The 246206-nt window shown below is 38.7% G+C and overlaps 1 protein-coding gene and 4 non-coding genes across 11 annotated transcripts; 3 read left to right on the forward strand and 2 right to left on the reverse strand.

Moving 5' to 3' along the window:
* Positions 1–49342: 49342 nt before the first annotated feature.
* Positions 49343–49414, forward strand: TRNAA-CGC. The gene has a single exon. It is a non-coding gene; the product is annotated as a tRNA-Ala (tRNA).
* A 305-nt stretch (positions 49415–49719) lies between these two features.
* On the reverse strand, positions 49720–49790 carry TRNAG-GCC. Its single transcript has one exon. It is a non-coding gene; the product is annotated as a tRNA-Gly (tRNA).
* A 10517-nt stretch (positions 49791–60307) lies between these two features.
* On the reverse strand, positions 60308–60410 carry LOC116269337. Its single transcript, XR_004176810.1, has one exon. It is a non-coding gene; the product is annotated as a small nucleolar RNA U13 (small nucleolar RNA).
* Positions 60411–80983: 20573 nt separating this feature from the next.
* On the forward strand, positions 80984–81087 carry LOC116269326. The gene has a single exon (XR_004176802.1). It is a non-coding gene; the product is annotated as a small nucleolar RNA U13 (small nucleolar RNA).
* Positions 81088–93717: 12630 nt separating this feature from the next.
* GPD2 (glycerol-3-phosphate dehydrogenase 2) lies at positions 93718–242879 on the forward strand. Of its 7 annotated transcripts, none has more exons than XM_003907492.5 (17): positions 93718–94359; positions 134739–134848; positions 154977–155148; positions 170181–170305; positions 171618–171715; positions 172738–172901; positions 206125–206289; positions 207107–207251; positions 213881–214074; positions 225363–225497; positions 225901–226076; positions 226625–226756; positions 227676–227834; positions 235436–235548; positions 235637–235715; positions 236257–236355; positions 239340–242879. In XM_003907492.5, exons 2-17 carry the CDS (start codon positions 134747–134749, stop codon positions 239463–239465), a joined length of 2184 nt encoding a protein of 727 aa, XP_003907541.1. In that variant the 5' UTR covers positions 93718–94359; positions 134739–134746; the 3' UTR covers positions 239466–242879. The 7 variants fall into 7 exon arrangements, with proteins under 7 accessions (XP_003907541.1, XP_003907540.1, XP_017802030.1 ...); XM_003907491.5 differs by lacking the exon at positions 93718–94359 and adding an exon at positions 94750–95070; XM_009182259.4 differs by lacking the exon at positions 93718–94359 and adding an exon at positions 131156–132213.
* Positions 242880–246206: the final 3327 nt, after the last annotated feature.

Consider the following 246206-nt stretch of genomic DNA (forward strand, 5'->3'; position numbering starts at 1 on the left):
GTTCTTGCGATAGTTTGCTGAGAATGATGGTTTCCAGCTTCATACATGTCCCTACAAAGGATACTAACTCATCCTTTTTTATGGGTGCATAGTATTCCATGGTGTATAGGTGCCACATTTTCTTAATCCAGTCTGTCACTGATGGACATTTGGGTTGATTCCAAGTCTTTGCTATTGTGATTAGTGCCACAATAAACATACGTGTGCATGTGTCTATAGCAGCATGATTTATAACCCTTTGGGTATATACCCAGTAATGGGATGGCTGGGTCATATGGTATTTCTAGTTCTAGATCCTCAAGGAATCGCCATACTGTTTTCCACAATGGTTGAACCAGTTTACAATCCCACCAACAGTGTAAAAGTGTTCCTATTTCTCCACATCCTCTCCAGCACCTGTTGTTTCCTGACTTTTTAATGATTGCCATTCTAACTGGTGTGAGATGGTATCTCATTGTGGTTTCCATTTGCATTTCTCTGATGGCCAGTGATGATGAGCATTTTTTCATGTGCCTGTTGGCTGTATGCATGTCTTCTTTTGAGAAATGTCTATTCATATCCTTTGCCCACTTTTTGATGGGGTTTTTTATTTTTTTCTTGTAAATTTGTTTGAGTTCTTTGTAGTTTCTGGATATTAGCCCTTTGTCAGATGAGTAGATTGCAAAAATTTTCTCCCATTCTGTAGGTTGCGTGTTCACTGTGATGGTAGTTTCTTTTGCTGTCCAGAAGCTCTTTAGTTTAATTAGATTCCATTTGTCAATTATGGCTTTTGTTGTCGTTGCTTTTGGTGTTTTAGACATGAAGTCCTTGCCCATGCCTATGTCCTGAATGGTACTACCTAGGTTTTCTTCTAGGGTTTTTATAGTATTAGGTCTAACATTTAAGTCTCTAATCCATCTTGAGTTAATTTTCGTATAAGGAGTAAAGAAAGGATCCAGTTTCAGCTTTCTACTTATGGCTAGCCAATTTTCCCAGCACCATTTATTAAATAGGCAATCCTTTCCCCATTTCTTGTTTTTCTCAGGTTTATCAAAGATCAGATGGCTGTAGATGTGTGGTATTATTTCTGAGGGCTCTGTTCTGTTCCATTGGTCTATCTCTCTGTTTTGGTACCAGTACCATGCTGTTTTGGTTACTGTAGCCTTGTAGTACAGTTTTGAAGTCAGGTAGCATGATACCTCCAGCTTTGTTCTTTTGACCCAGGATTGTCTTGGCAATGCGGGCTCTTTTTTGGTTCCATATGAACTTTAAAGCAGTTTTTTCCAATTCTGTGAAGAAAGTCATTGGTAGCTTGATGGGGATGGCATTGAATCTATAGATTACCTTGGGCAGTATGGCCATTTTCACGATATTGATTCTTCCTATCCATGAGCATGGAATGTTCTTCCATTTGTTTGTGTCCTCTTTTATTTCACTGAGCAGTGGTTTGTAGTTCTCCTTGAAGAGGTCCTTTACATCCCTTGTAAGTTGGATTCCTAGGTATTTTATTCTCTTTGAAGCAATTATGAACGGAAGTTCATTCATGATTTGGCTCTCTGTTTGTTTATTACTGGTGTATAAGAATGCTTGTGATTTTTGCACATTGATTTTGTATCCTGAGACTTTGCTGAAGTTGCTTATCAGCTTAAGGAGATTTTGGGCTGAGATGATGGGGTTTTCTAAATATACAATCATGTCATCTGCAAATAGGGACAATTTGACTTCTTCTTTTGCTAACTGAATACCCTTGATTTCTTTCTCTTGCCTGATTGCCCTAGCCAGAACTTCCAACACTATGTTGAATAGGAGTGGTGAGAGAGGGCATCCCTGTCTTGTGCCAGTTTTCAAAGGGAATGCTTCTAGTTTTTTCCCATTCAGTATGATATTGGCTGTGGGTTTGTCATAAATAGCTCTTATTATTTTGAGATACGGTCCATTAATACCGAATTTATTGAGAGTTTTTAGCATGAAGGGCTGTTGAATTTTGTCAAAGGCCTTTTCTGCATCTATTGAGATAATCATGTGGTTTTTGTCTTTGGTTCTGTTTATATGCTGGATTACGTTTATTGATTTGCATATGTTGAACCAGCCTTACATCCCAGGGATGAAGCCCACTTGATCATGGTGGATAAGCTTTTTGATATGCTGCTGGATTCAGTTTGCCAGTATTTTATGGAGGATTTTTGCATTGATGTTCATCAGGGATATTGGTCTAAAATTCTCTTTTTTTGTTGTGTCTCTGCCAGGCTTTGGTATCAGGATGATGTTGGCCTCATAAAATGAGTTAGGGAGGATTCCCTCTTTTTCTATTGATTGGAATAGTTTCAGAAGGAATGGTAGCAGCTCCTCCTTGTACCTCTGGTAGAATTTGGCTGTGAATCCGTCTGGTCTTGGACTTTTTTTGGTTGGTAGTCTATTAATTATTGCCTTAATTTCAGAGCCTGTTTTTGGTCTATTCAGGGATTCCACTTCTTCCTGGTTTAGTCTTGAGAGAGTGTAAGTGTCCAGGAAATTATCCATTTCTTCTAGGTTTTCTAGTTTATTTGCGTAGAGGTGTTTATAGTATTCTACAGAGAATAATTTCTATGGTATCTTTGTTCCCCTGCCATCCAACTCTTTCCAGTCTAAACCAATGTTATACAATGCTTGTATTTTCTCACAGAGATAGTCTGTGTATATAGAAGCACATATATGCTTGAGTATGTATCTTGTCTATTTTCTTTTAAGACTTCTCTTGGGGATAGTATAAGCACATAAAGAGCTTTTAAATTTTTTTCTGGTTACATACTCTTCCATTGCAAGAATGTACATAATATATTTCAGTACCAAGTAGATGGACCCTTAAGTTGTTTCCAATCTTTTGCTAGGACAAAGGTATCCTTGCACCTATATCCTTTTGCTTATGGGTAGGTATGTTTTTGGAATACCTTCTTAGAAATAAAATATGTTATTAGTTACGTATTGTCATTTTTAAGGAAAGTCTTTTATTCCTTTTTAACTGTGATTTTGAAAATTCAGAGAGATAAAAGGATAAAATTTGGAAAAATCAGTCTTCCTCATACTCCTTTTGCCCAACTACACTTTTCCTTTCCCCAGGAACAAATATGTTACCACCTCATTTATATCCTTTTAGAGATTTTATACACACATACACAGACACATAAGCTTACACAAATGCCCATGTGCACACATGAAAGTTCACATAGGATAATTTAATTTGTTTGTGCAAATTTGTGTTTTCTTCTGCATCGTAGTCTACAAAAATCAGAAGGTTCTTCCCAAGTTGCTGGCTGAAATGGTTCATTGTAACCACTTAAGATAGAAATATATTTATTGCTTCATGTGTCATAATCATTTAACATGATAAAATAAATTCCACAAGTTTTCTCTATACACATCTGTTCTGTGTGGAGGAAAGGGAGCTGTAGAAAAATAGCCCTGCACTGTACTTAGCCCCCAAATTTCTAACAAGATCCAATCTAGATTTTCTCCTGTATGCCTGGTGAAGAACAGGCGCCCTGTAATCCTAACCTTCCTCTAAGGATTCCCTTCCCCTTTCTCTTGTGAGGGATATCTTGTTTCCTCCAACCCATGTAACCCTCTTTTTCTTCATGTTCTTTCTGTCTCTCTGTCTCCCTACACCCCCTTACATGCATTCTCACTTTCAGAATATATCTTCCAATAACCTCAAAGTAAGCAAGAGTGTCTGGGAAGTACATTTTTTGAGATATTGCATTGCTGAAAATCCCTTTCTTCTCCCAACCCACCACTCCCGCCCCCCAACCGCCATCTGATTAATAATTTGGCCAATAATAAGAGTTCTAGGTTGGAAATGTATAGGCATTGCTCCAGTCTTACTGTCAAATCCAATGACATTGTGATCTGTGATCTCCTTCTTCTTTTTTTCAGTTTGTCACCCAGGCTGGAGTGCAGTGGCATGATCATGTCTCACTGCAGCTTGACCTCCTGGGATCAAGCAATACACCTAACCTCAGCCTCCTGGGTAGCAGGGACTACAGCCCTGCATCACCGTGCTTGGCAATTTTTTGCATTTTTTGTGGAGACAAGGTTTCTCCATGTTGCCCAGGCTGGTCTTGAACTCCGGACCTCAAGTGATCCGCCCACCTCAGCCTCCCAGAATACTGACATTGCAGATGGGAACCACCCTACCTGGCCCTCATTGTGATTTCTGACTCAATATTTTTCTCTCTGGAAAATTTCATGATCTTCTCTTTGTCCCCAGTGATATGCCTTAGTGTGATTTTATTTTTATCCATTGGTCTTTCAATCTGGAAACTAGAGTTTGGGGAATTTTCTTAAATGACTTCACTAATAATTTCCTTCTGTATATTTTATTTTTTTCCCTTTCTGAAATTCCGTTTTTTTTTTTTTTTTAAATGATGGACCTCCTGGACTGGGCCTCCAGTTTTTCTGTTTCTTCTCTATTCTTTTTCATCTCATTTTGTTTTTGCTAGAAATTTTCTCAATTTTATTTTCCAACTTATATTCTTAATATATTCAAAATTTTATTTATTTTTAATGTGACAAACTACACATGAAATTTGCCATTTTAATCGTTTTTGATTCAGTGGCTTATTAAGTACACTCACATTGTTGTGCAACCATCCCTACCATGCATCTCCGGAATTTTTAATCTTCCCAAACTGAAACTCTGTACCAATTGAACAAAAACTTCAAATTCCCCTCTTCCTCAGCCCCTGGCAACCAACATTATATTTTCTGTCTCTATGAATTTGATTACTACTCTATATAACTCATGTAAGTGAAATCATATACTTTTTGCCCTCCTGCAACTGGCTCATTTCATTTAGCATAATGTCTTTAAGATGCATCCATGTTGTCGCATGTGTCAGAATTTTCTGCCTTTTTTAAAGGCTGAATAATATTCCACTGTGTGTACAGTTGGGCTTCCATATCTGTGGGTTCCACATCTAGAGTCAACCAACCCCAGGTAAAAAATATTCAAAAAACAATGACATCTGTAGTGAACATGTAAAGACTTTTTTCTTGTCTCTCTTCCCTAAACAATACAATATAGTGACTAATTACATAGCATTTACATTGTATTAGGCATTATAAGTAATCTAGAAATTGTTTAAAGTATATTGGAAGATTGTGTAGTTTATATGCAAATACTATGCCATTTTATTTTTTATTTTAATTTTTATTATTTGTTTTTTAGAAATGAGGTCTCTCTCTGTTGCCCAGGCTGGAGCACAGTTTAACAATCATATTAATAGTTTACTATAGGCCAGGCACAGTGGCTCAAGCCTGTAATCCCAGCACTTTGGGAGGCGGGTGGATTGCCTGAGGTCAGAAGTTTGAGACCAGTCTGGCCAACATCGTGAAACCCAGTCTCTACTAAAAATACAAAAGAAGAAAAAAATAGCCAGGCATAGTGGCATGTGCCTGTAATCCCAGCTACTCGGGAGGCTGAGGCAGGGTAATTGCTTGAACCAGGGAAGTGGAGGTTGCAGTGAGCTGAGATCACACCACTGCACTCCAGCCTGGGTGACAGAATGAGATTCAGTCTCAAAAAACAAACAAACAAACAAACAAACAAAAGTTTACTATAGCCTCAACTCTTAGGCTCAAGTGATCTTCCAGCCTCAGCCTCCAGTCCAAGTAGCTGTATCTACAGGTGTGTACCACTGCGTTTGACTTACACCATTTTATATAAAGGACTTGGGAAACCATGGACTTTGGAATCCTTGAGAGATCCCTGGTAACCAATTCCCCCATGGATACCAAAGGACAAGTATATCACTTTTTTTTATTCATTCATTTGTTGATAGACACTTGGGTGGCTTCTGCATTTTGGCTGTTGTAAATAATGCTGCAACTAACATTGATGTATCATAGTTTTATTTGTACTATTATATATATATTTTTTTATTTTTTGAGAGTTCTCTTGTTCTGTGTTCCATTTTTATACTTTTCTCTTTTATCAAAGCTGTAATATATTTTCTTAGTTCTCTAAGGATATGAATGGTATGTACTTAAGATATGTGTGTGTACATTTTAAAAATTTATTCAAGTTGCATTTGATTGTTTACTTTGGTCTCTCTTTCCATGTTAGAAGTTTTCATCAGATTTCTTGTAATTCTTGATTTTCTGCTCTTCAGAATGAAAACTGAAAATCTGATTGGGAGTTCTGCATGCCTGTGAGGCTCAGTAACCTTGAGCTTTACTGCAAGATGAACTGGGAAGACTGTGGGTAGCCTTGTTAGCAGTATGTTGATGCCTTTCCACTTAGGCTGGTCAGGTTACCAAAGAAAAATCTACCTATCTCCTCCCTCAAGGGTAGAGATCCGGCTCTAGAGATGGAGTGTCCTGGGTTCCGAGTGTGGAAAGGGGAATAAGAGAATGTTTTCAATAGAATATTCAGGTCTTCAGACATTTGTATCCTTCCTCAGTCCAGAAGCAGTACCGTACACTTTTCCAGAAAATAAAACCACAGACTTATGACCAAACTGGGAGAGTCAATCTCCTACTGGCATGGAGCTGGGAAAGACAATAAGGAGATGACTATGTCTGAGTCAGCTTTCACCTACTCCTTCCTATTTTAGCAGTGGTCATCCTTCCTTCATTTTCAGTTCCAGAATTATCTTGTCTTAACATTTCTTGAAACTTTTGAGATTCTCTTGTATTAATGGAGATGCTTCTCAGTTTTCACCATTACCAACTTGGTTTCCACTCTCTGGGGTATGCAAAGGCAGTCAGGTTTCATTCATCTCCTTTTCAGTTTTCAAAACTCTGTTGTTATTATCTCCTCTTGCTGTCATCCTTTTGTGTCTTCAAAAAAAAATTTCAAGATTGCTTTAACAGAATTTCCCGAAGTGGTGGTGGTGAATATTGTGCAATCCTCACTCTAACTGAGCTGGTATAGCACAGTTCATGCTTGGTGGGAAAAGAGGTAAGGATCTTCTTGATTACCAAACTTCCAGTAGATTTAAGAATTTAGAATTTAGTTTTATGCCATTAACTTAATGTTGTCTTATTGAAAATTTTCTCATTTCCTCATCTGAAGGTAATATCTAGAAATTGGCTTGTTTCTCTGTAAGGAAGACTTTAAAGTTTGGCTTTAAATCATATAAAGTACCATTCCGAAAAGCCAATTGACATGTCAGCAGTTAAATCTATTTTTTAATGTAAAATTTGCTTATAGATACTCTACTAGAAGGAATCACTGAGAAAATTGTAGTTACTTGTGATGAACTTTAAATTATAAAGGAGGGCCATGCAAGGTGGTTCACGCCTGTAATCCCAACACTTTGGGAGGCCAAGGTGGGAGGATGGCTTCAGGTCAGAAGTTCAAGACTAGCCTGGGGAACCTAGAGAAACCCCATCTCTACAAAAAAAAATTTAAAAGTTAGCCAAGTGTGGTGTTTTTTGGCTGTAGTCCTAGCTACTTGGGAGGCTGAGGTGGGAGAATTGCTTGAGCCCAGGAGGTCAAGACTGCAGTGAGCCATGGTTGCACCACTGCACTCCAACATGAGCAACAGAGCAAGACTCTGTCTCAAAAAAATTAATTAAAACAAGATAAATGATTTGGATTATTTGGTCCCCATTTATTAAAAAAGGACTCCTCTAGGAGGTCTTTTTGAAAAATATATTATTTGAGATCATTACAATTGGTCGAACTCAAGTAGTGTTGCAATAATCAAATGAACCTGCAAGAAAAAAATAAAAATAAAATGGCACCTGGTTATTACCCAGATATATCTGTTCTCTCTGCTTCATTTTAGTCATAGCTATTTAATTTCCTGAAACAAAAAACAAACAGATTTTTCACTAATGTCAGTACTGCAGAGCTAGCACAGGACAGAAGAGCCAGCTGTACTCGATTTCATCTTATTCATCATCAACAAAATTGGCAGCTAAGTTCTGATTTCAGAGCCTTTATGGTTAATGATGATGTACAAGCTGTGCTTGATTTTCAGATACAAGACTGATCTTACTTTGCTGACAGAAAAATCTATTTTTGATATGTAAATTGAACAAATTTGATGCAAAATTATTGATGTAGGATAAACGCAGATCATGAAGATACCATTTTTAGACTCATCTCTAACCCTAAAACCATTTAGCTTTTATTATTATTATTTTCATAATTCCTACAATTATTAGTGTTACAATGATGGTAACTAAACATTTAACTAAAATTGCATTTACGTTTTATGAATGAGTCATATGTTGATAACTGTTATACTCTTAAGAATGTGATTGCAATAAAAAGAAACAACAGAACTAATTAGTAATTGATTATATTAGCAGCCCTGTTCTGGGTATAATGCTAATTCAGAACCATGTTACAGGTGATCATGGGTAAAATCTAACATTATGTAAAGAATGCTGGAGTAAATAGGTGTGAAGGAGAGAAAAAAATGCTTCCTTGATTATAAACTCTTTGACAATGGATATTACATCTCAGTCCCTGCTTAGGGAAGCTGCTACACTTTTAAATTCATACAAGTTTATTTGATTTTACTTGCTAATGGTATACCATTGGATTTTTTTTCAGAGGCAGCAATATTGGTCTTATGCAAAATTATATAGCGATAATATCTTGTCTTAGCTTTTTTTCGTCTTGTCTCCATTTAGGAGTTCCCACCACAGATACTCGGGTCTTTTATGCTGCCTGTTTCTTGAAGGTGTTACTCCCTACCCACCTCCTGCTCAAGTTTGCCTCTCCCTTATTCCATACCTGTTACTCCTTAACCTTATCAAAACTTACCTGTTCTTTATCCCATTCTTTTAAGATTTTGCAAGGGCACACAAGTTAAGAGCCTAAAAGTATTTACTTTTTAAAATGTTTTCCTTTTAGGAATATAGATTTGCATTTTTAAGAACTCTTGAAGACCTATTGCCAGCAGTCGAAATGTCACATCTTTCTGTCAAGAATGGCAAAAATCCATATTTTACAATAACTGGCTTTTACTTATTGATTCTACCCAGCTTAAAATCTGTGTTTCTGAAGCATAATGAGAGAGGGATTAAGATCAAGGGCTTTGCAATCAGACAGACCTAGTTTTGAAACTAAACTCTATCCCTTACTAGCTGTCAGTGATGATTTACTTACCTCTAAGATGGCACAATGGTACCCACTTCATTGGGTTGTTGTGAGATAAATTCATTAATGTTAAGTAATATGAAAGGTCCAATAATTATGAATGCTATTATTATTTATATAATTGAAATTATATAATTTAAACATTTCTATAATTGAAACATTGCTTTTTATTGGTCTCAAATATAGGTCATATATATTTACATATAGGAATATTTACAAAGGAATTCCTATACAAAGGAAATGTAAACCTAAGCAAACCAGGGATATGTAAAGCATCAAGCCTTATTCAGCTTTGTTTCCCCAACAGTGTGTAGCACAGACTTTGTGTATAATCACTGCTAAATCAATGTAGAGTTTTATTCAGTCACCGTGAAATGTGTTTGATAGAATATACATTTCCTATAAAGCAGAAATAGCTTCAACAAAGAAAAAAGATTTACACACTAATGTACTTCAGTTGTATTAAATCATTCATGTGTTTTTCTTCAGTTAAAATCAAATGAAGTATTCTCTTGAAAGATGGGTCCATTTCTTTTGTCATCACTATAACAGAAATCTCACAAGTTATAAGCAATAAACCAGTATCCTAGGACCTAATTTACTATCAAGAAGAATATTAGATACCTTCAGATCACTAAAAAAGTGTGCCAAATTGTACTCCAGGGGGCTAAAAGAGTTCATGTCTTCCTATAAATTACAACGTTGCTTATTATCAGGAAATAATTTAAACATTTGAAGAAGCAGTTTTAATAATACCAACAAAACAATATCATTAAACAGCAGTTTTTATAATATCAACAGCTTACTATTAAGCTGTTTTAATAATATCAACAGAATATCAAATTAGACCAAAAATGTGGACCAATTTGGTAGGGGATAATTAGTGAGATGAGAGTTAAAAATCTTTCAGAAATGGGGGTGAATACCTTTTATTTAAGAATCATTAAAACTGGGCATCCAAGAAGCCATCTTCAAGTGCAAAGTTTACTTAGCATTTGAAGTAAATTCAATCCAGGGATCTGTTAAAACTGTTAATACAGGTTGAGTTCAAGCCTCTGTCATAATGACTGACTAGTGACTCTAAGTTTGTCTGGTGCAAAACACCAGTCTCTCAGAGAGACAATTTGATGTCTCACAAAATCTAAAAGTCTGCTTGATTGAAAGCTGTAGAATCATTTTTAAATATTAGAGAAAGCCAAATTAACCTCCTTAGTGATTGCATTTTAGGATATAGACCTGGACTGAGTATGAAAATCTTACCTGTTCCCATATTTACTAGTGCTTGTGTCTTCCTTCTTTAGAAACCCCAAGTGTCTGTACCTTGCCCTTTCGCGCTTAGTTGTAGTCAACTGATTGGAGTCAATAATACTGAGCATCCTGGGAAAGAGATGGTCCCAAGCTTCTAGATGAGAGCCGCATCTTGTGTTACACTGGGGCCTCTCAAAAGCAGATATTCTCACCAAAATTTCTGCTCCTGGTCAAGAAGTCACAGCAGTTCCATGTCAAGGTCTTTTTTTTTTTTTTTTAAATCCCTGGCTACCACATCTGGGAGCAGCAGATGTTTGGTAGTTTCACAGCTTCCTTCTTAAATGGGCAATCCTCCTTCTCCAGGAAAGTATCAAATACTCCCATTTTGATCATGTTTTTGCTTTTTACCTCACTGATCATCACAAACCCAAACTCCATCACCAGCTCTGTTTATTAAAGAGTCAAATCAGCCAAAGTGAGTCCACTGCCCATTTTTGTAAATAAAATTTTACTGGAACACAACTATATCCACTTCTTTACATATCATCTATGGCTGCTTTCACTCTAAAAACGCAGAGGGGGAGGCCGGGCGCGGTGGCTCAAGCCTGTAATCCCAGCACTTTGGGAGGCCGAGACGGGTGGATCACGAGGTCAGGAGATCGAGACCATCCTGGCGAACACGGTGAAACCCCGTCTCTACTAAAAAATACAAAAAACTAGCCGGGCGAGGTGGCGGGCGCCTGTGGTCCCAGCTACTCGGGAGGCTGAGGCAGGAGAATGGCGTAAGCCCGGGAGGCGGAGCTTGCAGTGAGCCGAGATCGCGCCACTGCACTCCAGCCTGGGTGACAGAGCGAGACTCCGTCTCAAAAAAAAAAAAATAAAAAATAAAAAAATAAAAACGCAGAGGGTTGGTTTTAGCTCAAGCAGTTAGACTCTCCTCATGCTAGACTCTCCATCTGTCCAGTCTCCCCGCTGGGGTCCAAGACCCACAGATGCTTACTGATTCTTTTAAAAATTAATAAATAAATAAAAATTTGTAAAGTAAAAGGCAGAGTTGAATTCTTGAAACGGAGGCCATATGACCCACAAAGCTTAAAGTAATTACTATTTGTCCCTTTATTTAAACAATATGCTGACCCCTAGCCTAGACATTCATTCTTGCACTACTATGTATATCTACTCATCTGACCTACTCTTTCACTTCTGCCATCCCAACCACTTCCACTCAGCCATCTACAGCTTACAGTCCATCATCAACAAATGTGAACGCATCCTCAACGTCATCTTGAATGTTCCCTTTCCTTTCTTGCTCTAGGTAAAACCTGACTGTGCCTTGTTGAAATCAATTCTGTTGCAGTTATACGTGGTGCAATCTGTTCTTCTTTTGTATCCTACCTAACCAGACCCAGCTCTGCAGTGAGTGCTTTTCTTGTTCTCCAGTGCCATTTTCAGACCTATTGTCTTCCTGCATCCTTCCACGCCCCAGGCTCTGTTAAAGTTGTGCCATCAGAGTTTTTTGGGTTTCTGTAAAGATAAGATCTCACTATGTTGCCCAGACTGGTCTTGAACTCCTGGCCTCAAGCAATCCTTCTGCCTTGGACTCCTAAAGTGTTGAGATTATGGACATGAGCCATCACACCTGGCTCTGTGCCATCAGACTTTGGCACCTACTCCCCTTCCTTGTTCCTGTCATCTAGAGAATTCAGTTAACTTCATTCTTTGATAAATTTAGCACCTGACTCTTTGGGGCTTTTTTCATGATTATTCTGATGTTATTCTCACTCACTTCCTTTTTCCTGATTTCAATGCCCACTCAAATAATACATCTAATACCTTAGACTCCAGTTTCCAGATCTTTCCACCTTACAGTAGAATGATGTTATTCTTCACCCATCATCAGCTACCCACTCCTATCAAAGGTCATACTTCTGACCTTGTAATCATCAGTAAGTCCATCATCTCCAATAACTCAAGTACAAGCATCCCATTCTTTTGACTATTGTCTTCTATCCTAAAAGCTCACTAAACCAAGAATATCTATACAAACAATATCTTGCCTTTATTAAGACTTTCTAATCTGTTGAGTTTATGACTGAATCACTATCAATCTGTCCTCTTCAGGTACTCCCTTCCTTATCCACCCACCTTAGATTCTGTAATACATTATTAAGCCACTGTTTGATAACACCCTTCACTCCCTTGCCTGTGCCACCCTCCTTCACCTTAGCTGAGCTGCAACCTTCTTATACCCAGTGGTCCCCATGCAGCAACACAACTGAACACTGGTAAAGACAAAAAAATTATGCTTGCTAGCATCACTTTAAATCCTGGCTATAAATCTCAAGTGGGTAGTCAAGAGCAATCTTATTATCCTGTAGGACTTTTGCATTCCCACTTTCCAAACTGATAATTTCACCTCATGTCTTAACTCCTTAAATCTCCTGACCAATTTTACTGTTCATACTCCAAGCTTATAACATTGCTTCATAAATCGTTGAGAAAATAGAAGTAGTTTGATAAGAATTCCCTCACCTTTCCAATCAAATATTATCTACCCTCCTCACTCTATACCTATTATCTGCCTGCTCAATTTATTGTAGAGCAACTATCTCTGCTGCTGTCACTGGCAAACCCTCTGGTTTTACTCTGGAATTCATGCCCCCTCACCTTATTAAAGGTTTTGTTTCTCAATTCTCTGCTCAGTCTTCCCTGAATCGTAATTTCTCTTCCCAATCACTCCCATTGTCATACATCAGTTCTAATAATCTCTTTCTTTTTTTTTTTTTTTTTTTGAGACAGAGTCTCGTTCTGTCGCCCAGGCTGGAGTGCAGTGGCCAGATCTCAGCTCACTGCAAGCTCCGCCTCCCGGGTTTACGCCATTCTCCTGCCTCAGCCTCCCAAATAGCTGGGACTACAGGCGCCCGCCACCTCGCCCAGCTAATTTTTTGTATTTTTAGTAGAGACGGGGTTTCACCGTGTTCGCCAGGATGGTCTCGATCTCCTGACCTCGTGATCCACCCGTCTCGGCCTCCCAAAGTGCTGGGATTACAGGCTTGAGCCACCGCGCCCGGCAATAATCCCTTTCTTAAGCGCGCGCACACACACACACACACACACACACACACACACACAGACAACTAAAACAATAATAATAATAGCAAAGAGTCCCTCACTTCACCTTCCATCCTCTTCCAGTGGTCTCCTGTGTCTCAGCTTAAATGTTTTCCCAGAGGAGTATTCCTTGTCCACCCATTTAAAAGTAGCAGCTCAGTTACTTTTTATCATATTATTCAATTTGAAGTCTCTTCATTGCATTTATCACTCTTTTATGTATATATATGTTAATGTTTGTTTACTGTTTTTCTCCACCTCCCCCCATATTACATAAGCTCTGGGAGTGCAAGTGTCTTCTGTCTTCTTGCCTCTGTATTCTCAGCCCACATGGCAGGCAAAGAAAGTCCTCAATAATAATCTTTGACTGAGTGAATGAATGAATGAATGAATGAATGATTGTGTGTGTGTGTGTCTACAACTAGACCATAGGATTCACCAGGGCAAGGACTTTGTGTCTTATAAGTCTTTGTAGTTGGTGTTTAATAAACACTTGTTGCATGAGTGAGTGAATCATTGCTCTAAATGAGCAATAATCTAAAGATAAAAGTTATTAACATGATGTTCCACTTTTAAAATTTGCATTGGCATTTTTACTTTAACAAAATCAAAATGATTTCTTTTAGGATTCTACTAATTCCTTTTAAACTGGTGCTAATTTGTGTGACTTATCCATATGCATCTAAATTAATTTTTCTAACTTTAACTAGAGCTTATAAATAAATAAGTATACATATATGTATGTAGATGGATGGCTATATATACACCTACCCACACATATATAAAACATATGTTAGTCCTGTTCTAAGGATCTGCCAAACTTTCTTGGTAAGACTTGCCAATTGCAATCATGTGACAGGATGACAGTTCTCTTCTCTGGGAGAAGTCCAGACTTCCAGTGTCTGGGACAGAAATAATGTAGACCAAGAAACATATATAGCTGATGATGGATGATTTTTGGCTCTCATAATGTGAGGTTTGGTCTTCTTATTGGGAGACTATGAAAATCATTAGATCAAAAATTATTTTTATTTCTACTCAGCTGAAAGAAGTTTTCCTTCTAGTATTTCTGTATGCAGGCATACTGCAAAGACAATTTGCTTGGTCAATATGGGTTTATACTAAACTCTACAACTCAAAGACAGGATGAGATCATTTTGCCAGTGTAGCTGTCTTATTTTTATTGGCATAGTAAGTATGTGTCCAAATATACACCAATTATAGATGTTTTCCTGTTGTCAGTAATATGGTACTGTTTAAAAGTGACGATGTTTTCACTCTCAGGCAAAACTGATTCTGAGGACATGACAGGGATACTTCCTTCAGTGATTGCATTTATGCACACAGAGGAGGTTAACAGTTAGGAATGCTTTCAGTTGTAAGCAACAGAATAATTAGCAGTGCTTCAACAAATTGGGGCTCAGTAGCTCAATGACATAAAGAGTGCCATCTCTGCACTCCATTGACCTTCCTGTCAAAGTCAAATGATGGCTGCAGCGCAGAAGTGTCCTAGCACACCTGTCCTAGCAAGTGTGCTTTTGCCAGGTCAGGTGTGCTAGAAGTAGGAGGTGGTGTGGACAGGTGAGTTTCTCTTTGTGCTGATATTCTCTTATCAAGGAGTTAAAAACCCTTCCTTGGACTCCTCCAACAAACTTCCCTTTACATCTTATTGCCTCTCCATTTGTCCCATGACAGTTCCTACACCAGCTGCTGAAGTTACCCTTCCTGAGAACTAAAATGCTTGCCTGATTTCTGAACAAATGGGGGCTCCACTTGAAAGGGTGGATAGGGGAATGGTTTTTGTGATGGCAAGGAATACAGCCTGCCACAGCGGGCTAACAGCCACACTCATGAGGTTTCATGGAGATCATGCTTATGTTGAATTCAAACAGAAGCTGACAGGTAGTAAAGTTGAGAAAGTTTGAAAAGGCAGAGAGAGAGCTGCTTCTGCAAGTGTGTTGAACAATCAGAGGCAAATAATTCGTTACAGCTGGGCATTCTGTACATGTAGATTAGTGAGAGAAGACTGCAGAGGTCAGAAGACCCCCTGCCATAAAGACAACGTGGAAGCAGGGAGTCAAGTTCTTATACCTTTGGGCATTCATTCTGAAATTGCTAAAGGAGCAAATAAATATCTGCCTGGGTTTTCCCTCCATACATGACTGAGAAAATCTAGACATTTCTCTATATTAAAGACAAAGGAGAGAGCAGTCATTACTTAGAATGTCTTGTGCTTGCGCGCACATGCGCGCTGTCTCTCTCCCCCTACCTAAACCTTGCCTGGGGAGTTTTCAGCATTTTGCAAAGCTGGATTGTACTCAATGGGTTATAGAGCCCCAGAAGATTTTTCAGCTACACTTCGCTTACTAAAACCTTTGGAGAAAAGAGGCTGAATGCTTGCAGTGAAACTAGTCCTGCTACCCTAATCATTGTTGATCAGGCCAAGAAATCAGTAACTGAACCCAAATTTGTTCTAATAAGAACTCACCACATTGGGTAATGACAAACCAACAAAATTAGATCTCCTCACCTTAAGAAGGTAAACTGGATGAGAGACGGATGCTAGAAATGTCAGTAGCAGAAGCAAGGTGCAGAGCAGGGAGGAGAGAGGGCAGAGGGAAAGAGCTAGAGAGAAAAAGAAAAAGAGGGAAAGTGAACAACAGCTGGGCTCTGGAAATTAACATAATAAGTCTCTGGCCGTTGGAAACTGAGGAGGGAAAAAGAACACAAAGTGTCAATCAACTCTCAGACAATTCTTTAGTGACATGGACCATATTATCATGATTATCATCAGCTCATAGGATTCATTAAATCTATTCCCAAAATACAATCTAATATTCTCCAAAGGAATATAATATATTCAAATAAAATTATTGACAAAGGTTACAATCGTAAATTATTTTTTATCCGGTTCAATTACTCCCCATCTTCCAGGGAAGTCTCAGGTTGAGGTCTTTGGAAATAGTCATGCCACTGTTGCCTCTTTGAATTTATGGTTAATGGCTCAGAGAGAAGTCTTTTCTTCCCTGGGTAGTTCTGAATAAGAAAACAATAGTCAAACCTGAATGTAATCACTGAGGCAACAAGAGAAAGAGAAGTAATGTTTAGTTAACAGAACTGTAGACCGGAAGAGACAGGATTCATGGATCTGCCAAGGTGAGGAGTACAGCCTGAAAGGCAAATAGAAGCAGATTGGAGAACGGAAAGAAACTTCTGGAGAAAGCAGGCAAAGGGACCTGTTCCAGTGGAAGCGCACTTTATGTCTCCCAGAATAGAAGTTCCCCATCCTGGCTCCCTGTCAGAATTACCTGCAGTTCGTTTCAAAAAACACATTTCCAGACCTTGCTCAATTCCTGCTGAATCAAAATATGGCTTTTTATGCGGCTGGCCTGGCACCCACACATGATGAACTTTTTCCTGTCCAGAGGAAAATATCCATGATGATGGCAAAAGCCCTTTCTTGAGAGCTGTCTTTTATTCTCGGACTAAGTTCATCTTAATTTTTTATTATAATGTTCTTCCTTTTATGAAATTGTTATGACAAAACATGATGAGGTTTTTTAATGTTCCAGCAAAATAAAAGTTAGCAAAACTATTGCTAGGTCTATGACCTTGGGTGGTTCACCAACATCACTGTCACTAGTTCCGTAAAACCTGGCTGGACGCAGTGGCTCGCACGTGTAATCCCAGCACTTTGGGAAGTCAAGGCAGGTAGATCGCCTAAGGTCAGGAGTTGGAAACTAGCCTGGCCTAACATGGTGAATGTCTCTACTAAATACATAAAAATTAGCCTGGCGTGGTGGAGGGCACCTGTAATCCCAGCTACTCCGGAGACTGAGGCAGGAGAATCACTTGAACCCGGGAGGGGGAGGTTGCAGTAAGCCGAGATCGCGCCATTGCACTCCAGCCTGGGTAACAACAGCGAAACTCCGTATCAAAAAAAAAAAAAAAAAAAAGTAGTAAAACCTAACAGCATTGTTTTGTGTAGATTATAGGAAATAACATGTATAATAAGATAATATGGCCAGTACATAAGAAACACTCAATATGTTCTTTATGTTATCAGCCAAAATACTTTGGTTTGACTCTTGTTGCTCAAATGATAGAATGATTTATTGTTTCAGGTAAATGAAACGTCTTGACATTGTGATTGGTGTCCAGTGTCGTTCAAACAGGACTCTGCTTTTCTATGATTCTTTCTGTTGCACCCTCCACTATGTTTTGCATTTGCCTCCGGTCCAGCTTCTCAAGGTAGCCTCCAGGATGCACAGAGTGAGAGACGTTTCTTTTCCTAAACCAGGAACAAAATTCCATCCCTAAGGAGATTGGACCACTCCAGACCAATGACTTTGGCCAGGGAGGTCATCCACTGATTGGCTCAGCCCTGGGTCAGTCTACTTCTCAACCAATCAAGGTGCTAAAGGAAATAGGATTACCCTAAACAATTTAACACACCAGGACTCATTCCTGAAGCTGGAGATGCTGTAAACACCATCAAAACTGTAAGGCTTAAAACCATACAGTGGGCAGCAGGAGAATTAAAGTTCTAACAATTGCCACAATTTCCTTCCTAGGCTTATTCCCAAATATACTTACTATGGACCTCCTGCATACAGCAGCCCCTTCACATATTCTTACTGCCGGTCATAAAGTAGTTTCGGTTAGATTTAAATAAGCTGCCAGTTTAATGCGTAGAAGTACTAAAAATTTGTTACTTATGTTTGAAAAATATAGAAAATTAGAAGGGGAATGGCTGGGTGTGGTAGCTTACACCTGCAATCCCTACACGTTAGGAGGCCAAGGCAGGAAAACTGCCTGAGGCCAGGAGTTTGAGACTTGGGCAACATAGAAAGGCTTTGTCTCTACAAAATTTGAATAAATGGATAAATAATAAAAGAAAAGAATGGAGAAAATTGGAAGGGGGAAGAAGCCTCTTATCCCACCAGAGAGGGTAAATGATTATTAAAATTTAATGTATTCTTGTCTTCTTTCCATTGTGTGCATTTATATTATGTTACATATAAAATTGCATATGTTTATGTTTCATTTTTAATTTATTTATTATACTTTAAGTTCTAGGGTACATGTGCACAACATGCAGGTTTGTTACATATGTATACGTGTGCCATGTTGCTGTGCTGCATCCATTAACTCATCATTTACATTAGGTATGTCTCCTAATGCTATCCCAGCCCCCTTCCCCTATCCCATGACAGGGCCCAGTGTGTCATGTTCCCCATCCTGTGTCCAAGTGTTCTTATTGTTCAATTCCCACCTATGAGTGAGATAACGCGATATTTGGTTTTCTGTCCTTGCACTAGTTTTCTCAGAATGATGGTTTCCAGCTTCATCCATGTCCCTACAAAGGACATGAACTCATCCTTTTTTATGGCTGCATAGTATTCCATGGTGTATATGTGCCACATTTTCTTAATCCAGTCTATCATTGATGGGCATTTGGGTTGGTTCCAAGTCTTTGCTATTCTGACTAGTGCCGCAATAAACATACGTGTGCATGTGTCTTTATAGCAGAATGATTGATAATCCTTTGGGTATATACCCAGTAATGGGATGGCTGGGTCAAATTGTATTTCTAGTTCTAGATCCTTGAGGAATCGCCACACTGTCTTCCACAATGGTTGAACTAGTTTACAGTCCCACCAACAGTGTAAAAGTGTTCCTATTTCTCCACATCCTCTCCAGCACCTGTTGTTTCCTGACTTTTTAATCATCGCCATTCTAACTGATGTGAGATGGTATCTCATTATGGTTTCCATTTGCATTTCTCTGATGGCCAGTGATGATGAGCATTTTTCATGTGTCTGTTGGCTGCAAAAATGTCTTCTTTTGAGAAGTGTCTGCTCATATCCTTTTCCCACTTTTTGATGGGGTTGTTTGATTTTTTCTGGTAAATTTGTTTAAGTTCTTTGTCGATTCTGGATATTAGCCCTTTGTCAGATGGGTAGATTGCAAAAAGTTTTCTCCCATTCTGTAGGTTGCCTTTTCACTCTAATAGTAGTTTCTTTTGCCAGGCAGAAGCTCTTTAGTTTAATTAGATCCCATTTGTCAATTTTGGCTTTTGTTGCCATTGCTTTTGGTGTTTTAGTCATGAAGTCCTTGCCCATGCCTGTGTCCTGAATGATATTGCCTAGGTTTTCTTCTAGGGTTTTTATGGTTTTAGGTCTAACATTTAAGTCTTTAATCCATCTCGAATTAATTTTTGTATAAGGTGTAAGGAAGGGATCCAGTTTCAACTTTCTACTTATGGCTAGCCAGTTTTCCCAGCACCATTTATTAAATAGGCAGTCCTTTCCCCATTTCTTGTTTTTCTCAGGTTTGTCAAAGATCAGATGGCTGTAGATGTGTGGTATTATTTCTGAGGGCTCTGTTCTGTTCCATTGGTCTATATCTCTGTTTTGGTACCAGTACCATGCTGTTTTGGTTACTGTAGCCTTGTAGTATAGTTTGAAGTCAGGTAGCGTGATGCCTCTAGCTTTGTTCTTTTGGATTAGGATTGTCTTGGCAACACGGGCTCTCTTTTGGTTCCATATGAACTTTAAAGCAGTTTTTTCCAATTCTGTGAAGAAAGTCATTGGTAGCTTGATGAAGATGGCATTGAATCTATAAATTACCTTAGTCAGTACAGCCATTTTCACTATATTGTTTCTTCCTCTCCATGAGCATGGAATGTTCTTCCATTTGTTCATGTCCTCTTTTATTTCATTGAGCAGTGGTTTGTAGTTCTCCTTGAAGAGGTCCTTCACATCCTTTGAAAGTTGGATTCCTTGGTGGGTGCCTGTAGTCCCAGCTACTCAGGAGGCTGAGGCAGGAGAATGGCGTAGACCCGGGAGGCGGAGCTTGCAGTGAGCTGAGATCCGGCCATTGCACCCCAGCCTGGGCGACAGAGTGAGACTCCATCTCAAAAAAAAAAAAAAAAAGTAAGTTGGATTCCTAGGTATTTTATTCTCTTTGAAGCAATTGTGAATGGGAGTTCACTCATGATTTGGCTCTGTGTTTGTCTGTTTTTGGTGTATAGGAATGCTTGTGATTTTTGCACATTGATTTTGTATCCTGAGACTTTGCTGAAGTTGCTTATCAGCTTAAGGAGATTTTAGGCTGAGACGATGGGGTTTCTAAATATACAATCATGTCATCTGCAAACAGGGGCAATTTGATTTCCTCTTTTCCTAGTTGAATACCCTTTATTTATTTCTCCTGCCTCATTGCCCTGGTCAGAACTTCCAACACTATGTTGAATAGGAGTGGTGAGAGAGGGCATCCTTGTCTTGTGCCAGTTTTCAAAGGAAATTCTTCCAGTTTTTGCCTATTCAGTATGATATTGGCTATGAGTTTGTTATAAACAGCTCTTATTATTTTGAGATACGTCCCATCAATACCTAGTTTATTGAGAGTTTTTAGCATAAAACGCGGTTGAATTTTGTCAAAGGCTTCTTTGGCATCTATTGAGATAATCATGTGGTTTTTGTCTTTGGTTCTGTTTATATGATGGATTACGTTTATTGATTTGGTATGTTAACCAGCCTTACATCCCAGGGATGAAGCCCACTTGATCATGGTGGATAAGCTTTTTGAGATGCTGCTGGATTTGGTTTGCCAGTATTTTACTGAGGATTTTTGCATCAATGTTCATCAGGGATATTGGTCTAAAATTATCTTTTTTTGTTGTGTCTCTGCCAGGCTTTGGTATTAGGATGATGCTTGCCTCATAAAATGAGTTAGTGAGGGTTCCCTCTTTTTCTGTTGATTGGAATAGTTCAGAAGGAATGGTACCAGCTTCTCTTTGTACCTCTGGTGGAATTTGGCTGTGAATCTGTCTGGTCCTGGACTTTTATTGCTTCAGTTTCAGAGCCTGTTATTAGTCTATTCAGGGATTCAACTTCTTCCTGGTTTAGTCTTGGGAGGGTGTATGTGTCCAGGAATTTATCCATTTCTTCTAGATTTTCTAGTTTATTTGCGTAGCGGTGTTTATAGTATTCTTTGATGGTAGTTTATTTGCGTAGAGGTGTTTATAGTATTATCTGATGTATTTCTGTGGGATCAGTGGTGATATCCCCTTTATCATTTTTTATTGCATCTATTGGATTCTTCTCTCTTTTCTTCTTTATTAGTCTTGCTAGCAGTCCATCAATTTTGTTGATCTTTTCAAAAAACCAGATCCTGGATTCATTGATTTTTTGAAGAGTTTTTTGTGGCTCTATCTCTGTCAGTTCTGCTCTGATCTTAGTTATTTCTTGCCTTCTGCTAGCTTTTGAATGTGTTTGCTCTTGCTTCTCTAGTTCTTTTAATTGTGGTGTTAGAGTGTCAATTTTAGATTTTTAATGCTTTCTCTTGTGGGTATTTAATGCTATAAATTTCCTTCTACATACTGCTTTAAATGTGTCCCAGAGATTCTGGTATGTTGTGTCTTTGTTCTCATTGGTTTCAAAGAACATCTTTATTTTTGCCTTTATTTCGTTATGTACCCAGTAGTCATTCAGGAGCAGGTTTTTCAGTTTCCATGTAGTTGAGCGGTTTTGAGTGAGTTTCTTAATTCTGAGTTCTAGTTTGATTGCACTGTGGTCTGAGAGACAGTTTGTTATAATTTCTGTTCTTTTACATTTGCGGAGGAGTGCTTTACTTCCAACTATGTGGTCAGTTATGGAATAAGTGTGCGTGGTGCTGAGAAGAATGTATATTCTGTTGATTTGGGGTGGAGAGTTCTGTCGATGTCTATTAGGTCTGCTTGGTGCAGAGCTGAGTTCAATTCCTGGATATCCTTGTTAACTTTCTGTCTTTTTGATCTGTCTAATGTTGACAGTGGAGTGTTAAAGTCTTCCATTATTATTATGTGGGAGTCTAATTCTCTTTGTAGGTCTCTAATGACTTGCTTTATGAATCTGGGTGCTCCTGTATTGGGTGTGTATATATTTAGGATAGTTAACTCTTCTTGTTGAATTGATCCTTTTACCATTATGTAATGGCCTTCTTTGTCTCTTTTGATCTTTGTTGGTTTAAAGTCTTTTTTATCAGAGACTAGGATTGCAACCCCTGCTTTTTTGTTTTGTTTTGTTTTCCATTTTCTTGATAGAGCTTCCTCCAGCCCTTTATTTTGAGCCTATATGTGTCTCTGCACGTGAGATGGGTCTCCTGAATACAGCACACTGATGAGTCTTGACTCTATGCAATTTGCCAGTCTGTGTCTTTTACTTGGAGCATTTACCCCATTTACATTTAAGGTTAAGATTATTATGTGTGAATTTGATCCTGTCTTTATGATGTTAGCTGGTTATTTTGCTCACTAGTTGATACAGTTTCTTCCTAGTGTCGATGGTCTTTAGAATTTGGCATGTTTTTGCAGTGGCTGGTACTGGTTGTTCCTTTCCATGTTTAGTGCTTCCTTCAGGAACTTTTGTAAGGCAGGTCTGTTGGTGACAAAATCTCTCAGCATTTGCTTGTCTGTAAAGGATTTTATTTCTTCTTCACTTATGAAGCTTAGTTTGGCTGGATATGAAATTCTGGGTTGAAAATTCTTTCCTTTAAGAATGTTGCATATTGGTCACCACTCTCTTCTGGCTTGTAGTTTCTGCTGAGAGATCTGCTGTTAGTCTGATGGGCTTCTCTTTGTGGGTAACCTGACCTTTCTCTCTGGCTGCCCTGAACATTTTTTTCCTTCATTTCAATGGTGAATCTGACAATTATGTGTCTTGGAATTGTTTTTCTCATGGAGTATCTTTGTGGCATTCTCTGTATTTCCTGAATTTGAATGTTGGCCTGCCTTGCTAGGTTGGGGAAATTCTCCTGGATAACATCCTGCAAAGTGTTTTCCAACTTGGTTCCATTCTCTCTGTCACTTTCAGGTACACCAATCAGATGTAGATTTGGTCTTTTCACATAGTCCCATATTTCTTGGAGGCTTTGTTCATTTATTTTTACTCTTTTTTCTCTAAACTTCTCTTCTTGTTTCATTTCATTCATTTGATGTTCAATCACTGATACCCTTTCTTCCACTTGATTGAATTGACTACTAAAGCTTGTGCATTCGTCACGTAGTTCTCGTGCCATGGTTTTCAGCTCCATCAGGTCATTTAAGGTCTTCTCTATGCTGTTTAATCTAGTTAGCCATTCATCTAATCTTTTTTCAAGGTTTTCAGCTTCTTTGCAATGGGTTCAAACATCCTCCTTTAGCTTGGAGAAGTTTGTTATTACCGATCGTCTGAAGCCTTCTTCTCTCAACTCATCAAAGTTATTCTCCATCCAGCTTTGTTCCGTTGCTGACAAGGAGCTACATTCCTTTGGAGAGGAAGAGGTGGTCAGATTTTTAGAATTTTCAGCTTTTCTGTTCTGGTTTCTCCCCATCTTTGTGGTTTTATCTACCTTTGGTCTTGGATGATGGTGACGTACAGATGGGGTTTTTGTGTGGATGTCCTTTCTGTTTGTTACTTTTCCTTCTAACAGTCAGGACCCTCAGCTGCAGGTCTGTTGGAGTTTGTTGGAGGTCCACTTCCAGGCCCTGTTTTCCTGGGTATCACCAGTGGAGGCTGCAGAACAGTAAATATTGCAGAATGGCAAATATTGCTGCCTGATCCTTCCTCTGGAAGCTTCGTCTCAGAGGGGCACCCAGCAGTATGAGGTGTCAGTCAGCCTCTACTGGGAGGTGTCTCCCAGTTAGGCTACTCGGGGGTTAGGGACCCACTTGAGGAGGCAGTTTGTCCATTCTCAGATCTCAAACTCCATTCTGGGAGAACCACTACTCTCTTCAAAGCTGTCAGACAGGGACGTTTAAGTCTGCAGAGGTTTCTGCTGCCATTTGTTCAGCTATGCCTTGCTCCCAGAGGTGGAGTCTACAGAGGCAGGCAGGCCTCCTTGAGCTGTGATGGGCTCCATCCAGTTTGAGCTTCCCGGTAGTTTTGTTTACCTACTCAAGCCTCAGCAATGGCAGATGCCCCTACCCCATCCTCACTGCCGCCTTGCAGTTTGATCTCCAACTGCTGTGCTAGCAGTGAGCAAGGCTCCATGAGCATGGGACCCTCTGAGCCAACTGCAGGATATAATCTCCTGGTGTGCCATTTGCTAAGACTGTTGGAAAAGCTCAGTATTAGGGTGGGCATGTCCTGATTTTCCAGGTGCCGTCTGTCACGGCTTCCCTTGGCTAGGAAAGGGAATTCCTCTACCCCTTGTGTTTCTTCGGTGAGGCAATGCCCTGCTCTGCTTCAGCTCATGGTCCGTGGGCTGCGCCCACTGTCCTGCACCCACTGTCTGACAAGCCCCAGTGAAATGAACCCGGTACCTCAGTTAGAAATGCAGAAATCACCTATCTTCTGCATCACTCACACAGCTGTAGATTTGAACTGTTCCTATTCAGCCATCTTGGAACCACTCCCTCCTATAGTTTATTTTAAATCGAGTTTTAAACTAATAGATGTTTCTTTATTATAAGGGAAATATCCAGTCAAGTTTTAAAAATATAAAAATTTAGACATGTGAAACAAAAAAGAAAATGAGAAAGGGAAAGAGGGAGGGAGGAAGAAAAAAAGAAAGGAGGGAGAGAAGGAAGGAAAATAGAAATCTTATTGAGATATCATCTCTGTTTTTCAGTATGCATCAAATATTTGTTTTATGTAGTTGAGGTAAAGTTATTTATACTTGTGTTTTAAGCATAATTAACAAACATTCATTTGTCTTAGATGACAGATGTCTACCACTGGATGGTTTATTAGTCTTTCCCAATTAAAAAAATGACTCAGTTAATCAATATGAACTTTAAAGATGTGGGAACTTATAATTCAAGTTTCTTAGCAATAAAAATGGTCACCATATTGCTGTATGTAGATCTATTTTCTAGAATGGAAGAGACTATAATAATTCTTTGAGTGTGGCTCACAAATTTGCAAATTGTTTAGCCTTTATTTTAGAATTTTATCAAAGTAGTACATGCATATGCTATGCCCTAAATATTTGCATCCTCTAAATTTATATAGTGAAATCCTACCCCACAAGGTGATAGTATTAGGGAGTGGAGGCTTTGGAAGGTGATTGGGTCATGAGAGTGAAGGTCTCATTGATGATATTATTCTCCTTATAAAAGAGGCCCTGGAAACTCATTGCCCCTTCCACCTGTGAGGATACAACTGGTGGTGCTGGTCTGTGAACCAGGAAACAGGCCCTTGCCAGACACTGAATCTGCTACGGCCTTGATCTTGGACTTCTCAGCCTCTAGAACTAAGAGAAATACATTTCTGTCATTTGTAAGTCACCCAGTTTATGGTACTCTGTTATAGCAGCCCAAATAAACTAAGAGACCATACAATTTTAAAAAACAAATCCAAACACAGAAGTCCTCCATTCTACCTCTCCCTAGTAGTTCTTAGTTCATTTCCCCAGAGATAAACACTTTCCATTCTTTTAGCTATCTCTTCTAGACTCTACTGTCTTAGCTAGGTGTGGTGGCCCATGCCTGTAGTCCCAACTACTCAGGAAGCTGAGGTGGAAGGATCACTTGTGCCTGGGAGGTGGAGGCTGCAGTGAGCTATGAATCATGCCACTGCACTTTAGCCTGGGCAACAGAGTGAGACCCTCTCTGAAAAAAGAAAAAAGACTACTGTTGTAGCTCCTGACTATTTTAATGCCATCTATAGAGGTACTGATTTGAGACTTTACCTTTCGCATCCTAAGTCTAAAAGATAAAAATCTAGCATTCTTCTACACCCAATTTTTGGTTAAATGAATACAAATTGTTTATATTGCTACAATTTACCACATAAATATTATTTATAAATGAGTATGTAATTTATTAGGATTTACATTTCCTTTCTTCTATGACTTTGATTTCCTGAGCTAATTTTTGTTTATTCTTCTTGTTATTATAGTTATTTTTGCTTTACTTTATATCTAATATTATTTACCCTCCAAAAGTCTTTTTTCAAAATAATTTCAACTTTTATTTTAGGTTCACAGGGTACACGTGCAAGTTTGTTTTCTGGGTGTATTGTGGGACATTGACGTTTGGGGTGTGAATGATCCCATCACCCAGGTACTGAGCATAGTACCCAATAGTTTTTCAACTCTTGCCCCCTTGCCTCCCTCCCTGCTCCAATAGTCCCCCATCATAGCCATTTTTATGTTTATGAGTATCCAGTGTTTAGCTCCCACTTACAGGTGACAACATACAGTATTTGGTTTTGTGTTCCTGTGTTAATTCACCTAGGATAATCGCCTCCAGTGGCATCTATATTGCTGCAAGGGACATGATTTCATTCCTGTTTGTTGCTGTGTAGTATTCTGTGGTATATATGTACTCACTTTCTTTTTAATTCAACCCACTGTTGATGAGCACCTAGGTTGATTCCATGTCTTTGCTTTTGTGAATAGTGCCTTCATGACCATCCAAGTGCATGTGTCTTTTTAGTAGAACAATTTATTTTCTTTTGGATATATACTCAGTAATGGGATTGCTAGGTCAAATGGTAGTTCTCAGTTCTTTGGGAAATCTCCAAACTGCTTTCCACAATGGCTGAACTAATTCACATTCCCACCAACAGTGTATAAGCATTCCCTTTTATTCACAACCTCAACAGCATCTGCTGTTTCTTTGACATTTCTTAGCCGTTCTGACTGGTGTGAGATGGTATCTCATTGTGGGTTTGATTTGCGTTTCTCTAATGATTAAGCATGTTGAGCCATTTGTATGTCTTCTTTAGCTAAGTGTGTTGGCCATTTGTATGTCTTCTTTAGATAAGTGTCTGTTCATGTTCTTTGCCCATTTTTTAGTGGGGTTATTTGTTTTTTGTTTGTTCAATTAAGTTCCTTATAGATTCTGGATATTAGACCTTTACTGGCTGCATAGTTTCTGAATATTTTCTTCCGTTCTGTAGATTGCCTGTTTACTCTGTTGATAGCTTTTTCCTTTTTCTTGCTGTCTTGCTGTGCAGAACCTCTCTAATTTAGTTAGGTCCCACTTGTCAATTTTTGTTTCTATTGCAATTGCTTTTGAGGACTTAGTCATAAATTAGTTCCCAGGGCTGATGTTCAGAATTCCTCCAAAAATCTTTACATTGATAGTTTAAAATCAACTACCCCACTGACATAAGAAATGTTATCAATAGAGTCAAATATATCAAGTTCCTATTTCTTTTTGGTTTGGTTGATTTGTTTTTTTTGTTTGTTTTTTTTTTTTTTTAGTGGTATCTCTTCAACGCCATCGTTGCAGTATCAAAGACCAACTACTTTCTAGACCCTCTGCATAGCTGTTGTCTTGGGAATTCCCCTTGCAACACTCTTTGTTGACTATTTTCTAGACCTGAGACTTCTCCTTTTTTAGTGTACTCTTTCATTTTTGTAGAACAAATCATACATTGCAGGGCTTTTTTTTTTTTTGAGAAGTTCCTTGTCTGATCAATTTTTCAATTTTTACTTACACTCAATTGATAGTGTGGGTGGGTAAATAATTCAAGGCTAAACATTATTTTCTCTCGGATCATTAAAAACATTTTTCACTCTTCTGGCATCCTGAGTTTGAATATATTTTTTGAATATGATGTCTGCTTCCACTTACCTTTATCACAGGTGTTCTAAAATGTTATCATGTGCTTTGATGTCGGTCTCTTTTTATCCATTGTACCAAGAACTCGCGAGGATGTGTTCTTCAGTAACAATATCTTCTTATATGATTTCTTTGGTCATTTTTCCTATCCATTTTTTCTTTCTCTACTCTGAAAGTCTTATTGATCTGATTTTTAACCTCTTTTGTTAGCATAATTGATTATCTTATTTTTCCTCTCCTGTGGTCGGCCTTTTCACCTTTGATAGTATTTTTTCTGGGTGATTTCCTCAACTTTATATTCCAAACATTCTATTAATTTTTTTTTTTTGAGACGGGGTCTGGCTCTGCCTCCCAGGCTGGAGTGCAGTGGCTGGATCTCGGCTCACTGCAAGCTCCGCCTCCCGGGTTTACGCCATTCTCCTGCCTCAGCCTCCCAAGTAGCTGGGATTACAGGCGCCCGCCACCTCGCCCAGCTAGTTTTTTGTATTTTTAGTAGAGACAGGGTTTCACCGTGTTAGCCAGGATGGTCTCGATCTCCTGACCTCGTGATCCGCCCGTCTCGGCCTCCCAAAGTGCTGGGATTACAGGCTTGAGCCACCGCGGCCGGCCTACATTCTATTAATTTTTAAAATTTCTGCTGACATATTTTTTAATTTCTAGAAACTTAGTTTTTTCCCTTTTCCTCTCCACTTCTTTTTCTTTAATAGCATATTGTTCTTGATTTACAGATCTCTGTCTTAAATTTCTGATCATATTAATTATAGGTTTTTTAAAACACAACTTTCTTTTAAAACTAAATTTAACTTAAATTTAACTCCCCCTACCCTGCCATTTTTGTTTCTTCTACATTCAATCTTATCTCTTTTTAAATCTTTTTTTTTCTAGTTTCTATTTTGGAGGTTTCACTCACATTCCTGGGCTATTTGGCAGTCTGTTCACATAGAAGATAGAAGATAGAAGCTCTGGATGCTGATTAGAGGCTATGTGTGCACGAGCACACTCATGGAAAGGGGAGGCAGGGGAGGGAGTTTGAAGTGAGAGGGAGGTTTGCTGACTTGAGGCTTTGCTACTGTAGGGTGAAAGGAAAGGCACCTGGTTGTGCAGTCTCAGTATTTGCTGGCCTTTTATTTCAGCCAGTCTTTTTGTACTAGTTTTCTGTAACAAATTACCACAAACTTAGTGGTTTAAACCAACACAAATGTATCTTACAGTTATGTAGTTCAAGTCCAACAATGGGTCTCACTGGGCTAAAACAAAAGTTTGGGCATGACTCTGTTTCCTTTGTAGAGAGTCTACAGGAGAATCTGTTTTCTAGCTTTTCTAGTGGTCAGAGACTGACCACATTCTTTCACTCATGGCTCCCTCCAGTTTCAAAGCCAGCAATGGCTGTGGAGTCTTTCTCACATCTCATTCTTCTGACACTAACTTTTCTGCCTCCCTCTTCCACATTTAAAAGTCCGTATGACTACATTAAGCCACTCAGATAATCCAGGATAATCTTCTTATTTTTACATCAGCTGATTAGCAAACTTAATTTCATCTACAACCCTGACTCCCCCTTGCCATGTAACATAAGGTATTCACAGGTTTGGGGGATTAGGATGTGGATGTCGTTAAGGGGTTACCTTTCTGCCTAACACACAGTAAAATCTCCTGTCTGATGATCTCTTCTAGGAGCAGAGCAGGGCATAGAGCTGATACGTTTCAATATTTGGTGGGAATTTCACACATTCCCTGTTTTCTATGGGGGCTCACTTCCATTTCTCTGATGTGTGTTGGTTCCCCAAGTGTGGATTCTCTTATGGTTTAATTTATCTAGAAAATGAATTTGGCTCTTTCCAGAGATAGAAAGAAATCCAACCAGAAGCTTGACATCTGCTTTAGAAGATGATCTGGTAGTTCCTAAGGGTTGGCATGAGGGATACTCATGCTGTATGGGTAGCTGCTGGGTTGGGTAGTGTGGGATCAGAGGATGCTGGAGGCTAACAGCTCCCTTTTCAGCATTTAAACATTTGAATAATCCTTCCATTTTCAATTCCAACCAACACTCCCACCTTTTTAGATTCCTGGTGAGCCTGAGCCTTCTAGGATTCATCCATCTGCTTTCCATTTTTCCACAAATTAGACCCCTCCTATAATTTATTCTCACGTTATTTTTCCTCTTAGTGGTTTTATACTTTTTTTTATTCCTTTATTTTTATTTCACTGGTATTTCTGGATCAGAGATGAAGTAATATGATCATTAACCAGAAGTTGTTTATCATTTGTTAACAGCGATAAAACCAGAGAACAACAGATATTATTTTCAGTTGTCACTATACCCGGAGAGAGCTTCCATATAAATTGAGAGGTACAGATTTGCAAACAAACATATATGTTTAGCTAATTGTAAAAGTAAACAAGTAAAGTAAAAAAAAAAAAAAAAAAAGAAGAGGCTAGGTGCAGTGGCTTATGCCTGTAATCCCAGCACTTTGGGAGGTCAAGGTGGGCAGATCACAAGGTCAAGAGATCGAGACCACTGACCATCCTGGCCAACATGGTGAAACCCTGTCTGTATTAAAAATACAAAAAATTAGCTGGGCGTGGTGGCACATGCCTGTAGTCCCAGTTACTTGGGAAGCTGAGGCAAGAGAATTGCTTGAACCCAAGAGGTTGCAGTGAGCCAAGATCGTGCCACTGCACTCCAGCCTGGTGACAGAGTGAGACTCCATCTAAAAAAAAAAAAAAAAAAGAAGAAGAAGAGGAGGAGGAGGAGGATGAAAAAGAAGAAGAAGAGGAGGAGGAAGAAAAGGAAGAGGAAGAAGAAGAGGAGGAGGAGGAGGAAGGAGGAGAAGGAGAAGAAGAAGAAAGAACAGGTTAGGGAAGCATTGCAGATTAAGAATTTTTCTTTTTTTTTTTTTTTTTTTTTGAGACGGAGTCTTGCTCTGTCGCCCAGGCTGGAGTGCAGTGGCCGGATCTCAGCTCACTGCAAGCTCCTCCTCTCGGGTTCACGCCATTCTCCTGCCTCAGCCTCCCGAGTAGCTGGGACTACAGGCACCCGCCACTTCGCCCGGCTAGTTTTTTGTATTTTTTAGTAGAGACGGGGTTTCACCGTATTAGCCAGGATGGTCTTGATCTCCTGACCTCATGATCCGCCCGTCTCGGCCTCCCAAAGTGCTGGGATTACAGGCTTGAGCCACCGCGCCCGGCCAAGAATTTTTCAAAGCTGCAGAATTCATCTATCACGTTTTCAACTGGATTAACAAGAGGGGTTCAGACTAAATGGGAAATGCTATGCAAGTTCATTCATATCACTACTTCTGCATTTTTGAATTCCTAATTTTTAATCACCTCTGTGTTATCCAGATTTTAACTCCAGGACATACTATTTTCTCAGACAATGCATATCTAAAAGTGTTTTCCTTTTGCCCTTCTACCTGAAAGAAAGACTATTTGTCCAACTATACATTTTTTAAGTGTTTTCTTCTGAGGTCTTTAGATGTTTCTCCATTGTCTTGGGAAGGTATTGTGTAAAACTGTGAAGCCAGTTTGATTTTTGTTCATAACAGCCTGTTTTGTATGTTTCTGAGACTTTTTAAAAATTTTATCTTGTAGGTCTTGAAATCATCAATGTAGACAATTTGAGCTCGATGCTGTTAATAGTCTAAAAATAACAGCAAAATTGCTCTAACAGATATATGTATTGACACATTTCTGAGATTAGGGTAAAATAAGGAATAATGTTACAATCAAGAGTTCTTAGAATCAAATATAGTCCTGCTTAATTATCTGTCCTAATTAAAAGCTGTCTTTATTTTTATTTTTATTTTTATTTTGAGATGGAGTCTCGCTCTGTCGCCCAGGCTGGGGTACAGTGGCCGGATCTCAGCTCACTACAAGCTCTGCCTCCCGGGTTTACGCCATTCTCCTGCCTCAGCCTCCCGAGTAGCTGGGACTACAGGCGCCCGCCACCTCGCCCTACTAGTTTTTTTTTTTTTGTATTTTTTAGTAGAGACGGGTTTCACCATGCACCGTGTTAGCCAGGATGGTCTCGATCTCCTGACCTCATGATCTGCCCGTCTCGGCCTCCCAAAGTGCTGGGATTACAGGCTTGAGCCACTGCGCCCGGCCTTGTCTTAATTTTTAAATCAGATTTTCTGTGGATCCACAACTGGGATTATAAATTAAAAGTCTGTAATAAGCAGAAGAACTTAATTGTCTGGAAATTTCTTAGTTTAAAATCTGTGTAAATCTATATAACTACTTTCACCTTCCTATTTCAGAATATCAAAGCCATAAAGGCTAGCGTTTACCCTTTTTGTAGGAGCTGACTTACATGTAGAGCTTTAGCTTTTATTACAGAGTGTACGTTGTTATAGTCTGACTTGGTCATTTTGGAGGCAAAAAGAAAAACTTCCATGGATTTAATTTTCATTTTAATTTTTCACTTTACTTTTTCACTTTAGAGAAATTCTCTATTCAAATTATAAGGATTGTTTTGTGTATTTCTAACCCTGTTGTCTCAGGGTGTCATTTTTGTAGGGTCAGATATTATTCATTTCTATATTTGAAAAGCCAAGTCCAACAATAAACTTGCAAGGAGCTGAGTGGGGGCAAAATGTGGGTGGTGTGTATTTATAACAAACCTGTATTTAAGAAAGCAGTCACAACAACCCAACCCCCATCACTCTATGCTCCTCTGGGCCTCCTGTATCAGGCAGTTTAACCTCTGGCTCTAATTATCAACTTCCCATCTGGAGGCAATGGGTTGGAATTGAACATACACAGGATATTTGCCTTTGGGAGACCTGTTGGCCACAGCACCCATGCAGATTAATTGAGGAATGGTACTGTCAACAGCATTATTTGACAAAATCTTGAGAGTTTGAGATCAGGGAGAAGATCCCTGTTGTGAACCTGTAGTGCAGTTGAATCAACAGTGAACACAGTGAAAATGTTGCAGGAGATGAGAAAGGAATGCAAGTCCTGAAACCTGCCCAGGAAGAGATTTGCCTAGATGGCAGGGCCGGGGAACAGCATAACACAGCAAACAATTCATTGCTAAATTTTTTGCACAGAACGTAAGGAATTTGGTCTCATATATAGTCCAAGGGAGTCTCAGTACTGACTGAAATAGGATCTGAAATTTTTAGGGACATCACTATTATCTCCATAGCCTCAGGGCATATATATATATCTGTATAGTAAATTGCACTATAGTTTACTCCCACTTAAATTAAATCTATTTAATCTTCATTCTCCAATGGAGAATTTTAAAATTATGCTTCCTGAGCATTCCTTTAATGAACAGGTAAAGTCCTATCAGTAAGTTAAATATTTCAACAACTGTCAAGTGCACTTGTAAGCAGAAACGTCTCCTGTTACTATTGCTGGGTCATGGCCAGTAAAATGGAATTTCTTTACCTCACCAAAAAAAGGTAAGTCAAGAATTAATCATCTTGAGTTTCACTCTGGATGTATGTTTCAGCTTCTGGCCTTGCCACTTGTCTGTGACAGACCTGGTTAGAGTTGATGAATGGTCTTAATGGTGAGTAGAAACAATACTCTTGCCCTCTCTCACATCGTTCACTGGCAAACTACTCCAGTATTTTCTGGTACTTTTGTCTGATAGAATTCCAGGATCATGATGGCTCAGATTAGTCAAAATCATTCAGAAAAGTTTTCATTCAAGTCCAAAAACCGTCATGACATGGATATCAAAACTATATATCATCACAAATATCAGCCACAGAAGAATCTTTAAATACCTCCTATTGTAGAATTATGTCTTTATGATGCAAATTGAAATTCAAGGCAAGAAGTAAAATTCTTCAAGCCAACAAATAAAATAAATACAACAATAAAATATGGTGAAAATTCAAGGCAATAAGGAAAAAAAAAAGGCACTTATCTCAAATTCCTTCAAAATGATCCTACCTATATATCCTGGGGATCTCATGTAAGCTTCTAAGCTCTATGATTATATATTCCTGGTAACTGATCTATATAGTCTCTTTAATGCAGTTTAGAAATAGCTAATATTTATTATTTCTATGTATCAGGCACTATTATTCTAAGTGATTTGTATGTATTTACTACTCAATCTCCACTTACCTTTTGTTATTTCTATTTAAAAACTGAGGCACAAAGAAAAATATAACTTTCTCAAGGTTGCACAGGTAGGAAGTAGCAGAACCAAGATCCAATCCCAGGCAGTCTGATTCCAGCATCGAAGTGCTTAATTACATACAGTAATTACACACACATTTATCAAATCCTATGATTTTAAATAGAGTTTCCTGACTGGGAGGGGGAAGCAAAAGAGAACTGCTTAAAAAAATGCAAGAATCAAATGTTATACTGATGTGTTCATTTTTAAAAAAATCTTTTACTGTCCTCATGAGTACAAAGAAATGTGTCACCACCCAGATACACACTAAATTGGGTGTTCCAGAAATGGATTTGAATTCAAAATCTTTGATAATTATAGATAAGAGACATGGGAGAACCTAATCTAAACAAAATCATTTGAGCTAAACACAAAGCTCAAATTAATTGTACAACCTAGAAATGCTCTCTGAAAGGCTAAATCTTTGGATTTTCATACTATTTGGAAAAGGAGTAGGTTCTGTTAATAGGACAGACTTCGTGCAACATATGTTAAGAAAAAAAATTGGAAGCACTTAAAAAATACAAGCTTGGAAGCTCAATCTTGTAAAAATGGAAAAAAAATTCCTTAAAATATTTTGGAGCTTTTAGGAGAAAGTCAATATTAAAATTAGTATGGAACATAGAGAAAGGGCTTTATGAGTCGAGTGACTGTTGTTTTTCTAAATGTCAGCATGGAAACCCAAACAGAAAGAGGTGAGTTGGGTCCCTGGAAAGACTGACTGGGAAAGCTGAGTGTTAAGTTTGTGACGTGGTTGATGGCAACCAAAAATTGTCAAGTGCATGATGACAAAGTATTTCCTGGAACTAGGGGCTGCTTCAAGACATGTAAACAAGGGTAATGTTGTAGGGGCATGTGCTTTAAACCTGCATAAGATCTGTCTGTGGTGATATTACCAGCAGTTTGAACAATGTCAGACAGCTCTCTGGAATTTGGAAACCATTAACAGATAGTTTGAGCTGTATACTGAATTGACAATCTTTTTATACAACAGGAAAAATAACCAACTTTAAAACGTAACGTATACTCTACTTTTATTTTTGCATCATGGAAAAGAACCAGTTTTAAAACATAAATTGCACTCTGCTTTCATTTAATGTTGTGGTCTTGAAAATATAATCCCTATCTATTAACAAAGGAGTAACTTTGTTGTAGCTTTAGTGTCTTGCCCTGAAAATCATATTACATTCAGTACTTAATTTTAAGCAAAGATAATGTTGTCTAACGGTGTGACCACGTACTCTAAGTCAGGTAGGAAAGCGTGTTCTGTTTTAAGGTTATCAAACCTCTCTGGGCTGTAGTTTTCTTATCTGTAGAAAGGAAGGAGTAGTCTAAACCGTCTATAAGAGTTTATGGAGCTTTTTTTTTAACCCTCCCTTGTAATCAAACTCAGATGGTGTTGATATTTTCTAGACTGGCTATTAGTTCCAATAGAAGGGGAGCCTAGAGGGGTGTGTGTGTGTGTGTGTGTGTGTATCAGACACAACCACAATACTAATATATATACTTATAGAAATTATACTCACAAATGAATACGGTGATTGAGAAATTTACCACACTGTAAACAAAATAAGAAACCCTCTCTTTGAAAACTAGAAAAGGGCTGGGTATAGTGGCTCACTGCTGTAATCCCACCAGTTTGGGAGGAGCACTTGAGCCCAGGAGTTCAAGACCAGCCTGGGCAGCATAGTGAAACCTCATCCCTATAAAATAAAAAACTAGAAAAGAAACTTGTCTAGTTTCCCCAACATGCTCTCTCCAAAACATTTTTCTCCCCATAAAAGTAAGAAAAGCACTTTGTAAAATATCTAAAACATCAACCTAAATAGTTGTGACTCTTCCTAAAGCTTTGCTGTTTCTGGCTCACATCTTACCATTTATGGGGAAAAAAATAAATGTTTTTGTTTAAAAGTGTTCCCCCTCTCATTAAACAGAGGTGGAACTTGAGTCAACAATGGATTTCCGGAAGCTGACAAACTAAAATGTCAGTAAGCTGTCAAAAGACATGCTCTGTCCAAAGCTACTATGAAATTGCATTGATCCTGAATACTTAAGAGGAGAAAAAGACCTTTAGATTAAAAATTAGGCCTTAGGAAGAGCAAAGGAACATGAGGTTAATCATGATTCTTTCCTTTTACAAACTCTTTCTGATCCATCAGCTGGCAAGAGAAGGGTAAGGCTTGCCAGATTTTTAGGGAAGAAGAAAATCTCACACTCTTCTGGCCATGTGGCACTTATATTCTCTCTACAGTACTTCCTAACCCTTTTGTAAAATGAAGAAAATTTGTTTAGAAAAAGGCCACCAGTGCTTAGGAAACAGATGAGTTATATGGCTTGCAAGATTCTGTCTTCTATCTACATTTATACTTGGGATTGAGGTAGGAAATTCTTTATGCAGTGATCACAGAGCAGCCTCAGCCTCCATAAAACTTTTACTAAACCAGTAGATCTCAAATGTTATGGTGATGGTTAAAGAACTTTGTGGGTATACTAAAAACCACTGAATTTTATACTTTAAATGGGTGAATTTCATAGTATGTGAATTCTATCTCAACAACATTGTTATAAAAAAAATTTAGTGTGTGTAGTCAACTAGGATGCTTGTTTAAAATACAGGTTCTTGAGTCTCAGGTCAAAGGACAGAAGCTGTAGTCACTGGGTACAGGCAAGTATATTTTAAACAAACATCTCTGGTGATTCTAATGAGATGATCCACACTTTTAAGGAAATAAAAAAGAGATGATTTATTTTGGTATGTCCCCTAAAGCAACTAAAGAAATTCCACAAAAGTGTAGAATAATCAATTTTTAAAGAACCATCCTTCAGAAATCATAATTTGATCTAATTCCCATTTTTTTCCATTATGAATGTGAATATTACCAGAATAATAGGAACCATGATGAAAAAAATTTTCACTAGTGCCAGGTCAGGAGTCTTCCCAGATGATAATTAATATGAGCCCTTAACAGACTGCAAAGAAATGTTCTGAACATTTTCTTACTGAATCTTCACAAAGACCTTGTAGAGTTGTAAGAGCTATAAAAACCACCCATCTTCTGCAGATGGGAAGATGGATTCACCAAGGTTAACTGTTTTGCCTCAAAACACCCAAGTGATAATTGAACAATTGGTTTGGAAACCAGTTCTTCTGACACATAGTTCAGCACTCTTCACTATAAAAATCTGCCTTTAAAAATGCTTTTTCAGCATGTACCAGCATGGCCTGCCCCTAACCTTTAGAAGCTATTGTTTGAGCACATTTGTAAAGTTCTATTGTTAATGGTGGTAACAAATTGCACATCTTTTTTTTTTTTTTTTTCTATCTGCAACACAAAAAGAAAAGGCACAATTTGACACATTTACCCCAAATTCTCTATGGCATGCTTGTGTAAAAACCTGGATTCTTTGTATGTCAGTAGGGAGGAACATATGTGAGTGTGTGTGTGTATATATTGAGAGACAGAGAGAGGCATATTGTATCTCTATGTGTATGTGAACTGTTAAATAAAACTAACATTTAATGGATAACTACTGTGCTGTAAATCTGCTTTCCTCCTGTCACCAACCTCTTCCTCAATTTCTTGAAGATATATGCATCTGGCTCACTCCCTGCTCCACTCAGATCTCTCCATTCTCGTGAGGTGAATTAAATGTCCTTCTGAATGCCGCAGGCCTCTCAATTCCTTGATCTCATCCTTATTAACCTTCACCTCCATCCCACTTTAGGTATCCACTCTGGACCACGTCATGAGCCTGAGCTTCCCCATCTTTCAAATATTTATTCTAAATATCCCACTGGCCACAGTTCTCTAATATGACCTAAAGGAATTTTCCAAGCATCTGGACAACCCATTTTTCTCTATACTTCTTTCAAGAAACTCTTAGATTCTGTGTTCTTCTCTTAAGCCATACTCTTGTCAATTCCCAAACTTTCTGGCACCATTGTCCTTTTTCCACAGACACCTAAAAGAATCTCTGCCCAGGCAACCTGGTGATCTCCTTCCTCTGTGTCTACTTCCAGGCCTGGTGGTTCTCCACAGTCCTCCCTTGAGCCTCATGGAGCCTCAATGTTGCCTGGAAACCCTTCCAGTCTTTAGAGTTTGTCCACTTTCTTCAGGTCTTTCAACACAATAAGCTGACCTGAAGGCCAGTAAGCTTTTTTTTTTTTTTAATGGAGTCTCGCTCTGTTGCCCAGGCTGGACTGCAGTGGCACAATCTCAGCTCCCTGCAACCTCCGCCTCTTGGGTTTAAGCAATTCTCTTACCTCAGCCTCCTGAGTAGCTGGGACTACAGATATGCACCACCACATTTGACTAACTTTTGTATTTTTAGTAGGGACGGGGTTTCACAATGTTGGCCAGGCTGGTCTCAAACTCCTGACCTCAGGTGATCCACCCGCTTCGGCCTCCCAAAATGTTGGGAATAAAGGCATGAGCCACTGTGCCCGGCCAGAAGCTTGTTTTTTTTTTAGGGAAAGTCTTCAATTTACTATTTTGAAATCTATAGAATTAACTGTATACCAGAACCCATCTGCTCCTGCTTTTCTTTTTCTACATTGAGATAGGTGTGTCTCCCTTCTGCTTAAGGGAGACAAAGTACTTTTCACATATCTTTATTGTCTTCCTTTCTCTGATCCTTCATATTTTCTTTTAAACAGGCTGAATCCTCTTCTGTCTTAAAATAAAAAGAAAACAAACAAAAAAACCTTTTCTTTCCTCAAGCTTTCCAGAATCTGTTATCCTTTTATTTAGTTGCTCAAGTTAGCAGCTTAGGAGTCATTATTTATTCCTCCCTCTTTTTTATCCTTTATATGCAACTGTTAAACAAGTTCTATCAAATCCATCACCTCAATATCTCTTTATTCATGCATCTATTTTCTAATGCAAAGACTCTAAAACTGTGCTGTCCAATAAAAATATAATGTGAGGGCCAGGCACAGTGGCTCATGCCTGTAATCCCAGCACTTTGGGAGGCCGAGGTGGGTGGATCACTTGAGGTCAGGAGTTCGAGACTAGCGTGGCCAACATGGTGAAAATATAAAAATGTTCTGTACTAAAAATATAAAAAATATATATTTCCAGCTGTACTGAAAATATAAAAATTATCCGGGCACGGTGGCATGTGCCTGTAATCCCAGCTACTTGGGAGGCTGAGGCAGGAAAATCACTCGAACCCAGAAGGCAGAGGTTGCAGTGAGCTGAGATCATGTCACTGCACTCCAGCCTGGATGATGGAGCAAGACTCTTTCTCAAAAAAATAAAAATTATATACACATATATATGTATATATAGTGAATCACATATGTAAATCGTTTTCTTTTTTAATGGAAAATACCAGAAATACATTTATATAAAATCTTTTAATTTTTTAGGAGCCACAAAAAGTAAAAAGAAACACTAAGATTAATTTTAACAGTATATTTTATTTAATCCAATATGTCAAAAATATTGTCATTTTACGTGCTATAATATGGATGAAACTTGAGGGCATTATGCTAAATGAAATAAGCTAGTCATGAAAAGACAAATACTGTTGATTCCACTTACATGAGGCACCTAGGGTAGTCAAATGCATAGAGACAGAAAGTAGAATGGTAGTTTCAGGGGCTGAAGGAAGGGGAAAATGGGGAATTATTGTTCAATGGGTATAGATTTTCAGTTTTACAAGATGAAAAGGGTTCTGAGTTCTGGAAATGGATGGTGATGATGGTTGTACAACAATATGAATGTGCTTAATATCACTGAACTGCACACTTAAAAATGTTTAAGATGATAAATTTTATGTTATATATATTTTACCACAATAAAAATATTTTTTAAATGTTGTCATTTAAGGCCAGGCATGGTGGCACATGCCTGTAATCCCAGCACTGCAAGAGGTTGAGGTGGGCGGATCACCTGAGGTCAGGAGTTTGAGACTAGCCTGGCCAACATAGTGAAACTCTGTCTCTGCTAAAAATAGAAAAATGAGCTGAACATGGTGGTGCATGCCTGTAATCCCAACTACTTGGGAGGCTGAGGCAGGAGAATCGCTTGAACCAAGACAGAGCCATTGTACCCCAGACTGGGTGACAGAACAAGACTCTGTCTCAAAATATATATATATATAGTTATTGTATGTATATGTGTATGTATATATAATATATACATTTAAAATGACTATAAAATGACTATAGTCATTTTAACATGTCATAAAATATATGTATATTTTAACATGTATATATTTTATATATACATATATATTATATATACATATATATTTTACATATATATGTGTATTATATAAACTATGTATATTTATATTTTAACATATATAATTTTATATAACATAAAATATATATTTTAACATATATAGTCATTTTAACATGTCTAAAAAATATTAGTGGGATATTTTACATCTTCAATTTGAATTAGTCACATTTTAATAGATATTTGTTGCTAGTGGACACCATATTGGACATCATCATCTCTTACCCATATCCATCATAACTTTATGGGATGCCAGGAGGAAGCTTCCAGTGGTCTCCTTGCTTCCTGTTGGGGCCCCCCCTTAGCCGTTCTACAACATAGACCCTTATAAGGGCGCCACTTATATATTCTACATACTACAGCCAGAATGATTTTGCTAAAAATAAAATTTCATGTTGTTTTGCTCTATAGAGCTCAGCATGTTTCTCACAGTTCTGTGAGCTCTTATGATATTTACAAGGATCTGCATAAACTGAACCTTGTCTACCTTCCAGCTTCATCTCTTCCTTTTCATAGTCCACAACATAGCACATGCACACACAAAAAATAAATTTATTTTTGCTTTTTAAAGCCATTATGATCTTCTTGTCTTCTGGGTCATTGCATATTCTATTGCTTCTATTTAGAATGCTCCTCTTCATCCCTCTTATCCCTGTTCATCCTCAATAGGCTAACTGCTGCTCATACTTCAACTCTCCCCAGAAAACTTCTCTGATCCCCTAGGTCTGGATTAAGTGTTCTTTCTGTGTGCTCACATGGAACTCTTAACTCCTTTTACCATATCCTCTATCAACACTTTTTTTTTTAGAGATGAGATCTCACTATGTTGGCCAGGCTGGTCTCGAACTCCTGGCCTCAGGCAATCTTCCTGTTTCAGCCTCCCAAAATGTTGGGACTACAGGCATGAGCTACCATGCTAGGCCTTGTCACATCATTGATACTTTCTTTATATTTGGTTGCCTCCTCCCTTGACTCTAAGTATAGTGAGGGTAGGGACAGCTCTAACTTTGTAACTTTTTTATCCCCAGCCCCAAGCATAATGCCTAGCACACACTAGGTTTTCAATAGATGTTCACTGAGTAAATGAATAAATGTCTTATTTTTCAGGACCAGAAAAGAAGAAAGGGAACCTTTCTGATTTACAAATTTTCTTTGATTTAAAAGTATTTGTGTCTTTTGTTATTTCTGGATTTCTTGGATCTCATAAATTTCCAAATAAATTTCCTTTAAAAAAAATAGCTTAAGGTAGGTTTGACATGGTAAAGAGCAAGAAATAGACAAGATAAACAAAGACAAGAAACCTTGCCAAAGAGAATGACTGAATTGCACAGCATATATTAGAAGAATTAACATTCAATTTTGTAGCAAAATAACTTATTAAAGGTATCTATGAGCTCCATGTCACTCAATCTAATAGGCATTTTAAATCTTGGGTATCTAACCTGACTTCTCAGGTGCCAGACTTTTCCTGTTGGGATCCCTGAAACTTTGTTCTGCTTTTTCTTTTTTCTCATTGGCTGTACCTGTTCACTCTTCTTTCTCAGCCTTTAAAGGTGAGAGTTACTCAAAGCAAGAGAGCCCTCAACTAGTGTGATAACCCTGACAACACTGCTTCAAAATATGTCTGTTTGAGTCACAAGGGCAGCATATGTCTATATGCTTGTTTTTGTCCCAGAGGGAATTTTTCTTTTTAATAATTAGAATTTAGGTTCTGTTGTGGGAAATTGAGATCCCAAATCAAGTGACTTAAAAATGAAGAAAGTTTATTTCTCTCTCATAAAAGTCCAGACGCAGACAGCTCAATGCTGGCATGGTGGCTCCACAGCTGTCTACCACCCAAGTTGCCACCACCTGCCCGGATGTGGCCTTCCTTTTTGCCCAGATGCGGCCTTCCTTTTTAAGTTTCAACCCTCACTTTCCAGCTAGATTGAACCACTAGACTAAGTTCTGGCTAATGGGACCTAAGGGGAAATAAATAAGGCTCACAACTTCCGGGATGTGTTCCTATGGAAGGAGATGTGGGCTAGGCTCAATGGTTCAGGCCTGGGTTATAATCTCAGCACTTTGGGAGGCAAAGACGGGTGGATCACTTGAGCCCAGAAGTTCGAGACCATCCTGGGCAACATGGCAAAACCCCGTCTCTACAAAGAATACAAAAATGTGACCGGCGTGGTGGCTGACGCCTGTAATCCTAGCACTTTGGGAGGCCGAGGCAGGTGGATCACTTGAGGTCAGTAGTTGGAGACCAGCCTGGACCACATGGTGAAACCCCGTCTCTACCGAAAAAATACAAAAATTAGCCGGGTGTGGTGGCGCATGCTTGTAATCCCAGCTATTTGGGAGGCTGAGGCAGGAGAATCGCTTGAACCCAGGAGGCAGAGGTTTCAGTGAGCCGAGATAGTGCCACTGCACTCTAGCCTGGGCGACAGAGAGAGATCGTGTCTCAAAAAAAAAAATAATAATTAGCCAGGCTTGGTGGCCCATGCTTGTAGTTTACTGAATTGTACAAACATCACCATAATCCAGTTTTAGAATATCATTATCACCACAATAGAATTCCTTTTGCCCATTTGCCCTTAAACACTCTCTTAACCAATCTCCCACATGAAATTGTGAGCCAGCATGATTATTGAGAACCCAGTGAATATTTAGTGCCATGAGAAATTCACAGAATAAAATACAATAGCTAATGTTAGTGGGGTATAGCTAGTTGATAAAATGAGACCTCAGTCAAAGATCACCATAAGAAAATACATACCCTGTTCTTGGCTTTTGTGAATAGACTAGTACCCTTAGACTCCAGAAACTCCTATAGTTGAGCAGATCAGCCAAATCTGGAAAAATCTTTACAACATCATTTTTTTTTTTTGAGACAAGGTCTCATTCTTCACTCAGGTTGAAGTGCAGTGGTGCTATCTTGGCTCACTGCAGCCTTGACCTTCCAGGCTTAGTGAATTCTCCTACCTCAGCCTCCCAAGTATCTGGGACTACAGGTGCAGGCCATCACTCCTGTGTAATTTTTGTATTTTTTGTAGAGATGGGGCTTTGCCTCTTAATCCTGTTACAATGGCAAGGAAGTGCCCAACATATGAACTTTTGGGGGACATACTCAAACTATAGCAAATATGTACCTCCTTCTGTTTCCATCCATTTGTAAACAGCATCTAAATTATAGAATTTGCATCTTTCCAAGTAGACTCTAACTTACTACTCAATAAATACTTCTAATTCTAAATGCAAATTATGATTACTATAATTTTTCACGTTGGGGTACTTTCTGAAAAGAGTAATGTTTATTAACTTTCTCTGAATTAAATGTAACCAGTAGTTTTTCGGCCCTCGGGTTGGTATTAATGATAATTATCTGTGGTGATGAAGAATTATTAATAGTTATGGCCCTGAGGAGCAAAATAATGTATTTCTAAAAGCTACTTGTTCCTATAGGTAATGAGTAAAGCAATCCAGTCCTTTTTCATCCAGCAAGCCACAAGTACTGGAATAATTCCCTGATACCAGGTATAGATGACTCTCCTCCCCACCCATGTCCTTGTCTCTTCTTGAACCCCACCTCCTTTTTTTTTTGAGATAGAGTCTTACTCTGTCACCCAGGCTGGAGTACAGTGGTATGATCTTGGCTTACTGTAACCTCTGCATCCTGGGTTCAAGTGATTCTTCTGCCTTGACCTCCCAAGTAGCTGGGACTACAGGCACCCAGTATCATACTAGGCTTTTTGTTTATTTGTTTGTTTGTTTGTTTTTTGTATCTTTAGTAGAGACAGGGTTTCATTATATTGGCCAGGCTGGTCTTGAACTCCTGACCTCAGGTGATCAGCTCACCTTGGTCTCTCAAAGTCCTGGGATTACAGGCATGAGCCACCGTGCCTGGCCTGTTCTTGAGCCTTTTTAATGGCCAGCAGATCATCAGGGACAACCTACTTGAGGAACTCATTCACGTACTATGATTATGGGGTGGGGGAGACAGAATGCATGAAGTTAAGAAATACTTGTTTTTAGCACTTGAACACCTGCCTCCACCAGTTTCATTTTATGTGAAAAAAAAATAGAGAGGAGAAGTTGGAGTGAGTAAGCTTCTTTCACCCTCTAGCAGTGCAAATTCCTGACTGCAAGGAGCTCTGGGCAGAAGTCTTCCACTTTCAGAATTATGGCAGCCTAGAGTGCTCATGTATTCAATGAAGAATTTGAGAAAGTATGTGCTCAAATGCAGTGGTTCTGTACCTTGTCTGCATATTACAATCACCTGGGTAGCCTTTCAAAACAGCTACCAATTAAGTAAGTATATTTGCCAGTGGGATCTAGGCATCAGTATTTTTTTAAAGCTTGCCAGGTACCTCCAATGTGCAGCCAAGGCTGAGAACCTCTGGCTTAATAATGAGTTTCTCATGTGGACATGCTAACAGTTCTCAAGCAGTGGCTCTCAGCCTTAGCTGAACATTGGAATCAACTGAGAGTTTAAAAAGCTGTTGATGTGGGGGAAATGGGGAAATGTCGGTCAAAGAGTACTTTGAGTTATAAGATAACTTTCAGTTATAAGATGAACAAGTCCTGGGACCTAATGTTATAGCATGGGTGGTGATGGATGTGTTAACTTGATTGTGGTAATCATTACACAGTGAACACATATACCAAATCATCATGTTGAACACCTGAATACATTAGATAGATAGATAGATAGATAGATAGATAGATAGATGCTGATGCCTGGACTCACCCCTAGAGATCCTGATCTAGTTGGTCTCGGTTTAGGCTCAAGCAAGCATCGGCATTTTTCAAAGCCTTCCTCATTGCATCTAATGTACAGTCAGAGTAAAAACCAGTACCTGGACTGGGAATAAACATTTTGGCTCGTACCCAGCTCTGAGGGAAGGATGCTCAACACCTCCTGGACAAAAAGTGCCAGGAGCTGAAGCAAGAAATGTGAAAACAGTGCCAGAGGTAGAAGTCACCTGCTTCAAAAGGGTCAATCCTTGTGTATTAGTCAGGGTTTTCCAGAAGGACAGAACAAATAGGATATATATATATCCTATTATATATAGTATAATATATATTATATCCTATATATAATATATATTATATACTATATATCATGTATAATATATATATCCTATTTATAGGGAGTTTATTAAGGAGTATTGACTCACACCAATTACAAGGCAAAGTCTCACAATAGGCTGTGTGCAAGCTGAGGAAGAAAGAAGCCAGCAGTGGTTCAGTCCAAGTCCAAAAGCCTCAAAAGCAGGGAAGCCGACAGTGCAGCCTTCAGTCTGTGACTGAAGACCCGATAGCCACCAGCAAACCACTGATGTAAGTCCAAGAGTCCAAAGGCCGAAGAACTTGGAGTCTGAAGTCCAATCCAGCATGGGAGAAAGATGAAAGCCAGAAAACTCAGCAAGTCAGCTTATCCCACCTTCTTCTACCTGCTTTGTTCTAGTTGCACTGGCAAGCAACTGGAAGGTGCCCACGCACATTGAGAGTGGGTCTCCCTCTGTCAGTCCACTGACTCAAATGTTAATCTCCTCTGGCAACACCCTCACAGACACACCCAGAAACAATGCTTTACCGGCTATCTAGGCATCCTTCAATCCAAACAAGTTGACACCTAATATTAATCATCACACCTTGTGAATGATATGTGTGTGACACAGACTGAGAATAGGGGAAATCTGTCGCTAACCAAGAGAGATGTGGGGAGCATAGATGATAGAACTGCATTTTAAATATTCCATAATTTTCGACGTTTGGTGTGTTAGGCCATTCTTGCATTGCTGTAAAGAAATACCTGAGAGACTGTATTTTTTGTTGTTGTTTTATTTTTATTTTATTTTATTTTATTTTATTTTTGAGATGGAGTCTTGCTCTGTCACCCAGGCTGGAGTGCAGTGGCACCAGTCCCCGCTTACTGCAACCTCCACCTCCTGGGCTCAAGTGATTCTCTAGCCTCAGCCTCCCCAGTAGCTGGGATTACGGGTGTGCACCAACATACACTGCTAATTTTTGTATTTTTAGTGGACATAGGGCTTTACCATATTGGCCAGGCTCGTCTCGAACTCCTGGCCTCAGGTGATCCACCCTCCTCAGTCTCCCAAAGTGCTGGGATTACAGGTATGAGCCACCTCACCTGGCAAGAGAGGGTAATTTTTAAAGAAAAGAGGTTTGATTGGCTCACGGTTATGCAGGCTGTACAGGAAGTATGATGCTGGCGTCTGCTCAGCTTCTGGGGGTGGGCCTCAGGAAACCAAATTCATGGTGAAAGGCAAAGCAGGAGCAGGCACTTCACATGGTCAGAGCGGCAATAAGAGGCGGGGGGAAGGTGCCACACACTTTTAAACAGATCTCACGAGAAATCATTCACTATCACGCAAAGACAGTACCAAGAGGATGGTACTAAACCATTCATGAGAAAGCACCCTGTGACCCAGTCACCTCCCACAAGGCCCCATTCCAACACTGGGGATTACAACTGAACATGAGATTTGGGTGAGGACACAGATCCAAACCATATCATTTGGTCATCCTCTTTACATATTTAAGCAGAACTGGATCCAACAAGCTTTCCTGAAAAGGCCCCCAATCCAAAAGTGTACCCCTGCTTCACCTCTCCCATCAGCCATAGTGGCTGACAAAACCCACTAAGTGAGAGCCTTTTTGGTTAAGGTAGGCCAGTAAAGCAATTTCACATTCCCTGTTGGCTTTAGAGCTCTAAATCAACTTTAAGTCCCCTGTTGGTTTTAGAGATCAGCCTCATTTGCTTTATCAGATGCACCTACATAGCCTGAACTCTTGAAATTTGAGGAGTGAACATTTAAAAGGGATCTTCTTTTTATTATTATTATTATTATTATACTTTAAGTACTAGGGTACATGTGCACAACGTGCAGGTTTGTTACATATGTATACATGTGCCATGTTGGTGTGCTGCACCCATTAACTCGTCATTTACATTAGGTATATCCTAATGCTATCCCTCCCCCCTTCCCCACCCCACGACAGGCCCCGGTGTGTGATGTTCCCCTTCCTGTGTCCAAGTGTTCAGTTGTTCAATTCCCACCTACGAGTGAGAACATGCGGTGTTTGGTTTTCTGTTCTTGCGATAGTTTGCTGAGAATGATGGTTTCCAGCTTCATTCATGTCCCTACAAAGGACATGAACTCATCCTAAAAGGGATCTTCTGTGGGCTCTGAAATTTCCGAATTGCCTGAGAAAAAAAGTTCAAAAAATGGAAGGCCTCAGGTGATGGAGAAATAACCATAACATGAGGAACAGGATCCCCCAAAAGATGACAAAGTTGAAGTCGCCAGAGGCCAAACATACTTCCCTCATAGTGAACTGAACAGTATAGTTTAAATTTGCATTGGGTGGAGAAATGGCTGTGTCCGCATTTCCTGATTCAGAATCAATTGAAGATGCTCATGTTCTAGTGCCTGAGGGTGGAATGCGGAGGGTGATTTGGAAATGTTCAGGCTTGGTAGAGCAGAGCTCTTCAATGACTGTCCTCTTGGACATTCTGTATTACATTTGAATTAGATCAGCCTGTGTCCTGTTCTAGTTTAAACCAAAATGTAATTATGAGCCATTATTTGTTTAAATTACTGTAAGCAAACACAATGGTTTATTTATTTTTAATTCAGAAATTGATTGTGAAACTTGTGGTTTGCTCAGGAGTGATTTTGAAACCTCTGTTTTCTGCTCTGGCTCTCGGCTTGCTGACCAAGTGGTCATTTATCGGGAGTGCTCTGCAACTGAAGGAAGTGGAAATTCTAGGCCCTCACGGTGCTACCTGTTGGGGCCAGCCTTACAGGTCAGCTGGAAGTGATGGTAACCCAGCTACCTCGACACCAGATCTCTCCCCTGCTCCCATCGGAGTGTCTGAGGCTTCCACCACTCAGTTTTCACCAGGCTGGGGTGGTATCAGCTTAAACTGCACCTGAAAATGTCAAACACACCTCATCTCACTACATGGCAAGTCAGCACATGGATTTACCTAGCACTCAGCCAACTGGAGAGGCAATTTCAGAGGGAAGAGGACTCGGGATAGGTCTTTTAATTTGGAGCTTGGGTACCATTAGTGGTTAGAGAGGGTTCAGAGGACATTAAAGGAGATGTTCAATGGCTTACACTACGATCACCATTTACCAATCCGTTAAGACTGGCCCAGGGTGTGAATATCAAAAAGAGAAAATAAAAATCTACCTGGAGCAAGTCCCCTGCCCCAATCTTATCATCGTTTATATATGATTAAGCTACAGGGAAGGTGGTGGTGTCATATTCTTTCTTTCAGTTTGACCTCATGAAAATGAAGAGCAAGTCGCAAATCATTTTAATCTGCAAGGGGTCATCTGGTTGTAAGGTATGGGGATTTGGCGTGAACACGTGGTTTTCCTGAGATGTGCATTTATTTTCGGGGGTGAAGAGTGTTCAGGTAAATCCATAATGTTTTCGTGTTTGAAAAGAAGGTCTCCACCTTTCTGTTCCATGAACCAGTCTCCACGGGCACCAGAGGCGACGCTCGCGGTACAGCCCGAGCGCTGGGCGTCTGGACCGGGGTTCCACCCGGCAGCAAAGCCGGAGGCCGGGCACCTCACGACCTCCTGGATCTGCGGCGCCTGCGTGGTAAGCCTGGGGAGGCGCCAGCTCCGGCAGGCATTGGGCACAGGGGAGTCCAGCCGCTCTGGCCGCGCAGGGCACCGGATCCCTCCCGGATCCCAGACTCCCGACACCCAGCAGAAGTGCCCTGGAGTGAGGCCTCATTCGTCCCAGCTGAGCGTTTCGTTGCCAACTCGTTGCGCGAGGTCTGAATGCACCGTGGAAACAACTTAGGGTGGATATGGGAAAAGAAGAAACATATTTCAGAAGCACTCACCAATATAAACTCTTAAAAATAAAGATCGTAATACAATAATTTAACTAGAGCTAACAGACTGAATGAGTATGGACATCAGAAATGAGATTTTCGGCTGGGGGATGTAGCTCAGTGGTAGAGCGCGCGCTTCGCATGTGTGAGGTCCCGGGTTCAATCCCCGGCATCTCCAAAACAGCCAGTGTTCGGTTTTTTTCCTCTTCCTCTTTTCATGTTGGTATTTTAGAATATTTACCCCGTTACCTGTAAAAACATTTTGCTCGCATCTAGGTGCCCAAAGACAGTATAAAAAGAGGATAGAAAAAAATCAGCGAAGCTCACGGAAACCTTTTTGACTGCTCGAAGTAAAAGTGAAATAGAGAATTAGCTTTCATTAATATTTCTTTATTTGCATGAGTCCAGCGTTTAAAGGACGTTATTGAACTTTCAGGCACCTGTGATACCCACGGGAAACACTATGGGTCAAAAAGGATAGCTTGCATTGGCCGGGAATCGAACCCGGGCCTCCCGCGTGGCAGGCGAGAATTCTACCACTGAACCACCAATGCTTATAGCATAGAAGTTTTTCTTTTGCTTACTAGAAGACATTTACACCCTGGTACTACTACCCTAGTAACAATCGTGTATTTCTGCATTCAAAACAGAAAACAATCAAACTTTTAATAACATAATTATCGTAAAACGCTAGAAAAACATTAACATTTACAAAAATTTTCATTATACTAACTTCTTTAGAACTTTATGAGATTCTTTCTTCTGAAACTCTTTGGTGAAGGAGGCAAATGAAGATTTTGTTATATATGCACAGGATTACACAATCACCTAGCCTATCTTCAGACACTTAGATAATTTATAACAGCTCTCCCTCCAGCCTTCTGCCATTTTTTTTCTTTTATTATTTTACCTATTCAGGCAAATACATAATGGAGATTTGTTAGAAATTGGGAATAGAGGAACACTTTTACACTGTTGGTGGGATTGTAAACTAGTTCAACCATTATGGAAAACAGTTTAGCAATTCCTCAAAGATCTAGAACTAGATGTACCATATGACCCAGCCATCCCATTACTGGGTATATACCCAAAGGATTATAAATCATGCTGCTATAAAGACACATGCACATGTATGTTTATTGTGGCACTAATCACAATAGCAAAGACTTGGAATCAACCCAAATGTCCATCAGTGACAGACTGGATTAAGAAAATGTGGCACATATACACCATGGAATACTGTGCAGCCATAAAAAAAGATGAGTTTGTGTCCTTTGTAGGGACATGGATGCAGCTGGAAACCATCATTCTTAGCAAACTATCACAAGAACAGAAAACCAAACACCGCATGCTCTCACTCATAGGTGGGAATTGAACAATGAGATCACTTGGACTCCGGAAGGGGAACATCACACACCGGGGCCTATCATGGGGAGTGGGGAGGGGGGAGGGATTGCATTGGGAGTTATACCTGATGTAAATGACGAGTTGATGGGTGCTGACGAGTTGATGGGTGCAGCACACCAACATGGCACAAGTATACATATGTAACAAACCTGCACGTTATGCACATGTACCCTAGAACTTAAAGTATAATAATAATAATATATTAAATATTCAAAAAAAATTAAAAAAATAAAAAATAAAAGAAATTCCATAAAACCAAGGAACAGACTGAAAAGTAACCCCGGACTTTTGGCATTCCAACTGAGGGAACATGACAGTCAATGTATGCCAACAGCAGTTCAAAGAGGGTGGATAACAGGAAGGTGATCCCCAGGATGATGCAAATCATGGTCAAGATGGGGAAATATTCATCTACCAATATGATCTTCAGACAAAATGAATCCACTTCTCAAAATTTACACAGGATACCGTTGTGTAAAAAGGTGTGGCAAGATAATATAAATTTAATTAAGATTATGCAATGCTGTGCAGCCCTTCCTCCCCATCCTTAAGCTAATTCAACTCGGACACATGCCATTTCTATGACATGCCATTCTTCCCCATTCCTGGCCATCCCCTCAATCAGTCCCTTTCCCACTTGTTTGTTCAGGACTGCTTGTTTCTCTTCCTGCTTAACCTTTTATTTGCTGCATGTATCTCTCTTGCTTTTATATCTCCTGGACCTTTATTCTGCCTACAGACAGCCTGTGCCAAGTCTTCATGTCTTTTTGGCTGCTTTTTGGCCTTTCCTGCCCTTCTCAGTTGACTTACTAATATTTTTCCTCTTCCCTTCCAACCACCACACCTGCTACATCCTCCCATTGACCTGGCATCCTCTGCATCGCTCCAGTAGAAATTCTCTCCCAGCCTCTGTTCTGTGAAACCACTATCAGTACCTCATCCCCAAGCCCTGGCATTATAATAAAGCAAAATAATTATATGCTCCTCACTCAAATGAACCAGTTTTGCACTCTTGATGGCCCACCAGGAAAGAGAAGTGGAAATTTCCTCCCACAAATTCATAACACAAAGTAAGGCAATTTCTATTTTTTGTTGCAGATTCTATTTTTGGTAGTAATACATGCACTATATTAATAAAAGAAAATGAACAGCACTCAAAAAAAAAAAAAAGAAATTGGGAATAGAGGCAAAGAAACAGGGAACAGAAATTGGAACACTGACCCAAATTTCCAGTTTGGAAATTGGTAAATTGGAACTATGTGATTTGCATAGAGAACTTGAAATATTGATGATTCTAGCCAAGTGACCTGAATTCTCTAAGCTGCCCCTTCCATCATTTAAGACCTCTTTTAACTCTAGTAGTATGAATCTGATCCTTTACCCTTAGTTTCCAAGGAAAGTGAAATTGTGAATGACACAACAAAAGATATAGGAGGGGGAAAAATAAAGTGAAGGAAATGAATTTATGGTAATGATTCTAAATACAAGATAAAAGGCTGTGGATATAGGCAACATTGGCTTTTTATCTCTGGGAGGGAAATTCCTAACAATTTCCAGAATCTTTGGTCAAGAAGAATTTGGGGAAAAGTTATGAGAAAGTAACAGCTAACACATAGCAGTAACTGTGTGCCAGGCTTTGTAAGTACACTACACATGGACTTCAACCCCGTGAAGTAGGAAGCTGAGGCTCGTAGAGGCATGACTGGAACATACAGTGTTATGATCAGTGTTGGAGTGCTTAGCACTGCCAATTCAGCCTACAACAGAATAGCTCACTGTGTACTGAAACGCAAATGCTGCATATAGTTTACGATATTATATATTAAGAATAATAGAATGATGTTAGAGAAAGATCATAAAAGGCTACTGAAATAAAGTAATGACTTCTCCATTAAGATTTATCTTTAAGGACTTCTTAGTGTGTGGGTAAAGAGCAAAATCTGAAGACGAATACAGAATTATAAAGACATAAAAGATATGAAGGGATTAGGGAATTAGAGAATCAGACTATAATCCTAAATAACCTGTGGAAGAACAAGGTCAACTCATTTTACTTTTTCTAACTTTAGTTTATTCTTTAAAATGAAAGAAATGGGGGAGAAATGGGGTTTTACAATCCCATTCTGAAGTGATGTACTTTTCCAGAGGTGCTTCAGGGCCATTGGCTGGTGAGGCCTCACTTTCATGGCAGAGATTACAGGTGTGCACCACCATGCACAGCTAATTTTTTAATTTATTTTATTTTTTTGGAGAGAGGAGAGAGGTGTTTCACTATGTTAGCCAGGCTGGCCTCGAACTCTTGAGCTCATTCAATCCTCCCTGCTCAGTCTCCCAAAGTGTTGGGATTACAGGGGTGAGCCACTGTGCCTGGCCCCCAAGATTCTTAAAGATTGTTTTAAATTTTGAATCCTAACTTCAAAAATCTAAAGAATCATAGATTATTTAGTTCAGAGCTTCTCCAAGTTTTTATTTTGAACGTGTAACCTAACAAACAAAGGCAAATAAATAGGGAGTTTAAAAATGAGCTGGTGGAACTGAGGGAGCACGGCAATAAAAATGAGGCTTCACCAGCCAGTCAGTGGTGAAGCTCAAGTGGGAGGCCTGAGGTCAAAGCTGCAGAGAGCCAAGATCGTGCCACTGCACTCCAGCCTGGGCGACAAAGTGAGCCCGTCTCAAAAAAAAAAAATCTCAGAACACAAGAAAAAAAAGTCTCATGTAAAACATTACTAGTGGCCTACCCAAAGGCCTCTTTATTTATTTATTTATTTATTTTTTCACTAAAAGTCCATTCTAGTTTACCTGGCCCAAGGGACAAATGTGGTACACTAAGCCAGTTATCTCATTTTTCTTTCCAAATTGATCTGAGGTGTGCTTTTCACTGGATCCCTGCCAATGAGGGCAAGAATAGTCAGCTAGGAGTTTCTGGGAAAGATGATATGGAAGATCTCTCTTACCCTTTCTCCTTGTATGAGGGTGTAATGCTTGGAGCTGCCCAACCATCCTATGACTTGAAGGGAGACAGAGGGTGATCCCACAGGAAAACAGAAAAAGGCTCTGCACCATCCTGAAATTTTTTTCATGCAGACTTTTGGTTAGGTAAATTAAAGACCTCTATCGTTTAAGTATGTTTGAGTTGAGCATTTTGTTACATGTAGCCAAAAGCATTCAAGGGATGTGTGTGTGTGTGTGTGCGCGCCTGCGCGCGTGTGCATCCAGCACTCCACCCAACTCCTTCTGGTACAAGAAACCTTCTGTTCTATAGATAATCAATACTTTGAGATTTGGGTTAGGCTAACTTGCCTCTTTTTCTGTATTTCTCTGTCACAATAGCAGGTGTGTATTTTCCCTTGGCACTGTACTTTTTTAGAGATGGGTATGTGACTAAATCTGGGACGTTGAAAAGTCCTTGCCGAAACTCTGTTGCAGAAGTTTTCAGTAAACTCTGTCTTTTTGCTGGGTTGTTCAAACAGGTCGAGTGTATAGTTTGGGTTGTCCAGAAGAAAGAGACAAACATATTCCTAATATGATATTGTGCCACTAGAAGCAGCCATGCCTGACTAGAAAAAATTCTGGATTTTGTGTTTATATGAGTCAGTAAATTGTCCCTAAACAACACGTGGTGGGCCAAGTGTAGTAACTCACACCAGTAATCCTAGCACTTTGAGAGGCAGAGACAGAAGGATCAGCTGAGGCCAGGAATTTGACACACCAGCCTGGGCAACATAGTGAGACCTTGTCTCTACAAAAAATAAAAATAAAAGAAATAAATTACCCAGGTGTGGTGGTACACACCTGTAGTTCCAGCTACTTGGGAGACTAAGGTTGGAGGGTTGCTTGAGCCTGGGAGTTTGAGGCTGGCTGCAGTGAGCTATAACTGTGCTACTGCACTTCAGCCTTTGCAACAGAGCAAGACCTTGTCTGTAAAAAAATTACAACAACAACAACATTAGCCTTTAAAGTTAGTTTAAGCAGTATTTTGCTAGAATCTTAACACAAATTGAGAAACTCTTTTACCCCAAACATGGTAAACTTAGAGAACTCATTACCAAGGATGTGATATAGACTAATAATATTAAAGTTTAAGAAAAGTTTAGGCCAAGCATGGTGTCTCATGCCTGTAATCCCAGCACTTTGGGAGGCCAAGGTGAGTGGATCACCTGGGGTCAGAAGTTCAAGACCACACTGACCAATGTGTGAACCCCATCTCTATTAAAAATATAAAAAAAAAAGAAAAAAAAGAAAAAAAAGCTGGGCATGGTGGTGCGGCTGTAATCCCAGCTACTTAAGCAGCTGAGGCAGGAAAATCCCTTGAACCCAGGAGGCAGAGGTTGCAATGAGCCAAGATTGTGCCATTGCACTCCAGCCTAGGGAACAGAGTGAGACTCCATCTCCAAAAAAAAAGAAAAATTTAGAGAAATTCGTCAATGATAACACTATCGAGACAACAAAAACCATGAGAAAATTTTTAGGACACATTCCCAGCTTGTTGGAATAAGGTAAATTCTGTTGCAAAGAAGGATTGGAGCATTTGAAGGAATATTCAGGCAACAGTGTGACAGACAAGTAGAAAGAAGAGAAACTAAAAATAGAGAAGTCCGTTCAGGAGGTGATTAGAATAGGAGTAGAGAGATGATGAGGTCCTGAACCAAGGCGGAGGCTCTAGCATGAGGTTCATGGCAAGACAGAAGGAGGAAGAAAAATTAATCTAGGAATCTACCTTACATGATTGATAGACTTGCGGTGTAGTGTAGAAAAGTAAGGAAGAGAAAATACTGGAAGGAAAACGGTGGGGTAAAGTACTCATTTTTGGAAATTCTGACTTTGAAGTAAGAAAGAAGAGGTGTCTGCTAAGTGTTTAGATCAACCCCTGGAGCAATCAAGGCTACAGAAGTGGATTTGGAAGTTAATCACCTGAGAAGTGAAATGCAAAAATGTGGAAATGGAGAATATCACACAGAGAAAAGAGTGATGAGGACACAGCCTTAGGGAATGACAGGAATTGAGGAGCCACAGTTGGAGAAGCAGGGCAGTGGCATCTGTGGAGGCAGGCAGAGCCCCACTTCTTTTGCTAATTCTGAATAATACAACACGACAAACGCATGTGTCAGAGTGTTTCATAGATATACTGTGCAGTAATCCTGTTTCACGTCGGGAATGCTGTAGTAGGCAGTGATTTTATTATCTGTGTGGTCAAGCTTGAAGAGATCGGGTGGCCAACAGTGCCTTCTGGGTGGCACACGCTAACACTTCCCTTGGTCTGCTCTGTTCCCATGCTCGGATAAGAGGCTCCCATTGAAGCTAGTAGAGAGAAAGAAGGCACTTGAGTGCTGTGAAGTGTTACACAATCTTCTCTTTTAGGCAACCCTGGCCATTGTGACACCCAGTGTGACAGGCAGGGGCTTGTAAGTTGCATCATAGCACCTTGGAGCACTTGCTCAAGGTACCAAGTTCCTAGCTGGTGTTAGCTCATCATAGAAAAGTGGCCAGGCTTATGTCATCTGAAGAAAGTAAACAGTTCAGCGACAGAAATAGTTCATATAATACAAAGTCACCAAAGCAAGCAATGCCTTTCTTTTTTTTTTTTTTTTTTTTTCACCTGTGAGTGATTGTATTGATTTAATACACACAGCTTATTTCTGTCCCAGGTTACAAACTAGCCCTAGGGAAATGGTGGAGCCAGTCATTTGGATTGCCCTTTACTGGCTGGGAATTAAATCATTACTTATTCCATTTTAGAATCACAAGTAGTACCCTAAGGCCTACTTTCCTAAGGATTAAAATCAAGGCATGGAAATGAAGAATCCAGGTGTAATTCTCAGATGCATGCAGATGTTGAGAATGCAGCAATTTTTCCTGGAAAGCTGTCACTGCAAAATCATCCTGCTCACGATATGCTCATTCCTAGTCCTCAAGCATGTCCAATTAGTCAACAAGTCTGATTTCTCCTTTTAAGATGGCATTGACTCTTGTTCTCCCTCCTCATGCCAATGTCTCCTACACAGTGCAGACAATTACCAGCTCACTCTCTGGGCTACCCTGGAAACCTCAGATTTCCTCTGCCATCCTGCATGCTGCTACCAATTGCATTTTTTCCTTTCCCTCCCCTACTTCTTCTCTCTCTCTCCTTTTCTTTCTTTCTTCCTTAATTTTGGAAAATTCAGTCATTTCTTTATTCCAAAATTGAATTAGCTTTAAATCCATACAGAGCCCTCATGGTGGAGGAAATGTGAGTGGGAACTCTTCACCTTTCTCTTGGCTCTCATTCTGGGTGAAGCATTTATTCAGATTCTTCAGAGCTGCGCCTCTTGGTGGAAATAGCTTTCACTTCCCTTCCTAAAGTTCTCTCTTCTTCTTCTTCCCAAGTTATTTGGATCTTTTAAAATACACGTTTTTTCATAAGAAACCCACATGTATGGCACAAAATTCAAAAGGTATGAGAGAGTATTCATTGAAAAGTATGCCTGGCCTGGCACAGTGGCTTAGCCTGTAATCCCAGCACTTTGGGAGGCCAAGACGAGCAGATCACTTGAGGTCACGAGTTTGAGACCAGCCTGGCCAATATGGTGAAACCCCGTCTCTACTCAAAAATACAAAAATTAGCTGGGCATGGTGGCTCGTGCCTGTAATCCCAGCTACTTGGAAGGCTGAGGCAGGAGAATCTCTTGAACCCGGGAGGCGGAAGTTGCAGTGAGATCATACCGCTGCACTCCAGCCTGGGCAACAGATCCTGGGTTTCCTTTCCTAGAGGCAACCATTGTTATCAGTGTCCTGTGTTTCCCTTCACAAATATTTCTAGGTGGATATAAACATTGCAACTTTTATTTAAATTTTTTTTAATCTTTATTTTTGAGAGTCATGCAGTTTATTTTTAAGCACAAATGGTACATACTATACATGCCATTATGCTCATATCCTTTTTTATCCCCCCAGAAATATACATCTTGGAAAATTATCCTTCTCAGAACACACAGAACTAACTTTATCTTTTTAGTGGCTCTGTGTTCATTTTTTAAATTGTCTTTTATGGACTAGGAATTAAGACATTATTTTTTCTATCTCACAATAACAAGCAGTGCCCCAAGGCCAAGTTGCCTAAGGATTAGAATCAAAGCATGGAAATAAAGAACCCAGCTGTAACTGTAAGATGCATGAAGACAGTGAGCAAGTCCATGGCATGGAGGTACCATAATTACCTGAGCCAGTTCTTTAGCAGAGGACATTTAGACTGTTTCTAATCTTTTGCTAGTAGGAACAATGCTACAGTGGATGCCTTGAACGAATGCCATTTTGTTCACATGAGAACATCTGCAGGATAAATTCCTGGGAGAAAAATTGCTAAGTCAAAAGGTGAGTATAGTTTAAATTTTGATCCATATTGCAAAATTACTCTCCAAAAATGTCTATTTTTCTTAATCATTGCATTTATTATATTACTCTTTTGCTCCCAAACGTTAGTGGATTCTTGCACTTATTTAATCTTCTGCTGTCTCCATGTTGTAATTTTTTTTATTTTTTTGAGACAGGGTCTTGCTCTGTCACCCAGGTTAGAGTGTAGTGGCACAATCACGGCTCACTGTTGTCTTGAGGTCCCCAGGACCAGATGATCCTCCCACCTCAGCCTCCTGAGGAGCTGAGACTACATGCGCCACCACACTGGCGAATTTTTGTATTTTTTGTAGACATGGGGTTTTGCTATGTTGCCCAGACCGGTCTCGAACTCCTGGGCTCCCTTAATCTGCCCACATTGGCCTCCCAAACTGCTAGTATTACAGGCGTTAGATACCGAGCCTGGCCAAAGATAGTGTTCTAGATTACCAAGATTCTTCTCAGCATTAATAGTCTGTGAACTTTTTATATTGTTTTGAAATATGAAAAGTTTGCAGTTTAGGAGAAAATAAACAACTTTGAATAAGCTGAAAACATGTAGTGCTAAAAGAGGTCTTGAAAGCATCGCCTGGGAACTGGTTAGAAATGCCGACTACAGGATGGGTGCAGTGGCTCTGGCCTATGATCCCAGCACTTTGGGAGGCCGAGCTGGGTGCATGGCTTGAGCCCAGGAGTTTGAGACCAGTCTGGGCAACACAGGGAGACCACCCCCTGCCCACCATCTCTACAAAAGATAAAAAAACTAGCCAGGCATGGTGGCATTCACCTCTGTAGTCCCAGCTACAGAGAAGCTGAAGTGGGAGAAACTCTTGAGCCTGAAAGGTTGAGGCTGCAGTAAGCTGTGATTGCCCCACTGCACCTGGTCAAAAAAACAAAAACAAAAACAAACAAACAAACAAAAACACAAGAAAGGCAAATGCAGCCAGTTCCTGAAGGATCTTGGCTGATGGGTGAAATTTGGGTGGGGCCACGTAGGCTATTGTGTTATGAGTTAAATTGTGTTGCCCAAAAATTCGTATGTTGAAGTCCTAACCCCTCGAAATGTGACCTTATTTGGAAATAAGGTCTTTGCAGGTGATCAAGTAAAGATGAGGTCATTAGGGTGGACCCTAATCCAATAGGACTGGTGTTCTTATAAAAGGGAAAATCTGGACAGAGAAACACACACACCATCTGAAGATGAAGGCCGTGGTTCAGGTGATGCTTCTGTAAACTAAGAAACAAACCACCAGAAGCCAGAAAGAGATATGCAGCAGATTTTCCCTCTCTTCCCACAGAAAAATCAGTTCTGCCAGAACCTTGATCTTGGATCTGTGGCGTCCAAAACTGAGACGATAAATTTCTAAGCCACACAATTGATGATACTTGTTAGGGCAGCTCTAGCAAGCTAATGCATTAGGTTATCAAGAAGTAACTCAGCAGTTAGGATACTATAGTCTTACATTTTTGACTTGCCAGATACCAGTATATTTGTACGTTAATACCATTAACTTCATTCTTAATATTAGTTCTTGACAATTTAAGCAACGCAAAGCAAAATACAATAATAGTAGAGAGTCTGCTGAGTGTGGTGGCTGACATCACAGTCCGAGTTCTCTGGGAAGCCTAGGTGGGAGGACCTTTCAGGGCCAGCCGTTCAAGAGCACCCTGGCCAACATAGGCAGACCCCCAACTCCACAAAAAATAAACATTAGCCAGACATGGTGGTGCATGCCTGTAGTCCTAGTTACTCACGAGGCTGAGGTGGGAGGATCACTTGAGCCTGGGAGTTTGAGGTTGCAGTGAGCTATGATTGCACCACTGTACTCCAAACTGAATGACAGAGGGAGATTCCATCTTTAAAAAACAAAAACAAAAAATCTAGAAAGTCAAGGAACAATTCAGCATAGTGAGGAGAGAGGACCTATATTCCATAAATATACTATTCTCCAAAGTTAACATCCTGGACCCGGTGTGGTGGTTCATGCCTGTAATCCTAACATTTTGGGAAGTTGAGGCAGGAGGATCCCTTGAGGCCAGGAGTTTGACACCAGCCTGGGTCAACACAGTGAGACACCAGCTCATTAAAAAATTAGCCAGGCGTGTTGAGGCAGAGGATCCCTTGAACCCAGGAATTTGAGGCTACAGTGAGCTATGATTGTGTCACTGCACCCCAGCCTGGGCAACAGAGCAATATCCCATCTCAAAATGAAGAAAAATGGAAGGCTTATAGATGATAAAAGTAATTGAAAGCCACTTTTTAAAAATTAGCTTTTTGCTTTTATTTTTTTTTCTTCTATTTCAGACAGGCAGTGTGTGACACCGTAACAAAGTTTAGGGGCAGCACATCTCACACATGTGGCTGAATACTCAGTCATCATGCTTATAAACTACAGAAGGGTCTGAATGAGTTTCTAGAGTAATTCCTAGTCTAAAGGTTTACAGTTCTATTTTCATGACTATTTTAGGAGCTAGAAGCATTAAATGTAATTAATGGTTGTGAAGAGCTGCAGACACAGGCATAACAAAGCAAGGAGGACACAAAACCTCAGAGAGGCAATAACGTACTTTTATTTTCACATTCAGTCCTATAAATATCATTGCAAAATCTGTATATTTGTTTTGGCACATAATATATTTACTAGTAATCTTAGCTTTGTGAATTTTCTGATTTGCTCTTTTTAAAAAAGATTACCGTATTTTTTCTAGAGACGGGGTCTTGCTGTGTTGCCTAGGTTGATCTTGAACTCCTAGGCTCAAGCAATCCTCCCATCTCACCTAAATAAGGTACCTTGATAGGAGCTTCCAGGTTTAACTTTGGTTGAACCATTAACACATTTATCTTTATTTTTTAGTTTTACTCATGTATGGCAAAGTACTGCTGCATTACACAGTCATATACTATTTCACTCTGTTTTGCTCCTTCGGGTTAATGACCACCTTATCTAGATTTTATGCTTAAAAGGTAAATACTGCCATTAGTTACTTGGAGTCCTCTTCACTTTTCCCCTTTCATCAATTATATATATATATAGAGAGAGATAGATAATATATATATTGTGTATATATATAGTGTGTATGTATATATAGTTTGTGTGTGTGTATATATATACACACACAACATTTACCACAAAAGGATATTACACTGGTAAAAGGAACATCTCATTAGGTCAATTAGCAGAATGTCGTTATAACATAGACAAATTACTTCCACTTTAACGTGATTTTTTTCCCCACTTCTGAGACAAATTGTATGTTGTGGGAGAAAAATAATAGGGTTGGTGAACATAAATAATACTACATATAGTGTTTATAAGAAACTAGATGTTGTCTAACTTGAACAGCAAAATAATTACCATAAACTAGAACACTTCTAGCTAACAGAAGAAAAAACAAGGGGGTAAGTGCTTATTTAAAATCCTTCAAAAAGTAAGTAGAGGGCTGGAGTTCTGACTCCAGAGCTTATATTCTTGACAGCTTGTCTAGGATCCATAACAAATTGTCTGTGTACTTCATTTGTATAACTTTCCAGTCACATAAGTTCTCTTTCTCTCTCTCTCTCTCTCTCTTTTTTTTTTTTTTTTTTTACATTTTTTTGAGATGGAGTTTCACTCTTGTCACCCAGGCTGGAGTGCAATGGTGTGATCTTGGTTTACTGCAACCTCCACCTCCCGGATTCAAGCAATTCTCCTGCCTCAGCCTCCCGAGTAGCTGGGATTACAGGCCCTGCCACCCTGCCCAGCTAATTTTTTATTTTTAGTAGAGATCGGGTTTTATGATGTTGTCCAGGCTTGTCTTGAACTCCTGACCTCATGTGATCCACCCGCCTCGGCCTCCCAGAGTGCTGGGATTACAGGCATGAGCCACCGTGCCTGGCCATAAATTCTGTATATTAAACAAAGCAGCAATGAAAATTTCTAGCAGTTTTTCCGTTAGCGGCAAGTAGCTGAAAGACTTTGAACTAATAAGATGTTTTCTGCTATGACCTTAAGGGTCATTAAACCTAAAGTTATTCTTCAGAAGGGTAAGGAATGCCAAAAAATAATGGTCATTATCTGAATTTAAGATCCTGTATTACAGAAGCAATACAAATTATAAAATTAGCATTTAAAATGTTTGAATCATTTATAAGAATTCTTCCTACATAATCTTTCATGGAAAATGAAAAATGCCTAGTCAGGAAAACCAACCTCACTCAGATACGAAGTCGCTTCTTTGTGTGTCAGTTTACCATCCGGAGCAAAAGTGCTTGGCCACATCATTTGAGAACACTGGAAACCACGCAAAGCTTCTCTTAGTAGTATTGAGTCACAAAGATGTAGGATTTATTAGTCAGCCTTTAAAAATATCTGCAGACAATTGTATGAAAAACTTGCCACATTGTATAATCCTTAGGAGTATAGGATTTGTCCAGGAGTGGTGGCTCACGCCTGTAATCCCAGCACTTTGGGAGACCAAGGCGGGTGGATCATTTGAGGTCAGGAGTTCAAGACTAGCCTGGCCAACATGGTGAAACCCCGTCTCTAGTTAAAATACAAAAAAAATTAGCCGGGCATGGTGGTGCATGCCTGTAGTCCCAGTTACTCGGGAGGTTGAGGCAGGAGAATTGCTTGAACCCGGAGGTGGAGGTTGCAGTGAGCCGAGATTGTGCCACTGCACTCCAGCCTGGGTGACAGAGCGAGACTTTGTCTGAAAAAAAAAGAAAAAAGAAAAAAAGAAATACAGGATTTGGTCAGACTGCCAAGGTTTCAATTCCATCTCCATCTTTTACCAGTTCTGTAATTTTGATGGGGGCATTTAGCCCCTCTGTCTCAGTTTTCTTCTTGGTAAAAAGGGCGTACAATTGTATGTATCTCATAGGGTTGCTGTGAGAATTGAATGGGCTAATGCACATAAAATTCTTCTACAATGTCTGGCACATAATAAGATTAGCTCAATAAATATTAACTATAATGGAACAAATGAGAACCAATATTGTAAAACCTGCTTCTAACCAGTATAAAGATGAGCAACATTTGGCTTTGGATTATCCTAAAGAAAAAACAGTAAGCAGAAAATCATACCTTTTAAAAATATGACACCAGGAGTAATGAGTGGCTCATGCTTGTAATCTCAGCACTCTGAGAGGCTGAGACAGGTGGATTGATTAAACTCAGGAGTTTAGGAGACCAGCCTGGGTAACATAGTGAAACCCCATCTCTACAAAAAATACAAAAATTAGTCTGCCATGATGGTGTGTGCCTGCAGTCCCAGCTACTTGGGAGGCTGAGACAGGAGGATCACATTAGCCCTGGAGGTTGAGGCTGCAGTGAGCTGTAATCATGCCACTACACTCCAGCCTGGTTGACAGAGCAAGACACTGTCTGAGGGTGAGTGGGGTGGGGGGAAAAGATGAGCAACGTGTTAAGAGGACAAGTAATTATAAAACTGAGAGAAGAAACTGCATGGAGCCAAAGTATATTTTCCCTGAGCTTGAAAAAATGGCAACTCTTTATTTCATCAATATTCCATAACCTTTGCTTAGGCTTTTTGGAGCTATCTTGGTAGGGTGATATTGAAAGTAGTAATCAGCCAGGCGCGGTGGCTCATGCCTGCAATTCCAGCACTTTGGGAGGCCGAGGCGGGTGGATCACCTGAGGTCAGGAGTTTGAGACCAGACTGGCAAACATGGCGAAACCCCATCTTTACTAAAAACACAAAAAAATTAGCCATGTGTGGTGGTTCATTCCTGTAGTCCCAGCAACTTGGGTGGTTCATTCCTGCTGAGGCAGGAGAATCACTTGAACCCAGGGGGCAGAGGTTGCAGTGAGCCGAGATCATGCCACTGGACTCCAGCCTGGGTGTGACAGAGTGAGACTCCACCTCAAAAATAAATAAATAAATAAATAAAAATAAGGCTGGGCCTGGTGGCTCACACCTGTAATCCCAGCACTTCGGGAGGCAGAGGTGGGTGGATCACCTGAGGTCGAGAGTCCAAGACCAGCCTGGACAACAAGGTGAGACCCTGTCTCTACTAAAAATACAAAATTAGCTGGGCATGGTGGTGCATGTCTGTAATCCCAGCTACTTGGGAGGCTGAGGCAGGAGAATCGCTTGAACCCAGGAGGTGGAGGTTGTAGTGAGCCAAGATCATGCCATTGCACTCCAGCCTGGGCAACAAGAGCCAAACTCTGTCTCAAATAAATAAATAAATTCCTGAATCTTTTTCCATGGGAATGTGGAAAATACAGATAAAGTGATTTATATGCTCAGTATAATTAATGAATAAGCAGAAGTATTCAATTGAATTTAGTTTGCTTCAAAAATTCAGTCACTTCTGCTTAAATAACTTTAAGGTTAAATTAAGAAGAGTTGATGCAAATGCACGTATCACTTGGGGACAAAGTTTGATTTTCCTTATTATTAAAGAATAGGGTCTTGATGTTATTCTCTCTCCTGCATTTAAAAATTGGAACAAATAAAGAACAAATGTCATCAATGTATTCTTATTTCAATATTCTAAGAGAAATTAGAATATTGCTTTCAGAATTGATGTTTTGAAGCACAGTATTGTTGTTGAACATAAATAACGTATAGGTGACTATCAACCTGTTTCTCCATTCTTTAAACTGTACATAAACTGCAAGTTAAACCCAACAGTTCTGTGATAATTGTTGTGAAGCACAAGGAGAGAGAATCAATGTGAGGTCAAACATTCACATTAAAATTTAAAGAATAGGTCTATTATCTGAAAGGATTCATAATGCTTCTTATAGATATATCTAAATGTGTTTTGGTACTAAGAAGTATTTGAATCCTGAGCAGCTTAGATATTTACATGCTTTATGGAAAAGATGTGAACCAAATGATCTAAGTTATTTTCTAGCTCTGTAACTCTGTGACGCTTCAATGGCTTTTGCAGCATATTATTAATATTAGTGAATGTTATTTAAAAAGAAACTTTTTACATTCAAAGTGGATGAGTTCTAAATATATTTTCAAATGTTATTGGGACTAGCATTACTTTAACAGAAACTTGCTTTTTAAATGATTATTATATCATTCCCATTTACATTTTTCAAATGGAGATGTCGTCAGTTATTCCATAAATAACAATAACAGCTCTAAAAGGGATAAATAGACCTTTAAAATATATTGTTAAATAAGGATATAAAATGTCTTAGAATATCTAACTCGATTCAGAAATTATATGATGAGTTAATGGGCTCCTATTTCCTCTTTCAGACAATATGAATGACAACATGTGTTTTGTTTGTTTGTTTGTTTGTTTCCAGAGGTTATTGGGGTTACATAAGGTTTTTAGCGGTGATTTCTGAGATTCTGGTGCATCCATCACCCGAGCAGTATACACTGCACCATATTTGTAGTCTTTTATCCCTCACTCCCTCCCACCCTTTCCCCCCAAAGCCCCAAAGTCCATTGTATCATTTCTTTTTTTTTTTTTTTTGAGACGGAGTCTGGCTCTGTCATCCAGGCTGGAGTGCAGTGGTGCAATCTCGGCTCACGCCAGTTCTCCTGCCTCAGCCTCCCGAGTCGCTGGGATTAAAGGCACCCGCCACCACACCCGGCTATTTTTTTGTATTTTTAGTAGAGACAGGGTTTCACCATGTTGGCCAGGATGGTCTCGATCTCTTGACCTCGTGATTCACCCACCTCACCTCCCAAAGTGCTGGATTACAGGCGTGAGCCACCACACCCAGCCATTGTATCATTCTTATGCCTTTGTGTCCTCATAGCTTAGCTTTTACATATCAGTGAGAACATAACAATGTTTGGTTTTCCATTCCTGAGTTACTTCACTTTGAATAATAGCCTCCAGGGCCAGGCACCTTGGCTCATGCCTATAATCCCAGCTCTTTGGGAGGCCGAGGAAGGTGGATTACCTGAGGTCGGGAGTTTGAGACCAGCCTGACCAACGTGGAGAAACCCTGTCTCTACTAAAAATACAAAATTAGCCGGGTGTGGTGGCGCATGCCTGTAATCCCAGCTACTCAGGAGCCTGAGGCAGGAGAATCGCTTGAACTCAGGAGGTGGAGGTTGTGGTGAGCCAAGATTGTGCCATTGCACTCCAGCCTGGGCAACAATAGCGAAACTCTGTCTCCAAAAATAAATAAAATAAAATAAAATAAAATAAAATAAAGCCTCCAGTCTCATCCAGGTCCCTGCAAATGCAGTTAATTCGTTCATTTTTATCTTGAGTAGTATTCTATCATACATATACCACAGTTCTTTATCCACTTGTTGGTTGACAGGCATTTAGGTTCCACGATTTTGCAATTGCAGACAACATATGTTTTTATTAAACTGTGGAAGAGTAGAAGAAGAAGGGAAGTCTAATCCAAACTCTTTACTTTTCATTAACCATTTAGGTCATTTTTAAATATTTCTTTTCTTTTTTTGAAACCACATCTCACCTTGCCACTCAGGGTGGAGTGCAGTGGTGTGATCACAGATCTTCATAACCTTGCCTTCTAGGACTCCAGGCATCCCCTTGCCTCAGCCTCCCGAGAAGCTAAGACTACAGGCATGAGCCATCATGCCCAGCTAGTTTTTTTTTTTTTTTTTTTTTTTTTGTGGAGACAGGGTTTCACTATGTTGCCCAGGCTGACCTCAAACTCCTGGACTCAAGCAAGGCTCCCACCTTGGCCTCCCAAAGTGCTGGGATTATAGGTGTGAGCTACCATGTCCACCTTTTAAATATTTCATTCAGAACTTTTATGTGTCACTCTTTCAGACACTGATGATACATCAGCGAACAAAACAAATATCCCTGCTCTTGTGACACTCACGTTCTAATATGGGGTGACTGACAATAGACAAAATAAATAAGACAAAATATATAGTATGCTAAATCATGATAAGTGCTGTGGATAAAAAACAAAACAAATAAGGGGGTTAGAAAATGTTGGTGAGGAAGAGTGGTGAAGACTCATGCCTATAATCCTAGCTCTGCAGGAGGCCAGGACAGGAAGATTGCTTGAGGCCAGGAGTTCAAAACCAGCCTGGGCAACATGGTAAGACTCCTTCTCTGCAAACATTTAAAAACTTGCCAGGCAGGCCTGGCACGGTGGCTCACACCTGTAATCCCAGCACTTTGGGAGGCCGAGGTAGGTGGATCACCTGAGGTTAGGAGTTTGAGACCAGCCTGACTAACATAGTAAAACCCTATCTCTACTAAAAATACAAAAATTAGCTGGGTGTGGTGGTGCATGCCTGTAATCCCAGCTATTTGGGAGGCTGAGGCAGGAGAATTGCTTGAACCCAGGAGAAAGTGGTTGTAGTGACCTGAGATACAGCCACTGCACTCCAGCCTGAGTGACAGAGTGTGACTCCACCTCAAAAGAAAAAAAAAATTGCCACCAATGTGGCACACTCCTGTAACTCCAGCTACTCAAGAGGCTGAGGTGGGAGGATTAGCTGAGCCCAGGAGGTTGAGGTCACAGAGAGCTATGATTGTGCTGCTGCACTCCAGCCTAGGTGACAGAGTGAGACTCTCTCTAAAATAAAAAAATAAATAAATAAATAGAGTGGTAAGAGAAGGCCTCACTGAGGAAGTGACATTCTAGTGAAACCTGCAAAAGGATGAAGAGTATTCCAAGCAGAGAGAACATCAGGTGCAAAGTTCAACGTCCTTGAGGTAAAAGGTGCTTTTTAAAGAAACAGCAAGGCCCTGTGGTTGAAATGAAGTAAAGTAGGGGGTAAGTGATAGGAGATGAGGTTAGGGAGATAGGTTGGTAGGTGGTGAAACTGTGTTTGCAAAAACTGTAACAGTGAGAGAAATCTATCATAACTGACTCCATCTTGCTTCTAACCTCACAAGCTAACTGTCCTGTCCTTGCTCTTTCCTGGGCATAGTATGGGAGGAATTTAAAGTTTAACCGTAAAGCAAGGATGATAATAATCCCTTCCCAAAACTAACCCCCTACTTGTTTGGGGACTGAACCCATCTTTGTAAAACTAAAGCAAGGCCCCAAGGTTGGAATTATCAGAGGGCCTGAATTCTGCTAAGCTATAAGCATAGTTAAGAGATAACCAACCATTGTTCCCTAGCTTGCTTAGTGCTCAGGAGTCATGTAGCTGCAGGTCACAAGATTTGTAACTCCCCCAATTGTTCCTATAGATAATGTCACTGTTATAAAACCAAGGAGTGGTCTTTGTGATATTTTTTTTTTTTTTTTTTTTTTTGTATTTTTTTTTTTTTTTTTTTAAATTTATTTATTATTATTATACTTTAAGTCGTAGGGTACATGTGCATAACATGCAGGTTTGTTACATATGTATACTTGTGCCATGTTAGTCTGCTGCACCCATCAACTCGTCATTTACATCAGGTATAACTCCCAATGCAATCCCTCCCCCCTCCCCCCTCCCCATGATAGGCCCCGGTGTGTGATGTTCCCCTTCCTGAGTCCAAGTGATCTCGTTGTTCAGTTCCCACCTATGAGTGAGAACATGCGGTGTTTGGTTTTCTGTTCTTGTGATAGTTTGCTAAGAATGATGGTTTCCAGCTGCATCCATGTCCCTACAAAGGACACAAACTCATCCTTTTTTATGGCTGCATAGTATTCCATGGTGTATATGTGCCACATTTTCTTAATCCAATCTGTCACTGATGGACATTTGGGTTGATTCCAAGTCTTTGCTATTGTGAATAGTGCTGCAATAAACATACGTGTGCATGTGTCTTTATAGCAGCATAATTTATAATCCTTTGGGTATATCCCCAGTAATGGGATGGCTGGGTCATATGGTACATCTAGTTCTAGATCCTTGAGGAATCGCCATACTGTTTTCCATAATGGTTGAACTAGTTTACAATCCCACCAACAGTGTAAAAGTGTTCCTATTTCTCCACATCCTCTCCAGCACCTGTTGTTTCCTGACTTTTTAATGATCGCCATTCTAACTGGTGTGAGATGGTATCTCATTGTGGTTTTGATTTGCATTTCTCTGATGGCCAGTGATGATGAGCATTTTTTCATATGTCTGTTGGCTGTATGAATGTCCTCTTTTGAGAAATGTCTGTTCATATCCTTTGCCCACTTTTTGATGGGGTTGTTTGTTTTTTTCTTGTAAATTTGTTGGAGTTCTTTGTAGGTTCTGGATATTAGCCCTTTGTCAGATGAGTAGATTGCAAAAATTTTCTCCCATTCTGTAGGTTGCCTGTTCACTCTGATGGTAGTTTCTTTTGCTGTGCAGAAGCTCTTTAGTTTAATTAGATCCCATTTGTCAATTTTAGCTTTTGCTGCCGTTGCTTTTGGTGTTTTAGACATGAAGTCTTTGCCCATGCCTATGTCCTGAATGGTACTACCTAGGTTTTCCTCTAGGATTTTTATGGTATTAGGTCTAACATTTAAGTCTCTAATCCATCTTGAATTAATTTTCGTATAAGGAGTAAGGAAAGGATCCAGTTTCAGCTTTCTACTGATGGCTAGCCAATTTTCCCAGCACCATTTATTAAATAGGGAATCCTTTCCCCATTTCTTGTTTCTCTCAGGTTTGTCAAAGATCAGATGGCTGTAGATGTGTGGTATTATTTCTGAGGACTCTGTTCTGTTCCATTGGTCTATATCTCTGTTTTGGTACCAGTAGCATGCTGTTTTGGTTACTGTAGCCTTGTAGTATAGTTTGAAGTCAGGTAGCGTGATGCCTCCAGCTTTGTTGTTTTGACTTAGGATTGTCTTGGAGATGCGGGCTCTTTTTTGGTTCCATATGAACTTTAAAGCAGTTTTTTCCAATTCTGTGAAGAAACTCATTGGTAGCTTGATGGGGATGGCATTGAATCTATAAATTACCTTGGGCAGTATGGCCATTTTCACGATATTGATTCTTCCTATCCATGAGCATGGTATGTTCTTCCATTTGTTTGTGTCCTCTTTTATTTCACTGAGCAGTGGTTTGTAGTTCTCCTTGAAGAGGTCCTTTACATCCCTTGTAAGTTGGATTCCTAGGTATTTGATTCTCTTTGAAGCAATTGTGAATGGAAGTTCATTCATGATTTGGCTCTGTGTTTGTCTGTTATTGGTGTATAAGAATGCTTGTGATTTTTGCACATTAATTTTGTATCCTGAGACTTTGCTGAAGTTGCTTATCAGCTTAAGGAGATTTTGGGCTGAGACAATGGGGTTTTCTAAATATACAATCATGTCATCTGCAAACAGGGACAATTTGACTTCTTCTTTTCCTAACTGAATACCCCTGATTTCTTTCTCTTGCCTAATTGCCCTAGCCAGAACTTCCAACACTATGTTGAATAGGAGTGGTGAGAGAGGGCATCCCTGTCTTGTGCCAGTTTTCAAAGGGAATTTTTCCAGTTTTTGCCCATTCAGTATGATATTGGCTGTGGGTTTGTCATAAATAGCTCTTATTATTTTGAGGTACGTTCCATCAATACCGAATTTATTGAGCGTTTTTAGCATGAAGGGCTGTTGAATTTTGTCAAAAGCCTTTTCTGCATCTATTGAGATAATCATGTGGTTCTTGTCTTTGGTTCTGTTTATATGCTGGATTATGTTTATTGATTTGCGAATGTTGAACCAGCCTTGCATCCCAGGGATGAAGCCCACTTGATCATGGTGGATAAGCTTTTTGATGTGTTGTTGAATCCGGTTTGCCAGTATTTTATTGAGGATTTTTGCATCGATGTTCATCAGGGATATTGGTCTAAAATTCTCTTTTTTTGTTGTGTCTCTGCCAGGCTTTGGTATCAGGATGATGTTGGCCTCATAAAATGAGTTAGGGAGGATTCCCTCTTTTTCTATTGATTGGAATAGTTTCAGAAGGAATGGTACCAACTCCTCCTTATACCTCTGGTAGAATTCAGCTGTGAATCCATCTGGTCCTGGACTTTTTTTGGTTGGTAGGCTATTAATTATTGCCTCAATTTCCGAGCCTACTATTGGTCTATTCAGGGATTCCACTTCTTCCTGGTTTAGTCTTGGAAGAGTGTAAGTGTCCAGGAAATTATCCATTTCTTCTAGGTTTTCCAGTTTATTTGCGTAGAGGTGTTTATAGTATTCTCTGATGGTAGTTTGTATTTCTGTGGGGTCGGTGGTGATATCCCCTTTATCATTTTTAATTGCGTCGATTTGATTCTTCTCTCTTTTCTTCTTTATTAGTCTTGCTAGTGGTCTGTCAATTTTGTTGATCTTTTCAAAAAACCAACTCCTGGATTCATTGATTTTTTGGAGGGTTTTTTGTGTCTCTATCTCCTTCAGTTCTGCTCTGATCTTAGTTATTTCTTGCCTTCTGCTAGCTTTGGAATGTGTTTGCTCTTGCTTCTCTAGTTCTTTTAATTGCGATGTTAGAGTGTCAATTTTTGATCTTTCCTGCTTTCTCTTGTGGGCATTTAGTGCTATAAATTTCCCTCTGCACACTGCTTTAAATGTGTCCCAGAGATTCTGGTATGTTGTATCTTTGTTCTCATTGGTTTCAAAGAACATCTTTATTTCTGCCTTCATTTCGTTATGTACCCAGTAGTCATTCAGGAGCAGGTTGTTCAGTTTCCATGTAGTTGAGCGGTTTTGATTGAGTTTCTTAGTCCTGAGTTCTAGTTTGATTGCACTGTGGTCTGAGAGACAGTTTGTTATAATTTCTGTTCTTGTACATTTGCTGAGGAGTGCTTTACTTCCAATTATATGGTCAATTTTGGAGTAAGTACGATGTGGTGCTGAGAAGAATGTATATTCTGTTGATTTGGGGTGGAGAGTTCTATAGATGTCTATTAGGTCTGCTTGCTGCAGAGATGAGTTCAATTCCTGGACATCCTTGTTAACTTTCTGTCTCGTTGATCTGTCTAATGTTGACAGTGGAGTGTTGAAGTCTCCCATTATTATTGTATGGGAGTCTAAGTCTCTTTGTAAGTCTCTAAGGACTTGCTTTATGAATCTGGGTGCTCCTGTATTGGGTGCATATATATTTAGGATAGTTAGCTCTTCCTGTTGAATTGATCCCTTGACCATTATGTAATGGCCTTCTTTGTCTCTTTTGATCTTTGATGGTTTAAAGTCTGTTTTATCAGAGACTAGGATTGCAACCCCTGCTTTTTTTTGTTCTCCATTTGCTTGGTAAATCTTCCTCCATCCCTTTATTTTGAGCCTATGTATGTCTCTGCGTGTGAGATGGGTCTCCTGAATACAGCAGACTGATGGGTCTTGACTCTTTATCCAGTTTGCCAGTCTGTGTCTTTTCATTGGAGCATTTAGTCCATTTACATTTAAGGTTAAGATTGTTATGTGTGAACTTGATCCTGCCATTATGATATTAACTGGTTATTTTGCTCGTTAGTTGATGCAGTTTCTTCCTAGCCTCGATGGTCTTTACATTTTGGCATGTTTTTGCAATGGCTGGTACCAGTTGTTCCTTTCCATGTTGAGTGCTTCCTTCAGGGTCTCTTGTAAGGCAGGCCTAGTGGTGACAAAATCTCTCAGCATTTGCTTATCTGTAAAGGATTTTATTTCTCCTTCACTTATGAAACTTAGTTTGGCTGGATATGAAATTCTGGGTTTAAAATTCTTTTCTTTAAGAATGTTGAATATTGGCCCCCACTCTCTTCTGGCTTGGAGAGTTTCTGCCGAGAGATCTGCTGTGAGTCTGATGGGCTTCCCTTTGTGGGTAACCCGACCTTTCTCTCTGGCTGCCCTTAAGATTTTTTCCTTCATTTCAACTTTGGTGAATCTGGCAATTATGTGTCTTGGAGTTGCTCTTCTCGAGGAGTATCTTTGTGGCGTTCTCTGTATTTCCTGGATTTGAATGTTGGCCTGCCCTACTAGGTTGGGGAAGTTCTCCTGGATGATATCCTGAAGAGTGTTTTCCAACTTGGTTCCATTTTCCCCCTCACTTTCAGGCACCCCAATCAGACGGAGATTTGGTCTTTTTACATAATCCCATACTTCTTGCAGGCTTTGTTCATTTCTTTTTCTTCTTTTTTCTTTTGGTTTCTCTTCTCGCTTCATTTCATTCATTTGATCCTCAATCGCTGATACTCTTTCTTCCAGTTGATCGAGTCGGTTACTGAAGCTTGTGCATTTGTCACGTATTTCTCGTGTCATGGTTTTCATCTCTTTCATTTCGTTTATGACCTTCTCTGCATTAATTAGTCTAGCCGTCAATTCTTCCACTTTTTTTTCAAGATTTTTAGTTTCTTTGCGCTGGGTACGTAATTCCTCCTTTAGCTCTAAGAAATTTGATGGACTGAAGCCTTCTTCTCTCATCTCGTCAAAGTCATTTTCCGTCCAGCTTTGATCCGTTGCTGGCGATGGGCTGCGCTCCTTTGCCGGGGGAGATGTGCTCTTATTTTTTGAATTTCCAGCTTTTCTGCCCTGCTTTTTCCCCATCTTTGTGGTTTTATCTGCCTCTGGTCTTTGATGATGGTGATGTACTGATGGGGTTTTGGTGTAGGTGTCCTTCCTGTTTGATAGTTTTCCTTCTAACAGTCAGGACCCTCAGCTGTAGGTCTGTTGGAGATTGCTTGAGGTCCACTCCAGACCCTGTTTGCCTGGGTATCAGCAGCAGAGGCTGCAGAAGATAGAATATTTCTGAACAGCGAGTGTACCTGTCTGATTCTTGCTTTGGAAGCTTCCTCTCAGGGGTATACTCCACCCTGTGAGGTGTGGGGTGTCAGACTGCCCCTAGTGGGGGATGTCTCCCAGTTAGGCTACTCAGGGGTCAGGGACCCACTTGAGCAGGCAGTCTGTCCGTTCTCAGATCTCAGCCTCCGTGTTGGGAGATCCACTGCTCTCTTCAAAGCTGTCAGACAGAGTCGTTTGCGTCTGCAGAGTTTTCTGCTGCTTTGTTGTTGTTGTTGTTGTTGTTGTGTAGCTGTGCCCTGTCCCCAGAGGTGGAGTCTACAGAGACAGGCAGGTTTCCTTGAGCTGCTGTGAGCTCCACCCAGTTGGAGCTTCCCAGCAGCTTTGTTTACCTACTTAAGCCTCAGCAATGGCGGGCGCCCCTCCCCCAGCCTCGCTGCTGCCTTGCCGGTAGATCACAGACTGCTGTGCTAGCAATGAGGGAGGCTCCGTGGGCGTGGGACCCTCCCGGCCAGGTGTGGGATATGATCTCCTGGTATGCCTGTTTGCTTAAAGCGCAATATTGGGGTGGGAGTTACCCGATTTTCCAGGTGTTGTGTGTCTCAGTTCCCCTGGCTAGGAAAAGGGATTCCCTTCCCCCTTGCGCTTCCCAGGTGAGGCGATGCCTCGCCCTGCTTCAGCTCTCGCTGGTCGGGCTGCAGCAGCTGACCAGCACCGATCGTCCGGCACTCCCCAGTGAGATGAACCCAGTACCTCAGTTGAAAATGCAGAAATCACCGGTCTTCTGTGTCGCTGGCGCTGGGAGTTGGAGACTGGAGCTGTTCCTATTCGGCCATCTTGCTCCGCCCGCCTGTGATATTTTTTTATTTAGTTAGTTTTTGAGACTGAGCCTCTATCGCCCAGGCTGGAGTTCAGTAGTGTGATCTCTGGTCACTACTATTGCCTCCCAGGTTCAAGGAATTCTCCTGCCTTGGCCTCCCAAGTAGCTGGGATTACAGGCATCTGCCACCACACCTGGCTAATTTTTGTATTGTTAGTAGAGATGGAGTTTCACCATGTTGGCCAGACTGGTCTCAAATTCCTGACCTCAAGTGATCCACCCACCTTGGCCTCCCAAAGTGCTGGGATTACAGGTTTGAGCCACTGCGACCCACCTGTGATATTTTTTATTGGTAAACAGACTGAGGCTACTCAGACCTGTGACTCATACCAACAAACTGACTCAACTAGTCCTGTGACCCCACCCAGAAACTGACTCAGCATACAAAGACAGTTCCTACATGCCTATGATTTCATCTCCAACCAGTCAGCCGCATCCATTCCTTAGCCTCTGCCTGCCAAATTATACTTTTAAAACCCTAACCTCAAAGCTCTCCAGGAGGTGGATTTGAAAAATCTCTCCCATCCTTTCACTTGGCTGCCTTACAATAATCAAATCGTTGCTGCAATACCACTGTCTCAGTGTATTGGCTTTTCTGTGCAGTGAGCAAGAAGAGCCCTCTGGCAGCCATGGAAAGGATGTTGGCTTTTTCTCTGAATAATATGAGAAGCCATTAGAAGACTTTGACCAGAGAAATGGCCTAATTTTACTTCACAAGTATACTCTGGCTGCTGAGTAGAAAACAGAGTGAATTGGGACAACGAAGAAAGCAATGAGGTAAGTTAAGAATTTATTTCAATAATCCATGCAAAAGATGGAAACTGGGACCACGATGGTAGGAGTGCTGATAGTGAGAGGTGTTTAGACTGGATATATTTTGCAAGTAGATATCCAAAACTGAGAAGAATTTAGGCCCAGAGAGGCTGTGGCTTGGCCAATGCAGCCTGTTATTATTGGCAGAGCTGGCAATAGATTGCAGGTCTTCCACCCAATCATATCTTCCCCAATAATCTTACCTGTATAAAAGCTGACATAATTCATCCTCTGAAATCACAATGGAAAATGAAAAATATTACTTAAATGAATGTATCAGGATGCATGATTTAAAACGAAATGAAAATATTTCAAAGTCTCCTTATAGTTTATATTACTTTATCCTAAAGTTCAAACTCATTTGCCTGACATACAGGAAAGGTAAAATTTGATTTTTTTTCCTGTTTACCAAAATGGTTAACATTGGACTTGATTCCTTCACTTATTCATGTTTTTTTGGTTTTTGGCTTTCTTAAGATTGCAGTATCACACTGTCACCCAGACTGGAATGCAGTGGCATGACTGTGGCTTTATTCATGTATTTAAAAAATGATTCTTGAGTGCCTATTAAGGTTACAGGACCTGGATATTAGCTGCTACCTGACTCTGCTGAAACCTCACCTTGGCTTTACTCAGGCACTTTTGGTCACTTATTCCTTTGTAATCCTGTGGCACTGAAACGTATCTGTCATACTTATCACTCTGAATTGCATTTATTTGTTTAACTGTCTGGTTTCCTCATTAAATTAAACTAAACTGAACTATAGCAGTTTAGTTCAGGATTAAGGATTATTTATCTTTGCATTTTCAGAAGCTAGCACAGTGTCTCTCATATTGTAGGTGTTCATTGAAGAGTGATTTGATCAATTTTATTCAGAAGAATCTGTTTGGGACCACTTTCTGCTTTTTCTTTGATCTCATTCTTTTCAAGGTGAGTGATCAATAAAAAGGGATCACTGGAAAGTTACAAAATTTTATTTGATTAATACCAGTCATTAGGTAAACCCTGAGACTTTGATTATTACAATTAAACATATGCCAGGAGAGGCAAAGTCTTAATAGGCAGTGATTTCTTTTTTGTATCTTGTGTATTCCAGTTCCTGGATGAGCTACTAAAAATAAGTCAATTTATTCCTTAATTTACCAAATATTTATTGAGCACCTATTATGTTTGGATTTTCCAAACATTGTTAGTTCATGAGATGCTTTTGGTGGCATATGGGTATTTACAATTTTTCTTTATTTTACATATATTCGAGTGTAATTTATGGAAACTTTTTCTTAGGAAAATGTTATATTTTATCAAAAGTAAGTTGATTTCCTAGTCAGGCATATTGGCACATGCCTGTAGTCCCAGTTACTTAGGAGGCTGAGGTAGGAGGATTGCTTGAACCCAGGAGTTCCAGGTTGCAGTGAGCTATGATCATATCACTATTGTTCAGCCTAGGCAACAGAGACCCCATCTCTAAGAATAAAAATAAAGAATAACAAGTAAATTGATTCGAAGAAAAATGTTACATTAGGCCAGGTGCCGTGGCTCACGCCTCTAATCTGAACACTTTGGGAGGCCGAGGTGGGCAGATCACGAGGTCAGGAGTTCGAGACCAGCCTGGCCAATATGGTGAAACCCCGTCTCTACTAAAAATACAAAAATTAGCTGGGCATGGTGGCACGTGCCTGTAGTCCCAGCTACTCGGGAGGCTGAGGCAGGAGAATTGCTTGAACTTGAGAGGAAGATCGAGCCACTGCACTCTAACCTGAGTGACAGAGCAAGACTCGGTCTCAAAAGGGGGGAAAAACCTTACAAAAATTAGCTGGACGTGTTGGCAGGCGCCTGTAATACCAGCTACGCAGCTGAGGCAGGAGAATTGCTTGAATCTGGGAGGCAGAGGTTGCAGTGAACCAAGATCACGACACTACACTCCAGCATGGGTGACAGAACGAGACTCCGTCTCAAAAAAAAAATGTTGCATTAATTTAAAAGAAAAAAGGACCAAAAATAGTGAGAGGTATGTATAAATATTACAAGTTTGAGAAATTATGAATTATGAATTATTATAATTTGAGAAATTATACTATGAATTATGCGACAGCAACCAAGGGACTTCTACCCATTCTCCCTGACCAGCCAAATGGACTGTGTAGGGGCCAAGGTGAAAGTTTCCCCTGGGCCTTCTAAAGGTTCACTGAAAATCACTGACATGAGGCAGATTAATAGGAGAAAAGGCATTCAAATGTATTTGACATGTATACAAGGGGAGAATCACAGTGATTACCCAAGTACCGTGGTTCCGAAGCTTTCATACCATCCTGGCATATGTTATGGGAGGGGGAAGAAGGGAAATTCTGTTGAGGGCATTATTAGGGAGAATGAGTGGATCAGAGAACAGATTAATTTGTACATTGTCTTGTGAAAGGTTCTGTTCAGGTGTGGGTTCATTCTTGGCCTTACAGGGAGGGAAAGAAAAAACAATTATTCCTTTAGATGGATATGGATTGTAGGCGGATAAAGGCTTAGGGAGAGGCTGTGGGGTGTGAAGTAGGGGGAGGTCTGGGAGGCCTGGAGGCTTCTTCAGTTCAGCATGTCAACATGCCATATTTCGGGGTACTGTTTTCTTTCCTTCTTTTTTTTTTTTTTTTTTTTTTGAGACGGAGTTTCGTTCTTGTTGCCCAGGCTGGAGAGTAATGGCGCAATCTCAGCTCATCGCAACTTCCGCCTCCCGGGTTCAAGAGATTCTCCTGCCTCAGCCTCCAAGTAGCTGGGATTACAAGCATGCCCCACCACGCCCGGCTAATTCTGTGTTTTTAGTAGAGACGAAGTTTCTCCATGTTGGTCAGTCTTGTCTCGAACTCCCAACCTTAGGTGAGCTGCCCACCTCAGCCTCCCAAAGTGCTGGGATTACAGGCGTGAGCTACTATGCCCAGCCCAGGGTACTGTTCTCTAAGCTCCAACAACTGTGAAGTATGATCGCTAATAATGAAGCTTAGTTTCATAAAGAAATGGCATTTATTTTTAGTTTTAAGGAGAAAAACTTCAACATTCCAGTTCTTCTTTTGTTGTTGATGTTGTTTCTGGTGGCTTTACGTTTGTCTGTCTGAATGACATAAAGCCTCCTTACTAATAGGTCTCATCGGGATCTCTTCCACTCCCCATATTTTCTCTTCTGGTTTTCTTCTTTTCACAGCCTCTTTTGTTTTCTTTTGTAATCATCATCCTCCTTATCATCAACAAGAACAGGATTGACGAGACAGAATGTGGTTGAGTTTGTATTTACAAGTAGAGGAGACTGGTCTTCTACCATCTCCTTAAATTTTCACGTAAGTGTTTTTATAGTGAAAGGATTATCAAAACATATAATTTTAGGTACCAACCAAAAACTTGTAAGTGCTCTATGGCTAATCCTGTTTTACTTACCCAAAACCATTGTCTTGTTTAAAATGAAAGGTGATGCTGACTAAAGTTACACAGCATTTTTAAGGTCTAACAAACTTTGAAACTTAGCTCTCTAAGTATATTTGGAATACAGAAAACTTTAGAATACATAAATGTCACTTGGTTCAAAATGTATTTTTCCCATTGGGTTTATTCCAAATCCTACTATACCTATCTGAAATAATTATTTAACTATTTAATGAAATATTTGGCATCCTAACAATTGCTCAGATTTGATTGCAAGGCGGTTATCTCTAGTCAGATTCTTTTAAGATGCTAATACAATGAAATACATATCTCTATCAGATGTATTTCTTTCTCTTTTTTTTTTTTTTTTTGAGGCAGGGTCTCACTGTGGAGTGCAGTGGCGTGATCTCGACTCACTGCAACCTCCACCTCCTGGGTTCAAACGATTCTCCTGCCTCAGCCTCCCAAGTAGTTCGGACTACAGGTGCGTGCCACTTGGCCAGGCTAATTTTTTGCATTTTTAGTACAGACAGGGTTTCACTGTGTTAGCCAGGATGGTCTCAATCTCCTGACCTCATGATCAGCTCACCTTGACCTCCCAAAGTGCTGGGATTACATCCATAAGCCACCGCTCCTGGTCCATCAGATGTATTTCTGCCTGTTTTGCATCTCTTAAAATATCAACTAGATAATGTTAAATAAAAGTGCCATAATTTCTCCTATTTTAGTTTCAGCTGCATAATTTTACAATTTAAAAGGTTGGTCAATAGAAACTAACATGATATAAAACCAAAACTAATTTTATTTCATTTAGCATCTATTGATCATACTTTGAGCTGTTTAAATCCTTTTTGCTTCAACCTCCTATAAAGTCATTTACACATTGAAAATAGAAATTGATATATAAGAAGAAGATACCTAGAGAACTACTAAGACATCATTTAGAGCTCATTTTTTTTCTCATTACATCTCCTGGAATGTTAGTGAATGACTTTTATATGCCATAGGATGCTAGAAAGAATTTGAGATACAAGGCTCCTTGCTGCGTATTCACTGTAAAAGCAGTGAAGCCCAAATAATGCTCCAAAAAACAAATGGATGGGACATGTATTTTTCATGGAATGTTTTTTCCCTGTTGAATCTACTCACAGTTTCTTTATTGACAGCCTACAGAAGAGTTTATTCACAATTAATGTGCATGCAAATCATCCAGGAAACTTCTTAAACTGCGGATTCTATATAGTAGGTCTATGGTAAGGTCTGAGATTCTGCTTTTCAAATACGTTCCCAGGTGAAGCTTTTATCACTAATACGGGAACCACTCTTTGAGTAGCAAAGATCTAGAAAAGGTTGTTCAATATGTGTTGTCTGAGGACTACTTACATCTGAATTAGCTGAGGTGCTCGTTAGAATGCAGATCCTCTGTCCCTAAACTGTTTTTACAGAGTTGAAATCTGTATACGTACCCTTTACTCCTGTGAATAAGTATTTTATATAATCATTGCAGGTTATTTTTCCATACACTAAATTAAAAACAATGACAACTTTGCATTAAGTAGCCTGCAGTTCTGTACTTTTCCTAGGGGCAGAAAGACGTTGAGTAGATATTAGAAGAGTAGGATAAAAGGTAATAGTTGTTAGGCTTACTTGAAAATTCTGTCTGGTATGTGGATCACGGAAATGTGCATGTTAACATTTTAGGTGCTCCAACTCTTTAGAGTCTGCTAAAGAGTTGAATGAAAAAAAAAAAAAAAAATCCCCAACCCTTATCCTTCAATCTTTTATCTTAGATTGTCCCCATAGTTCTCTTTTGAAACTACTCATCTTTATACTCTACTAACCCAAAATATGTCTTGCCTTAGAGTATGATGTAAGATCAACTTGAAGGCAATGAACTTCTTCCTGTTGATGTTTTTCCCTCATTTTTCTTTCTGCCTCTCTTCTGCGTATTCTTCAATACCCAGCTCTGGTATCCCCCTCTCCTGATTTTCCTTAAGAATGCTAAAAAGTGTTAAAAAGTATTTAAGTCAGGTGCAGGGGCTCATGCCTGTAATCCCAGAACTTCGATAGACTGAAGAGGGAGGAAGGCTTGAGCCCAGCAGTTCAAGACCAGCCTGGGCAACATAGTGATAACCCATCTCTACAATAACAATAAAAAATGCCTGTGGTCCCAGCTACTTGGGAGGTGGAGGTGGGAGGATTGCTTGAGCACAGGAGTTTGAGTTTATAGTTAGCTATGATTGGGCCACTGCACTCTAGCCTGGATGACAGAGTGAGAAAAGTATTTAAAATGTTCATCAACTTTGACTCAATTTCACTTAAAGGATATATCCTTAAGAATCAATTTGACAAGTTATCATTTTATAGTTCATAAGTGTGATGACTGGGTTTTTATGCTCTTGTATGTGATGCGCCTCCCTCAAACCTTGTCATGATGTTGGCACATTACCCATCTGATGTTAAAAAAGAATCAACTGGACAAGGAAACAAAGATATTCAAAGTAATGGTATCTATAATACAGATTGGAAACTGTCTTTGTAGGTTCTTGGATAGGCAGTAAGCAGAATAAATTAGCGTATGCCTTTCCATTAACATACTATGCAGGCAGGCTGGATGCGGGGGCTCACGCCTGTAATCCCAGCACTTTGGGAGGCCGAGGTGGCCAGATCATGAGGTCAGGAGATCGAGACCATCCTGGCTAACACAGTGAAACCCCATCTCTACTAAAAAAACAAAAAAATTAGCCAGTCCTGGTGACAGGCACGTATAGTCCCAGCTACTCGGGAGGCTGAGGCAGGAGAATCCCACTTGAACCTGGGAGGCGAACCTGCAGTGAGCCGAGATTGTACCACTGCACTCCAGCCTGGGCTACAGAGTGAGATTCCATCCAAAAACAAACAAACAAACAAAAAAACTAGATATAGATTCACATCTATAAAACAAAGATATAGATTCACATTTCTTGTCACTGAATGGTGTTGTCAATATTTTGTTGAAAGAGGATTTACAGGGCATTACATTAATAATAATTCTAATATTAAAAATAAACGCCATATTTAGTTCACTGATGTGGTCTAAGTGCTTAGAATGGAAAGCTCAATAAATATTTGCTAGGTGAATGAATATGTGGAGTGCTTTATATGCCCCAGGTATTGTTGTAAGAACTGTACTTTTATCTTCTAATTTATCTTTACAGTACTCCACAGAGGTAGGTCCCATTACCCATATATTATAGATGAGGAAACTGATGCTCAGAGAGATTAAGCAGGTTGCCTAAGATCATAAAGATAGTAAGTGATAAGACTTGATTTTGAATGATCTGATTCAAAGCCCATGTTTTCACATATTTTTGCTTTCTATTATTTTTATATAAGTTGTATATAAAATGTCTATAGCAAGTTATTAGGTTGGTGCAAAAGTAATTGCAGTTTTTGCCGTTAAAAGTAATAACACTGGTTAATTGTGACCCAAGTGGTCAGATTACAGGGGCTGGGTTTCTTTTTTCCTCTTTTTTATATATGTTTTCATGTTTCCAAAATGAACATGAGTTCTTTCTGTAATAAAATACCTACATTAAAAAGAACATTTTGGTTAGTTTCACCACCAGTGACAAAAAGGTGTTTATGGGATTTTTCTTTCTGGAAAGAATGAATCATTCCCTTGCCATGCTATCTCAAAACACTGTTCCACATCTATTTTCTGCTCTTTTTACTCGCTTATGGTAATGATTGTTTCAATGCTGTTCTCTACAACTTGACTAAGTTGGAGAATGTATTTTATTTATCTTTGTATTTTTAGGGCTAATACAATGCCTGGAGCATCAGAAATATATATCCAAAGAGATTTATTTAATTGAAAAAGAATCTTCAAATAGTAAAATCAGTGTTTGTCGTTCCATTTTTCTTTGCTCCATTCCTTGTGCTGTAAAATATTATGTGTTTGTTCCCAGGTTCTGCCAAGGCAGAGCCGATCTCCGCTGCCCTTTATCTCCTACCGCTAAGAGCAGTAGCCAGTAAGTGTAAAAAATCAAAACAAAGCACTTTCCTATCTCCCCAATGGAGTAAAAGCAGTGAAGCCCAAATAATGCTTAGTTACCAAAAGCCACGCCAGGTGGCTAATCGAAAGGGTATTGATTTTAGCCAGTAAATAGCCGTTAATATAGTTGGAACCTGGGTTGAATATGCAGCTTGGTAATTAGCTAATAAAGCAAACAAGGGCAGGAGAGAACGTGGCCGCAGTTGGATAAGCAGCAGCCCATCATCCAGGAAGCTCGCCTATGTCTAATACCTTTTCATACGAAGGACTCAGGTTACCTTCAGGACTTTCCAGCCATTAAATAAGGATAAAAAAAAAAACGAGAATATGAGATATAACTAAAAGCAGTTGTAAATGTTTTGCAAATATTACATGCAATAGTAATGTTTCCTGAAGACAGATGTTGCAATTTAATAATCTTAAGTGAGGAAGTTTAATAACTATTTTAGATCATCGGGATAATGTTTAGTTGTTCTAGGATAATTATTAAACAATTCTTAGTTTGTTAAATCATCTGATATTCCAAACAAATCCAAAGCTTGGTTACTTCTCATATTATCCTGCAACAGCTCAAGGACATGGTAAAGTGGTAGAGACCAGTCAGCAAAAGAGAGAAAGGAAGAAGAAAATCAGGGATAAAGGGTCAGAGAGCTAAGGAAACAGATTAAAATCAAAGGACTTAGATCAGAGATGGTAAATTTGAAGACTAGATGTGAGCTTTAGCATCCAAATGCATTATAACAGACCTGCACTATTTTTTGTTCTTGTTTTGTTGCCTTTTTAAGGTTTGACTGCTAATAATTTCTTAAAGTCAAAAAAGTATCTTACACTAAAATCCCAGATTTCCAGTTTATTTTGAAAATTCAGAGTGTTTAGTAACACTGGGCTTAATTCTCCCATGACAACAATGGACAAAAGCTTTGTACAGGCTGCTACTTTTATTTACGCTAAAAATTTTGATTATGAACATCTTAAAGCTTATTGTAAATTAGAAAGAAAAATATCTATTCATCTACCTCTAAATTCAATAACTTAATACATTGCTATATTTATTAAGAACAGTTTCCTATATAACGCTAGTATGAACACACTGAAAACAAAACCTGTAATTTCCTAATGCCATATTTACTCAGTTCATATTCAAATTTCCTCATTGTTCCTAAAATGTCATTTATATTCATTTTATTATTTTTTGTTTGTTTGCTTTTCTGAATACAGGCTCTTGCCTGTCACTCAGTCTGGAGTGCAGTGGTGTAATCCTGCCTCACTATAACCTCAAGCTCCTGGGCTAAAGTGATCCTCCAGCCTCAGCCTCCTGCGGAGCTGGGATTACAGGTGCATACCACCAGAACTGGCTAATTTTTTTTATTTTACTTTTTGTAGAGACAGAGTCTCACTGTGTTGCTCAGGATCTTCTTGCTTTGATCTCCCAAAGTGCTGGGATGATAGGAATGAGCCACCATGCCTGACCTGCATTTATCTTCTTTTCAAGCCATTATTCAATTAAAACACATGCTTTATATTTGATTATGTCACTTAAGTCACTTTACTTCAGATCAGACCCTCTCTCCCTTTTCTTTTCTTCTGTGACAATGTTGTTGAAGAGGAACCAGTTGTCTTGTTGACTAGAATTTATACCTAAGGGGTTAACTCAGGTTAAGTATTTGGGGCAAAAATCATCTAGAAGTGATGGTGCAGACTTTACATTACATCCCATAAAGAGGTGGGTACTTTCTGGTTTTCCTAGCTGGTCACAAAAGGTTTGATACCAGGTTAAGGTCAAGAGCCAACCCCTGTGGATGTGGCATGCTTTCTCCAATTTGCTACAGACCCCACTACTGCTTATTTGTTTTACCATAGCCTGATGAACTCACTTTACCTTACCTGTGAGGCATATGTGAAATCTGACCTAACATATATCACATACTACAGTCTGGGTGTGTAATAAAAGCATATACTCCTTGTATTCGTTTGTTTTCATACTACTGTAAAGAACTGCCCGAGTCTGGGTACCTTATAAAGGCAAGAGGTTTAATTGACTCACTGTTCAGCATGGCCAGGGAGGCCTCAGGAAACTTACAATCCCGGCAGAAGGTGAAGGGGAAGCAAGACACCTTCTTCACAAGGCAGCAGGAAGAAGTGCCCATCAAAGAGGGAAGTGCCCTTTATAAAACCATCAGATCTCATGAGAACTCACTCACTGTCATGAGAACAGCATGGGGGGAACTGTCCGCACGATTCAATTACCTTCACCTGGTCTCTCCCTTAACACATGGGAATTATAATTCAAAATGAGATTTGGGTAGGGATACAAAGCCTAACCATATCACTCCTGTATCCCTTAGACAATAGAATAGTGCCTGGTACACAAGTGGTGCTCAATAAGTACTCATTGAATGACTGATGTTAGAAACATCTAAATTAGACACACCTGGAAGGAAATAGGATGTGAGGAAGATTTTGCAACTCATGTTCCTGAACTACATGTAGCCCAGAGAAGCCTTTTGTCCTTATAGAGAGAGAGCAAACTGAAGAGGCTGGCAGCTCTAGGGAATGGTTTTTTTCTTTGAACTGGAAAGAAAGGTACGATCCCAGTGGATAAATTAAAAAAAAAAAAAAAAAGAGGAAGAATAAATTTAAGATTCTGTGGCAGTCAAAGGTTTTTGTTATGAAGGGCCTGATGCAGATTGGGCTTTCTAGAGCAGATAGTGAGATGGAATATGACATGCAGGTGATTTATTAGGATTAATACATCTAAAACGAAGAGGGCAGAAGCAGAATCGGGCAGAGGGAGAAATTGGATTGTGATGCAGTCTCAATCTACCCCTCAGGGAGTTCTAGAGCATATAAGGCCCATCAGAGTTATTTTCCAATTATCTGGCTGAGTCTCATACCCCAGCCTCATTCAGTCACAGGATAAGAACTAACTCAGCAAAGGAATGACCTTGACTGAGGCAGCTTTCAGCGGTCCAGACAAATTCTGAAGGAGCTGGCTGCTGAAAACCACTTACTGAAGATGCTTCCAGGAGCTGGAGAAATAAGTTCTGCTTGAAAGAGGAACTGAGTGGTATAGCTATCTGTTTGCCTCGGAACCCACATTTAAAATTCTGCTCTTATCTCTAAATGAGGGCTGTGGAAATAGTTACTGAAGTATTCTTTTGCTAAGAATTAGTTGACTAATTGTAAACATTCAAATTATACTATAATTTTTTTCAACTTTGTTTTAGTATTTCTTTAATTGTTAGGAGTCTCAAAAAGTAAAAAATAAAACGGTCCAGGCATCTCTCAAATTTTACAAGACTCTGGTATTGCTTGAATGTCCCACAGGATACAAAATTGAGCCCATTTACATGGTTGTAAATTGCTTTGGCATTCTGAATTAAAAACATCCTACAAATGTCAATGATGTACTGAAGATCTAGCTCTGGAAAGATAGATTGGCATTAGTGCCAAAGGGAAATAAATGGAGAAAGCTGTATTAGTTTCCTATTGCTGTTATAACAAATTGCCACAAACTTGGTTGTTAAAGCAACGGAAATTTATTGTTGACAGTTCTGGAGGCCTGAAGTTGAAAATCAGCATCACTAGACTGAAATCAAGGGGTCAGCAGGGCTGCACTCCTTCTGGAGACTCTAGGGAGAATCCATTCTGTGTTTCTTCCAGTTTCTGGTGGCTGCAGGCCTTTCTTGGCTTGCGTTTGCATTACTACAGTCTCTGTATTCATGATCACTCTGTCTTCTTTTCTGCTGTGTGCATACAATCTTCCTATTACTTTTGTCTTTTAAGGATATGTATGATTGCATTTAGGGCCCACACCCATAATTCAGAGTAATCTCTCCATTTCAAGATACTTAATCATATCTACAACTCTCCCCCTCTCCCCACTGCTGGGCCCAATAAGGTAAAATTGACAGGTTCCACGGATCAGAATGTGAATAACTTTGAGGAGGCCATTATTCAGTCTACCACAGTGTAGCTTCTCAGTCTTTGCTTTAGCTCTCATTAGGCTGCAGACTATTTGCTTTCTACCTATTACAACAGCAGGAATCAAAAGGACACCCTATGTAAAGTGAAAGGATACCCTATATCCAGGGTGGGCCTCATGATGAAAAAACTAGAATTTCAACCTCCAGCACTTTGAGACCCACTTTAGGAAGGCCACGTTTGTGAGGGCAGGACATTTGCTGTATTTCAATACTATAAGAGGACCAGGTTGACAGTGAAGAACACAATAAAAATTGCCTTCTACCACATTTGACTATTGAAAGATATTTTTTTAGAATACACATTACTCTAGATTTACTAGAAAAAAAAGTTTCTAGATGCCCTGACACCAGTTTCTAGCTATTTCTCACATGTCAAGTTACTTCATTCTCAGAAACTTAGGCTAAGAGTTAGGCAGGAAGGGAACAGGATTATTTATTTACAGCGTGGTCTAGAGAATTTTAAAATAATAGACTTCCCATTAAATTGTAAAATTTCTCCTTGATGGATGTTACATTTAACCATTCTCTCGTTTTACTTTATGCCTCCCTAAAGAGCTCTTTCAAAAATGAACTTTAATTTGTAACTGAAGGATAACAGAACAAAGATTCTCTGCTTTCCTGTCTTCCATTTTCAGGCTTTATGTGATGATTTTGCTGATAGAGGAGGAATGAAGGAGATTTGCTTTTCAGGCCAAGGAACAGCACCTGTTACCCTCTGGTCTATGCTCCCTGTGTGTAAAACACTTTCCTCTTGGCTTAGCAGAAATTAGGTCAATGCCTACATGTTTCAAGGCTAAGATACAACATCCTCACTTTAGAGCTAATCATGTACAGACATAAATCCTGTCTGTTGGTATTGTGCTGTTTTTGCTATTCAAATTCATTCATTTTCTTTTTTTAAAATCGTGTTATAACATTATAAACAGTGGTCAAGTTTATTTTAAGCATTTACTGCTAAGATTTAAGCCATTTCCAGGTTATATAAAATGTATTCAAATTTGGGACTGACACATCTCCAGTTTCTTGGGTTATTTACCGTTGGTTCAGTTACCTCTTTCACTGGGATGATAACTAAGCTTTACTCTGAAAAGCTCAATTCTTTATTTTGTTTTAGTTCCCACGTCAGAACTTAATACTTATTCATGTTCTCTGCATGAGTTTCTTGGGACATTTCTGCTTACCCACACTTTCCTGCTGTTATTAAATAGGAGGCTATGTTCCAGAGACAACATTACTGAGTGTATATCATCAACATTTATAGAAGCTTGTTTTCAGTGCTGCCCTGTCCCAGGGATAAAGCGGATTCCTCTTTAGGGAAGGAATACATATTTCCTTTACCCTCAGGACCTTTAAATCTAAGTAAGTTTCTTGGTGCCACTTTATATTGATGCTTTAGACATTTATTTCAAGAATACATTCCCAGTTCTTATAAAGCAGAAATAAAACATAAAGTACCCATTTAAAAATATATTTAGTATTTTTATTTCATCTTTTCAAGGATCATATATTTTCACTTCATTCTTGATCCTAACTCTTTGAGAATCACTGACATGGAAAGATTTTCTGTTGGATATTTTGAGATGTCTATAACTCTGCTGTTAAGAATTCATGTATCAAGTAGGTGGAGATCTACCAAATGCGTGTTCTTTTCTCAAGCTCCCAAAGTGATTGGTCTGATGCTGCCCAAGGATTTAAGATTTTCTTGGACAGCAATGTTAATCTTTTAGATACTTTATGTTAGTTTTGTTCATTGGTAAGTAGTAAACTTGTAGTCTTTAATTTTTGGTTAATTTCTTACTGTTTGCAACTATTGTTAACAATGGATATGATTATGTTAGATTCATATATAACATAACTTTCTAATTCATGTAAACTACTTAAACTGTACCCAAATTAAAGAATATAATGAAAAAAATACGTGAACATGCAAAGCTTCAGAACAAAGTGTTTTGTCAGGATATGCTTGTGGTTTAGGGAAGAGAACTGACATTGGTAATAGTTCTATTGGCAACTTATATACCAGGCATTTTACATATATTATCCCACTCAATCCCGGTTTGGCCATCTGCTAGGTGTGTTGTCTTCAGCATATTACTTAACAATTTTTTACCTTAATTTCCCCATTTGGTGGAATGAAACAAAAGAAAAAAACCCAGAAAAATGAAATACTTGCATAGTTATGCTGAGGATTAAAGATTACATCACTTTGTGAAGAGTAGTGCCTGAGATAAAGTAAACACTATATGAATGTTTGATATTAACATCCTTCACTGATAAGGATACTGACGTTTTGGAAAGCTAGAGGACAAGACCATGATTGAAGAACTTGTAAGATATGACTTGAGGTCTATACCAAGCAGTTTCTCATTTTAGTCTTGGCTCCGTGTTTAGCTAATATTGTAATACCACTGAGCTTTGGTTTCGTTTTTTATAAACTGAAAGTGTGGGGTTAACATTTATAGTCCTGTTCAATTCTAGTATTCCATACATTTTACTTCGAGCTTTGGTAACCAATGAACACTTACCTGGCTATGGGGAAAATTTGTTTTTCTCTAGAAATGGGCAAAGACTAAAACAGTTGGCTCTAGACATGTGGTGGTCATTAAAAGTACATGGTAGACTCATCACTGGAAGGTGCCCACATAGTGGGAAAAGGTCAATCCCAGAAGCTGCGTTTAAGATGTCTTAGTAGCAGGTAGCCTACTCTCCAAGTCTGGGAGGGAAAAAACTTCTTGCTCATTTTGTTACACTAGGATATAGGTGACAACCTAAATTCATCTGACAACACTACAAAAACAAGGTAAATGAATGGTGTACCAACTTAGGCTTCTGTAAGACACGAATGGGTGAAAAAGGAAAAGCTTTTCAGATTTTTGTGGCCATATGAGGATGAAAACCTATGACTGTGCTTGAGTTGTCTTAGGCACAGGAGAAAGGAGTTAGGTGGCACCAAAGTTATTTGACACCAGAAATCTGAAAGACAGTAAACATAATTTCATTCCAAATGCTGAGTCATGTTTATGGGGAAGAAGAGAAACACTTAAGACTCTCACTTCCCTGAGGTCTTGGTCTTCACTAGATTGCCTTCTGCTGAAATAATTACTTCGTGTTTTAAAATTGGGTTATGGTCATTGTTTCCTTTCTCATACCCCTACTTAGTCTTCCTACACTTTTAGTTTTAAATCAGTGTATTTGTTTCATTTGGTTTTAATACTATAAGCAAAAAAGAAGCAGTAACAAGTGTTTGTTGAGAAGGGAAGGTTTTTGTTTTTTTTAATATTGTCTGTGGAGCTAGCATAGTAATTATTGAGAGCAATTCCGAGATTAATGATTATCTCCCACTTCCCCATGAAAGTATCTTAATAATGAAAAGAAAATGCTTAGGCATATAGGAAATTGTGTTCCTGTTAGATACTCTAATCAGCAATCAAACCCTTTCAGTGGAATTCTTGTTATGTTAGGAGCAAGACAGAGGGCTAGGGATAGGGAGGCAGAAAGCTACTTAGATACTCATAAAAAGAATTGTCAAAAAAAGGCTTTAAAGTGCTATGTATTAGGCAAGAAAGAAAAATTTGTTTTTATATTTTATTCTCTTCAGAAAAGATTCATGGAACAAATAGGGCATAGTATTTTATTTTATAAGTGTCTGTGAAATCTTTTTATTTTCCTTTTCTTTTCAAGATAGAGTCTCGCCCTGTCGCCCAGACTGGAGTGCAGTGGCATGATCTCAGCTCACTGCAACCTCTGCCTCCCGGGTTCAAGCAATTCTCCCATCTCAGCCTCCCAAGTAGCTGGGACTACAGGCGTGTTCCACCAGACCTGGCTAGTTTTTGTATTTTTTAGTAGAGACGAGGTTTCACCATGTTGGCCAGGCTGGTCTTGAACTCCTGATCTCAGGTAATCCTCCTGCCTTGGCCTGCCAAAGTGCTGGGATTACAGGTGTGAGCTAACGTGCCCGGCCAGTGTCTGTAAAATCTTAAAATAATGATCATAAACCTCTACATTTTGAAATTAATGTTCATTAAATCTTTTTTTAAATTTCCATTTTTATTTTAGATTCAGGGGCTACATGTGCAGGTTTGTTTCAAGGGTAAATTGTGTGGTGCTGAGATTTGGGCTTCTATTGATTCCATCATCCACATACTGAATGTAGTACCCAATAGGAAGTTTTTCAGCCCCTGTACCCCTCCCTCCTTTTGGATTCCCCAGTGCCTATTGTTCCCATCTCTATGTCTGAGTGAAACCATGATTTAGCTCACACTTACAAGTGAGAACATGTGATACTTGGTTTTCTGTTCCTACATTTGTTTGCGTGGGATAACAGCCTGCAGCTGCATCCATGTTGCTGCAGCTGCATCCATGTTGCTGCAAAGTGATTTTGTTCTTTTTTAGGGCTGTGCATTTTTAAGAATTAACAACTTTGAAAATATGCTCTAAATAACTTATGCTCTAATTGCAAGTCAGCAATGTTTTATTGGAGAAAATTATCTACTATACAACAGTTTCCTATTTATTTTATTCAAGTCAATAGTTGAGATTAGATGTGTGTGAAGAGTGGGGGAGTGGGAACTATAGAGCAGAGGTACACGGTCTTGAAAAAGAAGATTCAGAGTAAATTGTGTGCTGATCAGGTGAAGCTTCCTTCCTTGTCTGTGCCCCTTGACCCCACTCCCATGCACACCTTTTTCCTTCTGCGTCCTTTCTGAATCCCACCAGATGCCAACATCCTTCTGCTGTCCTTTGGTTGCTCTGGGCCCCAAATTTGGCAAGAGGAATCATGTCCAATGCTTCTGACTTTTCTCTATCTCCAACTATGTCCTACCTCCTATTCTCTACCTCCTCCTGTATCCAAATCAGACTCAGGGGCTGATGGTCATGGGTTATTGATATAAGAACTGAATCTTACATCAGTTCTTGGCTTGTTAGTGAAACCGCCTTTGCAAAATTATGACCTAGACAGTGAAAGAGATCTGACTTAACCGACTCCATCTTGCTTCTAACCTACAAACTGTCCTTGTTCATTCCTGGGCGTAGGCTGAACTAACTTTGGGAGAAACTTAGTTTACAGTTTACAGTTTTAATAAAGATGGTAACAGCCCTTTCCCAAAGCAGACCTCCCTCTTGTCTGGGGACTAGATTGCCTTTGTAGGACTAACAGCCACAAAAGATTAGAAACTATGGTTTAGGAGTCATTCTGACCCTCCCTAAACTGCTTCTAAGATCAGTGCTTGAGATATTTTGCAGACCCTGCACTTGACAGATAAGCTGGTACCACCTAGATTAATAAACTGACTCCTCTGATCTTGTGGCCCTCCACCCAGGAACTGACTTAGTGCAAAAAGACAGCTCCAACTCCCTATGATTTCATTCCTGACCAATCAGCACTCCTGGCTCATTGGCTTCCCCCAGCCCACCAAGTTGTCCTTAAAAAATCTGCTCCATGAATGCTCAGGAGTCTGATTTGAGTAATAATAAAACTGATCTCCTGCACAGCTGGCTTTGCGTGAATAACTCTTCTTGCAATTCCCTTGTCTTGATGAATCAGCTCTGTCTAGGCAGCGGGCAAGATGAACTCCTCAGGTAGTTACACTAGCTAGCAATGTGAGTAGGACTAGTGGGGAAAATAATCAGGTGACATCGCATGGATTGGACCAGATCGCTTACCTCAGCATTCATTTCAAATCAAGAAACACGTAAACATCAGTTATATTCAGGCACTATGCTAGGCACTAGAGTACAAAAGTGAGTAACTGATGGTCCCATTTCCCAAGCACTGAACTGATCTGGGATAATCAGTGGGAAAGAAATCCAGGACTGGCACTCAATTCAACCAGATTATTCCTTTTCTGGGTAACATGTTGCATTTCTAGATAAATGATTAGGGTTTGAAGAAAAAATGATAAAAATATTGGTTTGATTTGTCAAACTAAAGAAAAAAAAACTGAGGCAACTTAATATAACCAGTCTCACAATGTTGCCCAGTTACAAGTAAGTTTTATTTATTTTATTTATTTATTTATTTTTGAGACGGAGTCTCACTCTGTCACCCAGGCTGGAGTTCAGTGGTGCCATATCAGCTCACTATAACCTTCGCCTCCCAGATTCAAGTGATTCTCCCGCCTCAGCTTCCTGAGGAGCTGGGATTACAGGCATTCGCCACCATGCCCGGCTAATTTTTGTATTTTTAGTAGAGATGGGGTTTCACCATGTTGGTTGGGCTGTTCTCGAATTCCTGACCTCTTGATCTGCCCACGTCATACTCCCAAAGTGCTGAGATTATAGGCGTGAGCCACCGCGCCCACCCGGCTACAATAAAGTTTTTAAAGGAAAAGAAGAGGCGGTTTCCAAGTTGTTTACCAATAATTTACATAAAAACACATAAACTATTGATTGCCTATAGATTGTTCTTCGTATCACAAATTCCAGGAACATGAAGATATGGTTGGGCAGTCAGTCATGAACAAAATGCCTTTAAACAATCGCCCCTGAGCATGAGTGTAGGGGTGCAACCTATGTCCCATACTCAAGTCTCTCTGGGCCTGATAAATTTTGCATACCTCACATTGCTCAAATGCTCTGAACTATTTTTCTTTTCTCAATTACAATTTCTTTTCTCTGGTTGCTCATTAGATTCAACTGGGGGGAGCTTTTAAACCATGGTTCTCAAACTTTAGTGTGCACCAGAACTACCTGAAGGGCTTGTAAAATCTGGGTAGCTCAGCCCCAGCCCCAGAGTCTGTGAATCAGGTCACTGGAGTACAGTTTCTATCAAGTTCTCAGGTGATGCTGATGCTGCGGGCTCCAGTGACTACACTTTTAGACCCAGTTTTGAAATACAAGGACTTGCAGATCCCACGTCCAGACCGATTCATTGGACTTGGGGATGGAAATCTGGCATTTCACCCCTCCCCACCCCCTCCCCCCAATTTTAATGTGTCCAAGGGTGAGAATCATTGCTCCTCTGTGGACTATGGATGGTTCCCTCAAGTTACTGAGTTTGAGACTTAATAAATAAATGCATTCCTCTGGGTCAACTATAGGAGTTCTGCGGTATTTAAGGACATTAAATGAGTGACTTAATACTTTATTAAAAAAAATACCACTGCGTTTTTGGTTCACACTAATTTTCTTCCTTCTTTTGGAAAGGCATTTCCGTCCATCTCCTGGATATTTTCCAATACCACGATAGAAAGGTTATTAGTACAGCACCCAGAGGTCTTCGGAGCAAAGCTCTTAAAGAAGTGGGGTCCATTTGAGCCCCAACTCCGCCTTCCTTAGGTCCCCTTGGGCTTGTCTAGCCCTAGTAGTTCCAACAAGTGAGCTGGGCATGCTCAGTGGGCAGGGTCGTTTCTTTTTTGGGGGGGTTGGGGGGGTTGCAAGTGGGAAGCCTGCTGTTCGACTGCCGGGGCTCTCCGCCTCCCCCCACCTGTATGAGGCTGGGCCTGGGGAACCTGTGCTCAGCATTCCACCCCCTGGAGCTTGGGCTTGGACTTCCCTGCGGGTCCCTGCGCTGACATTCAGGGGGGGAGCCAGGAGGCCTGGCGCGGCTTGAGCCCGCCGGGGGAGCCGGGCGAGAGTCTGGGTTCTGACGGCGGGGTCGCAGGGTCGCCCGCCTCCTGGACGCGTCCGTAGGCCTAGGGAAGCCGGCCGGCCGGGAGGTGCAGAGTAGGAGAAGCCAGATCCAGGGGCGGACAACGAGAAGTCGTCAGGTAAGTCAGCCCCGCCAGCCTGCCGGCCGGCGAGTGTCTCCCCTCCCCCAGGCAGATGGCCAGGGCGGCCCGCATGGGCGAGGGCACAGGAAATCGGACACCGCCACCGTCTTCCCCAGCCTGGCCTAGCTCAGGCTTTCCAGTCCGCCAGCCCGCTGGCAAGGCGGGGCGGAGGTCTGGAGTCCGGCACCACCGAGGCACAAAGCAGGAACTGCAGCCGCGGGCGAGGGCCCTTGCGTGTGGCGCTGCGCGACCCCACCCGGCGGCGGGAGCCGCGTCCCCGTCTAGTCACGTTCATTGGGCCGCGGAGACCTCGCTCGCCGCCCGCTCTTCGCAGCGCTTTTCCCTCCCACACCCCAGCCAACCCCAGCCCCGGTTCCTGCCCCCACTTCCGCGTTTCCCCGCTGGGCCGGAGGAGCCTGGGCCCGAGGTATCCGGGCTGGAGGTGGCGGCCTCGCCGCCCGGGTCAGCCCTCCGGGAGTGAGCAGGCGCGGGAGCGGGAGGAGGAAGTCGGGAAGTGGGAAGGCGGGGGCGCGGCCGGCCGGGCGCTCGAGTTACACCCGCCCAGCCCGCCTCGAGTGACAGCCCCGCGCGCCGCGCTGCTAGCACCCGGGCCGAGGCTCTGATTCCGGGGGGAGGCCGACTCCACCCTGGCTGGAGGAACTGGGTGCCCCTGCCCGCTGGCCCCTCGCGCGTGAGGATCTATCTCAGGTGTGTGCTTCCTGGGAGACCCCTTCCCCCGCCCTTAGGATTCTAGAGGGGAGTGGTCCCTTTCTGACCCGGGCCAGTGTTCTGGGACTCCAGTGTTGCGGTAGGTGGTGGCGGGAAACGGGAAAGATTTAGAATTTCTTCCCATCAGCAGAAGATGGACTCGCTTTTCTCTAGGGTTTCGTTGTTTATATTTTGGAGGCGGCAGTTGTAAAACAGTACAGTGGCAGGACTTTTGGGGCGAGGGTTGGTACCCCATTGAAAGTTTATGCAAACTTTTAGCTTGTAGATGGGGCTAGTCTGATAAGGATTGTTGCTCCCTTCCGAAGCAAGAGTGAGAACGAGCTTCTTTGAGAAACTCAGCGCCTGGCGTGTGACTGTCCTAGGAGGAAATGGAAGGTGCACACTGATAACTTAAAACAGCCTCCACTCCCCACGTAACTTCTACCAGCAAAAATAGATTTGCAAAGAGTGCTTTGGCAGGAAGGTGTAGCTGGGTGAATGAAGTGCTGCTCTTAGCAGATGGTCTCTAGTCTGGCTTCCACCTTGTGCAGTGGAATATTCACTCTCAGAAGAGTTCCAGAGTAATTTACAAACACAAATTCTCGCAAAGTGTTAGTGACATGGGCAACCCAAATCACACAACACATTATAAATATCATAGGAGGCAGCTATAGAAATAGCAGCTAGTCAACTTATACTTGTATAAATAGGTGAGGGGAGGAAGTTAGTAAGTGACAGGGAGTCTTTATTGCTAAAACAAAACTGTTAGTATTTTGCACGTGTTCCAAGTTTAAAGAGATGTGAAGTTTGTTTTTGGCGTGTGGAGGGTGTTGGCAGCTGTCACACTGGGCCCAGGCACTTCTTGGTAGCTACTGACCACTCTAGTCCCAGTCCTACAGTTCTTGCTAGCCCAGCACATGACAGCAGGATGCCATTGCCCAATGGAGACCGTGTGCAGCCTGGGGAACCTTGTGATGTGGATGTTGAAACCCCCCTCTGTTTCTCACAGGGGCGTTATGTCAAATTACAACACTTCCTTGACTTTTACAAATCAACTCTTCTAATACAGCAATATTTTAATGAATAAATGGATAAATATGGGGTTTTGGGTTTGAGAACCAACACTGGATTCATTGCAACAGTCCATTCTCATAGCTCACAGAGTCATTTTATTTTATAAAGAAATTCTAAGCAGCATTAGAGCTCTGCTTCTTTCTCTCTCCCTTGTGATTCATTCAAAGATGCAATGGCTTGGTTCAGGAATTGACAAAAGGGCCACAGTGTTACCAATTGTTAGTGAATATTACTACCCCCTTTAGTTTGTTGTAACTAATCATATTGTAGATATTTTAAAAGATTTGATGATGATTGTGCGTAGCTCGTGTTGGTAAACTATTACAACTCTGAATTTACTCTGTTTGGTTGTTTTCTTTCCTCTCTAGCATGTAAGTTCTATGAGAGTAGTAGGGCTTGTCCTGTCTTGCATACTTTCAAAACTCTAATGCCTGGAGTGGTGACTAGCTTGTAATACACCCTCAATAAATGTTTTCTCAATGAGTGACCTCTAATGCCTAGAGGGATGACTAGCTTGTAATACGCCCTCAATAAATGTTTTCTCAATGAGCAACCGAACTGTGGAACAAACTCTAGCTGAGGGTAGTTGCGGAGCAGGGAGCCAAAGACTTTGGCCTTAGGTCATCTTTTAAAACTCAGCCTCAATTGTCTCATTGGCAAAATATGGATACTAAATGCAATGACATGTGTGCAAGTGCTAGCAATGTACCTACCTGGCAAGTGGTAGACTTCAAAAGACTAGCTTCCATCCTGTATTTTTCCTTCTTACACTCAAATAGGAAAATATAGGCAAAGAATATAGTTAGCTTGAAAATTTGGGCAAAGAATTCTTGCATGTTGTACATGAATTATTCGTATATTTTTTTCGGTTAGTTTAGTGTGTTGGGCTGGGGAGAGGAGAGGTGAGTTAGTGGTAGCTATGGTTATTAGAGAAGGGAAGCAATTTTCAGATCTAATTTCTCAGTATCTAATTCTCAGTTTTATTTTTTTAATGTGATGATGTTTCTGTTTAGGTTTTCCAAAACTTGATTCTTTCTGTTTGTCAACACCTGGACTCGTGGGGCGATCCTAAGTGCAGAAACAACACTTCAGAAAGAGGACTAGAAATCAAATATATGAACACTAGTCTTCTTAAATGAAATGTTCTGTATTCTTGTGCAGCATTATATTGTAATAAGTGCTAGATTTAAAAAAAAAGTTATCCTCTTTTGAAAAGCTTACAGTTGTTTAACAAGGTAAAACATAGATGGAACATGATTGGAGACCAACATAAGACCTTGTACAATCATTTTTCCAGTGGTAGGATATTGGCCAGAACTGTTGTGATTATGAAGGAAAAGGTTAATATTGGCTCAAGTAGTTGGAGACAGCTTCCTGCCGAAGAGAATGTCACTTCAGTAACAGAGGGACTTATTTCCTGAAGATGATAGAAAAGATCATCTTTGTTTCAGGGATGTTTGCTATTGTGTACTCATTGTATGAAAAAGCCAACATAATCGTGTACTTCCAAAAATGATCTTTCTGTTGAAAATTATATGGGAAATCTTCAGTAAAATTTTGCATATGCAAGAAATGAATACTTGTCACTAGGTCTGTGAAGTTTAAAGCTCAGGGTTGGCGTTAGAATGGTAACTCTTCATTCTTGTCACCTTTAACACACTTGCTTAAAAATGTGTCAGATAGGTCACGTGCAGTGGATCACGCTTGTAATCCCAGCACTTTGCTTTGGGAGGCCAAGGCAGGTGGATCGCTTGAGCCCAAGAGTTTTGAGACCAGCCTGGACAACATGGAAACCCCATATTTACAAAAAATACAAAAATTAGTCAGGCATGGTGGCCTGTGCCTGTAGTCTCAGCTACTCAGGAGGTCAAAACGTGAGAATTGCTTGAGACTGTCTCAAAAAAAAAAAAAAAAAGCCAGGCAGGCACGATGGCTCATCCCAGCACTTTGGGATGGGAGGCCTGGGCAGGTGGATCACCTGAGGTCAGGGGTTTGAGATCAGCCTGGCCAACATGGCAAAACCCCGTCTCTACTAAACATACAAAAATTAGCTGGGCATGATGGTGGGCGCCTGTAATCCCAGCTACTTGGAAGGCTGAGGCAGGAGAATTGCTTGAACCCAGGAGGCAGAGGTTGCAGTGAGTCAAGATTGTGTCATTGCACTCCAGCCTGGGTGACAGAAGGAGACTCTGTCTCAAATAAGTAAGTAAGTAAATAAATACATAAATAAATAAAATAAAAGTGTCAGATGGCCTGCCAGTTACTCTATTCAGTTTTGACAATGGGGTGTATTTTATATATTTTTTACCTAGAGTATAAGGAGAAAATTATTAATCAGGGTTGAAATGCCTCTCAACCTGCCAAATTCAAAAATTGTTTCTTGGGAGATAGAGAAGAGCTGAATGGAACTAAACTAAGAAGATACTATTAAGTAAGTTTTAGTTGCTCATCAAAATACTTAAATAATTCCATCATGTCTTAAGACTTTTGAGGTAAGAAAACTTAGAAGTGATATGTTAGGGCAAGAAGAAACTAATAAAGTGTGCTTTAGTTTTCTTTGTTTTAGAATTGTTGACATGATGTGTGAAAGAAATGTAAGAGGAAGATGTGATCAAACTCAACTCCAAGTGAGAAAGACAACGGCCAATGTGGCTGCAAGCCAGGAAATCTCTAACAATTTTAGAATAGACTTCTTCCTGTAATATATAACCAGGGATTAATCTCAGGAACATTTAAGAAAAAGAAAGGAAGAGATGTTGATGCTTTGAATACCTGAGAATGTTTAGATAATGATTGTGGTCAGAATGCATCCAGAATTCTAATTTGTGTCCTGACGTGAATGTGACCAAGTTTGTTTGTTTGTTTCCTTTGGCTTGTGTTCCAGGATTTTGATCTTTTGTTAGAGGCTCTTACTAGTTCTTTGGGTTGTGTATTTCTTCCTATATCATATCTGTGCTCTTATTTCCTATTTTTCAGTTGAGAATTTTATGTTCTTTCAAAACCAGATTTCTGATTTATGCAGCAAAAACACGATTTATGATTTATTTAGGTCAGGCTTTGGTTCAATTAGTTCACAAAATTAGTGGGAAAAATTGGTTAATAGATGTCTCTCCTTCTCAAGTACAAATGTATTTTGACATATTGTGATATAGTAAGAAAGATACTTGTCCCCTATTCTGACTAACGAACTTTTAAGACCCTTGCAATCTCTGGAATGATGAGTGTCTTTTTCTACACTGCTGAGATGACAGGTGACTCTTGGTAGAACCGTAGATAGCTTCAGGATGGGGATGGGAGCTGGTGCCAGAGGAACCAACTATGTAATTAGAGGGTTAGAATTTCAGCCTCACTCCAGACCTCTGGGGAGGGGAGAGTGGCTGGAAATCAGTCAGTCACCAGTGGATAATGATTTAATCAATCACGCCCATATCACGGAGCCTTCATAAAAACCTTAAATTTTGGAAAGCTTCTGAGTTGGTGAATACATGGAGGTGCTGGAAGGAAGGCGTGCCCAGAGAGGGCACCCCTTCTCCCATTTCTTGCCCTGTGTACCTCTTCATCTGGCTGTTGATTTGTGTCTTTTATAATACCTTTTGTAATAAACTGGCATACATAAGTAGGCCCATTGTGGTGGCTCACACCTGTAAGCCCAGCACTTTGGAAGGCCAAGACAGAAGGATAACTTGAGCCCAGGTGTTTGAGATCAGCCTGGGCCATGTGGAGAGACCCTGTCTCTACAAAAAATTAAACAACAACAACAACAACAAAAAACTAGTTAGGCGTGGTGGTCCATGCTTGTAGTCCTCACTACTCTGGAGGCTGAGGCAAGAGGATCTCTTGGGGCCAGGAGGTCAAGGCTACAGTGAGCTGCGTTAGTGCCACTACGCTCCAGCCTGAGTGACAGAGCGAGACCTTGTTTCAAAAAAAAAAAAAAAAAAGAGAAAAAAAAAAGTAAATAAAGTTCTGTTAGCCATTACAGCAAATTATCAAATCTGGGGATGGGGTTGTAGGAACCCCTGATTTGTAGCTAAGTTTAACAGAAGTGTGGATATCCCGGGGCCCACTATTTTTGACTGGCATCTGAAGTGGAGGGCAGTCTCATGGGACTGAGCCCTTACCCTGTGGTGTCTGCACAAACTCTGGGCAGTTAGTGTCAGACTAAATTAAATTGTAGAACATTCAATTGGTGCCCCTAGATAGAGAGTTTCTTGCTGTGGAAAACCCATACATTTGGTGTCAGAAGTATTGTGACTAGAGGAATAATTTTTCTTTATATATGTATTGGCAAAACTTAAAGACATTATTTGGGGACATCTTTTAATTATTCAAATGAAATAATTATTCATGTACTATATTTTGGACAGTGAGATACTGTCAAAGTCTGGGTACTTTAGAACAATGACTGATTTAGATTTTTCAAGCGTTATATTTTTTGAATGCTGAAATGTCCTCTGTGGAATCTCATGCTGGATTGTCCACGTATATCCTTCTATAAAAGGTTTTAATATAGGGGGAAAAACAAACCCCACAAACTATGACAGACAGATTGTTTTCTGAAATCGAGATTTCTAGAAGCTGCTACTGTCAAATGAGATAACCTCTGAGTATTACTTGGTAACAATGGGGTGACATGCTTAGAATGCTTTGCTACTTGTATCTGCTGATGACCACCAAGGCCAAGCAGAAACTTTAGATAGCTAGACACGTGTATGGAACAAAAGTTTATGTTCAAGGTAAACTTGTTAGGAAAACTTTGGTCAAGATTCCAAGAAAACATAAAATAAGCTTCTAAGTGTACTTCAAAAGTGACGAAAATAATACAGTTCAGAGTACTAGGTTCTCAAAAGTTGCTTTCTTTTAATTTTAACTGAATAAAATAAAGGATATTGGCTAAGTGGTGGCTCATGCCTGTAATCCCAGCACTTCGGGAGGCCAAGGTAGGAGGATCGCTTGAGCCCAGGAGTTTGATACCAGCCTGGGCGACATGTGAGACACTGTCTCTACAAAACATAAAAAATAAACTGCGTCTGGTGGTGCGTGCCTCCTACTTAGGAGGCTGAGGTGGGAGGATCCCTTGAGCCTAGGAGGCTGAGGCTGCAGTGAGCCATGATTGCACCACTGCACTCCAACTTCGGTAACAGAGCAAGACCCTGTCTCAAAAAGATAGATGAATAGATAAATAATAAAAAAACAATAAAAAGAAAGGATGTTTTGTTTCATTGTGGTAATGCCCAAACTCCTTTGATCATGTCACTCTCTCTGCTCCACTGTTCCATGGGTTACTCTGCTCTATTTGATCAAGTTCTAAATATTTGTCTTGGAATTAATTCAAGGACTCCTCCATTCTCACCCTAATATTAAGGTGCTGTCCTTATCTTCTCTATGATCCAGTCACATTGGGCTAGTTGGAATTCCCTAAATATATATTCCTACGCTGTCCCTATTCTGATGTTCTTCCTTTTAATTCACTTTTTGAAATCCTAACAAACCTTGAGTGCCCTGACCCCTGGCTACTAATTTTTATGACATTTTCCCTCACAGCCCCAGTCAGAAATGTCTTGTATATTTTCTAAACCCTTCAGCTACTCTTTTTATGCTACTCATAATTCCCTTATAGATGCTTGTCTCCTGTAATTATTTGCAGACATGCATAATTTCCTTTCCTATGGAAGATCATGCTGGATCTTACACAATTTTATAGACCTCACATGCCTAATCCAAGTGCCGTTCATGTGGGTGACACCTAGTAAGTAGTTGTTCATGAATGGTTGCCCCATAATTCAGTCAGACCCTAATTCAAGCAATAAGTGATAAGAGTGTATTGGGTGTAATTGGACACCAGATACCACACAGGCAGGTGTATTTCAGGTAATCTATTCAACTGGATACTTTACACTGTATGTTTTTTAGGCATCTCCCTCCCTACACATTTGGCAGTTTTAATCTTTTTATTTTTATCTCAAAAAATTTTTCCCTCTCTTAAGGTGCTGAGAGGTTTAATATCTTAAGGATATTTAGGAGAGGGAAGGGGTGAAGTGACATTATAAAAGGAATCCTTGAAGAAAATCAGTGGAGGCATCTACAAATAAGGAGGCCACTTAATGTCCACTGAGGACTCAGCACCCCTGTCAGGACACCAGAGCTTCCTTCTTTTCACCAATTTCTCCCTTCCCCCACTTACCCACCTAATCCAATCTCTTAACAATCTAGAAAATGAATTCCTAACAAGATGACTTATAAAAATTATTTTGTCACCCTTATCAAAGGTGTTGGATTCTATGGGGACAACGCCTTGGGGACCATGTATGTAGGCTAAGTCAAAGGTGGGCAGTGCCTACTTCTGAGCATCCCTGCAGCCACATTATAGCCACTCCAGTGTGGCTTTGGTTAGCGTCTGGACCTTTCACTTTTCTCCTCTGTCAAATAAGGTGGCTGGATTGGATGAATTTGAAATCCATGGAGAGCATGAAATGTTTATTTCTCTTGTCCTACCTAAAAGGAAGCCAGTCCTGGCCACTGGGTTCTGTTTGCCTCTGGACCCTGGCCTAGATTTTCCTTTTATTTCCTGGAGTTTGGGGTTTCTTTGCCCTCAGCCTCTCCAGGTATAGCATTCACATCTAGAGGCTGCCACATTCTTTTATCTCTCTTCAGGATTATGCTCATAGGACCTATCAGAATGAGTATATTTTCACTTTTTTCTTTCATTATGTTTGCTAGTATTAACCCCTTTTCCCCATCCCCACCCACCATTAAGTAGCTGGGATACTTATCTAAAAAAATATAGATACTGTGGGGGGCAGTGGCTTATGCCTGTAATCCCAGCACTTTGGGAGGCCAAGGCAGGTGGATTGCTTGAGCCCAGGAGTCTGATACCAGCCTGGCCAACATGGCAAAACCCTGTCTCTACTAGAAATACCAAAATAGGTGTGGTGGCGGGTGCCTGTATTCCTAGCTACTCAGGAGACAGAGACACAAAAATCGCTTGAACTTGGGAGGTGGAGTTTGCAGTGAGCTGAGACCGTGCCATTGCACTCCAGCCTGGGCAACAGAACAAGACTGTCTCAAAAACAAATACACACACATACACACACACAAACACTAACATAATTTTATTTATTATTATTTTTAAAGACAGAATCTTGCTCTGCTGCCCAGGCAGGAGTGCAGTGGCACATTTACAGCTCACTGCAGCTTTGAACTGCCTCATGCGATTCTTCCGCCTTAACCTCCTGAGTAACTAGAATGACAGGTGTGTGCCACCATGCCTGGCTAATTAAAAAATATTTATTAGAGACAGTGTCTCACTATGTTGCCCAGGCTGGTCTTGAACTCCTGGTCTCAAGCAATCCTCCTGCCTTTGCCTCAGAAGTGCTGGGATTACAGGCATGAGCCCCTGTGCCTGGCCAGATTCACAGAATTTTAAAATAGGAACGAGTTTAGCAATTTAACCTAACCTGGTCTTTTTCTTATTAATAATAAATAGCAATGACAAGTATTTATTAAGCAGTTGCCATTTTCTAGGCACTGTGCTGAGTACTTTGTTTACATTTTTAAATGTATCAACAGTGAACCCTGTCATATCAGGGAGCAAACAGGCACAGAGAAGTTAAGGGACTTACAAAGCCACGCATGTAGTTATTTTCTGGTATGGCAGAAACTGCCTTAAGAACTGTTTTAAAAACAATAGAATGGAGAGATAATCCTATTCCTATTTCTGTAATGTATTTCCTGGCTTTTGCTACATTATATTCCACTGCCCAACTCATTGAACTTTGCCATTTGACACCTAACACTTCCCAGTTCTTTACCTTGTAGTTCACTAGTTTTCACCAGTGATGCTGAACTTGTTTAAATAGTTGCATACATAGCACAGCATGCCTATAATGACATTGCTTATGATTTGACTTGTAGGAATCCATGACATTGTTAAAATTTTCTTAGTCTTAATGGATGTAGAAGCAACGTGCAACTTGCTATCAGTCTTCTTTTCCACTCCTATACTTGGGTTTCTGATGGTTATTGTGAAAATGAAAATGATTGTGTGTATTGGAGATGTATAAAAATGTATGTTTTCCAGACTTAGTCATGAGAGAGTTCTCTTACCTTTTTCTGTGTAATACATTTTTCTATTTCTTGCTTTAGTTGTTTTCAAACTTTCAGCATTTTCTTGGAGTCTTTTATGTCACCCATGTATTTCTTTATTAAAAGATGATGGTTAGTGGTTAGGGTAGGCTCAACTGTCATAACGGAAAGACCTGAAAATAGATACAAGCTCAAGCACAAGTTTAATTTTTGCTTATATCATGGTCTTTGTTGGTGGATCACTTTCCTCTCAATGATTCAGGCACTCTGGATTCTTCCATTTTATGACTCAACAGTTCCTTAGGGCTTTCTTTTCAACTACAGCCAGCCAGTGGATGGTGAAAGGGAAAGTCAAGAAGCATATCTACTTTCTAAGCACATAATCTTATTTTTTTGAGATGAGTCTCGCTCTGTCGCCCAGGCTGGAGTGCAGTGGCGCGATCTCGGCTCACTGCAACCTCTGCCTTGTGGGCTCAAGCGATTCTCCTGCCTCAGCCTTCTGAGTAGCTGGGATTACAGACTTGCGCCACCACGCCCAGCTAATTGTTGTATTTTTAGTAGAGATGGGGTTTTGCCATGTTGACCAGGCTGGTCTCGAACTCCTGGACCTCAGGCAATCCGCCCGCCTCAGCCACTCCAAGTGCTGGGATTACAGGTGTGAGCCACTGCGCCTGGCCTGAAACACATAATCTTGAATGAATACATTAGTTCTGCTCATATACCATTGGCTGGAAGTCTGTTGTGTAGTGATACTTACCTGAAAGGGAGATTGGCACATGTAGTCTAGCTGCAAGTCCAGGAAGAAGAGTATATGCATTTTTGATAATGACTTAGCTGTCCCCTAAGTGTCCTTGCAGTGTTTTTTTTTTTTTTTTTTTTTTTTTTTTTTTTAAGATGAAGTCGGGCTCTGGCACCCAGGCTGGAGTGCAGTGGTACGATCTTGGTTCACTGCAACCTCTGCCTCCTGGGTTTAAACCTCAGCCTCCAGAGTAGCTGGGATTACAGGTACGTGCCACCACGCCTGGCTAATTTTTGTATTTTTAGTAGAGACGGGGTTTCACCATGTTGGCCAGGCTGGTCTCGAACTCATGATTTGCCTTCCTTGGCCTCCCAAAGTGCTGGGATTACAGGCATGAATCACTGCCCCCGGCCCTTGCCTTCTAGTATACTGAGAGAATTGAAATAACATGTCAAATCTTAATATTTTTCTCCATTCCACATCATTTCTATATCTGAATCCATCAACCCCTCATTAATTCTTGACTTAGAGGTGGTTATCCAAAGTTGATGCTTTCCCCCATACTCTGGATTCCCCATTCCCTTCAGATGTCTTATTCTATGAAATTTTTCTATGCTTACCTGTTTTGTATTTATTTGTTTGTTTGTATTGGAGATGCTGAGATGCATTTCAAATATTTACAAGAATGCTCAAGATTCTCCCATTACAAAAACAAACAAGCAAGACCAATAACCAACATTGCCCCTGTGCCCCATTCTGCCTTCTTGCTACATGCTCTCTTTCTCCTTTCCTTCAAGCTCTTCTTCCTTAAAGTACCTTTTGTGCCTTATTTTTCTACTTCCTCACCTTCCATTCACTCCACAACTTTTGGAATCTGTCTTTTATCTCAGATGAATCACTCTGTGTCTTTCTTTCCCGAGACAGGGTCTCACCCTGTTACTCAGGCTGAAGTGCAGTAGCACCATCATAGTTCATGGCAGCCTGAAACTCCTGGGCTCAAGCGATCCTCCTACATCAGCCTCCTGAGTGGCTGGGACCCCAGGTTCAGGCCATCATACCTTATTGATTTTTAAAAATTTTTATAGAGATGGAGCCTTGCCATGTGGCCCAGGCTGGTCTTGAACTCCTGGGCTTAAGCGATACTCCCTCCTTAACCTCCCAAAGTGCTGGGATTACAGGTGTGAGCCTGGCCCAAATCTGCTCTTGTTATGATTATGAGTGTCCTCTTGACTGACAATCAATGAAATTTTATTACTTAAAATTGCCATGATTCTGCTCATTCTCTTTTCTGTGAAACTGAGTTTTCACTAGGCTATTGTGACATCTTCTCTTGGATTACGCCTTATGGATCTCTTTGCAGGTTCTTTGCCTTGAGCCTTGATATTGGAATTCCCAGGGTCTGTCTTTAGTTCACTCTCTTTTCTCTGTTGATGCTTTTTCCACCAAGTTCATCAATATCCCTGATTTCATTCAATCCCAAATCAACATTCTTAGGCAGACTTATTCGCTAAACTCAGGCATTTCCACTTACATGTCCCATAGTTGGGTCAGGACCCATAATTTCTTCCTTCTTTCATATGCTATTCCTTTCCATATTGACAAATGCCATCATCTTTTCTCTCACTGCCTACATCATCCATCCATTTGTTTGTTAGGTCTATCAATCACCTAATATGTGTCAGTAATTTTTCCTTTTTTTTTTTTTGAGTCTTGCTCTGTTGCCTAGGCTGGAGTGCAGTGGCACGATCTCGGCTCACTGCAACCTCTGCCTCCCAGGGACAAGCAATTCTCTGCCTCAGCCTCCCAAGTACCTGGCATTACAAGCACCCGCCACCACACCTGGCTAATTGTTTTGTATTTTTAGTAGAGCCGGGGTTTCACCATCTTGGCCAGGCTGGTCTTGAGCTCCTGACCTTGTGATCCACCTGCCTTGGCCTCCCACAGTGCTGGGACTACAGGTGTGAGCCACTGTGCCCGGCCTGTCAGGAATTTTTCTACAAATAAGATTATAGTGATACACAAAACACACAGTTTCTGCTTTTGTAGAATTACATTTTAGTAGGGGACAAAGAAATAATAATGCTTATATAAAGGAGAGATATGAGAAGGTAAGAATTGTGTGAATACTTTGGATTTGAATCATTTGGAAAGGCCTCTGAGGACTTGACATTTAAGCTGAGTCGTGAATGACCGGAAGGAGCTTGCCATGCAAAGTTGAGCAGAGCATTCCAGGTAGAGGCAGCTGGCCCCAAAACAGTAATAGTAATCCTGATTTGACAGACATCAGAAGGCAAATAAATCTGGAACTTAGTGGGTAAGAGTGAGAAGTGTTTGTATTGGTGTCCTGTGGCTGCTGTAACAAATTGAGAGGTGACAAACGTGCTGCCGGCCGTCTCTCGCTCTCAGTGCCTCCTCGGCCTGGGCCCCACTCTGGCCGCGCTTGAGGAGCCCTTCAGCCCGCTGCTGCACTGTGGGAGCCCCTCTCTGAGCTGGCCGAGGCTGGAGCCGGCTGCCTCTGCTTGCGGGGAGGTGTGGAGGGAGAGGCGCAGGCGGAGGCGCGGGCGGGAACCCAGGCTGTGCAAGGCCAGCGTGAGTTCCGGGTAGGTGTGTGCTCCGTGGGCCCGGCACTGGGAGCGGCTGGCCGGGGCCGCCAGCCCCCGGCAGTGAGGGGCTTAGCACCTGGGCCAGTAGCTTCACAGGGTGCCCCGGGTCCCCTAGAAGTGCCGGCCCGCGGGCACTGTGTTGGAATTCTCACAGGGCCTCAGCTGCCTCCCTGCGGGGCAGGGCTCCGGACCTGCAGCCCGCCAAGCCCGAGCCTCCCCACCCCCGCCCCCGCCCCTGCCCCTGCCATAGGCTCCTTCACCGCCTGACCCTCCCCATGCGAGTGCCGCCCCCTGGGCTGCGGTGCTCGGTCCCATGGAAGTTGGTCCCATCGACCGCCCAGGGGCTGAGGACTGCCGGTGTAAGGTGGGACTGGTGGGCAGCTCCGCCTGGGTCCCTGGTGCAGGATCCACTAGGTGAAGCCAGCTGGGTTCCTGGGTCTAGTGGGGACTTTTGGGAACCTTTATGTCTAGCTAAGGGATTGTAAATACACCAATCAGCACCCTGTCTAGCTCAAGGTTTGTAAATACACCAATCCGTATTGTGTATCTAGCTAACCTAGTGAGGACTTGGAGAACTTTTCTGTCTAGCACTCTGTGTCTAGCCCAAGGATTATAAACATACCAATCAGCACTTTGTGTCTAGCTCAGGGTTTGTAATTACACCAATCAGTACTCTGTGTCTAGCTCAAGGTCTGTAAATACACCAATCAGTACTCTCTATCTAGCTAACCTAGTAGGGACTTGGAGAACTTTTCTGTCTAGCATTCTGTGTCTAGCTCAAGGATTGTAAACGCACCAATCAGCACTCTGTGTCTAGCTCAGGAATTGTAAATGCACAAATCAGGACTCTGTCAAAATGGACCAATCAGCTCTCTGTAAAATGGACCAATCAACAGGATGTGGGTGGGGTCAGATAAGGGAATAAAAGCAGGCTGTGGGAGGCAGCCAGTGGCAACTTGCTGTGATCCCCTTTCACGCTGAGGAAGGTTTGTTTTATTCTTTACAATAAATCTTGCTGCTGCTCACTCTTTTGGTCTATGCTGTAACACTCACTGTGAAGGTCAGCAGGTTCACTGCTGGTATCAGCGAGACCAGGAACCCACCAGAAGGAAGAAACTGCAGGCACATCTGAACATCTGAAGGGATAAACTCCAGACTATCATCTTTAAGAACTGTACCACTCACTGTGAGGGTCCACGCTTCATTCTTGAAGTCAGTGAGACCAAGAACCCACAAATTCCAGACACAAAATGACCACAAACTTGGTGGCTTAAAACAATGGAAATTTATTCGCTCCTGATGCAGGAGGCCAGAAATCTGAAGTTAGTTTCATTATGCCAAAATCAAGGAGTTAGCAGGATATGCTCCTTTCTGAGGAGTGAATCTGGTTCTTAACTCCTTAACTCCTTCATGTTCTGGTGGCTTCTGGCGTTCCCTGGCTGTGGCTGCGTGATTCCTGTCTCTACTTCTGTGGTCACATCATTGCGTTCTCATCTGTATCAAATCACCCTCTGTCTTCCTCTTACACGGATGTAAAGTGATTACATTTAGGGCTCCCCCTGGTAATTCAGAATAACCTTTCCCTCGGTGTTAATTTAATCACATTGGTGAAAAAAAATTTTTTTTTTGGCCTAACATTCACAGTTTCCAGGGATTAGGGTGAGATGTGTTGTGGGCGTCATTATTTAACCTACTGCAGTGTTTTAAGAGAAGCTTTAAAAAATAGCAAGGGCTGGACCCTATAGGTCTTTATAATCCAAAGTGAGATGTTTAGATTTCATTCTGGGGTGCTAGAAACAATTAGAGGATTATATGGAGGCAAGAGAAATTGTGTGGTTTTACCGTAAAATAGTCTTAATTTTTTTTATGGTACATTTCCAAGAAGAAAAGTTAAACTAAAATTAATTAATTAAAAGCTTAATTTCTCCCCAACAAGAGAGTATTGTGTAAATGCTAAGAAGATTTTGTTGGGTAGAGTTGAGGTTTGGAGGGCCACAAACAATTGTATAATATGCAGCATTTTTTCACTTGCCAAGAAGCAACTGTGAGTGATATTGCTCCCATTGAGAATACATGCTGTCAAAGACTATGCTGGCTGCTACTAGTAAACAGAATATGGGAAGTGGGGGTTGGTCCATTTGAGAACTGAGAACTTATTATTGAGAACTTATTATTGGATGGACAACCATTGTATTAAAGATAGAAAGAAGTGGGCTGGGCGCGGTGGCTTATGCCCGTAATCCCAGCGCTTTGGGAGGCTGAGGGGAGTGTTATCACTTGAGGCCGGGAGTTTGAGACCAACCTGGCCAGCATGGCGAAACTCCATCTCTACTAAATATACAAAAAAAAAAAAAAAAAAAATTAGCTGGGCATGGTAGCACATGCATGTAATCCCAGCTACTAGGGAGGTTGAGGGAAGAGAGTCACTTGAACCTGGGAGGTGGAGGTTGCAGTGAGCCGAGATCGTGCCACCGCACTCCAGCCTGGGTGACAGAGAGACTCTGTCTCAAAGAGAAAAAGGATAGAAAGAAGTGGATAGATTTAGGATATATTTTTGAGATAGAGTTAGTTGGGCGAACTTGACTGCTGGATTTTTTGGAGGAAAGGAAAAAGAATAAAACAAAGGCTTGCATTTTTTATTTGAGCAGCTGACCCACTTACTGAGAAGGGGAGGGCTGGGAGAGAGGCAGACTTGATGGAAGATAGAAAGTGTTCTGCTTTGGCTAAGTTTGAAGTGATTATTAGCTATTCCTTTGGAGATGTCAGACCATTGGGTGAATGGGGTTTGGAGATTCTGAGAGAAGTTTGGCTGAGAATACAGACTTAGGAATTATTTGCATATAGGTTATATTTGATACTGGATGGAGTTATCTACAGAGAATGTATATAGAGAGAAGCAGGCCACTGAGCAACTGTTATATAGAAGAGGAGGAGGAGTTGCCAGTGGGATAGGAAGGAAAGCAGAAGAGCGTGGTGTCTCTGAGGCTAAGAGTTCAAAACATATTAAAAAAGAGATGGTTCTACTATGTTAATTATAGAGATTACATTTGGTGAAATGAGGTAATTTGTGATTTTGACAATTTGACATACAGTTTAAGAAGAGAGGCTGGGATAAAGTTTATTGGATTGAATTGTGGAAGTGGAGACAGTGCTTATAGACAACTCTTTCAAGAAGTTTTGTTATGAAGGAAAGCAGAGAAGTGGAACAGTTCTTGGAAGACGATATTGGTCAAGAGAGGGTTTGTTAGAACTAGAGGATAATACAGTGAATTTCTATACTGACAAAATGATTAAGTAGAGAAGAGGAGCTGATGAAGGTAGGAGAGAGTGATAGGTAATTGTTGAAGAGCAAAATTTTTAAAGAGCCGTGAAGGAAGGGGATCTAGTGTACAAATAGAATGGTTGGTCTTTACTTGAAACCGGCACATTTTATTAGTAAAAAGAAGGACTGCAGAGAGAATGAGTACAGAGGTGGATAAGTCATCATTTGGGTGGTGGGAAGATGGAATTTTTACCTAGTTGCGTCTACTTTCCCAGTGAAGTGTGATGATTTTGGGGTGTGGAGGGGTGAAACAGGTTTGGGAAAAGAGATTGGAAATGGCTATTTTGAAACATCCTGGGGAAATGTAATATGATTGTGGGTCAGTGTGGATTGCACATTACTGATTTGCAGCTATGAATTTAAATTGAGACTAGTTGTGGTTACGTATTTTTTCCCAGGCGATTTCTTCAGCTGTTTGGGTGGAGATGTGAAACAGGCAGATAGTTGGGTTTAACCGGTTTGGGGATTTGCCGAGTTAGAATGAAGCATGAAGAGAGGAGCAAGGGAGTTAAGGGTGCTTGGAAGGGAGAAATTACAATGATGGACCTAATTTATTCTAAGCTAGGCAGCAGGAGAAGTGACTGATAGTGAAGCAAATAGTAGGGTCAGTGAAGGGCCAGATAATGCCAAGACGGTGGAATGGAAATTCCAGATTACAATAGATAAACTGAAGAAAGAGAAGGTAGTGTTTACAGTGTGGGGTGCTTGAGGCTGGAGTCTGCGGAGTTGATATAGTGAGGATGCCCAATTCAGAGGTTATGATAATGAGGTAGGGTTAAAGCAAAGGTCATCAGAGGTGAGGTGGTTGAGGAATTGGAGCCTTCATGTAGTTGTAGAAAACAGCAATGATGGCCAGGCCTGTAATCCCAGCACTTTGGGAGGCTGAGGCGGGTGGATCACCTGAGGTCAGGAGTTTGAGACCAGCCTGGCTAACATGGCGAAACTCTGTCTCTACTAAAAATACAAAAATTAGCCGGGCATGATGGTGGGCGCCTGTAATCCCAGCTACTTGGGAGGCTGAGGCAGGAGAATCGCTTGAACCCAGGAAGTGGAGGTTGCAGTGAGCTGAGATCGCTCCACTTCTCTGCCGCCTGGGCGACAAAGCGAGACTGTCTCAAAAACAAAAAACAAAAAAAAGAAAACTGCAATGATGAAGACGGATGAGTTTGGAAAGGGAAATAGGCGTGAAGGTCATCAGCAAATGAGGGGAAATAGCAGTAGATGGGTAGGTGACAGAGAGAAGGGATAATGGGTGGTAAAGTCTAATGGCATAAACTTTAGACAGGTAAGACTTTTGAAAGAGGATTGAAGAGAAATTAGAAGGTGAGCTGGAGAGACACATAATCCACCTCTGGGTTAGGGGATCTTGGGGATATGAACAGAGTTGTTACTCAAAGTATTTAACAACTCATATGAAATGGTAACCTGCTGTTGTAGGTCTTCCATCAGGAGCAGGATTCTGGGGGCCTTTTGTGAAGCTAGATATTAACTCTTTAATCTCTTGATCGTAACCAATTGTCAACCGGTTGAGAGGTATTTTGATGCGTTAGCAACTGCCATAGCCATCCTTTATACTGGCTGAAACTAGACTTAAGTATGAGAATATAGGGCCATGTGTGGTGTCTCAGGCCTGTAATCTCAGTGCTTTGGTAGGCCAAATGGGAGGATTACTTGAGGCCAGGAGTTCTAGACCAGCCAGGGCAACATAGTGAGACTTTATGGAAAAAAAAAAAAAAAAAGTGAAAATATAACCAAGCTTCTCTTTATAGGATACTGGGAAAACAGTGTTATTAGGGCTCAGCCTCCGAAATTCAGGTTAAATCTTACTTTCTTTGTGTTTTCAAGTTTTAGTTTGGTGAAAGGAACACTCAGAGAAGAGACTATAATGGAGTTTGCTGGGGATAGGGAAGATGAGAGATGGGGCAGATTGGTCTTCTGGTGATGACTGAGGAAAAGAGGGCTGTGGAGCATGCTAGGGTTAGTCCGGGTGATGTCTTGGGGGAAATTGGGTGGGGACCATGTGGCAGCTCCTGTTGCGTAGTGGCCAGGGGTGAGCAAAAGCCATCTTAGAGTGTCTGTAGCCCAGGTCATCTCCTGAAGACGTAGTGGCCAGTTGGAGTATAGAGGCCTTCTTGGCGACCAGCTGCTTTTTGGTGGCTAATATCATGAGGCGCTCTTAGGGCCTCTTCTCAGCCAGGATGGTGGTGTAACCCTTGGGGGAGAGAAAGGGGTCTTCTGTTTGAAGAACTAGGGACTGCCGCTCCCCGGGAGCAGTCATCTTAGCAACTCTTCCTCCAAAATGGATTTGGACTTTGTGCTGTCCCCTGTGTTATGACTGTCGTTGTCTTAGTATGGACTCTTAGGAGTTGCATCCAGTCTCCTGACTGCCCTGAATCCAGTCTTCTGATTTCCTTACTCCCAGATTCACATTCTTTTAGTTTATCTCTCAAGACTGCTCTGGAAAATTAGGAATGAGGGAATGGTCTTTTAAGTTCAACCATGGTTCTATCTAATCCTACTAGGAATGTTGTGAAGATGAATGTAACACATATAAATTGACTAGCACAGTCCTTATAACACAGTATGTAGCCAAAGCATATGCTTAAAAGCCTTTGTGGACAATCCTTTGTCTAATGACAAAGTTCAAATTCCTTTAACTCATATATAAGATTTCCAGTGATTTTTCTGCCTTGCTCCATTGAGTTTCATTACCTCCTTACTTATGATTACTAATTCCACCCTTTGCCCTAGTCAGACCACACCCTCTTGTTCTTGAAAATGATATATTCTCTCATACCATTATGTCTTTGCTCATAGTCGCTCTGGATACAGTAAACCTTCACTGTTAAAGTTAAATATTGCCTTCCATAGAAAGCTCCCCTGATGCTTCCTGCCTTCTCTTTCCTTCAGGGGTAAGTACTCCCTTAGCCTCTTATTCTTATTTGTATCATTTGTGTTTGTGTTAGAATGCTCCTCTCTAAGCTATTAGTTTCTTAAAGGCAGAAACCAGTAAGTGATTCATCTTTGTTTGCCCATGGTCTAATACAGTAGGTGCCCCACAAATGTTTGTTGAGTAAATTAAAACTCACTGCATATTTGAATTTCCATGTTGCCTTTGTTTGGTTAAATCTAAATTATATTTTATATGTCTTTTTTTCTTTTTTTCACTTCTTTTTTTTTTTAAAAGTGCAGGAAAATTTTCTAATAAAGTAGTGGATGAGTGCAGAAAAAAACTAATGTCCGTGTAGTTATTTAAGATGGGAAACAGACTTCATCCTGTGTTCTTTTCCTTCTACTGAATGACTTTTACTGCTGGATTTATCCAGTGATTTTGCTCGCCATTGCCATTGTTTTTTGGTGAATTGTAATCATTAACGTTTTTCAGCGGTACACCAAAGAAATGCAAACAAATGTGATTTTCTGGTTGTTTAATTGGGCATTTTCTAGTGCCCACTTAAAATTGTAGGATTGGAGTATGGAGCCTTCTAGAATATTGGTTAAAAGTCTAGTCCTTTAGGTCTCTTCAAATGTTGGTCTTCTTGGGCCAGGCGCGGTGGCTCACATCTATAACCCTAGCACTTTGGGAGGTTGAGGTGGGCGGATCACCTGAGGTCAGGAGTTTGAGACCAGTCTGGCCAACATGGCAAAACCTTGTCTCTACAAAAATACAAAAATTAGTTGCGTGTGGTGGCACATGACTGTAATCCCAGCTTCTTGGGAGGCCGAGGTGGGAGAATTGCTTGAACTTGGAAGGTGGAGGTTGCAGAAATCATGCCACTGTGCTCCAGCCTGGGCAATGGAGTGAGACTCTGTCTCAAAAAAAAAAAAAAAAAAAAAAAAGTTGGTCTTCTTGATCCTACATGAACTAATTAATTCTGTATTCCAAAGAATTAAGATAATGTAAATCAGATGGCAGCAGAATGAATCAGGTAAGAGTGGGAAGGGCAAATGCGAAATGAGGGGGCAGGAGTGAGTCACTCTTTAGTGTAGATGGATAGAGAATGCTGGAAAAGGGAGGGTGAAGGTGGGTTGTGGGTTGTGGGAGAGTCTGAGCAATAAGGAGATGGTGTAGCATGGGTAAAGGTGGTTTGAGCAACACAGTGGTTAGCATGCTCTGTGGTTAGCATGCTCTGCATGAGTGACCAAGCAAGGCCCATTTTGGCACTTGAGACGGGGTCACTGACCCTCGTTCCCTGGTTCTCATTGTAAGGTTAACCAAAGATGCAGTGTATGCTTTTATATTTTGAGATTAGGGTATCATTCTAGAAGGGACACATTCTTGAGAAATAGCTTGATTTCTTTAAAAAAAAAAAAAAAGAAAGAAAACCTGACTCCTAGACTATTTCCATGACATTTTGTTGTTTTTATTAGTATTTTTTCCTAAGGTACTTAGATGGTGTCCAGAGTTTGTGATAGAGCCAGAAAGCAACTCCCCACCTTCTCTGAACTAAAAATAAATACCAAGAAGTACTATTCTAAATAGAGGACCAGAAACTACTCATATGGGTCAAAGTTGTCCCAATGACTTGGGTTGACTCAGGTCACAAACCTTTGCTCAGGCTTCTTACAGGGAATATTTTTAATCTGCCAACTGACAGACTACTAGAGATAAAGGTATAAACGTTGGACTCCACATGATTAGAGCCTGACCTGAAGTGAAAATCCTCTTGCCTCCTTCTGACCTCTGTAACAAGTAACCTGTGACCCGGAAATAGATCTGCATTAGATGTTGGGCTTGATACGGATTTATTGTTGATAGAGCACTCTGAAATAAGAGTGTCCATTCTATTTGAGTGAATGTTTATTTGGTTGAAAGATGCTAGAGATATGTCAGAAGAGGCTGCCTGCCTGTGTCTTTTCAGGGTAACAATGGAATTTATTTCCCTAACCTGTGAGTGTTAAGTGTACCTGGTTGTTCAGAACGAAGTGCTGGTTAGGCCAAAGCAGGGTTGTGGCCCGATGGAAATTGGTTGCTTTTGCTCTCTCTTGTAACAATAGTCTTCTATATCCCGATTCTACGTGCAAATGTGCACGATGTGTGAAAAGGCCAGAGCTTATTGTAGATGCTCAGTAATGTTATGTATTAGCAGTGGGAGTTGTTGGATAGCAGATGTGTTTTTGTGCTTCATTTACATGACCTCAAATTCTCAGTATAACTTGTGACAAAGGTGAGATTTTATAAATGAGGAAACTAAAGCTCATAGTCACATAACTAGTTAGTGGCTAAGTTAGAATTCACCCAGGGCTGTCTGTGTCTTCTGTCTCCTACACTGGCCGCCTCCTGTACTGAATGTTCTCCTGGGGGTCATTGGTGTCATTTGAATATGCCAAGGACAGCACCCTGTGACTGGCAGGTCCCTGGCTGTGCCTGTAGGAGTAGCTGTGTTCCTGCAGGCAAGTACGAAATTATCACAGGGTGGGGAGAGAGAGGGAATGTTGACCCCCAGTTTAGGATGGTCTGTTTCTTCTCTGTGCATCCGTGGACCTCCTTTAGGGCCTGGCACAATGGAGGGGCCCCCTGGGTGTGTTAACTAAAGAGATTCTGTAGTTATGGAGTTGAAATTTGGGAAACACCAAATTCCAGGAAGGTCGATCAGCTTTGCAGTTTCTGGTTTGATTTGTTGTTGGGATTTCCAGTGTTGCATTAAAACTGTAAATCCCTGAGAGGCTGTAATGTGCAATAACTAAAAATGTAGGGCAAGTTTAGGTGCAGCTTAACTCAAGCTTAAATGATTATTGTGTCCCTTGCTCAAGGCAAATTCATTTTAGTTAGGGTGGAGATTTTTTCAGAATGAGGTAGATAATTCTGTGGCATTTTCCAGTTCTTACTCAAAGATTCCTAATACATTGTAAAGGCAAACTATTCTTTTTCTTTTTTTATGTGGGTCTTTTACTGTAGTTCATTAAAGATGAGAAAAGTTGTATAACGGGAAAATCACTCAAGTAATGGTCAGATGATATGGGATTTGGTCAAATGCCAGCTATCCATCTGCATGGTGCTCCTTGGAATTCTTTTTTTCAGGTCTCTTTCTATTATATGCGTGCACACACACATTTTTTTTTTCTAATTACAAGAATAATTCATGCTTATTTTAGAAATCTAGAAAATAATGCATACAAGGAAGAAAATAAAAATGATTCATAATACTACCATTCAAAGATGAGATTTTTAACATTTTTGAGTATATTCTTCTAGCCTTCACTTGTGAATATATATGTGTGTGTATACACATATACTTTAAAACAGAAATATATATATGTATATGTATACACATACAGAGACACTGTTTTATTTACTTTTGTTCTCTTCATAATTAATTTTCTACTTGTCCATTACCCCATCTCTATCCAGAGTGTAATTAACCCGGAAAAGACTAATTCCTACAAGGTAAAGAAATTCTAGAATGTCTAATTTATTTAAGGGTGTCCACTTATTTTTAGACTTTTCTTTATTATGATTCTTTTCAGTATGGAAGTGTTGCTTTTTCAAGTCAGAGTGGGTTAAGGGGATGTTGATGGCAGTCATTTGGCATGGTGAGTGACTTACCCCTACTGTCCTGTTTAGATGGGAAAAATGGCAGAAGGCCTTGGAGTGCCAAAGGCCAGGGTTATGGGTCCAGCGGTGCCATGAAAAAGGGAATATAGGCCAGGTACGGTGGCTCATGCCTATAATCCCAGCACTTTGAGAGGCCGAGGTGGGCAGATCACGAGGTCAGGAGATCGAGACCATCCTGGCCAACATGGTGAAACCTACTAGAAACTACTAAAAATACAAAATTAGCTGGGCATGGTGGCGCGTGCCTGTAATCCCAGCTATTCGGGAGGCTGATGCAGGAGAATCGCTTGAACCAGGGAGTCTGAGGTTGCAGTGAGCCGAGATCGTGCCACTGCACTCCAGCCTGGTAACAGAGCAAGACTCCATCTCAAAATAAATAAATAAATAAATAAATAAATAAATAAATAAATAAAATAAAAAGGGAATATATAGACGATCTCAATCTTTTATTTGAGGACACTGAAGTCCAGGGAAGTTTGTTCAGGCTGAGACTATCGTAGGGTAGACTGACATTGCTGAGTGCCCATTCTGTGATCTCTGCAGAGCACTTGGCTGCCACTGAGTATTATCTGAAAAGCACGCCATGTTGCTGGTAGCTGCTAGACGAATGACCGAAGGAGTAGGCTCAAGTGCACTAGGTGAGGTCAGGCCTGAAGGTCATTGGATTGATACTGGAACCTGGCATTTTGACAGGAATCCTATTAGAAATGCCACTTAGTCACTTGGCTCCTGACTGCTTCATGGTAGGAACAGAGGCTCAAGCTATGGCCAAAATTTTTTGGATTAAGTTTAAGTTTTACTTAATATTATCCCAATTTTATCTCAGACATTTTCTCAAAATTATTTCAAAATTTATGGTTGAAGAGAGGCTGTTGAGTATAAATTGCTAATGTACTCTGCTGAATTCCATCAGCTATGTGATTTGACTGACAACAGTGCGATCCTAGCCCACTGGGGTCTGGTGAATTGCATCTGCTCAGCCAGAGTGTTCCTTGAGCTGGAATTGAAATGAATGGCCCTTTAGTTTCCAGTGTGATGCCAACACTCAGGCAATTGACTTTTCCTCTTCAGGCTCCAATAGGGGGAAAATTATGAAATAAAATGGGGATAGGCCAGGCATCCTCAAGATTCAAACCCATAAATATAAATAAGTGTAATTAATCATATGCAGTCTCTCTTGCCTATTAAATCTATACTCAACTGGGTCAGTAAGCTTCACACAGCTCTCAGCTTCCTGGCCTGTGGTTAGTGGGAAATGTTCTGGGTGCCTCAGCCTTTTGAGATGTGACATAGGGTTCTTTTCTAATACGGGTCCAGAATCAGTTCAAATTATAATGAGTTGTGGGGCAAGAAAAGTCACCTGCAAACAACCCCAGCCCAGGGGGAAATAGAAATACAAAAAAGATTTCTGCTGTTGGCGTTTAAGAGGCTCTCTTAGTTGACACTGTCTGTTCATTGTTACTAGCCTGTTAGACTGAATGAGATGAACAGTCTTTCAAGTATGTAAGTTCAATACATATTTACATTCAAGTTTATCCCAAAAGTATTTGTTTCCCTGTTACAGAATCTTGTTTTTGATTGCAGTTGGCATTTTTGCTTGTTTTCTCATTTAATTTGTTAACTCTTTCCCCCTCTCCCGTTGTGTCCTTTTTTCTGTACTTGCATCTACTCATTATGAACATGACTAATGGTATCCTAATGAAAAAACAACTCTCTCTCTCTCTCTGTCTCCTGGGGGTCATTGGTGTCATTTGAATATGCCAAGGACAGCACCCTGTGACTGGCAGGTCCCTGGCTGTGCCTGTAGGAGTAGCTGTGTTCCTGCAGGCAAGCAGTAGATTATCACTCTCTCTCTCTCTCTCTTTTTTTTTTTTTTGAGAGAGAGGGTCTCACTCTGTTGCCCAGGGTGGAGTGCAGTGGTAAGATCTCGGCTCACTGTAGCCTTGACCTTCCAGGCTCTACTTTTACTCTTATTACCCTAAAAGGCATCCTCTGTACTGCAGCTAGGGCATTTCTTCCTTTCTTTCTGAAATATAAATTTCATTATATCATTGTACTGATTAAAATCCTCCACTGACTTTTTCTGTTTATTTATGAGATAGTGTCTCACTTTGTCACCCAGGTTGGTGTGATCATGGCTCACTGTAGCCTCCAACTCCTGTGCTCAAGCAATCCTCCTGCCTCAGCCTCCTGAGTAGCTGGGACTTGTTACCATGCCCGGCTCATTTTTTCTATTTTTTGTAGGGACAGAGTCTCACTGTGTTACCTAGGCTAGTCTCAAACTCCTGACCTCAAGCGATCCTCCCACCTTGGCCTCCCCAAGTGTTGGGATTACAGGCATAAGCCACCACATCCAGCCTATGTCAGTTATCCTCTAACCTATTATTTCATCTTTATTTGTTCCTAGTAATTCTCACTTTCTAATATTTAATTTTTATATTTGTTTACATGTTTATTTTTGTCTCTTCCAATCCATGAGAGTAGAGGAATTCCCAGGCCTTGGAACAGTGCTGGGGATCTACCAGGCATTCAGTCAGTCCCAGTTGAATGAATGTATGTTACCTGAACCAATGCTTCTCCTCCTGTCTTCTCCACTTGGGTAGGTCCTTCAGGGATACTTTCCTGAGTATTTGATGGAACTCTTGCTTTGGTTATATTCTAAGACATTACAATTTTAATCTTTCCTTTGCTAATGGCATGTTTTTAATAAGCCAGTTCTCAAGGAATTTTCGTTTTTTAGAAGCAGCAGATGGGTTTTTTGGGTCCATTTATCTGCAAACATTTCTTTAAATCAAGGAGAGCACAGAAAAACTACCCATTGGGTAGTTAGTTTCATTCACAGCGTGTATAGCAAAATCCAGATGTTTTATGGTAGGCTCCACTAACCTGAAACACATGAAAGAAGGGGGTAAAAATGTCCCTGAAAAGTTAGAGCCAGAACATTGAAAACCAAGTGTTAAAATTCTAGTAAGTAGCTCCTTTAGCCTTGCTTAGAGCTATTTACTTGTATTTGAAACACAGTTAACTAACTTGGCTCTCATTTTTCTAACCACAGTGGTAACAATGATAAGTTAATGGGTGCAGCACACCAACATGGCACATGTATACATATGCAACAAACCTGCACATTGTGTACATGTACCCTAGAACTTAAAAGTATAATAATAATAAAAAAAGAAGTGATCTCAAAGATAAACAGGGAAGATTATCATCAGCCTGATAGTTTGGAAGAAACAGGAAAATTTTATAAAGCTGAGAGAGGAAAAATTCATACAGGAACAGACTGGGGCTTGGGACCACAAAGTAAAGGAGTTAATAGTGTTATCAATCCTACTATTCCTGAGGCCATCACCTTATCATAGCATGTACATATGGATGGCTGTGAGTCATCAATAATTGAATTCATGGTTAATATTCTTTATTTAAGAAGCCAAAGTGTGACTTACGTTTTTGAAATATAGTATTTTAACCCAAAAGAATACAGAATTTTTTTTTTTTTTTTTAACTGTGTACTCCACTCAGATGTAAACTCTTGGAATGCAGGGATTTTTTTGTGTGTGTTCTCAGTTGTTTGCTCAGTGCCTGACACATGATGGATGATCAGTAAATAATTATTGAATAAAACCATGAATGCAAATTTTAATTATCTAGCAGTGCTCAATAAATAGGACATTAAGAGAATGCCACGTTTAATGCATGAGGGTTGTTTTCCCCTCTGCATCTATTGAATGAGGAAAAACCATAAAGTAATAAACTTTTAAAGTTAAAATAGCTTTGGACATTTTGAAGGCTAACTCATATATAGTTGGAGTGAGGATCAGCAAGTTCAAGTGATTTGCCTGAAATCACAGAGGAAGTCAGTGGAAGAGACAGAATTATAAGGGAGTCTTTCCTTCCAGAATACCCCCTGGTGATTTTCTTTTTTAATTTAGAGTTTTAGGAATACAATATAGAGAATTATATATTTTTGGGAAAGAATATAGAGTTCTTTTTTTTTTAAAAAAAAAAAAAAGATCAATGACAGCTTTAAAAGGAAAATTGAGTGGAACCCTTTATTTTCTCTATTTATGCTATATAAATTTTAGACCTGTCATCTCTGTGGTATTAGCTGTGTAATGTTGAAACCCAGCATCTTACGCACAATGACTAGACTATAGTACTTGAATGCTTTTCATGAGGGGGTGTACCAGCCCTTTTAAAAAGAAAAGAAATATCTTTTTCTTTAGTTTGGAAAGGATGCATCATTCAACTGGGGAGAGTAAGATCTTATGACCAAGACCATTTTAGCCAAAATGACTGAGATAGAAATACAACTTTCGTTATTATTTTTGCGTCGGTGAAGGAAAACAGAGTATATTTTCTTCACTTTTTTTGATGTGGGGATGGAGCATTTAGGAAATACATTGTTTTCACATACTTTAAATGGGAATTTTGTTAGCAGTATGAATTACTTCAATCTGTTTCGCTCATCTGATTCTTATTTCCTTAATGAGTCAGATATTTTTAGGAAGTGGAATCAGTAAGCTAAATATTCTAATACGTGATTATTTTGACTACAGTACATCTCAGGTTTCCTTTCTCATATATGCATTGTATCTGTGCTTTGGCTCTTTGTTGTAGTTCCATTTATACTTGTGGATTATTAGATGTATGAGGAGTAAATTTTACATGTAAATTTCAACAGGTTATAGGAGAAAAAAGAGTACAGGATGGAAAAAGTAGTCAGCTTTGTTTCCTAGGGATCTTCTCACTGTCAAGGAAACAGAGTGACTGGTCTCCCCACCCCAGCGCACTTCTTGGTCTCTTATAACTCTCAGTCACCGCTAATACCTTACATATATGTGGAGTGATGTTTGTAATAGAGCTGTATTCAAATTGAGAACTTTCTTTTACAATGTGCAAGTAAATTAACTGAAGTTACTGTGCTATAACTAATTATTATTGAAAACTCAGTCATAATTAAAAAAATAAGCTCAGGATTTCTTAAGCCATCTTCAACAGATATTTCCCCAAATACATTTCTAATGGCATATAATGCAATTGCAACAGGAACTTTTGAAAGAATTGGTACATTTTCTTTTTTTTTTTTTTTGAGACCGAGTCTTGCTCTGTTGCCCCGGCTGGTATGCAGTGGCACAATCTTGGCTCACCGCAACCTCCACCTCCTGGGTTCAAGTGATTCTCCTGCCTCAGCCTCCTGAGTAGCTGGGACTACAGGCACCTGTCACAACGCCTGGCTAATTTTTGTATTTTTAGTAGAGATGGGGTTTTACCATGTTGACCAGGCCGGTCTTGAGCTCCTGGCTTCAAGTGATCCACCTGCCATGGCTTCCCAAAGTGCTGGGATTACAGGCGTGAGCCACCGTGCCCTGCCATTTTCTTCTTGAGTGATAAAAATAATGAACAAACACTAAGAAAATTAAAGTCAGATTTTCAGTTTTGAAAGCTTTTCAGTTATGTTTGTGCTTATTACATTGGAAGCCTAGTTCTCTTCAGATGTAATATCTTCTACATCTGTGCTATTTTAAAAAGAAGAGATTTTAGAACAATAATCTTGAAGTTTCTTAAGATTTTTTTTTTTTGTCTTCAAAGAAAAATGCCTAATTTAGTAGATAGTCTTTCCTAATTCATAGTGGTATATTTCACATAAATGTACGCTGTTTAAAAACAACAAAACAGATGTCTGATTAAGATCCAGGTAAATGGAAACTTGATTATCTGAAGCACCCTTTTCTCTGAACATGTTATTTAATTCAAATTGTTTCATGGCATATTTCTTCTGAACAGAGTTAAAGTTCATTATTGCCCTTATATATATAAAACCATTTAATCTGATTCACAGTGCTTCGGCAGTATTTTATAACATCTAAGGCCTTTTTAAAGCACACTAATTTATATGGTGAAGGGGACTTTCTCTTCTTTCTTTTCTTTTCTTTTTTTTTTTTTTTGAGATGGAGTTTTGCTCTTGTTGCCTAGGCTGCAGTATAGTGGCGTGATCTCGACTCATTGCAACCTCCACCTCCCGGGTTCAAGTGATTCTCCTGCCTCAGCCTCCCAACTAGCTGGAATTAAAGGCATGTACCATGCCCAGCTAATTGTGTATTTTTAGTAGAGGCTGGGTTTCACTATGATGGTCAGGCTGATCTCGAACTCCTGACCTCAGGTGACCCCCTCACCCTGGCCTCCCAAAGTGCTGGGATTATAGGCATGAGCCATCATGCCCGGCGTGGACTTTGTTTTCTTGCAAAACATTTTACAGTATGTATTCAACAGCCATGATTGTCGTTACTCTGTAAGGCTTTGTTAGTTTTAATAAATTTTGAGGGAAGGCTTGATATGTTTTAATCTTAAGACAGACATTTAAAACTCTTTGATTTGCAGCTTATTTTCTAGCAAGGTAAAGGACTTCCTTTCTTCCTTCCTTCCTTCAAGGTAAAGGACTTCCTCCCTCCCTCCCTCCCTACCTTCCTTCCTTCCTTCCTTCCTTCCTTCCTTCCGTCCTTCCTTCCGCCCTTCTCTCATTCTATTACCTGTGCTGGAGTGCAGTGGTGCCCTCACAGCACACTGCAGCCTTGAATTCCTGGGTTCAAACAATCCTCCCACTTCAGTCTCCTGAGTAACTGGTACTACAGGCATGCGCCATCATGCCCAGCTAATTAAAAATATTTTTTTGTAGAGACAGGGTCTCACTTCCCAGGCTGGTCTTGAACTCCTGGCCTCAAGGGATCCTCCTGCCTGGGTTTCTCAAAGTCTGAGATTATAGATGTTAGCCACCCACCACTCCAGGCCTTTTTCTTGTTTTGATCACTGAAGTAGATTCTATAACAGCATGTAAAATGTAAAAGAGCATTTATGCTGCCAAAGGAATGTCAACCATTATCTTAATCCAATAAAGGGTTAGTAAAGGGGCAGAAAGACTGAAAGAAGCACAGGACTAGTATAGTCTGTTTGACTAATGAACTTCTTTTGAATGTTATCAGTGCATGTGTTTCATTGATAACATTCCTGCCTCCTCAAGGCAGATTTAAAGCTTTTTTCCCCTGTTGTGCTATCTCTTTTTCATGCTAAGTCAACCATTTCTTGTTAGTTGATATATAAATGCAAGTTTGTTTAATTCCATACTAGGCATGTTATCTACTCAGTTCTTTAACCTGACTTGTGTTTTTATAAGGGATTGGCATTTTTGTGAAGGAATGCTTCAAGTTTTCACTTGGGAGGAACATTTTATTTTGGGGCTCCTAGGGTTACCCTCAATTATGCATATGGTAGGCAAAGAAGGCAGAAATGTATTTTAATGGAATATTAAAGATGGGATTGTACAACTTTAAACACAAATCCGTGAATATATCTAGAGTGATGCAGAATATATATTAACTGATTTTAAAATGAATTTAAAATGGAATACAAATTCACTTGGATGCACTAACTATAGTTCTTTATGACTTTTATAGCAATTGTATGGAAAGCAAACATAATAGAAAGTACTCTATTATGGATTAAGCTGTGATTATTTGCACTTAATGCATATAATGAGCTTCATTGATTTCTTGTAATTCTATAGTGAACCTCATGAAATAAAGAAAAAGGGTGAAATTTGTGACTATAGTTCCAGTGTGCATTTTAGAAATGTTAGAAAGCATATTATATGGCATTTGCCTTGGAAATGGCGTATATTTTGTAAAAAATTGGGTCTTAAATAATACATCACTACTAGAGTGCAAACACATATCCATGTGTTCCTCTAAGGCTCCCTCCCTTTCAATACTTTTTTGTTTTAGGCGACTTTGTGAAATAAATGCTCGATTAACAGTTATGACATTATATATTAAACTTAACCCCCCCATCACACATCAGAAATCCTCATGTAATAATGTTTGAGATAAATTTTTTATAAACAGCGACTTTTAACTGGCTCACTTTAAATAGTTATTGACCTTATTTTCTCCTTCTTTTGTACCTTTTACTTGCATTTTTTGAACTCTGCCCCTGAAACCAGCTCAACCCGTCTCTTAAGCCAACTTCTCCTGTCAAGCTTCCAGGCTCCTGCCCTCCTTTGAGGCTGAGAAGTGGTCCTGGGCCAACCCCTTTCTCAGTCATCCATAGCTGTGGGTTTGCTTCTAAAATGATATAACTGACATAAAGGTGACCCAGGGAGACAAATAATTTTCTAGCTTTCAACTACGTGAATTGGTATAAATATAGTGTTTATTTTCTTTCACTTTCTCTTCGCTTCCTGATTTTTTTTTTTTTTTTCCTCATTCTTCTTTATGGAAATACTCTTCCTCTGTTCAAATTGTTTACTTTCTCTTGGGGTGGGCCTTTCTGGCAGTAATTGCCTGGGGAAATAAATGGATTGGAAGTGAAAGAACCTGCCCTTCTTGGAAGCAGACTGGCCTTTTGATAGGTGTGGAAGTCAGGGACAGAGCTAGAGTCTGGATGCCTTCCCAGCAATGTGTGAGTGTGTTGCTTTAGCTTCTTCCACCACAGTCCAAAATTTTGTGTATTTAGAACCTGAGGATTATGTTTCACACATTTCTGTTGACTTTTATTTGGTTCTTTGATTTATCTTGCATTATCAGGATAATGGTTTTCTCAGTGACTTCGGAAAAGCCCTTTTGTTTGTTATTTGATATTCTGTTTAGTGTATATATTCTTTACAACTATAGGTTGTTATTGTTGTGTTTGTGTGTTTTTGCTTTTGATATAATAGAGGAAAGGCTAAAGAAGGTGACGGAAGGATAAAAGTGTCTTTTGTTTTCTTATGACTTGATACATTCACTTCTTTCCATAGGGATTGTCTTTCGTGAAGAACCCTTGGGTCAATTTCCTGTCCCGTCTTGGCCTAAATCCTTTTTAAAAGCAACAACAAAAAAGGAGAATTCACTTTCAGTTTACAGACTACACCTCCTCTCTATTTCCAGAGAACAGGCTATGTGACTCTTCTGTTTGACTATTTTGTTCATTTAGGTCTGACAGCTTTCAAAAAGTACACTCGAGGGCTCTCTGTGTGTTTCTGTAGGAATCACACGTGTAAGATATATGTGTGTAAGTCTTTCTCTGCTTGGCTGGGGGGAATGCATTTGCAGGCAGAGTACTAGTCATGATCCCCACGGTAAAGTAAACCTTGGGGAAAGGGTAGTACATGGTGTGCTTTGATTGTTACTTGGTGTGTCTGAACTATGAGATACCTCCTTCAAGGGGATTGTACAAAACATTTGTTATCACATTAATTGGAATAATAAAAGGTTTGCTTGCTAAAACACATCTAGTTCAAGCCACCCAGAGATCTTGACTTTTATAGTTAAAACGGTGCTGCTGGGAGAGAAGATGCTTTTGAGCTCACTCCTTCTTCTGTTTTATTATGGACTTGCTGTGAAGCTGTCTGATTACAGACTCGTTTGCTAGGACCTTCTCTGATGAGGTTCTGTATGCTTATTTTGTAAGACTCATGCACTTTTCTTCAATAAGTCACTGGATTCGTATGCGAGTGTGAGGCCTGGCCCTCTGAGTTGTGCCTTCCATGGGTGTGACAGTGTGACACGACTCAAAATAGTTGAAGGAGTGGGTTTTGCATGCACAGCTACAGGAGCGGGTGGCTGCACAGATGAAGTGTAAGGAGCATTTGCTACCTTTGGACCACAAAAGGCTTAGGTAAAGGGCTGAGTTGATTAAAGGGCTACCTCTAGGTTACATCTCGGGGTTTTTATTTAATGTTTGAAATGCATTGTACATCTAGATTTCTCAGTGTAGGTGATTGGAAGAGCATGGATCGCTTTTGTTTATTTTTAATTTCTTTTTTCTTTTTAATTTTTCTGGGTACATAGTATGTATACATATTTTTGGGTACATGAGATAATTTGCACAGGCTTGCAGTGTGTAACAGTAATATCAGGGTAAGTGGGGTATCCATCACCTTAAGCATGTTATTTCTTTGTGTTACGAGCATTCCAACAAACACTCTTCTAGTTATTTTAAAAGGTACAATAAGTTACTGTTGACTGCAGTCACCCTGTTCTATCAAATACTAGATCTTATTCATTCTAACTACATTTTTGTACTCATTAACCATCCCCACCCCAACCTCACTACCATCTCCAACCTTTGGTAGCCATCCTTCTACTTTCTGACTCTTTGTCTCCATGAGTTCATTTGTTTTTATTTTTGGCTCCCACAAATGAGTGAGAATATGCAAAATTTGTCTTTCTGTGCCTTACTTATTTCACTTAACATGATGTCCTCCAGTTTTACCCGTGTTGTTGCAAATGAAATGATCTCATTCTTTTCTTTTTTGAGACGGAGTCTCGCTCTGTCACCCAGGCTGGAGTGCAGTGGTGTGATCTCAGCTCACTGCAACCTCCGCCTCCCAGGTTCAAGTTATTTTTCCTCCTGTCTCAGCCTCCTGAGTAGCTGGGATTACAGGCGCCCACCACCATGCCTGGCCAATTTTTTTGTGTTTTTAGTAGAGACGGAGTTTCACCATGTTGGCCAGGCTGGTTTCGAACTTCTGACCTCAAATGATCTGCCCACCGTGGCATCCCAAAGTGCTAGGATTACAGGCGTGAGCCACTGTGCCCGGCCTGATCTCATTCTTTTTTATGGCTGAATACTACTTCATTGTGTATATGTACCACATTTTTGTTATCCATTTGTCTGTTGATGGACACTTAGGCTGATTGAAAATCTTGGCTATTGTGACTAGTGCTGCAATAAACATGGGCATGCAGTATGGGATGCCTTTATGTCTTGCTGGAGAATACATGCCCCAAGCCTTGTTGTTGAAATTACTCTTCTGTAATTGATGTTCGAGCTGTACTCTCTGCCCCTCCACTGGTCATGCTTGTAAGGGATACAGAGAAATATGCTTACTTCTATGCTGGTATAAGAATCAAAACCCTGAGAAGTTCCCATTTTTTCCTTAAACTAATGTAGAGCATGGGGATTAGAAAGGTAATTGAGGTTTCTATATAAGAAACCACAAAGATAGGAGAGTTTTTGTAAATATAAAGGTATTACAGGAAAGGGGTCCCCATCCAGATGCCTAGAGAGGGTTCTTGGATCTCATGCAAGAAAGAGTTAAGGATGAGTCTATAAAGTGAAAGCGAAGGAATAAAAGAAGGACTACACAGGGCTGCTGGTTGCCCATTTTTATGGTTATTTCTTGATTATATGCTAAACAAGGGGTGGCTTATTTTACCCAGTTCCTATTCAAGATGGAGTTCCTCTGGTTCACACGCCTCTGACAAAGGGACCCAGGGCTTATTCCACAGAGGAGTGATAAATGTATTTGCATGGATTCTTTTTTTCAACATTTGATTTTTTTTTTTTTTTTGAAGACAGGGTTTTGCTCTGTCACCCAGGCTGGAGTGCAGTGGTATGATCATGGCACATTGAAGCTTGACCTCCTGAGCACACATGATTCCTCCCACTTTGGCCTCTTGAATAGCTGAAACTAGAGGTGTGCGCCACCATGCCCAGCTAATTTTTAAAATAGAGATGGAGTCTTGCTTTGTTGCCCAAGCTAGTCTTGAACTACTGATATCAAACAATCCTCCTGCCTTGGCCTCCCAAATTTCTGGGGTTACAGGTATGAGCCACTGGCCCAGCCTATTTGCATGATTCTTACTTATGCTAAATTTATATTTTGATAAGTAAGGCTGCTGGAAGAGAGAAGATAAGACAGGAAGATGAGGAGGAGAGTGAGTACTGTTTAGAGATTTCAGAGGCCAGAAAGTGCGATCTGGTTCTGGAATAAATTTGCTTATGCATAGTTGCCTTGCCTATGAATGGGAGGAGGCAGAAGTGGTGGGTGCACTCAGGGATTTACATGAAGTAGGATGTGAGGAGTTGTTCTTTGTTAAAAGTCACTGTCTATAATGGGTGCCCTACAAGGACATCTACGAATTCAGCTGAGCCAGATGAGTTGCAGCAGTCAGGTACAAACAAGGGTCAGCAAACTTTGAAAACTGGCAAATTTAGTTTTTGTTTGCTAGCAGTAAGTACATTTTATTGTGTAGCAATTACATCTGTCAGTTTTAGGCAAAAGTTTCCCAAGTACCTATTACTCTTAGGAGTTTTAGACCCAAATATCCATCTGTTTGCTGTTTTCTGTGAGTAGATGTTCCATGAAGATCTCAAATTTTCTTAGTTGCAAGCTGAGCTTCTCTTCTTCCTTAAGCCTGCTTCTCTTTCTAGATCTTAATATTGAAATGTTGGGGCCATTTTCCAGCTGCCTGAACTAAAACCGCCTACTGTGTTCAGTCTGTTCCTGCTGCCTCCGGTAGTTGGTTGTCAGGTCTTGTCATGCTCTCTAATTGAGTGCAGTCCTTAGAGAGTTTTGCAAAACATCCGCCTCTAGATTTGCACTCTTTAATGTTGCCTTAAACCAGGCTCTCCTCTCACACGGGATCTATTTCATTGCCCTCTAATTGGTCTCTCTGTCTTCTTAAGCTTCAACACAAAAATCTACTTGAGTAGTCTTTACAGAGCATTAGACAAAACATCTTACTTCCTTACTCTACAGCCTCTACTCCCCATTGCCAACAGGATATCCTAGAAATATCTTAGTTCATGTGTACACAGTCTTCCTCTCTCTTGCCCCCTGGACTTTTTTTTAAACCCCATTTCTAGCTGCACATCATCTCTAGCCAAACGAGATAACTACTTGTATGCCTAGAACGTACCATGATGCTCCCCTTTCTCCTCCAGTTGTCTTTCTCTATAACGTTCCCTACTCACTCCCCTCCAAATTCTTTTTTTTCCCCTTCAATACCCTTCTCCAAAATCCTGTCCTCACTGAAGCCTTCTTTAATTCTTTTAGTCAGAGTCAGTTTCTTGCAACATTAAAATGATACAGCACCTTGCTTTTTTTTTTTTTTCCATCAGGCTATTTATAACACTCAGTATAGCACAACTAGTTATAAGACAGAGTTCAGAGTTACAAGACACACTTTGATATTTAATCCTACAAATAGATTATTAATTCCTTGTGGGCAGTTAGTTGATAATCTCACAGATATATTTAGTTGAGCACCATTTGTTTAGGTTTTGCTTAAACAAATGGTGTTCTCCTTGCAAGAATTAGCGCTAGCTCTGGTCTGTGTCAATGCAGCAGCCAGTCCTGAGTCAGCATATATGTGATTTAATTAAAAGGCTATAAAACATGGATTTGAAGCTATGATAAATAAGCTAATTCTATTTTTTAATATTTTTTCCCCTCTGGTTTCCTTGAACATTTATTGCAGAAGTTAGTAGAGATTTGTGTATATTTTTGTTCCCCTTCTTTGCTAGTTTTCTGGTAAAACTGTTACTTAGAAGGAAATAATCTTTTTTTGTTTTGTTTGTAATCATTGTGAAAACGTTTCTCCTTACAATGGTAAATGGGTACATGTTGTCCACAGCATATGGTTTATATCATTCTAAATTTCTTCTTTCAGCATTAAAGTTCTTTTTTAAATTTTTTATTTTTTGAGACAGGGTCTTACTCTGTTGCCCAGACTGGAGTGCAGTGGTGCAATCTTGGCTCACTGCAGTCTCCGCCTCCCAGGCTCAAGGAATTCCCTTGCCTCAGACTGCCGAGTAGCTAGGATTACAGGTGCGTGCCTCAACCGCCTGGCTAATCTTTGTATTTTTAGTAGAGGCAAGGTTTCAGCATGTTGGCCAGACTGGTCTTGAACTCCTGACCTCAAATGATCCACCCGCCTCGGCCTCCCAAAGTGCTGGGATTACAGACGTGAGCCAATGTGCCCGGCCCTACAACAAAGTTCTTACATTACTTGGCAGAAGATTACTAGTAGATACTTTTCTAGAGACTTCTTCATTGCCTTGGAGATTAACCCAAATGCCAAGGGACTGAACATTTGGGTGATTGTTTGAGAATAGGTCCTTCTTTTGGGAGTGACAACAAAATATGGTATAGCTTTTGGGGAGAAGTTGCCTTTTGAGACCAAAGGCAGGGCAGAACCACCCAGGGATCAAGAACATAAACTCAGTCTTGTTTTCTCACTTACTGGGCAGTGACTTTGGGGAAATCCCCGATTTCCTCTGAACTACCACTGCCCCTTTTATGAAATTAGATGTTGTGAGGGTGAAATGAGCTGATGTGTATAAAGAATTAAAAGCGCAGTACCTGTTACCTAGTAAATAATAAATGGCAGTGATTGTTATTGTAACATTTATAATAATAACAACAATCATAATGATTATCTTAGGAAAGTCAAGTGAAACTGACTGATTCTTGCCTTTGTTTTTGAGTTAGCCAAATGACCATACAGAAGTATTTGATCACATTAGAAATAATGAGCCCCCAAGCATACATTACTTTTTGAAATTATTGAAAAAGGAAAACTCTTTATTGATTATAGTTGATATTATTGCTAACTCTGCAAGATGATATGAGAATGTAGTTTTTTGATAGTATTAGTGGCTCATTGGGAAAATGCATGAAAATATCCTCCTTTGCAAGTTTTTGTCTCTGACAAAGCAAAGTAAAACAATACTAGCAGGTAGGCAGGGAACATAGGGACCCACTCATTTGGAAATACTAGCTTCAAACTTAACTGGCTGAATGAACACCTCTGAGAATGAAACATTTTCATTGACTGTGTTATATATAACATCCCTCAGTTGGCCATGTTGATGTGTGGTATCCTTTGTGAGGTCAGCAGTGACATTATCAACAAGACAGAAGCAGTGATAAGTCAATCAGTCACAACACTCATATCCTAGGGACCACCATGCTGCTATGAGTCAGGCATGTGCATTGTTTAAGGTAAATAGTAAATAGAACTAGGACTTTATTCTGTGTCTCCAGTTGTCAGAGGAACCCAGTTAACCTTGAGATAGCATGCTATCTGGCTGCTAGGGCTTCCATTGTTGTGTGATAGGCACCCATGTGAACATTTACAGCAGTACCTTGATTGGTGATAGTGAGCTATGAGAACTGGGTACCTGCTAAGTTAGGGTTTTTACTATCCCAGCAACCTAGGATGTAAGGTTTTGCCTAGGGTTGACTGAATGATAAATGGTGGCCTCTCACCAGCATACACCAACTGTCCTGCATAATTTGGGAAAGAGAAGATGGTTGATATAGCAAAGGGACAGTAAAGAAGAGACCTCCAGCAGCAGAGTATACAAATACCTAGTGAATATTTTCCTGGTAAGAATCTTTACAGGTTTTTTTTAGAGATAGGATCTAGTTCTGTCTCCCAAGTCTGGAGTGCAGTGGCACAATTGCAGTTCACTGCAAGCTCAAACTCCTGGGCTCTAATCCTGGGAAGAATCTTAATTAAGAAGACAAATTTTAGAATTTAGGAGTTTGTCAGGAAGAATGAGATCAGAAGAAAAAAATTTAAAAAATGTCACCACATATCAGTATATAACTTATAGTATCCTAAAATGAGTTTTCTATAGAATCATAGTTATCAACTATATTGCAATTCTTTATTTAGGATAGTATGATAATAGATACAGTTTATTCAATGTGGACCCAAATATTTAACTGTATCATAATTTTGTTGAGATACTTTTTTTAGTATCCTAAGTTAAAACTACCTTCATAATAAATTATCTTCTTGAGTTGGGAGGTATCAGTGGAATGTAAGGTGTGTTGTCCAGACAGGCCAGTGCTCCACCCCTACAAGGAAATAGGGTAGTGGCTTCCCTGTTTCCCTGCTTTTGTGAATGGAAAGTCTTAGGCAGGTCAAATTACTCAACTCTAGAAATTTTTTTAGTTGATCACACAGGGTTATCTTTTTATGTTTAACAGTAAAAGCGGACAAAAGGATTTTTGGTGGAATTTTCATTTTTGTGCAATCTTTTTAGTTTCTGAAAAAGTTAAAGAATACTTTTTAAGTCCTCAACAAAACTTTAGAAAATTCCATTATCAGTCCAGTGGTGGAAAACAAGTGAGAGGAAAGAAAGTTAAGAGCTAAGACAACGCAGAACTTGAGAAATATTTAGTGGAGCCCAGTGTGGGGTGGCTTATGTTTGTAATCCTAGCACTTTGGGAGTCAAGGTAGGAGATTGCTTGAGGCTAGCTTGGGCAACATAACAAGACTTTGTCTCTACAGAAAAAAAAAGAAAAAGAAAGAAAGAGAGAGAGAAAGAGAAAGAAAGAAAGAAAGAAAAGGAAAGAAAGGAGAGAAAGAAGGAAAAATCAGCCATGCATGGTGGCATGCACTTGGTAGTATGAGCTACTTGGGAGAATCACTGGCCTAGGAGTTTGATTTTACAGTTAGCTATGATTGAACCACTGCACTCAGTGTCAGACACTGTCTCTACAAAATGAGAGAAAGAAAAAAATATAAATACAGTGAGCACAAATATACAGTGAGTGCTTGATCTGGAGGGTTTTCTCTTAAAATGTTGGTGTCATGCAACTCTGGCTAGAAGAAAACTTTTCTTTTTGTTGTTAAGTTCCCCCAGTGAAAGGAATTACAGCAGGTTAAATTGGTCAGTTTGTGAAAGCATTAAGGCGTTAATACCTCTGACTTCTTATCTATAAAGTCTACTCTTTTTTTTCCTTTTTTTTTTTTTTTTGGAGACAGAGTCTAGCTCTGTCACCCAGGCTGGAGTGCAGTGGCGTGATCTCGGCTCACTGCAACCTCTGCCTCTTGGGTTCAGACCATTCTCCTGCCTCAGCCTCCTGAGTAGCTGGGATTATAGGCGCCCACCCCCACGGCCTCCTAAAGGGCTAGGATTATGAGCGTGAGCCACCATGCCCAGCTGACTCTTTCAGTGATAGAAATATACCTGTGCTGGCTTTTGGCTGTAGTGAAAACTTCATTAGAAAGGGAGAAACTTGGGAAGGGAGTTGTACCACAATTTGAATTAAACACTTGCCAAATAACCTGAAGCAGGCTGATGTTTATTGTCCTGTTGAGTGACCCAAGACTTCTTTCTGCTGGTTCTCCTTGAGGAGAGGATTAGGTGTTGAACAAATTTACAAGTATAGCATGCAGTTTTGTCAAATACCCAGTGACACTTCTTTTCATAGTTCTCTTGACTTTATACTGTTTAAATATCCTCAGTTGTCTCTTAATTTGCTTTTCTTTCTTTAATTCCTATTGGATCAGAAAGTAACTTTTATGTAATCAGTTTCCTTGTCTAGAATTTTTTGGCTATTTCTTTTGAGTTGCAGTATGCACATTGGTTTGTTAGTAGTTTCCTTATTTTGTGTTTTCTTTTCTAGTTTAACATGGTTTCATAATCTACGCAGTGTCTTTTTCTTATTGGGATGGTTATGCGATAACTATCCCAATTAACTTCCTTTTGTTTTTTTTTTTTTCTTTGTAGGCTAAAAAATGGCATTTCAAAAGGCAGTGAAAGGGACCATTCTTGTTGGAGGAGGTGCTCTTGCGACTGTTTTAGGACTTTCTCAGTTTGCTCATTACAGAAGGAAACAAGTAAGTAACTGTACTTGTGTTGATTACAGTATGCAACTTAAATCTGCTAAAGAACTGTCTATGGGGAGTGTGTGCACTCACGGTTTTGTTTAGAAAATACTTGTGAAGTTTCTCAGTTTGATCTGAAAGATACTAATTTAGAACAGTGCCTTAATGATCCTGGAGAACTGTGTGTATCTCCTTTTTTAAAAAGTGAATTTCTTTTTCAGGAAGCATTATTTAGCCTCTGTTTTGGCTCTTTGGTTTTTAAAAGACTGCTTCATTTATGAGTGCCAGGGTTTCTTCATTTAGACTTCCTTGTCTAATTCATTGAAATGTCTAGATACCTTCTATGTTCCTGCCAAAAGTTTTTGTCTTATTAGAAGGCAGGCAGCTGAGAAAGGAAATGGAAAAGAAAAGGCCCAACTGAATCCTGGTTTTATTTCTTCAAGGTTTAGTTATGTATGAAGTATTACTTTGTATAAGGTAAAAATTTTAATGGAGGAAAGCCATGAAAATAAGGGTTGGTAAGAAGTTTCCAAATATTATAAAGTGTTCAGTTTCTTTTCTTTCTTTTTTTTTTTTTTTCCTTTACCTTACAACTGTGACTTCCCATAGTTCAAATTGATGCCAGGAAATAATTTTGCTGAATGGCTTTGTTCTTTTTTGAGGCTTGAAATGCTGGCAACCACCTTAGTAGTTAGTATCAGTCTCTTGTTCCCCCTCTCCTATGTCATTAGGACATTTTGTGATACTAGCTGTGTAGTGCATTTCTTTCTCAAAGATGAAGGTGAAGGAATTTGGTAAACAATTTGTAACCGAGTGATTCATTTTATACATTTTTGTGGCTGCCTTTAAGCCATGGTTTGTCTTATACTTCTTGTTTCTGTTTCTTTGTGCTACAAGGTGGCAGAGCCAGGCGCATTGCTTGCAATCCCATATCCTGAATGAGGATCACTTTAAAAACACATATTGTGGCCAGGTTCACTGGCGCAAACCTGAAATCCCAGCACTTTGGGAGGCCAGGGCAGGCAGATCCCTTGAGCCCAGAAGTTTGAGACCAGCCTGGACAATATGGTGAAACCCTGTCTCTACAAAAAAATACAAAAATTAGCCGGGCATGATGGTGTACACCTGTAGTCCCAGCTACTCCGGAAGCTGAGGTGGGAGGATTGCTTGAGCCTGGAAGGTGGAGGCTGTAGTGAGCTGAGATCATGCCACTGTACTTAAGCCTGGGTGACAACGTGAGACCCTGTCTCAATCAATCAATAAAATAAATAAATAAAAACATATTAAGAAGAATTACTTTGCTGGCTTATCATTAAAAAACCCAACAAGCCAATTTTTATGTGATTCCTGCTAAAGATGGGTGATATTGAATAGTCTTTTGATTAGTAATAGCCTTTTGATTAGTATTAGTCTTTCTTTTGCATTCTGAACTGTGAGGACATCACTCTCAATGCATGTATGTTGCAGTTTTTATTCTTTTAATTGACACATAATCATTATACATATTTATTGGGTGCATAGTGGAGTTTTGATACATACGATGGTGTTATTAATTCACTGACTTGGTATTGAAACTCTTCCTCATCCACTGATCATGCTCAATGTACTATTTCTTTTAAAAGATTGCCTTGGTTCCTTAAAAGCAGGTGTGAAAAGATGTGGCTTCTGCTGAGGCTATTTCAGAAGCGCACTTCTGTTTGTGACATGGGCATTAAGGGATTAGATTACTTCTGCCATCTTTACCAGTGCTATCTGAAACGATACTGAAAAATGCCAATGCCAAAGGTCATGATATCTAATATGATGAATTGTTGCTAAATTTATATGTGATTTATATCTTTTAACCACAGTAAGCATGTTCTACTTCAGAGTTTATAGCTTAAATTTGTACCTAGGTAACACTGTTTCATCCCTTTTTTTTGGTTTGAGTTCTCTCTAATAATTGATCTTAAAGAATAGAATAAACAGAAGAGACTCTGGCCCCAAGCATCAAGTTATAGGAGAATTTTATTCAGTAAAATCAAGGCAAAAAAAAGACCTGTTGATTCCTGGGACATGTTGTCATTTTATCTTTCCTAAGTTAGATATCCTGACCACCCTAATAGCCAAATGAAATGGATACCAGCAGCTTGAAGTCATTTATAATTTTAACCTGACAAGTTCTGTTGAAAAAAATTACTACAGGCATATGCAATCATTGAGTTGCATAAGAAATCCAACTATATGCATTTCTTTTCTGGTGATTCCTGTCCCTTTAAGATACTGCCATTAGCATGTATTTGGGGGGTAGCAGGTGCGATGTAGCCATAGGGACTGGCAAAAATAAAAAATAAAAGCAAGAATGAGAAGAGGAAACAACCTATTCCAGCCATTGACATAAAATGACCACAGGCCTCCATTAACTCAGCTGTCCTCTCTCAGAAAATATCTGCCAATCAGAGCCATTCTGGGGGGGAATTTTCCTGACTTCAGTAGTCAGAAAAAATCTGCCCTTTGAGATACATTAATTGGCTACATTTTTGTTTGTAGAAGCTAGGGCCTTAAATGTGACTAGGTATGCTCCATTTTTCTGCAGAGTGATACTTAAAGTATTGGCTTGTTACAGGTATATTTACCTACTGTATGTTTACATTTTTTCTAGTTTTCTAAGAAGATTCCAACTGATAAACTGCCTTTTATTAAGAATAAGTTAGTTTGGAAACCCCAAGTTCCTGATGTCCTAGAGAGCAGCCTATTGACTTTGGTTCTGGCACATTTTGCTGTGTTCTTGCATGCTCTGTCTTCCTGGCCCCTGGCTTGTGCCCGTTTGGTACTCCCAGGACAAAGCTTCTTCCCTGAAATACAAGCAAGGGCTATATTCTAAATACAAATGGATTGAATATAAAAGTTGGTACATTGTTAAAACATGTTTGGTGATGAGATAGTGCTATGAGTGTTTAGGTGCCAGGTGAGCTCCTGAAAACCTTTGAGTCAATTCTATAGTTAAATTACCTTATATTTGTAAAGAAAACGATTGTATATTCTTTAAAAATTAATTAAACATAAGACAGATTGAAATTGAATAAGATGTGGTTTCACTTACCTTGAATGCAGTTGCTTGAATCAGAGCCACTGTCGGTGGAAGAATAGAGGCCTCTGTGGAGACTGGTGTTTCTGGGAGCAGGTTAGGGGTTAGAGGTGGTAGCAATGATGCTTTTGTCTCAATTTACTGCATAGTATGGCTTTTCTTCCATACAAGCATATTATTAACATTGCTATTACTTATGTTTATCAATGATGAATAGTGCCCACTGTTGAGCCAAGTGAACTCTAGAGGTTCATTATTTTTATTTTCTAAGGGAAACAGGTCAGATTTAGAAGAGATAGAAGAATGCGAGGGTTGTTATAGCCTAAGGAGAGGGCAATTATTATGATTATTATTCTTTTGGAGCTGAGCAGCCTAAATCTTCAATTCCAACAAGGAAGTTGATGAGGAAAGGAGATGAAGGTTGGCTGACTTCTTTTGCTTGTGTCCACCTCCAGGGAAGGAGGTTTGTGGCCACAGACAACATCCACATTCCAGGCCTTCCTCAGTTAAGCATCTGAGGGCTTTTAGCATGGTCTTAGAGTGGCTTCCTCTTCATTTTCTTGTCCCCTTTTCTTGATTTCCACCCATAAGCAGGTGACAAAGTTTCCACAAAGGGAGCTTGAGTTTTCTTCTCCCCAGACCACTCGTATGCCAAGAAACAAGAGTCTTAGTACTGCAATATAAGCATTTTACCACTCAAAGAAACCAACCCCAACCCCACTGGGAATGGAGCAAGCAGACACCTCTCTGGTGGTGTGGAGATTTTTTAGATCAAGTTGATTGTGATTCACTATTTAGTATAGGTTGGTTTAATAATAAACTTCTAGTTGAAATTTGGAGGTCATCTAGTCTAAGGTCTAGTGAAAGGAAGTAGCACTTCATAGAGGAGTCTCCTTTTTCTAATTCCAGGCTGATGGGAGAATGGAGTAGATGAAGAGGAAAATTTAAATTAGGAAAAGGGGTCATGGGATACTTTTAGAACAAGTAAACCTTCTTGAGCAACAGAAGTAGACAGCATTAAAGTCAGGGCTGCATGAGGAGTCCTCAGGAAGAAGGGAAGTTTGGGATGAGAGTGGCCAGGGAGAATGAAACAAGAATAGGGTGGGAAGGAGTGCAGGGATTTCACACAGGGCTATCCTAGTCTTTCTTCATTATAGTCCAGCGGCACTGTTTAAAACTTTTTTTTTTTAAGTTAACGTTTATTTCATACCTTCTAGGTCCTAACTGGAAAAATCTATGTGATGATGTGGGCTTTTCGTGAACCCCAGTGATGTGGTTGATATGACAAAAATCTATTCAGGTCGGAAGAGTGGTCTTGCTCACATAACACATTCTAGGTTTTTTCCTTCCATGACCTGGTCTGAAGGTGTGATGGCTTTGTGAGCTGAGGCAAAACTTGAGAACCACTGAGAGCTTTCTCAAAGCCCGGATGTGAAAATATTTTTCCCCCCTGCACCATAAATAGGCAAGGAGTGGGCCTCAGAATATGGAAATCAAGATCTCTCTCTCTCTCTCTCTCTCTTTTTTTCCCCTGACATGGAGTTTCACTCTTGCCCAGGCTGAACTGCAGTGGCATGATCTCAGCTCATTGCAACCTCCGCCTCCTGGGTTCAAGTGATTCTCCTACCTCAGCCTCCCAAGTAACTGGGATTACAGGCACCCTGATTCTAAGAAGATCATTCCTCTCAAGGTCTCTTTTTAATGAGAGGAATGAGCTTCTTAGAATCAGGGAAGTGAGAAATTCTCATTGATTGGTGTGCCATTGATAAGCAACAGAACAAAAAGGCCAAGAGCGTGATCTTTGGAGCAGTCTCTGCAGACTGCCTGCATCTAACACCTAGCTGTACTTTTCTTTTTTTGGGTATGTTTCCTTACCTTTATTTATTTACATATCTATCCCTTTATTTTTATTCGACATGTCATAATTGTGCATATTTATGGAATGCAGAATGATATTTCTGTGCATGTATACAACGTGTAACGATCAAATCAAGGTAATTAGCATATCCATCACCTCAAACATTGATCATTTCTTTGTCTTGTGAACATTAAAAATCCTCTCTTCTAGCTTTTTGAAAATATACACTAAATTATTGTTAACCATATTCAGCCTATAGTGTTACAAAGCCCTAGAACTTCTTCCATCTAGCTGTAACTTTGTATGTATTAACCAGCCTCTCCCTGTCTTCCCCCACCCCCTTTCCAGCTTTTAATACTAACAATTCTACTCTCTATTTGTATGAGCTCAATTTATTTTAGCCCATAGATATGAGTGAGAACATGAAGTATTTATCTTTCTGTGCCTGACTTATTTCACGTAACATAATGTCCTCCAGGCTCATCCGTGTTGTTGCAAATGACAGGATTTCATTCTTTTTCTTTTTCTTTTTTTTTTTTTAATAGAGATGGGGTCTTGCCACATTGCCCAGGCTGGTCTTGAACTCCTGTGCCCGGCCTATTTCATTATTTTTAATAACTGAATAGTATTCCATCATGCATACATATACCACATTTTCTGTATCCAGTCATCTGTTGATGGACATTTAGGTTGATTCCATATCTTGGCTATTGTAAACAGCTAGTTCTGTATCTTAATAGCTAAGTGACTATAGGTGATTTTCTTAAATTCTCTCAGCCTCATTTTCTCCCTTCTATAAAATAGGGATAACAGTGGTACTTCCTTCATAGGTTTATTAAAAAGCAGTGAAGCCTGGGACAGTTCCTGGAACATAGGAAGCTTTCAAAAAGTGTTACCTCTTATGAGATTCCGAAAAGATATGAATATAAAGTGCGGTTGTAGTCAGAAAGCAAATTGCTCTTGTCACTGGAGACCTTGCATTCAAGGATACTTTGTTAAAACTTTTGAGATTAGTAGCAAATGGTATATATCCTTCATTTTAGGTTATAGGAGAATGACTCAAAGAGAGGTGTACCAACACTCTTCTGTTTTCCTTTCTCCTTGCTTCCTGATCTGAGGATGAGCAAGAAGATCAACCCCAATTGTTGACTTAACCTCTCTGTTATAAGAAATTCCTTGAATTTCCCACTGTTTCTTTCTTTTTTTTTTTTTTTTTCTATGTAGGCTTATATGAATTATGGCATACTTGATTTATATAACTGATATGTTGCTAAAAAGTTACATGAATATAGTCTCTTTGATAAATTAATATCAATGCCATTTATTGGAATTCTGTGGTGAAACATTTTTTTTAAAAAACAGGTAATGTTAGGGAAAAAAACTCTTTCCCAAAGTCAGTGATGTTATCTGCATTTTCATGTATCATTTTAGCTTGAAATGAAATGCAATTAAATTTATTTCTTCTTTCCCAAAGTCATGATGTTCGAGCATGTTGATATTGTAATAGGTGTTGATGACAGGATCTTCATGATTTGCAAAATAGCCTCTCACTTTGTAAGAGACATCAATTCTCTATGCTTGTGGGTGGCTTAGGAAATACTATAGTTCACTCCGTTATATGTGTTAATTAAGGGAATATGAAAAAAAACCCTGATAACAGTGATGTGTTAGGTGAGTTGAAATACAGGTAAGCCTATACTACCTTTGTTAGTGTCAGCAAAACCCAGGAGGAAAAATATTTATGCTAATGAGAGGCAAAATGATGCATGGATAATTAAAATCAGCAGGAATTTTGAGAACATTGTTTTAACTTGTAATTTCAGTCTCTCCCTCTCCATATCTTATTTGTAAGAGTTCTAACAAAGTAGTGCTTTTTGATTAGTAGTACCAATGACTCAAAAGTTTTAAAGTCAGTAGCAAAAGATAAGATTAGACAAGAAGCAAAAAACAAAACAAAACAAAACAAAAAACCAAAAATAACAAAAAAGAATGATCAACTCTAGTCAAAATAAGATCTACTTTGGGATTTATTTGAATAGACCCCAAATAAAGCAACATTTAGCTTCTTGAATGTGTCTGTTATATGAGTGTGACTGGGTTTTGGTGACCCTGTTGTATGCAGGTTATACAAATTTTCAGAATTCCAATTTCTTCATAAAGTAAGAGTAATGTCACTTTACTCACAGGCTTTTTTCTCTGCCAAGCACTAAGTCAATACATACAAATCAGTGATCACAGTACCTAGCACATAGCAGGTCCTCAGCATCTGCTAGTCTTTCCCTTCCCCTGAGGTAGGATATGAACATTTGAAGTAGACCTAGCCTTGTCAGGCATAATAAGAAAGATGTAACATCAGAGTTTAAAAAAAATAGCCGAACTTTTGGTTGGCACGCTTTTGCTTATATTGACGACTAAACAGATAAACTGGTAGAAGGTAGAGAAACTTAAAGTTCAAAAGAGTATTGATTAAAGAGAAATCAAAATCATAAGCATAGTATCTAAGATATGATGTCAGTTAAGAAACAATTTAATCTTGTGGCATCTGCAGGAAAAAAAGAAAATAAACAATTTAAATTACAAGAATTCCACTTAAGCATTGTTTTTCAGCAGTTTCTTTGTTTGAACGTAACAATTTATCTTTTGAACACCCTTAACATCTTCGATAATTTAACCTCAATTAGAAACATTCTTCGGGTTCTTGAACTAAGGAGGATCTGTGGGTTTGAAATCAGTGTAACTCTTCCTGAGTGTTGATATAGCTGTAGCTGAAACTATCACATGACACATTTGCTTTCTTTTTTTTTCTTTTTTTATTACCAGATTGCTTTTAACTTTGTAAGTCAATTCAGGCTACTAGACTTTCTTGCTCTCCCTGAGTAAACAATATTCTATCTGCAGAGGCATGTTGCATAGGTTTGTAAGCAATCTTTCCACCACCCGCCCCCCGCCACTTTTTTTTTGAGACAGTGTCCACGCTGGAGTGCAGTGGCGCGATCTTGGCTCACTGCAACCTCTGCCTCCCAGGTTCAAGCAATTCTTCCTGCCTCAGTCCCCCAAGTAGCTGGGATTACAATCGCCCACCGCCACATCCGGCTAATTTTTGTATTTTTTAGTGGAGACGGGGTTTCGCCATGTTGACCAGGCTGGTCTTGAACATCTGACCTAGGGTTATCTGCCCGCCTCGGTCTCCCAAAGAGCTGAGATTACAGGCGTGAGGCCAGTCCCAGTCTTTCTCTTTAAAGAAACCTTAGGAAGTGCTATAAAAACGAATGTTCCTAAATAGTCTTTATTATTGTTTTTTTTTTTCCTATACCTGTTGATGGCAGAATAATGTTGCTTTTTAAAATTCTTCCCTTGATGGCCAGGTGTGGTGGCTCATGCCTGTAATCCCAGCACTTTGGGAGGCTATGGCAGCAGATCACCTGAAGTCAGAAGTTCGAGACCAGCTTGGCCAACATGGCAAAGCCCCATCTCTACTAAAAATATAAAAATTAGCCGGCATGGTGGTGGACACCTATAATCCCAGCTACTCAGGAGGCTGAGACAGGAGAATTACTTGAACCTGGGAGATGGAGGTTGCAGTGAGCCGAGATTGCACCACTGCACTCCAGCCTGGGCAACACAGTGAGACTTCATCTCAACAACAACAACAACAACAAAAATCCAGTTATTTCCTTGAGCATAACTGAAACTCTGTACCCCTTGCTCAACATCCACCCGCCCACCCTCTGTTTACTATTATTTTATTCTCTGCTTCCCATTATTTTATTCTCTGCTTCTATGAGTTTGACTATTTTAACTCTCACTTATAAGCGAGATCATATAGTATTTGTCTTTCAGTGTCTGGCTTATTTCACTTAGCATAATGTCCTCCAGGGCTATCCATGTTGTCAGCAATGTCAGGACTTCCTTCTTCTTCTTTAAGGCTGAATAATATACCATTTTATGTATATACTACATTTCTTTATTCATTTGTCTGTTGATGAATGGCATTTAGGTTGTTTCCATATCTTGGCTATTGTGAATACATTCTTCATAGGATATCTAACACTGTAGTTCCCACCTAAATGTTAAAATCAACTAAAATGGCCATTTCTGATGGTGGAAGAAGGAACTCATGGTTGAACCATAAGCTACCTGTTTGTTTAAAGGGCCATCAGCGTTATGCTAAATGTGAAGGTAGAAATGTCTCTGCACCATGGCTTTCTAGGGCTTGCATTTGATGGTCTGTCCTTTTGAGGTATTGTCTGTATGGATGTATTTCCTAATTTTTATTTTTGTAAATGATGATGCCTCATCCATTCACAGTACATTCTCTATTGTGTATACTATATGCAATGTAGGCGAGTTGTAAATCTTGGGTTGTAAAACTAAGCATATCTCAAACTTGTGTATTAATTGAAGTGAGCTAATTGGTATAATAACCAATCCTCAAAGCTCAGTGGCTTATCATAATGCACGTTTATTTGTTGCTCACGTTATAGTTCAATGTGGATAGATGGGGAACCTATTTCCTGCAATTACCCAGGGACCTATGTCTCTTTATTCTAGTGGGTCCGCCCTGCTATAGGGGTCTCACCCCACTGGACCATTTCTACTCCACGGTGTGGGAGTGTTCTCTGGAAGAAGAGAAAAAGTTTTGTTAAACATTTAGCCATTACATATGTGTCTTGGATTTAGTTTCTAATCTGGTGGACAAATGAGCTATATTTCTTTCGATGAGAATTTTATTGTTAGGGTTATGCCAAAGACTGTATCATTCATTTGCCTCTCTCATTTAGAACCCTATGCATGGATTCCTGGAAGAACTGTTTTTCTCTTAGAAATATAACTAAATTTGTGGGAATGTGTCTGATATCTAAAGCTTGATGAGGATTCTGAATAATCTGTATTTTAGATAAGGCCAGTTGAAACTATTCTTAACTACTCTATATGGTTAACTGTTTTTTTCAGAGACATGTTTCATCAAAGCACTAAAATTATGCAGACAGAGCTGGAAATGTTCTCTGAAGAGCATCCTATCATCTTCCTTATAATTTTGGTTTTTATTTAACACTTAGCCCCCAAAGTGGGGCCATGGCAATATCTTTGAGTTATAACTCACATCAGGCCTTCGAGGAGTTTGTGATGCTATTTTGTTGCTGGCATACAAAATCAGTGAGGTTAACTGTACTTCTATAGGTCACTCAGTGAGTCAACGACTGAGCTATGATTAACGTTGACAGCTGGTGAGCTGCTAGGCTGTTGCTAACTGAGCAACATTGACATTCATTTTGATTTGACTTTGCATTTCATTTTCAACTATTTATTCATTTTAAGGCCTCTTTAAAAACTTTTTAGGGATGTTGTAGACGGAGGAAACTTTCTATAAATGCTTTGGGGAGAGTCCTTTAGCTTCCCTCTCCCCACTCCCTATCCTTCAGCTTAATAGTTAAATTATGTTTATGCTAGGAAAGCATCTTTTAGGTAGTTTTAGAAATAGATGATTTAAACAGAAGTTAGGCGATTCCAGTTTTACTTTATTTGTTTTGTAATTTGTGATTTCAACAAAGAATTTCTGTAAACTAATTGTATGATAGTGAGTACCAACCAGAAAAATTATATTTGATGAAATAATTCACAGAGAAATGACAAGTATGCATTATAAATTTGGCCAAAATGTAATTTTGAACATAGGTTAAAGTGTAGTTGAAGGCCATCTGGATTATAAAGCTTGGAACTGGCTGGTTGGCTCAGTTGGGCATCATTTTATTCACCTGAGAGGGATGGGGAACGAGTGAGCCCTCTTTCACTTCTGGATCTACTTCCAGATGCTTTAGGGAGATTATTAAGAAAAAGTGCTGGCTGGGTGCATTGCCTAACGCCTGTAATCCCAGCAGTTTGGGATGCCAAGGCGGGCAGATCACCTGAGGTCGGGAGCTTGAGACCAGCTTGGCCAGCATGGCGAAACCCCACCTCTACTAAAAATACAAAAATTAGACAGGTATGGTAGCGGGTGCCTGTAATCCCAGCTACTGGGGAGTCTGAGGCAGGAGAATTGCACAAACCCGGGAGGTGGAGGTTGCACCTTGGAGCTAAAATCGCACCACTGCACTCTAGCCTGGGCAACAGAGTGAGACTCTGTCTCAAAAAAAAAAAAAAAAAAAAAAAAAGTGCTATTTCATAGAATTCTGTGTGACAACTTAACTGCCCAATGTGGTTGGCTTTAGGTGAGGCAGATGCCCTAGGACTCTTGATCTCACTAACTGCCATCAGCAGTTCTACATTGCTGTTGCCAGAAAGGCGGGCAGATCTAGAGGCCCAAGTGACCCACACATACAGGCAAAGATGACCTAGCAGAGCTGAGGACATGAGATTTGGAGTCAAATCTGGGATCAAATTTTGATTCTTTTAATTACTTGCTCAAGGGATAACTAAAGGTTTCCTCACTGGTCAAAAGATTCCTCCTTTCTATGGGGAGTGTGAGCGACACCTAAGGAGCTAATGTCAGGGGTGTGAGCTGGCAGCTTCTAGGCAACTAATGGTTCTATTTCTTCTTCCTTCTCTGTCTACCCCAACCTCAGGCTTACTCTCCAGGTCCTCTGACTTTCAGTGAGCCGTCAGAGTTGAAAAGCAAGCACATACTCTGTTTTCAAAATATTTATCTGAAAACCAAAAATACCTATCTCCCAAATCTCAGCTCATATAGTCAATTATGTTGTTAACTTATTTGAAGCACATATATTCAGACAGAGCCAAGGGATTTTCCTCACTTTTTAGCTATAAAAAGTTTTATAATTTAAATGTTTGGATATTTTCTAATTGCTATTAAAAGACCTTCTGTGTGATTTCTCAAAGGAATCACAGTCACTTAAAATCTGGACAATACCTTCAAGGTGAACTAGACCTTCATTCCCAGCTACCCCAGAAGGATGGGCTCCTCTTTTTTTCTTTTGTGAGGACCCCAGTGGAGATGACAGTGTAACCATTGGCAACTCTATCTACAGAGTGATCATGAATCCCTCACTGAATATGTTTACACTGAGAAATGTTGCTTACTCTCATGTAAGTGCAAGAAAAAAAAATGTCAGTTTTTAGAATCACAAAGTGATTCAGGAAGTGAATAAAGGCCATTAAAACATCTTAAGATTCCCTGTGAGGAGATGCTTGTTGTATTTTCCTTTTAGGAATATATAAATATGGTTAGTCTTTTTTATTGACAAAAAGCAGGAAGCAGTTTCCCTTAAATCTAACGATTCCATTGATCGAATCATATATTATGGGAGAGGGTGACGGTTGCAGTCTGAGATGATTTGCGTGAGACCCTACTTTATACTCCAATTATTACTGTACATGATTACAGGACAACCTGGTTGTTAATTGCCTGTGGTCTTTAAATATGCACTTCTTTCAGAAATAGACACTAATTATTAGATCTTGTTTTTGGTCTCACCTGAGGTTGCAAATGTCTAGGGTTTTTTTTTTTTTTTTTTTTTTTTTTTAAATTTGCAAGTCTAATGATGTACAGACATAGTAAAACTGATCTCATTCTGAATCCTGTTCAGGGTGAACGTTCTCTGGGATGTAAACTATCAAAGATTGTGAACTTGGCTTTCAGTTCTTTGTAGGTGTTTATGTGAGTCTCTTGACAAAACCTGTATGTTTGCTATCAGAATGCTGAAGGAATTTTATCTTTCTAAAATGCAGATGAAAATTGGTTAACAAGTTGAAAAAAAATCTACTTCTCCCATAATTAAATACAATAGAAATAACATCAAAGTATTATTAAATATTAGATATTGTCCCAAGTCCACCAAGATAAAAATTTTGTGTTTGGGAGCTGTGGTTGGAATTATGCTAGGCAAAAAGCAGTTTGTTTTGTGTGTTGGGCTCTCCTCTCTTCTGGCTTCAATGGCTGAATTAGGGAATTGATCCTGAATTTGATAGAGCTGGAGTTGTTCCTGTCTTTAAGCCAAGGTTGATGAACTCATATGCCTACAGGGGATAAAGTGATGAGGTACAAGTGTGAAGCCAGTGAGCAGGAATCCTGGACTAACAAGAGTGCACAAGCCCTGCCTAAGGATGGCAGCTGCTACTCAGTTTTAGCAGATTTATCTCAGATAGAAATTCTGATTTAGATGTGAAATATAGCAATTTAAAAATATTGGATGTATGATATGGTTTTTAAGAAAGTAGTGTGCTAAGCAGAGAAAACATTCTAGTGCGACTTCTGGTTTTAACACATGCTCTTCCCACTTCCTTTCCTGGTTTTTGTCACCCAGCTAATGCCTATTACTTTTTCTCTACTTGATTTAGCTACATGTTCCAAGAGGCCTTCTCAGGTCTGGATAAGAGGTGGCTCCTGTGGCTCTTGTATCCTCTTCTCTATTCGAATATCCACCTTTAAACAATGTTATAATTGCTTCTTTATCTTTTTGTTTTGTTCCCTGGGCTATAGAATCCTTGAAGGCCTCCACAAAATAGTGATTGGATAAATAAGTTCGATGAATAAATGATCGTGGGCCCAGGATTTCCTCAGGACATAGGGTTTTTTCCTTCCTTCTTTCCTTCCTTCCTTCCTTCCTTCCTTCCTTCCTTCCTTCCTTCCTTCCTTCCTTCCTTCCTTCCTTCCTTCCTTCCTTCCTTCCTTTTTTCCTCCCCTCCCCTCCGCTCCCCCCTTCCTTCCTTCCCCTTCCCTCCTTCCTCCCCTCCCCTCTTCTTCCCTCTTTCCTCACCTCTCCTCCCCTTCCTTCCTCACCTCTCCTCCCCTTCCTTCCTCTCCCCTCCCTTCCTGTCCCCTCCCCTCCTTCCTCTCTCCTCTCCCCTCCTTTCTTCCCTCCCACCACCCCTTCTCCCTGACACAGGGTTTTGGTCTCCCAGCTAATATAGGGCCTGTGGCCATTCCAAGGCTTCTTCTAGAACCTCTGAATCAATCCTTCAATTAAATCTGTATCCCAAATTCCTGTGTAATCAGACTGCCTTAGAAAGGAGGGTGAACAAAGGGGAAGGCAGGTCTAGGAAGATTTGGAACCCAAAGCCCTCTTGTCTTAAAGCATATTGTTACCTGTTTTATTCTTGCTGCTTTTCTCCTTTTTATTTCCCCTCAATCAACATAGTCTAGGAAAGGTAGAGTGCAGATGTGTTTTTGTGACTCAAAACCATATGAAGCCAAAATGAGTCTTTTTCCTGTCATTATTGTAAGTAGGGCCTTAGGCTGTGTTTACTGCCTCTAAAATAAACATGATACTTAGCTTCTCAGTTGCAACACTTTCCAGCTTTTATGAAAAAAGTAAACAAGAATAAAATGTTATTTTAAAAAGTAGTGTCAGAAAGTAAATAAATTACCCTTAATAGTGCTGTATATTTTAAAAAAATATTTGGAGGGACTGTTCAGTAAAACCTTCAAAACAAAACTACACCAAACTACTTTCTAGATTTGGCAGCTAGTCATATCTCACTCTATTATAACGACTTAGTCTGCTTTTTAAATTTTTTTTCCTCAAATTAGATGTGGTGTCAGAGTGGTGTAGTAGTATAACACTTAGTCTCTGTTGCCAGGCTAAGTTCAGTTTTCAGCTCTACCGTAAACCTGCTGTGTACTTACGGACCAATTGCTTAACTTCTCTATGTCTCAGATAGTTCTGTCAAATGAAGATCATAGTAGTACCTAACTCATATAGTTATTGTAAGGATTAAATGAGTAGAAAAAAAGCAAAACCCTTAAAATAATGTCTGGCACATAAATGCTCTTTACATAATTCATTTATTATTTTTTTGAAGTCAAGTGTATTGAGGTATAATTTGTAGTATAATTTACAGTAAAATTTACCCATTATAATTTACAATTCTGTGAGTTTTGATAAGTGCATACAGGTATGTAATGAGCACCATGATCAAGCTGTAGAACATTCCTATCATCCTCACCATTCTTTCATGCCCTTTGTAGTCAGTCCTTGTACCCCCATTCCCAGACCCTGGCAACCACTGATCTGTTTTCCGATTCTGTACTTTGCTTGTACAGAACATGATATAAACAGAAGCACTGGAATCATATAGTATGTAGACTTCTGAATCTGGCTTCTTTTGCTTAGTGCAGGGATTAGTAGACTTTTCTGTAAAGAGCCAGAAAGTAAATGTTTTAGGCTTGCAGGCCGTACGTACAGTCTCTGATGCAACTATTCAGTTCTGCTATTACAGTCATAGACAACACATAAATGATTGGATGTGGCTGTCTTCCAGTGAAACTTTATTTACAACAGGGAGCAGCCAGATTTGGGCTGAAGAGTATAATTTGCTGACCTCTGATTTAGCATATTGCATTTGAGGTTCATTTGTGTTGCTGTGTGTAGCAGTAGCTTGTTCTCTATTCTTTCTTTCTTTCTTTCTTTTTTTTTTTTAGACGGAGTTTCGCTCTGTGGCCCAGACTGCAGTGCAGTGGCGCAATCTCGGCTCACTCCAAGCTCCGCCTCCCGGGTTTACGCCATTCTCCTGCCTCAGCCTCCCGAATAGCTGGGACTACAGGCGCCCGCCACTATGCCTGGCTAATTTTTTTGTATTTTTAGTAGAGATGGGGTTTCACCGTGTTAGGCAGGATGGTCTCGATCTCCTGACCTGGTGATCCGCCCACCTCGGCCTCCCGAAGTGCTGGGATTACAGGCGTGAGCCACCGCGCCTGGCCGCTTGTTCTCTTTTATTTCTGTTTATTATTCCATTGCATACACAGTTTGTTTAGTCATTCACCGGGTGAAGGATATTTTAGTTTTTTTTTTTTTTTTTCCAGTTGAGGACAATTATGAATAAAGCCATTTTATATATTTGCCTACAGGCTTCTGTGTGAACACAGATTTTCATTTCTTTTGGGCAGCTATCCAGCAGAGGGACTGCTTGGTTGTGTGGTATGTGTTTACCTTTATAAGACACTCCTGGCCGGGCATGGTGGGTCACACCTGTAATCCCAGCACTTTGGGAGGCTGAGGCCCGTGGATCACGAGGGGAGGAGTTCAAGACTAGCCTGACCAAGATAGTGAAACCTTGTCTCTACTAAAACTACAAAAATTAGCCAGGCGTGGTGGCAGGCATCTGTAATCCCAGCTACTCGGGAGGCTGAGGCAAGAGAATCGCTTGAACCCGGGTGGCAGAGGTTGCAGTGAGCTGAGATTGTGCCACTGCACTGCAGCCTGAGCGACAGAGTGAGACTCCATCTTAAAAAAAAAAAAAGACATTCCCAAACTGTTTTCCAAAATAGCTGTTTAATTTTGCGTTTCTATAAGCAGTATAAGAGTTTCAATTGTGTTGCATCCTCACCAGCACTTGGTGTTGCCCTCCCTACCGTTTTTTTTTTTTTTTTTTTTTTTTTGAGACACAATATCCTCTGTCACCTAGGCTGGAGTGCAGTGGCGTGATCTCGGCTCACTGCAGTCTCCTTCTCCTGGGTTCAAGAGATTCTCCTGTCTCAGCCTCCTGAGTAGCTGGAACTATAGTCATGTGCCGCCATGCCTGGCCAATTTTTGTGTTTTTAGTAGAAATGGGGTTTTGCCACATTGGCCAGGCTGGTCTTGAACTCCTGACCTCAGGTGATCCTCCCACTTCGGCCTCCCAAAGTGCTGGGAGTGAGCCACGGCACCTGGCCTTTTTTTAAATTTTAACCATTGTAAAAGACCATGAAGACTCTTGGAAACCTGAGTAAAGATATATTCAGTTGGAAGCTCTTGAAGGATTTTATACATGGAAATGACATTATTTGAGTTTTTAAATGATCACTCCAGTTGTAGTATAGAAAATGATATGGAAGGAGGCTGGATAAATGTGTGAAGGCCTTTGGGAGAATATCATGTTAGTATGGGGAGAGGGAAGATACCTTGATTTGAGAGGTAGTGGTGGAGATGAAGTGGCTAGATATGGAAATTTTTTAGAAGGTGGAATTGATAAACTCAGTCATTGAGCAGATACAGGACTTAAGAGACTGAGAGCTCTCAAGGTTGTTTGCACATTTCTGGCACAAGCAACTACATGTATAATGACACCCTTACTGAGATTGGGAACACTGATGGAGAAAAAGGTTTGAGGAGATAAAGTAATTGGGCCAATTTTGAGATATATGTAAGACATCCAAATGGAGGTCTCAAGTAGGCAGTGTGAAATCTTGATTCCTGAATGGTGGAACAAAATTATACATTATTGTAATATAAAAGATATTTGATGATATGGGGTACATAAGATTCTCTCTCTCTCTCTCTTTCTCTCTCTCTGTTGAGTTTAGTGATCTGAGGAGAGTGAATTGGATAGACCTAAGAGGAAATTTGGTGTTTAATTTTGGGCAGTAGAGTGACATACGAAGGAAGCTAAGAGAGAGTGGTTCAGAGAGGCTGGAGATAGAGAGAGTTGTCCCCCAGATGTCCAGGTGAGTGAACGATCATTTGTGCATTTATTGGATTTGGTGGCATAGTTGGCATTTAGTCAGTTTTATGGTTGTTGGTAGTGGTTGGGTGTATGTGAAAATTCAGATTAGGTTGAGTGTGAGGAGTAAGGAGTGAGGCAGTAGAAAAAAAGATTTACGTGTCTTTCGGGAATTTTTAGGATGGTTAGAGATATATGTAAGAGGTGTTTATTATCGTTGAGACTGAGATAGGTTAGAGCTTGTTGATGAGAAGGACAAGGGAAGGAGTGAATACAGGAGAAACAGTGTTGTTAATGGAATGAGATCCTCACACACTAGTGATGCCTTTCAGATCTAGCAAACTTGATGAAGGAGAAACTCAGTCAAGATTAATGTTCACAGTTAGAGTAGAATAGGGGACTTTTAGTATTACCAAGTTCTAATGAACTATATCATAATATGGTCTTTAAACTTATTTCTCAAGTATTTCTCAAAAACTTACCAAGCAGAAAATGTCAGCAATCTTTTTGATGTGTGAAAATGCTCTGGCGGTTTAGTCACTTGTCAGTCTCATGTCCAAGTCCTACCCATCTGTCATGGCGCAATTGAAACCCTCAAATGAAAGACTCTCTCTCCCTCATCTGAATGGCCATAGCCTGGTGTGTTTTTCCCTCAAGTGTGGCATTTATTCTTTCTATGTACTTGTTATTTATATGTATATGTGTGTGTGTGTGTATAGTGTGTGTGTATAGTGTGTGTGTGTGTGTGTGTGTGTGTGTGTGTATATATATATATTTTTCTCATTAGATGATGGAAGGCAAAGACCATAATTGAAATATGTTATGTTCTCTGTGGTACCTACTGGTTACATTTATTTAGTTAACAAACCAAATGTATATAAAGGTAAAAATGGGGACATTGTTATTAGCAGATAATTAAAAGAAGCTATATGAAAAATATGATTTTTGTGGTTTGGTGTCAGAATTTGTAGCCTAATAATAACTTTTTGTTTTTTGAAATTTAGTAAAACATGTTTTGAAAGTTCCTAATTATATGTGACTAAAAGATCAAATTATTTAACAGAGTGATAACAGCAGCAACTCTGGTGGTTTCTTTGTCATTTACCAGTGACTTTCAGATTATTATTCCATTCAGACTGAGGATAATCCAAAGATACAAGGAGAAATCACAGGGGTTTTTATCACCATTTTACAAGTGAAGAAACCAGAGATAATGAGTCAACAGTTACATTGCTGGCAACCGAGTGCTAAAACCCAGGCTGGGACCCTCTGACCCTAATCTGGGTTTCTTTCAATTTACCCAATGGCTTCTAGATTTACTTTCATAGAAATCCAATTGGCCTGATAATAATTAAATGCAACTTCAGGGGGTAAATGGGTTTCTTCTATTTGAACGAATTTAAAAAATCCCTTTTTTTGGGTGATGAGGATAATCTCTTGGTAACACCTGAGATTCCCTCCTCTTGTACATGCTTTGGCCTGTTGGCCTAGAGCTTCATATGGGGCTCCTGCAGCAGAATGGGAAAAACACTACTATCATGGATTGCAATGATGCTGTGATTTGAAGAAAATAAAATGGAAGTCACGTATCTCTGGAATACTAATAGAGCAATGCTGGCCAGTACCGTTTACTATAGTGAACAAACCTAGCATTAGCATTTTGGAAAAAAAAACAGACAGCATTTTCCTGGGTTTTTGACTCTGCCTTCTGGCAACTACTTATTTTTAAAGTCCATAATCATTTTTGATTTAGGATGATAAGCTACATTCTCTAAAAAGCTAGAAATATGGAAGGTCATTATTTTTTAGGAGGACTGTGTCAAGGCCTTTAATTCTATTATAGTTGAAGTTCTATAAAAACTGTAATAATGGGCTGGGTGCGGTCGCTCATACCTGTCATCTCAGCACTTTGGAAGGCTGAGGCAGATGCATTGCTTGATTCCAGGAGTTTGAGACCACACTGGGCAACATGGTAAAACCCCATCTCTGCAAAAAATACAAAAATTAGCTAAGTATGGTGGCGCACACCTGTAGTCCCAGCTACTCCGTAGGCTGAGGTAGCAGAATCACCTGAGCCTGGGGAGGCTGAGGTTGCAGTAAGCTGTGATAGTGCCACCGCACCCTAGGCTGGGCAACAGAATGAAGCCCCATATCAAAAAAAATCCAACATCATAGTATATTTATATTACATTCAATATATAAAATCTATAGTTTTATATTAAAATAATATGGAAGTCTTTGACTACATTTTTCTGAAAAATATAATTCTCATTAAACATAGCTCATTATTTAGTACCTTCTGTTAAATAAAGTCTTTTTAATTGTACTGACTTTTAACTTACATGCCCCCAAACTCTATAATATATTTTTGTCAGGAGAACTGAGGAATGAAGAATGTGTACTTCTAAGAAAGTGTGGAAAGACATGAAGTCCTTTTTCCTCCTCCTTCACCACTTTAAAATGTTATCTGAATGAATTGCTAGTACTGGGTAAAAAAATCTCCTTATGTTCCCTTATAAATTGCCTTAAATAAGGTATTTGGGAATTGCTATACAGTGTTGTGAATAATTGAACTTGGCCATATATGAAGCAGTTGAGATATTGAATCTGAAACCAGGTGTCCTATGGCTAAATAGTGTGATTCATGAGAAGAAATACACTGAGAAATTTAAGGATTGTTTTCCCCCAAGGCAGTTGGTCTTATAACTCTATGTAGACTGTGGACTCTCTCTAGCTCTTATATTCCTTATTTCTATTAGAAATCTCCTTTTAGTATATTGCAAAATTTGTTAAATTGACATTCCAAATGGACAACTGACTATGATCTGCTTTTACATCAGATGAACCTGGCCTATGTTAAAGCGGCAGACTACATTTCAGAACCAGTTAACAGAGAGCCTCCTTCCAGGGAAGCTCAGCTACTAACTTTGCAAAATACATCTGAATTTGATATCCTTGTTATTGGAGGAGGAGCAACAGGAAGTGGCTGTGCGCTAGATGCTGTCACCAGAGGTAAGTCTTTTTTTTTTTTTTAATTTTAATTTTAAGTTCTGGGGTACATGTGCAGGATGTGCAGGTTTGTTACATAGGTAAGCGTGTGCCATGGTGGTTTGCTGCACCTGTCAACCCATTACCTAGGTACAAACCCAGCATGCATTAGCTATTTATCCTGCTGCTCTCCCTCCCCCTGCCCCACTCCAAAGGCCCCAGTGTGTGTTGTTCCCCTCCATGTGTCCATGTGTTCCCATTGTTTAGCTCAGAGGTAAGTCTTGATGTGGATAACACTTCATCCTTTCTCCTCAGCATAAATACACAATATGCACTCTATAATAGTGAGGCCACATTTCTGTTTGTGTTTCCAGATTTTCCATCCTTAATGAAGTACTTTCACAGTTCTTGAAATATAGGCACTGCACAACTTTAAAATGAAATGTAACTCATTTCACTTCAGTGAATTTATTTAAAAAGAAAACTTTATATTTTATGAATTTATTAATTTGATGTTCTGGGTTTTTTTTTTAGTACATATTTATATTTATATAAAATAAAAACATTTTTATGTCACTTGAAATCACATATCAGTCAATGGTAGAAAAATTTATTAAACTGAAGTAATTTATTAAAATAATTATCTTTGTTCATGTACCTCTTAAAACCATCTCTTCCAGTGAAATATGGACTGCAGTTTGCAAAACTTTAGTTCATGTGAATAAATAATGGAAAATATTGCTAATCTATAGTTCTGTCTCGGTCATTCTGTCTGTTAGTGGAAAGACATGATGAAAATGGAAACATGACATGTAATGAAAGAAATTTTAGTATAGAACACCAATGCTCTTGGATATGTTATATTTAATAAAATACTATGTTTGTTTTGCCTATGGGTATTAGCGTGGAGTTTGGAGTCAGGGAAATCTGGGTACTTATCCTGGCTTAACTTCTTTAACAGATGTGTGTGTGTTGGGGGGTGGGGGGCAAAGGACTTAATTTGTCTAAGATTCCTTGCCTTTCACGTGAGGAAAAAATACCTTCTCTGAATGATTGTTGTGAGAGTTACATGTTAATCATGAAGAGATTTAGAACGGTGCTTGTCACACAAAGTAGAAGCTCAGTAAATTATAGATAGTATTATAGCTGCTATTACTAACATGAATGTAAAAGACTTTCAGAACCAATTGTCCTGGAAAAGGACTCCATTGCAGTATCCTCAGATGTCTCGAATTGGGTAGGATACTGCTGCAAGGAATTTTGACTGTGGATTATTTTGGTTTCTATATAAAGTTTAATATTTATTATATTTTAACACTCAATAGTAATGACTTATTAGATGGAATAATTCTTCTCAGATCAATTAAATTACTACTACAGCCACTCTTGATTTAGTTACTTTATGTACCTGGCAGAATCTACTCTTATGGAAATGAAATGAATTTAATGAGGTCTACATATACACACACAAAAGTACCCTAGATAACTGATTTCACAGGACCCACACTCAGGTTTTGGTCCATGGAAACTTCACAGCCTGAGTAGTTTTTGTCAATGCTAAATAATGGCAAGTTCAAAATATAGGCACAGGAAGTCTACTGTGTTACAAAGTTGACCCCAATTTTCATAAAATTTTCTGTCTCCAAGAATGAAATATAATTTGAGCCCGATTAACCTTGATACACTAAGGCCTAAAGGAAGAACAGTTTGAGAATAGTTTTTGAGAATAGATAATTTGAATTCAGCTTTTTTCCCCCTGAAGGCCTGGGAAAGAAGGTGGAAAGAGGGGACACATTCCCAACATAATAGGAGGTCTTGTTTGGAACTACCCCTCCTAGAAATTAGAATTTACTTAGTGATAATTTTCTATATCAAAGAGGACCATTTCCCCAGTAGGATTCAGGAAAGTATATTTCTTGGTATCTGCAGGCATTTTCATGCTATGTACTAAAATGTATAGCCATTCTTTTTAGTTTTATAAATATATGCTGAGTGCCTGCTGTATGCCTGGCGATATGCAAGTGCTACATGAGCATACAAAGATGATTGATAGAGTTGGTACCACTAGGGCGCCCACAGTTCTATAGTGCTTGTTTGCACAGACCAGATTATGTGATAGAGAATATGTGAGCCTTTTAAAAGGCTCAGGGCCATTATGGACACTGAAAGATGAGGGTAGTCATATCTACATAGAATGGTCAGGAATGGAAAACTTTACTTATGCTATTTGGCATAGGTAACATTTTAATAGGCAAACATTGCTTGCTCAAAGTGTTCCAGTCTGAGAAAATGTACAGGAGGAACAGCATGGAATCAGTGTATGTGGGAGACAGCTTGTGTTGTAATTTGGAGCATTGAGGCTATATATGAGAGAACATGAGAGAAGGGTGGAAAGGCAGGGCTGGGTCTGGTATGCTAGGAGAAAGCCTTTGGGCTTTATTGAATAGACCACTTGGAGATACTGCCTTAGGTTTGGTGATGGGGAATGGATAGATGATACTGAAGGAACAGTCATGAGCATAGGCTTTCAAAAGATGTGGAGAAAAAGAAAATAGAAGGGTGGTAACTTGATGGTGTGGTAGGATATAAAGAAGGGAGACAGTATGTTTCAAGGATTTCTTTCCTTTTTTCTTTTTATAAAGAGTAATCTGAATATTTCTGTAGACTCAGGGAAAAAAAGTAAGTGCTGGGGGAGAACTTAATATGTAAGTATTAGGTTGGTGCAAAAGTAATTGCAGCTTTTGTCATTACTTTTAAATGTCCTGTACCTACCTAATAGTAGAAGGCAATCATAAGGAACAAGGTCTCATGAAGATACAGGGAAAGAGATATCAGAGATATATCTTGGTTTTAGCAGGAAGGTAAGAAACTTGTTTCTCAGGGACAGAAACAAAGGGTAAATTCTAAGACATAAAGGGTTTGTGTGAGTATGAAGAGCTATTCTTAAACAAATACAAGGTGAGATGTTCTACTTATGGGTGGGAGTAAAGGATGTCATTGCAGAGAATATGATAGGAAAATAGGGGTTTCTTTGCTGTGGTTAGAAAATGTAAATTTATTATCCACGTGGTACATTTATATGCATCTGTGTGTGTGTGTGCGCGCGCATGTGTGTCCAGTATTACTGAGAGTAGAGGTACAGAAATAGACAGTCACATTGAATCTAGAGTTGAGAATTGACTGGATATCAATGATAAAAAGAAAAAATGAGACAAGATTCTATGAAAGCAGAGGAAATTGTTTAAATGTAGGCCTGGAGCTGATAAGGGATCATGAAGTTACAAAGCCAGGCTTCCCTGGAAGGGTTAAAGGTCAGATTGCAGGACCTCAAGTGCAATAATAATAAGGCAATCACTTAGTGACTTTTATTCTTTTTCACCTTATGAAAAGTCTTACTATGTTTGCCTTTGTGCACTTTGTATATTTATATATTTTTAAAGAATAGACAAGATTGTATTTCTTTTTACAGTGTGTTTCTTTCAAATAGTGTGTATTTATTGATATAAATACATGTATATAGTATTCATGATTTTTAATGGCAAAATTCCATTTTATTTATTTTCATTTAATAACTTTATGGAAGAACTCATTGCAATGATGTTCTTATTAATTATTCTTTAGGTTGTTTTTGGGTGGTTTTTTTTTTTTTCTATTTAAAACAATACTATTTTTCTTTTTTTTTTTTTGAGACGGAGTCTCGCTCTGCCACCCAGGCTGGAGTGCAGTGGCCGGATCTCAGCTCATTGCAAGCTCCGCCTCCCGGGTTCACGCCATTCTCCTGCCTCAGCCTCCCGCGTAGCTGGGACTACAGGCGCCCGCCACCGCGCCCGGCTAGTCTTTTGTATTTTTTAGTAGAGACGGGGTTTCACCGTGTTAGCCAGGATGGTCTCGATCTCCTGACCTCGTGATCCGCCCGTCTCGGCCTCCCAAAGTGCTGGGATTACAGGCTTGAGCCACCGCGCCCGGCCAACAATACTATTTTTCAATCAAGTCCTGAACCAACTCTGAGAATAGTTAAGACTGGTAAGATGTGGCCTTGATTTCAAGGAACAACTTAGCAGTTTATTACTATTTATTGAACAAATAAACTTTTTCTTCTGGCAGTGAAGGGCATTCCGTAGTGATCAAGGTATTAGCTAGTATATTAGCAGATGACTGTGGGTGGTGATACTCGTGGTGGTGATGATAAGGATGACGATTTTGAATAGATAAGCATTTCCAGAGCCTGAAAGTTGATCAGGTTTTTAATTTTTACAGTTAGTAATAGCTAAGAAGATGATGTATTTTTAATATATCTTGACATATTAATTGCGATCTTAAAATAATTGCCTGTCTTATTTTATATATGTGGAATTATGATTTATAAAAAGGATGGGCAAACCTTAGCTTGTATTTCTTTTATTATGCTGGTAGCCCTCTGGGGGTAGTGTTTATAATTAAAATTTATAAAGAGATGACTGAAGGTAATCTATATTTATCCTTTTACTACAATTCCTGATCATATCAGTGGCCCTCTGAAGTGTGAAATAATCATGGGCATTTGGTTAATGAATTGTGCATTGTTGCTGTTCATTCATGGAATTTGCTCTTTTATTATATTTGATGCTTCACTTAACAACAAATTTTGCTTTCTCTGCATTTGATATGTTTTTACCAAATTATTCCTGATTGTATCCATTAATCTTTAGTCACATTTGACAAAAATAAATTACTGTGATCTTTTAAAGTTACCAGTAATAATTAGATTTTTCAGGACATCAAAGTTTTGGGAGGAACTACTAGATGTTAAAGGACTTGTACAAAAATGTTTGCATGAGCTTTTTGATAAAATACTGTGCCCAAATGCAATTTTAGTAATGGATAAACCAAGACTATAGAGGAAAGACAAAAAGTCATGGAGTCTTCATAATGAACATTTGTTTGCATTCTTATCATCTGCATTTTCTTGGAAATCAATTTTTGTTTGTTTCATTTGGGAACATTATTTTATAAACACAGTATGCAGACTTCTCACGTTCTCCTGCAGGTCTCTAGGATCAATAGAAATTGCTTCACTCTTTAACACCTCTGTGTCCCATTCTAGGACAGAAACATGTCCCAAAAGCCCAGTTGTGGGCACTTTGCTCCCAAAGGGAGCTGGAAAAGGAGAATCTGATAAATATATTCACTCCCTCAGGTTCTTCAAGGTGTTCTCTTTAGCTTTTTATGTTCTTTTATGTAACTTTACCTGTATGTATCTCGGATTACCTAGTACATTTTTGGTTTAAAATCTGATGTATTTGCATTCTTGGGTGGGCCTGTAGAAAATAAAATAAAATAAGATCTGATGTATAAAATTTAACCTTTATATCTTCAGTTCAAATTCCAGAGAAGACTGTCTCTTTCTGGAGGAAAATATTAATTGTAGTTCTCTTGTTTACAAATGGAGACTTTTATCAATGGTATTTGGCTAGCAATTCTTGAATTCCCACTATAATTCCTAAGGCAGTATAGCGCAGTGATCAAGGACACATGTTATAGAATTAGAATGAACTTGGGCCATGTCTTGGCTTCATTGCTTACTACCTCTATGACCTTCGACAAGTGGCCTGACCTTACAGAAAGCCTCAAGTTTCTCAGGCATAAATGGAGGATAATAATAACATTGTTTGCTATAAATAAAAATTTGGGAAAGGAAGGAGGTGTGTGCATTTAAGGATAAATGCAGAAAAGGGAGAGCCTTGGAGATAGTACATTCTGAGAATTATGGTCTCCACCCCTCCACTATCAAGGTAGGAGAAAATTCTATTTCAGAAGCTAGAATTGCAGGAAGTGAAAGTTTGCTCTTTGCTGGACACAGCTAATTAGACTAGATTGCTAATTTCTCTTAAAATTAATCTGGAAATTTAACATAATTTTGATTAATGTAGTGCTTTCCTTTGGCCAGGGTCAGGGGAATCGACTTTAGAAACTGCAAAACGTTAAGAAGAGAACTACGCCTGTGAGATTTACTAGACTGATTTAGAAAAAGGCTACTGATAAGGGAAGTAGAGACTTATCAGATACTAAAGTGTATTCTAAAACTACTGTAATTAAAATAGTCTGGTAAAGGAATCGAGAATCAGTCATGGAGTCTATAAATTAGTCTCTCAGTCTTTAAATACATGAAGTTTAGAATATGGCAAAGGCAACATTTCAAAACTGTGATCATCAGTTACTTCATAAATGATGTTGGAATATCCACTCCCCCCAATTTATGTGTGTGTGTGTGCGTGTGTGTGTGTATGTATGCATATATATTCTGTTTTATCATACTCCATGTGAATCAAGGGTGTAACATTAAAACATCATCAAACTATTAGAAGAAAGTATGTGTAAATTTTTTTATATGGGGTAGGAAAGGTGTTTTTAAGTATGACACCAAAAAGCCACAAAGGAAAAGCCTGCTTTTGATTTTATAAAAATTCAGATGTATCCATGGCAAAAGATATAAAAGCAAAAAGGTGAAATTTGGAAAATATTTACAAAATAGCAAACAGAAAGGGTTTATCTCAGTTTTTTTTTTTTTTTTCAAATTTTGTTTTGTTTTCGGAGACAAAGTCTCACTCCATTGCCCAGGCTAGAGTGCAGTGGCTCCATCATAGGTCACTGCAGACTCAACCTCCTGGGTTCAAGAGACCTTACCACCTCAGCCTCCTGAATAACTAGATCTAAAAGTGTGTGCCACCAGGGCTGATGTGTTTATAAATTTTTCGTAGAGACCAGGTCTTGCTATGTTGCCAGGCTGGTCTGGAACTCCTGAGATCAAGTGGTTCTCCCACCTTCACCTTGCAAAATGTTGGGATTACAGACATGAGCCACTGTACCTGGCCATTCTACAATTTTCTAAATCCTTTTATTATGGTATATATGTGATAAATAGTATATAGCTAGATTTCATTTATTTATTTTATTTCTTTTTACACTTAATAGACTATGTCTTTTAATCGGTAAATGGAATCCATTTACATTTTTTTTGATTCCATGTGCATTTGCTTTGTATTTATTTTAACTTTTCATGCTTGTTATTGTGCTTCTTTCCCCCCTTTTCTGCCCTTACTAGATCAGTTTTGTTTCATGCTCTTTTTCCATGCCCTCAACTCTGTCAGTATAGTAATGACCATCCTTAAGTACGGTCAGGGACTTTTCTTGGAACCAAAAGACTCCTGCCCTTGTCGATTTTGGGGACCTTGCAGACTAGCTGCTGAGACAAGTGGTACCTGGGCTCTGGTGCTGGTGCCAAGGCTGTGTCTGTCTTTCTGCTTCCTGGGCCCAGAGAGTGGTCAAGAGAAGCTTGTCAACTTCCTTGCACAAGAGGCAGAGACTTTCTTCAGTCCCAGCAACCGAATGCTCCTCTGGCTTCTTTACCTTTCCTTGTAATGGATAATTATATTCCTCTTACCCTTTAGGAACTGAGATCTTGATTGCCTTTGCCCATTTTTAGACCTTGAACCTAGCAAGAGAGAAGCTTTTGGTCTAAACATTCTGCTCTGAGTTTCTGCTACATTTTGGGTCCATTGAGTTTTAATCTTATTTTTGAGTCAATTATGTCCTTTAAAATATATACATATATAATTTTCTGTGTTTAGAGAAGAAGAAGAGTTCAAAGCTGAGCTTACAATGTCATACTGTCCAGAATTTTATTTATAACAATATTTATAATGGCAAAAAATTGGAGTCTGTCTTAATAAATTGGAATATATTCAGTTATTGAAAAGAGATAGATGTTTAAGTATTTACAGGGAAAATGGCTAAGATGTGTTATAAATCAAAAAAAAGCAGATTGTGAAGAATGAGTGCTAATTTTTATTTGTTTTTCAAGTGAGATGGTATCAGATTGTGTTCTTTAGTAAGCATAGAAAAGTTCCTGATAAAATATGTAAGACAGTTTTAATAGTAAACATTGTTTACCTTTGGATTTTGTAACTAGGAAACCAGGAGGCCATTAGTATAGTTTTTTACATCATTTTCTCTTTCTGCCTTTCTGTATTATTTGGATATTCTTCCTCTCTTTGAACATTGGGTATTTTTGGTAATACCAAAGTAAAAATAAAAAGCAACAGGAGCAACTCCCTTATTTCTCAAAATTGTGTTATTGCAATTGTTACAGCCTAGTACAGTTTTGTGACTCCATAATCATATGTGTACTTAACAAACACTAAAGTATGTTAATGACATGTTATAACAACATCATATCTCTATTAATCTGTTTTCTAATATAATTTATGTGTTTTCTAATGTAAACGTAGAAATAGATATTAAATAACAAATTCAATATCATATTTATATAAAATGCTAACATTAACTTTTAGAAAATACCAGGCCAAAGCATAGTATCCTGATCGTGAGGATTAACAAGTCAGGATTACTTTGCAGCTTTACAAGAGGATAATATTTTAGAAGAATTGATCCTTCCCATAAAATGTTCAGCCTTTGGGTTAGTCCCTTTTCTTATTAATGGCAGTGGCTGTCTGAAATCCAAAGTTAAGTGCCCAAAGCTTTTCTAAAGAAAGATAAACTCACCTTTAAAAAAAAAAAAAAAAACTATTATTTTTCCATCGTGCAGCATGTGGCTTTAATACCTGTTCTTATGGTGCTAACATACAAAGCATCTTAAATTTTTTGATTTATGTGCTATTATCTTGGTGTCTCTGATACTTATTTCAGAATGATTACTCTTACCTTTCTATTTAGAAATATCTTAATAGTGACATTTCTTGAAATGTATTCTAATGATATAATTAAAAGATACAAGGAGTTTAAATGAAAATATAATCTTGCAGTACTATCTGTAATAGTGAAACAATGAGATAATCCAAATGTTCAAAAATAAGAAATTGAATAAATTATAAAAATTAATAGAATACTATCCACATGTTAAAAATGAACTTATAGAAAAATATTTATTGACATGGGTAAATGTTTACAATAAACAGTGTTAAATGAAAAAATTAAATCAAATTTACCATATAATCCTATTTTTACAAAAATGTACATATGTGATTATATACATGCATAGAAAATGTGAACGTTTAAATACCCAAATGTCAACTGTGGTTATCTCTGAGTGGTGTGATTACAGGAGAGTTTTATTTTGTTCTCTTTGCTTCTCTGCATTTATTATATTGAGCATGTTTTCATGCATAATAAGATAATCAGTAAAAGGTATTAAAATATACTTCTGTTCTATTTCATGTTGTGAAAGTTAAATGTCGTACCATTTTTCCTCTTAGATTGTAATTATCCTTCTATATTCATCCAACTGTTTTGATCCATGAATTGGTTTAGTGGGAAGTAATTAGACATTCTCACTCAGGTCAGAAAAGACAAAGCTGTAAAGAACTGTGTTCATACCCCTTGCCCCACCTAGAAGATACAATTTCAGCTTGCTAACAGATGAGATGATAAATGGAATATAGATTTCAAGTTGACTTTATTCTTGTACTCTAATCTTATTATTCTGCCTAAGATTTCAGAGTAATTTTACTCCAAATATTAATATTTTATTACTGTCACAAAATTCACCATACTACTTACTAAAAGTAATCAATAATAAAAACAAAGCCTTAAATAATGATAATACCCCTCCCACTAAATGAGATAGAGCTTATTGCTTTCCATGAAAAGTAGCTGCTAACAAGAAAAAAGAAAAAAAAAGAAAATTATAAAATCTTGAACTACTTTAGTGAATTACCCTCAGTACATAGAGAGGCCAGCCCTTCCCTGCCTGTAATGTAAGGAGGTCACTCTTTCTACTCTGAAGGAAGATCTCTCCCCAACCTCCTCAGATCTATAGTAAGGAGTAGTTTCTTGAATCCCGCGTGCATTATTTTTTGTGCCCTTCAGACTTAATTATTTTACCTAAGAACACAAAATGCTAGCATTGAATATCACTTAATACTGTTAACTCTCTGAGTAGATAAAACACCTCCCTCTTTTCACTTCCTTGCCCTATATTTAACATACCACAAAACTGAACTCTTGATTTGATTTCAGTAATTTTTGAGGTGAGGAAACAATTTGGATTTTTGAGAGTTGAAACAGAAAGGGACAGATTAGATAACAGAACCACAGAAGAACCTCAAAAGACTTTTAAAAATGTTATTGTCTTCATTGCAGTTGGTTGGTTAATTAGTTAAGAAATAGTTGAGTTGCCGCTATGACTTTAATAATGTCTTGATTTTATTTTCCTCCTTTCTACTTCTCATTCAACAAAAAATGAGAGATTTAAAACATTTAGCATATAATAGCAGTTGAAAAGTAAAGAAAATTTTTAGAGTTCTTTTGTAGTTTGGAAAACTTTTAGTAATGCTTTTTATGTTACATGGCATTTTAATATATCAGTTTAGCTATAACTTTGGAAACTAAAATTTTAACTTTTTGCTCTGGAAGGAGCAGTATCATTTCTTTCCAGAAATTCTGGTGGGTAACTTGATGATTTGACACTAGAAATAATGGGACAAGAAAAACAGCCTGGTTTGACAGAGAGGCCCATTTTAACTTTTGTTGGTATTCACTAGGGTTTCTCACATAAGTACATGTGATAACTTTTAAAATGTCCAATACTGGAAAAAGCAGTTTTGAGAGCTTTAAAGTGTTAGCTCTCACTTAAATATCCTGAAATATCCTCCTGAGATGGCTTGCTAATTCCTAGAGTAGTTCCCTGCCTCACACTCTGTCAATTTGGGAAATTAAAAAAAAAAAAAAAATCCATCCTGACAACACAGCCCATAAAATTTTCTCTTTATATCACTCTTCAATACCCTCTCTGCCTTGTGAGGCCGGATTCTTCATTGCTCCAACTCCTGTTATATGACACTGGTCCTCCAAAAGGTCTCCTGCCTCCAGCTCTACCTCTACCCCTCATTCCTGCAGTCAGAGAAATCTTTTCTGAACCTTAATCTCATTTCTCAGCTGAAAATATTTTGATAGTTCTCCTGACAGGCAGCATAATAGTATTTCTCAAAACAGTATCTGAGAACTTCTAGAAAAAATTTAAATGTTATCCTTTTTCATAATGATAAATTAACAAGCACACCCTGGTTCCCCAGAATGGATACCTTATAACTGTGCAAAATACTAGAAATACTAATATTCGTGCCTGCCTGTCCATGTTGCATCTTTTTTTTTTTTTTTTTTCTTTCCTTGAGACGGATTCTCACTCTATTGCCTAGGCTGGATTGCAATGGTGCGATCTCGGCTCACTGCAACCTCCGCCTCCTGGGTTCAAGTGATTCTCCTGCCTCAGCCTCCTGAGCAGCTGGGATTACAGGCATGCGCCACTGCACCTAACTAATTTTTGTGTATATATATTTTTAAGTAGAGATGGGGTTTTGCCAGGTTGATCAGGCTGATCTTGAACTCCTGACCTCAAGTGATCCTCCCACCTTGGCCTCCCAAAGTGCTGGGATTATAGTCATGAACTACTGTGCCCAGCCATTTTTTCTTTTTCTTTTTCTTTTCTTTCTTTCCTTCCTTCCTTCCTTCCTTCCTTCCTTCCTTCCTTCCTTCCTTCCTTCCTTCCTTCCTTCCTTCCTTCCTTCCTTCCTTCCTTCCTTCCTTTCTTTTTTTTGAGACAGGGTCTCATTCTGTCATTCAGGCTGAAGTGCAGCAGTGCAATCTTGGCTCACTGCAACTTCTGTCTTTTGGGCTCAAGCGATTCTCCCACCTCAGCCTCCCGAGTAGCTGTGAATACAGGCACATGCCACCATGCCCGGCTAATTTTTGTATTTTTTGGTTGATACAGGGTTTTGTCATGATGTCTAGGCTGGTCTCGAACTCCTGGGCTCAAGTGATCATCCCCCCGCCTTGGCCTCCAAAGTGCTGGGATTAAAGATATGAGCCACTCACACCTGGCCACATCTTGTTTTTTTCTGATGAAACATTTGTTTCTTAAAGTGATCCAGGACACATAGCTCTGTTCTCAGAGGCATTTTCCTTTTGAGGAGATCCGGATATTACTTACTTGTGAAAAACAGTGGCTAACAGGGCAAGATCCAAATACTCGAATGTGTAAGAAGAGCCCTCTGAGATCTGCCTTGCCTATTCTTTGTACCTGCACTCCAGCCCCTGAGTGACAAGCAGCCCCTGGATAAGCTAGGCCACATCAAGTGTTTGCCTTCTCTGTCTTAAGCTGGGCTTTGTCAATGATCTTTCCCTTTCTTCACTCCACCCACCCTGAACACATACTTCTCTGTAGACTCTTCTTTTCTGACGACTCCATCCCCAGGTACAAGGTAAACTCCCATCTCTCCCATCTTGGCTATAGTTAATTTTCACACAGGGAATTGTGTCACTACAAAACTAAGCCCAAAATTTGGTGGCGTAAAACAAGAGTTATCATCAGCCAGTTTCAGTGGGTCAGGAATCTGGGTGAGCCTTAGCTGGGTACTATGGCTCTGCATCTCTCATAGTGGACAGTGCTTTCTAGTAACTCACATGGTTGTTGGACTCTTTTCTTCACCACCTGTTGACCAGGAGCCTCCCTTTGTTCCTGAACTCACAACATGACAGCTTGCTTCACCAGAGCAAGCAAGCAGGAGGGCAAGACAGAATACTGGAAAGAGAGAGAGCATTTCCTAGTCTTTAATGACCTAATTATAGTAGTGGCAGGTCACCTGCTCATTAGAAGAAGAGTGCTAGTCTAGCCCACACTCCAGGGCAGGGAGTGACATACTAGGCAGTTGGGATTACTGGAGACTGTCTAAGTAGTCTGTCTACCATAGCCTGTAGGATACCTTAGGGTAGGTATCCCTAAGGATAGGCCCAGGTGAGGAAGCTGTGGGCCGTGGGGGAGGCTGCTTGTCCTCTCTCAACCTTGCTTCCCTGCCTCGCATGGTGTGGGCATCTTGATGCCATGACAGTGATTCCAGGGTTTAAAGAGAGGTATATTTTAAATAATCTGGCTCTTAAATATCATTTGAAAGTCAACTCCCTCGTCTGATCTTCAGCTGAAGAAAAAATGGTCTATTTTAGTGCTAGAAGAAGAACTCTGTGTTGGACTTACTAAGAAAAGGTGATATAGCTCACTGAGATAGTGCATTCTTAAGAGATTTGCAAATTTCATTTTTCTGGGTTTATATCCTGAATTTACGTTCTAACCTGGAGTATGATGAGAATCTTCTGGATTTTCAAACTTGGCCTCTATTAAACTGCTGCACTTTGTTTACTTGCTTTTCTTTGAGCAGGGAGCTACCTGACAGCCTAGTCCATGCCTAATTAACTTCTAATATCAGGATTTTGGCTCTCAATATTCTTAAAAATATGTACTAATATTTTTCTGTGTTTTTAGTATATTCAATACTAAATTTGCTAGGCATTGCTAGGGTTTTAATAGTTGAGAATTTTACAGCTCTTTCTCTGGCATATATACTTAAAAGGAGTGACCTGGGGCTGTGATACCTGTAATTTTTTTGTTATTTTTCTAGGTAGTTACGGCATTAACAGTTTTTGCCCTTGAATCAAAGTTCTCTACTTTTCTCTCCATACCTTCTAAATATTTTGTCCTTTTGAGTCAAGGGAATTGCCCTGATTTTATGATGACATTTGGGTACGATATTTAAACTGTTAAAAGTTATAAAAACGACCCTTTGGTATTAAATGTAATAAGTGGCTTTGAATTGAATACATGTGCAGGTTCTCCTAAATGAACTTTGTGAGTCCAAACTGCTCTAGTTACGTATTCTCATTGTAATTGGATTCTATGACATTCTTTCATCCTCCAAGAGTTTTCCAGGCCATGAAAATTCCTCATGGCTTGGTGTCGATGTATACTTTGGGTCTTTTGGGGTACTGACTTTCATCTCTCAACTCCTGTGTGACACTTGTAGTGCTGATGATCATCTCCACTCCTGAAAAGGCACGGTGTCTCTGCAGCAAAACAGAACTACTTATCCCTAAGAGATCTATAACAGCCCTCAAGTAAAGGGGGAATGGGCAACTGCTACAACTGAGCGACCTTTGCTCAGCCTTTCCTTATCAAGAATATGTTCTTTTTCTTCTTTTCTTTTCTTTTTTTTTTTCTGAGATGGCGTCTCACCCTGTCACCCAGGCTGGAGTGCAGTGGCACAATCTTGGCTCACTGTAACCTCTGCCTCCTGGGTTCAAGTGATTCTCCTGCCTTAGCCTCCCGAGTAGCTGGGATTGCAAGCACAAGCCACCATGCCCAGCTAATTTTTTGTATTTTTAGTAGAGACCTGGTTTTTACCATGTTGGCCAGGTTGGTCTTGAACTCCTGACCTCAAGTGATCTGCCCGCCTCAGCCTCTCAAAGTGCTGGGGTTACAGGCATGAGCCACCACGCCTGGCAAGAATATATTTTTTACTCATGGTTACTCTGCACTGTGTTCATTTTTACTGGCTTGTATTTCTTTGTAATTCTAAAATATTGTCATGTTCAAAGGTTTTAAATTAGACTATAAACACCTGAATATCAGAACTTATTCTTTTCTTTATTTCTTTTGTTTTTTCATTCTTTTCTTTTGTTCTTTCTTTGTTTCGATATCTTGGATCTCTTTCCCCATTGTATATCTACCATAATACCACTCCAGACACATTTCTCAACAGAAGTCAACACATAGAAGGAAGTCTTGTCTAGATTTATTCATGATGCGTGCATTTAGAGTAGATCAGAGATGAGGGGCTGCGACAGGTCTGGACTCTTGTAGTGAGAGATGAACGATTAGAAGGCTTTGCAACAGCATTCAGTTAACTCTACATGGGTAGAGTTGGGTGCTGGTCTCTCTTTTAACCTTCTAAGTGCACCAGAGTATGTTACTGCCATGAAATTGCACTGTAATATTTTCTAGTTGTGATTCATTCACAGCTTAATATGCTTCTAGTTCTGGCTTGACTTTTCCCCCAGGAAGAGCCTAAAATCTCTTCATTATAATATAGACAGTGTACTGCACTTTGAATACAAATTTATCCATGTTCGGAGTAATTTTTCTTGTGATTGTCTCTACCCTGGAGAAGTGCCTTTAATGAATTACATACAAATTGTGTAATTTAAGAAGTTAATTTGGTTTTCTGGTTACACAGGACTAAAAACAGCGCTTGTAGAAAGAGATGATTTCTCATCAGGGACCAGCAGCAGAAGCACTAAATTGATCCATGGTGGTGTGAGATATCTTCAGAAGGCCATCATGAAGTTGGATATTGAGCAGGTAATTGTGTATGCTGGTTGTTAAACAAAAATTGCAACTATGCTTTTTTCTACCCAATTAAATCAGGTTTTTTTCTTTTTTTTTTTTTTTTTAACGGCTTTTAGCATTTCTTCCTGTTGGAAATACCTATTTAGTATATTCTGCTGGAATATCTTTCAGGAGAGGTGTGTCAGTTCTTTCCTGTAGTATTATGTTTATGGGTAATCAGGGGCTTTTTCTTCACAGGCATGTTGAAGTAGCAGATTTACAAAATCACTTTTGGATGTGTTGCCTTTTAAACAATTGTGATTGGATTTTTGCCAGTGGCTACCAAATTGCTACTTTGCAAGCACTTTCAGGGGAGCTATGTTGTAATGCAGGGGGAGTGCGAAATCGATCCTCTTAACTACAACTGCAGTCATACGCTCATATTGTCACTGACATATTCTGAAGGAAAAGATGATCTGAGTCATGCTTTTCTTATGTCACACTTTATTGTGTCCAGCCTGCCACCATTTGAAAACTGCCAAGGCAGTGTGGAAGATGACATTTCCCAGAGGGGTAAAAAAAATCAGCTGAACTTCCTATCTCTTTTTGTACGTGAAAAACACAGCAGCACTGGCTTGACATTGTCAAGTTTTGAATCTGTCTCGTTTTTTTTCTTGATAAGTCAGTTTTGAATCTGTCCCCTTTTCTTATATTCTCTTCGCATCATGATGGATGCAATGAAAACAGCATAGGATTTAGAATCAGCTAACTTGTGATGTGGTCAGGCTTATTTACTCAAAATCTATGAGTCTGTTATCTTATTTGTAAAATTAGTGTTATAATAGCATTGCTGGCTTTTTGGAGAGGCATAATGAGGACTACAGCAGTTAAGACAAAGCCTTTTTATAATCTATAAAATACTGTGCAACTGTGAAGTAGCATCATTGCTTGGTTTCGTGAGGGCAAGACAGAAACTTTTAGCATGAACTTGAACAATCTGTTATCTCCTACATAGAAAAAATAATATGGGGAACTGAGAAAGGGAGACAATCCAGAGGATGCAAGATAAATGGCTACAATAATCTTGTAACTCAAGTCAGGAAAATATCTTACACCTGGGAACTCTGACAGCATGTTTTTCTCCTATGCAAATACAGTTAAGGTTTCTAAAAAATCTTTGAGGTTGACAGCATGATGTATTATTAGAAATTTGATTAGGAGGGAGCTATCCTCACTCAGAGGTAGAGGTTTCTGTGTATCAATCAGTTGGCAGGGTGTCTATTTGCCATTTGAAAATATTATGATCTGTTACTGCCAAACTAATTTTCTCTGTTTTGCCTTTCAGTATAGGATGGTAAAAGAAGCCCTTCATGAGCGTGCCAACTTGCTAGAAATTGCTCCCCATTTATCAGCTCCATTGCCTATAATGCTTCCAGTTTACAAGTAAGCCTTTTGATATCATGTGTATGCATTTGCTTCTCTGCGGTCAATAGAACAACAGTTTTAATGGAAATAATCCCTCAATGCATATTTCATAATTTGGTTTTAATTGGTCCTAATCTTTAATCCTTTTCAAGTATTTTCCTTTGTTGTATTTAAAAGTATGGCTTTTCTTAAATTGCTCTCTACTGGCCTATCTCTAGATTTTAAAGGCAAAGGAGGTCGTGTTCTGTATTTGTAATTAGTAGTTTCTTCCTCCAGTTTCTGAGAGTATATAGATGAGCAACTGCATTTGCATTAAGGAACATAAGAGGATCATGTGCAGACTGTAAATGGCTCCGCTAAAGTATCCTGTTGTAAAATGTAAACATACCATATACCCACTTGAAACCCAAGCCATTTTGAGTCATGTTACGTGTCTGAGTTAACCAAGGCTGAAATTTGGTTAGGAAGGGTCAGATTATAAATTATAAAACTTAATTTTCCTAATGTTGTTAGAGCTATCCATGAAGTTGCCTTACATTGGAATTCAGGTAGTATGAAAAAGTAGATTATGTAACTCTGTTAACCACATTAGTGTTGTAGGGGGCTGGAAACAGATTTTTTATAACTTTGTTCATCCTTCCTCATAGATCGCTTAGGACTTCCTGAACCAGTGTTTCTTAATCCTGGGTGCACATTGTCATCATCCGGGCCCCCACCCTAGTCTAGTTAAATCAATTTCTGGATGTATGAGGTTTAGGCATCAGTATTTATTTTTAATGTTCCCCAGAGAATTCTAATATTCAGCCAGGTTGAGAACAACTGCCTCAGAGAAGATTCATTTAAAAATCTCATTGATTTATTTTACTTACAGACTTCAGCTAGATTGGTGTCAAAAACAGTTGCATAAGTCTGTTTCTTTTGCAGTCCACTTCTAGGTATGCTTTGTTTTTCTTAAATGAAAGGTGTCTTGTACTGTAAGGTAATGTTCTATAATGCCATACTCTGTTTCTAAAGAACTTTCCCCTCTATTTATGCTGTAGGTGGTGGCAGTTACCTTACTACTGGGTAGGAATCAAGCTGTATGATTTGGTTGCAGGAAGCAATTGCCTGAAAAGCAGTTATGTCCTCAGCAAATCAAGAGCCCTTGAACATTTCCCAATGCTCCAGAAGGACAAACTGGTAGGAGCAATTGTCTACTATGACGGTATGTGATATTTTTTTTCCTCACAGATACTTTTCTCTCACTCATGACCCTTATAGTATATTCTTAAGGAGATAGTTTTGCATCTTTAAATACTAATCTTGCACAACACACAAACGCACTTGCATGCACATATTAACCATTTTCTCTAACAGTGGCTGAAAAACTAACCATAATGTTTTACCTTTAATATTGTTTATTTTACATATTTGTTTTCTTCTTTGATTTCTACTTTGTGTCTTATGGTTGGTTTGGTCCATTTCTCATCATTATGAATTTGGTCCCCACCCTCATGCCATGTAATTTGTTATGTGTTTGCTAGTGAATATTTGCCTTATGAATATATTATAATGTTGAAAGCAGCTGAGGATATGTTAAGTTTTCTAGATGAAACCTCTATTTTCAAGGGGTTATAAACCTAGGGGGAAAAATGCCCTGTGGGCTGAAATTGACATGTTTGTATTTTGCACAGGACACAGTTCTTGAATGTATAATTTATATGATGAAGGTAGATGAACATTGCATCTGTGAAACTGTGCTCTCAGTTTTTATTGCTTATTTTATTGTTGTTAGATGTTTTCTAATAGTGACATTACCTAGTGGCCATTTGCCATGTGTTCAATGTTCATTCTTTTTTTTTTTTTTTTGCATGTGTGCAATATAATTTTGTACATTTTATTTGAAGGAGCACTTAATATATCTCCAGATGGACCACAAAGCAATATAAAACAAAACAGGCAAAGCCATTTGTAAAATTTTACTAGTAGTTTTAAAGTGTGTGAGATTGGAATATAGTCCAAGGGTGTCCATTTATAAGGAAATAGCTGAACACAGATAATTATACATGTTCAAAAAGTCCTAAAAATTTTGTGATGCAGAGGACAGCTTAGATTCTATATCTCAGTGAGCCCCCAACACCCATTATATTATCTTTTCTATTTAGTATTAGATATCTAAACTCCTAGTAAGAAGAATTTGTTGTTGTTGTTTTATTTTTTTCAGGATATTTTGATATTTATACTGAATACTATGGGATGTCCCAAAGGCTATCCCTGTGTTTTTTTCTTCTTTCCAGTGTTACATTTCTGAACCAATTCAGCTGTCAGGCTTTCATATATAAATGCAAAAAGTATATGTGAACCAAACTCAAGAAAATGTCCTAGGAACAACAATATTAGAAAAATGTTAAGGGTCTTAGGCAAACATTAAAAGCTAGAAAATTCACAGTTTGCAGTGCTTCCCAGCATCTGAACACCACAGGGGGGCCACTTAACTATTTTTTTGGTGCCCTTGATTGAGTCTACATGTTAAAGGACAACCTTAACTGTGAATTTGCTTTCTCTGCATCAGACCCTTAATGTTAACCCATTGTAGTTTATTGGGTGATTATAGTAAAGAGGTTTTTGATCCAGGAGGAGTAAGAAGGCATTCTGTAAATAGCATCCTGCCCATCCTGACATGGAAATGTTTGTGGCCTTTCCATCTTATTACTAATCCCTCCCGCACAAACCCTCTCACATACTTACTCATTTTCTATGCTTTGTGATCTATTGGGTACTAACAAATTTTATTTATACGCTTGTCAATATCTGAATCTTTTAAAAATAAACATTAGTGGGCTGGGCATGTTGGCTCATGCCTGTAATCTTAGCACTTTAGGAGGCCAAGGCAGCCAGATCACTTGAGCCCAGTTTGAGACCAACATGGTGAAACCTCATCTCTACTAAAAATACAAAAAATTAGCCAGGTGTGGTGGCATGCACTTATAGTCCCAGCTACTTGGGGGACTGAGGTGGCCAGAGTGAGCTGAGATTCCGCCATTACACTCCAGCCTGGGTGACAGCATGAGACCCTATTTCAAAAAAAAAAAGAAGAAAAGAAATATTAGCGAATGTCATGTCTGAATTTGTGACATCCTGTTTTACATTGGTTTGGTATTGTTGTGAATTGTAAATTCTTATTGATTCTATATGAAGAAGCCAAGGGAAATCTTTGTTACACAAGGCAGAAGAAACATTATTCTCTTAGAATCATGAGGAAAAAGAATCTTTTAATCTAGAATTGATCTTTATAGCCTGTTATAGATTGCAATTATGAGCTTAGCAAAAATTTCTGAAAAATTTAAAAAGTATTTAAAATATTTTCAAATTGCTCTTTGGAAATCGGTTGTAAAATCATTAAGTCTTGAGCCAAAGGAGTAAAAATAATTATATTCTACTCATTTGATATAAATAATTTGTCTTTTTACCTTGTTCTAAAATGGTACAGGCCTAACTATATTATACTTGAGGTGAGGCAAAACAAGCATGTGCAACAGTGTAGTTCTGTGGTTTTACAACATGTTTGCATGTGGGGTAACTCTTGTTTTACCTAATATGGTATGATGATCAAATTGAATATTGACATGGAAATAAGATGACGAGGAGCATGTAGGTAAAAGAATTAAATGAGTAAATCCATGCTCAACAAAAGGAATGAATGCCTTTTTTCCCTCTGACTGGAAAAACGTTATTACAGTATCATCCTGCTACTAAAGTATTTCAGAGAGAAAAATATTTCAATGTGAAGTTTTATCATTGCAAACCCAAGTCTAAACATTGTAGTTTATAAGATAAGCTTTTCTTAACAAGGAAAATACATACTCTTCTTGATAAATCACCATGATGAGAATATAACAACAGCCACCGAAGTGATTTCAAGTTGCATTCAGGCTTCTTGAAATAATGTTGAATTTACTTTAAAAATAATGTATTGAGGTGAAATTCAATAAAATTCAATTAAAATTAGCCATTTTAAAACGAACAGAAATAATTTTTGTAACTCCCACCAAGGGAGAATTTTGAATCTGATGAAAAAGTGGCATAAGTAATCAAATGAACTTTTAATTTTAATTAAGTTTTTTGAGACAGAGTCTTGCCCTGTCACCCAGGCTGGCGTGCCGTAGCCTGATCATAGCTTCCTGCAGCCTCTAATCTCCAGGGCTCAAGCAATCCTCCTGCCTCAGTCTCCCAAGTAACTGGGATTATAGTTAGCATGTGCCACTATGCCTGGCTAGTTGTTTTTTACTTTTGATAGAGACAAGGTCTCGCTACATTTCCTAGGCTAGTCTTGAACTCCTGAGCTCAAGGGATTCTCCCGCCTTGGCCTCCCAAAGTGTTGAAATTATAGACGTGAGCCACTGTGACCAGATAATCAAATGAACTTTTAATGCTGCAAGAAGTTTTGCTAACTAAAAACTCTTATTAGTAATACCTTATACACTTACTTCAGCACCAATGAAAAGTGAAATATAATGGTGTGAAAATATAGTGGGACAAACTAGTAAACATTTCCATTAATGTGGACCAGGCACTGAGAAGATCTGTAAGGTATCTTCAGTGCAGAGATGTTAGGGCTGTAAGATGTTTCCTCTGAAGTACAAAATATACAAAGATAAAAAATTTAATTTCTCATAAACCCAGTTCATCCTAATTAAATTTTGATGGCCACTGCATATGATGAAGGCAGAGTTTGTTCTCCCACAGAAGTTCATAGAGGTAATAAGTTCCATGCACTTTTCCCTCCAACATTTTATATATATTTTTTAATTTTCATTTTTTGCAGAGACAGTCTGGTCTTGAACTCCTGGCCTCAAGTGATCCTCCCACCTTGGCCTCCCAAAGTGTTGGGATTACAGGCATGAGCCACTTCGTCTGGCCCTTCATACATTTTGATGTAGTAATTATAGTTACTATTCTGTACATGGCGTAATTATGATCTGTGCCATATTTCATTGTTAACCACTGAAAAACAAATTCACGTGTGTGGAGGAATAACTGTCATCTTTTTAAATGCAGACAGAATCTCAAACTTCTCAGTGAAATCCGTATGAAATGAAAGTTGGGATAGTAAATGACATACCAGTTTTTCCTGCAGTTGTATTTCCTTCTTATAGTCTATTAGAGTAATCATATAGTCAACTCACTGGTTTTCTGACTGAGACATGTCCTAGTATTTTCGAACTTGCCTAGTAGAAACCCACAGCTGGCCGTTACTGCTGATAAGGGAGTTACCAAGTAGAGAGGATGGTGACCAGGCCAACTTTCTCAAGTTAGAAGAAAGTGTTTAGGGCATGGTATGCTTGGGTGACTTGACAGGCTGTGAGATGATGTGAACCAGCTGTTAGAGGTAGCCAGTTTTCTCAGGGACTTATTTTTTTTCTCCTCTATTTGTTCCCATAGTGGATCTTTGTGGCTATTCTAGTTAGACTCCAGTCATCCAATCTAGTACACAGAAAATGAGCTATAATTAAAAATCATTAAATATTAAAAACCCTTAAATACCTCCATTAAGCCATTGTAAAATAAAACTGAAGAACAAAATTACAGCTTTAAATTCCTCCTTTCTGAGAGTCAAGACATTGACAGAGATGTCTGTCGTTTCATATCCGATGATGCTTCTAAGCATTCCTTATGCACATATGAAAAGAGCAACTATGAGAAATTATATTGCCTTTTCCTAATGTAAATAAAAGTTGGTTACATCCATGTTTCAAAGGGGGAATTAAAGCCCAGGTTTCACTAGAATATTCATTTTTATTCCAACCTAAAACTCACAGCATACAAATAGATGAATTCAGCTCGTGAGAGAGCAAAGCCAATTTAATCTCTGGCTCCCCTGAGGTAAATGTAGTTCACGGTCCTGCCCCCACCCCAACCTCAGCTATAATCCCTGGCTCCTGGAGGTAAAAATGCACTGAAGTGAGGAAAATTCTGCAGCCGGATATAATGATCCAAAATGACAGGGACAATAATGACAATGAATTTCATGTCTCCCAGTCACGAGCTGGAGATGCTTGACTAGGCTGACTTATACAATTAAATTGTTACAGGTACAGCAGGAGATGCAGTTAGCTGTATGCTTTGGGGAACGATGCCTCTGGCAAAAGGCATCTTGTGGAATCCAGGCTCTTTTGTTAGGAGCCAGCTATTACTCCTCTAGGCATGCGCCTGCAATTGTACACTTTAATAAAAGAAAGCCCGGGTTAAAGACAAGTCTTTTAAGGTGTTGATTTTATCTACTTGGAAAGCTAAAAAAATCAATTACCAGTATCACAAAAGTGATTTTTTTTGGTCTTTTGTTTGTTTTTTCGTTGAGTTCCTGGAACATAAGTAAAACCTTAAGATGGTGCCTTTAATCCTCATTTACACTATTTGTAAACAGAGTTGTTGAAGGAATTGGGTGTTATCTACTTTAAATCAGACAGATATTAATTTCTTCAGAATAATAGAAATAGATTGAATAGATAACTGAACAATGTGGATTTACAAACAGAATATTAATAGCAAGTCCTTTAAGCAAGTTTGGGCTACTTGCTTCTTAATGCAATTCTTGTGAATTGGAGTGGTAATCTCCAAAGTGAAGGGTGTGAGCCTCATGAGGTGCACACAACCTTCCACTAGGGTATGGGAAGAACACATTATAACTTCTACTTAGATATGTTTTTAAAGTTAAATTCCCTATAAATTTGAAATGGTTCAAATGTCTATAATATATAAAAACCATAGTGTGTACATTATGTAATTTATAAATACACATATTGGAGATACATACTCATATACAAAACCATAGTATGTAAATTATGTAATTTATAAATATACATATTGGAGATATATTACTTTTGGAATACTCAATTTAATTTTGGGGGGGGGGGCCCACTAGTAATTTGTCATTATTTTATTTCTTTGATAATTGGCTATTTAAATGTTTTCAAGATAGATGTATTTAGTGAAAGGACAGATTGCTTTGGAAGAGTAAACATAACCAAATCCCTTTCTTCATCTCCCAGTGTTTAATTTCTATGAAATTTAATTGAGGTGGCTGAAAACATAAAAACAAAGAACTGTTGAGTAAGAGGAAGTATTGGCATGATGCATTAAAGATGTGTATTTAAAAAAATTTTTCATCTTAATACATTTATTTTAAAATGTAAAGTTCTATTTGCCAACAATTTCCAGGGCTCCTAACCCTTTTTGTATCCTTATTATTGTACAACCAAGGTTTTAAAATTATGTAAATATTGATACACATAAACGAATACATGTAGCGCATATGTAAGTTGTAAGTTTAGTCATTAAGATTGTGGGATCCACAACTGTACTTAAAACCTAGTGAGATAGCAGAGTTGCCTGGACCCTTCATAGGACTTGTGACAGGGGTGTGGCTCGATTACCTGGCCGGGTGCTCAAACCCCTTGTGGGAGGGGGAGCAAACAGGCAAACAGGTGCCTGGGCCAGGGTGAGTGCCTTTGGGCTCTCGCCCCATGGTGGCATCTAGGGGTGTGTTATGATTAATGCTCTTTTAGCAGTTGCCATCCAAGATGTCTAAGTGTTAAGTAGCTCAGTGGAGAGTCAGGGTGACAGCCTTTTACACCTTGCCCTCTTGGTACCCAGGTTCTTGTCCAGCATCTGGGAAGTATCAGGTCATGTAGACTTCGAGGATGGTGAATGCAGCGGTTTTACTGAGTGGTGGAGGTGGCCCTCAGTGGGATGGGAAACTGGAAAGGGGATGGAGTGGGAAGATAACCTCCCCCATTTCCAACCTTCCAGCTGCCTCTTCTTTTCTCTCATTCTCAGCCATGCAACTCCACTCCTCTGCCAGTGGAATTTGGGGTTTTTATAGGTACAGGAGGGGGGTGTTGTGGGTCAGAGTGGTTTTTGAAAAAAACAGCATTCAAGTGGGAAAACAGGGATGTAAAGTTCTCATTTAGGGCCATGGGCCCAGGCCTGTGGATGGGGCCATTGCTTGGGAACTGCCCTCTCCTACACAGTATTTCCCTGCCTCCTGTCCGTATCACTAGGATATTACCAAAACATTGAAGCCAACTGTGACTATTCACCATTTCATTTCCTCGTCTGCCCTAGAAATAACTGCTATGCTGAATTGTATTATTAGGGTTCCTGGTCTTTCTTTTTAATAATCTTATCATATGTACATGTATTTCTAAAGTAATGTATTGTTCAGTTTTATTTATTTTTAAAATTATGTTTATTATTTTTATTTTTATTTATTTATTATTTTGAGATGGAGTCTCACTCTGTCGCTCAAGCTGGAGTCCAGTGGCACAATCTTGGCTTATTGCAACCTCTGCCTCCCAGGCTCAAGCCATTCTCCCACCTGGGCCTCCCGGGTAGCTGGGATTACAGGCATGTGCCACCATGCCCAGATAATTTTTTTGTATTTTAGTAGAGGTGGGGTTTCACCATGTTGCCCAGGGTGGTTTCGAATACCTGAGCTCAGGCAGTCCTCCTGCCTCGGCCTCCCAAAGTACTGGGATTGCAGGCGTGAGCTACCGCACCCGGCTGTTCGGTTTTATTTTTAAACTTTGTGAAAGTATTGTATGATGGTTACATAAGTTGATATAAATTTTGTAGAGCAGTTGGACATGCCTAGAAAAGTTGGGGGTACCTTGTGATCTAGTAATTTTATCAGTAGGTATATGCCTTAGGCGAACTGTTGCATGTATCTACCAGGATATATGTACAAAAAGTTCATAGAAGCACTGGGTGCAATTTCAAAAAGGAAAGTAATGCAAATTTCCATCAAGAGGAAAATGAATATATAATGTATGGTCTGTTCACATAATAGAGTAAAACACAGCATTGAAAGTGCATGCACTGTAAACTAAGCAACACAGATGAATCTTAGAAAAATAATGTTGAAATGGCATGATAAATTGTTTTGTAATTGTAAGCATTGCAATCATACTAGAAAGCTACTTTCCAAAGTATTGTAGGGTCTTTAAATCAATCAGCAATATGGAAGAAGATGACTTAGGTTTACAAACTTAACTGCGCTTTGAACTCTGCATTACCACATCTATAAATTTAGGCTTATGACACCTAATTCACAGGCTGTTTTGATATTTAAATGAACTATTATAATAAATGCAAAACAATTTATAAGTACAAAACATTACTCCCATATTGTTTGTTTAGTGGGGGGTCAATTTCATGGATGTGCTATAGTCCATCAAATTTCTATATGTGCTATATGTGCTATAGTCCATCATCATATTTTGTGAAAATATTCCAAAGTGAAGCATCGGTTCCACAAGCATCCCCTTGTATGTTTAAAATTTGAAGATTCTTATAGAAAAATTTGCCAAACATTCTTAGGATAAAAGGGAAAAATATTGCACATATGAATGTGCTCCAGGTAAGTATAATCTTTGAAGTTTAAGAATTAAAAATCATAACATTTTAATAGAACTTCCTCTAAACATTCCTTCCTCTTAGACATTGATTTAAAACATATTTGCTTTTAATATTTTTCCGTGTTCATATGCAATTTTACACTTCTAAATTAAATGAATAGTTTTAATCTTGATTTCCTACTGTCAGATTTCCTGTTGTATTTCTCCTCTTGTTTTCCGTGAGTTACATAAATGAAACTGACATCATTGCTCATATAGCAGGCATATTTTTTTTTTGCCCCCAAATGCTGCCTTTTTGCTATTCAGTGTATCTGGATACCAACTAATGCTAAATGAAGTTTGACATGTACCCCTAAGAAACAAAACTTATAAATTGTGGCTTCAAAGGAAACCTTGAATAAATAGGACACACTGTGTCCACCCAGGCTAACATCCAGCATATGTTTTAGCTTCCTGATGATGAGACAGAGCAAAATAGCCCCCAGGAAACTTTGCAATTGTTTATTGCTCACTTGTCCAGCATGTATTAAATACCAGGCTTTCAGTCTCTTATAATTTGCTTTTTTAAAATTAAAATCCACCAAAGTAGATATCATCAGGTATAGCAAGCCAAGATAGTAGTCATCAATATTTGTACTCTGTATATAAAAGCTTAAAAACAGTGCTAAAAATTCTCCAGTAGTAGGATGTATATAAGCTGCTTGAACAGATGGTTCTAGTGGGTTCATAGTAAGCTATTTACCTCTCCCACTCTGTGGTTCAGTTGACCCATTTAAAAAAGATGCAGGATCAAAGGCAAGCTATTGTAATAAAATCTTTGTTCACTCTTCTCTTGATTTACTCATTCATCCAAAAAATATTTATGGAACCTTTAGTATTTGCTAGGCATTGTGCATATATGCAATATATTTTGCCAAATGCCTGGTCCCTACTATCAACAAAGTTTTACATTTGTGTAGCAGAATGTGGTTTTTTAAACTTTTTTTTTTCCAGAAATTATCTTTAAACCAGCTTTGTATATATATTGGGATAGGATATTATGATCTCTATTTTACAGGAAAGAAGAGGAATCATAGCTAAAACTCTACATTGATATTTTAGATACATGGTGATGTGAAGATAATTTTATTTTTTAGCTAAAGAAAGGACTTTACAAAATGAAGATTATGGCATCATGGCTTCTTTGAGCTATTACTGATTTTTCTTTTTAAAAGACTTTACTTTTTTAGAGAAATTTTAGGTTCACAACAAAATTGAGAGAAAGGTACAGAGACTTCCTCTATCCCCCCGCTCCCACACATGTTTAGACTCTCCCACTATCAACATCCCTCACCACAGTGAAGTGTTTGAACCTACAGTGACACATCATTATCACCCAGAGTCCATAGTCTACATGAAGTTTCACTCTTGGTGTATATTCTGTGGGCTCTAATAAATATATAATGATATGTATCCACCACTGCCGTATCATAGTGAATAGTTTCACTGGCCTAAAAATCCTCTGTGCTCTGCCTAGTCATCCTTCTCCCTCTCCTAACCCCTGGCAACCAATGATCTTTTTACTGTCTCCAGAGTTATGCCTTTCCCAGAATGTCATGTAGTTGGAATCCTACAGTATGTCAGCTACCATTGATTTTTAAGTTTGTTATACACTTTTAAAAAGTAGCCAAATAGTTCAACAAAGGCTATCCAGTTTTATTATGGAAAACTCAAATATATGCAAAAGTAATGAGAATAATAAAATTGACTTTCAGTTTTATGAAACTTAAAGACACTTATAAACCACTTATAAACTCATGACCAAACACTTATAAACTCATGGCCAGTCTATACTCTCATTTCCCCTTTCCCCCACTCCCCACCATAACAAACATTTTATCCATGGATATTTAGTCTGTATCTTTAGAGTTGAGAACGCTCTTTTAAACACAGCCACAACTAAATTGTTTAACAATAATTTCTTTTTAAGATAGCTAGCTAGCTAGCTAGATAGATATTTTATAGATAAGGGATCTTGCTCTGTTGCCCAGGCTAGTCTTGAATTCCTGGGCTCAAGTGATTCTCCCACCTTGGTCTTCCAAAGTGCTGGGATTCCAGGCATGAGCCACTATACCCAGTCAACAATAATTTCTTAATATCAAATATCTGGTTATGTTCACATGTCCCTTATAATCTCATAACTTTATTAGGCTCCTGATTTAAAAAACCAACTCATAAAAATAGAGAAAATCTTACATATAAGTTGATTCATTCTTTTTTATTGTTGTTACTATATTTTAGATTCAGGGGTACATGTGTAGATTTATTACATTGATATATTATTGCTTAATGGTGACGTTTGGGCTTCTAGTGAACCCATCACCCAAATAGCGAACATTATACTCAATACGTAGTTTTTAAACTCTCACCCTTTTCCCACCCTCCCACCTTTTGGAGCCCCCAGTGTGGATTTATTTTTGACTGATAGGCTTGCAGTCCCTTTTTGTTTTGTTTCCTCCTGGTTTTATTTAACAGTTTCCCTTTGATATAAATTGGTAGATTTGTCTCATTAATCTGTTGCTGCATAAGAAGCAACACCTAAACTCAGTGGCTTAAAACAATGATTGGTTATTTCTCTTAGTTCTGAGGATGGATGGGCTCAGCTGGGTGGTTCTCACTTGGGGTCCTTCTATATGGTTGTAGTGCGATGGCGGCTGGGGCTGAAGTCTTCTAAAGGCTTCTTTATTTACCTGTTTGGTGCCTGGACTTGAAAGGCTGGGGTGGCCAGGACTTGGTCTGGCACCTCTTTCGCCATGGCTTCTCTGTATGGCTAGCTTGGACTTTTTTACAGGGTACAGACTTCTTATGTGGTGGCTGGCTTACCCCATGAGCCCACCAGGAGACCAAGACAGAAACGGAGGGCTTATTTTGACCTAGCCCTAGAAGTCACACAATGTTACTTTCACCTCATTCTGTTAATTAAAGTGAATCACAAAAGCAGCCAAGCTTAAAGGAGAGGGGATTACAAAAGTAAGAAAAGCAAAAGGCATAGTTTACGGAGGAGTGGTGGGACATCTTTGGTGACTAGCAACAAAAAAGCTAAATCAAATTGTTTTGTCAAAAATACTTTATGGGTGATGCAAATTTCCATCACAAGTCTGTTTACCTCTTTTTTACTTTTTAAAATTAATAATTATAATTATTGCCTATATAATTACAGCATTTCATTAGAGCTTAAGGGGTCATTAAATGGTACTTTTATAATTCTGTTTTTCCTTCTTGATGGGTTAGTTGGATTACTTATAATTTCCCTGTATCAACTGTCTGCCTACCTTAAGGTATATTGTATATAGGAAAGTCTGGATAAATGCTTGATTCTTTTCATTCATTTGTCTTCTAAAATAACGAGTTAGCTTTTTTAGTGTCCTCCAAATGTAATAAGATCTTTTTCTGAGGGGAGGATTGTCAACATAAACTCATGGATTTGACGTATTTGATAGATACATGTCAATCCATTAGAATTACTGATGTTCATATTGCCCGTCTCTGGCTCAGGGGTTCCTCCAGTTGGCCCCTGAGCCTTTTTGATATCCTGTCAGTGGTCTTTGATGATTTCTGTGCTGTTTGCTATGACAAGATACTCCGGTTTCATCTTGAAACTTTCCTGCCCTAGTTTTGGAAGCAGCCATTTCTTCAGTAACACTTGACTCCTTCATGTGGAAAATGATAACTAGGGACCATAATCTATTTGCTATGCAGTTTCATTGCTACTGGTTGGTCGTTATTTCTAGGTCTTTCAATAGAAAAAATTAGGAAAAAATTTATGTAGAGAAGAAAAACATGATGAGTTTATAGATATAGTTCCACTTCAAATTTAGTATTACATGGTTTTTATTTAACCTTATCAATCAGACCTCCAAAACAGTTTAATTTTATTTTTCAGTTTTGTTGTTGAATGGGGACATACAGACAAATTACTGTCTTTTTAAGTGACTTGACATATTTATTTCCTATAAGTGTGGTTATGCCACCACTTAATACAACTGAAAATTTCATTTTGCTTTAGATGATTAGGAATTTATTTTTTTAAGCTGTGCTTTTGTTTTATAAATTATGTAAGTAAAGTGTTTTAAAGTCAAAAATGTAAACAAAGACAATTCAAACAAGGCTGGCTTCTTTCCTTGTTCTAACCTATTCCCTCCTTCTCCTTTAAAATTAACTTAAAAAAATTTTTTTAGGATTTTGGTATATTCTTTTAATGTATGTATGCATATGTGTTTGTTATATGTACACTTGTTTTTGCTCTCCCTACCATTTTGTAGGTGGTAGTAGTGCCTTGCTTTTTTCACCTAATGGAGTAGATATTGCTTTCCATAAGTATAAGAGGCCACAAAATTTTAAAAGATGAATTTAAAAGCAGGGATCAACTTTTATGGAATTACATTTGATAGCCATGTTAACTCCTTAGATCAAAATATACCTGCTCATACAGCCTTAGCCATCAATAAACCACACTTTCAAATTATGTTTCTTTTTCTAAGTGAAAATAAAATCTTATTTCCTTTCTTTGGATACCACAAAACAATGACACATCCACTAGTCTGATCTGTATAGAGACCTTAAAATTAATCAGAGAGTCTCAAATGCTGTTATTATCATTATGTAAAATATGCTGTGATTTGTTCAAATTTACTAAAATCTGGTTCATAACATTTGCTTGCATTGAATGCTGATATGCTTAGTCAGACTAAGTGCTTGTGTCAATTATAGTCTTTTAAATAGATGAGTCTGTCTTATACTAATATGTGAAATTGTACTTCTTGGTGAAATTTGTGTTGATATGCTTTATATTAATGGTGCATTTTTTAAAATTTAGAGATAAAGCTAATTAATTGTAGTTTAAGTTTAAGTTATAAAAGTTTGAGGGACTTTCTGCTTTTGTTTCAAAGACATTCGGAGAACACATGCCCAAGAAATGTAAGCCGTGCTTAAAAACACTGCACTTTGAAGCTTGCAGTAACTATCTAATGAATTTGTCTCAGAGTAATTCTCCTTCAGAAACAAAATCTTATAGGTCACGTTTAGAAACAAGGACAGAAGCAAATAGTTGACATTGCAATATGGGGAAATAAATGGGAAATAAAAGACCATAATGATTGGTCTTCAGGAAGCTATAAGGATTGTTCTTCAGGAACTAATTTTTCTTGCTACTTTATTGTGTGGACAATATAATCCCTCACGTATGTGTTGGCAGAGTCCCCAGTTTCTCACTGCTGTACCCACTCTTCACATATTTTCTAGCATTCTTTCAAGAGGATCAGGAGTCTGCCCAGATACCTGTTTAGGAAAAGGAAGAAAGAGAGAAAAAAAATAATACTTAAATCAGTTTTCGAGTTGTTCTGCAGATGATGCACAGCAGCTTTCTTAGTGTAATGGAAAGCCAGCCTGGTGGTATTAAGCATCTAGCCTCAAGAAATGGCAGTAATAAAAATATCTCTTCAATTAAAAAGCCCCACACTTTAGTTTCAACTGTTGAGCCTTGGAAATGTAATAAAAAAAAAAAAACTGTGAAAAAAAGTCTTTGGTACATAGTTTTTATAAATATAACTAACACCTTGGTGTAGATTATATTCTCTGGAGCCAAGTATATTACTGTTTTAGGATGTGCATTTTCAAACTAGTTTCATTATTACTGTTAATACTTACTCATATCACACTTACATTAGTGAAACCCTCCGTAGATCATTATATTCACTCACAAGCATGAACCACACAACACCTTTTTTTTTTTCAACTCAGCTTTGCACAGTAAAAAACATATAGGCACACACAACTAACCTCCCACACAAGTTAAATAACTATTGCTCCTTTTCTGTTCAAAACCAAATACATACTCTTGCATTCACTGGAAAGTATTACTAATATATGATTTGCTATCTATTCAGAAGAATAAATCTTTGAGAATAAAATATAAAAGTATATAATAATGAAAGCAACTACCAAATTAAAAACAATATTAAATAATTTGTACTTGATATTTTTATGTCAAAGATGATTAACATGTAACTGATTTACCTGGGATAGATCTAACACCAGAGCCTGTCAGTATGCCAGAAACTTCATATTTCCCAGGAATTTTAAATTTTCTTAGTTTTTAACCAGAGAAATACTACAAAGAATGGATTTGGTGATACGTGTTTTATTTTCCTTAAGAAGGTTGAAGTCTGAAAGGTAACTGAGAAGAGGCTCACAGGCAGTTCTCTCTTTCAATAATTCCCCGTGTGTAAAGCATTGTACTGCAATAGTTACCTCAGAACCATTTTAGTGAAAGAGAAGGTAAAAATACATTATCATTAAAAAACTAATCTGAATATAGTCAGGATTTACAAATTGGATAAACTGACTACTCTCATTCTAATAAAAGAATAAAATAAACCCAATTTATTGTTTTCAGTAGTTGCCTCTTCCAACAGCATTTAAATAAATAGATAATAGTCCATGCTAATTGTAACAAACATGTCTATTGTATAAAAAAAGATGGAAGCATGTCTATTATATAAAGCCAGATTGATAGGTATATTTTTACCTTTTTCCTCTATCTTCTATTTGTATATTTCTTTTTCTCATCACAGATTTTGGTAAAATTGGTATTTTCATTATCCTTAAGTATGAACAAAGAGAGAAACATATTTCTCCACTCAATTATGTCGATTTTTTAAAGTAGCAAACAACCCTGTTTGTTTATTTTTTGTGTTTTTAGAGATAGCGTCTCACTTTGTTTCCTGAACTGGACTTGAACTCCTGGACTCAAGTGATTCTCCCACCTCAGTCTCTCAAGTAGCTGGGACTACAGGCATGCATCGTGGTGCTTTGCTTAAGACCCTATTTTTAAAAAAACCAAGCATAAACATTATTAACACAAACATAATGAAATATATATACAATTTGGAGTAATATTTAAGGTGACATAAATACCTGGATGCAATTAAACACTTAACTCACTAAAGTTTAATTATTTTAATTTGCCACATTTGCAAATTAAAATAATTAAATTTGGTGTTCTCCCCATGCCATCCCAAGTATGAACAGTATTAATTCACCCCTGCCCCCTTTAAAAATATATATATTTAAAATCCACAGATTGGGGTCAGTGTTGGGAAGGGGGATGGATTTCTGCTGAAACTCCACATGTGCTCCTTACTGCTGGTTGATGCTTTTGATGTTGTCACCCCCTGAGGTCAGGAGAACACAGACAGGAGAGTAAGTGGCAACTGTAGCAACCCCAGGCTTTGTGGCACTTCTCTCCAGAAGATGCAAGGGTATTTTCTGCACATCAGCACTGGCCTTGACAGTAGAGAATTTCTTTTCATTTACTTTAAAATGGTTCTAACGAAAACCAGGCTCTCTCATTTGCAAAACCAGCTGTCTGTAGCAAAGCCGGACCTTCTCTTAGAGCCAGGCTGAGGCCACAGATGTCATATGGCACCTGCATGTGGAGGCCACAAGTGGCCCATTAACCAGATCTGGGCTGAGACTGCTGAGTCTGCACCATGGAGTTCACTCCTGGAGGCCAGCTGCAGTGTTCCCACCCAGCCAGGAAGGGCAGTACCCTTCTCGGTCCCAGAATGGTAATCTGAGGGCCCTCCATGACACAATGGGACATTTAGCCTGGGTGTGGACCACTGTGGTGCTTTCCCTCCCTCCATAGGACAAATGTATGGTCACAGATTCCAGCAGTGCCTGGAGCCCACTTGGGCCTTTAATATCCCATCTTGTCACTTCTCAAGCCCCTGCCTACTCCACCAAAAGGGCTGAGGAGGCAGTCCAAAGATTTACCTTAATAAATATATATTTATTATATTTACCTTAATAAATATATAATATATATGTATATGTAATTTTATTTTTAGTTTTACTTTTTTAAGTGACAAAGTCTTGTTCAGTTGCTAGGCTGGAGTATAGTGGAATGATCACAGCTCACTGCAGTCTTGACCTCTTGAGTTTAAGCAAATCTCTCACCTCTTGGTTATAGTTGTGTGCCAACACATCTGGCTAGTTTTTATTTTTTAAAAACTCTTTGCAGAGACAAGGTCTTGCTTTGTTGCCCAGGCTGTTGATGACCACCTGGCTTCCTCTCACCTCGGCCTCCCAAAGTGCTGGGATTACAGGTGTGAGCCACTGCATCCAGCCCCCAAATTTTAATTTAGTTTTATCTTCTACCTTTTTGTGATTATGTATCTCAGTTTAACAAGCCTTTAGTTACAACTAGGTATAATCAAGGGCCTTCTGTGTGCCAAGTGGTTATCTATGGTTGGACTTTTTCTCTTCTCCCTATGTGCTCCCCCACCGTTCAATTTTAAGGAGATACTTTTTCCTTGTTATCTGCACTTTTTGAGCAATAGGTTTCAGACTACTTATCCCTGTAAATTCCCTTTGAATTATGGCATTTTAACCATTTTTCACAAATATTGAGCTTGAAATTTTAGCGCCGTCAGGAGGGATGGATCCCTAGCAGCTCTTTTATTGAAATTATTCTATTGGCGGCAATAGGAGTTCCTGGAGGGCACTGCCACCCAGAAACCAGATGAAACCAAGTCAGAAATTCTGAGTATAACTGACAAAGGCTTTATAGGAATTTAGAAGGACATTGGGTAGTAGAGGACTTGGGAAAAATTAAAATCCCTAATTTCCTCGTGTGTGACCCACATTTGATATAGAAATCATGATTTGTCTGGTATTGGACAGAATCACAAATAAGGATTAGTTGCCATAAAAGTTGTTCTAATTTATATTGTGAAAGAGCTGTAGTGCTGCATCAGAAAGGAGTCTCTGTTTGCTAGAAGAGCTATGTCAGCAGGTGAGGCCTAAAGCCTAAAGGCCTGAGGGGTGGTCAGGGGTGGGAGAGAATGAAGTTACTCTAGACTTTCAAATTGTTCCTCACCCTTCACAAAAAGGGCAGTTTCCCAAGGCTGAAGGAAGCAGCAGTCACTGAGTGTAGAATGTTTCTCTCTGGTGCAGTGGGTTGTGACCGCTGTCATTGCTGTTTTCTTTCTTTCCAGAGTAAAACAGGCATCCTTCAGAAGTTTCATACCGTGTAGCCCTGAAGAGCACTTGGCTAGATTATGGTGGTTTCTAAATGTACATTTGGTTAATCTGTTGAAGAGAAATAATGAAAAGCTGAACAGTCTCTTTCTCCCCTATCAACTCATGAGCTATGAGTTCTGGAGAAATGTTGGAGAAAACCTTGACAGCAATATTTGAATTCCCCCTTGTGTTTCTGCTGCTGAAGCTGCAGCTTCCAAAATTGCAGGGCTTCTTCACCAGCCTGCGTCTCACCATTTAGCCTTTTAGTCCATTAGAGAATCTGATTCTGTCAGCAAGGCCTCAGGTTTAGATCTTATTAGCTCTAGATGTTTTTTTTTTTTTTTAATCTACCCTCCAGAAATGTGCAGAAAGTCCCAAGATAAGAGAAGACTTTCTGGCAACAGTGCTGAATTTCCTGGTGTGTGTTATTGGGAAGAAGTTGACTGAATGTTAATATGTGTTACTTCTGATTTGAGGTGTGCCCAGTGTAGGTCTATGCATACATTATACTGTTGCTGCATGTATGTAAACTCTTAAAATTGGAATGGGGGAGTTCTCTGACCCCCGCTTGCAGGACGTGCAACGGGTGTGGCTCATCGGTTCAGCCACCATACTCAGACACCTTATGGGAGGGGGAGTGCACAGATGGGCAGGTGGAGGAGCCAGGGTGAGCGCTTTTGGGCTCCAGCCCATCGTAGCGTCTAGGGGTGGATGTCTGTGACTCCTGAAGCCCCAGTGGGCATGTCATAATGCTCCTTTAGCTCTGCCGTCTGCAGACAGCTAAAGCATTAACCAGCTCAGTGCCCTCTTGGTACCCAGAAAGAATCAGGTCACACAGACAAATTGAAAGATGGTAAATGCGGGGGATTTTATTTCCAGGTGGAGATGGCTCTCAGCAGGATGGATGGGGAGCTGGAAAGGGGATGGAGTAGGAAGATGATCTTCCCCTGGCGTTCTGCCGTCCTGTGGCCGATCTCCTCTCTGACCGTCCCCAGCCAAACTCTTCTTGATGTTTAGATGCTCTTTCTCTTCTCTCCTTCTCTGCTGTCTGCTCTGCTGCTTCTTTGCTCTTCTGCCGATCTGCTCAGGAGCCTGGGCTTTGGAGTCTATAATGGTACACGATGGTGGGGGGTATGGCAGGCCAAAAGGCAATGTTTGGGTGCAAAAACAGGAATGTCTGTTTCTGTTTAGGGCCATGGGTTTCCAGACTTGAGGGTGGGGCCTTTGCCAGGGAACTGCTTTCTTCTACCCAGTATTTTCTTGCCTCCTGTCCATAAGAAAATGAGTATCGATACTCTGTAAGATTTTCTTTCGTTTAATTCTGTACACTATTCTTCAAGATTAGATTTAATGTATTAGTCTTGGGATTGGAATGACTATAAAGGAAGCAGCATTTTGTATAGTAAGTTGAAAGAATCTGTAGATTTATAGCTTTCTAAGTAAGATAGTATTCTCAGTTGTTTTTTCACATGACTAGCATTTACATTTATTTATGTATCCATTCAGTAATGATATGAGTGGTATCTATAAGTCAGCTAATGTGATAGGTAATGGAGATGAACAGAATAACATGAATTGTTTTTTCTTAGAAAACTCTTTAACAGAGGATACAGACAAGGAAACCATTGATTTATGGTTGCCTGTGAGAAGTTCTGTGACAAGCATATATCTAATATGGTTATGTGTGTGGGAGAATCTAGGAAAGCTTCCTGAAGTAAGTAATGCTTTGCTGAATTTTAAGAAAGGGTAGTATAGCCAGGTAAAGACAGTGGGGGAGGATGTTGACAGGAACACTGTGGCCAAAGCATGCAGGCCCATGGAATTACAGGAAGCAGTTGTGTAGAGCTTGAGTGTAGGGTTGTGTAGGGCCTGGATCATGGAGGAACAGGTATGCCAGGATGAGGAGTTTAGTTTCAATTCTCTAGGCAATGGGCATTCAGTGAATGCAAACAGCATTTGATACAGGTACTCAGGGTGCAGAAAACTGAATGATTAATAGGAGGGCATTGGATGAGATTTTATGCTGATGTGAAGGAATCCCAGGAGGGAGAGAGAGAGAGAGAGAAAGAGAAAAAGACCTGGGAGGGGGGGAGAGAGAGAGAGAGAGAGAACAACCTAGGAAAGAGAAGGCATATTACACAGGACATTATCCATCTCCTTGCTTAAATTTCTTGGACAACTCCAGCATCTACTACCTAGATTTTCTTGTTTGTTTGTTTTTTTTGTTTTTTTTTTTTTTTTGATAGGTGTCTTTGCGGCTTACCTCTTTATTTGTGTAACTGCCCTTTCTTGTCTTTTGTTACATCTTTGATTTGGAAGTGAATTAATAAATGAATGTCAAGTGTTCCCAAATTCTGTTTTAACAATAATCTAGATCTTTTAACGCTTCAGTAATGTGGGCTTTTAAAAATCTGTGATTGCCCAACTGGTTTATGTCAGCATTTTGGAAAGAATATCAGTCTTTAAAGCGGTGTTAGAGATATAAACCCTCTGGGGAGTGAAGAATGCCTGGTGCATGCTAATTTTGTACTTATCCAGGTGGAGGAGAGAGAGGAATAGCCAAAGCTATAGATAGAACAAAGGCATGTCAATTGCAACCTGGTCTCAGTTTAGACTTAGCTCTCCTCACCAATCCCCTATCAGGATATTAGTGGCTTATTTATTTATTTTTAACCTGTATCATATTAAGCTCTTTGACAAATCGCATTTTGATTTATAGTCTGTGCATTTGGCATGTGCTTTAATGGCATTAGCCAACTCTAGACACATACTGAATTCATTATGTACCTTATGTATGTAAGTAGTAATACTTCCTTTTAATGAACATACGGTCACATCAAAGTGCTGTGAGGTGGTTTTACAAAAGCATCTTTGTGTAGTGCTCCTCAGAAGTTTTGAGATGCGTATTAAGTTGAAGATTAATATGCTGTATTTTAAGTTGTATTTTAATGGAGTAATGTATTATAATTTTGCCCTCTCCTTAAGGTGAGTAGACTGTTATTGTCTGTTTGAGTCTTTGATTTTTAGGCTTTGGTTCTTAATTAGAATTCAACATTGTTGACATGTAAATTGTTTGTGACCAGATGAATTCAAAACTCAGAAAGTAAAATTGCCTTTGAATTTGTATCCTTAGCTATGGTATTGATTGAAAATCGATGAGTAACTCTTTTTCTTGTTTTCTATAGGCAGTAAGAAATTCACAGAATCTATTTACAGCTATACGTGACAGCGCTTAACCTTGACTATGCCTGCTAAAAGATTTCTTGACCTTAAAATGTGGATACTCTTCAATGTTTGAGGGTAGGGCTTCTCCTAAGGTAGAGGCAGAAAAGTAAACCAGCAATAGGTAGGACTCAAGATCTAGCCTGTCTGATCAGGCTTCCAAACCAAGGAGTGGCAGCAGGCCAAACCACCTGTCTCTGTTGACTAGGCAGTCTTAATGACCATCCCACACTTCATCAGTGCATGGGATCTGAGCACGGGTCTGAGCAGACTCATAGTTTTCTTAGTGAAGCAATCCATGAAGTCAAATGCATGACAGTATCTTGGGGATTCTTTGGGAAGAGGAGGGGGTCTATGGAGGACACTAGGTCATCCCCTTGAAAGGAGAGGTAGAGGCCATTGCTTGAGGGAAGGGCTAAGCAGAATGTCAGAACTTTGGCTAAGCAAACAGATATGAGCAGAGTTCTAGTTCAACTAGGAGCACAGAGTGAGAACCAGATATTGGGGCAGGAACTCTTCTGTTTGATGTCTACAGTGGGAGAGACTGCACACTGGTGAGCACAGGGATTCCTTTGTGTAGGGGTTCCTTAAAGACAGACAACAGTTTATAGGCAGATAACAGTTTCCGGAGGGATGGGGCTCCCTATATAATGCCAGGGACTGCCAGGATTGACTCAGGATTGACTCGGGGACTGCATGGGGCTGTCCCTGCAGGTTGAATGCTGTCAGTGATTACAACAGGGCAAGGGCACCTTGACTGTCTCAGAAACTAATAGAATCTTTCTTTGACAATAACCACTGACGAGCATTTCCAGGAAGACTTTGAAAATTGCTGGGAGTCTGAGCAAGAAACCCTACTCACTAAAAGCATGGTATGTGATTCATTATAAAACAGAAGGAAAAACATTAGTAATAGACATGGTATGTCCCAGCCTTGTATAGTTGAAAGTAAAACTAAGTAATACATTTTCAATTTGGTGTGACATTGTAGAATTTCTAAATTTATTATTATTTTGAAATTACAGGAAATGATTAGAAGTATGAGGGTGTGGTTCTTCTGTTGTTTGTTTTTCACATTTGAGTCTTACTACATGTCACCATTGTCCAGCATTTCAGAGACAAATGGAATATTTTTGACATTCATTGAAACTGTTTTGGTGAAAGAGCTGTATTATGGTACTATTTAATTTTAATTTTTATAATAGTTTATCAGAAATGAGATTAGAGCATACTTATTGAATTACCTTATTTTTAAACTCTTACATATTTATTGAGTACAGATTAGAATCAAACTTTTTAGATTATTAGAAAAGTCTTTCTCAAATACAGAGGGAAGTGATTATATCTGTAGTAAGTTCCCCCAAACCTCCAAGGGGAAGTTTTGTTTTAAATGTTTACATGTTTTATATTGACACATTTGTTGGCTTAAAAAATATGGCAATAGCATCCAGCATAGTACTTGATGTATGTGGTTGCAATTTGACATTATTTTATTGATAACTTTATTGTGTATAAACTTTCTTTTCATGTCTTTTTATGTGGGAGACATCAGATATTCTACTAGCTGTTAGGAGGTAGTGAAATTAAGTTGATTCTCACAGTATTTGCACTTCAGTCTTCTGCCTCAGCTTGTGACCTTACCTGAGAAGGTTCAGAATAGCTGTTTTATCATTTCCCTTAGGGTGATCGGGCTCTGGTAAATTGATTGGCATTAGCCCAACTCACAGCCTATCGAATCATGAATTGATTACTTTAGACAACAAATAGTTTAACACCTTCCTACATGCCATACATTGTTGTCCTTGCAGGAGATAAACTCTTGGAGATGATTAATGGTGGGGGATAGAACCAAGTTCCTGCCCTTAATTTATTCATTCCTATGAGAAGTGAAACATTCATGTAAAACAGATGACTCAGATTGCTGTTAAAAAAAAAAGTCCGGTAGGGCAAACCTATTTGAATAACCAAATTAAGATCAGGATTTTGCGTAGTAACTATAGAGTCCAGGCAGAAGCAATGAGATGGTCTAAACTATAGTTTGAAAAACAATATCTGTTAAAGATATCTTTGTCAAGTAAGTCTGAATATTTTGCTTTTATAGATAAAAAGATAATTAAATTCTGACTTTTTCATTTCATCTTTTAGAGTCTCAAAACCCAAATAAAGTTTCCAAATAAACATTGAATCTAGGTTGCTGAGAGATGTTATTCTGATAACTGAGGAATGTTTATGATTCAGATATTAAATAAAAGGTTATCTTAACAAAAGGAGAAGGAAGGTAAATGTAGTAGAAGGCAATCTGTTAACAGTATTAGCTTCATTCTTATAATGCTTTGCAGTTTACAAATGCTTTCACATATGCTGGAATCTGATTATTTCAGCGGCTCCAGGGGATTGGTAGAGAGGCTCTTGTTAGACCTACTTTATAGATGAAACAGACTCTGATGAGGAAAGGAATGTCCCCAGAACCTGAGTTAGTGGCGGGTTGGGTCCTGAACTCACACATGCGGAGTCTCCAGCATTAGTGCTCTCTGACTGGGGCCAAGAGTTAGCCTGCTTTCCATGTAAATGCCCTAGTACACATTCCTTTCAGACAATCAGGATGTTGGGTTCAGGTCAGACTGATTTGATAACAATTTGATAAAGTGTGGAATCTTCCTGTGATTAAAGAGAGAAGTCTGATAAGGTACAAGACTTACCATGAAACAGATAAAGGTTCTCTCAAAAGGCTGCCTTCAGTTAGAATTCCCCAGCCGGTCCTTGGCACGTGGTTCCATGTGTTTATTATGTAGCTCACACTCGAAATCACCCTTGGGGCAAGTTGAGCCATTCCAGCATTTTGTAAAAAGTTGTGTGCATGTACTCACACACAAATGAGGAAAAGAGGACTGAAAAGATGGTTCCGTGTAAGTGAAAGGATTCACTTGATTTTTCCCAGTCCTATTATGAAAGATGGTTTAGTTACATCAAAGGGCTTCTTTTGACTTGTTATATAATTTGATTCTTGAGTTTTCAGTTGGCTTATTTGAAATTTTGTAAATTGCAATTTATAAAATTGGAGGGCCCTGAGAGATCAATTTCCACCTTGTGGCTTGAATAATGAACATACTGAGATGAGGGGTTAGGGCTTGCTCAGGTTTCTGTTGCAGACAGGAAAAAAAAAATCTGGTTGACTTAAAGAGAAAAGAAATTCTCTGATAGGACATTGAATAGCAGGCAGAAATACTGGGAAGACAGAGACCTAGCTTGAAAAATAAGGGACTAAATATGATTTGTAGCAACCACAGCCACAGGCAAAATCCTGACCCACAACCAGTGCACCGAAGACTTGATTGCTGATCCCTGCATGTCGCGTCTTGCTGTGCCACCACTGCTGACATCTCTATTGCTGCTGCCCCTAGAAATGGGATGGTACTGCTATCATTGCATCTGCCTCTGGATTAGAGGTTCTTTGGGTCACTACTTATAGATTGAAGTCTGTGTTGAGAGCATCTGACTGGCAAAGCCAGGTTAAAGGCCTGTGTCCCAGGGGACCATTCTTCCTCTCCTATGGGATGGTAGAATGCCTTTCTGCAAGGCTTACAAGAGAGGAGGAGGGGTTTAGATGCTAGTAAGCAAAACCAAACCACATCAAACATGAGACAGTTATCTGCTATGGAAACATACCCATTAGTGGCTATTTAAGAGGTTAGAACTTGAGTTTTCTGACTTTTCTCAGGATGCCAAATGTATAGCTAATGTAGATTTCCTTTCTGAAAAGTGACAGAGGCTCTGTGGTTTGTAAGAGAAAATGAAGTCCTCTGTAGTAAGATTTAATAATTCTAATATTTTGAAACAATCAATTTTCCCGTCAACACTGTTTTCCTCTGGATTGAAAACCATTCCCCATCTTCCTATCCTTCGTGACATACAGAAAAAAAGAATCTTATTTTTCAGTGGTAAAAAGTGGAGAGAGAGAAAAGGAGTAAAAAAAGAACAAACAGTATTCATGAAGTGCAAAGATTAGAGGTTAGTTGTTACACATTTCAGGGAAAGTTTGTCAGATTGATGAGCAATAAAACCATTTAGAACTGGAAAATCTTCAGGGCTTTTTTTTTTTTTTAAGTTATTTTAGGCAGTAACCACATCTTGTCGTTATAGTCTTTGCTTTCCAGCAATTCCTTTTTACCTTTTAGTAATAGAAGCTAATATTTATTGAGAACTATTTTGTCGTAGCATCATTACCTATCTCACTTCTTCCTCACAATAACTCTGTGTTAATCTCATTACTATTCTCCTTGCGTAGCTGAGAGATCAAACCTTAGATGAAGCAACTAGCATGAGGTTTCACAGTTCATAGATGTGGGACTTGAACTTAAGCATATACACCTGTGAAAGAAGCTTTGTAAATCTTCCTTTAACTTAAGAGAGAAAAGAAGGTATGTCTAGAATGCTGTTTGGTAATATTTTAAGGAAACTGCAGGGGAAGGAGAAAGGAAGTGTGCTGGAAAATCGAAAGACTTTTGGGAGCATGTGGCTCCTCCACATTAGACTTGTAAATTTGCTCTTGTATCTCTGTTCCAGGACAGCTGGGCCAATCTGATCTCTTTCATTTCTGCTCCCCACAGTAGTACTTAGCTTAGTGCCTGGTGCATAGTAGGTGTTTAATAAATATTTACAAAAAGAATTAATCTCAAGCATCCTCAGGACAGTTTCCCGGGCTTAAGATGCCATGCAATTTGAACTGCTGCTCTCAGTAAAGAAATAACTTTACCCTCAAAGCCAGGCATCGTTTATCAATGAATTTAGTGCATTTCACAAACCAAGAAGCTTACCAGGGGTTTTTAGGCCAAATAACTGGATAGCCTGTGAAAGATCTCTATAGTATGTCTGCTTCCTGACTTTCCAACTTCACTTCAATTAATTTTGTCACATTGCCCCCTTTTCCTTTTTCTTCCTTAAACATATAAAATGCTGTGGTTTTTTTGGCTGTGGTCGAGAGAGAATGGATTGTCCTGGGAAAGGCACAAGGAATCTTCATTGTAAACTAATGTGTAGAACATTTTTTGTCCAGAAATAGCTAATGAATACCCAAAGCATTCTGTTGCTTGCAATTTAAATGTAGTTTCATTTTTGTTCAGCTCTAGCAAGATTTCTAAGTGTCTTAAAAGTAAAAAACTTACTTTTCATTAGATTCATTTAAACTTTTTCAAGAGAAGAAAGTTCTGAGGGTATAGAAACTTTACGTACTTAAATATATCATATTAAGGAACTTCACAGCGTTTCGTTTATATGGGGCCAAAGGCCACAGATCCACCCCGATTGCTAATTATTGAGATTGCAAATAGCTTATTTCAGAACTTAGGGTGAGACAAAAGAAACATGAAGGAACAAAAGGCCCAGGATAATGAAAAGGATATTGTGAAGAGAAAGGCCTGTAGAATTATGATGCAGGTCACATCCTGTACCTGCATTTAATTGTACCTTTGTATTTAATAATAAAAATGATTACATGCTCAGTGCTAACAGGTGTCCCTGCTTGAGAACTGTGGTATAGATAGGTGACAGCAAATTACTCCAGTTCATAAACTTGGAATATTATGCTTTTATTTTGAGTTTCACCAGTCTATACTAGAAGGCATTGTGTGCCAAAATATACATCAACCCAGGAAGATTTTCAAACTTAGCCCCTGATAAATATACGTAAAACATAGGTGAATATTTTAGAGTATAAATGAAAGAAAAAATCAAGTGCCAGGCACTTAACACATTGAGGTTATATTAATACCATAGTCACATTTCTAGTTCTTTATATTTTCTATAAGCTTTGAATGTAATGTAAATTAGCAGTGATTTAAGTGGTCTTTCTGTTAGAACTTAATTGCCTTCTTTATGAATTTTCTCTAATTCTTGCTTAACTTGAACACTTTCTGTAACTGCCCTGTCCAAAATATAGCCCCTGCCCTAGGGATTTGTTCTCCCTGTCCTCTGTTTTTCCCTTTATTGCCATTATTGCCGTAACAATATTCTTATTAATCTGTTTGATTTTGTCTGTCTTCCCCATTAGAAAGAGGTTCCAGAGGACAGAGACCAAGGTAATCTTATTCTCCCTGAATCAGTGGTTCCCTAGTACCTTGACCATGCCTGGCTCATAATGTGTACCCCCAAAAATACTTGTTACAGAGATTCGTTAATCTGCCACTTACCATTTTAATCATATACCAAAACCCTGCTTGCTGCCTTAACTTTATCACTAGCCTCCTCCCTTGGCTTATGTTTTCACCAAAGATTTTGTGGTTGAAGACATTCTATTTCCATTGTCTGTTGGGTAGCTAAGTAGAGAAATAATAGTCCCCTTGATCCCATGGCCATAGTTGAATGGAGGTTGAGGGGTTGGAGACTGTTCTTGGACTCTTTAAGCCTTGAGCACATTGCCTTTATTTGATCAGCCTCTGAACTGTGATTCATTCATATGTGAATATCTGCTAGGTAGCAAAGGCTTTGGCAGGTACTGGGGAAGCAAAATTGAAAAAGATGCACTCTATTCTTTTAGGAACGTATCATTAGAAGTGACATCCCCTAAGTCTGTAACTATGTCTCTTTGGCTGTCCAGTATAGACTCAGTTCCTAACACAATCCCTGGGACATTACAAATGATCAATGAATGAATGAATGTTGCATGCAAGTATTTAGAAAATAGCTTGTGCTGTAATAAATGTATATACAAAGTGCTGTGGAAACACAGAAGAGGGAAGGCCATTGTGTCTAAAAGGAGTCAGGGAAAGTTTCACAAAGGAAGGATTAAAAGTTGAGTTTACCAGATAGGGTAAGATGTACCACATAGTAAGGACAACATGAGCAAGAAATCAGAGGTGTGCAAGAGCAATATTTTATATGAGTTTGGGCACTGTGGTCACTCTGGAAATTTAGGACGAATGTGAAGGAGTGGTGGGCATTGAGGCTGTTGGAATCATTATTTATTCCCTTATTCAGGTACCCTATGCACTAAGTAGCTCTTGCGGCACAAATGAATCACCTTTTGTTTATAGTATTTCTATAGAAAAAAGAATTGAGTTCCAAACATAGTTTTGAAGATAGAACCTGTTTGTAAATAGGGATTAACTTTAGTAGAAAATTGGCTACATTGCCTGTATAAGCTATTTATTGCTATAATTCTTCATGCAGATAACCACAAATGTGAATAGCATGAAAATAATTAGGGTTTATTTTACATGCATTGGAATGCTTATCAGGTGGCTCTTCTGAAATAGTCTGGGTGGGCAGGGTGATTTTCTGTTCTCCATTGAACTTGCCCTCCTCTGTGGGGGTGTTGGCTGTCTGTCAGCTGAAGCAGGATGGCTTTAACTAAGGGGGCTACTCAACATTTGCCGTCATCTTCATCCTGGTACCATTAGGCTAGCCTGGGCATGTCCTTTTGATGACATTGGCGGAGGGCAAGAGCACAAGCAGAAACATACAAGTACTCTTTTGAGCCTCTGTTTTTGTCACATTTACCAACATTCCGTCAACCAAAACAGTTTCACATGGGTGACTCAAGAGTCAGAGTGGGACACTGTGAGGACTCAAGGCAAAGGGAGTGGCTACAGGGAGGGGTGAAGGATTAGGGCAATTTTTGCAATATATAGCCCATACAAGCTAATCAAATCAAAGTTTATAGATCCAACGGAAGTGTATGATTTCTGATTTCCTTCATGAAACACTTATCTTTTGGGCTTTATTGATGCCCAGTCTCTTTTTGATAGGCTGGGGAAAGTCAGAGAAACCATAAATGGGAAAAGGTTGAAGTGAGATCTTGAAAGGGATAGGTAATTATTAACAATTAGCTATTGCATGCTTTGTATAATTTCAGAGGTACCCAGCTCGTCTCCTTTTATAGGTCACTGAAGCCCAGAGCAGTACAGTGCATTACCCACATTCCCCCAGCCGTGTTAATGACACACCCAAAAGTTGCAACTCGATCATTCTAAGCCCAGAGCCATTCTCCACAATATCTTTTAAGGTGCATTCTCCATAAACTGCCTCATGTGCCTCCCTGACCCCTGTCACTCCTCACACAAACACTTCTGTAAATGGTTTATGTTTGAAAATTGCATTGTTATCACAATTCACCATGAAGAGTGGGTTCTTATTTTGAGTTTTCCTTTTTAAGTTTACATGTCATACCTTAAAGCAAAATAATCCCCTTATGTGTGTGCATGTGAGTACGTGTGCATGTGCGTGCACACGTGAATACACACACACGCATGCCCACACACACTCATTCACACATACACACTACACACACATCCCTATTTTGCCCTGCCTTTACCTGAGTATTTCCAATCAGAAAGGGAACATTTAAATATAGTAGTTATATTAAATTAGCTTGAGTTTGGTAGGTTAGCCAATGAATTATCTTTGCTAGACTTCTAAGGGGGAGCTGCCAGAGAGGTCACTGTGACACTCTTAGTCTGAGACAATGAAGCATGGGGTATAAATTTAGTTAGAAATGAGGTTAAAGCTTTAGGGAGGTATTGTTTCTTACCAGCATCATTTTCCCCCTTGCTTGAAGTAGTCAAAGTGATTACACAAGACTCAGGTCAGGGCACAGGGACATGGAAGGAAGTATTCTCAACATTTCAACAGTGGCAGTTTTTAATTGATGAAGTTATGGACAGATGCTATTCTAATTCAAAACCACTTTTCCTAACAAATAGAGTTTCTATACTGGCGGGTAGATGTCGGATCAATAGGTCTGTGATAAGCATACCATTTAAAAGTATGCTATATTAAAAGGAAGCTTTTATGTAGACTGCCATAGCATCAGAGTTTTAGACCCAAAGAAGCAAGAAAATGCCAGGTAGTTTTTTACTTGTGTTTTTTTTTTCATATTTACTCATTCTTCATACTCTATACATCACTGATTATTATTCTTTTTTGAGCTATTTTGCATGTTAACATAGTTGCCAAACTTTGACTCTGAGGAGAGCAATATTGCTGTCTCTAGAATATTTATATTCAAGGCCTATCTTTTAGACGGTTACATTCTAAACTATGTGTGGTCCTGCATTTTTCACTTAAGATATCTCTTATTCTGCTCTGTGCAAGGTCATTGAGGAGTAAAACAAAGTTTTCTCTACCACCATCAACCTTCATTCTTTTTGGTGGATAGATTTTATATTTTGTTTCTCTAAACAAGGGAAAACAGCTATAGTTCCACCTCTTGTGTGCTTCCTCTCCTATGAGTTGTAAGCTCAGTATGTGCACATATGCAAGATTTCAAGTGCAAAAGAGAACAGAGTCGGAAACAGATTTTCACAGTTCCCGTCTGGGTCCTTGTGTAAGTGCCAATGTAAAGCTATTCAGTGATTAGTGAAAAACAGTATAATGTTGCCTGGCTCTAAGGAAACAGCTTTGAAAATCTCAACTTAATAAGCAGATCAATTAGGTGGGGGTTTGGGATTATTGTATCACATTCCAATGGCATGCAGTGTTGTCAAAAACTTTTTTCTCCAAAATAAAATAAAAATTAAAAAGGAGGCATAGAGTTACCTTTCAAAATGTCAGGAAAGAGGGTTGGGGAAATTAGTTAGGAATAATGAAAATATATCACATATATCTCAGGAAGCATACACTGTGAGCATCTGGGTATCTCAGGGTAGGGGGTAGATTTCGTGTGGGTAGGGGAGGAGGAAGTTTACCCTGCATCCAAGGAGGTAAATGGATTAAGCTGAATGTCTGGGAAGACGAGGATTGCTGGGTGGAGGTGTGAGACCCAGGGCTCAGGGGTATATCAGATTACTTGCTCCTCAAGTTTTGGGAGCTAATAATTAGCTGTGCTTGCATTTCCCTGCAAAGCAAGGGATACCTTCTGGGATAAGTCCTGAGGGAGTCACTCGTAACTATTTCTGCTTCCCTCCCAGTTATTCAGCATAAATATAAGGCCTAGTTTGGGGTTAAATTGAGATTCTTACACATTTCTGTCTCTATCACATTTCTTGCCACCAACTTACGGAAGTCTGAAATTTCTTTAACAAGAGAAAATACTCCATTTGTAGTTAGAGATAAAAGAATTTCAATACCTGTTTAACACAGTGAATGGAATTAGGCTAAACTCAACAGTAATTGGAAACGTATTATGTACCTAATAATAACTAGAAAAAAACAAAGCCAAACAAGTAAGCCTTTCTGACTTCTCTTGAGACATGGGAATTGTACAGTAACTACAATGGAATGTAAGTTTCCTGAGGGTAGAGATCACCCTGTATCTTTCTCAGTTATATTTCCTGCATTTGTCACAGTGCCTGACTCATAACAAAGGATTTTCATTTTTGTAAGTAGATGGACACATGGATGATTAAAGTACCATAAAGACTATTTTAAAAAGTATATACAAAATAAAATGTTGACCGAGAGGAAGGAGTGAATAATTTTGCCCTGGAAGGATGCAGATAAAGGAGATTTTCTGCATCCCTCCAGGAGATGCAGAACTAGACATTTGAACTCAATCATGAGAGATGAACAGAGGTTTCTCAGAACTTCCAGGATGGTATCCAGCCAGAAGAATAAGTGTGTGGAAAGGCAAGGTGGAAAATGACATGAATGTTCAGGGAGCTACAAATGATTTCACAATTCTAGGCACTATGAACCATGGCAGACAAGGATCATATCATGAACGGCCTTCGTGTGTAAGTGACATCTCAGATTTGAATCAAGACGGGTGCTGCTGGGAATTGGGGAGTGGACATAGAAAAACAAGGACCATAGGAACTTGTTTCCACCTCACATTTTAAACTGAAGTTAACCTTGCTTCTTGCAATCATACTCAGATTTAGATGCTAATTAGGGAACATTTGTTAGTATGGAAGCAACAGAGCTTGAAGAACTATAACCTATACTGCTCCAATGAGATTTTATATTTTAAACACATATTAAAAGAAAAATTTATCTTTTTAAAGTCACCTTAGAGTCAGATGAATGTGTAACTATTTTCTAAAGGAGCTACTATTTCATAAATGGAATTTCTGCCTGGTTCCTTTAAATAGTGACTTTATTTAGGATTTAAAATACTTCATTTACACATGGCTTTCCAGAGGCTTCAAGGCACACCTGAATGGGTGAGAGTTTCTCTACACTTACGGTGAGAGCAAGCATGACTTGGATTTCTTGTAATACCAGATATGTGCCTTTGTGGGGCAGGGTGTTTCCTTGTTAGATATATAAATCAACCAGAAAGATTGGGTGGGATGGGTACTGTGTTATTTTCTTAATTTAAGGAGAAGATCTGTAATGGAAATTTTATTTAGTTTCTTTGGACTGTTTTCGTGCATTTAGTTTTATAAAGTGTATTCCAGTTTTAAGCAAGGAACCCTACATTAATAAAAATTGATTTCTTAAGCTTAACTTCAAATATACTTATGATTTTAGGCAACTTTAGGATCATGCTGAGTGGAAACTATGGAATTGCTACCCTTCCCACTTACAGCTCAACTACCGCTATTGTCGTTTTTTTTCCTTCTCCTACTTTCATTCTATTAATTGTTAGATAAAACAACTCCTTATTTTGCATGTTGAGGTTTAATGTATGTTCTCCACTTGATAGAGCATTTAATTTTGGGGGGACGATTCTTAGCCGATTATGTTCAGTGGTTTTAGAATCAGACGTTTGTCGGGAGGGGCAGCAGAATCTTCAGTCATTGATTCTCTCTTTATAACTTTGCCCTTTTAGCTGGAACAGATTACTTCTGTAGTGCTGCTAGCCCTGCACAGACTGAATCACAAGGAAGAAACTTTACATAAACCATTTATACTAAACGTTTGGTATGCTGGCAACATAAATCAACAACAATATCCATTACAAATTCATCCCTTTATCAGTATTATCTTGATAGAACTGATCCCAATGTGTGGGAATTTGAACCCTGCTTCAATACATCTAGCCCTGGATAATTAATTATTCAGGGCACAGAGAACCTGGCCCTTGCAATGTAGAGTAATTCTTCCTGGTCAGCGTTAACTCTGCTGGCAATAATAAATAGAAAAAGTCTCTAGTGATGCCAGTATTTTAAAGTGATTAATCATCTTTCCCCCCTCCTCCTCCCCCTTAGTTTTCTTTAACTAGGATTTTTCAGCAATAAATCTTTAACAATACAGGTAGGAATTGTTCTGTAATTAAATTTTGCCCTGCTTAATTTCTTACCTTTTATGTGTGATTAAAAAAAAGTTACATTTTAAGGAGCCCTGATCAAAATTCAGACCAAGAAAAATCCTTTTACAGAATACTGAGAAATGCTGTAAGGAAGATTAAGCTCTTGATTTTGAATATTAGAGCACATACACATAAAAATACTCATAAAAATTGTTCGTCAACACCAGTTGGGGTGTCAAATACTCTGAAGTTTTGAATTGCTTCACTTTCGTGCATACGATTCGTCTGTATTAGGAAAAGCCTGACATATACATATGTTCCAACACTGAGAGAATAATTACTTATTTCTTAACTTTCAGATAATTGATGTCAGCTCTGTAGGAAAGGGATATTTTCACTATTTTTACGGTACGCGAAATGCACTTGCTGAAGTGGCAGGTAGATGCCTGGCTGAGAATGACCGTGTATTTTTAAATCGTGCCCTGTCAAGCCGCCCAGCCATCATGTATATCCTGGGTGACAGGGACACATGTGACATATCTGTTGTGACACACTTCTGTACCACCAGTCTGTGGCTCGAGGTGACTCCTGTCCCTCCCCTGATGCTTTCCCCGCTGCAGGACAACATAACGATGCACGGATGAACCTTGCCATTGCTCTGACTGCTGCCAGGTATGGGGCTGCCACAGCCAATTACATGGAGGTAGTGAGCTTGCTCAAGAAGACAGACCCCCAGACAGGGAAAGTGCGTGTGAGCGGCGCACGGTGCAAGGATGTCCTCACAGGTATGCCAGGTCTCTGGGAGGGAGGTGTTTCTTAGTATCTTGCCTAGCTTATATAATGACTGAATTATAATTTTTCTGTCACTTCTCTTTCATTTAAGCCATGCTTCAGAGTCATATTAATTATATTCCTTATTGTCAACAATGACTGGTTTAATGACATTTCCCTTGTGGGGCTTGGCAATTTTTCCCCTTTGTATTATAGTTGTAATAATGATAATGATAATAATAAAATGCCCACCAGATTCCCACAGCTACGAATGCATTCCATTTTCTTTACAAAAACATATTATTAATACAATTAAATAAATGTGCCAAGTTTCAAAGTATCATTTGGTGACAGAGGCATTGCATTTACACGCTGTTAAAGTGAATCATCTTTAACTTTTTTTAGATTTTCATTATTGCCTTGGCTGTAGCACCACATAGGTAGGCAGTTTCAAAATTATATCGTTTCTTGAACAAAAGCTCTGTGATACACATTTTCTCACAGCAATGCTGCTTACACATTTGAGTTTTCAAGAGAAAGCGGCTTATTTACTCATTCTACTTTTTCATGTTTGGTGCTTTGACGCTGGGCACTTATAAGATAGACTGAAATCCATAATGAGAAAGTGGAATGCTTTTCTTTCTTCAATTCAGACTTGTTTTTGGTAAATTCACTCAGATATGAGCCTTTTGTTTGGCTCTTCAATAACTTGAGCTGCTCAGGTCACTTAGTGTGCACCATAGGTTAAATTAATAGATGAATTAGTGATACACAACATCCGTTAACAGAGAAGCAAATGGGGTGTGTGATTGATGCCACTTTCTTTCACAGGGCAGGAATTTGACGTGAGAGCCAAATGTGTTATCAATGCCACGGGACCTTTCACGGACTCTGTGCGCAAAATGGATGATAAAGATGCAGCAGCTATCTGCCAGCCAAGTGCTGGTGTCCATATTGTGATGCCTGGTTATTACAGGTAACTGTCTTCCAATGTGGCAGTTGTCACCCAAGAAAGAGGGTCAGGAGAGATTGTCTGTGGTTAATTTCTTCTTCTAGCATAACAATAGATGGTCTAACCTGCTGTTCAAAATCAGGAGAAATAAGTAAAGGAACTCTTCCAAAATACAAAATACAAACCAGACTTGGGACGTTTTAGCCACTTATGGCAATACTCATTTCTAAGGGTTAATGCTTTGGGATTTATTTTTCTTTGTTCAGTGTAGTCACCTTCAGAGACTAAGCATTGGTATTTTTGAATTAAACTTTTACTTCAGTCATTAACAAAACTAATTTTGCAAAAGTTTTTATAAAGGACGTATTTTAGTTAAAAGAATAAGACATTAATTTTGCAGAATACCCAAATTTGCTTATGAAGAATCTGAAGTTGTGGGCTACCAAGTATTCTTAGGTTTATAACTTTTGAAATAGATTTTTAAAAAATATAGTAGCAAGCAAAAACCAGATATAATATCTAACCTATCAAATTAAAAAAGATAATTGAGGATGAAGAAATGGGTAGGAGTAGAGATGAAATAATAGCTATTAAATGAAAATCATTTAAACTGGGTGATGGGTACATGCAGGGTCATTAAACTCTTTTTATATGTGCTTGAAATTTTTAATAAATTACAAAAGAAACATTTGTGTGGTTCTGGCTAAAAAGTAATTACCCATAGCATACATTTTAAGTTATTTATAGAAAAAATTCATACGGCCATGCTAAGGGTATAGAGCATGTGTACTGTTTTTATTTCCATATGTGATAAACCTAGTAGGCAAAGTAGTAATTCTATATGACATAATGTCTTACGTGCAACAGTATTCATTATGGCATTGTTTGTAGTTGAGAAATATTAGAAGCTACTTCAGTTCCTCACCTTAGGGTAATAGATAAATAAATTATGGTATAACCACACAAGGGCATATTATATAGTCATTAAGAATTGTAATTATAAATAATTTTAATGCCCTAAGTAAACACTAATGATACAATGTTAATTTAGAGTGTAGGACTTGATATTTTATATGCTGTAGGTTCTAACAGTGTATATATAAAAAGACTGGAAGGAAATATGTTAAATGTGAATGGTGATTATTTCGAGGTAATGTGATTATGGGTGAGAGTTACTTCTTTCCATGTTTTAATGATTTTCCATAAAGGGAATATACAGCTTTTAATATTTGATAAAGTAGATGTGTAGAACCTGTGATATTTTGTTTAATACTTGTATCCTCCTAGAATGCTATCCTGCTATGCCATAGACCATGCTGCCTTTTTAGTTGTTGGTTGTCCGGTAACTAAATCTTCCTGAAGAGTCCAAGGTGCACCTAATTGGTACCAGATACACTTCTGAGAAAATAATTAAAGAGAATTTTTTATCCACCAACTTCCAAGATTTTCTTTGTGTTTTCAAAATGTGTATTTGAGAGAAACAGATAGTCTTTAGGATTTTTACTTTGGACTGGAGATATCAAGGTGCCTCTTAAGGCACCACTGCATAAGATAATAGAAACTTAATGCAGTGGTACCTGATTGAGTTTTTAAAACTGTTAACCAGAAGCTTAGTTCAAATGAAAAGGAGAAAAATAAATATATGTAAATGTCCCATATGTTTCTTGTATATAGAGAAGTTTTCAACATTAGTTCCAGATGCAATTGTATACGCTTTTGTGTTCAATTAAAAATATCTAAGGCCAGCTAGTTTATGAGTTTTTGTTTTTAAATATCTCTAAGAATGGAGTGTAGATGCAATCATCGTAAGTCTTATATTTGTTTAGATTTTACTAAATTCAACATATTCTCATTTGTTGTGTGCCTTATGTTTTCTTCACTATCATCCCATCATGTCAGAAGACACATACTATTCCCCACAGGCCTTATGTTAATTCTGTCATTAAACAATTACATCCTTTGGGACAAGCCATTTTATTTTGTGAACCTTAGCTTTCCAGTCATTAAAATGGGAAAACATTCTGCCCTTTCAGAGTGCAGAGACAAGGAGATTGTAGGCAGAATTAAAGTGATGCCTTGCTGTAGGACTTCTGGGGTTTGTTCATCACTTTTCCTGGGGCTGTGTGACCTGGGCAAGCTACTTCTTTCAGCTTCTGGTTCCTTATATCTTTTTTTTTTTTTTTTTTTTTGAGATGAAGTTTTGCTGTGTCACCTAGGCTGGAGTGTAGTGGTGCCATCTTGGCCCACTGCAACCTCCGCCTCCCAAGTTCAAGTGATTCTCCTGCCTCAGCCTCCGGAGTAGCTGGCCTGCCACCACACCCAGCTAATTTTCATATTTTTAGTAGAGACAGGGTTTCAGCATGTTGGCCAGGTTGGTCTCAAACTCCTGGCCTCAAGTGATCCGCCCGCCTTGCCTCCCAAAGTGCTGGGATTACAGGCGTGAGCCACCGTGCCTGGACCCTTATATCTTGATAATACCTAACTGGTATAAGGTTTGACAATGATCTTTGGGTTATTTTTTCTCTGTTTAATTATAGACTGCTGTATCCCCAGCTATTGGTACAGTGTCTGGCACATAATAGTGCCTAGTAAATATTTTTTTAATGAATCCTACTAAATTTTTTTATGTTAACTTGCTTATATTGAGATTGTTGCTTTATTTATATTAAAATTTTAATGTAACATTTATGAACTTTTTAATATGGTGAATTTAAAATATGAAAATAAAACATGATTCTTCTTCAACTTACTGCCCAGGTAACCCCTGTAGATAAAAATAAATGAATAATGTAAGTACATAACTAGAAATTTCAATCACCATAGAAAAAAATAGAAATATGAAAATGAAAATTGAAAGCCTGCCTCTTATTCCCCCTACCTTTTGTTCCCTTCCTCAGTTCTTCTCTGGTAATTAATAACCTCTTCTCCCAATTCCTTCCATAAAATGTTTTTATAAGCAGAAATGTGTATTCTGTTAAAAAAATTTGTGTGAAAGTGGTCATGTTACATATATATACTGTTCTATACTATGTTTTATACACTTAGTAACGAGTAGATTTCGTGTCTCTTAAGAATAAAGGTATATATTACCCAGATGTAATATTTTAAACATTCTGAATCCTAAAAATTCAGCATTAGCTTCAGGTCTCCTGAAGTGTGATGGTGTTAGTTACAGCTAGATCTGTCTCAGGCTAAGATGCAGCAAGTGACCTCATTCTATTTTGGGAGAAATTAATATCCCCATTTTTAGCACTGTGAGCTATAACCACTACCTATCCTGTTGGAAGCTTTAAAGGAATGGTCTGCAGCCTAGTTCCCATTCAGGCTCTCTTACAGACGAGCCCCTTCTCTTTGGATTGTGACCTAGATTAAGGGTTCATTCCCTCATTCAGGACTGACCTTGAGGCAACTGTATTTCTGGCATCCCGTAGAGGTGGTTTTCCTCTTCCTATCAAGTCATTCTCTTGGGTGATGTTAGGAGATCCCAAACTGAAATGACTCTGTGGTATCATCAGGCAATCATACTTAGCAGCTGTTACTCAACAGTTTTGACTACGTCTTCAGGGATGAACCAAAGCTTCTGGGGCTGCCCCACAACTGGCTAATGATAATTTAAGACCAGGCATGTTTCAGTTAGTACCTGATCCATTTGGAAATGCAGTGAGTTCAGTAACCATTGATTTATTGTGTGTAGGCTGGCAAAGGAAGAGTAAAGAACCATATGTGCAGTGTATCTTCCTGGGCTGTTTTCAGAAATATCTTTATAGCATTTGTTAATTTTGTTGTAACCTTAACTAATGTTCCACCTGTAGAATTATCTTACACCATGATAGCAGCTTTTTAGGGGAAGAGGGGAAGAAGGAAAAATTGTTTTAATTTTGGAAAACACAACACAGAAATTTTGAAAGCCACTCTTTATATTAAGAACAAATCTGGAATTTCCTTGAGAGTTATGGCTAGATACTCTTCCAAAAGCAGCGATAATACACCAAATGACTGAAATGCAGAAAATAATCATCTTTGTTTAGCCTACTGATGCTTTTTGCTACTGACAAGAGGTCAATTTTTTTTTCTATAATGTGTGTACATACTGTTAACTCTAACACTGATTGCTAAGTAGTTAACAATAAATTGATTTCAGTTTAACTAAGGGCACTTCAGGAAAGTGATGGTCTGCATGAGAAGAATGTTCATTACATTTAATCCTAGACACACACATAAATTAGCAGCAGGCTTTCCCTCTTGATGTCAAATGAATCGTATATATTGAAAAAAGACCTATGCCTTATTGCATTGTGTATATTATCACTATAGTTGATATCCATTCTCAAACTTTAGTGTGAACTTGCAAAATTAATCCTTCATGAGAAAACAAACTTTTCCCTAAGGGAGGGTGTGAATTAGGTAATTTAGAACTGATGAAAGATATTTCCAAGTGGATTCTTAAATTTTTATAACATTCATTAATAGCTTTGTCTTCCCTCTGTGCTTGTTAATTTTATGTTTGTCACATATGTCTTCACTTAAGCAGTTGATTCTCTACAGGTTCCAGTTACGTGTGTGTTGGTAACCATCACGTTCACCTTTTAAACTACTTTATTGCATTGAAAGTTTTTAAAGGATTCAGTAGTTGTGCATTTCTAATGGTATTTCCTTTTTAGGTTGATGAATATTATAATTTTATGATTAAATTTATCAGGTTTATTATTTTAGACACATCATATGATGTCTGGTCCATGATATAGTCATATAAAATATGTTAGCATATAATTTATCAAGTGTTAGAATATGGAATATATTTTTTTGTTTCAATATAGTTCTGTTTATCAGATAGAATGCTTGAACTCTGAGTGTTCTATTCTCATTTCTAATCTCAAAGTGACTGATGTAATCTAAGGGCATATCAACCCAGGATCAAAAAATATACTTATAAAACATGTGATTAACTAGTTTCTTCTAAGATTTTTAGAGAGTTTTATGATAAATGCAAAGAAAAAATAATCATATTTAGAGATCAAAAATACTTGATATTTGTAGTTTTCAATATATTAGAGTAAAAGTAAAATTATTTTCTAAGTAACGCTGAGTGAAGGTGGGACTCTGAGCTGCGGTTTAAATGATTGCAGATTTCCGGGTTGCTTTTTGGATTAGCTAAGTAGAAGAACTTCTACCCACTCTCTCCAGTGTGTCTCAGATAGGCTGTGAACAGTGACTTCTTGCTGCTAAGGCTGAGTAGACAGGGCAAGCGTTTCATGTGGCCGAGAGTTTTTTGAAGAGAAAGACTCATACTCCTTGTGGTTTAAATAAAGGAGATGCATTAGTTAAACTGCCTGTATGTTTCTTTTTTATATATAAAATATTATTATTGTTTTTTACACAGTTGCTAGCCTTTGATTTTTATACATTGGGATAAATCATTTTTTAAAAAAATTTTACGGGAATGATGATAAAGATAAAAATCTGACTGTATGTCCTTTTAAATTTATGTGTAAGAGGGATTTCTTGAAATTTGTTCAAACCAAATAGAATTATGTTTCCTATTTAAGAAATAACGTTAATAGAAGCTAAAAACATATTTATAGAAAATACCAGTAACACTGGCTTGATACAAGAATCCAGTCAAATTGAAGCAGCTGTCCGAAGATTTGTAGTGTTCTACTTGAATAGGACACTTTAAGATTCCTCTCACTCTTTTAACATCTCCAAATTTCTTTAAATGGCTAAGGAACAAAATAAAACATCTGTTTTTAGTGATTTAATAACAAAATGACGGGTTTTGTTAATGTTTGTTTACAGTTTCCTATTCTTTCAAATATGTTTTATTATTTGATTTTAGAATAGTAAATGTCAGTAAAATTTTTTGACTCTAGTTTTGGGAGATTTTATATAGTCTGTCAGTAGAGGCAGCATTGTACCTTGATTTAGCATAGTACACTACTAGTGTCTTCTCTGTGAAAGATTTTCATTGCTAACATGTTCCTGTCCTGTTTGACCTAATCATAGGACATTGTTATTTAGGGAGTAGTAAAAAATGGAGCTCTTTTCTTCTAGATGCACTTCTTGAGATTTTTGTAACCTCAAAATAAAGTAAGAAATCTCATATTTGGAGAAGCGGCCCGAGTTCATCTAGGCATAAAGTAGTAAAGAACTTTGTGATTACATTTTAGTTTCTAGAAAGGTAGACCCTTCACTTTCTCATGCATTCCTGAGAATTTCTACTGAGCGATGAAATGTCAAATGTCCCAGGAAAATACTTTGGCTATTCTTGAAAAAAGGTTGAAGACATACCCTTAATTTACCATTATAAAAGAAATTATAGACATTTATCCTGCTGACATTATCTGATGTGAATGGTCCAAGGAGTATGAAACTCAAACAGTTGGAAGTTGAAGCCCACTTTCTTAACCTTGCATTGTTGAAGTGGGGAGGGACGGGGTAGCTCTGCTGTGCAATGTTATTATTATCACATTTGTTTCATTCTATTTTGTTATTTGTTTCTTTCAGGAGTTTCTAGGGTAGGGGAAGTACAAGTAATAGTTCATATCTTTTTTGTTTGTTTATTTGAGAATTAATGAATAAATAGTTTTTAGAATGCAGATTAATGTTAAACTTCTGAAAATTTCAGAAATAAATAACCCTTCTTTGTACCTCAGCCCAGAGAGCATGGGACTTCTTGACCCAGCGACCAGCGATGGGCGAGTTATTTTCTTCTTACCCTGGCAAAAGATGACGATCGCTGGCACTACTGATACTCCAACTGATGTTACACCCCATCCAATTCCTTCAGAGGAAGATATCAACTTCATTTTGAATGAAGTGCGTAATTACCTGAGTTGTGATGTTGAAGGTAACTGAGCATTCCTTTAAGTTTGTCTCTCTGTGTCCATATCTCGCAAGCCATTCCAGCTCTCACTGGATAACTGCTATGTCTCCAGTCTGACTCATCTTCACACTTGTCCTCCTGTGCCTCTTAGAACATTTATGAGGGCCAAATTCTAACACAATGGGAAGAAATTGCCTTTTCTCCTCTACTTTCTATACCCACATGAAACTCATGCAGTCCTTTTCTAATAATTTCTAATGGCAAGATCAGAGTAGCCCCCTGTAGCTCTGAACACTCATGTGCTTCCAGAAAAGGATGAAATGTGTACATCACAGTTTAATTTCTACAGCTTAGGAAGGTCTGATTTACAGATGCAGGATATCGATAGGAAATAATTAAGCAAATAAAAAAGAGGCTAGAACTGTATTTGTAAGATGCTTAATGGTCTGTTGCTACATGGAAAGTATAATGTTGACCAGTAGGTTTAGCAAAGAAGGATAAGTTACTTATTTTAATGGAAAAAGCCAAAGTTTACTTTCTTCCTGTTCTTACCGGGGCATTTCAACTTGACTGTCAGAGCATTTTCTTTGGTAATTTATATAGTTTTTATTTTTTTTTCATTCAGGCCAGTCTCAGAAGTTCCCCAACGTTGTGCTTCTATATTTCCTCTCTCAGTTGAGTCTCACCATGCATCTAGTCACTCAAACTAGAAATGGTGTGCTCATTTTTGGTATCCTTTCTCTTTCCATATCCAGTCTAATGCCTATCTATGCTCACTCTGAATACCAGGCAAGTCCCTCAGCCACTTCATTGCCCTGGTTCACATCTGTGCCATTTCTCACTTGAACAGTTGCACGGGCCCCTCAATGGCCTCTTTAGGTCAGTTCTCTATCCCTGTCCAGTCTAATCCTTCTACTAGAACTTTCTAAAACACAATTCTGATCATCACTTCTCTGCACAAGAATATGCTTTAGATATCTTCTCATTGACTTTAGGAAAAGTGCTAAATTCTCTTGCATGAAACATAAGGCTTTTTGTTTTGTTTTGCTTTCTTTTGTTTGAGATGGAATCTTACTCTGTCACCTGGGTTGGAGTGCAACGGTGTGATCTTGGTTGACTGCAATCTCTGCCTCCCAGGTTCAAGCGATTCTTCTGCCTCAGCCTCCCAAGTAGCTAGGACTACAGGCACCTGCCACCATACCCAGCTAATTTTTTTTTTTTTTTTTTTTTAGTAGAGACGGGGTTTCACTATGTTAGCCAGGTTGGTCTCAGATGCCTCGGCCTCCCAAAGTGCTGGGATTACAGAGTGAGCCACCGTGCCTGGACGAAACATAAGGCTTTTTACAACTTGTCTTTGCATGTTTATATTCAACTACTCCCCATCCCTGAATTCTATGTTCTTATTAGGGTGAATATTGTCTCAGTAGGTTTCATACCTTATTAGGTTGAACCTTCATGTCTAATTTAGGTTGAAGCTTTGCTTTGGGACACCCTTTTCCCCAACTCTTCATCTTGGCAAAATTTTTATACTTGAGAAATCACCTATTCTTTGTATTCCTGTGGGATGTTGATCATACTGTTTGTATATCACAACATTACATTATAGGTAATAGTCCAAGATGTATTCTCACTTGAAGCTCCTTGAGGGTAAGGATTCTTTATTTGTATTTAGCTACAAATCTTGGTATCTTATTCATATGCTACTCTTGATTGTTTTGGATTAAAATAAGTTAGTTATGGATTCATGGTTTTTGATATGGTAGCCATTTGAAAATCTATATTAAAGTACACAAGTTTACGATTAAAAATAATCATCATATATTTATATCAGAAATCTTATAATGTTGATATCAGTGAAGGACATGGAAAAACGCTACTTTAGTCTGAATGCCACTCACTAACATCTGTGTATCGTTTTTCCCTAAAGAATTTTTTTTTTTGTTATGTGATCATGCATTTGTAAACAAAACAAACTGCTTCAAAAATGGTTCAAGTGACTCCTAGTTTAATTGATGAATCCATGCTGTATAGTATTAGTTGCTTTTAATCTAAAGTAATAGATGTAACTTCATTCTTAATAGAGTCCCTTTGGATATCTACAATAATAGTGTAAAATACACTAAATACATATCATTGAAATCCATGTGTGGTTAAGGTTTATACTCACACACATACACACTCATACATGGTATTTGAAAAATAGTTAGATTTGTTTAACATCTGTGTTTAAATACTGAAACTGCATTGCAATTTTAGTTTGGTACTTTTTTTAAATTTTGTGTTCTAGGAGGAGCTTCAACATTGGATTATGATTATATTTTAACATATTTATTGTTAATGAATCTTGCTTCATTTGTAATTTATCTGTTTTTAATATTTGTTGAAACTGGGTTTATATCTGGGCCTGAAGATCAGGAAGTTTAGATTGTTGGAGCAAGATATAAAATTAATTCAAGAGCAGAGAACTCAATGTTGACAGTTTCCAAAATCTTAAAGTTCAAATGCAGCGAGGATGAGAAATGTAACTCCCTATCCTGCTAAGAAGCTGGATGTGCTGGAAGCAGGTGTGGGTTCCAGAAGGCTGCCGTGCCCATATTGTGGGTGGGGATCTCTACCCGTGAAGTGAGCGTGGGGCTTTAACGGAGACTGGATCACTTATGTTCTACCTATAAATACATGGAAGACTTGGCATACCTGGTTGGTCCATAAAAGTCTTTTCAATTAACATACCATTTTGTAGTCAGCGAATTGGTGAAACTAACAAACGGTTATTGTTAATTCTGATGTTTGATAGGAGTGTTTGAAATTAATATCTAAACATTGCAAATCAGGTCTTTCTCCTGGATATCTGGGGACCTCTTTAGATTAAGAGTCCTCCAGGGTAAAAGCAGACATGACAGCCCTTTCCTAGACTTTATTGATTTCCCTGTGTGCAGCACCTGTCACACCTTTTATACTTATAAACTTATTCTTCAAAAAATAATTAACAATGATTCTTAATAGCTTCTTTTCATTCTTATTTCTAATTGACTGAAGGATTCATATTTGAAGAATTACACTTGGTCTTAATAAAAAGTATCAATTAGCTGAAGTGTGTCTATATCTTAAAGTGAGGCCAGTCAAATCCATATTTTTTCTCAAGGAATTTTGGTGAAAGCTGCTATTCTCTTCTAGACTGATCAAACGTGAAAGAGAAGCTCAGCTTCAGGCACCATTCAGTTATTCAATTACATGCTACTGCTAAAGATATTTTAATTCACAGTTATATGCCTCATTTAAAAAAACTTTTCCTATTATTAAGCACTTCTTATGTGAGACCCTGCTAAGCAAGTATATTACCTGTTAGATCTTTGATTCCTCATTAACAACCCTATGAGATTTATTTACTAAGTCCTACTTTCTAGTTGAAGAAACTGAGGCCCAGTGACATTAAGCTTTTTTTTTTTTTTTGAGACACAGTCTCACTCTAGCTCAGGCTGGAGTATGGTCGTATGATCTCAGCTCACTGCAACTTCCGCCTCCTGGGTTCAAACAATTCTCCTGCCTCAGCCTCCTGAGTAGCTGGGATTACAGGTGTGCGCCACCACACCCGGCTAATTTTTGTATTTTTAGTAGAGACTAGGTTTCACCGTGTAGGTCAAGCTGGTCTCGAACTCCTGACCTCTTGATACACCCGCCTTGGCCTCCCAAGTTCTGGGATTACAGGCATGAGCCACCGCGCCCAGCCTAAGGTTTTTGCCTATAGCTAGTTAGTACTGGAGCCATAATTGAGTATAAGTAAATCTGGTTCTAATACTTGTGCTTCTCAATCTTGTGTAGTACTCTGATTGTTGGTTCTGGGTTTCCTGATGGAATACTGTGTGCACTAGGGAGTGGTAAGCTTATCAGTTCATTTCATGGAAGCTGCTAGATACCTTTAGCATGACAATGACCTTTGCTCTCCACTGACCTTATTTGAATTTGAATGTTAAACTAGAGGAGGTTTCCTGTCTCATAACTAATCCCTTGGGCCAGTCTTCTTTACAGATTTAAAATATAAAGTTTGATTTAGATCCTAGAGCAATAGTTTTGAAATGTTTTATATTCACCAGGGTTGAAATAATCATTCTAAAAGGATTTATTAAATGGGTAAGTAAAATTCCAGCAACAGTTTCTGAGCCTCCCCAAATGGCTATATCCTTAAGAAAAAAAAAAAGTGTCAAATCTTAACACTCCATGCTATTCACAGCAGCTGCCACACTTCTGCAAAATGCGTCGGAACAATTCCGAAAAGCATTTTGCCTGTTGGGAATGAGACCATGTCTTCTTTTACAATTTAGAAAGCTTTCCATTCACAGGCTGAATTTTCTAGATTACTTGTTTGTTCTTTTCTGAAATGGGTAATTGATAGTTCTGTGTTTTGTATTGAGTTAGGAAGAAAAATGATCTTTTGAAAAATGTATCATTAAGTCTGCTGTGTAGAGGTTAATCAGAAGGATGCAGTGACAAAACTAAGCTATGACTTAACAGAATTGAGAGAGACAGAAGATTTGCTGAGTGCTTTATCCATGTAGTTTTTCCTGGTGTGCTTCTTTAGGCAGCTTCTCTACTTGTACACAGGTTTTCACACAGGCAATTAGTAGTGTTTATAGATTGCCTGTTATTCAATTAACAACTGAGCTGGCCATATCAACTCACTGCAGACCTGCCTTTTCACTGCCAGAGATTGTACCAGGGTTATCAACTTACACAGGCTTGGATGTCTTCCAGCTGTTTAATTATAGTGTCACACGCTTTGCTTTTTCTAGTTTCATTAGTTTATAAATGTAATATGGTATCTTATTTCTGTGATTAACACTTCATTTCAGCAGGTTAAACATGCTGGTAGAGAAGTATTGATTTCTGACACTATTTCCCCTGTGTTCATTTAGATATTTTCACATGCCTTTTATTGATTCTTTTTTGAAAGTGGCAAACATGAAAAAAAAAAAAACACCCCAAAACATATGCCTAAATAACTAATGTGAAGCTAAACCACACATTTAGCTCTTAATTGTCACTTCCTATGGGCTTTATTTTCTACTAATTTTTAAAACAAACACTTATCTTGCCAAGTATAAGAGTAAAAATATGAATTATAGTTTGAAATAATCACATCATACTTAATTTTTTCAACTAGCCATGAAAATTCTGTTCAACTTTACCATTGATATTTTACACTTTACATATTACATATACTAAAACCTGAATGAGTTATTTTTTGGGAATGTAATACAAATGATTCTTAAACATGATGGTAAGAGTATTTTACTTTCTCATTACCTTTTGAAGATACTGCCAAGTACTTTTATAGTTGTCACTTAAAAAATTAACTGGGTGCCCTCAAGATGAGAAAGTCTAATAAGTGGTCTTTAATGATGGATTTTTCTCAACTTTATTTAGTAGTAGTGTTTTTTTCTTTCATCTTGTTTTATTTAAAGCATTCATGTAATTTTAAAGGGAATATCCAGTTGTTCAACATATAGTCACTAGAATTCTATATGAAGCCTTATCTCAGAGGCCCAAGTGTTCTTGCTTTGGTTTTGGTAATACCAGCTTTTATAGTTTGATATAAAAAGTTTAGAGAATGCTTTAATATTCCACTTAATATTTACTGATAACTACATATGACCCTTTACTAGATACACTATTTGGCGTATTGAAAACTATTACAACTGACACTGCTGGAGACTTTCAGCATGGTGAGAAAGAGATGAAACAATAATGAAATTTTGTTAAACTATCCTGGCAGTATGAGAACTAGAAAAAAATGTGAGCTCTAAAGCATAGAGGCCATGAGTTATGTTATGTTTTTCACATGTTATACCTTGGAGAGTTAAAGTGGGTGGTGGTCACTTATTAGTGTTGACTGTAACCTGTATGGTAGAACCGGTTCTGGATGAGAACTTGAGGGTGGAAGTACTTAATTGAATGAAAATATGTTTCATTTGCTTGAATTTATGAGATTAGCAAGAGAGGAGAAAGGTTGAAATGGTACATATTGACATGAATGACAATAAAGTATTTGGGAGCTATTACAGCAGATTTTATTGTATTCTCATGAGCAAAGGAAGTACAGTCCAATTTCAGTGAATAGTAGCTCCACTGGAGATGTAGGCAAGGTGGCCAGTAGAAATAGCTAGCTTAATCTACCAGACAAGTCTGAGATCTACTGCTTGGAGGTTTTTTAAACTATAGAGGTGCTCTGTACTATATGATAGCCATTAGCCACTTGTAGTTATTTCAATTTAAATTAGTTAAAATTAACTGAAATTTGAAATTCAGTTGCTTAGTCAAGTGAACCACATTTCAAGCGCTTAATAGCCACAGGCTGCTAACGGCTAGCGAATTGGATCGTGGAGCTATGTACAGAATGTCTCCATCTCTGCGGTAAAGTCCGTGGGGCAGTGCTGATCTTCAGAATCTAAAGGTGTTTAAATATACACTTAGAGAAGGGCATACTCAATTAATAGAATCTTTGAATTTGGGGGTTTTTTTGTTTGTTTGTTAAGTAAAATAAAGAAATTCATTGTCTTATAAAACAGGAACTCCAGATACAACAAGCCTCAAGAGGTGATTACTTTAATGGTTTATCAGTATCTAAGACACATTACCCTTATTTATCTTCACTCTACCATCTTCCAAGGTGGTTTCATCCTAAGGTTGTTTCCCCTGTGGTTACCTCATGGCTGCAACAGCACCATGCAGAATTTCTAAATATCCTGATGATACTTTATTCAGACTAGCATCTACTACATTGAATCTTTCTTGAAAAAACTTTCATTAGGGTTTAACAGTGTACAAGATTTCCACTGTGGGTAAATAGGTAATATGGAGAGGAACCTGTTCGCTTCGTCAGTTGCTGTCTTTTATTCAAGAAGTTAGAATTAATGTGTCACATGTTTAGCTGTGCTGTGCCCCTCAGACATGGATTATACCCAAGGTCCTGAGCAGTCATTACTGAATGAGTGGTGAGGAGGTATAAGCTCTTAATACTTCAGTGGCAAATAGAATCTTGAATCATCCATAAAAACCATTACATCTCAAGGTTGGGAGGGGAACGGTTATAGGTAACGTAATCCAACCACCTTCTGGTCTAATACTATATAAATCCTGCAGACCATAAAGACGAATTCATATTTTAAGTAAGGAAATTTGATCGTCCTTAAATGTATTATTTTCGATAAATTTATTCCCAACATTCAACTGATACAATTCTCAGACTAAAAAGCTGAATGCTAAGACGTCAAGCAAAGTAAGTTAAAGTTCTTAACACATTATGAACTCTTTGTGACTAGGAATATTTCCTGAACTCTTTTTTTTTCTTTTTTTGAGTATCAACTCCAGGAGTAAGCATTAAAAATGGTATCAATATAGATAATGTTTTACATAGTATTCCTGGATGAATGAAAAACTTGAATGTTTCAGTTTCATCTTTTGTTTCAGACAATGCAATTTCATAGATGTGCTTTTCTGCCTGTTATAACAGAAGAGGTAAGGCATTTGCCACAGATTATTTGCATATGCCTCAGATTTACTCTGCAAAGCCTAATTTTCCATCAAATAACTTTAAAATTAGTCAGAGAGCTTCAAGAGTTGAAAGCAAATTCCTGATCAGTGTGGCTACCTAAGGAATTTCACAGACACTAGAGGGACTGTGGGGTCACCACAATGACGTTGTAAGTGGGTTTGCTAAGTTTTATTTTTATCTCAGAGGGTGATGTGAACTCTAATGGAAAATAGTGGTAATTTCCTCATTAAGTTTTTGGTAAAGATTAAAACACTTTTTACAACTTGTTTTGAGGTTTTATATGACTGGCAAAATTGTGTAAAGCAGGAATTAATCCCCATTCCACAGAAGCCATCCAGATTAAATCTATTTAAGAGAATGCACACATCAGAGGGGGCAGATCTAGGAATGGAATCCCAGCATTGAGATCCTGTATTGCCTCCAATTAGTAAGACTGAGAAGGCTTAGGCTTTCCTCGCCAGTTAATTATGTTGGTGTTTCAGTTACAGTGTTTGGATTATTGGTTTGACTGAACATCCTATAGAGGTGATGGGTATCTGTTCTTTCAGATTATAGTTATGTCATGTCAAGAGTGTAGTCTTTAAGAATCTATAGTAAAATATGCCAGATTAACTTGAGTTGAATTTATTTTTAGCAGAAACCTATTACTCATTTTAGATCAAGATGGAGAAATTATCTGTCATCCAACATAGCTTCTTGTTAGGGTCTTTTTCTTATACTTGGTAAGGCATTTTTGTTGTTGTTGTTGTTGTTGTTGTTGTTTCAGTAAGAACTATTCCAGTCATTTCAAGGAGTCTTTGTGACTTTTTACACAAAAAGTCTGCTAGATATATACCTAACTACTTTTCAGGTGGTGTTGTGTATAAATATACAGGATGTTTACTGTACAAAGACACATGACCAGGGGTTGAGTAGGAACCAAAATCCAGCCCTGCCCTCTGCTCACGAAACTGTGATCCCCACATGGGATTTATGGATTTGAACTAAAACATGGACATGGTATGGGCTAATAAAGGTCCTGATACTTCTGTATTCTATGTAAAATATTTCCTTAACCCTTTCATAATTTGAGACTTGAATTATATCAATTTGTCCTTTTATCTTGATTTTTAGATTTTGGTTAAATATGCAGAACATAAAGTTTACCATGTTAACCATTTTTAAGTATACAGTTCTGTGGCATTACGTACATTCACATTGTCATGCAACCATCACCACCTTCCATCTCCAGAACATTTTTGTCTTCCTCAACTGAAATTCAGTAATCATTCAATACTAACTCTTATTCCCCCTCTCCCAACCGCTTGGCAACTACCATTCAACTTCCTGCTTCTATGAGTTTGAGTACGCCAAGTAACTCATATAAGTGTAATTGTACAATATTTTTCCTTTTGTGACTGGATTGTTCATTTAGCATAGTGTCTTCAAGGTTCATCCATGTTGCATGTGTCAGAATTTTCTTCCTTTTTAAGGCTAGATAATAGTTCGTTGTAAGTGTATGTTACATTTTGTTTATTCATCTGTTGATGGACACTTGGTTTGCTTCCACCTTTTGGCTGTTGTTAATAATGATATGCACAAGGTTGTGAAACTTTTCTCTGCTCCATTTCTGTGGAGTACGTACCCAGAAGTGTAATTGCTAGATCTTATGGTAATTCTAAATGTTTAATTTTTGAGGAATTACCATACATTTTTGATAGTAGCTGCAGCATTTTACCTTCTAACCAGCAGTGTACAAGGGGTTCAGTTTCTCCACGTCTTCACCAGTATTTGTTATTTTCTGTTTTGTTTTGTTTTTGTTCGATAATATCCATTTTAATGGGTGTGAAGTGGTATCTCATTGTGGTTTTCATTTGCATTTCCCGAATCATTAGTGATGTTTAGTATCTTTTAATGTGCTCATTGGATATTTGTATATCTTTTTTGGAGAAATATTTATTAAAGTACCTTTTTCGTTTTTTAATTCAAGTTGTTTGCTTTTTGTTGTTGCATTTTAGGGATTTCTCATATGTTCTGCCTATATGATATATTCTTATCAGTATATGATTTGCAGATGTTTTCTCTATTCTATGAGGTACCTATTCATTCTGTTAATAGTCTCTTTTTAATATTGATGAAGTGTGTTTTATCTGTTGTTTTCTTTTGTTGCCTGTGCTTTTGATGTCGCATCCATGAATTATTGACAAATCTAGTGTCATAAAGCTCTTCTTATATATTTTCTTCTGAGTTTTATAGTTTTAGCTCTTATGTTTAGGTCTTTGATGCATTATGAGTTAATTTTTGTATATGATATAAGGTAAGGGTCCACCTTCATTCTTTCACATGTGGAGATCCAGTTTTCCCATTATCTTGAAGTTTTCAAGACTATATACAGTCAATTTTTTATCAACATGGGTAATAGCTGGGAGTATGATGAAGAAGGAGGGCACTCATGACCCCAAGTCCCAGTTGAAGCACAGTTATACTCATGTTTCTGTTATCCAGTGATGGATTAGATGATTTATCACAATAAATGCAGCAGGACCAGGTAGGCATTCATTTCCCGGTAGTCTATATCATCAGGCAACTTTCAGTCTCCTGCCCATAGTCAGCTGCCGTAGCTAAGCCATTCCTGAAGCTGGTCTACATGAAGAAGGGCAGATTCTGAAAATTCTGCCCTTGGGTCTTGCCCTTGTACCTGAAAGACCAGAAGCATAGCTCACCGTCTCTCTTTAGTCATTTTTAGGTTAGTAATGAGTGCTGTTCAACAGCTGTCTAATTCTAATAATAAACTTAATCAGCCTGGATATAGTTGGGCATTGTATTTTGACAGAGATAGTAAAGATATTTTCATGGCATCTTGAGTATTGAAAGAACTTCCATACAATATAACTCAAGTATAATGTACCTACTGGGAGAAGCCAGTATACCTGTTTCTGTGTCAGTGCTAAAGATAATGGGATGAGAAAAGAAAAAAGGCAGAGTATGGAAGTTGTCAGAAGTTGAGAGAGAGTACAATTTAAGAGGTAAGAATATGGACCTTAAGCTCAGAAAGAAGAAGGTTCTGATGCTTTTTTTTTTTTTTTTTTTTTTTTTTTTTTTTACCATATATAAGATATTTGCCTTGGCCAGGTTTGTTGCCCAACTTGGTTTGTTAAATGTTTGCGTTCATCTGTTTTCTGATCTGTATGGTGAGAATAATAATAACCATTGCTATTGGGCTTTGTGAGATTAAATGAGATGTCTATGTCAAGTGCTTTGCACAGTGGTAGGCCTGCTGTAAACACTCAGGAAGAGGATGGTTTTGATGAGGGGAGAAAATATAATATCCTGTTACAGGTTTGTTTAATTTAATAAGGATCTTTGTTTTCCCTGAGAAGAGACAGGAAGATGTATTCTAGAAGGAAATTTAACAATTCATGCATCTTTAGGATTGGTTTTGATTGTTTCTGCTTTTTTTTTCTTTCTTGTTTTTCTAACTGCTCCAGGTTGCTTCAGCTGGAAGGTTGCTAACATTTGCCTCTTTTGCTTCCTCTGTGGTATCAATGTCAGTGATTTCCAAAGTTCTTTACTTTTTCATGGAAATTATCTTTGTAACAGAATAATTCTTTATGAGTTTTTCTTGCACCTATCCACAACTTAGTTCTCATCTTTATGCTTTCTCTCCTTTTTAAAGTGCATATATGTGTATTCCTGTCACTGAACTCTTTTTATTGACTGTTTAATATTTTTATCGAAATATTTTTGAGCGATGTTCATAATGCTTGGCATTGATTCCTACCAGTGAGAAGAGGGGACGTCCTGGCAGCATGGAGTGGTATCCGTCCTCTTGTTACAGACCCCAAATCTGCAGATACCCAGTCTATCTCCCGAAATCACGTTGTTGATATCAGTGAGAGTGGCCTTATTACTATAGCAGGTATGAGGTACTACCTTGTTATTTTCTTTTCTTTTTTTTTTGTTATAGGGACAGGGTCTCACCATGATGCCCAGGAGGGTCTTGAACTCCTGGGCTAAGGTGATTCTCCCACCTCAGCCTCCCAAAGTGTTGGGATTACAGGCATGAGTCACTACACCTGGCTTTCTGTCTTGTAATTTGGATGTGCTTTAGATACAAATTTGACTTAAATTGTCCTGCCAGAATCTCTTTTAACTTTATTGAACAAGCATTTTTTTTTTTTTAATTCTGAGTAAAGTTTTACACAATCCCATGTTTGTTACAAACAACAGGAAAATTTTGTTATTGATAAGTTGATAAATGGTTAATTATAAGAAAAATAAGTGGTGGCAACCTAATGAATTGTCTGTCAATTTCTTTGTAGGTGGAAAGTGGACAACTTATCGGTCTATGGCAGAAGATACCATAAATGCTGCTATCAAAACTCATAATTTAAAAGCAGGACCAAGTAGAACAGTTGGGCTTTTCCTTCAAGGGGGTAAAGATTGGAGCCCCACACTCTACATTAGGCTTGTCCAGGATTATGGACTTGAAAGTGAGGTGAGTGTGCATTGCCACATCATCTTACTCTTTACCTAATCTCTCACTGTTGCCAGTAACAGAACTGGCAGCAATCAGATCTCCCTGATTGACATTTCCTTTTGCTGAATACATTTCTGCCAGTCTACTGTGGAAGGAAAAAAAGATGATCTCACTTTGCTTTACTTGCCCAACAAGCAATGTACACTTTATGAAATGTGTTTTATTAAAACGTGGAGTTTATTTGGTTTGTTTCTAGTGTATAGGACATCCCAAATTCTGTCTCAGGCACGAAGAAGGCTGTTCTTCAGAAGTGATATCAGGAGCAAAATGAGGCTGAAGCTTCATCAGTCATTGATACAGTGATGCATGTGTAAGAGAGTTAGTGCTGGCCTAAGCATTCGAAGCCCAAGTGGTTTCCTCCCACAAAATCAAAATCTAATACTCTCCGAGAGCTATTAGTTACAGGCTGTAAGAAAACTGACAAGATAAGCATGTGTGCTTTTTGCTTTGTGCCTAGAAGGTATTGATATTCAAAGTGCCTGCCTAACGCAGCTTTATTTCTCTAGGTGGCACAGCATCTTGCCGCCACCTATGGTGATAAGGCCTTTGAGGTGGCCAAAATGGCAAGTGTGACTGGCAAAAGGTGGCCTATTGTTGGAGTACGTCTTGTGTCAGAATTTCCATATATTGAAGCAGAGGTATGTGAATGATCACATAGGAATTTCATGTCCGCCATGGGATACCATTTATCTGTTCATTCGTCTTCTTTGAAAATTATATGTAGCTGAGTTTTAATGCACATGTGTCAGCTAAAACCATGACTACTATGTCTTTCCAATACAGATCCTTTTATTTATAAAATTTTAATCTTAACTCTGAAGTGACATTGATAGTGGTAATAATAACAATATAAAATATAGATTTCTTTTTTCTCCATCAAACTATCTCTAAACGTGTTAATTCACAGTTGTCCCTTTTGTGCATTTGCAGCTCTTTAAGTTTGCACCACTCATGTCCTACCTACATATCTTGTTGTGACAGTTTCTCAAAGATGTAGGTCTTGTTTCCCATCAAGCTTTCCAGTTTTGTGAAATCAGAGACCAGGCTTTGTATTTATTTGTAATTCACTGTGTCTTAAAATATCGATGTCCAGTGAACATTTACTTCTTGATTGAATTCAGGGTTCCTATATTCTGGTTACTCTAAGACAAAAAACTATACAGACTGAAGAGGTGAGATCATAACTTTTTGACACTCGTCCTTTTCCTAGTCAGCTATGTAAATTAAAATCTACATTATGTATAAGCATAGAGAGGTAAGTGATGACTGTGGATGGTTAATGAGAAGTGATGCAATTTGCATGTTTATGCCAGGTTCTATTCAGGAAAAAGGCATCAACTCTTGTCCAATTTTTGCCATTTTCCAAACCTCCTTTGGCAGGCAGATGGAAAACTTGTGTGGTGCCACTGTTTGTCTCATGCCTGCTGGAGGACCAGAGAGTATAAAGAAAAATGTTACCTTTCTGAAGCACACATTTATTATTTTTTTAATGAAACTTCATTTCTCATTTTCTAAAGAAGGGTGTCAACTAATAATTTTTCTTTAATTCAAACTCAGGTGAAATATGGGATTAAAGAGTATGCCTGCACTGCTGTGGATATGATTTCACGTCGTACTCGCCTGGCCTTTCTAAATGTCCAGGCAGCAGAGGAAGCCCTACCCAGGATTGTTGAACTGATGGGCAGGGAACTGAATTGGGATGATCATAAGAAGCAGGTATTATATAGAAGTCTTTAAAACCACAATTCCTATTGTAAACGTGGAATGGCTTAATTTGTTAGTAGAAGCTAGCATAGTTTTTGATGATAACCTTAGATTTCTTACCAGTTTTTCTGTGTGTAGTGTTTAATATTGTTAGGCCTTAGGAAAATGGAAAGATACTCTTGTACCAAAATTTAGTTGTTTATGGAAAATCTTTTGTAGAAAATGCTCATAAATTTGTGGTCATAATTCCTGAAAAAGAAAGATAATAATGATTGTAGTATGGAACCTTTTCTAGTTTTCATTGAAAACACTCTTGGAACATAATCAGTGAGAGGCACACTCCTGCTAATGTGCCTTTCGTAAGAAGTGTGGTTTTTCTGCCTGAGCACTAAATGCGTATCATTTGTGTCAATTGAGATTTTATATTTATATTCCAAATTTTAAAAGCCGGTGATGCTCAGATGCATACACACACACACACACACATACACACATGCACAACACATACATATACACGGACACAAACATACAGGGTTAGGCTAAGTAGATCTGTATGTTTTTTTAATGAACCCAACTATTTTGATATGCAGAGGGTAATGAATCATTTTTATATATTCATAAAATACTTCCTATATTCATTGGGCTCTGTTCCTTTCCCTCAGGATCTCTTGAATCCATTTCATTTAGGCACTTTTGCCACCACTTTGCTACATTAGCTGTGGTCAATCTCACCAGTAACCTCCATGTTACTCAATAAATTTGTTAACTTTCAGTCCTTGTTTTACTTGGCCAATTAGCAGCATTTGGCACAATTGATTCCCCCCTCCTTCTTGAACAATATTTTGCTTTCTGGAACACCACCTCTCTTGGATCTCCTCTTACCTCCCCAAAACTACTACTCCTGTAGACTCTTCCATGTCATAAATAGCTATCCTTCAGTTACTCAAGCCTAAACAATAGTATCATACTTTATGCATTCTCTTACACCCTACCTAAATCCATCAGCAAATCATACCATATTTGTTTAAATAACAGTTTGAATTCAACCCTTTCATTTAAAAAATTATTTTATTTTTAAATTTTTTTAACAAACACTTGTGTTGAAGTGAATTCAACCATTTCTTAACACAACACATCCAACTGCCATCACCCTGATTCAGGTTACCGGTGTCTGTTACATGGATTACCGCAATAGCTTCCCTCCCCTAAACTGGTGTCCCCTCTTTAACAACTTCAGAGTTCAGTTTATTAATACAAATCCTGATCATTGGATATGTCAGTGTGAAATTCAAAGGGAAGGCTTGGGCTAGAGATATAAAGTTGAGTTGATATTTAAGCCATGAGACTGGGTGAGATTATATAGGGAGTTAATGTAGTCAAATAACGAAAATAGTCCAAAGGCCAGGCACTGGAGAATACCAAAGTTTAGAAGCATAGGATATAAGGAAGAATCCAGGAAAAAGGGAAAATAATAGCTAATGAGGCTAGATGAGGTGTAAGAAGATGCAAGAGGGAGTTTTGGTAAGAAAGTATATCTTAATTCATTTGGGCTGCTATAACAGAAATACCATAGACTGGGTGGCTTAAACAACAAACATTTATTTCTCATGGTTCTAGAGGCTGGGAAATCCAAGATCAAGGCATCAGCAGATTTGGGATCTGGTGGGGGCCTGTGTCCTAGTTTATAGACTGACATTGTATTGCTGTGTTCTCCCATGGCATGAGTGAATGAACATTATTGGGCATCCATGATACATGCTGACAGTGCAAGGAAAGCATTGGTCACATGGTCTGTTTTTAAAGTATTCTCATTCTGGTATAGATTTCCAAAGATGGTTACATATCAGAGTCACCTGGGAAATGTGGGAGAAAAGGGTTTGATTTTAGGAGTTTCTTAATCCTGATCATGTCTCTGACAGGGATAAAATTTTATAGCTGAGAAAACAGGTTCACAGAGTAAGACTCTTTTCAGAGTTTATACCAACAGTCAATTGTAGAGCAGAGATTGAAACCAGGTATTCTGATCCTAGATCATAAGCTTTCTCGATCCTGTCTTGCTGCGTCTGCATTAGCTGTACTGGTTTATAGCTATTGAAGTCTTGAGCTTTAGTTTGATTAGCTAAAGCTTTGTACAGAGGCAGCACAGGAATGAAACTTACTCCTGTGCTTCTGTCAGTCCTTTTACCATATAGAAGGATTGGGGATGATGTGTTCTTCCAAAAATTATGGTTGGAATGATTTGAATATGCAGGAACATATTTTATGCTAGGAATTCAGGCTGTAGGAGGTAGGAAGGAGGAAGAAAATTCTGTAAACTGGTTGTGTTTGGCCCTACCAAGGAAGCTAGATTTAACTTCAGTTCATATTTTATGAACAGATTTATGTGCTCAGAAATACTCTCCCATCCCCCTTAACAAAGTAACATAAATAAAGATCTAAAGCTATTACTCAGTATCTGAGATGTAGGAGTATTAATGAGAGCTATGGACAGTCCAGAGAGAACAAGGAGAGGGGGAAAAAGAATTAAAAGGTTAGAAAGTTGGACTTCTGAGAAAAGGTTAAAAGCATTGGGATTATTTAACCTGCAAAAGTGAAAGAGGAACAAGGTGATAAATAACTCTCTGTAGATGAATTGTGCTTGTTTTTACCAGTCAATACTTAATGAGTGGCTTGTATACTGAACATTGCCCCAAATATTTTAGGAGAATACTAAATAGCTCATAGTTTTAAGATCTTAAAATCTAATTGGGTTGTTATAACACATGTACAGCTCTGACATTTATGCGTATTTTCCAAAATTTGAAGAAATATTTCGAGAAACTGTTACTCAAGACCAAAATCCAACCAACTTGGAAGAACTGATTAAGGAAGAAGGCAATGTCTTGGGGAGTTGGGGATTGTTAGAATAGTTGGCAGGAACATTTAGAGAAAAAAAATTGCCAAATGGTGTTATGCAGGGTACAAATTAATATATGTGAAAAGATGACTAAATGGTCAAAAGAGTGTGAGAAATTCTGAGTTAAACAAATAAAAGCACTTCCTTTAGTGCAATTGCAATTAGAACCTTTAAAATGGTTATGTATGTTTTCAGTTTCCAAAAAGGAACTTATTTGGAGACAGACCCAACTCTCACTTTTTGGTAGAACTGGGTAGGAAGGGGGCTAGTACTTAGAACATATTTTGGGAAATGCTGCCCTATACGATTTGACAAAATGGATTTTATCATGTTCAGACAAAAGATTCATTTTTCATTCAGAGACTATAAAGAGAAGACATTTAAGTAGACTGAGAGTCTCACAAAAATACAGTTTTTTTTCAAAATTGATTCCAATGAGGAGGAAAAAGGGGAGGCATGTGAAGACTTTGAGTGACTGATTAAAGCAAGCTGATAAATACCAAAGGTAAAACAGATAGAAGCCAAGTGCTCAAAAATGGAAGGAGTGATATCAGGAATAATGTGGATGTATATGAGTAGTGTCAGGTGTTGTTTGAGTGTTGGGGAAAAAATACTCAGGGCACCAAATGTAATGTTTAAAAATTGAAGAAAAAAACAAAAGCAAGTAAGACCTAATCTAGATCATTGCTTAAGGTGACAGGCATCATATTCTTCAATGCTGGAGAGTAAGGAGAACTATTCAATTTATAATTTACTATCAATATCTTTTTCCTTTTCTCTCCCTATTTTTATGTGTGAAAAGAGCAAAATATAAATATTGGTAAGAACGAATAGATATTGAAATAGGAGGCTACTCTGAATGAGTTTTATGCCAGTCTAGAAAAATTATACCTTAGAGTACTCAGAGAATTTGCAGTTAAGATTCTCTTGCTTGGGATCAGCTTACTGTTCGACTTTAAACTACTGTAGGAAACAGGAATGGGGAATGGAACCAGAAGACAGAATGGGCGAATGTAATACCAAATTTCAAAAATGAGAGGAAAGAAAAATATAGTTTGCAACCTAGAAACTAATGGTCTTGGCATTGATCTTGCATGGTTTTCTAGATTGTGACATTTTAAGTTTTTTTTTTAATCAGCATTTATCAAGAAATAGTGATCACAGAAGCTAGTAAGGAATCATTTAGGCAAAATGGCAAAATCATTTCAGATATCTCCTTTTTTTTTTTTTTTGAGACAAGGTCTTGCTATGTTGCCGAGGCTGGAGTGCAGCGATGTGATCATGGCTCAGTACAGCCTCAAACTCCCAGGCTCAGGTGATTCTCCCACCTTAGCTTCCCAAGTACCTGGGACTACAGGCATGCACCACCATGCCCAACTAACTTTAAAAATATTTTTTGTAGATACATGGTTTTGCCATGCTGTCCAGGCTGGTCTCAAACTCCTGGGCTCATGTGATCCACCTGCTTCAGCCTCCCAAAGTGCTGGGATCATAGGCATGAGCCATCACACACGGTCCTCATTTCCTTTTTAGATAGAGCAAGCAGATGGCTAGATTAGGGAATTTTGATTCTATAAAGCATTTTAGAAAGCCCCATATGATATCTGTAAAATTGGTAGATTTATAACCAGTTAAATGACAGTGTTGCCCTCAGAAGAGGTCTCTGGTAGTAAGTCATAAGCACCTTGTCCTAGATCTTGACCTAGTCTACCTTGATTCAAATGGTTAAATTACAGTGTTGATGGCATGCATCTTTGATGTACCAATAGCAAGATACCAGAGGGAGAGTGAATGTTTGATGATGGATTGAAACAATGGATGAAATTTCATTAGATATAATTTAATAGAGATAAATGGCAAACCTTACATTAGGTAGGAAAACAACTCCATCCATTCAAGATAGATTTGACAAGGCTTAACAATAGCACATGTGAAAAAGAAATATGGTTTTAGTTAACTGTGAATGCATAGCCGTTAACAGTGGACCATGGCTGCCCCCAAATCCAATTGCAATCTTAAGCTGCATTAATAGAAATCATATATCTAGATTGATGACGCTGATAGTTACTCCCTTCTAGGTACTTGCCAGATCTCTGTTGCAGTGTTGTATTTTGTTCTGATAATTGTATTATATGACAAACCGGTTGTGGTCTGGAAGAAATTATACAACATGGTCTAGGGATTTGAAATAATGTTTTATATAGTAGTTCTAGACTAAAAGAAAACTCTTAAGGAGGAAAGCACATGATACTATCTTTAAATACTTATTAAACTGTGATACAGAAAAAAAAACACATTAGGTTTATTCTACTGTGGGAAAGATTTGTTAATCCCCCCAAAACTGGAAGAATTTCAAGGAGGTGGATTTAATCTCACTGTAAAACCTTCTAATAATTGGAAGCAACTTTCAGCAGTATTAAGTTACCTCCCCAATGCTAGAGTTGTTTAGACAAAGGCTTTGTTCTTCCATTTTTGGACTGTTATAAAGGAAATGTGGGGTAAGGGAAGTACATTGAGTACCGTTTATGAAAAAATATCTTCCCGCTTTGAAATTCCATAATTCCTTGCTTGATGGAGTATAGATAAATTACATACACAATGAAGGGCCATAAATTGAGAAAGAAATTGTTTTTGCAGGGAAGCATCAGAGGTGGCATTTCCAAGGAGATGGATTTTGAACACGTTGTGTAGAAAATGCTGGGTAAAAGCAGTGGAACAGCAAAATAATTTTATTTATGAAAACTGGTGGATTTTCTTGTGAAAAATCTGCCAGCAAAAAATGCCCTTGGCGATGGAGACTTCACAGACAAGTTTTGTGTATGAGATACGCATGTACACACACACACACACAAACACACACATTTTAAATTTATTTTTTTAAGCTGAGAGAATTATTTCACATTGATAATTTTTTATTTTGTTATTTAAGAACATGAAGGAAGAATATTTCTAGTATTTATTTCCTAAGACAAAGGAAAGCAGGAAAGGAATCATGTCAGAAAAAACAACTGATGGCTGGGCACAGTGCTTCATGTCTGTAATCCCAGCACTTTGGGAAGCTGAGGCAGGAGAATCACTTGAGCCCAGTAGTTCAAGACCAGCTTAGGCAACATAGGGAGACTCCATCTCTACAAATAATAATAATAATAAAAAATTAGCCAGGCATGGTGGCATGTGCCTGTAATCCCAGCCACTTGGGAGGCTGAAGTGGGAGGATTGAGCCTGCAAGGTAGAGGCTGCAGTGAGCCATGATTGTGCTCCTACACTCCAGTCTGGGCGACTGAGCAAGACACTGTCCCAGAAAAAAAGTTTATGTCCTCAAGAAAAATCAGTAAGGGGTCTTATCACCGACATAACCAAACACGTATAAACACATTTCATGCAAGTGTATGTGTCATTGTTTCATTTTCTTCATTTAACTTCACACTGGCACTGTTCTTCAGACCAGAATTTGGGAACCATTGAGTTCACAAGATCCTTTGATAGGAAGTTGGGGAATTTAAGACTTGTTCTAGGTTATACTCAGTAACAGTCAATTTCAAACTCTGAGTGGTTCATCGCAGCAAGCATTTCTTCTTCCCTCACATTACATGAAGGCTGCATGTTAGCTGCTGTGGCTCTTCTCCGCATTCTAGATTGGCTTCAGATCTCATCTGAGATGTGCCCTTCTTATGGCACAGGAGTAAGAGGCTAAGCAAACCTATAAAGTTACCATGAAAGCTTTTACTCAAAAGTAGCATATATCATACCTATTCATGTTCCACTGGCCAAATAAGTCACATGGCCAGCTCACATCAATACAGTTGAGAAGTGTATGTGTGGCGGAGAATGTGTGTGTGTGTGTGTAACATAACATATATATGAGGAAAGAGATTTGTGAACAATATACGCTACAATGAAGTCATTTCGGAAGTTTTTAGATGGGAGAGTGACGTGTTGAAAACTAAGAAAGACAATATTTGCAGCAGCAGTTAGTATTAATTGACACTGGGGACATTGAAAACAGGAAGAATAACTTGAGGATAGCTCATTTCTTCTCATGACTCTGTAACTTCACCTAAGTATCAGAATCTCAGTGGCAAAATCTCAGCACAGCTAATCTCATGAGATATACCTTCGTACTTCATGTCACATTATAGTGACAAATCCAAGTTATCTTGGGTTTGTCCAAATCCAAGTTGTTCAAATCCAAGATATCTTCACCTTTAATTACTTTCTTTGTCACTGAACTACAAGAATTTGATCCTGTAGATTTTGCTGGTTAATTTCTGTGTAAGAATATTCAGCAGTAAAAAAACAAAATATTAAAACATGCAGCAACATGAATGAATCTCAGAATTACTATCCTATGTGAAAGCAGTCAAACAGAAGACTACGTACTATATGAAACCTTTTATAAGAAATTCCAGAAAAGGCAAACTCTGGTGACAAGAAGGCAGTCAGTGTTTGCCTGTGTCGAGAGATCATGGGAATGGATCAGCTGCAAATGGACATGAGGAAAGTTTTAGAGTGATGGAGATGCTGTAGATCTTAATCATGGTAGCAGGTACATTTTATTCAATATAAATTATACTTCAATGAAACTGGAAGAAATAAAAAAATTGTGCTGGTTAGATAAGTGAGGATCAACTTCATTTTATGAAGATCAACAGTAAAGGAAGAAAAATCAGTAATGCTTTCCACGTATCTTTGAACTTTGTGTGTATCTCTGTTCTAGGAACAACTTGAAACAGCCAGGAAGTTTCTATATTATGAAATGGGCTATAAATCTCGATCAGAACAGTTAACGGATCGCTCTGAAATTAGCCTACTGCCTTCAGACATTGACAGGTACTTACAATAAGTGTCTATCTTTTTCTCTCTTTTTTTTGTTGGCCTATGTAAGTATATTTTTCCATTATTTAATCTTGTGTTCCAGGTATAAGAAGAGATTTCATAAGTTTGATGCAGACAAGAAAGGCTTTATTACCATTGTTGATGTTCAGCGTGTATTAGAGGTAATTTTCTTTGGTTCGATGTCAGCCTCTGATACTAGAAGAATGTAAAGATATTAGATGTTTTTCTCATCTAGTGTTTTCTACAAGTAATATTTTTATTATAATTTTTAAAAGATTAGTAATGTTAGTAAAAGCATATGCATAATTTTTTTTCTTTTTGTTTTGAGACAGAGTCTCACTCTGTTGCCCAGGTTTTGAGACAGAGTCTCACTCTGTTTCCCAGGCTGGAGTGCTGTGTGTTGCACGATCTCAGCTCACCATAACTTCCTCTTCCTGGGTTCAAGGGGTTCTCCTGCCTCAGCCTCCAGAGTAGCTGGGACTACAAGTGCGTGCCACCATGCCTGTCTAATTTTTAAAATACTTTTTGCAGAGATGGGGTTTCACCATGTTGGCCAGGCTGGTCTCGAACTCCTGACCTCAACTGAGCTGCCCGCCTTGGCCTCCCAAAGTGCTGGGATTACAGGCGTGAGCCACCTTGCCCAGCCAAAGAATATGCATAATTTTTAATCAAACTATCATTCTGTGCTTTTCTTTTACTTAGAGTATCAATGTCCAAATGGATGAAAATACACTCCATGAAATTCTAAATGAAGTCGATTTGAATAAAAATGGACAGGTTGAACTCAATGAATTTTTGCAGGTAAGTTGTGGTGAAAGAAACAAGGATATTTGCTTTTATCTTTTGTTTGTCATGATCGTAAATGCCTGTTCAAGAATGGATATTTAAGTCCACACAATTGTCAGATTATTCTGAAGAAGAAAGCTCGAAGCCAGCAGAGGTTGATATGTCTGCCCTCAAGTGTAAGGCTGTACTGTGGTGCATGTTCTTTTCCTTTTATTGTATAAGAAACATTCCGTTATGTTGGGCAATTTAGATTAAATCCAAGTTATTTATCATAAAGGGTTGAATATGAAGCATGCTTTTTAAAGACATACGCCGTGGCGTATCACCGCTGGACCTTTTTCTTTTACTTACTTTTCTTTTACTTACTTTTTCTTTTCCTCTACTTCATAAGAGGCAACACAAGATTTCTAGTCTTTTATGTAGAAAATTTTTAAAAAGTATGGTTCCATTCACTAATGAATCATATTCATTTGAGAAGTTAGTGATTAGATTCTGGCATTATAAAGAACTAGAAAAACATAAGGAAGGAAACTTGTACTTTGGGGTCGAGACCATATAATTTAAATATTTCCATTTCCAATTGTTAATTTATTCAAGGCTCTGTTGTTTCATCTTTGTAGTCATGCAGGAAATAAATTTTGTTACTTTAACTTCAAACTGGATGCCACATATTGTTTCTTAAAAGAAATTTCAACAAACCCATACATTATTTCTAGCTGTCCATATGACTCTGATCATATGAAGAATGTATTGGGTTTCCAAGCAGCTAGGTTTTTTTCTGTAGTGCTTCTTGGGCAGGTATTTCAAATGAATGCCAGGTCTTGCTTGCACCATGGCAATGATGAATGCTGAACATGAAATAAATTAATGCTGGGGATTTTGGTCAATGTCAGCCCTTTCTTCACTGTGTCAAGTTAAACAAACAAGATCAAGGCAAAGGAAATGGTAATTGTCTCTCTGGAGATGAGCTGCAGATAAGAGCATTGTTGAATCTAAATGCAGAAAATTTTCACAGGTTGTGTCCAGCATTACAAAAAAGAATGTTTGGTTCTTTAGCTTACTGTTTAACTAAATACACATTTTAAATTGAATTTAAAATTTATGCTTGGGAATTAAAGCACCATTTAATGCATTTTTTGTGTAGTTTTTCCGGAGAATATTTTATTGTTGCCCTCACAATGTTAGAAAACTTTTCTTCAAAGAAATGGCCTGTGCTTCATTTCATATGTGTTGTAAATAAACAGCAGAATTTAGGGTTGAAAGACATGGCGCTTTAGAAACAATAAGAATCTGATTTTATGAATATGCTATGTGGTTTAGGTTTTAAGTAATTTCCTTGAATGCGGTTGAGTTAAAAGCAGGAGATAATTTAAACTATCTGCAGGTTTTCTTGTAGAGTTTTTTTTTTTAAATAATTGAATATTTTTTGTCCAATTCCAAATGAAAGGGACTATTCTTGTTTCTACTAAGAACAAATACACAGTATAATTTTCAACTTTAAAATGCTGACCATATTCCTCATGAAATACATTCACACCCAAATGTTATTTTTTTCTTGTAATATGGTTTCTAGATACATGTAGTGTTTAAAGAAAACTTTGAGTTTTTGGAAGTTGGCACATCATATACTGTGTATGGCTTAGAAAACCTCTAGCTTTGTCAGTTGTGTTAGCTCTGATAAACTTCGCAGGTCTTCCTGGAATCAGAGACAAAGCAATAAACAATAAATTGTTCTGTCTTTAGATGTCAGCATTCCTTATGTTACACCATTCCTCAGATGTAAAGTATATTTGGAGGGTTTTTTTGAGTTTTTTTTTTTTTTAACATTTTGCTCTTCTGCAGACTAAGAGCCCATGTTTATCCCATTAAATATATTTTTTGAATATAGATACGATTTTTAATAATCTTCACAGAAGGATCACTATAGATATCTCGTGGTTATATGACTTTATTTCTAAGTCTGGGTTTTAATGACACTTTTGCATGTAGGAGTCCATCTCTAATAAGCAATAGCTTGTGAAACAGCTTTTAATAAGGTCATGAAATTCTGATCCAGCCCCTTAGCAGATGTCTCTGACTCTTATTCAGAGCTCTTTTTAAGCAACGTGTATCTATAGGCTAAAAGCTATAAACCTAAAATTATTTTGAGAATTTACATACATACATAGATACATCATATATATATAATGTGTATATATATATGTGTGCATGTGTGTATATACATATGACGAATAGCTAAATCTTTTTAAAATAAATAAAAAAGATTAGGGAAGTAAGATCAAGAAAAGCAAATAGTTGAAACCACATCAAACTTGAAAAGGAAAAAAATCCCTATGCTCATAATTGCAAAGTGCCTTCCAGATTAAAGGCCTTTGCCCGCTGCCTGCATGTAATTTCAAGACTAATTCTGATTTTATCCATTGGATAAAAATGAATTAGCTAAAATCTGGGCTGTGGAGTGCTTTTAATTCTTAAGGTAGATCTCTGGGTCCATTTTCAAGGAATTAAATGTAAATTACGTTAAAAAGTCTTTAAGGAATTTGGATTTAGGGGACTTGAAGTTGTCAAGTACAGTAACATTAAAAAAAGGGTAGATAAATATAGGTCATGGTTTGTCTTTGTTCAATCCCTGAGATTCCTTTTTAAGATTTTAAATGGAATTAAAGATCCAATATTTGAAGTTGCTAAAAAAAAATAATAATAATAAAAGTGCCTTAAGCACATTAAAAGACAAAAAGATGCATTAAGATTTGCTTTTAGAGGCAGGCTAATTTACTAGATGGATGTAGTTTTTGCAGCAGTGGTGAAATACCTGCTTCTTCCCCTCTTTTGGAAATGTTTAAAAATTAGACTTTTCTTATCTGAGCTGTAGTACTTGTTAAGGTTTTTGATGGAGCACTTAATTACCTCTGTCTGCTGTAATGCTAACGATTATAATGCCATGAAGAAGAGAGTAAGCTGGCCTGCGTTCTGAATCTGTTGCATATTTTCTCTTTAAGCTGATGAGTGCTATTCAAAAAGGAAGGGTATCTGGAAGCCGGCTTGCTATACTAATGAAAACTGCAGAAGAGAACCTCGACAGAAGAGTTCCAATTCCAGTGGACCGTAGTTGTGGAGGATTGTGAGTCTGGGCAGTAAATCCACAGCCAACAAACATAGGAACGACAAATCACCATGTAACAACCAGAGATGACTGAAACCACCCTAAAATAATGAATGTGGATAGCTGCCTTTTTTAACACTAGAAAACATTCCAAAACTTTAGGGTATTGGTGTATTTGCCAGCTTTATTTGCTGTACTTTATTTGTATTTGCCATTCAGTCTAGCTTTTAAGTGTATTTTATTCTTTTTCTCATTTTCAATGCACATTAGTTTTGCATCTATTTTGTGACCTGTTAGATGTGACACATTCACTGTTTGTTTATTCCTTTATTCTAAATGAGTTCTAAAAACAGAATATTTGGGCAAAAATTGAAAAAAGCTGGAGAAATTTTGTGACATGCATATAGACAGCTTGTGTTATTAAAAAGAATTACCTATTGAAATGATAGTGTTTCTGGAGATTTCTCAGCTCCATCTTCCTCCAGCTTGTCCTACCTTCCTCATGCAAACGCTGTTCCACATTTTTATATGTAGAGCATGACTGGCTAACTGGAGAGGGAAGGAAAAGTGTAGATCTGGTTATAGGAGCAAGTCCCAAAGAGAAACTCTGAAAGCTTCCAGAATCACAGGTAGAAGATAAGGATAGCATTGACATTTGCTGGGAGTTACAGTGATAGTTTCGTCTCAGCAGTTCATTTTTTTCTTCAGTCACTGCTGGTTTTCTTTGACTAATACAGTTGCCAGGAAGATCCTTGCTCTTCTTACTTTAAAACCAGCATTTAAGTGGCAATTTGGATGTAATGGAATGAGACCAAATTTATCTAATTATTACAGTAGTAATACATTTAAAAGTTAAAAATGTGTTTTTATATATTCACATATAACAAAAGATTCAATTCCGAAGCCTAAATTTTGAAGCATGTAGTATTTTCAAATCTAGCTTACCATCTTTTTTGGGGGTACTTGCAAACATAGTGTAGGAGGATAGAATAGACTTTAGTTAACTTTAATTATAATTATATGTAAAATAAGGCACAAAACCAGTTTCCAAGGTCAACGTGGTTGCTTAAAGTCTTTCCCCTTCTGTACTCCATGGAACTATTCTCAGTAAACCAAAAACAAAAATGGAAAAATAATCACCACCCCCGATCCTGACACACACACAGTCCAAAGCAAAAGTCAGTGTGTATTGAATTTAACAAGTAATGCAGTTTGGGATGCTCTTGCTATATTTTGGTGGCATTTTAACTAGTTATCTGAATATTTATTAATCGTACTTCCTCTTGTCAAGTTACCTACTTACTTTTTTGTTGTTTTTTTAACATCAGATTCTGTATCTAATAGGAGATGTAACACGTCATTTCGCGGCAGGTTTTTATTGCACAGACTTGAAGTCTTAGTTATTTTTTAAACTGGCACATAAAACACTTTTGTGCTGTTATTTTTATTTATGTCAATACTGCAGAGTAGCTTTATGCCTTATTCAAGTGGATTCTGAGCCTGTATGTCACAATGTAAACACTGGAGGTTCACTCACCTACGCACCCACCCACCACCTCTGAAACAAACAGAAACTGCAAAGAAAGACAGCATCTTAGCTCATTTTGTTTTTAAATGAAGTTTTAGATGCTTGCCACTTCCTAAGGGAAAACCTAAAACAGAGCAAGTGATGCTCCCAGGTATCACTGTGAACTTTCTTCTTTCAAAGTGTGAATTTTTACACTGGCTTTTTCATTTTTTTAAAGCAAATGAAAGCTTGTGGCTTTACAACTTAGTGTTTGTTTTCTAACCGGATAACAAATTTCATTGTTTAGAACCCAGTGACACTTAATAGGTAGATGAATTGTCCTTTAAAATATCCCAGATGATATTCACAATATGGTACATTTGTACTCTCTCTCTCTGTTTTTCTCTCTTTCTCTTTCCAGTTAGATCAAGATAACGATGACTTGTACCCTCCCTGATTCCATTACAGTAGGGCCGGGTCAGATCTGTGTGTGTTAAACAGGCCTTGTTTGTGCATGCTTTGCTATAAATGAAGTTCCTTTAAGGACAAAGAAAAGCACACTTTTCTTCTTCTGAGCATCTCTGCTTTTACTTTAAATCTGCTGATTTCTAAAACATAGAGTCCTTCACCAATCCCATAGACTCAATTTGGAAATGAACTGATTTCAAGCCGTTACTGTGAACAAAGCACCCCAGCATTTTGTATAAGTTCTTAATTAAACCTGTACAGCTTCTTTACCTGATTTAAGAAAGGGAGACAAGAAATAGGGGGGAATAAGCTTCTTTAAAATTCATTCCAAGCACAAAAGAATTTTTTTCCTTTGCATATAAACTTGACATCAGTTGATTCTGTTGGGGTCGTGGTGGGTATGCAGGGATTGCCTTTTATTATCAAGTGATTTATTTCAAGAGCCTTTGAGGGGATTCAGGTGAAGGAACCCCCATCTGTGCTGGAGAGTTGGATACTCCTTTAAATAGCCCCCACCACAGTCATAACAATAATGATAATGCTGGATTATTTGTTAAGCCAAGGTTGTCTGCCTCATATCCATCATGCTGTTTGCAATATTCTTGCTTTCAATCAATTTATACTGAGTGTAACTTTAGGATTTCTGCTATTAAATGCATGCTCTCTGTTCTGCTTCAGTTTCTGGCTTTGCTTTGTCTGTTTCAAAATATGTAGCTTCCTCTTTTGTACAACAAAAAAACTCATTCTCACTTTTACTAAATATACTGTAAGAGTCATCATTGATGTTATTTTTCTCTTATGTATCTGTAAAGATTTTTGGCATATGAATGTAATATTAAAGTCAATGATGCTATAACTTGCAATGTTTGCATCATGTCAACCTTTTTTAAGGAGTGAAAAAGCCCTACTATGTTTTTAAAGAATAGCAAGTGTAAGCTCAGTACTAGAGTGGATATACACACTGCATGTTTTCATATGTGGCACTTTTATGTATTGTGTTAGGTTATTGTTCTAGATTGGACTGTTAAATACTATGTTTGAGGCTGGGTTGTCATTTTTATAACTGTCTTGGTGTTTTATGGCCATTATTTATTACTTTTGATATACAGAATGAGCTGCATGCATTTATAGAGCAATAAGAGGATGTATTTAATGTGCCTTGTTTTTAACTGAATAAGAACTGGAAGCATGAATCAATAAAACTGATTAAAATTGTCCATTTGCTAGCATTTTGATGTCACTTGCAGTCAGATAACTTTGATTACTGTTGAAGTTTTTAAAAAGTTTGAAAATATTTTTACAAACTGTATTTTTGATGGCACAAAGTGAAATATCTACAGAGATAGATGTAATTTTATAAGACTGCCAGAATTATTTGTATTAATTTGTTGCTGTAGCCTTTAGGGCATGACTTCTATATTTGTGCAATCCTATTCTACAATTACATTCATCCTATTACAACTCAGTTGAATTCTTTTTTCTTTTCCTTTCCTTATTTATTTATTTTTTTTAATCTACCAGAGCCTTTCAGCCTAAGCGTTCCCAGGCACACTGATGAATTTTATCATAACTAAAATCAATAGAAATGAATGGGAAAGATTACATAATCCATTTTGATCATCTTACATGTCAAGTTAGTGCAGGGTTGCCAAGTGTTGATAAATGCTCTGACAGAAAAAAAATGCTATATATTTTCATTGTCAGTAAATCAGTAAAGCTGTTATCAGTTTTAACACAAATTTTATAATGCCCATGTTATTTTATAGGGTTTAATTTACATGCATATATGGAGTATATTCTCCATTTGTGGTTTAGATGTGCTGCCTCCTGGTTCTGCATGCCCAAAGGTATGTGTGAGCTTCTGAAGGTTCTTTAAAATTATGTGGAATACCCCAAAGCAATGGCTCCCAGACAGACTTGGAACAATTAACTGTTTGTTCAGTGCCTAGAAAAAAATACGTGGCAGCTTAAAACATTTTTTATTGATCTAGCTTATCAAATCTGATAGTGCTTTAAAATTTTTGAACATACAGTTTATCAAAATATTGCTCACAATTATATAAAATTTATGGTCATCAAAAAATATGATACTAGCATCAATATTTTACTATCTTTGTCAACATTGTACTGTCCCTGGTGTCAGATTTCACCTGATGACATTTGACTTATGAAGGAAGGAAGCAACAAAAGTTTTAAATTGATCTGGCACCCTCATAGTGAAACAAATTCTGTATAGGAGGCAGAGATGATGAGCTTTTTGTGCATGTGTTTTGTATTTTAGGTCTCTAATTAGCTGCCCAACTTGTGAAATATTGGCACAGAACATGATATATTTGAGCCTTGTTGATACCAGAGGTAGTCCTGTGGGTCCTGGGCTCTTTGCAAAAAGTAATAGGTATCTTTATATTTTGTTAAATACCTGGTCCAGAATAATAAGATTCATGTGATCTAAGCAAAATACTATTTTAGCAGAATTATCAGGACCATCTTTGTTTTCCACATTTGGAATATGAATTGCATTGCTCAGCATACCCTACCTTTGGTTCCCTGTTAATTGTATTCACATTGGAGCTCCTTCAAACTAGGGAGGTTAAAGTGTGTATGCTGTAGTCATAGGTAATATATCATGTTTCAGTCGAGGAGGTGGGAGGATTGAGTTTCATAGTACCTACCTTTTTTATTAGTGCATGGCCCAGACTACAGCTAGTTCCACCAGCTTCCGAGCCATTCATGCCCATGGTCTGTGCCTACAGCAGACATCCCTGCTCTCCTTTTCCAGGTACACTGACTCCAATAGAGCCTAGGTTCAGTTTTTTCATTTGCTGCTGCTAGCTTTCCTTCATTGTACCAAGCAGTTGGGAGTGTAAAATACATATATATGTATATGTTTTGGCACTGGTGCCTGTAAGATAATAGTTTTGGTTAAGGACAATCTTGAATTGGAGGCAGATCTTTCATAACCACAGAATTTCTGTATTTGTTTTAGTCTTCTACTATAAAACTAGGTCTAAATTTATTATTTAAATCCAATTTAGGCATATCTGATTTTGCTTTAAAAGCTGTCTTATTGTTTAAGTGATCTAAATGTAATGAGCTCAATCAACATATCACCATTCTTTAACTTGACCTTAATGCCCTCTTAAACAGAGGCTTCCCTCTCTACTACCTCCTGCCTCCAAAGATTCAAAGTCAATAGTCACTTCTTCCCTTTTAATTTCTTGCTTAGATTTTTCTCACCTTTGCGTCAATATCATTTTTTTGTTTTTCATCCCCATCATTAATTGATTTACAGTTCATTTTTCTGCATAGAGTTTTTCCTATCCAAGTTAAGAAGCTGTAAATCTTAGATCCATTGAAATGACAGTGAGAGATATTTCATTTTATCCCATGAATCATTTGCCATCCTTATTGCAGACAAATGGCAAAATTATGGTGTACCATGTTTTCATAAATTACTCTGCCGCCCCCCCCCCCCCACCCCGCCCCATTCTCAGTTCATTTCATTATCTGTTTGGAAAGACTATAAGAGTCAGAACCTAGACACTTGTGGTAAACAATTCTGATTTTACAGCAGGCTAATCAAAATTTCATAACATTACAAATTAATTCCTCTGGTACCGTGAAGAATTTAATTCATGTACAAAATATATCATCTATTTTATAAGTCAAAAATAGCTTGATATTAAAGAACATTCTGTGATTTGCTAGTATAGCAAAGGGGAAGAGTGCCAAATTCTTTAAATAATGTATATAATTTTCATAGGATTTCATATGTCAAAGTAGTCATTTATGTCCTGAAAAGTATGTGCTTCGCACTATGTGTTTGAACACTATTAAAAAATCATGGCTTCTTCCAAAAAGGACAAATCATAGGTTTGCATTTCACATGTGACCTAGAATGAAATAACTTATACAGGGACCACCCCGAACCCCCATTAGGAATACCCCCAAAAGTAAAAACCTGAACATATTTTTAAGTTAAATATTTTTAGAAAGCAATAAATGAAATCAGTTTTTATAATGTTACAATGTTACTAAAGAGATTTGGCTATTTTCCTTAATCTCTATTTTATTGTCAGATCTTTTAAGAAACCGTCGTCTGTTTTACTGTTGGATCTTTTAAGAAACTGTGGTCAGTTATTTATGCAGTTGAAAAAGTCAAGTTTATCCTGATAAATATATTTGTCATACTGAGCTGCTAAACTGTTTTCAAAATGGGCCATTTTTTAAATGGAGCTTATCCAGCTTGATCCATGCTTGAAGCAGCACTGAACCATTAAATAAAAACCTGGGACAAAATGCCTTTGAAAAGGGTTAATTAGCTTTAATATTGACTTATTCCATATAGGACGGTAATAGACTAGAACATTTATTTCTGTTTTGGATCATTAAAAACCTGCATTAGTTCTTCAACAATTTGTTTCTAATAAATAAAAATTGGACCAATTAGAGTAGTTTTAGTATAAGCCACAGTTCGTGATACACTTCTTATGAAAACAAAAACATGATCACTATTTCTCAATTCATCGTAATTCCATCAGAAACATTGTCTGCAAAATACAAGATCATTAAGCTCCAGAAAGGAGGATTTCTATTTTAACCCTAAAAATGGGTGGGGTATGGAGGGAATTAATGTATGGCCTGAAAACTCCTTAAAGCTAAATTGGCATATGCTGTCCTTGGTGTCATTTTTCTCTAACAGTAGGATTCGTTCCCATCTTCTCCATTACTTAGCTTTGTCCATTCATTGGCTTTACACTTGTAAAATATTAGTGCATCGAAAAAGTT

This window comes from Papio anubis, chromosome 10, assembly GCF_008728515.1.
Source record: "Papio anubis isolate 15944 chromosome 10, Panubis1.0, whole genome shotgun sequence".
Classification (NCBI taxonomy): domain Eukaryota; kingdom Metazoa; phylum Chordata; class Mammalia; order Primates; family Cercopithecidae; genus Papio; species Papio anubis.

What these genes read in the sequence shown, in the direction of transcription:
- GPD2 (XM_003907492.5), top strand. Translation starts at nt 134,747, where the DNA reads ATGGCATTTCAAAAGGCAGTGAAAGGGACCATTCTTGTTGGAGGAGGT. An exon ending in CTCATTACAGAAGGAAACAA is followed by an intron (nt 134,849 to 154,976) that starts GTAAGTAACTGT and finishes CTTTTACATCAG; the next exon opens with ATGAACCTGGCCTATGTTAA. An exon ending in CCTGAGTTGTGATGTTGAAG is followed by an intron (nt 214,075 to 225,362) that starts GTAACTGAGCAT and finishes GATTCCTACCAG; the next exon opens with TGAGAAGAGGGGACGTCCTG.